Raw genomic sequence first — 288,358 nt, 5'->3', positions numbered from 1 at the left:
AGAGCCAGGTATTGATCCTTTCTCCTCTCAGAGAACACAGAATTCATAGGTTGAGGATGGGCTGAGAGGAGCCCATCTCATACCTGGAGAAACCCAAACCCAGAGAGTTACAGAAGCTGACAGTGGCGGGGAAAGAAGGGCCCCATGGTAAGCAGAGCTCAAGGTAGACTTTGAGGGTTGCAGTGTAAAGGTCAGGGAACACAGTACCTGAGGAGATATGAGAATAGGACAGGTCTGTAATATCTGAGGTAGAGGCTATTGGTTGGGCTGGATGATAGTGTTTGTACATCTTCCTTGTGTACTTTCCCATTTCCCAGGTGGCACTAGTGGTAAAGAACCCACCTGCCAATGCAGGAGACATAACAAACTTGGCTTTGATCTTTGGGTTGGGAAGATCCCCTGGAGAAGGGCAAGGCAACCCACTCCAGTATTCTTGCCTGGAGAATTCCATAGACAGGGGAGCCTGGAAGGCTGTGGTCCACAGGGTTGCAAATAGTCAGACACAGTTCAAGGTGACTTAGCACACATGCATGCCTGTGCACTTTCATCATGGGCTGGCCATGTTGAAAGAGCCAGGGATGGATTCACAGAGAAATAGTTCAGGGCAGGGCTTTTCTTCCAGTAGGGAAATAGGAACGCCTTCAGATAAGGACTCAGATGGTAAAGAATCCTCCTGCAGTGAGGGATATCTGGGTTTGATCCCTGGGTTGGGAAGATCCCCTGGAGAAGGGAATGGCTACCCACTCCAGTATTCTGGCCTGGAGAATTCCATGGACAGAGGACCCTGGTGGGCTATAGTCTATGGGCTTGCAAAGACTGAGCAACTTTCTCTTTCACTTCACTTTCAGATAAGGACTATGGATGGTTCTGGCTCCAAGGGTATCAAGTAGCTGGGCCTTTTTAGGAGCTCTGTGTGTAGGCTAAGGGCAGCAAGACCAGTCCTGGTAAGGCCTATGCTGATGGCACTGGGGTTCCTAATCCACTGCCAGGCCTGAAGCAGGAACTGGTTTTTTATGACCTGAGGCTGGTGAGATCTTTGCTTACCATCTTAAATTTCTCAGAAGGTATATCTAAATTTGTAAGGGTTCATGTCTCACAATTCTAGAGGCCTTTTCCATCTGGCTTCTTTGCTTGCCAGAGTTCCAGAATAAACCCTCCTACAATATGGACCATGCTCTACCAAGGTCAAAGCAACCAGCTGGGAGACGGAGCACATGGACTGAAAATTTGGTGGGAAGATGCTGAGTTCTGTTCTTTCCGAAATAATTAAAGTTGATGGTCAAACTGCACTGAGTGTGGAATATTTGGAAATAACTTTTCCAAGGGGATTAAAAACAACTCTTACATTTAAAGATTATCAAGGAAGATGATGCTATTGGGGAAGGATTGTCAAAAAGGGGACATTGAGACTGTTTTTCTCATGTAGGCTAGAAATTGATCCTGGGGGTATCCTCCAGAAAATGGTTTTCTAAATGTTTTAAAAATAGCAATGTGACAGCATCACTTGGATCAACCATAATCCCATAGCTTCATAATTCTGAAGGGTTCAAACACTCTAGTTTATGACATAATTTATATTAATATGTAGAACCTAATTTGTTGTTTAAATTTTAGAAAACTCAATAAATATTTTGGGTGCATGCTTAATATAAATTTATTTTTATTTATCTGTGTTTGATAAACAAATGCCTTCCCCTCGACCCCATTCTCTTCACTCTGCATTTATTTTCTGGATTGTCTGCCCTGAGTTTGTAGGCAGAAGGTAACTGAAAGTTGTGACCGGCTGCCACCTACTGGGGAAATAAAACAATAGATGAAAAACAGGCTTGGTGGGGACCTCAGTGCAAAAGAATGAATACTTAGAAAAAGAGAACTTAGTGACTATATAAAAGGAAACATGGAAAGAGATGGGATGTTTACATATTCCTTGATATGGGAATCTAATATGCTTCTTTGACATAATATTTTCTTTAAGGGAAAGTGTTAGTCACTCAGTCATGTCCAACTCTTTGCAACCCCATGGACTGTGGCCCACCAGGCTCCTCTGTCCATGGGATTTTCCAGGCAAGAATACTAAAGTGGATTGCCATTTCCTTCTCCGGGGCATCTTCCCAAGCCAGGGATCAAACCCAGGTTTCCTGCATTGCAAGCAGAGTTTTTACTGTCTGATTAGGTCCAACATTAGCTATCAGGAAAAATCCTTAGTCTATTGAACCCTCAGTCTACTTAAAATCCCAAACTTTCATAGTAATAAGAGCTTTGGGATCACCCATTTCAGCACCTTCATGTTACACTTGAGAAACAGAGGCTCCGAGGAAAGGGATGATGGCAGAGAACCTGCATCTTCTCAGCTCATCACCAAGATGGTTCTCATTTAGAGGAAGTGGCCATTTGGGTAAAGATCATGATTTAAAGGATGCCAAGAAGTTATTCAGGGCAGCAAACATTCTCTCCTTTGCTGGCTAAATAGGCTGTCAGAAAGTCTCAGAATTAGAGTTGCTTCTTTGAGTGAAAACGGGTACTTACTCATTTGTACTGTAAGTTTCCCCAAACACCTTCACACAAATCGGGTTTTTCTGATTACCTATTTCCCAGCTTATTTAGAAGGTAAGTAAGCAGTAAAATCACTGCTTGAGATCTAATTCTAGCCAAGAGAGGGTAGTGGTGAGTGAGAAGAGTCTTGTGACTTGCTGAGGCAGTGAGAGCCAGGGAGGAAAGCTGGACCTGGTGAGGCTGAGACCCTGGGTCCTGGAATTCAGAGAAAAGCAGGTACCTGGAGGGATGAGGAGCTTTCAAAGACATGGTACTTCATCTGCACAAATGCAGACACCCAGTGAGAGGTAAAAATGGGTGCTTAGAAAAACCAGGGTGGCTACACTGGAGCTCTCTGATGAGTTGTCATTTCAGACGTATACTTGTAGAGGGAAGTGAGCACTTGGAACTGGGGGAAAGAGGCAAACCCTGTGGGAACAATGTTGTGGAGACTTCAATTCCCATGAACTAGTAAGAAATGTTCAGGACAACAAACCCAACAAAATTAGGTTCAGAGTCACTCCACAAGGCAGAGGTGGGAAATGGGCCTGTTACCTGGAGTTTTTCTTGTGTGCAGACCAATAATTCAAAAAAACAAAAAAATCAGAGCTTTTCCTTCTTCTTTCACCATTGTTTTGGCAACAAAGAATGATCTTTGGATTGAAAATCATAGAACATACATCAGTGAAAGGGAAATAGAAGTCCAGACCGGAGGAAACCCATGTCAGAGAGTAACAGTGACATATCTGAATGCTTCCTGCATCATCTCATTGAATTTGTACAATAACTCTGTGGTTTTAGGCACTATCTTATTTAGATATTAGAAACCATAAACTTAAGAAGGTGAACCTATTTATGTTTCATGTAATTAGGGGAAGGAACATAATTTATACCCTGGCCATCTGAGTCTGAGAGCTAAACCGCTCCATTATTTGGCCTCCAGAGCACCTAAGAGAGGCCGGGTCTCCTGGTGCACACACCTCACTCCAGCTGTTGAGAGAACTTCCAAATATGTAACGTGGACCGTGGTGAGAAGCTGAATGGAAAAATGCGTGTGCTTTCTCAGTCATGTCTGATTCTTTGCGACCCCATGGCTCCTCAGTCCATGGGATTGTCCAGGCAAGAATATTGGAGTGGGTTGCCATTTCCTCCTCTAGGGGATCTTCCTAACCCAGGGAAGATCCGCTGTGTCTCCTGAATTGGCAAGGTGGGTTCTTTACCAGTAATCTACCTGGGAAGCCTCGATGGGAAAACAGGTTTCTGTTAAAAAATATTTTTTTCCTTAAAAAAAAGGAGACTATAGTAGATTCCACAAATTGAAAGTAGTGAGCTTAATGTAGACTCTGTGAAAAATCCTGATAGTCTACTAAGGTGGGGAGGGGGGTTGGAGAAGGAAATGGCAACCCACTCCAGTACTCTTGCCTGGAGAATCCCACAGACGGAGGAGCCTGGTAGGCAACAGTCCATGGGGTCGCAGAGAGTCGGACACGACTGAGTGACTTCACTTTCACTAAGGGGTTATTATATTAAACTATTAAGAAGATACTACACTTGATCTTAGCCAGAAGGTCAAGAAGCCATAAGGAGTTACTATGAACACCTGGGAAAGGAAGCTTTGGGTCCAAGACCGAACAAATGTTGTTAACACAGGTTATGTCATTTAGAAAATACTGTGGCTGCTTTGGGCTTGCTGCTGTGTGGGTTCCCTTATAAAAAGAGTCATCCTCTCAAAATAGCCACAACCAGTGTAGAGGAGACCAGGTCGGATGATGACAATGCTGAAGAACCACACACAGAGGTGATCAGTGGGGGTGAGGGGGTTCCAGGGAGAGCCACACAAACCAGAGAAAGAGGGCCAGAGAAAGTTCTCCAAGGATCACATTCCTTTGCCTTCCATTAGGAACGTTTCTAAAATTGAATTTCTCTTAAAATTTTAGGTTGAACTATGCAAACATATGTTCGTGTACATGGGATGGCCATTTTAAGGTCATACATAGTCAAACACTGGCAATTTCGTTGATTCTACCTAACCCAAAATCTTAAAGTTCAACAGCATTGCAGACAAGTCCACGTTGAAAGAGTAGGAGTTCTCTCCTCTGCATCTCCCCACCCAGCCCTTTCTCCAAGGCTGCCACATTCTACTCTTAGAGCTGTTTTCAGCTATTTCTTTGGCTACTTACTGCCTCTTAACATGTTCTGTCATTTCTTGGCTTTTCATTTTCATATCAACTATTGCAGTTCTCTTCTGAGAATGGGGATTTAGCTCTCTAACGGCACCTCTGTCATAAATGTCCGCACTCCCTTACCCTTCTTACATTGCCCTGTTATAGTTTCTGGTGAAATCACTCTTCACATTGGCATCGTTAATGTCAGGAGGGAAGCCTGTTCCCCACTCCTGAAGTTTTCTTCCTTGAGGTGGGATTTCTCTGTTCTCTCTGCCCAAATCAGTTATTCATTTCCTTCTCTCTGAGGGAGAAGGAGTAGCTTGATTTGGTTGGTAAATTTGGATCAGTTATTTTTCCTTCTGTCCCACTGGAAACTGTTCATTACCAAGGAACAAGCACTCCGTGGAGCACTGCCCTTGCTGGGTGAGAAAATATGCCTAATCTGGGGTTCGGTCCATTTGGCTCTCCCAACTAAACTACTTTAGCCAAATCAACCTTTATTATAAAGAATAAAAGTGGTATTTTATCTTTCCCCTGAATTCCTTAGTTTTATTTATCAAATTATTCAAAACTTTAGGTGGGGAGGAGAAAAAATGATTTATCAGGTATCTTGGAAGGACCCCCAAATTATGATTATCTGCAAGGATATCAGAACAGTCAATCCTAAAGGAAAACAGTCCTGAATATTCCTTGGAAGGACTGATGCTGAACCTCCAATACTTTGTCCACCTGATGCAAAGAACTGACTCATTGCAAAGACCCTGATGCTGGGAAAGATTGAGGGCAGGAGAAGAAGAGGGTGACAGAGGATGAGATGGTTGGATGGCATCATCGACTCAATGGATGTGAGTTTGAGCAGACACCACCAGATAGTGAAGGACAGGGAAGGTTGGTGTGCTGCAATCCATGGGGTCGCTAAGAGTCAGACACAAATTAGTGACTGAACAACAACAACCTCTAAATTTACTCTTCTTTATTATAGTACCTTTTATTTGCTCTAGAGCTATTAAGTTGCTCTGTTTTTCTCATCTATTTCAGTTCAGTTCAGTTCAGTTCAGTCGCTCAGTCATGTCCGACTCTCTGCAACCCCATGAATCACAGCATGCCAGGCCTCCCTGTCCATCACCAACTCCCAGAGTTCACTCAAACTCATGTCCATAGAGTCGGTGATGCCATCCAGCCATCTCATTCTCTGTCATCCCCTTCTGCTCCCCCCGCCCCCAACCTTTCCCAGCATCAGACTCTTTTCCAGTGAGTCAACTCGTCGCATGAGGTGGCCAAAGTATTGGAGTTTCAGCTTTAGCATCAGTCCTTCCAATGAACACCCAGGATTGATCTCCTTTAGAATGGACTGGTTGGATCTCCTTGCAGTCCAAGGGACTCTCAAGAGTCTTCTCCAACACCACAGTTCAAAAACATCAATTCTTCGACGATCAGCTTTCTTCACAGTCCAATTCTCACATCCATACATGACCATGGGAAAAACCATAGCCTTGACTAGACGGACCTTGGTTGGCAAAGTAATGTCTCTGCTTTTTAATATACTATCTAGGTTGGTCATAACTTTTAGCTCACCCCTAAACTCCTGAAGGCTGAGCCCTTCCTTCTATAAGGTCATCACTTCAAGTAATGTCTTGCTCTCCCTAACCCTGCCCACTCACCTTGGAGATAAGCCTTTCAAAATTCTCCTACCCTCTGTTTCCATTTGCTCCAACTGTTCTCTAGGCCTGCAGCCCAGCTGTCACCCAGAGGCTCCCCTTCACCATCATTCTGGGAATTTTGTTTGTTTCTCTCCTGTGTTGAATCCTGATCTCGTGGTTTACATGATTCTTCTTCCTTGGTCTACATTCTACCCTCACACTTGACCAGTCATTCTGTTAAGTATAGAAATCTGTCTTGGACAGTATTTCCCTTAGAAATTTGAAGAAAGTACTCTTCCAGAATTCTAGTATTATGAAATTTTGCAATGATGGGCATTCTGCAAGATACCTGACACATCCTTTCCATTTAGAAGCACATTCAAGTTGTAGAAAAATTTCTTGCATTATTATTATTTTTTTACAATCCTTCTATTTTTTTTTTCTGATCTCATTTTTCACCCACCCATGCTTAGAACTCTTATAATTTTAAATGTTGACCATCTGAATTCATCCTCCAATGTTCTTTTCTCTTATTTACCATCTTTTTATCACTTTGTTTTAATTTATGTGAGATTCCTATACTTTATTTTTCCATGCTTTTGATTACATTTCCCTGTTTTTAGTTGATCATCTCAATCCTCCTTCATCCATGTCTTAGGTTTCTGAGTCCAGAGCCTAAGTCCTAAACCTAGAGTCTGAAACCCACTTCCTATGCAGAAGGAAAACCACCTGTCTTTCACCAATTGCAGCAGCAGAGTCAGGGTGGGTATAGAGGTGGTAATGGGGTGTGTTGCCTAATTCCATGGGTGTAAGAAGGGAACTTAATGCCTCCTTACATAAACCGAATGGAATTGAAGTTGAGCTGTTTCAAATCCTGAAAGATGATGCTGTGAAAGTGTTGCACTCAATATGACAGCAAATATGGAAAACTCAGCAGTGGCCACAGGACTGGAAAAGGTCAGTTTTCATTCCAATCCCAAAGAAAGGCAATGCCAAAGAATGCCCCAACTACTGCACAATTGCACTCATCTCACATGCTAGTGAGAGTTATGCTCAAGTTCTCCAAGCCAAGCTTAAGCAATATGTGAACCATGAACTTCCAGATGTTCAAACTGGTTTTAGAAAAGGCAGAAGAAGCAGAAATCAAATTGTCAACCTGTGCTGGATCACTGAAAAAGCCAGAGAGTTCCAGAAGAAACATCTATTTCTGCTTTATTGACGATGCCAAAGACCTTGACTGTGTGGATCACAGTGAACTATGGAAAATTCTTCAAGAGATGGGAATACCAGACCATCTGACCTGCCTCTTGAGAAACCTGTATGCAGGTCAGGAAGCAACAGTTAGAACTAGACATGGAACAACAGACTGGTTCCAAATAGGAAAAGGAGTACGTCAAGGCTTTGTATTGTCACCCTGCCTATTGAACTTACATGCAGAGTACATCATGAGGAATGCTGGGCTGGAAGAAGAACAAGCTGGAATCAAGATTGCCGGGAGAAATATCAATAACCTCAGATATGCAGATGACACCACCCTTATGGCAGAAAGTGAAGAGGAACTAATAAGCCTTTTGCTGAAAGTGAAAGAGGAGAGTGAAAAACTTGGCTTAAAGCTCACTTCAGTTCAATTCAGTTCAGTCGCTCAGTCGTGTCTGACTCTTTGCGACCCCATGAATCACAGCACGCCAGGCCTCCCTGTCCATCACCAACTCCCAGAGTTCACTCAAACCCACCTCCATCGAGTCGGTGATGCCATCCAGCCCCTTCTCCTTCTGCACCCAATCCCTCCCAGCATCAGACTCTTTTCCAGTGAGTCAACACTTTGCATGAGGTGGCCAAAGTATTGCAGTTTCAGCTTTAGCATCAGTCCTTCCAATGAACACCCAGGACTGATCTCCTTTAGAATGGATTGGTTGGATCTTCTTGCAGTACAAGGGACTCTCAAGAGTCTTCTCCAGCACCACAGTTCAAAAGCATCAATTCTTCGGCGATCAGCTTTCTTCACAGTCCAAATCTCACATCCATACATGACCACGGGAAAAACCAGAGCCTTGACTACACGGACCTTTGTTGGCAAAGTAATGTCTCTGCTTTTTAATATGCTATCTAGTTTGGTCATAACTTTCCTTCCAAGGAGTAAGCATCTTTTCATTTCATGGCTGCAATCACCATCTGCAGTGATTTTCCGTTCCGTTCTGTTCCATTCTGTCGCTCAGTCGTGTCCAACTCTTTGCGACCCCGTGGACTGTAGCCTACCAGGCTTCTCCGTCCATGGGATTCTTCAGGCAAGAATACTGGAGTGGGTTACCGTTTCCTTCTCCAGTGATTTTGGAGCCCCCCAAAATAAAGTCTGACACTGTTTCCACTGTTTCCCCATCTATTTCCCATGAAGTGATGGAACCAGATGCCATGATCTTAGTTTTCTGAATGTTGAGCTTCAAGCGAACTTTTTCACTCTCCTCTTTCACTTACATCAAGAGGCTTTTGAGTTCCTCTTCACTTTCTGCCATAAGGGTAGTGTCATCTGCATATCTGAGGTAATTGATATTTCTCCCGGCAATCTTGATTCCAGCTTGTGCTTCTTCCAGCCCAGCGTTCCTCATGATGTACTCTGCATATAAGTTAAATAAACAAGGTGACAATATACAGCCTTGACGTACTCCTTTTCCCATTTGGAACCAGTCTGTTGTTCCATGTCCAGTTCTAACTGTTGCTTCCTGACTTGCATACAGGTTTCTCAAGAGGCAGGTCAGATGGTCTGGTATTCCCATCTCTTTCAGAATTTTCTACAGTTTATTGTGATCCACACAGTTAAAGGCTTTGGTATAGTCAATAAAGCAGAAATAGATGTTTTTCTTGAACTCTCTTGCTTTCTCCATGATCCAGTGGATGTTGGCAATTTGATCTCTGGTGCCTCTGCCTTTTCTAAAACCTGCTTGAACATCTGGAAGTTCACAGTTCACGTATTGCTGAAGCATGGCTTGGAGAATTTTGAGCATGAGTTTACTAGTGTGTGAGATGAGTGCAATTGTGCGGTAGTTGGAGCATTCTTTGGCATTGCCTTTCTTTGGGATTGGAATGAAGACTGACCTCTTCCAGTCCTGTGGCCACTGCTGAGTTTTCCAAATTTGCTGGCATATTGAGTGCAGCACTTTCACAGCATCATCTTTCAGGATTTGAAATAGCTCAATTGGAATTCCATCACCTTCACTAGCTTTGTTCATAGTGATGCTTTCTAAGGCCCACTTGACTTCACATTCCAAGATGTCTGGCTCTAGGTCAGTGATCACACCATCGTGATTATCTTGGTCGTGAAGATCTTTTTTGTACAGTTCTTCTGTGTTTTCTTGCCACTTCTTCTTAATATCTTCTGCTTCTGTTAGGTCCATACCGTTTCTGTCCTTTCTCGAGCCCATCTTTGCATGAAATGTTCCCTTGGTATCTCTAACTTTCTTTAAGAGATCTCTTGTCTTTCCCATTCTGTTGTTTTCCTCTATTTCTTTGCATTGATCACTGAGGAAGGCTTTTTAATCTCTCCTTGCTATTCTTTGGAACTCTGCATTCAGCTGCTTATATCTTTCCTTTTCTCCTTTGCTTTTTGCTTCTCTTCTTTTCACAGCTATTTGTAAGACAATAGCTTTTTTGCATTTCTTTTCCATGGGGATGGTCTTGTTCCCTGTCTCCTGTACAATGTCACGAACCTCCGTCCATAGTTCATCAGGCACTCTATCTATCAGATCTAGTCCCTTAAATCTATTTCTCACTTCCATTTTATAATCATAAGGGATTTGATTTAGGTCATATCTGAATGGTCCAAGGCTTAAAGCTCAACATTCAGAAAACTAAGATCATGGCATCTGGTCCCATCACTTCATGGCAAATAGATGGGGAAACAGTGGAAACAGTGTCAGACTTTATTTTTGGGGGTTCCAAAATCACCTCAGATGCTGATTGCAGTCATGAAATTAAAAGATGCTTACTCCTTGGAAGGAAAGTTATGACCAACATAGACAGCATATTAAAAAGCAGAGATATTCCTTTGCCAACAAAGAGTGTATAGTCTGGTTTTTCCAGTGGTCATGTGTGGATGTGAGAGTTGGACTGTGAAGAAATCTGAGCGCCGAATTGATACTTTTGCACTGTGGTGTTGGAGAAGACTCTTGAGAGTCCCTTGGACTGCGAGGAGATCCAACCAGTCCATTCTAAAGGAGACCAGTCCTGGGTGTTCATTGGACTGATGCTGAGACTGAAACTCCAATACTTTTGCCACCTCATGCAAAGAGTTGACTCACTGGAAAAGACTCTGATGCTTGGAGGGATTGGGGGCAGGAGGAGAAGTGGATGACAGAGGATGAGATGGCTGGATGGCCTCCCCGACTTGATGCATGTGAGTCTGAGTGAACTCCGGGAGTTGGTGATGGACAGGGAGGCCTGGCGTGCTGCCATTTATGAGGTCGCAAAGAGTCAGACATGACTGAGTGACTGAACTGAACTGACATAGACTTTCAACCAACACTCCTATTTTCAGCCTCATCCCATAGCACAGTCTTCTGAAGTAACCAATGCATTCAATTTCTGAGACTTTCTGCTGCTTTCTGCATGCAAATATTCCATCTTATCTTCCCATATAAGCTTGAATTTCAGCTTTTTTGAGTCTTCTATGTCGGGATGACACTCATGCATCTACTTTTCCAGGATTCAAAATTGTGTTGACATCTCCCCTTGACTGTAGTCTTTTCTCCTATATTATTTGTCAGCTGTTTTAAAGAAGAGATTATGCCCTTTAAAACAATTTTTCCCAGTATTTTGTTGGCATTTGGGGAGAGATAAATGAGTGCTACTTAATGTTCCATATTTAAAGGGAACTTTGCCCCCCATTCTTTTCTCCCTCCATTCTACTCTTTCTACATCAATTTTTAATAACAACTCTGTTAAATTATAATTCATAGACCTTACAATTCACCCATTTAAAGTATACAATTCAGTTTTTTTTTTTTTTTAGTATATTCAGGGTTGTGCAGTCATCACCACCATCAATTTTAGTATATTTTTGTCCAAATATGTAGAATATTTTAGAATATTTCAAACCCAAAGGAAGCCTGTACCTGTTGGCAATCACTGCCTATTTTCCCTCAATCCCACCAGCCTTAGGAAATCACAAGTCTACTTTCTGTCGCTATGAAAGTTTTATTCGCTCAGTCATGTCTGACTCTGTGACTTCATGGACTGTAGCCCACCAGGTTCCGCTGTCCATGGGATTCTCCAGACAAGAATACTGGAGTAGGTAGCCATTCCCTTCTCCAGGGGATCACTCTGAGCCAGGGATCGATCCCGGGTCTTCTGCATTGCAGGCAGATTCTTTACCATCTGAGCTACAATCTGGGCATTTCATGTAGTGAAATCATACCGTATATGGCCCTTTGTGGCTGGCTTCATTAACTTAGGGCTTCCCTGGTAGCTCACCTTGTTCAATTCCTGGGTCGGGAAGATCCCCTGGAGAAGGGATAGGCTACCTGCTCCAGTATTCTTGGGCTTCCCTCGTGGCTCAGATAGTAAAGAATCTGCCTGCAATGCGGGAGACCTGGGTTTGATCCCTTCAGCATAATGTTTAAAATGTTCATCCGTGTTGTAGCATGTATCAATACTTCATTTCTTTGTAATAACAAATAACATTCCAATACTGGGATATACCATATTGTATCTATACATCTATCACGTGGTGGACTTTTGGGTTGTTTCTACTTTCTGGCCATTATGGATAATACTATGTTTGTGTGTAGATGTATGCTTTCATTTTTCTTGCCTGTATAATTAGGACTGGAATTGTTGAGTTAACTCTATATTTAATCTTTGAGAAACTGCAAGACTGTTTTCCAAATTGGCTGCACTATTTTATATTCCTGCAGTGTATAAGGGTCCCAAATACCCCACATCCTCATCAGCAGTTGTTATTGTCTTTTTTATTATAGCCATCCTAGTGGGTGTGAGGTGATATCTCTTTGTGGTTTTGATTTGCATTTCTCTATGAATAATGATGTTGACCACCTTTTCATATGCCTGTTGCCTATTCAGGCATGTCTTCTTTGGAGAAATGTCTTTTTAAATCCTTTGACCATTTTAAAATTGGGTTGTCTTCTTATTATTGAGTTGTAAGGGATTTTTTATATTATGCTCACTAGTTCCCTTATCAGTTATTTAATTTCCAAATATTTTTCCCATTCTGTGGTTATGTTTTTACTTTTTTGATGTTGCCCTTTGCAACCATTTTATTTTTCACTTTTATAGTTTGTGCTTTTGGTGTCAAAGAATGAGTTGGAAGTGTCCTCTCTTCTTCTTTGGAAATTTTATGACACGTTAGTTTTCTTCTACAAAGTTTTTGTAGAATTTATCAGTAAAGACAATTGGGCTTAGAATTTTTTTTGTAGACAATTTAAAAATTACTATCTCCTTATTTATTATGTGTATTCAGATTTTCTATTTCTTTTTGTTGGTTTCAGTGTTTTATGTCTTCCTAGGAATTTGTCCATTTCCCTTCATCTTTATGTTTATTTTTGTCTTGGACAGTAGAAAAGTATAGTTCAAGGAAATACGGTGGTGTGCTTCATGCTGCTGTATGGGATTGTACAGGCTGTAGTTCATTTGAACTTGCTCCTCTGAGTTGAGTGTGCACAAACTGCATGGCCAAACATGGTGTCTTAAATAGCAAGAGAGTTAAATGTGCCAGCTTTGAAGCGTCTGGGTTTGAATCCTGCCTCTACCACTTTCTAGAGGAGTGCCTTTGGGCATATTACTTAATCTCTTTAAATGTCACTTTCCTTCTGGATAAATAATAGATAATATCACCTTCCTTAGGGATTTTTGCTTTTTTTAAAAGACCAAATGACACAACACAGTTAAAGTGCTTAAAATAGTGGCTGATTCAATAAGAATGTTACTTATGTATATAAATGTTATTTACATTTATAAATGTGACTTTTGTTATTGTTCAGTAGCTAAGTCATGTCCACCTCTTCCCGACCCTAAGGACTGTAGCATGCTAGCCTTCCCTGTCTATCACCATCTCCTGGAGTTTGCCCAAGTTCTTGTCCAGTGAATCAGTGATGCCATCCAAATATCTCATCCTCTGTCATCCTCTTCTCTTTCTGCCTTTGATCTTTCCCAGCATCATGGTTTTATTCCAGTGAGTCAGCTGTTCACATCAGGTGGCCAAAGTATTGGGGCTTCAATTTCAGTATCAGTACTTACAAAGAGTATTCAGGGTTGATTTCCTTTAGGATTGACTGGTTTGATCTCCTTGCTTTCCAAGAACTCTCAAGAGTCTTTTCCAACTGAACATACAGTGGAAGCGACAAATAGATTCAAGGGATTATATCTAGTAAACAGAGTGCCTGAAGAACTATGTACAGAGGTCCATAATATTGTACAGGAGGCAGCGAACAAAATCATCCCAAAGGAAAAAACTAATGGCCCACCTATAAGTTTCCATTATAACTGAGGTCAGAAATATTCTCTTTTTAAATTGCTGAAACTATAGTCCCCAGAAAGATGTCTGCTACAAGGTAGGAGCTCCATATTACTTGTCTAATGTTTTCATGTCAAAGGACTGGATGTGAGGGCAAAGAGCTTGTTGAGGCACCGATTAGGATACTGATTCACAGTGAACGTCACTGGAAGAGACTGGAGGCGTGCTGAAGTTATTGTGGCTCTTGTCGGGTTCAACAGAGTCATAAATGGCTTGAATAAAGCCATGGAGTCTACACCTATGAAATTCACACTCGACATAAAGAAACTATGAGGGAGAACAAAATTTGGGTATGCATATATTTGTGTATACATCCCTATACTTGAATCCTGCAATTACAACTGCATATTAACAGAAAGCTGTCGATTTGCAGCAACATAAAAGAAATGCTTTGGATTCTTGCCAAAAACAAGGTCATTGTGAGTAAACAATCAGAAGCTATAGCAATAGAAAGCTATACCCTTTATGTGTGAAACAAGGGAGGGGACAAGTACACGCACAACAGAAATGTGTTGTAACCTCACTCCTCTTTAACTTTTGGGGGGATAATTTGCTATCTCTTCTAAAAAACTGAATGTAGACAATAGGCAATAGACCCTGCAGCATTCTCTTTTATGCAGATGATAAAGCTTTATGATGATGAGTTAAAAGTGTTTAGTAGACAGGTTGCCATATCCTTGGTATAGCACCTCATCAAGGTTGACATAAGGATGCACTTTCTTATCACCAAATTATCACTGAATGTGAGTTGGCCTTCTTTGTTCTTTGGTGTGAGACTCAGTCAGGATCCTCAGATTTCACACAAAGTTGTCAACTCTATTCCCTAGCTCAGTTTAACTGAAACAGAGTAAAGGTACCTGTCAGTACTCATTAGTACTTGATTACTTTCCAAACTGAGGCTGAGAGAAAAAATATTAATGGAAAACAACCTGAAGGTTATGTGAGTCATCCATCTATACTCTGAAATTTGTCCCTAAATGAAACCTATCAGAGAATCAGTAATGCATCATAGCCTTCCTGCAGAGAGTTTCTTTTGTTGAATTGTATACTTTGGCATGAGAGTATAAAACTATATTAAAGATTGTTTCAGGAAGCATCCTTATGAAATATGCCTTTGATTTTAGGTTATTCAAACTATTTTAATTATTACACAGCATCCTCGGATAATTGCTTGAATTAAGCCTGGAAGGGAAAGATTTTTCTAAGCAAAAATGATAGAGAAGGCAGTGGAGGAGAGGGATGAGGAAAGTGGAAAAGGGTATATGTGGGAAATGATGGTTATCTCAGTTCATCTGGAGTGACACATCCAACTAGGACTGGAAAATGGAATAGAACCAGAGTGCACCAGGCCAAAGAGAGAATAGTATTTGAGAATGAACAGAAGTTCATCCATTCATAAAAAAATATGATTTGACAGCTGCTGGATGTGGAATGATAAGTAAAATGGACATAATCATTGGCCTTATGGAGCTATTATGATCAGTGAGATGGACATTAATACAATAAACAAACAAATAAATGCTTAATTTCTCTCCATGGATGAAAAGGAGAGGGTCCTAGAAGAGTAGGAGAGATCAGAGTGAGAGAAAGCTTCATCAGGAAGAGTGAACTCATTTCTGAGGAGTTGACATTGATGTAGACACCTGAAGGATGAGAGCTGTTGTCCAGATGAAAGTGGATGGGGAAAAGGGTTCCACTCAAGGGGAACAGTAGGTGCAAAGGCCCCAGAGCAGGAAGAACTTGATGCTGGAAGACAACAAGAACAGCCTGTGGAGCTGGAGTATGGAGTGGGGAGGCAAGTTGGAGAGGTAAGCCACACGCACTTGTGTAGAACATAGCATTGGGAATTCTCTAAGGGTAATGAGAAGCTTTTTTATAAGTTTTAAACAGACTGTGTGTGTGAGAGAGAGATCAGTTCAGTTCAGTCACTCAGTCGTGTCTGACTCTCTGCGACCCCATGAATCACAGCACGCCAGGCCTCCCTGTCCATCACCAGTTCCCGGAGTTCACTCAAACTCATGTCCTCAGGGTCGGTGATGCCATCCAGCCATCTCATTCTCTGTCGTCCCCTTCTCCTCCCGCCCCCAACCTTTCCCAGCATCAGAGTCTTTTCCAGTGAGTCAACTCGTCGCATGAGGTGGCCAAAGTATTGCAGTTTCAGCTTTAGCATCAGTCCTTCCAATGAACACCCAGGATCGATCTCCCTTAGAATGGACTGCTTGGATCTCCTTGAGGTACAAGGGACTCTCAAGAGTCTTCTCCAACACCACAGTTCAAAAGCATCGATTCTTCGGCGATCAGCTTTCTTCACAGTCCAACTCTCACATCCATACATGACCATGGGAAAAAACATAGCCTTGACTAGACGGACCTTGGTTGGCAAAGTAATGTCTCTGCTTTTTAGTATATTATCAAGGTTGGTCATAACTTTCCTTCCAAGAGGTAAGCGTCTTTTAATTTCATGGCTGCAATCAGCATCTGCAGTGATTTTGGAGCCCAAAAAAATAAAGTCTGCCACTGTTTCCACTGTTTTCCCATCTATTTCCCATGAAGTGAGGGGACCAGATGCCATGATCTTTGTTTTCTGAATGTTGAGCTTCAAGCCAACCTTTTCACTCTCCTCTTTCACTTTCATCAAGAGGCTTTTGAGTTCCTCTTCACTTTCTGCCATAAGGGTAGTGTCATCAGCATATCTGAGATTATTGATATTTCTCCCAGCAATCTTGATTCCAGCTTGTGCTTCTTCCAGCCCAGCGTTCCTCATGATGTACTCTGCATATAAGTTAAATAAGCAAGGTGACAATATACAACCTTGACGCACTCCTTTTCCTATTTGGAACCAGTCTGTTGTTCCCTATCCAGTTCTGACTGTTGCTTCCTGACCTGCATACAGGTTTCTCAAGAGGCAGGTCAGGTGGTCTGGTATTCCCATCTCTTTCAGAAGTTTCTACAGTTTATTGTGATCCACAGTCAAAGGCTTTGGCATAGTCAATGAAGCAGAAATAGATGTTTTTCTGGAACTCTCTTGCTTTCTCCATGATCCAGTGGATGTTGGCAATTTGATCTATGGTGCCTCTGCCTTTTCTAAAACCTGCTTGAACATCTGGGAGTTCACAGTTCACATATTGCTGAAGCCTGGCTTGGAGAATTTTGAGCATGACTTTACTAGCATGTGAGATGAGTGCAACTGTGCGGTAGTTTAAGCATTCTTTGGCATTCCCTTTCTTTGGGATTGGAGTTAAGACTGACCTTTTCCAGTTCTGTGGCCACTGCTGAGTTTTCCAAATCTGCTGGCATATTGAGTGCAGCACTTTCACAGCATCATCTTTCAGGATTTGAAATAGCTCAACTGGAATTCCATCACCACCGCTAGCTTTGTTTGTAGTGATGCTTTCTAAGGCCCACTTGACTTCACATTCCAAGATGTCTGGCTCTAGGTCAGTGATCACGTTATCGTGACTCTCTTGGTCGTGAAGATCTTTTTTGTACAGGTCTTCTGTGTATTCTTGCCACCTCTTCTTAATATCTTCTGCTTCCATACCATTTCTGTCCTTTATCGAGCCCATCTTTGCATGAAATGTTCCCTTGGAATCTCTAATTTTCTTGAAGAGATCTCTTGTTTTTCCTATTCTGTTGTTTTCCTCTATTTCTTTGCATTGATCGCTGAGGAAGGCTTTCTTATCTCTCCTTGCTATTCTTTGGAACTCTGCATTCAGATGCTTATATCTTTCCTTTTCTCCTTTGCTTTTTGCTTCTCTTCTTTTCACAGCTATTTGTAAGGCCTCCACAGACAGCCATTTTGCTTTTTTGCATTTCTTTTCCATGGGGATGGTCTTGGTCCCTGTCTCCTGTACAAAGTCACGAACCTCCGTCCAGAGTTCATCAGGCACTCTATCTATCAGATCTAGTCCCTTAAGTCTATTCCTCACTTTGCCTGTATAATCATAAGGGATTTGATTTAGGTCATATCTGAATGGTCTAGTGGTTTTCCCTACTTTCTTCAATTTAAGTCTGACTTTGGCAATAAGGAGTTTATGATCTGAGCCACAGTCTGCTCCTGGTCTTGTTTTTGCTAACTGTATACAGCTTCTCCATCTTTGGCTGCAAAGAATATAATCAATCTGATTTCGGTGTTGACCATCTGGTGATATCCATGTGTAGAGTCTTCTCTTGTGTTGTTGGAAGAGGGTGTTTGCTATGACCAGTGCGTTCTCTTGACAAAACTCTATTAGCCTTTGCCCTGCTTCATTCCGTGCTCCAAGGCCAAATTTGCCTGTTACTCCAGGTGTTTATAAAATCCATTAATAATTGAGTACAGGGTATTGGTTAGGGGACACTTGAAAAAATAGAAAGAACAAGAAAGGAATTAGAGTGGGGGCAGACCTGTTGCAATAATATAGAGGAGTAGGCAGTTGGCAAATATTTCCTGTTAAGGGCCTCATAGTAAATATTTCAGGCTTTGAGAGGCAACAGTCTATGTCTGAATCCTTCAGCTTTGCTATTATAGTGTGAAAGCAGCCAGATAATATGGAAATGTGAGGATGACTCTGTTCCAGTAAAGTTTTATTTCCCCAAAACTGGTGGTGGGCCAGATTTGGCTCTCAACCCAAATGGTACTAGAGCTGTGCCGGAGGCAGAAGCACAAAGGATGGGCTAGGAAAAACCAAGGATGAAGAACTGCTAGACTTTGTGACTACATGCAGGGACTGAGAAAGAAGGTATCAGGAGGTGGGGTCCAAAGCCTGGGATATAGAGAGAATAGTATTTTCATTGACAACTACATGGAAGTCAGGAAGAGAAGCTGATTTTGGAGACAGATGATACATTTGCTTTTTGTTTTTACACAGCTTATACCACATTTTAAAATTGGATTTGGCCAGTCTGGGCTTCCCAGGTGGCACTAGTGGCTAAAAATTCCGCCTGCCAGAGTGGGAGACATGAGATCTGAGTTCGATTCCTGGGTTGGGAAGATCCCCTGGAGGGGGGCATGGCAACTCACTCCAGTGTTCTTGCCTGAAGAGTCCCATGGACAGAGAAGACTGGTGGCTATGGTCCATAGGGTTGCAAAGAGTCAGACCGAAGTGATTTAGCATGCACGCAGTCTGGAAACATCCATAAGACTGGCAGTGGGTGATGATATTCAAGGCTCATACAGGCTGTGAGCAGTCTGTGTATGGGATTGCTTTGTTTGAAGGCTGGGGTGATTGATCTGGCCCACAAGAGGACTGCCCCTTCTCCTTAAATGGGCAGCTTCTGGAAGGTGCAGATGATCCAGCTGAACAGGCTCTTTTTTCCAAAGGACTTTGAAAGTTTTATTCTCTCTGCAGGCACACATTTGCATTTGAGTGAATGTGGCAAACCATTGTAGGGGCCAGAAAGGTCAGGAATGCCTTGGGCTCTATTCAGTCAATACTGTGAATTGGAGTGTGATTTCTCCAGCCAAGAGGACTGTTCCCTAGAGTAGATTTCCCATTTTGGGATCATCCTTAGTTTTAGCATATTTGTGTCTTAAAATATATTGTCATCCATCATTGATACATTTTACATTTATTATTATTCAAATCCTAGACAATCAATGTATTTGTTTAATGAAAGAAGCATAGTGTGCCTGAGAAATACCTTAAAGACAGAGGAGAGAATGGGAATCAGGCTTCACTCTGCTTCGGATGGCAGCATGCTTCTTACAGAAAAGTTCCACACTGAGGGATTTTACGGGAGAGTTGGGCAAACTGGAGGCAGTTGCCCCATGCCCTTCAGTGTAGCCTTAGGATTACAAGACTGGAGTTGAGTAGGAGAAGGCCATGGCTTGGCTAACATCAGGCCTCCTGTACATGTTATGATGGTCGTCAGGCACAGTGGGACTTGCTATGGTGATCCTTTTGCAAACTGTCGCCCCTCTTTTCTTCAAAGGCCTGTTCTTGGTACTCCCTGTGCCCGATACTCATAGTGAGGTAGCTCACGACAAAAATTTTTCCAGTGGTCATGTCTTGCCCCCTTCTTTTGAGGAAAGCTCCTCCTCTCCCCTCAGCCCCTGGTCATGTAGTCTAAAAGAGGACTGTCATCATTTTACATGTCCCAAGCAGAGACATTACTTTGCCAACCAAGGTCCATCTAGTTAAGGCAATGGTTTTTCCCGTGGTCATGTATGGATGTGAGTTGGACTGTGAAGAAGGCTGATCGCCGAAGAATCGATGCTTTTGAACTGTGGTGTTGGAGAAGACTCTTGAGAGTCCCTTATACTGCAAGGAGATCCAACCAGTCCATTCTAAAGGAAATCAGTCCTGGATGTTCATTGGAGGGACTGATGCTAAAGCTGAAACTGCAATACTTTGGCCACCTCATGCGACGAGTTGACTCACTGGAAAAGACTCTGATGCTGGGAAAGGTTGGGGGCAGGAGGAGAAGGGGATGACGGAGAATGAGATGGCTGGATGGCATCACCGACTCTGTGAACATGAGTTTGAGTGAACTCCGAGAGTTGGTGATGGACAGGGAGGCCTGGCGTGCTGTGATTCATGGGGTCGCGGAGAGTCGGACACGACTGAGCGACTGATCTGATCTGATCTGATCTGAGTTCCCAGACCATGGTGATGGATCCAGACATGCCCTCTGAGTTCTTCCTTGTGAGTTCTTAAATGGTAGCTGCTCTTTCTGATGACATAACCACAAGGATGCAAGTTTGCAACTGTTGCAGGAGGGGGGACCCCTTCCAGGGCCCGAAAGTGGGATCTTGTCTAACACTCAGAAATGAATTGTCCGAGGAGACGCATGTGCTGACAAAGCAAGAGATTTTATTGGGAAAGGGAACCTATGTGGAGAGCAGTAGGGTAAGGGAACCCAGGCGAACAGCTCTGCCAGATGGCTTGCAGTCTCGGGTATTATGGTGATGGGATTAGTTTCCACGTTGTCTTTAGCCAATCATTCTGACTCAGAGTCCTTCCTGGTGGTGTATGCCTTGTTCAGCCAAGATGGATGCCAGAGAGAAGGATTCTGGGAAGTGGTTGGACATGTGGTGTCTCCTTTTGACCTTTCCTGAACTCTTCTGGTTGGTGGAGGCTGATTAGTTCCATGTTCCTTAGCAGGACCTCCTGTTGTAAAACAATTCATGCAAATGGTTACTATGATGCCTGGCCAGGTGGGTGGTTTCAGTCAGTGTGCGGTGCCATGTTCACAGCTGGTGACAGAGACTGTCTGCAGACAGAGGATGAGAAGCACCTGGGGTTGGGAAAGCCCAGGTGACAAGCAATCTGTTCTCTTCTAAGATATTCAGTACTGCCCTTGCTGTCCTGCTAAGAGCCTGGGAGGCAAGCTCTCTGATTCTCTGAGCTACCCTAGAGTCCTGCCAACACATTTCCTATTTGCTTAAGCTAGTTTCATTGGCTAATTTACAAAGTATTAGGGTAGGGAATGGGACAGAGCATTATAACAATGTCCTGAAATCACACCATAGAAACAGTAGTCCATTTTATTTGAGTGAAGTCACCATTGTGCTCTAGTGTCTAAGAATTAACCTCAGTTCAGTTTAGTTCAGTCGCTCAGTTGTGTCCGACTCTTTGCGACCCCATGAATCACAGCACGCCAGGCCTCCCTGTCCATCACCAACTCCCAGAGTTCACTCAAACTCATGTCCACAGAGTCGGTGATGCCATCCAGCCATCTCATTCTCTGTCGTCCCCTTCTCCTCCCGCCCCCAATCCCTCCCAGCATCAGAGTCTTTTCCAGTGAGTCAACTCATCTCATGAGGTGGCCAATGTATTGGAGTTTCAGCTTTAGCATCAGTCCTTCCAGGACTGATCTCCTTTAGAATGGACGGGTTGGATCTCCTTGCAGTCCAAGGGACTCTCAAGAGTCTTCTCCAGCACCACAGTTCAAAAGCATCAATTCTTCGGCGATCAGCTTTCTTCACAGTCCAACTCTCACATCCATACATGACCACTGGAAAAACCATAGCCTTGACTAGACAGACCTTTGTTGGCAAAGTAATGAATCTGCTTTTTAATATACTATCTAAGTTGGTCATAACTTTCCTTCCAAGGAGTAAGCATCTTTTAATTTCATGGCTGCAATCACCATCTGCAGTGATTTTGGAGCTCAAAAAAATAAAGTCTGACACTGTTTCCACTGTTTCCCCATCTATTTCCCATGAAGTGATGAGACCAGATGCCATGATCTTTGTTTTCTGAATGTTGAGCTTCAAGCCAACCTTTTCACTCTCCTGTTTTACTTTCATCAAGAGACTTTTGAGTTCCTCTTCACTTTCTACCATAAGGGTGGTGTCATCTGCATATCTGAGGTTATGTATTTCTCCTGGCAATCTTGATTCCAGCTTGTGCTTCTTCCAGCCCAGCGTTCCTCATGATGTACTCTGCATATAAGTTAAATAAGCAGGGTGACAATATACAGCCTTGACGTACTCCTTTTCCTATTTGGAACCAGTCTGTTGTTCCATGTCCAGTTCTGACTGTTGCTTCCTGACCTGCATACAGGTTTCTCAAGAGGCAGGTCAGGTGGTCTGGTATTCCCATCTCTTTCAGAATGTTCCACAGTTTATTGTGATCCACACAGTCAAAGGCTTTGGCATAGTCAATGAAGCAGAAATAGATGTTTTTCTGGAACTCTCTTGCTTTCTCCATGATCCAGCAGATGTTGGCAATTTGATCAGGGTCAAAAGGCAAAATGATAGGATACTGAATGAGGAATTCCCCAGGTCGGTAGGTGCCCAGTATGCTACTGGAGATCAGTGGAGAAATAACTCCAGAAAGAATGAAGGGATGGAGCCAAAGCAAATCCAATACCCAGTAGTGAATGTGACTGGTGATAGAAGCAAGGTCTGATGCTGTAAAGAGCAATATTGCATAGGAACTTAGAATGTTAGGTCCATGAATCAAGACAAATTGGAAGTGGTCAAACAGGAGATGGCAAGAGTGAATGTAGACATTCTAGGAATCAGTGAACTAAAATGGACTGGAATGGGTAACTTTAACTCAGATGACCATTATATCTACTACTGTGGGCAGGAATCCCTTAGAAGAAATAGAGTAGCCATCATGGTCAACTAAAGAGTCCAAAATGCAGTACTTGGATGCAATCTTAAAAATGACAGAATGATTTCTGTTCGTTTCCAAGGCAAACCATTCAATATTACAGTAATCCAAGCCTATGCCCCAACCAGTAACGCTGAAGAAGCCGAAGTTGAATGGTTCTATGAAGACCTACAAGACCTTTTAGAACTAACACCCAAAAAAGATGTCCTTTTCATTATAGGGGACTGGAATGCAAAAGTAGGAAGTCAAGAAACACCTGGAGTAACAAGAAAATTTGGCCTTGGAGCACGGAATGAAGCAGGGCAAAGGCTAATAGAGTTTTGCCAAGAGAATGCACTGGTCATAGCAAACACCCTCTTCCAACAACACAAGAGAATTAACCTCAGGTCCTGCCAAATTTTAGACAGGGGCTAACCCTGAGGGTAAAGATCATTTGAACACTTGGAGTGATCTTGTGATGAGAAATCACTTTTCATTGCCCTAACAATAGCAAGCTAAAGAGGGATAAATGGGTGGAAAGGGTCTGAGGTCTGTCTCCACAGAAATAGCCTGTGAGTCTGGCTTTTTGCTAGGAGGGAAACTGCATTCTCTTGGTTCTCCTTCAAGTGGCCCCAGCTCATTGGTCCATCTTTATTGTCCACCATAGAGACAATTTGACAAATAAAACTTCACTGAACTTGGCTTCTGCTTTTTTGCCTCTGTCTTCAGACTGAGTGCCCCTCCTTTCCTAAGTTTTCCACCTACTGAAATCTTGCATATTTTTAAGACTTATTGAAGATGCCATCTCCCCTTGAAGCCTACCTTTATTGACCCCAGCTAAAATTAACCCTTGTTTCTTTAAGTATTAGTACAATAGAGATTTTACAGCTCCCTTAGCATTTACGTATTACTTCTTCCAAAACTTATTGGTAAACTCATCTTATTTTCATGCATTAGGTCAAGAGGTTAGCCTATACAATTTCTAAATTTTCTTGCAGCAATTCTATATTTTGTAACATCTGTAATTTTGTAACTAATATCAACTGTTCACAAACTTAGGGTGCACATCTTTTTATTTTTAGAATGTCTATTTCACTACTTCTTATCCTGGGTTTTTCCCCCTAGATTTATTAAGATATAATTGATATATAATATTGTTAAGTTTAAGGTGCAGAATATGTTGATTTGATACACTTATATATTAATAAAACCACAGTAGTGTTAACTGACACCTCCATCACCTCACAGTAATTATGTGTTTTTTTTGGGGGGGGGTGAGAAAATTTACTCTTTTACCAACTTCAAGTATATAGCAGAGTGTTATTAGCTATAAGCGCCATGTTATGTATTAGATCCCTATTGTCAAGAGTTTAATATGTCTTTTTTCCTTGAGATTTCCCCACTTCTTGAACTGCTCAATAATTATAGGGAGGCACTGTCCAATAGACCTTTCTGCCATGATGCTTCTCACATGTGATTATTGAACACTTGAAATGTAGCTTGTGCTAATGAAGACCTGAACTTTTCATTCCATTTAATTTTAATTAATTTAGATTAAAATTTAAATAGCCACATGCAGCTAGTAACTACCATATTATTTAATATAGCTCTGAAAGCTTCCACAGTCCCAAAACATTTACTCCAACCTCTGCACCAAGTTGAGTATCACTGGGTTCAGTAACCATAATAGCTGATGTTCCTCCCACCAGATATTGTTGCTTATAGAAGTTCAGTGTTGCACTGCTTGCTCACAGTCGCTGGTCCATTTCTTTGAAGAGGAGGTGACAGAACCCTGTTCTTCCTGCTGCAACTCTTTGGGAACATGATCTCACTCCCTTGGGCTAACCTTGGCCAAACTGCCCATGCCTGGACTCCAAGACTGGGAGTTTTCTTACTCATGTCTCCATGCACAACTACAAACCAGAACTACTGCAGTAATGGAGTCAGGATCAGAGCCAGTTCTGTTCACCCTCAAGGATCCAGAGTCACCCTTTCTCTGTCTAGTTATCCATCACAGGAGTCAGAAGATTTTTTTTTCTCTTGAACCCTCAAAAGCACAAGGAATTTGGCTTTGGATTAATCTAAGAATAGACCTTTAGGTAAAGACTCAACTGAAAGTAGTTTATTTAGGAGGTGATCCTAGGAAATATCAGTAAGGGAATTTAGAAGTAAAATAGGGAGGTGGTGAAGGAGGCTGGTGAAAGGTAATGCAGCAAACAGTCATCATCTTGGGGAACTCTAAGAGGCAGTGTAGAATGTGCTTCAGAATGAGCCCAGCTGAAAGACAAGTGGTACCCATACACCAAATTCCTGTCAGTCATTGGCTGAAGTCTTCTCCTGAAGATTTTAACTCTTCAGCACTCTTGCCTCCTCTAAGGTAGCAAGTATGCTCTCGATGACAGAGGAAATCTCTCAGGCAGTTACAAGAAGTCTCTGGAATACAGAGGTGGGGGTAGGGGTGATGATGCCTGCTCTGGTATCGTGGCCAATGGGTCAGTCATACTTCCTTTTACGATTTTGGCAGCTTTAACTGGTTCTGGGGTGCTCCACACTTCCAGAAGCCTCAGAAGTTTCTCACAAGAGATCTATGACAATTGTAAAATCTAGGGCAGTGTATGTGTCTCTGGTAAGCAACTCCATTTTATCTTGGTTTGTGTGTTTAGTAATATACTGATCAACATGCTAAGAACACCAAATAAAACTTTAATGTGGTCTGAAAAGCATAACAAAAGTTAAATTGATACTACCTTCATAGGTTCTAACAGTATCGCCAGCTTTGTATAAAAGAAAGGGGTTTAGAATTTGAAAATATCTTAGAATTTCAGATTTTAAATGAACATATTTTCATGAACTCTTGCTTTCTTCAGGTTTAGCAGGAACATGGGGATTATTACATTGGCAAAAGGTGAATAAGGTACAATATTTGAGGTCCCATATGTACAAAGTGAAAAAGGCAAAATAATTGAAGAAGGAAATCTGTTCTTAAGTATAGTCAAGTGGAATTTAGTGATGTGGGAGTAAGTGGATTCTAGTCGCTCAGATGGGTCCGACTCTTTGTAACCCCATGGACTGTAGCCTGCCAGGCTCCTCTGTCCATAGAATTCTACAGGCCAGAATCCTGGAGCGGGTAGCTGTTCCCTTCTCCAGGGGATCTTTCCAACCTAGGGATTGAACCCAGGTATCCTGCATTGCAGGCAGATTTGTTACAGTCTGAGCTAATAGGGAGTCATTCTACAAGTGAACTCAGTGTTCCTTCATGGTAAAAGCATTTGACTTGGCTTAGACTGGATCATTTTAGAAAGTTCATTGATAGCAACATTTCCTCTCACTGTATCCGGCAGCCTGAAGTAGACGGATTTTTTTTTTTTTTTTTACTTTTCATTTAATCACAAACTTAATTTGGTCTATTTGCAAAGATTTACAGTTTCTCCAGATATGAGGAGTATCAATAATAGAGGAGATACTGGGCAGTGTGCTGCTTCTTATCAAATATTCAGTGTGTGATACGAAGATTTATCTTGTAAATATCACTGGGTATAACCTTGTAAATTCAGAGATACATCATCTACAGTTCAACTTTGAATATAGGGCAATGAAGGAAGAATGGATTTTTTTAATGAAAAGATCAAAAAGGATAATTAATATTTCATAATTTTAATTAACTTTTCCATTGCACATTGGTTTTTAAAGTTATTTGGGGTGTAAGGTGTGATTATTGCTTTCAGAGCCAAATCAGATAATCTGGTCACAAACTTGAATGTCAAAAGGTAATGTGAACATCTTGTTTGGCTTGAGAAATTAGTCATTAAGTTCTTCAATTAGCTCTGTGCTTATTCTGGGGAAATTGCATTATGAAAGTGAATAAGATTGTAAGCTTTTATAATTGGAAGCAGGTTATTAAGCATGTTAGGTTGGAGCCCACTGGTAAGAGATGTATGAATTGCTGCATTAGGAGAGAAAGAGGGACCCTGCTCCAAGGTGCACGGAATAAACCATGCTTCCCAGTGTATTAGCATGGATAATAGAATTTAACAGACCACCTAGCACAGCTGATTGGTAGGTGCTTCTGTGCTGGTAGGCACCTGATCCTTGAAGCCAGCCAGCATTGGACTGGATTCTTGACCCCAGCAAACTCACCTGCCTATCCAGTAGAGGTACACCAACCAGAGCTAGAGGGAAGTGTCCAGGACCATCCAAACTTTGACCATAACTCACTTTTCCCTTGGCCTCATCTTCCCATCCTGAAATATTTGGATCCAAGACTCTAACTTCTGAGTGCCCCCATCTAATCTCTCAATTTCAGTTCTTTTACCTCCCTCGCCCTAGTGACTCTGCTTCACCTGGAAACTCCCTGTTCCATTCTCTATTCTGGTGACTTAATCTCCAACTGGGTCAGCTCCTGACCAACTTGGGTTGAGGTAGGATTTAGGGTAAAAAGGGGAAGAAGGAATTCAGATAATTTACTCCTGGGAGGTGAGTATAACTTCAGGTTCTACACTTGCTGCAAAGCATCAGATCAGATCAGATCAGTCGCTCAGTCGTGTCCGACTCTCCGCGACCCCATGAATCACAGCACGCCAGGCCTCCCTGTCCATCACCAACTCCCGGAGCTCACTCAAACTCATGTCCACAGAGTCGGTGATGCCATCCAGTCATCTCATTCTCCGTCGTCCCCTTCTCCTCCCGCCCCCAACCTTTCCCAGCATCAGAGTCTTTTCCAGTGAGTCAACTCATCGCATGAGGTGGCCAAAGTATTGCAGTTTCAGCTTTAGCATCAGTCCCTCCAATGAACATCCAGGATTGATCTCCTCTAAAATGGACTGCTTGGATCTCCCTGCAGTATAAGGGACTCTCAAGAGTCTTCTCCAACACCACAGTTCAAAAGCATCGATTCTTCGGCGATCAGCCTTCTTCACAGTCCAACTCTCACATCCATACATGACCACGGGAAAAACCATTGCCTTGACTAGACGGACCTTGGTTGGCAAGTAATGTCTCTGCTTTTTAATATACTATCAAGGTTGGTCATAACTTTCCTTCCAAGGAGCAAGCGTCTTTTAATTTCATGGCTGCAATCAGCATCTGCAGTGATTTTGGAGCCCCCAAAAATAAAGTCTGACACTGTTTCCACTGTTTTTCCATCTATTTCCCATGAAGTGATGGGACCAGATCACAATAAACTGTGGAACATTCTGAAAGAGATGGGAATCCCAGACCACCTGACCTGCCTCTTGAGAAACCTGTATGCAGGTCAGGAAGCAACAGTTAGAACTGGACATGGAACAACAGACTGGTTCCAAATAGGAAAAGGTGTACGTCAAGGTTTTATATTGTCACCTTTCTTATTTAACTTACATGCAGAGTACATCATGAGGAACGCTGGGCTGGAAGAAGCACAAGCTGGAATCAAGATTGCTGGGAGAAATATCAATAATCTCAGATATGCAGATGACACTACCCTTATGGCAGAAAGTGAAGAGGAACTCAAAAGCCTCTTGATGAAAGTGAAAGAGGAGAGTGAAAAGGTTGGCTTGAAGCTCAACATTCAGAAAACAAAGATCATGGCTGCAAAGCATACTAGGATCAAAAAGGCAAGATGAGAACCAACATGGGAATCATGGAGAGGTGGCCAAGAATAAGAGATTCACGTCTAACTTACAGGCAGGAATTGCATTTTGTATAAATTAGAGTATGATACATTGGGCTATAATTATACACACCCCCAAATCATTGTTTTAACAAAATGAAAGTTGATATCTTATACAAGGTATCCAGTGTGGTATAGTGTGATGATCTGTCCCACTCAGTTACTCAGGGACCCAAGCTAACCAAGTTTCTGCTGTTTTATTCTCTGCATCATTTGTGTCATGTAGACTTTATGCCCCACAGCAGGAGAAATAAGACTGGAGAATCTGACATGCACTTTTCATTTCTGCGGTGCAACAGTGATATACGTCACTTTCGGACACGTTTTATTGGTTAGAACTAGTCAGGTGGCCCTGTAGCTTTACGGGGGTCAGGAAATGTATGAGAGAAAGTAAAATTTGGTGAGAATTCTGTTTCTATCACAATATACATGAGTACCTCATCAGAAGCAGTGGGGCAGGGGTGCTGTGGCCAAAGTTTGAGGAAGGAAGTGCGAGCGAACCCACCCAAAAGAGAGGTAGAGGAGGGTGACAAAAGAGCCTGGTCTGTCCGAAAGGAGCTCCATGGAGCCCTTGACTAGCTGGGTTCTCACTCTGACTACTAGGATGACCTGGGGCAGGCACTGATGTACACAAACAATCTCATGGTCACTTTCAAAGGTCTTTGTTTCACATTATTATGAAAGGATTTTACCAAGTAACTCCTGAATGTACAGAATGCGCGTGCCTTTAAAAGACATACAGATACTTGTATAACGTTTAGAACTAGTCAGGCATCATCTCAGGAGGAAATGTGCTGTCTTTTGGGTGTCACTTGGAAGGAAAATTACCTAAACCTCGGAGTCATATATTTCACGTGTAGAGCAGAGCTCATTTTTGATAAGTTGTTGCTATCATTTATTACAATAAGTAGTATACATGCTTGACCTCACCTAATCATCTCCATAAGCCTGCTGCTGCTGCTGCTAAGTCACTTCAGTCGTGTCCGACTCTGTGTGACCCCATAGACGGAAGCCCACCAGGCTCCCCCTTCCCTGGGGTTCTCTGGGCAAGAACACTGGAGTGGGTTGCCATTTCCTTCTCCAATGTGTGAAAGTGAAAAGTGAAAGTAAAGTCGCTCAGTGGTGACTTACCCCTAGCGACCCCACGGACTGCAGCCTACCAGGCTCCTCCATCCATGGGATTTTCTAGGCAAGAGAGTATTATTAGCAACCCCACTTTACAGACAAGACTACTGACTTTCAGATAGGTTTTGTTATATAGCTAGTAAGTGACAGTGTTGGGATTCAAATCTAGGTCTCATCTGAATCTAGTGTCTCATATCTGATTGCTAGAATTAAGTAGATTAAACATGCCTATCATTAAATAGGAGCTCATCAATGTTGATGTTCTTCCTCTTCTTTTCCTTCTTCCTTCTTATCCTGGGATTCCAGCCAAATAACTCATCACTTGGGGATTCCTTTGGGGATCTCTCTCTTGAGAAGAGCTGGGAAACCACTTACACAATGATTTCTGCAACTGAGCAGGTGACGAGAGGGAGAGCAGGTGGAGAGGCACGCTCTTGCCAGCCCCACTTCTCCCCCTCTTTCACAGTTGGTCTGGGAGAGGTAAGACCAGAAAGAGTTCTGTGCCCATTTACCTTCTCACAAACAAGAATAAGGGTGGCAGCCTTCACCCCTCCTTGTCCCCTTTCTCAATATTTCTGTCTTTTGTGCTATTTCAGTTATTTGTTTACAGCTGGAGAAAATGATTCACTTGGTGATGCAAAATTTTCTCTGTTAAGCATGGAGAGCTCTACCAATTGCCAGCTCTTAAACATGAGGTAATTTTAACCCTTAATCTTAAAAATATGTAGCTTTATCAACCAGAGTCCATGTTCCTCTTGTCCTGAGATCCAGATGTCCTAGGGAAGTGGGGTTAAAGGTGAAGGGTTGTAGGTGGGAGGATGTGGTTCTACATTTTGAGAACAAGATTCTCCTGGTTTTTTGTTTTGTTTTTGTTTTTTTAATTTAGAGGAGAACAGGGGATGCCTGTTTATGGCACCCAGCATGGAGCCTGGGGCTATTTCTTTAATCTCATTCTATAAATAAACTGGATGGCTGCCAGGGAAAATGTAATCTGGGACATGATTCTTAGTTTCTACTAGAGTGAACTGCTCTAAAAATTCTGGCTGCCACTTGGTACAAGTTTCAGGGTCTTTAAAGAGTATTTTGAGTGCTCATGCATGGAAAATGATGTGTTCCCTTCTTCATCTAGTTTCCACTTAAAAAGAAAATCATCAGACTCAGAATGATTTAGAGTTTCTCTGTAATCAAATGCTAATAGTTTTAATACACGCTTGCTTATTGCTCACCACACGTTGGGTGAGAGGCTATTCTCTTGCTAATTTTGAGGATAATGGTGTTTCACTACCACTAGTCCAGGAAGGCCAAATTTGTTTTTAGTTGAAAATTTAAATGCTGCTCTCCTCACTTAACTGGGTCTTCCCTTGTGGCTCAGCTGGTAAAGAATCCGCCTGCAATGCTGGATACCTGGAAGATTCCCTGGAGAAGGGAACAGCTAGCTACCCACTCCAGTATTTTGGCCTGGAGACTTCCATGGACTGTTTAGTCCATGGGGTCGCAGAGAGTCGGACATGACTGAGCCACTTTCACTTTTACTTTACTTAACTCAGTAAGTTACATGTAGCCCTAAGAAATAAATGCCTTAGAATAAGAAAGCAACCAATTTGTTAGAATTTTGGCCCCAAAGGTGGGTTTGAAGCCTCACATCTTATTTGTTGCTGTGATTTGCGATTGAAAGTTCGAACATCATAAATCAGGATGACAAGACTTTTGAGCATGGGATACTGAGTCATCAAAGGGAGGACACAGAGCATCTCCCAGGCTGCTCAAGAAAGAAGAAAGCCATTCCTCTCCATCTGCTTTGCATATGATAGGGTGGAGCACTGCAGAGAGTATGCACCTGTTTGGGGAACCCGAAACCATCTTTCCCTCCCTCTGAACACTGGTGCTTCTACTGTCAAAACCATTCACTTGGCAGTTGCCTTTGTCACATTCCGTTCATATTGTCAGTTAGATGTTTATGTGTGAGTCTAAGATCTCAACTTGATGGGAAGTTCTTCAAGGCACAAAGCTGAGCTTTCTACTCCTTCATGTCCTTGTGTCTTCCAGCTTTGAACTTTGCATATAATGATGCATAATGCACCATTCATTAGTATAAATTATGTATTATTGTTATGAATTATTCTTATGATCCTCATTATGACTTATTATTCATACTTGATGAAAATTCAGTCAAAGTTAAAAGTACACATGATGCTCTCTTTCTCATGCATTCATGTAGAACTTGACTCAAGACCCAGAGGTCTTGTATAGGGATCTTTCGTTATAGAAGGTTTATACTCAGGATACAATTTATTTAATTCAATAAGTATTTACTGAGCTTCTATCACATGAAGCGTTATAAATTATAAGAAAGAAATAAGATAATATCAAGGTACTCAATATGTTTATGTCTACCCCATGAACGATGGATAGATTTCACCTTAAATGTCTAGTTCATTAACTGATGAAGGCTGCTTGGATTGCTGATAAGGATTATAAAGTCTGCTTTAGATTCAGGAGGAAATAGTACCATGGTTAATTAGCAATATCTACCATTTTATTTAGGAGTAGAGAATGGGCTTCCCTGGTGGCTCAGACAATAAAGAAACTGCCTGAAACACAAGAGACCTGAATTCAGTCCCTGGTTGGGATGATCCCCTGGAGAAGGGAATGACTAGCCACTCCAATATTCTGGCCTGGAGAATTCCTTGGGCAGAGGAGCCTGGCAGGCTATGGTCCAAGGGGTCACAAAGAGTCAGACAGGACTGAACGACTTTCTCTTTCAGAAAATGGTGGTAAAGATGCCACACATTCATAATCCCCAATTTGCAGAATGAATTGAAGTCTAGATAGTAAAAGAAGCTTGTATTTAGTAGAATCCAGTCAGTCAATAACTTATATTTAAGTACCAAACAAATACATAAATTACCTGAAATAATTATGTATTAATCTGGTTGGCCTTTCCATCACATAGACTGGGTGGCTCACACAGCAGAAATTTATTTCTCACAGTCCTGGAGGCTAGAAGATATTTTTTAAAAAAAGAGGTCATGGGTGTATAAAAGGCAGTCATTCATAAGAAAGAGCTCTCACAGGAACTGAACTGGCCAAAACTTCATCTTGGACTTCTAAGCCTCCAAGACTGTGAGAAAATAAATTTCTGTTGTTTGAGTCACCTAGTCCATGGTATTAGGTGGTGCCAGTGGTAAAGAACCTGCCTGCCAATGCAGGAGACATAGGAGATGCAGGTTCGATCCTTGGGTCAGGAAGATCCCCTGGAGGAGGGCATGGCAACCCACTCCAGTATTCTTGCGTGGAGAATTCCATGGACAGAGGATCCTGGTGGGTTACAGTCGATAGGGTCACAAGGAGTTGGACATGACTGAAGCGACTTAGCACACATGCACGTGCATATAATTGATTAAAAATGTTGTGCTAGTTTCAGGTATACAGCAAAGTGATTCAGTTTACAGATACATGTATCTATTCTTTTTCAAATTATTTTCCCAATGAGGTTATTACGTAACACTGAGCAGAGTTCCCTGGGCTATACAGTAGGTCCTTGTTGGTTATCCATTTTAAATATAGCAGTATGTACATTTTAGTTCTAAACTCCTGAAATAAATTTGTTTTCTAAGTCTGTGAGTCTCTTTCTACATGATCTCTTTTCTGTGTTCTCTAGGAAAGAGTGATAAGGCCCTGTGGGATCAGGGCCCTGGCTTTATAACCTCATTTAGCCTTAATTACTTCCTTAGAGGCCTCATTTCCAAATACAGCCACATGGAATGGGGTGCCTAGGGCTTCACCATATGAATTTTGGGAGAATACATTCAGTCCTTAGCAGTATAGGGTAGATTTATATCTCCTGTTTGGAGGATGGTGTATCATAGGAGTTAGCTATCTAGCCAAGGTTATCCTTATTTAAAAAGCAAGGCATCAAAATTGATTTCTTAATTAATGCTTTTCATGTTAACCACATTTATGAGTTTTAAACTCATCTGATCTTATGGGTTGTTTATAATAACTTAGGTCATTTACATAATGCAATTTAAAAATTATATCAAAAAAGCCAGTAGTTCAAAGTAACAGGTGGTAGACAGGTTTAGAAATGTACACTTAACAAAAACTCATACACTTTTCTAAACCTTAGTACCATCCTAAAATAGTAACTAACCATTAAAAAAAAATACTATCCATCAGATGATGCTAACTCTAAACATTTTCCTTGGAATATGGCACCCTTCCTGTAATTACCAAGACTCAATTTTTGAATTGGTGTGTGCTGCTGTTGTTGTTCTTCAGTGACTCTCTGTGACCCCATGGACTGCAGCACAGCAGGCCTCCCTGTTCCTCACCATCTCCTGAAGTTTGCCCAAGTTCATGTTCATTGCTTCGGTGATGCCATCCAGATATCTCATCCTCTGATGCCCTCTTCTCCATCCGCCTTCAATCTTTCCCAGCATCAGGGACTTTTCCAGTGAGTCGTCTGTTTGCATCAGATGACCAAAATACTGGAGCTTCAGCTTCAGCATCAGTCCTTCCAGTAAATATTCAGGGTTGATTTCCCTTAAGATTGACTGGTTTGATCTCCTTGCTGTCCAAGGGACTTTCAGGAGTCTTCTCCAGCACCACAATTCGAAGTCATCAATACTCTGGCGTTTTGCCTTCTTTATGGTCCAGCTCTCATATCCATACATGACCACTGGGAATACCATAGCCTTGACTATACGGAACTTTGTCTTCAGAGTAATGTCTCTGCTTTTCAACACGCTGTCTAGATTTGTCATCACTTTCCTGCCAAGAAGCAATTGTCTTCTGGTTTCATGGCTGCATTGACCGCCTGCAGTGATTTTGGAGCCCAAGAAGAGGAAATCTGTCACTACTTCCACCTTCTCCCCTGCTATTTGCCATGCAGTGATGGGGCTGGATGCCATGATCTTAGATTTTTTAATGTTTAATCTTAAGCCGGCTTTTTCACTCTCCTCCTTCACCCTCATCAAGAGGCTCTTTAGTTCCTCCTCGCCTTCTGCCATTAGAGTGGTATCATCTGCATATCTGAGGTTGTTGATGTTCTCCTGCCTATCTTGATTCCAGCTTGTAACTCATCCAGCCCGGCATTTCTCATGATGTGCTCAGCAGATAGATTAAACAAACAGGGTGACAGCAGACAACCCTGTCGTACTCCTTTCTCAATCTTGAGTCAATCATTTGTTCTATACAGCGTTCTAACTGTTACTTCTTGACCCGCATACAGGTTTCTCAGGAGACAAGTAAGATGGTCTGGTATTCCCATCTCTCTAAGAGCTTTCCACAGTTTGCCATGATCCCCACAGTCAAAGGCTTTAACGTAGCTAATGAAACAGAGGTAGATGTTTTTCTGATTCTCTTGCTTTCTCTATAATCCAGTGAATGTTGGCAATTTTTATCTATAGTTCCTCTTCCTTTTCTAAACCCAGCTTGGACATCTGGAAGTTCTTGGTTCGCATAATGCTGAAGGCTAGCATGCAACATTTAAGCATGACCTTACTAGCATGGGAGAAGAGTGCAATTGTCCGATTGCACATTCTTTGGTACTACCCTTCTTGGGAACTGGGATGAGTTGACCTTTTCCTGTCCTGTGGCCACTGCTGGGTCATCCAGATTTGCTGACATAATGAATGTAAAACCTTGATGGCATCCTCCTTTAAGGATATGAATAGTTCTGCTGGAATTTCATTGCATCCACTAGCTTTATTAACAGCAGTGCTTCTTAAGCCCCACTTGACTTCACAATCCATAATGTCTGGCTCTGGGGGACTAACTACACCATTGTAGTAATTTGGTTCATTAATATCTTTTTAAACAGTTCTTCCGTGTATTCTTTCCATCTCTTCTTGATCTCTTCGGTGTATACTAGGTCTCTGCCATTTTTATCTTTTATTGTGCCCATCTTTGGGCAGAATGTCCCTTGATGTTTCCAGTTTTCCTGAAGGGATCTCTAGTTTTTCCCCTTTTGTTGTTTTCTTCTATTATTAAGCATTGTCATTGAAGAAGGCCTTCTTGTCTCTACTAGCTATTTTTTGGAACCCTTCATTTAACTGGTTGTAACTTTCCCTCTCTCCCTTGCTTTTCACTTCTTTTTGTTCTTCCACTATTTGTGAAGCCTCCTCAGATAACCACTTTGTCTTCTTGCTTTTCATTTTATTTGGGATGATTTTGTTTGCCACCTCGTGTGCAATATTACAGACCTCTGTCCATAGTTCTTCAGGCATGCTGTTTCCTAGATCTAGTCCCTTGAATCTATTTGTTACCCTTACTGTGAATTCATTCAGGATTTAAGTCATACCTGGCTGGCCTATTTTTTCCCCAGTATTCTTTAGTTTTTGTGCTTAGTAGACTAAAAATACCATGTTTTGTTTTTACAGGTATACTCATTACAGTGGAATTAAAAAATGTGATTTAACATTTGGTCTCTGTGAAATTTAAATCTTGATCCAGGTTAGGTTTGTTTTCATGTGTGTGTTTTTTAATTACCCCCCTCCAGAATATTTATTTATTAAAGTGATAAGATACTACAGCTAGCGATTACACATAGAAGAAAATATATCAATGTTTGAATTTAGACTCCATCCAGCCCTTGCTTATCTCTCCACCCTTTCATGATTTTATATTTCAGAGTAAAAATATTAAATAACATTTATTCTTTATTATTAAAGAAAAGCTGACCTGGGTTTTAGTAGAACTCAAATGGGTCATAATGCTTTGTCATTTATCTTTTGTCTTGATGTGATTTAACTGTAAGAACATTCATGTTGATGATAAAATGGATCCCCTTGCTTTTAATCACAAACAAAAGCTTCATAAAATGTTTCAATGAATTCTTGGTTAAGGTCTAGAAAATTCCAGGGAATATTTTTTTTATCCATATTCTTATCTCAAAATGACTCTCTTTAATTATTAACATGGGAGTGATGTAGTGGCTCAAGGTGACACATCTAAGTATGACTGAATAATGTTTTAAATGTGACAAAGATTTGAAAATTCTGTACACAGGGAAGTGTTTCATTTTAAGAATTTAGCATGTAAATGATCACCTTTTTTTCATGCATTTCAGACAGTATAACAGGAGAAATTATAATCTGATATATACACTGATGTTTTTTATTACAGTATTTTTCCAACTAAAACAATATCTTCTATAGATCAGAACAAAGAATATAAAAATCTTACATAATTCTACCACTCAGTACTCATTGAATTAATATATCATTAATGCAGAGATACCTAACATTATTTTAATGTACAGGCTTTCTGTTTTTAAAACTGTAATTATGTGACATATTTTAGACTGCTACATTTACTTATTAATACATTACAAACATATTCTTATATCACTGAATATTAAATATAATTCTATCATGTAGCTATATCAAAATTTATTTAAACAGTCCTCTATTTCTGAATCAAAAGAGCAAGAGAGTTCTGGAAAAACATCTATTTCTGCTTTATTGACTATGCCAAAGACTTTGACTGTGTGGATCACAATAAACTGTGGAAAATTCTGCAAGAGATGGGAATACCAGGCCACCTGAGCTGCCTCCTGAGAAATCTGTATGTAGTTCAGGAAGCAACAGTTAAAACTGGACATGGAACAACAGACTGGTTCCAAATAGGAAAAGGAGTACGTCAAGGTTGTATATTGTCACCCTGCTTATTTAACTTATATGCAGAGTACATAATGAGAAACACTTGGCTGGAGGAAGCACAAACTGGAATCAAGATTGCCGGGAGAAATATCAATAAGCTCAGATATGCAGATGATACCACCCTTATGGCAGAAAGCGAAGAACTAAAGAGCCTCTTGTTGAAAGTGAAAGAGGAGAGTGAAAAAGTTGGCTTAAAGCTCAGCATTCAGAAAACTAAGATCATGGCATCTGGTCCCATCACTTCATGGCAAATAGAAGAAACAGTGGAAACAGTGGCTGACTTTATTTTTCTGGGCTCCAAGATCACTGCAGATGGTGACTGCAGCCATGAAATTAAAAGACGCTTACTCCTTGGAAGGAAAGTTATGACCAACCTGGACAGGATATTAAAAAGCAGAGACATTACTTTGTCAACAAAGGTCCATCCAGTCAAAGCTATGGTTTTTCTAGTAGTCATGTATGGATGTGAGAGTTGGACTATGAAGAAAGCTGAGCGCCGAAGAATTGATGCTTTTGAACTGTGGTGATGTAGACGACTCTTGAGAGTCCCTTAGACTGCAAAGAGATCCAACCAGTCCATCCTAAAGGAGATCAGTCCTGAGTGTTCATTGGAAAGTGAGGTGAAGTGAAGTTGCTCAGTCATGTCCGACTCTTTGTGACCCCATGGGCTGTAGCCTACCACACTCCTCCATCCATGGGATTTTCCAGGCAAGAGTACTGGAGTGGGTTGCCATTTCCTTCGCCAGAGGATCTTCCTGATCCAGGGATTGAACCTGGGTCTCCCGCATTGTAGGCAGACGCTTTGCCATTTGAGCCACCAGGGAAATACTGACGTTAAAGCTGAAACTCTGATACTTTGGCCACCTGATGTGAAGAACTGACTCATTTGAAAAGACCCCGATGCTGGGAAAGATTGAAGGCAGGAGAAGGGGACAACAGAGGATGAGATGGTTGGTTTGTATCACCGACTCAATGGACATGAGTTTGAGTAAACTCTGGGAGTTGGTGATGGACAGGGAGGCCTGGCGTGCTGTGGTCAACAGGGTCGCAAAGAGTCGGACACAACTGAGCGACTGAACTGAACTGAACTGGTTTCTGAATATTTACATTATTTGCAATTTTGTTGTTTCAAGTAATATTTCCTCAAAGTAATTTTATATAAATATGATTGTACCTAAGTTATTTTTATTATGATAGAGTCCTAAAAGTGGAAGTTTTGGGTTAAAGACTGTAAGTATTTGTTTGGATTTTAGTAAATGTTGTTTCTCAGAAAGATGTACTGTTTTACATTTACTTTTTGGCTATCCTGGGTCTTCACTGCTGCGTGGGCTTTCCTCTAGTTGCAGTGAGCAAGGGGTACTCTCTGTTGTGGTGTGTGGGTTTCTCACTGTGATGGCTTCTCTTGTTGCAGAGCAGTAGTTGCAGCTCCTGGGCGCTAGAGCACAGGCTCAATAGTTGTGGAGCATGGGCTTAGTTGCTCCACAGCATGTGTGATCTTTCCAGATCAGGGATCAAATCCATGTTTCCTGCATTGGCAAGTGGATTCTTTACTGCTGAGCCACCAGGGAAGCCCCCACTTTACATTCTTAACAGTAATTTAAAGTGCTGTTTTCTCTACACGCTGGCTAACAAAGTGCTACAACTTTTTATGCTTGTCAATTCAATAGAAAAAAGTATGATAGTATGATATATTATTTTTATCTACTTACAGGCCTAACTCTGAGCTTAGATCAGAATATAGAAGTACAGATGCAAGCATTGTCAGTTTGTCTCATTGCTCTAAATACTAATTTTAGATTGATACCTTTTCATTAATCAATTCAACAAATATTCTCAGAGTGCTTCTTCAGAAAAGAAACAGAATTTGGAATGTGAATTTTTATATTTGGCAAGTTAATCATATTCCTCAGCTGATGGCATGTTATTACCATCCTCCCTGCCTGGAAGCCCTCTTGTTTATTTCCTCTTCTGTCATCCTGATCCCCACTTCATTTCTCTTCTCTTCCATAAGCAGCCATTCTAGTGTGTTTAACACACACATATATTTGATATACACATTTCCTTGAAGAATATATAGTGTTTTGTGGTTTTGAGTATATGCATTTTTAATTTACATAAATTGTATTCATAAATATTGTATATCTTACATTTTCCACTATTAGCACATTAAAAAAATGCTACCCTTGTGAGCACGTTTGGATTTCTGTTTCTAGTTTGCTGCCCAAGATGCTAGACCTGATTCGTATGATCATTTATAATGTTTTCTCGACTTCTTAGCCCTCTGCATATAAATCAAATGCTTTTCTACCATAGGCCTGATCCTATGCTAGTTTTAGAAATTAATCCAATTGTCGGGTTTGTAGACATGTAAAAGCTCATTCTGCTTATACAAAAATTCTGTTAGACTTGTGCCATCCTAATGTCCTTAAACCATGGCAACAGTCTGCTTCTAAATTGGAAAATTAAAATCAATAGCTGGAAATCAGAGTCAGGGCTATGGGAAATCCAAGATGGCTGCTTGGCTTTTCCCAGCTCCCTGACAAACCTCATTTTTTATTTGATGGGTTAAAGCCTCCCTGGCTACAGGGCCTCCATAATGAAAAATCACGGAATATTAAGTTTTGTAAATTGTTAAATTAAGTTTCTAGTTTTTTTAATGTCTAGTGTTTAATAAGACTCACTGCTGAGACAGTTCCTTGTTACGTGATACTGCTAAAAGATTTAATTAAGTTATTAAAAAGGACACTTTAGGTTAGTTTCTAAGGCTTATCTCAGTAACCAATCTTCAGATAAAGGTCAGATGCTCCATAATGTACAACCAGGAGATTAACACCAGACTATAATCATTTAACAAATGAAGTCAGGTGACTTGGGGTATACCAGGCTTTATCTAATGAAAGTTCTTGACTTATAATTCTTATTTTACTAATAACTGCTAGCTATGGCTATATTATTTTCTATGTCACTTGTTTCACTGAGCCTGTGATATAATGCTGAACTGACAGTTCCATATGAGATCAATAATTTTAATAAGGTGACTCTGGGTATGGGAAAAAGCAACAAGAGGAAATATTTTCCTGGACCAGGAGGCTAGTAAGACAGTGGTCCAGAGACTTTTGCTACTTGCAAGGCCTGCTCCAATTTTAGCACACTGAGTGGCCCATCACTTCCCTAGACCTGGGAATGAGCCTTCCCAGCACTGCGGGACACAATGGCCATGAAATGGTGTCACATGGTCAGATATGTGGCTATGAAGGGACCCTGCTGACTGGAAGTTGGTCCTTGCCAGCTGCCTCTACAAAGATTACATCATGACCATTGCAAGCTGCTGACCTTCAACACCCCCTGAAAGAAGTTCAGGGTGAAAATCAGGAATGAGGCACTCTGTGCTCTGAAAACAACAACAACAACAAAAAACTGGCAGAATAGGCCTTCAGATAGTTAGATCTTTTCAGGAAAAGGTTTTATGAGTTCTAATTCTTGCATCTTCTCATACCTAGAAAAACACTGACGTCATTAATAGTGAAATCTGCTTTGGCTATTAAAAAAAATTTTTTTTTTTTTTTTTACAATTAAAAGTCAGAATAGAGTAGCTATGGTTCAGACATCCTGGGAAATAACTATTTCCCAGATATCCTGAAAAATGATATTATGGGTGTGATTTCAGATTAGACGCTGTAACCTAATGTAGAACTTAATGCTCCTGTAATGCATTTTTGCTTCTGTACTTTGCTTGCTGCTCGTAAAACCAAAGTTAGTCCATTTTAAGATAAGGTTGTTTTTAAGTAAAGATTCCTAAAATTGTTTTCGGAAAAAAAAAAAAAAAGGCTGAAGCCTAAGAAAGTGAAGTCAAAAAAAAAAAATTCTATGGTGAAGACATGAAGTCCAAAGAAGAATAAATGTTTGTGATTAATTCATCATTCTGGGAAGATCATATGAACATTTACATGTTATTTCTTGAATAAAGGAGATCATGGTTAGTTATGTAGCTACATATGTCTAAGGTAGATTTATTAGTTTCTGAGAAGACTACAAGAACTTTCAGGAAAGCTTTCATTGATAGCACTCCTTTTGAACATCAACACTCCTGGTTAAGACTGTTGTATCCGTCCTGCACATCTGTCCAGGGAGCATGTGCATCACGTCATTGACTTTGGGTGTGGGCAGTTGGTGTCATGTATTGTGCTGTGCCTATCACACTCTCCCATGGGTACCACAGCCAGGAATACAACACTACCCCTTGTCTTGTATCTTCAGCATCACTCGCAATGTCTGGCACATAGGAGACACTCAAACACTATTTGTTGAATGGATGAGTGAAAAGGAATCAATCTATGCTGAATCTTTGAGCAATAAGATAGAGAGGCAAGGATCCCTACTTTCAGGCTATGAGGGATTTCCGGGGAAACGGCTTGTAGTTCATGGTGTAGAATCCATATGTGTCTTTCCCTCCTTCCCTTCCTGAGCATTTAGAGTACTACTACACTTCCTAGCCCTTTGGCAACTGAGTGAAACTGTTTTACTAATTGAGGCCAATGAAATATACATGAAAGTGACATGTGCCATTTCTATGTCCAGGCACATAATGGCCAGTGTGCCACCTATGAGCTCTCTCTTCCCTTCTCTGGCAACCTAGGAGGTCGCATATTCCAGACTGTGCAGCTTACAGGACAACAATATTAAACAGCCTTGGCCCCTGGTGCTATATAGAGACAGACCACCCTCCTCCTCCTCTGCCAACCCTCATTGGGAGGAGTTTGGAAGTGGTGAAGGAGGGGGTTACATTTTAAATAATGAGGCCAGGGAAGCTCTGATGGAGATGTTTCAGTTGAGACCCAAAAGCTTCAAGGCAGTGAGGGGAGGAGAGGGAGTGTTATGAGCAGAAGGACAAGCACAAGCAAAGGTCCTAACGTGAGGTTGGCTTTGGTGTGTTAAAGGAAACAGACAAAGTCAATGTGGCTGAAGCAGAGTGAACAGGGGGGAAAGTCACAGACGTTCCAACTGGAGGGAGAAAAGAACAGATGTTCAAGGCCTTCGAGGTCCTTTTAAGGGGTTCAGCTCTCATGATAGGGGACACTGTAAAGTTTTGCATATTGGAGTGACATGATCTGACTTACATTAACCTCAGTTGAGAACAGAACCAGGGTGACAAAGGAAGAGGCAACTAACTCGGAGTCTACAGCAATAATCCAGGCAAAGGATGGTAGTGGCTTGGGTTAGGGTGACAACGACAGAAGAGGTGTGAAGCAGTCAAATTCTGAATATAGTTTGAAGGTAGAGCAACAGAATTACAGGTGATTAGATTGAGGGTGGAGAAGGCAATGGCAAGCCACTCCAGTACTCTTGCCTAGAAAATCCCATGGATGGAGGAGCCTGGTAGGCTGCAGTCCGTGGGGTCGCTAAGGGTCGGACACGACTGAGCGACTTCACTTTCACTTTTCACTTTCACACATTGGAGAAGGAAATGGCAACCCACTCCAGTGTTCTTGCCTGGAGAATCCCAGGGATGGGGGACCCTGGTGGGCTTCTGTCTATGGGGTCACACAGAGTCGGACACGACTGAAGTGACACAGCAGCAGCAGCAGCAGATTGAGGGTATGAGAGAGAAAGTCAAGGATGACTCCATGGTTTTGGTCTGTGTAACTGGGAGGATGCAGTGGTCATTTGCTGAGATGGGGAAGGCTGCAGGGAGATCAATTTTGGAAGACTCTCAGGAAGTCAGGTTTGGATGAATTAGGCTGATAACCAGTGAACATGCAACTGTTGCTGGAAGGAGAGTACACCAGGCTACGCTGGCATGGAGCTGGACAGACTGACATAGATCATGACGCTTCTTCCCTTAGGAGGTTGAGGTCCAGGTTCTCTGAGTGCAGATTCAATTGTGAAGGGCATTGGGAAGCCTAGTCCTTGGTTTCTAGAGGGCAGGCTGGCCTGGAACTGGGGTTCACTCATGATGACTAATCTGAGTTTTTACAAGGCTAGGCTATAAATGCATCTCCACATGGCAGGCAGAAGGCCAGAATTTCACACTCTGTGGGAGAAAAATCACCTAAAAACCCCACTCTCAAAGCTTCTGCCTCCTTGGGTTTGAGACCCCTTTCCAGGTTTTCAGATCTCAGGGATGAACCGTGAAAGTATATTTTAAAGCAAACTCATTTATGCTTATTCTTCGAGCATAAAAAATTGCATTTTCACATCAGAGTCATGTTTGGTTTCTAAACCTATCACCACAGCAAGACCTATATTCCCCAGTTTTCCCTAGTTGCATTGTTTATATTTCTTAGCTAACAACATCTAAACTTTTTTTTTTTTTTAACTCACTTGGAACTGCCATTTATTGCAACCTTTGCTTATGAAACATTTATATTCTGAATGTGTGAAAAAATTCCCTTATGTGGGGGAATTTTACACACCACCCTCCTATCTGTTAGGGTCGTGATAAAGGTAGGTTTTGTGTGTTTTCCGATGCCAGCCCTACACTACTACTCTTCAGGCACCACACTTCCCATTCCTAATTGTCTCACAGTGTTGAACTTGACAGCACCTTGTCTGTGACTGGTAAATAGTGAGTCATTCCATATGCTACCATTCTGCACAAATGCCATTGAACACTTCGGCAGCTGTTTTTCTGTTTATTTGCCTGTTCAATTACATGAGTCCTTACTTTGTAGACTCATTTTGGTTTTTGTCCTCTTCCTGTTGTTTTCTGTTTGTATTTTCTCTGTTCTTTGATTTCTGAGGGGAGATTGAATGTGTCACATAGACCTGCCAATCCAGGGAAAAGCTGTGCTTCTCCCACTGAAAGGAGGGGTTCAGCACCTTACCTTGACCTACATAAGTCACGTAACTCAGATGCTTGTCTGGGTAGCCCTAGTAAAAATTAAAAGCAGGCTTTGGGACTTCCCTGTTGGTCCGGTGGCTAAGACTCTGTGCTCCCAGTGCAGGGGGCCTGGGTTTGATCCCTGGTTAGGGAACTAGATCCCACATGTTGCAACTAAGAGTTCACATGCCACAACTAAAGACTGAAGATCCTGTGTGCCACAACCAAGATCAGGTGCTGCCAAATAAATAAGTAAAAATTTAAACAATACAAATAAACAGAAAAGGAGGCTTCATCAGAACGACTCCTAAAATGAGGTACCTTCTTAGGGTACTGAATCTAAACCATGATCAGTCCAGAAACATGGTAGGATTGAGGAAGCCACTATAAAGTCCCTGAACTTGGAGAAGAGGAGGCCATTTCTTAGAGCAGTAGTTAAAATGGTGGGCAGGTCCCTGCCTGTGCTTGTGTAAACTGTGTTCTATACTGTTGTGCCCAGCCGGGGGGCAGATGGGGGCTGGAATGTGGCCTGTAGTCCACCATGAATCTTACTTAATTTTATGTGTGAACCTGACTTGGCCACAGTGTGCCCAGATATTTCGTCACACATGATTCTACCTGTGTCTGTGAGAGTGCTTCTGGATGAAATTAACATCTGAATAGGTAGATTCAGTCAAGCAGATGGCCCTTGCCAACACTAGTGGCTCTCATCCAATTCAGGTGGAATAAGGGAAAATTTCCTCTCTGCCTGCTTTTGAGCTGGGACATCTGTCTTCTCCTGCCTTTGGACTTGACTCAGACTGAAACCTATACCATTGGCTTTCCAGGTTCTCACACCCTGAATTTAGATTGGAATGAGAACATCAGCTCTCCTGAGTCTCCAGCTTGCCAGCTGCAGATCTTGGGACGTCTCAGTGTCTATAACTTCCTTATTTCACACCCCCTATATATATATATTTATATATGCACTACCTCACAGAAAGTTTCCATATGGACTAACAAAGGTTCTGACACTGGGTGTGGAGAAGTGGGAAGGGGGCTGATAAGTATAATTTGAAAAAACATGTCTCCCTCCACCGCTGTGTAGCCTAGAGTTTGACTGTGGTTTAAAGCTCCTAGTCACAGCATGAGTTTATATTCTAGATGATTCTTATAGCTCCAGAGGGATGGAAGCAATTAAAGGTTTTAGTTACTCTGCTGCATTAGCAGTAAACCCTGAGAACACCTTTGCTGATTGGAAAGAGATACGGCAAACTGGGGTAAGTGCTATCCACACAAAATCGTCGAGCTGCGTTTTGGTGTGGCAGTGTGCACTTCTCAAGACATGTTCCTTTCTCTGCTTTAATACAGGGAAGGACGATGAATGCTTGTTTTATTCTCATTTTAAATGTGTGGTAACAGAGCTGCAAAGGGATGTCCCTGTGGCAAGGTGGCTTTTAGGGGTCAGGCTTTTTCTCTAGTTGAATTGCTGTCTGGACTCCTGGATTCTTTCCAGGCTTCCTCACAGGCCTGACAGAATGCTTAGAATCTTAGCATGCTCTTTTGAAGCATTTCACTTCTTTTCTCTCCTTGGTTTCAAAGATTTCTGTATAATTTTTGAGGGTTCAGAGAGATTATGAATTCTAATATACACCACAATATAAGATTATTAAACTTGTATCTCAGGAAAGAAATTGCACTTTGAAAATTTTATTGTATAATTGGAACTTTGTCTCATAGCAAAGGTGATGAGATTTGGATGCTAAAATATTCAAAGTTAATGTTCAGATAATCAGTGGAGATTTAAACATTCACAGTACGTGCAATTGTCATTCTTGGATACTATAGTAATTAAACTAACAGCTAGTGTTTATTGAACACCTTATATCTATGCTAAGAGTCGCACTAAATTTCAAAAAATGTATGCCTGTAGAAACATTTATTTCTTAGGAAAAGTAGAATATGATAAGTAGGAGCATGGTTTCTTCAAAGAACAAATAGGAGATCCTGGCTGGTGCAGATTTTAAGTTTTTGAGAAAATAACCATGCTTATTTGGATTATAATTACATATTTTAATCGAGTTTTCTACTTTCACTGTCCACAGTCTCTTCTAGTTGCTGTAAAGGCAAGAACCCACACATACACAAATACATGCTCACATGTGTGCACAATTGTGCACACACACACACACATACATCTCAGGTCTGTTTGCTTAACAATTGCTTTAAAAAAAGCCCTCAAGACATAGGCACTCAGGGCACTGGGGTGTCACACAGGTCACCACAAAAGAAATAAGTGGATGTGAGGTCATGTTTGCAGAATCTGACATATTGGCCTCAGAGTAAGAATTATTGTTGGTGCCCATCCCGAGCAGGCAGAGAAAGAGTGGCAATGATATTACCATGCTGTTAAGAGTTTCTTGTGCCCCAGGGAGAAGATGGAAGTCAGTGAACCAGAGAGCCCATGTTTTGCTTTTGCTTTGTTTTCAGATGCTGTCTAAATTGTTTTCATGATTTCTTGTACTTTCATGTAACCTTCCCTCTGGGTCATTTAATGCAGATTAAAGCAACACAGCCACACCTTCGACTCCGGAAAGACTGCTATGAAGAATGACACAGTTTATTGAGGAGCATTGATAACAGATTCCTACACTATCTTCTGAAGTTTTGTGATCTTCAGAGTCACACATCATTCTAGGAGGCTCAAGTTATAGGTCAAGAATCCAGCCCTTCTCAAACTCTGAAGTTCTTATAAATTGCCTGGAGAGCTTGTCTAAAGGCAGATTCCCATTCAGTACTTCCAGAGTTGGGGCAGGAACTCTGAATTTCTAGCAAGGTCTTTGGTTAAAACCATTGCACTGGTCCTCGGACTACACCATGAAGAGTAAAGGCCCAGAATGATGTTAATTTCACAGGTACTCAATTCCTTTTTTATTTTTTTCCCTTTTGATGTTACTACTGTGTGGCTGTGGACTCTGCTCCCTGTCACTGCCATTTCCAGCCTCATTCCCCATCTATTGCTAAAAGAGTATTTAGTATTGATCTCCAATCACTCAAATCTGCATAGAGTTCACGTGGCCATCCTTAGGTGGTCTACCTCTTGGTTCTTTTGCAAACCCCCAAAAGATGTATGTGACTTTGAGGTTCTAAGGAACTTGGGATACATTTTCCAGAAAGTGGAATTCTTAAGCTACCCTGAATATATCCCCCAATTCCCACCATGTTGGTGGTCTCTCCTTCTTACTGGGGAGCATTAACTCATGGTATAAAGGAAGTAACATTAGCTCTGAATTTTATTTATGCCTTCTTGTGGCTAGACAAGGGTACACATGCAAATAGGAGTCATAAGATACACTCAGACATCCCCAAGATCCAAAAATGGGTGTGTGAATTAGGTTGTTGCCACGTTTCTCACTGCAAAGAGAACAAATACAAATTGTGTGAGGAGGCAGGCACGGGGTCCAGAGTGCTGTGCTATTGACTAATCACATCAGGGTTAGCAAGAAGCAGCCTTAGAATACACATTTCCAGGACCTCACCCCAGACCAACTATATCAGCCTTCTAGTGTTGGGGGATTTGTACTGTTATAAAGCATAGAGTGATTAGGGGCTTGCTGTGCTGATAAGCAAATATTAAACATCTGCAATTTATCTAGTTATTAAAAAAGAGTTTCTGAAAAGATACCATAAGTCAGGCACAACACAAACGCACTTCCTCCCTAGGTGCATTTCCCAGCTGAAAATGGAAAGTAAACAAACAAAATAGAAACAATTTCAAATGAAAAGTGTTATAAACGAAACTAACAAGGTGATGAACCCACGATGAAGGGGTAGGTCCTTCCGATGACCTGATTAGTGATGGTATCTCTGGGGCAGTGACATTAAGGCTGCAACATGAAGGGGCAGGAATTAGCAGCAGCACGGTGGTGCTGAGGCAGACAACATCCTTTGCAAATATCCCTGTGGGAAACAGCCTGCTTTAGCAACTTCTGTAGATGCTACCAGACAAAACAAAAAAAATGTTACAACTCCCTTCCTTGCAAAATATTCTGCAATTAGGTTTTCTTTCCCAGCGGCAAAGGCATAAGAACCCCTTTTATGTCATCTTCAGAGGCTGTTCTCATTCTATGTTTGCTCTACTGCTATTTCCAAAAACCCGGGACTGAGTGCACCACTGAAGACCCCATGCCATTCTTTGACGGCTGTATGAAAGGTTGGGGCCCAGAGAGTCACCTGCAGAATCTTCAAACGCCTCCTGTTTTCTTTGGATGAAGACTATCATCCGGATGATACTCTGTGTTAACTGTAAGAGTCTGGCCTGAGCCTTGGACTACTCATATATAAAAGGGAATCAAACGCCTGGTCCCATAGTTGATTCAGTAAGATCGTGTACCTCACCCACGAGAGTTCTCCAGTTTAATGTGCCCACAGCATTTTGGAAGCTTCTGTTCTGAAGGACAGTGTGTACTTCAATTTCTGCTCTGTCATTTATCATTTTAAATTATATAGGGCATGATAAGCAACATCCCAGGTAGTACCTATGCTGCCAGGAGACTGTCCTTCTGCCTAAGAGCAGACTTCCTAATCAAACTTACACACCCTTAGAGCAGCTGATCTCTATGTTGGGAGGAAAGCTATCTTATTGAGCAGACATGTGAAAAGGTATTTTCACCTGTGAGACTCTTAACTATGTCTATTTCAGGCAGTTGAGCAAAGAGACAAAAAATTCCTTGTCTCGTGGGGGTGGGTCTGCCCTGGGACAGGCAGGGGTCGGCTAGTTCTGCTGGAGTTTGCGTCGCAGGTCAGAACTGTCGTCGCAGGTCAGACCTGGTAGGCAGTTCCTGCTTCTAGCACTTCCTTCCTTTTCTCTACTCCTGGGGTTACTGTTTCTCAAAGACACTTCAAGAGACTAGGGCAGGCAGGTGTTCAGTCAGTTCAGTTCAGTCGCTCAGTCGTGTCCGACTCTCCGCGACCCCATGAATCACAGCACGCCAGGCCTCCCTGTCCATCACCAACTCCCGGAGTTCACTCAAACTCATGTCCACAGAGTTGGTGTTACAGTGGACCAAATGAATGTCTAGATGTTTGTGATCTGTTGTTGCTCTGTCAGATAGAGATCTCCCTTGGAGGCAGCCTTCCTTTCATGCTTTTCCGGAGCACACACAGTCTGGGCACCCTGGAGACAGCACTTCAGGTGCATCTGAACATCCTTTGCTGATGCCTACAGAAACCACCTTACTGGCCAGGTGTGGTGAGGGTTCATCAATGAATATGCATATCCCCTGCCTGAAAAAGAAAATATCAATAGGTATTCAACTAGCTATAAAAGAAGACAGGTTGTGATGACGACGATACTACAGATAAAACAGAAGTGCTCTGTTATAAGCGAGAAGGCAATGGCAAGCCACTCCAATACTATTGCCTAGAAAATCCCATGGATGGAGGAGCCTGGTAGGCTGCAGTCCGTGGGGTCGCTAAGGGTCGGACACGACTGAGCGACTTCACTTTCACTTTTCACTTTCACACATTGGAGAAGGAAATGGCAACCCACTCCAGTGTTCTTGCCTGGAGAATCCCAGGGACGGGGGAGCCTGGTGGGCTTCCGTCTATGGGGTCGCACAGAGTCGGACACGACTGAAGTGACTTAGCAGCAGTAGCAGCTCTGTTATAAATGGTGTCATGTCGTATTAGTTCCTACTGTGGCCACAGATTTAACATCTTTAAATAATAGAAATTTATTTTCTCACAGAAGGCCAGGAGTCTGAAATGAGTCTTAAGCGGCTTAAATCAAAGTGTCGGAAGGGCTGTATTTCCTCCAGAGGCTCTCGGGAGGCTCTGTCCCGTGACTCCTCCAGTTTCTAGTGGCCACCAGCATTCCTTTATTTGCAGCCTCATCATTCCAGTCCCAGTGACTGTGGTTACATAGCTCTCTCCACTCCTGTTGGGGAGTTCTGCCTCTGTGTCCCATCTATAAGGATACACGTGGTTGCATGCAGGACCCACTGGGATAAGCGACTGCCCTCTCTCAAGATTCTTAATGCAGTTATATCTGCAAAGTCTGTTACTACCATGTAAGGTAACATTCATAGGTTCCAGGGATTAGCACAGGATATCATTGAGGGCGTTATTATTCAGTCCACCACAGGTGCCATTCTCTTTCTTCCACTCCTCCCCCCACCACCAAATGCAATACATCTGTGCTGTCCAATTTGGAAGCCACTAGTCACATGTGGTGGAGAAGGAAATGGCAACCCACTCCAGTGTTCTTGCCTGGAGAATCCCAGGGACGGAGGAGCCTGGTGGGCTGCCGTCTATGGGGTCACACAGAGTTGGACACGACTGAAGTGACTTAGCAGCAGCAGCAGCAGTCACATGTGGATATTGAGCACTTGAAATGTGGCTTGTCTGAATTGAGATGTGCTGTAAGCATAAAGCTCATGTTAGATCTTGAAAGCTTATGGTAAATGAAATCTATTATTAAAATTAGTATCACCCATTTATTTTTACTTTAAAAAGAAACTACTGGAAACTTTGCAGGTTTCCCAGGTGGTTTAGTGGTAAAGAACCTGCCTGCCAATGCAGGAGACACAGGTTCGATCCCTGGGTCAGGAAGATTCCCTGGAGAAGGAAATGGCAACCTACTCCAGTATTCTTGCCTCGAGAATCCCATGGACAAAGGAGCCGGGTGGGCTACAGTTTATGGGGTCACAAAGAGGCAGACATGACTTAGGGACTAAACAACTAAGAACTTTAAAATTTCATTTGTGACTTGTATTTGTGGTTTATACTGTATTTCTATTCCATCTACACCATCTAACAGTAATTTTCAGATTGCTACACAACAGAATCATGTGAAGAGTTAAAAAAAAACCCAATGTGTATGCTGTACCCCAGACTTATCAAATCAAAAATCTCTAAGGAGAAGCCCTGGTCATTCCAATATGCAATCAAGGCTGAGAATCTGGAGTAAAGACCAGAGGAGGGTTAACAATGGCAACAGCATTAAAGGGCTGATCATGTTTCCTTTATAAACAACAGAAAATAGGGGCTCCTGAAGTACCCTCTGCTTTTACTTTCTTCCCTGAGATGCATGCCTCATCCCACCCATGGTGCAGCTGTGAGACTGTGTGTGTGAGGGGGGCAGAGCTGCTGTTCCCATGAGCCCATAGACACTGGGGATCCCAACACTGACAATCAGCCCGACTGAACCTCTCTCCCTTGGGCGCTTCTGGCAGTGACATTAACACTTGCCTGGAAGTTTCTGCCTTAGTACTTGGCAGAACAAAGTCTAATAAAATTCAGCAAGTTCCTAAATGTCCTGTTTGTGGGACTGCATCAAGGCAAAGTACTTCCGCATTGGCTTGAGGCAGAAACATGTTTTGGAGTCAACCATCAATAATATCCACCACCCCTAGAGGTTTCTCACCAGAGCTGGGAATCTCAGCTGTTTCCCAGCTCCACACAAGGGCCATGTTCTCTGGATCTGGATGCAGAATTAGATACCAAAGCTAAAATCTGATGTACTTCCATCATGCTTTGAAATGTTGCCTGGGAAACAGGCCCTTGGGGAAGCAAGATAGGATGTTTCAATGGCTGCTTGTGTTACTTGACACAACACACATACAATGAGATAAGCCTCAGCCTTGTTGATGCAGTACCATTACTTACTCTGGCATCATCAGCGAATAAACCTGTCACCTGAGAGCATTTTGCAGCCTTTGAGTACCATAATATCCTACCATTAAACAATTTTGAAAAATCTGAAAAGTTTTTTAAACTGCAAAGCACTCCTTTGACTTCTATAATAGCAAATGCCAAACAGTAATTAATATTTTCAAAAGGAAGAGACATTCCAAACCAGGGGGATAAAACATTCTGAACAAAAGCTTCTAGGAAGCTTGTTCTCTCCTTGCTTCCCTCCTTCATTAAGTGTTGACTTTAAGTAGGAAGCAGGCCTTGTTGCGGAGAAGGCAATGGCACCCTACTCCAGTACTCCTGCCTGGAAAAATCCCATGGTTGGCGGAGCCTGGTAGACTGCAGTCCGCTAAGAGTCGGACATGACTGAGCGACTTCTCTTTCACTTTTCACTTTCATGCATTGGAGAAGGAAATGGCAACCCACTCCAGTGTTCTTGCCTGGAGAATCCTAGGGATGGGGGAGCCTGGTGGGCTGCCGTCTCTGGGGTTGCACAGAGTCGGACACGACTGAAGCGACTTAGCAGCAGCAGCAGGCCTTGTTGACAGAGTTTAGGGCTGATAGAGGGAAAAGACATCAAAGTAAACGGGAGACAAAACAGTATAGGGTCTATGACTGAAAAAAAGTCCTCCCTTTCCCTTTTGTTCCTTTTTTTTAAATTGTATGTTTACAGATGTATTAATCTGACAATGTACAAATATACATCTAGAACAAGGTAAAAAATAAATTTGGAAATTTGGAGAAGGAAATTTGAAAGTAAAAAAGAAAAAAATGACAGAAGTCAGAGTTAGTCAACAGACTATATTCCATAAGTCTTGTTGAAGTAGCTGAATGTGGGCCACAAATTTGGATCTGACTTCCCCGCAGCCAGTGCAAAGAAGAATACTTAACAGTTGCATAATTCAGTCTCCATAAGATTAAAACTAATGAGTTGCCAAGAAATCTCATGGATGAGGATGCAGTGTCATGACAATGCATTCTGGAATGTACTCAGCAATGTCCTTAATAGCAAGCATCTCCCATGGTCCTGAGGGACTTTGTAGGGGATGATGGGAGTCTGTAGGATTTGGAGACAATACGAAAGATGGAATATTAAACTCTGGCTGGAGCTAAACTTTCTTCTAGGATTGAGCTGGGTTAGTCTGAGTCTCTACCTATACTATTCTGTAGCTGATACTCTGTTTCAAGTGCTGAGCTATGGTATGCACTGGAGGTGAGATGAGATACTCACTCCTGCTTCCACTGAAGAGTGTGGGCTGATGCCAGGGACCTGGAGAAGCTGGTGCCCACGGGAAAAATCAGTGTGAGTTGTTCAGGGGAAAAGGCAGGAGAGGCATTGACAGAAGAGCATCAGTGGGGCACAAAGGTATGGAGAGTGCCCATAGGGAGCGATGTGCAGTTTGGCCCTGGATAAGTATGAAAGACAAGGCAAGGCAGGCAAAGGCCAGACTGTGCCAGCCCTCTGTGCTCTGCTAAGGAATGTGACTTTGCCCTATGGAGAGATACTGAGATGCCACTGAAGGGATTTCAGCAAGGGAGTTGTATCTCCTATCTATTGCATTCATGCTGCATAATAAAGATACCGCAAACTCAGTGGCTTACTAACAATCACACATTCTTGCACACAGATCTGAGTCTACAAGGGGAGGGTGGCCTGACTTCAGGGTGACTCTGTGTGGCGTCCACACTGAAGCAACAGCAGCCCACCCAAGGTTAGCTCTTTCCATATAAACTGTGAAAGTACAGGCAGGTGAATTCTCACCAGAGAAGTGATACACTCTCAGGTGCCCCCACTTTCCATTAGCAAAGCAAGTCCTGTGGCCAAGCACAAAATCATCAAGAGAGGATAAACTCTGCTGCCTTGGTGGGAGTTACTGCAAAGTCGCCGGGCAGAGATGGTATGAATTATACCTGGAGGTTGAGATGAGCAGTAATTCACCCTACTGACTGCAAGGAGATCCAACCAGTCCATTCTAAAGGAGATCAGTCCTGGGTGTTCATTGGAAGGACTGATGCTAAAGCTGAAACTCCAACCTTTTGGCCACCTCATGGGAAGAGTTGACTCACTGGAAAGGACTCTGATGCTGGGAGGGACTGAGGGCAGGAGGAGAAGGGATGACAGAAAATGAGATGGCTGGATGGCATCACTGACTCGATGGAGGTGAGTTTGAGTGAACTCCGGGAGTTGGTAATGGACAGGGAGGCCTGGCGTGCTGTGATTCATGGGGTTGCAAAGAGTCAGACACGACTGAGCGATTGAACTGAACTGAGGGGTGAAACAGCTTGACTTGACTGTTTATTAGTTTATTTGAGCAATTGTGTGAACTCAAGAGAAGTGATGCTGGAGTCAGAAGAACCAGTGCGGACACTCAGGTGAGACCTAATGAGACTCTGGGTTGGGCAATAGTGAGCTATTATGGAATAGTTAATTCAAAAGGACAAATGAGGTTAAAACCATCAGGACCTAATGATGTAGAGTCATTTAATGGCTGGTTTTAGATACCTCCATTTACTGTATACAGAGTCTCCTGCTAAGGTGAACTAACTAACATGAAGCTGTTAGTTGCCTTTATAATATTAGTTTCCTTATTTCTTATTAAAACAACTTTGATTTTACTTGTGACATTATTGTGCTTATCTTAAAAAAACTACCTAGCTTCCCGTGAAGCTGGGAGGTGGTCAGATGGTAAGCCCTGACTATTAGGATATAAATGCGATTCACTGGATCATGTTACCAAGAGAACTTTTGCCATCTGCTTCTACCTCCTTACTGCCTCAAATGTAGATGGATGGCCAGAGCTCCTGGTATAAACAGAACCCCACAGTTCAGACTCTTGTTGTTCAAGGGTCAACAGTACTAGAGGAGTCTGGGTGTCAGGGGATGTTAGCTGATGTGATGAGCCATCTGTGTTTGCTAACTGGCACTCATTCAAGTTAGGCTTCTACCTCCCAGAGAGCTAGGGCACTATCTTCCTTGATGATCACATTTCAAAGGGGCTCTTAGGTCCTTGAGAAAGAATTTCTGGGTGGTAATACTGGTGACAAGCTGGGAGGTGATCTACAGTTCAAGAGAGCAGAGAAAGAATTTATGGTGGAAAGTCTTCTAAAGTAAGTGTTCTATGGAAAGGGAAGTCATGGACCTTCAGGATGGTCAGGAAGAAACCTGTCCGAAGTGTAGTTAAGTGGAGGGGAACTTTAAGGGCATCAAGGTCAAAGGGAGACACCACCATTCAGGCTCTCCAGGAAGTCAGGTCTCAGAAGTCCCTGAGTGATCATCTCTTAACACGTGGCAGCTTTATCAGGGGACATACACTGAGCAGCTGGTTGGGGGGTGGTCCTCTGATTTAGATCCTCATCCTACTGGATAGATTGTCTCTGCATCCTGGCTTTCTGAAGTCCCTTGGGGCAAATCTCTGTAGTTTTCTGACCCTGTCTCCATCCTGTGCTCATGACATGCCCCACCCTTGGTCGTGGGCATGTCACTTCAGCGAGTATACACTGAAGTGACATGCCCCGGACCAAATGCATCCACTTCTTCAGGCAAAAGCAAGCGTTTTCCTCTCAGATGATTCCATGAGAATCATATGTGAGAGCAGAACTGAGGACAGGAGAGGAGACTCTTGTAGCCCAAAGACAGTAAGTACACAGGGACACAGGGGTACCCCTTCCAGAAATTATCATAAAGGCCGAGCAGTAATACAGGGCAGCCTTGACTGGCATTATAGCTTGCCTAAGGGGCCCTGCTCAGAGAGGACGTGACTGCTGACCTTAAAATCCAGGCCTCCCTGAGCAGTTCAGTTCAGTCACTCAGTCGTGCCCAACTCTTTGTGACCCCATGGACTACAGCACGCCAGGCCTCCCTGTCTATCACCAACTCCCAGAGTTTACCCAAACTCATGTCCATTAAGTTGGTGATGCTATCCAGCCATCTCATCCTCTGTCATCCCCTTCTCCTCCCGCCTTCAATCTTTCCCAGCATCAGGGTCTTTTCCAATGAGTCAGTTCTTCCCATCAGGTGGCCAAAATATTGGCGTTTCAGATTCAACATCAGTTCTTCCAATGAACACTCAGGACTGATTTCCTTTAGGATGGACTGGTTAGATCTCCACAATCCAAGGGACTCTCAAGAGTCTCTCCAGCACCACAGTTCAAAAGCATCAATTCTTTGGCGCTCAGCTTTCTTTATAGTCCAACTCTCACATCTATACATGACTACTGGAAAAACTATAGCCTTGACTAGACGGACCTTTGTTGGCAAAGTAGTGTCTCTGCTTTTTAATATGCTGTCTAGGTTGGTCATAAATTTTCTTCTAAGGAGTAAGCATCTTTTAATTTCATGGCTGCAGTCACCATCTGCAGTAATTTCGGAGCCCCCCAAAATAAAGTCAGCCATTGTTTCCCCATCTATTTGCCATGAACTGATGGGACCGGATGCCATGATCTTTGTTTTCTGAATGTTGAGCTTTAAGCCAACATTTTCACTCTCCTCTTTCACTTTCATCAAGAGGTTCTTTAGTTCTTCTTCGCTTTCTGCCATAAGGGTGGTGTCATCTGCATGCATATCTGAGGTTATTGATATTTCTCCTGGCAATCTTGATTCCAGCTTGTGCTTCATCCAGCCCAGGGTTCCTCATGATGTACTCTGCATTTAGTTAAATATACAGGGTGACAATATACAGCCTTGACGTACTCCTTTTCCTATTTGGAACCAGTCTGTTGTTCCATGTCCAATTCTAACTGTTGCTTCCTGACCTGCATCCAGATTTCTCAAGAGGCAGGTCAAGTGGCCTGGTGTTACCATCTGTTTCAGAATTTTCCACAGTTTATTGTGATCCACACAGTCAAAGGCTTTGGCATAATCAATAAACAGAAATAGATGTTTTTCTGGAACTCTCTTGCTTTTTCAGTGATCCAGCAGATGTTGGCAATTTGATCTCTGGTCCCTCTGCCTTTTCTAAAACCAGCTTGATCATCTGGGAGTTCACGGTTCACATATTGCTGAAGCCTGACTTGGAGAATTTTGAGCATTACTTAACTAGTGTGTGAGATGAGTGCAATTGTGCGAGAGTTTAAGCACTCTTTGGCATTGCCTTTCTTTGGGATTAGAATGAAAACTGACCTTTTCCAGGCTTGTGGCCAATGCTGAGTTTTCCAAATTTGCTGACATATTGAGTGCAACACTTTCACAGACTCATCTTTTAGGATTTGAAATAGCTCCACTGGAATTCTACCACTTCCACTGGCTTTGTTCATAGTGATGCTTCCTGAGGCCCACTTGACTTCACATTCCAGGATGTCTGGCTCCAGGTGAGTGATCACACCATCTGGGTGATTATCCAGGTCATGAAGATCTTTTTTGTACAGTTCTTCTGTGTATTCTTGCCACCTCTTCTCAATATCTTTTGCTTCTGTTAGTTCAGTTGCTCAGTCATGTCCGACTCCTTGCGACCCCATGAATCACAGCATGCCAGGCCTCCCTGTCTATCACCAACTCCCAGAGTTCACCCAAACTCATGTCCATCGAGTCGGTGATGCCATCCAGTCATCTCATTCTCTGTTGTCCCCTTCTCTTCCTGCCCCCAATCCCTCCCAGCATCAGAGTCTTTTCCAGTGAGTCAACTCATCGCATGAGATGGCCAAAGTACTGGAGTTTCAGCTTTAGCATCAGTCCTTCCAATGAACACCCAGGACTGATCTCCTTTAGAATGGACTGGTTGGATCTCCTTGCAGTCCAAGGGACTCTCAAGAGTCTTCTCCAGCACCACAGTTCAAAAGCATCAATTCTTCGGTGATCAGCTTTCTTCACAGTCCAACTCTCTCATCCATACATGACCACTGGAAAAACCATAGCCTTAACTAGACGGACATTTGTTGGCAAAGTAATGTCTCTGTTTTTTAATATGCTGTCTAGGTTGGTCATAACTTTCCTTCCACAGAGTAAGCATCTTTTAATTTCATGGCTGCAATCAGCATCTGCAGTGATTTTGGAGCCCCCAAAATAAAGTCTGTTAGGCCCATACCATTTCTGTCCTTTATTGAGCCCATCTTTGCATGGAATGTTCCCTTGGTATCTTTAATTTTCTTGAAGAGAGCTCTAGTCTTTCCAATTCTATTGTTTTCCTCTATTTCTTTGCACTGATCATTGAGGAAGACTTTCTTATCTCTTCTTGCTATTCTTTGGAACTCAGCATTCAAATGGGTATATCTTTCCTTTTCTCCTTTGCTTTTGGCTTCTCTTGTTTTCTCAGCTATTTTAAAGGTTTCCTCAGAGAGCCATTTTGCTTTTTTGCATTCCTTTTTCTTGGGGATGGTCTTGATCCCTGTCTCCTGTACAGTGTCACAAACCTCTATCCATAGTTCATCAGGCACTCTGTCTATCATATCTAGTTCCTTTAATCTATTTCCCACTTCCACTGTATAATCGTAAGGGATTTGATTTCGAGAAGACTCTACACATGGACATCACCAGATGGTCAACACTGAAATCAGATTGATTATATTCTTTGCAGTCAAAGATGGAAAAGCTCTATACAGTCAGCAAAAACAAGACCGGGAGCTGACTGTGGCTCAGATCATGAACTCCTTATTGCCAAATTCAGACTTAAAGTAGGGAAAACCACTAAACCATTCAGGTATGACCTAAATCAAATCCCTCCCTGAGCAGGAGTTTTTATTTTTCCTTTAAAAGGCTTTGATGTTTTTCAAAGAAAAATATAAAAGATCCAGAATCTCCCTTAAAGCTTCTTCACTAAGTAGTGGGTTTTTAGACAAGACAGAGGCCTGCTGTGGTGAGTGTGAGGGTGTCTGGTCCCTAAAGAGTATTTATTGCCCATTTTCCCCTTCTTAGACGGTTTTCTTACACGTTCCTTCCCCACAGCCCTCTGATGTCTTTGCCACCGACCTTTCCTTCCGTCCTCCAAAGTATACTCAGACGGTTACCCTCATGTCGTCCTACCCATCTTTCCTGAACCCCAGTTTCTTAAAGTAGCTCTCATTTAGCTCACAGCTGTTTCCCCTGCCGGGTAACGAGCCTGGCCGGCAAGGGGCGGGGGGAGCAGTAACTTCGGTCACACGGTGGCGCCCGCGAGCCTCCCAAAGCCCGAGCGTCACGTCTTCTAACACTTCTCCCGCCCCACCCGCGCCGGGGTGCAGAACGAGCCGCACCCCCGGCCTTCCCCCGCGGGACAGCGGAGAGCGTGCCTCGGCATCCCTGCAGGCAAGCGAACGGCTGCAGCTGCGTCCGGCCCGCGCGGGAGGTGCGGCCGGCTGCGGGCGGCCCTGGCTCCAGGCTCCTCCTCCTGCCGATCCAGCCTTTTCCCACCCAGCCTCCACCCCTCCTCGGCTCGGCGCTGCAAATCCTAGGCTTCCCTGGGAGCGGCGGCGGGAGCAGCCAAGGCGGTCGGAGGAGCGCAGCCGGCCGGCCGCACGGATCACCCGGGCAGCAGCGGCGGCGGCTCTGGCTTAGCCCCGGAGGTGCCGCGGGGCCCAGCGCGCCCCAGCGAGGCTGGGAGAGAGGTGGGGGCTGCAGCTGCCCAAGGGGGAAGAAAGTGAGCGTGTTTGCGTTGTGTGCGTGCGAGAGTGTAGGGGGCGACAGGCTCGAATCAGGGCGGCAGAGAGGGCAGGGGAACCGGGGTGCGGCTCCCCAGTGTCTCCCCCAGCGGCGCCCGCTTCCCGGCGCCCCTCACCATGGACCTGCGCGGAGTCGGGATGTGCCTTGGCCGCAGCGCGCGGGAGGCTGCCCGGCCCTGGGGGTGCGCGGGCGCGCGCGCGGAGATGGCGAGGTAGGATGGCCGTGCAGCGCGACCCCTGCCGCCCCAACCCAGCGGCCCCTGGGCGGTGCAGCTGACTCGCTGGAGCGCACAGGGGTGTGGGCGGCGGCGGCCCCGCAGCGCCCGCGTCTTCGGGAGTCGCTTTGCCTTTTCCACCCACTCGCACCTGCCGCCGCGCGGATACCATGTCGAAAGCGGCTGGAGGCGCCTCGGCGGCGGAAAGTTGTCCTCCAGCCGCTGCCGGCCCGTCTGCGGCCGCCGCCGTGGAGGACCTGTCCAAAGTGTCGGACGAGGAGCTGCTGCAGTGGAGCAAGGAGGAGCTGATCCGCTGCCTGCGGCGCGCGGAGGCCGAGAAGGTGAGCGCGATGCTGGACCACAGCAACCTCATCCGGGAGGTCAACCGCCGCCTGCAGCTGCACCTCGGAGAGATACGCGGCCTCAAGGTGAGCGCTGCGCTCGGCAGGCGGGGAGCTGGGCGCCCCGGGGAGGTGGGGCCAGGCGACTTTCCCTCCTTCGGTCAACAGGTAGTGCTCCCCTTTCTCCCTGTCTGCACCCCCCGCTCCCCTTCCCCAGCCCTTTGGAAACTTTTCCAAACTTCGGAGATACTCGGTTCCCTCCTCTTCCCCATATGGGGCGCGCTAGCGTCGAGCTCGGTGGTCCTTCGTGGCCCCAGGAGCGTCCTCCAAGGATGTCGAAAGGCTGGGAGGTCATCGATGGGCACGCGGAATCTTCAATTTCCCAGGAAGCCTAGAAAATCGGTGCTTTGGGGAGCCGGGTTACAGCCAGGCAGGAAAAAAAACGAAAACGAGCGAAGGGTTGAGTCCAGAGCGTCTTCGCCCTTGGGGATCAGGGATAAGACACCGTTGCTCTGGCGCCACGACTTCTCCATGGGGCACAAGGTGAAGAAAGGGACAGTGCTAGGGAGGGGGGCTGACGGGGCGCCCAGGGTGAAGCCCGGCGCCATCCCTGGAGCTGGGCTCTGTCTCATCTTGCAGAGAAGCTTACCTCTGCCTTCCCGTTCGGTTTTTCTACCTGTTCCAATGCTTTCCTTCTCCTCGAGTTAGACTGGCATCATCTGGGGTTGCCCGACCATACCATTTGCCCCCGATTTGATTATAAGTTCATCTAGCTTGGGGTGAAGGGCAGAGGGACTCAGTGCGGGAAGCACAGGGTTTTGAAAAGTATCAGCCAATGATGCTTTTCCTTTCTTTGCTATTAGGGGAAAGAAAAGAACAAAAGAAAAGCAAAACAGTAAAGCCCCAAACCCCCACTAAGTTTCTTTCTCCTGGAAGTCTCTGAGTGTGCCTGCAGTGTGCCCGCCCCAGTGGCTGCTGCAGATGAGTGGTGGGGAACCGCCCTGCCCCTGTGTACCACAAACTTCCTTTCCTCACTGCTTGCGCTGGTGCCTCCTGGTATTCCTTCCTCTCATTGTTCTTCTTTTGTTTATAGGAAGCCAGACACAAACGAAATCACTGAAGGAACCTGGGGAGCAAACACCCGCAGGCACATGCTGTTCCTGTCCCCTTTCCACTCCCACCCCACTTCTCAGGCCCTAGAGGCTTGCTGAATTTCCTCAGCGGTCGGTCCAGCTGTAGGATTCTGGGGCAAAGGGGAGTGGGAGGGGCAGAAGGCAAGATGCTCACCTGGGTGCTGGGCCCACTCCAGGTGGAGATGGCCCTGCCCTGAGGCTCCAGCTGACTGTCATACGGTCCCTAGAGTGGGTGCAGTTGGGAGAATATCAGTTAGAAAAGCCCCAAGGCTTAATCTCTCTTTTGGTTTAATTCATTACTAATAGACTATTTATTAAGTACTAGACTCTTGGGGGATTAGAGGCAGTCCAAAGTAGTGGGGAGATCATCTCAGAGGTGGGTTTGCATCTACAGTAGAATCCTCATTTGGCCAGGAGGGTGAGCTTGGGTAATTAATTTCTCAGAGCTTCATTTTACTCATTAATAAAATGCAAATCATAGTAATCATCGCCGTGGAGGTGTGACAATAAATCATGATAATGTAGGCAAAGGTTTTTTAATTCTGGACTTGTCTACAAAAATGGTGGTTATTGCCATCAGGTGACGATGCATAAGTGTATGTATAGCCACGCATCTTCCGGATCAGTCCCAGTTTCCTAGGCAAAGCTTGACCCAAGTATAGTTCATGATCCTCCAGTTTCATCATCTTCTATGGCTTGAACTATAATATGACTTGGAAGAGTTTGTAATTAATTTCCTAGAGATTTTGATATTATGGAGCATTGACTTAAGTGCTTAGAAATACTTGAAAGTTCTTTTCGTTTGTGTGGACTGTGTGTGTAAGTCTGTGTGTAAGTGGTGTGGGGAATGGGGGACCTGATCATGATTCCAGTAACCTCCTTTAGAGGAATACCTGTACAGCCAGTTAAGAGCAGCTATTACACCTCAAGTAGTCTTCCTTGTGGCTGGAATTCGTGACCAGTCCACCAAGTTCAGAAATGACGGGGGCAGGTTACTACTATCTGACACAGCCTCTGTTCATCCCTATCATCCCGCACCCCCCTCCAGGCCTTCCCCCTCCCCGCAGGGCTGTGGTAAAGCCCTGTCAAGGGGCTGGCCATCTTCCTTCCCTTCCTCATCTCGGCTCAGAGCTTCCGTAGACACCATCATGATCCATAAATGTCATTGACTGAATAAGTAATAGTACATTTATTTTCATTTAATTGGAAGGAAGGGAATTTATTTTTTACCCTCTTGGTTTGGGACTCTCAGTTGAAGACTATAAGTTTGGAGTAATTAAGGCCATAACACTTTGCTTTCTCTCTCTTTTTTTTAATGTCTCTGTGAGCTGCCTTTGAAATTGCATGTCAATATTTTGAAGGCTACTAGGTGGTACTGTGGCTGTGGATACGGGGAGATGGAAGCATCGTTCTCGTCCTTTGAGGGGCCTATGACTAAGTCCAAGCACTGTCTTGGTAGTGCAGGTCGGAGCAGTGGGAAGTGAAAGGTTTGGGGCCCTGATGATTTGGGTAGCATGGGCAAATAACTCACCTTTTGGAGCTTTCCTTTTCTTCATCTGCTAAATGGGTATATTATTTCTGCATGAAGTTTGATGACGATTAAATGATACACAGATGAAGCAACCCAATGAGGTTCAATAGCTTTCTTAAGGTCACACAGATATGAAATGATCCAAGTAAGCTGATGCTTTTTCTTTTGGCTGGTTGACATTCTCTGGTTGGGATGTGTATTCCTAAAAGGGGTTCGAGAAAGGAGATTCTGGTTAGGGTGCTGATGTTGAAAGGGATGAATTCCTGAGAACCACCTTCCTGCTCTCTGAACATGCACCAGCACTCACGTGGCTCTGGCCTAGAATTTTTTCAGGGGAGGTTGGGGGCAACTGAATCTCTATGGATTTATCTGCAGCACATTAATTTTCCTCCTTGCTCTTACCACACTAATTCCCCATCCTGCAATGATGGAAAAATAACAAAATAATTCTTTAACCTCAGTTGTAGTACTTGAGGGGTTTCCCTGATGGTGCAGTGGTAAAGAATCTACCTGCCAATGTAGAAAATGTTCAGTTGCTGAGTTGGGAAGATACCTTGGCAACCCACTCCAGTGTTCTTGCCTGGAAAATACCATGGACAGAGGAGCCTGGTGGGCTACAGTCCATGGGGTCGCAAAGAGTCGGACATGACTGAAGCGACTTAGCACGCGTGCAATGAAAAACAGGAATAGTGAATAAATGAAATAAATGAAAAAAAAGGGGATACTGATAAAACTGAACGAGGCAATACCTATCCCTTCAACCTCAACTAGAATTCTGACACTTGAGCAACACAGGTTTGAATGGCTCAGGTCCACTTTTACAGGGATATTTTTACTAGTAAATACTGCAGGGCTATGATCTGCCATTGGTTGAATCCGTGATTGCGGATCTGGTGTGTATAGGGCCGACTATAAGTTGCATGGCTTTTCAGCTTGGCCAGATGTCAGCACCCCTAGCCTCCAGCTTGTTCAGTGGTCACATGTATATATTTCACTCCATTTGGAAAGCAACCCATGGTGGCACAAGTCCTATTTACTTCCCAGTTCTGGAGAAAACAGGAATAGTTGTAGGATAGTTAAAAAGTAATATCTTCACATGGAGATTCAGATGAAGAACAACGTGACTTGAACTTTCTGTGAAATACCAGAATTAAGCTAAATGTGGAAGAATTTTTGAAGCTGAGAAAGATTGATTTTGTTTAGCTTTATTTTCTCAGAATATCCACAGCTTTTGATTTTCCATAAAGCACCCGTGTCAAGGGATAATTTATTCTCTTATTACTATAGGCTCCAACACAGCAGGAGCCAGCAGAAAACAATAAGAAGCCTTTTGTCAGTAGCTGGAGCTGTGTCTTGTTTGGATCACTTGCCTAGGGCTTTAAAGGGTTGGTTGCTCCATCAACACCTATTAAGCATTCACTGTGTGCAGTGCACCAAGTCAGATGAATCAAATATGCAAAGAAAGACATTGAAATGGATTCTTGCCCTCCAGGAGCTATCTACATTAGAAAAGAAAAAAAAAAGATGCCCAATAAGTGCTCCAGGGAGTGTTTCTTACAGGGATGAGCAGTGAGTAGAAATTCATTCATTCATTCTTTTTTTTTTCATTTTTATAAATTATTTATTGATTATAATTTTTAGAGTTTCTCAAGCTTGGTACTATTGGTATTTCATGTTGGATTTTTTTTTTTTTTTTGGTGTTGTCATTATTTTTTACTTATTTTTATTGGAGGCTAATTACTTTACAATATTGTATTGGTTTTGCCATACAGTGACATGAATCCGCCCCGGGTGTACATGTGTTCCCCATCTTGAACCCCCTCCCACCTTCCTCCCCATATCATCCCCCTGGGTCATCCCAGTGCACCAGCCCTGAGCATCCTGTCTCATGCATCGAACCTGGACTGGCAATTCATTTCACATATGATAATATATATGTTTCAATGCCATTCTCCCAAATCATCCCACCCTCGCCCTCTCCCACAGAGTCCAAAAGACTGTTCTATACATCTGTGTCTCTTTTGCTGTCTCGTATACAGGGTTATCGTTATCATCTTTCTAAATTCCATATATATGTGTTAGTATACTGTATTGATTTTCTTTCTGGCTTACTTCACTCTCTATAATAGGCTCCAGTTTCATCCACCTCATTAGAACTTTCTCCAAAGAAGACATACAGATAGCTAACAAACACATGAAAAGATGCTCAACATCACTCATAATCAGAGAAATGCAAATCAAAACCACAATGAGGTACCATTTCATGCTAGTCAGAATGGCTGCTATCCTAAAGTCTACATGCAATAAATGCTGAAGAGGGTGTGGAGAAAAGGGAACCCTCTTACACTGTTGGTGGGAATGCAAACTAGTACAGCCACTATGGAGAACAGTGTGGAGATTTCCTCAAAAAACTGGAAATAGAACTGCCATATGATCCAGCAACCCCACTCCTGGGCATACACACCGAGGAAACCAGAATTGAAAGAGACACATGTACTCCAATGTTTATCACAGCACTGTTTATAATAGCCAGGACGTGGAAGCAACCTCGATGTCCGTCAGCAGACAGATGGATAAGAAAGCTTTGGTACATATACACAATGGAGTATTACTCATTCATTCTTTCAGACCTGGTGTTCCTGCATACCTGGTGCTCTTCTAGGGCTGGTGGAGTGCAAGCTCTCCTCTTAGGTGAATTCACAGACAGGACAGGGTAGTTTTTTCTAGTTGGAAAGTTAGACCTAATCAGGGTTCCTAGTTAGCTGGTTCATAATTAGAGGGGGCTAAAGGTAGAAAGATAGGAGAAAGCCTTTCAGGCCTGGTCCAAGGGTTTCTTCATTTTCCCTGGCCAAGGGGAGGTGGTGGAGGCAGGAGAGATGTCACCTGCAGGGAGAGTGTTTGAAGATCAGTCTGGCCAGGGAGAGCTTGAATTGGAATAACTGAGGGAAGTTAGAGGCTGGGGCAGATCAGGGCTGGGAGGCCTGGAGTTGCTTTTGGAGACAGCAGGCCCGAGGTCAGAGGGGCACTGAGAAGCAGAAGAACTGGATGGGCATTAGACACAAGGAAACAGAGCTGTTGCTAATGCTGGGAGTTAGAATCAAGTTGAAAACTAAGTTGCACTGATCCTGTTTCTCCTCAGGCCTTGAGAATCACTCCTGCCTTAGGTCTCATGACTGCCAGGAGGTGCCAGGAATGGTTGGCAGATGTTTTATGGTTTACTTTCTAGTCAGTATCAAGGAAAGTGTTGGAATCAGTCTGAGTTTGAGAGAATCAGGTCCCCTCTCCGAGTGCCTCTAGTTCTGGGTCGTCTGACAGTCACAAGACCAGAGGTTTTTGGGCTTTGTAAAGCAAAGGAAATCTTAGGTAGCTTAGAATCTCCAAAGGATGGTTCTGCAAGAAACAGCTACCCCTTTTACTCTGTGTGAAGGGAGACTAAATGGGGATTTCACAATTCTGAATTCCTTGATTTCAGGTATCCGCAGTGGGGGTGCTGTGTGTGGCATACACAGAGGTGAAAGGAATAGATGGGTCTCCATTCTCATGACTCTGGTCCTGTGAAGAAGGGGACTTGACCAATAGTCACACTCAGCCATGTGTGATTAGAAACTGTAAAAAGCCCAACAGAGGGGACGTTGAACGGGTCCAGCTTAGAAGAGGACTTCCTTTAGATTAGCGGTCCGGGACAGCTTCTATGGGGACGTGTCATGAAGGCTGTGTAGAGGCTGGGGGAAGCATCTGAGTGAAAGGGGGAAGGGCTCGTCCCTCGGGCCTGAGACCACAGCATGGGTGGCGCTCAGTGCCTGATGGGGAGGAATGGTCTCACTTTGTCCACTGCCGCCATGGGTAGCAGCTGCCATCATCTCCCTCTACCTGGACTTACCTTGTAGCCTCCTAGCTGGTCTTCCAGCTTTCACCTTATCCTGTCTCCCTCACTTCAAGTCACTCCCTCCTTCCATCCCCCAGCAAACTTTTTTCTGCACAGAACACTGGTGATTCTTTATAGAGTGAATCACATCATGTCAGTCCTCTAGCCTCAGCTCATCAACAGCCCAGAATTTTCCCGTGGCTGCTGTGGCCCACATTACCTAGCCCTGGCACCCACCCACTTGGACCTCGCCTCCCAGACCTCCTTCCTCACCCTGCCCCTCTTGCTCGTTCTGCTTTAGGGCCACTGGCCTTGCTGCAGCTTGAGCCACACTTGTCTCAGGGCTTTTACACTGGCCTTTCTCTCTTTCAACAAATGTTTGCTCCTTGATTTCACCCAGGTCTTTGCTCCAGTGTTTTCCTTCTCTGCAGAGGTGCCTTCTCTTTATAGATAGTAATTTTTCACCCGCTTTAGTCTTTTTCCCAGCACTTTTTACTATATGACATTACGTTCTATACTTTTTGCTAGTCTTTCCCACCAAAATGAAAGCCATAGGAAGGTCAAGGTCCTTCAAGGTCAAGGTTCACAGTCAATGTCCTTGCTGTGTCCACTGATCTCTCCCTAGCACCTGGACTAATACCTTGCACATGATAGAATTTCTAAATATTCATGAAGGAATCACCATTCATGCTGGAGAAGTAGGCCAGTTAAGAGGACTGGGAGCCTTTTGAGACTTGCAGGATTTTGCACTTTATCCTAAGGGCAGTGAGACCCTTTTAAGGGTTTGAAGCATGGGAGTGACAAGGTAAATTTCAGAGGTAGAGTTCAGGAGATGTGTTTGGCTTGCAAATGGGAGGTGAGGGAGAAGGAGGTGCCAGGCACAACTGCGGATTGTTATGAAGAGAAACAGGATGGGTGGAGGTGGCATGTGCTGAGAGGTGTGATTTGGGGAAGGGAGTCTGAATATAACACAAGAGTTTCCGTGAGATGCCTGGGAGACCTGTGGGGGTCGGGGGTGGCATTAAGGGGCTGGATGTGCAGGTCTGAAGCCCAGAGAGCAATTATGCTGCTCCCTAGAGAGGGGTCGGGGCTGTGCATCCCATGTCATGGGCTGAACACCAAGGCTGTGTTTCGTGTTTGCAGTGATGAAAAGTCTGTTGCTTCAGAGCTTTCAAGTCTTTCCCAGGTCACAAGTAGCTATCTCTCTTCCTTGAAGGTGAGACAGGGACCCTTGTCTTTTTTTTTTTTTTTCTTTTTTAATGATTGCCTGTTAATGAACTGGCTGCTCCCTCAAGACTGACTGGATGACCTTGGACAGGTGAAGCTTTTCGAGGTCCAGTTTCCCATTATGTAAAAGACCCATGATAACCATTATCCCCTGAGGGTTTGGTGAGAAGTAGATGAGATAATGCAAGTAAAACATGGGGCTGGGAGCATAATCAATACCCATTATTTTTATTTTTATGGATAGCTAGGCATCTTTAGCTGGCTCTCACCTTCCCACTTCCTCCCCTAACATCACAGAGAATTCACCCATTCCAGACTCCCAGCTCCCAGGAAGTCTGAGCCTGGTGCCCCGGCCCATACATGATCATTCCTCCCTTGAATGGCTGTGTGTCTCTTTTCAGGATATTAACCAGAAACTCCAGGAGGACAACCAGGAACTGAGGGACCTCTGCTGCTTCCTGGATGATGACCGGCAGAAGGGCAAGAGGGTGTCCCGGGAGTGGCAGAGACTGGGCCGGTATACGGCGGGGGTGATGCACAAGGAAGTGGCCTTATACCTGCAGAAGCTGAAGGAGCTGGAGGTGAAGCAGGAGGAGGTGGTGAAGGAGAACATGGAGCTCAAGGAGCTGTGTGTGCTGCTGGACGAGGAGAAGGGCACGGGCTGCGCAGGAAGCCGCTGCTCCATCGACAGCCAGGCCAGCCTGTGCCAGCTCACCGCCACCACGGCACCCTACGTGCGGGACGTGGGCGACGGCAGCAGCACTTCGAGCACGGGTAGCACCGACAGCCCCGACCACAAGCACCACGCGAGCGGCGGCAGCCCAGAGCACCTGCAGAAAGCCAAGGCGGAGGGCAGCCCGGAGCACTCCAAGCACGGGAGTGCCAGCCCCGAGCATCTGCAGAAAGCTAGGGCCTCTGGGACTCCAGATCACCCCAAACCTCTCAAAGGCCCCAGCCCCGAGCACCACAAACCCTTGTGCAAGGGCAGTCCAGAACAGCAGAGGCACCCACATGCAGGGAACAGCCCGGAAACGCTGCCCAAACACGTGCTGAGCGGGAGCCCCGAGCACTTCCAGAAGCACAGGCCCGGGGGCAGCCCCGAGCACACCAGGCACAGCGGAGGGAGCCCCGAGCATCTGCAGAAACACGCCCTCGGTGGGAGCCTGGAGCACCTCCCCAGGGTCAGGGGCACCAGCCCCGAGCACCTCAAACAGCATTTCGGGGGGAGCCCTGATCACAAACACGTGGGTGGAGGCGGCGGCGGCAGCGGCAGCAGCAGCAGGGAGGGTACCCTCCGAAGGCAGGCGCAAGAGGATGTGTCCGCCCATCACCGGAATGTCTACAGTGGCATGAACGGTGGGTCAGTACGTGCTGCGGAACTGGGGCAACTCTGTAGACAGTTAAGATGATGAAGGGCTGGCCAGCCACCTAAGAAAGTGCAGGTGCCAGCAGGCGCTGGCCTGGAGGTGGGTGGGGAAGGGCAGCATACATTTGCCCCCAAATTCTGATGTGTGTTACTCCTCCTCCATTTGTCCTAGTTTTATGCATTTATCAGGTAGCCTGGAGAATATTGGGGAGGAGGGGGCAGGGGAAGGAGAGGAACAATAATTTTGTGGGACCCTGAGTAGTTAGGGTGAGATTTTGGTCATTGAAGGTAAAGATAGAACCAATCTAAAATTTCTGTATCTTGAACATTTTCCTAGTTGTGTATAGTTTCCTACAGGGGTCTGTGGAAACAGGTGACCAAAGCTTTTTGAATCCAGTTAACGTTTATGTGCAGGAAGAAAGAAGTGTTTATTAGGAAAAACAATAACATTAAAAAAGAACTAGGGTGTCCTTAAATGGCTTGAAACTGGGTTGCCACGGGCCTGTAAACATACCTTACTTTACCTTGAGGATGTTCTGCATTGTGTTGGGGACTTTAACCGGAATCTGTGACTTTTCTTTCCATCTGGAGTGCATCAAATGATTTCCTTCCCAGTTCAGTCAAAACCCACCCAATCCTCTCACCAAAGTACCTCAGATGTATTCTGAGAAGCATGCTCTTTTTTTACATTGTGAGTTGTCTTTCTGGTTGTTTAAGTGTGATGTGTTTGGACATTCGTTTGCTTTCCAAAGCATAACAGCCACTACATTTGCTGAAGCAGCCCTAAACCTGACTCCAGACCTTTTGGAAGAGGTTCTGCATCTTGGTTCTGAAACCACTTTGAACTCAAGAGAAAATAGTTTTCTGTTTAAAAAAAAAATCCTCACAGTTCTTTTATGTTACATGTGGCCAAGTTAGAAGTAAAACGACTGGTTTATGAAGTGGAGTTTTTGCATCCAAAAAATTTCAGTACCTGAGGTTTTTCACTTTATTTGAAAGCTGCCCCAGAGTCTGTGTGCAGTCAGCTCTGAGCAGTGGTCGAGGCCACCAATTTTAACAGTGACACAAAGGGGTAAATTTTCAATATCATACTTGGGGATTTACCTGTTGGATTTCATTTCATCCTAATCTCATAGTGCTGAAAATTGACTCCTGAAGCTTGGCTTCTAATACATCCAATATTTTAAGCACAGATTTGGAACTGGAAAGAGCAGGAAAGGGCGGATGCTGTTGCCTTCTCAGTTGTGTGTGCTGGGAGGTGGAAGCCAGGAGAAGCCAATTCACTGTTGTATTGAGGCCACTGCCTGGCTGGAGGGGGCTTTTACTTTGCTGATGGCGCCCTCCCTTGCTCTTGCTCTTTCTCGAGGAGGTGGAGGAGCGGCCTGATTGCAGGGTAGCCTCAGCTGTGTAGTTCTCACAAGAGATGAAAATCTTTTAAAAAGATATTTTGGTTGTGTTGCTATCACAGGATGTATGTATCATCAGTCATGAAACTTGACTTCGGGGGTAATGGGTTAATGGGAAGGTAAAGTTGATGACTTTTTCCATTTCTTGATTATTTTTTAACTAGCATGGAAAGTAAATGTGCACACTATTTTGAGGAAATTTTGTAAGTTGAACCAAAATACAGATTACTTAAGGGCAGGTGGTTCACTTACAAAACAATTCTTCTTTATTTAAATAAAGAACTTCTCTAATTAACGTACGATTTAACTTACCAGAAGGGATTTTAGGTGCAATTTTTAAGCAATTTGTGCTAAGTGAGGTCTGTCTCTAGAAATGAGAGGACATTACATCATGGAATCTTATTGCCTGAGTTCAGACAAATTTCACAGGAAAATTATTAAAAAAATTTTTTTTTAATTTAGTTAAAAATTTGATGTAACATAGATGTATTCCTTAGATGAAACCATAGCTTCTTGTTTACTTCAAGTTTTCTCTTTCAAAAGTGACAAATCTTCTGACAGTTGATATCCTCACCAAAGTGTATTTGTAGTCCATTTGCATTGCATTTTTATTTCAATAATTAATTGGAAAATGAAGAGGCACGATGAGATGTTTATGGTTCATCAGCCTAGAAACTTGGGCACTGGTAGCTTGTGTTTATCCTGCTGTTACAAATTAATTTTTTATATGGATGGTAAGACATGACTTTTCAAAATTTTAAATCCCCACATACTTTGATTGAATTACTGGCTTGTAAACAGATAGGAATCGGGAGTGAGGTAAATCCCAAATTGCAAATTTGCTGAGTCATTTACAGAGTCCTTCAGTGTGGGGTTGGAGTGATGGTTGTTTCAGATGAGCATTTAAATATTTTTGCTTGAACACAGAGCAGGTGAAAGTTGAGGGAGTCGTCTTGTGTGATTTGGGGGGTGTAGCAGCATTCCCGACTTATGGGTCTACCGGTAAGCCATCCCCAGTTGTGACAGTTATATCTCCAGATGGCTGTCGAAGGTTCCTGGGGTAGTGAGACGGAAAAATTGCCCCTGGTTCAAATCATTGCTTTTGAGCAGTGTTTTTCAGTTTGGCTGCAGGTTAAAATCACTGGGCCGACTTTGTAAAAAACACTGGTGCATGGACCCCACATTCTGATGAACATTGATTTGTTCTGGCACTGTCCTGTGGGCACACTGTAAAAAAGAACCCTTCAGATGATTCTAATAAGCAGACCAAGTGGAAGCCCCTAGCCAAGGTGCGTGGTTGTTGGATAAGATAGGTTGGTGTGAGTGAAGCTCTTAAACAGCTAGGCAGCCTGGGAAGAAGGAAGTTCTTTCCTTTGCTGAACTCCAGAACTGAGAGGACTGATCACAGCAGGTACTGGAAACCTGCACCCCTCATAACCCCAGCTCAAGACTATCTTTGGGGGTGTGGGTTGAAAATTTGAGTTTTTGGTGGGTGGGATTATAAGGTTAATTTGGGGAAACTCTGTCATATGAATCATTTAAGGCTACTTTTTAAAGCCTTCAGATCAAGATAAAGAAGAATGGGGGTTTCTAACTTATTTCCAGTGGATGCTTATGGTGCATGTAGATCACATGGCATCTGCCACCCTAATGGCTTTTTCCCACAAGAGAACCCTGCATTTCAGATTTCTCAGTTTATAGGTTTTACCTTGAGTTTTAAGATTGCTTCTAATTCTCTGCTGAGGTTACTAGTGAGTAGATGAAAGATGCTGATAACACAGAAATGGCCTTGTCTGTTAGGAATGAGATGACCTGTGTGTAGAAGAGCCTAGCAGGGTTTCTCTGAAGCAAGGTTGACTGTGAGTTCAATAGTGGTACATTACAGTATGAGTGATTGCTCTCATCCATCTTTTATTTTTGCTTAGAAACAGTCAGACCATCACTTATGAATGCATTGGACAATAGAAATTGACTGTCTATTGGGAGAAAAATATCAGCAGTTACAGTTACAGAAATACTACAGAACTGATTTTTAACTGAGGTACTCTGAGTATATTTTCTATTGTGTGATCTTACACAGAGATGGTTAAAGACCTCAATAATAGGATAATAGTTTTTGATATTCAGGGTTCAGTATGGTAATTTGGTAGCCTTGTATACACTTTGATAGGACATCAATTTAAAGATGTTTTGAAAAGTATTACCGATTATATTCTACCTGTTTATTCAAAGCATGTTGCATTTATCATAAGAATAAATTTGATTTAATGACATCAGTCAGTTCAGTCGCTCAATTGTGTCCGACTCTTTGTGACCCCATGAACCGCAGCACGCCAGGCCTTCCTGTCCATCACCAACTCCTGGAGGCCTCCCAAACCCATGTCCATCGAATCAGCGATGCCATCCAACCATCTCATTCTCTGTCGTCCCCGTGTCCTCCTGCCCTCAATCTTTCCCAGCATCAGGGTCTTTTCCAATGAGTCAGCTCTTTGCATCAGGTGGCCAAAGTATTGGAGTTTCAGCTTCAACATCAGTCCTTTCAATGAACACCCAGGACTGATCTCCTTTAGGATGGACTTGTTGGATCTCCTTGTAGTCCAAGGGACTCCAAGAGTCTTTTCCAACACCACAGTTCAAAAGCGTCAATTCTTTGGCACTCAGCTTTCTTCACAGTCCAAATCTCACATCCATACATGACTACTGGAAAAACCATAGCCTTGACTAGACAGACTTTTGCTGGCAAAGCAATGTCTCTGCTTTTTAATATGCTGTCTAGGTTGGTCATAACTTTCCTTCCCAGGAGCAAGCGTCTTTTAATTTCATGGCTTCAGTCACCATCTGCAGTGATTTTTTAGCCCAGAAAAATAAAGTCAGCCACTGTTTCCACCGTTTCCCATCTATCTGCCATGAAGTGATGGTACTGGATGCAGTGATCTTGTTTTCTGAATGTTGAGCTTTAAGCCAACTTTTTCACTCTCCTCTTTCACTTTCATCAAGAGGCTCTTTAGTTCTTCTTTGCTTTCTGCCATAAGGGTGGTGTTATCTGCATATCTGAGGTTATTGATATTTCTCCCGGCAATCTTGATTCCAGCTTGTGCTTCTTCCAGCCCAGCGTTTCTCATGATGTACTCTGCATAGAAGTTAAATAAGCAGGGTGACAATATATAGCCTTGACATACTCTTTTTCCTATTTGGAACCAGTCTGTTGTTCCATGTCCAATTCTAATTGTTGCTTCCTGACCTGCATACAGGTTTCTCAAGAGGCAGGTCAGGTGGTCTGGTATGCCCATCTCTTTCAGAATTTTCCACAGTTTATTGTGATCCACACAATCAAAGGCTTTGGCATAGTCAGTAAAGCAGAAATAGATGTTTTTCTGCAACTCTCTTGCTTTTTTAGTGATCCATTGGATGTTGGCAATTTGATCTCTGGTTCCTCTGCCTTTTCTAAAACCAGCTTGAACATTTGGAAGTTCACAGTTCACGTATTGCTGAAGCCTGACTTGGAGAATTTTGAGCATGACTTTACTAGCGTGTGAGATGAGTGCAATTGTATGGTAGTTTGAGCATTCTTTGGCATTGCCTTTCTTTGGGATTGGAATGAAAACTGATCTTTCCAGTCCTGTGGCCACTGCTGCATTTTCCAAATTTGCTGCTATATTAAGTGAAACACTTTCACAGTGTCGTCTTTTAGGATTTGAAATAGCGCAACTGGAATTCCATCACCTCCACTAGCTTTGTAGTGATGCTTCTTAAGGCCAACTTGACTTCACATTCCAGGATATTTGGCTCTAAGTGAGTGATCACACCATCGTGATTATCTGGGTCGTGAAGATCTTTTTTGTATAGTTCTTCTGTGTATTCTTGCCACCTCTTCTTAATATCTTCTACTTCTGTTAGGTCACTACCATTTCTGTCCTTTATTGAGCCCATCTTTGCATGAAATGTTCCCTTGGTATCTCTCATTTTCTTGAAGAGACCTCTAGTCTTTCCCATTCTGTTGTTTTCCTCTATTTCTTTGCATTGATCACTGAGAAAGGCATATCTCTCCTTGCTGTTCTTTGGAACTCTGCATTCACATGGGTATATCTTTCCTTTTCTCCTTTGCTTTTCACTTCCTGTCTTTTCATAGCTATTTGTAAGGCCTCCTCAGAGAGCCATTTTGCTTTTTTGTTTTTCTTTTTCTTGGGGATGGTCTTGATTCCTGTCTCCTGTACAGTGTCATGAACCTCCATCGTTAGTTCATCAGGCACTCTATCAGATCTAGTCCCTTAAATCTATTTCTCACTTCCACTATGTAGTCATAAGGGTTTTGATTTAAGTCATACCTGAATGGTCTAGTGGTTTTCCCCACTTTCTTCAATTTCAGTCTGAATTTGGCAATAAGGAGTTCATGATCTGAGCCACAGTCAGCTCCTGGTCTTGTTTTTGCTGACTGAATAAAGCTTCTCCATCTTTGGCTGCAAAGAATGTAATCAGACTGATTTCGGTGTCAACTATCTGATGATGTCCATGTGTAGAGTCTTCTCTTGTGTTGTTGGAAGTGGGTGTTTTGCTATGACCAGTGCGTTCTCTTGACAGAACTCTATTAGCCTTTGCCCTGCTTCATTCTATACTCCAAGGCCAAATTTGCCTGTTACTCCAGGTGTTTCTTGACTCCCTACTTTTGCATTCCAGTCCCCTATAATGAAAAGGACATCTTTTTTTGGGTGTTAGTTCTATTTAATGACATAGAATGCTTAATATTGGAAATATAGTTTAAGATATTGCAAAATATCTGAGGGAAAAACTCCTATTGGAAAACCTAGATGGCTTACAGAGGTAATTTCTAGTAGAATGTAAGTTTTTTAGCTGCACTGGCAATAATAACACAAAGCTATAAACATTCTTGAAATCTTGGGGACCATTTTAATCTTCTAAGGAGCTTATCTATATCATCTATATGCTCTCTGTGTGTGTATGTGTGTGTATATATATATTTCAGTAACTTTAATATTATGTTTAACTAATGCCAACCATTCAGCTGATTGATTCTGTTTAGCAAACGTCTTCAAATGCATTGGGGTTCAGTCACATAAGTTGTGAAGCTGAAGATGAATTACTTTCAGCTGATCATGGTTGTGTTCTTTAGACCTAGTTGAAATCAATTAAACATTTGTAGTTTGGGGTCCATTGCAACTTTTCAGAAGATATACACAGTAGGAAAATACCCTTGAGTTAGTAATGTTTTTATCTTTTTCATCTGAAATGATTCAGAAAAATCCTAATTTACAACAAAATTATGGTGACTATTCCGTTTCATCTGAGAAGTCATTTTCACAAGTGTCAAATGAATAAGACAGAGTGATTGCTGTAAGGCTCTACATTTACTCATAGTAATGATAGATTATTCTGGAGACGTCAGTGTGGGGATCATACTAGTTAAGCACCACTGCTCAAAAGTAAGCATGTGAAGCCAAACCTTGCAAAAACTGGAAAAAAAAGTTTTGCTTGTATAGCACCATTGGGCTAGTGTGTGCTGAAGTCTCCTGGAGGAGGGCGTGGGAACCCACTCTAGGATTCTTGCCTGGAGAGTCTCATGGACTGAGGAGCCTGTGTGTCTCCAGAGGTGGCCACAGTCCATAGTGTCGAAGAGTCGGGCATGACTGAAGCAACTTAGCATGTACCCACGTGCTGAAGTCTATGGCCCTAGACTCTGAAATTTCTCGTTTTAGCCACTTCTGATATTTAGAAAGTCTGAAGATAGATAGAGCTGTGAGTCCCTACGTTAGATGGCTCTTCTTTATTTTTTTTCCAGTATCTACTTTTAATAGATTTTCAGTCACTCTAGTACCAGCATGGTGTCAGCAGTATTCCTTGCTGCCCTTACCTGGCCTGATTTTAACTCATTTCCTCACTGTTTCTAAATTCTGCTCTGCTCTAATGGTTGTCATACCTTGGGAAAATGGATAACCACACTGATTAGAAAGAACTGTGTTGAAAACAAGAGTAAGTGACCTTGAAGTATCCTTCAGTGAGTAAAGTTCATGGGCTTTAGTGCATGATCCATGTGTCATGCATTTATCAGTTATTTGGGCTGAAAAAGTAAGTTTTTGCTTTTTTTCTGAGTCTTGGCTGTATTTCAGATAATCGAAGTGCTTCTATAATACAGGGGTCCCCCTACCTTTCAAAAATTTGCTCTACTGAAGACCTACCTTAGTCCCTGTTTTTGCTAACCTAAAGAAATCTAAAGAGGATATTCAATTTTGTGGAAAAGTGAAAAGCAAAAATAGCTTTCAGGGTTGGTTTGGCAGTGAGCCTCTGGAGAGGCAGTGGACACCCCAAGTGGTGAGGTGGCAACACCAAGCTCCTTCCCCAGGAACCACACTCAGCATCAGGCCACCGTAGCTTTTCACTGTGTCTGTGAGCATCTATGCTTTATCTCGATTTGCTTTGTGCATCTGTTAGCAAGATGTATCTGAGGTAATTGCTGCTTCACTTTACGCCATTTCAGCTTACAAACAGTTTCATAGGAACGCTCGTTTTTTCTGATAGCAGGAGAACCTGTTAGCAACTCAGCAATTTTTGCTCCTTGGGTACTACAGAACAACCAGGTTGCTCTTAATACTACTTTAATGCATAGTGTTTATGACAAGCTTTTTGAACATTTGAAGAAAAACACTTATTTTGAACTCGATCCTGGGAAATATTAAAAGTTTCATTTTATGAAATGGGCTGATTCTTCAAGAGTTCTAGGAAATTTGTGATTCAACATCAAGAGTAGACCATGGGACACTTGAGAAATCAGATGTGTGAAATCTCAGCTCTAATTTCTGTCTCTAATGTGCAAAAGAGTGAGGTTCAAGTTACTGCTGCTCCTAACATAAATTGCCTTCTCTTTTAGAGTGCCATTTGAGAGTTTCCAATAGAAAGAGTGGCTGCTCTTTCAGAGAGGGGAGATCCTTGAGCAGCAGAGTGGCAGAAGAGGTGTTTAGAGAAGAGAAAAGAGTAGAAGAATAGCAGCTTGTTTCATTGTCCTTATACAGGCAATACTGGTTTGTCCTCCTTAAGAAAAGACAATGGCTAAGTTATTCACACCATTGAGTTGTTTACAGTTTTCATGTCCCAAAGTGTTAAATGTATTATAGCGCTTACATACTTGAGTCATTATGGAACGGTGCACAAAGTCTTGGGAGTTCATCTTGGCCCTGGTTTGAAATTAGGCACACATTCGATTATGAAAGTGTGGGGAGTGATATTTTTTAGTTTTTCCTTCTTCAGATCCTTAGTTTTTTAGGTCTCCCGTGGGCTTTTCTATGAGACAGAATATGTGAAGGAGAAAGGTTGGGTTTGAAGATTGCTCTGAGTTTGTGTTTCAGTTATTAGCTTTTCTGTCCCATGTGCGCACTGTATTGAGTGTTCTTATAAGCATTTTTCATCATACATTAAATGGTTTGAATCTGAAAATACTGAATGACTCCTTCCATTTCCAGCTGCATAAAGGAAAGTGATTACTTACATTTAAAAATCTCACAGACAAGATAATTATATCACCTTTTTTGCTTGCTGCTGTGGTTGAGGGATAGAATGTTTTGGTTACCTTTTGATGACCAAAATTTTGAAGATGGTTTCTGATTCCTGAGTTGGTTTCTGTAGTCAACATGTTCATTGCTATGTTAAACTCAGAATTTCATCTTCTAGTCTTGATTGTAAAGGAAACTGAAAGGCCCTCTCATCTTTCTTCCAATTATTGAGGGGGTCATCTTTTGACTTTTACGGGTGACCCTGATCTGGCTGATGTGCAATTGCAGCTTCCTGAGTGTCCATAATTGCCTCTTGTTTTAGAAATGTTAAGTGTAAATTGCATTTGGGAGCATAGATACATGTGTTTATACATATTTATTTTATTTGGTTAATTGAGAATGTCTATTTCACTGCTAAACAATTAGGACACTATCTGATAACACTTGGAGCTGTAAGTTCAGTTCAGTCGCTCAGTCATGTCTGACTCTTGGCGACCACATGGACTGCAGCACACTACCAGGCTTCCCTGTCCATCACCAACTCCCGGAGCTTGCTCAAACTCATGTCCATCAATTTGATGGAGCTGTAAAGTCCTCTCCATTTCATGCACTTCTGATTGAGAAAATTGACTTTCAGAGATGTTCAGTGAGTTGTTCAAGGCCAATTGCCAGTTAATAGAGAACTGGAGGAGAAGGAAATGGCAACCCACTCCAATGTTCTTGCCTGGAGAATCCCTGGGATGGGGGAGCCTGGTGGGCTGCTGTCTATGGGGTTGCACAGAGTCGGACACGACTGAAGCAACTTAGCAGTAGCAGCAACAGCAGAAAACTAGAATCCTGTTGACTGCAGGGCAAAGCATCACTTTTATAAAGATATTTAATCTTCCAGACTTTGAAGGTGCTTGATGTAGGGGGATAGTGTTAACAGATGCTAACTGGAATAGGAAACCAGTCTTTCTGTATTCCTATTGGAAATTCCAGAAAACCAGCGAATTGCAGTGATGAGTGCGACAGGGCAGATGTCAGTAGACTTGGGCCTAGAGCAGTTGCAGAGGAGACCTGGAGATGCAGGAGGGGAGCTGGGATTGGTTGCCCCGATTCAGTTAGATGGTGAACTGTTCACAGCTGGGGGAACAAGTCTTTAAATGCATCCCTAGTAGAAGGAATATTCCTGCTCTTTGCTTGAGAGAGCAATGGCCTTCTTGCTCTTCTTCCTCACACATGGACTCATCCTGCCCCAGGACCACATTCCTCCAGATCAACAGTCTTGTGAAAATGGGCTGATGTTAGTCCTGTCCTCACACATCTGATTGTCTTCACAGCCAGAGGGCTTTGTCTGGAGAAGTGTCAGCTTCTGGACCACAAGAGACAGAAGGAAAGACCAGGAGCAACGGGTTGGACCCGACGGCAACACCAACTGCTCTCAAGGAACTGTGTTTTAATAACTGCTTACTGCAAACAAAACTAATTAAGCCCGTTTTTCTGATTTATGCTACTATCGGCAGAAGTAAAGTACACTTCCATTACACTTTTGATGTCATTTAAAAGGTCAAAATATCTGAGTTGCAAATTTCTGTTCCAAGCAGCCTGGTCTGTTGACCTACTCTTGAGAATTCAAATTAACTATGCTTGTTAATTCAGCATCTCTTCAATTTTCCTAAACAGCAAGTGCCAGTTCACCTATTCACCTAAACAGTGTAATATAACCCTGAAAGACAGGTCACTTAGTCATATCTGTAGGTGATGGATTGCAAGTGACTCACAGGAAAAAAGTGATGTAAAAGTCAACTGACAGGAAAGAAGGAGAGGGAGTGAAATTACTGGACAAAGGCTGAATGAGGGGGGTGCCTTGAGGAATGTCAAAAGATCTACCTATTTGGTGGTGCCCCTTGGCTGATGGGCAGCAGTTTTACATGACTGGCAAGTCAGCTGCCTCATTATTATAGGACCCAGCCAGAATTGACCTGGTTATGGAGCTGTATGGGAGGGCAGGGGGACTGGCTGAATTTAGCTGTTTATTGTATATAAAGGGCACTTTGGAAGAGAATACATTTATGATTATGATCAATTAGAGGTCTAGAAATAAAGATTATTCAGGTGGTTTGTCATGAATAGCTTCCTCATTGTAAGTGATTTTCATGAATTGCTTGATTTTATAGTGTCCCTTTAGCTCTTAAACAGAGAGCAATACTTAGTCCTTCTTACTCTTACACTATATGACATATGGTTTTCACCTTAAACTACTTTTGACTTTTTCCTGTTGCAATCTCAAAACTGTCCACTTTGGGTTTTATTGGCCTAGCACATAAATCTGTCTGTGATGGAACCATTGTTCTTGCTAGAGTCTGACTAGACATGTATACAGTAGGTATTTATTTTAAAAAGAGAGCTAGGTCAGGGAGGTGGGAGGGGGGTTCGGGAGGGGGAACTCATGTACACCTGGGGCGGATTCATGTCAATGTATGGCAAAACCAACCAATATAATATTGTAAAATAATTAGCCTCCAATAAAAATAAAAATAAAAAGAGAGCTAGGTTACTACTATTATACCTGTTCACAAAACATAGCTAGTTATTTTTACATTTGTAGGTATAGGTGGAATTTCACATTTTAAAGGAATATGTAGATCAGTTCAGTTCAGTCGCACGGTGGTGTGAGATTCTTTGCGACTCCATGGACTGCAGCACGCCAGGACTCCATGTCTATTACCAACTCCCAGAGTTTACCCAAACTCATGTCCATTGAGTTGGTGATGCCATCTAACCATCTCATCCTCTGTCATCCCCTTCTCCTCCCACCTTCAATCTTTCTCAGCATCAGGGTCTTTTCAAATGAGTCAGTTCTTCGCATCAGGTGGCCAAAGTATTGGATTTCAGCTTCAGCATCAGTCTTTCCAATGAATATTCAGGACTGAATTTCCTTTAGGACGGACTGGTTTGATCTCCTTTCTGTCCAAAGGACTCTCAAGAGTCTTCTCCAACACCACAGTTCAAAACCATCAATTCTTCGGCGCTCAGCTTTCCTTATAGTCCAACTCTCACATCCATACATGACTACTGGAAAAATCATAGCTTTGACTAGATGGACCTTTGTTGGCAAAGTAATGTCTCTGCTTTTAAAAATGCTGTCTAGGTCAGTCTTAACTCTTCTTCCAAGGAGCAAGCGTCTTTTAATTTCATGGTTGCAGTTACCAACTGCAGTGATTTTTGGAGCCCCCTCAAAATAAAGTCTGTCAGTGGTTTCACCGTTTCCCCATTTATTTGCCAGGAAGTGATGGGACCAGATACCGTGATCTTAGTTTTCTGAATGTTGAGCTTTAAGCCAACTTTTTCACTCTCCTCTTTCACTTTCATCAAGAGGCTCTTTAGTTCTTCTTTGCTTTCTGCCATAAGGGTGGTGTCATCTGCATATCTGAGGTTATTGATATTTCTCCTGGCAATCTTGATTCCAGCTTGTGCTTCCTCCAGTCCAGCATTTCTCATGACGTACTCTGCATATAAGTTAAGTAAGCACGGTGACAAATATAGCATTAGTATACACCTTTCCCAATTTGGAACCAGTCTGTTGTTCCATGTCTAGTTCTTACTTGCTTCTTGGCCTGCATACAGGTTTCTCAAGAGGCAGGTCAGGTGGTCTGGTATTCCCATCTCTTTCAGAATTTTCCACAGTTTATTGTGATCCACACAGTCAAAGGCTTTGGCTTAATCAGTAAAACAGAAACAGATGTTTTTCTGGAACTCTCTTGCTTTTTCGATGATCCAGCGAATGTTGGCAATTTGATCTCTGGTTCCTCTGCCTTTTCTAAAACCTGCTTGAACATCTGGAAGTTCACGGTTCACATATTGCTGAAGCCTGGCTTGGAGAATTTTGAGCATGACTTTACTAGCGTGTGAGGTGAGTGCAATAGTGCAGTAGTTTGAGCATTCTTTAGCGTTGCCTTTCTTTGGGATTGGAATGAAAACTGACCTTTTCCCGTCCTGTGGCCACTTTTGTGTTTTCCAAATTTGCTGACATTGAGTGCAGCACTTTCACAGCATCATCTTTCAGGATTTGAAATAGCTCAACTGGAATTCCATCACGTCCACTAGCTTTGTTTGTAGTGATGTTTCCTAAGGCCCACTTGACTTCACATTCCAGGATTTCTGGCTCTAGGTGAGTGATCACACCTTCATGTTTATCTGGGTCATGATAATCTCTTTTGTGTAGTTCTTCTGTGTATGCTTTCCACCTCTTCTTTATATCTTCTGGTTCTGTTAGGTCCCTACCATTTCTGTCCTTTATTGAGCCCATCTTTGCATGAAAAGTTCCCTTGGCATCTCTAAGTTTCTTCAAGAGATCTCTATTACCCTTTGCCCTACTTCATTCTGTACTCCTAGGCCAAATTTGCCTGTCACTCTGGATATCTCTTGACCTCTTACTTTTGCATTCCAGTCCCCCCTATAATGAAAAGGACATCTATTTTTGGTGTTAGTTCTAGAAGGTCTTGTAGGTCTTCATAGAACCTTTCAGCTTCAGCTTCTTCAGCATTACTGGTTGGGGCATAGACTTGGATTACTGTGATATTGAATGATTTGCCTTAGTAATGGACAGAGATCATCCTGTTTTTTTAGATTGCATCCAAGTACTGCATTTTACACTCTTTTTTAAAAAAAATTATTTTAATTGGAGGCTAATTACTTACAATATTGTATTGGTTTTGCCATACATTGACATGAATTTGCCCCGGGTGTACATATGTTCCCCATCTTGAACCCTCCTCCCACCTCCCTCCCCATCCCATCCCTCTGGTTCATCCCAGTGCACCATCCCCGAGCATCCTGTATCATGCATCGAACATGGACTGACGATTCATTTCACATATGATAATGCACATGTTTCATTGCCATTCTCCCAAATCATGCCACCCTTGCCCTCTTTCACAGAGTCCAAAAGACTGTTCTATACATTTGTGTCTCTTTTGCTGTCTCGTATACAGGGTTATCATTTGCATCTTTCTAAATTCCATATATATGCATTAGTATACTGTATTGGTGTTTTTCTTTCTGGCTTACTTCACTCTGTATAATAGGCTCCAGTTTCATCCAACTCATTAGAACTGATTCAAATGTATTCCTTTTAATTGCTGAGTAATACTCCATTGTGCATTTTACACTCTTTTGTTGACTATGCTGGCTACTCCATTTCTTCTGAGGGATTTTTCCCCACAGTAGTAGATATAATGGTCATCTGAGTTAAATTCACCCATTCCAGCCCATTTTAGTTTGCTGATTCCTAAAATGTCGATGTTCACTCTTGCCATCTCCTTTTTGACCACTTCCAATTTACCTTGATTCATGAACCTAACATTCCTGGTGCCTGTGCAGTATTCGGACTTTACTTCCATTACCAGTCACATCCACAACTGGGTGGTGTTTTTGCTTTGGTTCCATGTCTTCATTCTTTCTGGAGTTATTTCTCCATTGATCTCCAGCAGCATATTGGGCACAACCGACCTGGGGAGTTCATCTTTTAGTGTCCTGTCTTTTTGCCTTTTCATACTGTTCATGGGGTTCTCAAGGCAGGAATACTGAAGTGGTTTGCCATTCCCTTCTCCAGTGGACCACGTTTTGTCAGAACTCTCCACCATGACCCATCCGTCTTGGGTGGCCCCACACAGCATGGCATGTAGTTTCATTGAGTTAGACAAGGCTGTGTCCATGTGATTAGATTCGTTAGTTTTCTGTGATTATGGTTTGCAGTCTGTCTGCCCTTTGAGAGAGAAGGATCAGACCCTTATGGAAGCTTCCTGATGGGAGAGACTGACTGAGGGGGAAACTGGGTCTTGTTCTGATGGGCGGGGCCGTGCACAGTATATCTTTAATCCAAATTTCTGTTGAAGGGCAGGGCTGTGTTCCCTCCCTTATTTGATCTGAGGCCAAACTATGGTGGGGGTAATAAAATAATGGTGACCTCCTTCAAAAGGTCCCATGTACACACTGGTACCCTCAGTGTCCCCAACCCTGCAGCAGGCCACTGCTGACCCACACTGCCACTGGAGACTCCTGGACACTCATGGGCAAGTCTGGGTCGGTCTTTAATGGGGTCACTGCTCCTTTCTCCTGGGTCCTGGTGCACACAAGGTTCTGTTTGTGCCCTCCCAGAGTCTGTTTCCCCAGTCCTGTGTAAATTCTGGAGGCTCTGTGGTGGGGTTAATGGTGACCTCCCCCAAGAAGGCTTATGCCATACCCAGATTTGCTTCACCCAGAGCCCCTGCCCTGCCCTTGCAGCAGTCCAGTGCTGACCCGTACCTCTCGGGAGGCACTCACACACAGTCCTGTCTCACTCTCTGTGGGGTCTCTGGGTCCTGCTGTACACAAGGTATGTTTGAGACCTCTGATTGTCTCTGGCGGGTGTGGGGTATGATTCTAAACGTGATTTTGCCCCTCCTACTGTCTTGCTGGGGCTTCTCCTTGCCCTTGGACGTGGGGTGTCTCCTCAAAGTCGCTCCAGCGCCAAGCAGCCACTGCTCCTGTGCCTACCGTCTTGCTGGGGCTACTCTACCCTTGGATGTGGGCTATCTCCTCACAGTTGCTCCAGCACCACGCAGCTCCAGCCATCCTTAAATTGGCATATGGCACACTAGCTTTATAACTTAAAAACAATGAAGCAGTCTTATAAACTTCGTTTATGTGGTATTTATTTAAAATGTATTTCAGAACAGTTAAAAATTATTACATTTTTTCATGGAGTTAGAGTGTGATACCCTAACTTCATAAAAGGAGATTTGGGTGTACAACTGGCTTTGCCACTTTCAACGTCGCACTTTGCTGTATGCCCTTCAGCACACCACCCACTTCAGTGGGCAAAATAATTTTTCTCTCAGATAAGGGGCTTGGAATACATATTTTCTAAGTCAGTGGTCTCAGAATTTGGATTTTATAGATGTATAAAACCTGAGAATAAACCAAGAATTGCCAATTTTCTATGTTTGTTAGGTAAGGACTACTGTAAAACAATCATCTGTTAACACTATCTGTCACAAAAGATCATTTGAACATTTAGAAACAAAGGATACTATTTACTAAAATGTAGTTTTTTTCTCTCACATTGTACTGATACATCTCTACTGAACTTTTTTGGGGAATAGTAACAGCATATAGCCTGGCTTTCAGATTCCAGGATGCACTGTGAAGTGCATGTCTAGTGCCCAGCATGTTTGTGGATTCTATTTTTATCTCAGTCATCATAGAAAATCTAGTTTGAACAGCTTGACATGTTGATAAACACAGAACCCACAATGTTGATTTCACTTAGGCAGAGTCTAGGTGAACTGATGGAAACCAGGAAGTACAGCCCATGTACCACTTCCAGCTCCTTGCTCCTCCTCTTACAAGGACGGGAAGACTGGAGACGCATCAAATTGAGAGCCTGACCAGCTTGGACTGGGGATTCCTCTCTCTGCGTGTGAGCCCACATGCCTTCCTCCAGAGTTTGTGCAGCTGGGTCTGGGCTCCTCACAGAGCAGTGAGGATGTTACCCTTGAGGGCTTCTGTGCTCAGGTGGAAGGTTCACTGTGTATGGCACCACCTGAGAACTGTGGCACTAAATCCTGCCCTGCGTCTCTGCGCCTTGTCAGGAACTTGTTGGGTTCGCAGCATTCCCCCAGCAATGTCAATACAGACCAGTCCCCTTTGGCATGGTGACAGTAATGATTGAATACATCATGGGTGAACAGGGAGCTCTAGAGGCTATAGCGGAGGTGTCTTGGGATTTGTAGCATCCTGGAGTCTGATGTAAGATTTCTTCTCTTCAGGTGGTCTCAGATGGTAGGCTGAAAATGGGTTGGCCATGGGTGAAAAATGCATTCTGGGTCAAGATTCTTATTTCCCTGTTGCTTAATGGGACAGTGCTCTGGAAAATCAGAGTGGAGGAATTTACTTTCTGCTCCTTTGTAGACCAGATTTTCTCAAATCTCTTTACCACCTTTGTACCAAATGGGAGAGGATGGTTTAATCAACTCAAGATTGGAAGAGAATAAGCCAATGGTGATGAAGTGTCGCCATACTGTTCATATGTTTTTGTTATGTCCCATCCAGCCAGATGTTGGTCACCTTTTCCTGGAAACTTGGGGTGAAAGAGGAGCCATTCTTTCCATTATTTAGCACTTTAATCCTATAACTTCACTCCTGGAGCTTGAACTACTTTGGAGGGAGACTCTTCGATGAAACTGAGTGGGTACCATGAACTGAAGGGAAAGGCAAAGTTTCACTGTAAACTTTCCTTGGCTTATCAGCCAGGCACATGTTCTAAGCAGTATCAGGAGTAACAGATTTATTACAACAAATTAAAGGCTAATCACAGCATGTCCTAAGATAAACAACATAGCCAAACAAACATAAATGACAGTTGGGAGAAGCTCGAGCTGGTAAAAGACTCAAGGGTGTGGGTGGTAGCAGAAAACCAAACTCTGCTCATGTTTCACTTGTTTTGTGTGTATCTCCACTGCCTCGTGTGTAGATGAGAGATGATTGAAAATGACACATGTGTGAAAGTGAGAGTGAAGTTGCTCAGTCATGTTGGACTCTTTGCAACGCCATGTACTGTAGCCTGCCAGGCTCCTCCATCCTTGGGATTTTCCAGGCAAGAATACTGGCATGGTTGCTGTTTCCTTCTCCATGGGATCTTCTCTACCCAGGGATCAAACCTGGGTCTCCCAGGTTTGCAGACTCTTTACCGTCTGAGGACACGGGTATAAACACATGTGTTCGACCAGTGTTTGTGTGTTCCGTGTGGGTGCAGCCTGGTGATACTTCCTTTATGAGGGGGAGCAGAAGAGTGAGCCACAGGCCCTTCATACTAGGAATTAGCCATCCACCTTGTCCATGGGAGGAGGTGTGCGATTATGAGCCAAGTGGACAGAGTGAACTCTTGGTGCTGAGGGCCTCTGTGAGCCTGAGCGCTGGTTCACATTCTGTCACATCAGCGCTGGCCGCTCAGGGAGCCCTGTTGTCAGGCTGGGGCTTGGGAGGAGCCGAATTTGGATTCACTGGCAGGCGGGTTGAGGATGTCTGGAAGAGACCATGTGAACCAGAAATGTGCAAACGGTATTAATGAACCACGAGGGTGGGAGCAGGACTGTGCTGGATGTCTTTGTTAGGTTGCGGCAGGTGATGCTGCAAAGTGGGTAGAGCCTAGATAACAAGAGGGTATAGCTTTCCAATATTGTTTCTTGGTAGACATTAACTTCTCATACTAGGAGGAAGGTAAAATGTTTTCCATTGTTTGGGACCTTTTGATTAAATGCAATGGACCAGAAAAGCTAGTTCATTAGCATTTTAAAAAATCCCTTGTTAGGATTTTTATAACTCAGTTTAATTTCTGTGTTTCTTTTTTTTAGGATTCCTGAAGGAAAAAAAATTTTACAGCGGTCAGTGCTTGAGGATTTTATGTACCCAAATTTATGCTACCATTTAATCCTCTTCCATTAGTCTTTCTAGCAAAGGCTATGCTGAGTTACAGTTCTTTTTTAGTGGGCAAGTTTTACAGTGAGGGTCATCAGCTAAGAAAACCCATCTTCTGACCCATCTTTTCAGTCAGTAATAAAGATGTGATAAAGTTTTGGGGAAAATATAGCCTCATTCTCTAGAAGGCAGACATGCACTGCTAGGTGCAAATCAATAAATTAATTCTGTTAAAACAATAAAGTGGGAAAAATATTCTTGGAACCTGTTGACCTTTGGGTTGGTGTAATGTAAAATTAACCTAAGTTAGCCTTTATGTTTCATTCATTCTGATGTCTCTCAGATATAGGCCAAATTCACTGTTTTGACCTTAGTTACGCTTGTTGCTGTATATTCAGTCTCAGATGGTTTTTAAAGTGTTCCACTGAGCACTGGCAGGGGTGGGAGGAGCCAAACTCTGCTACCCGCTGCAGATGACCACAGGTGCCCTTCACCTGGGGCAGTCCTGCATTTAACTGGCTTGTTCACACTTCTGCTTAAGCTTCTGTGGAACAAAGGTGACTTTTTACAAAGTTTGAAAACCCATGATCTAACCCAGAGGGGCCAAAAGAAGCAACATTTGGATGCATGAGCTGGGTTTCTGGACCAGAGAATAGATGGTCCCAGATAACACCAATTCTTGATTCTTCTTGTCGCTGAGGGTGTGAACTTGGTCTCAGCTGTGATGATAGGCATGTTATGAAAACACACATTCAGGTTAATTTATAGGCCTGGGGACTGTCTTTTTCAGCGGCAGACGTTTAAATTAGTGCATCTTCAAAAACCTTCACCTTCAGGGTCTCCTCCTTTAGTCTCCACCATCTGTTCTTTATTTTGTGATGCCCTCTGGGGCTGGAGAAGAAACAACATGTAAATTCTTTGAAGGAAACCAAGCTTTTGTTAACCTCTACCTGGAGCTGCTGAGGTGTGTGCTGGTCATTTTGAGTGATTTTCATAGTAGTGACAAACTTTTCTAGAGAAATTTAATCTAATGTTTATCCTTTAATCTACCAACAAATAACTTTTTTCTCTTGGAGCGTCCCCTTTTCCTCTGTTCTGTGGAACTGCTTGGGCAGAATTTATGTTTTCTTAGCTTAATTAGATAAATGTGATCTTTATTGTTACATCAGTGGGTTGCTATTTGAAAAGGTCGTGTTTGAGTTTTAGGGTCATTTAATGACCTCATTGACTCAATTCCGAGTTCTGATCAGAAGATTTATTTATTTAAAAGCCAGCTTTTATTCAGGATACTAAATTATATTAGCTCAGAAAGAAAAGATAAATTGGTAATTTTATCTATAAAATGAGGCTTTGTTCTAGATCTCTTATACACACATACTCTCTCTCACAAACATATGCCTAATCTTGTACTACCACCAAGGTGTTAAAACTAACTAAGGATACAGTTCATTGCAGCAGAGCATTTTGAAGCAGTGGTGTTTTTTATAGCAACACAGCAGCCTCTGCTTTCCTGTAGTCAGGGCTTCTGGAATCCTGGGTTCATGTAAATCAAAAAGAGCCTAGATTGATGAATGGAAGCTTAGAATTTACTGGGCCCATGGTGAACCACTTGCCATGGGGTCAAGAAGTGTCTTGAACCCAGCTTGAGTCAGAGAAACTTTCACAGTGACTTGACAGGCTTCAATATAATAATTTCCAGCTTCTACCTCATTCTCCTCTTCCAGGCGCACCCAATACACGTGATTAAAGGGAGGTAAGGGAGGAGAGGACAACAGGAGAGCTGGCAGTGAGGATGTTCCTTCTGTCTCCTTGTAAACTCTTGGCATGTTGTGGTCTCCAGAATCCTTTAATAAATACCAAAGAAACCAGAATTTCCTTCTGTACCCTGCATGGAATCTCAGAAATCCCTTGGTTATAATGCTCTGCTGCAATGAACTGTATCCTTAGTGATAGATAGGAGGCAGCAGTCATTCTTCACCATCACAAGAGCTTCCTGTGCGTGTATTCCTGGGGTCTAAATCAGGCAGAAAGGAAAAGAAGGAAGGAATCCTTTGGCCATGGTGTCAGTGTCTGGCCATTCTGAGCCACATTTCTCTGAGCAGATGGAAAAATGGTGGCAGATTTGAATTTGATGTGAGAGTTCATATTCAAGTTGTCTTTCATATTTGGTGTTGATGTGATAATTTCTATCGTAGCTTCCTTATACAGATGGCTGTGGTACAGTGATTTCAAAGAAAGTAAACAGAATGCTAATTTGTTGAATGCAACCTATTTGAAAGTAAACATTCTTGTGGATTCTCATGTGCCTTTTCTCTGCTTCTTATAAAGAAAATTAAGCAAAATCCTAGTCACAAAAAGATTAATTTAGGCCTGGATGATATTTGGTAAAACTTAGAGATACAAATGAGCTTCCCTGGTGGCTCACCTGGTAAAGAATCTGCCTGCATTGTGGGAGACCTGGGTACGAATAGAGTCTGTTTTTTTTCCCCCCTCAGAAGTCAGTGTTGACTCATATACAAAATTTCTTGTTTCATAGTAAATGAAAGTGGCCTTTTTTGATTGTCTATTTAATACTTTCATTTTTGGCAAAGGTTTTATTCTGTATTGAATTTAGACTGGGTTGTGATTTTGTCTTTACGGAGTTGCCAAAATACATTTTAAAGGAAGATGGAACACATCACCTATTGAAATGGTTATTTATTCCTCTGATTATGAGTGCTTTTGCTCACTGAGTCATGTCCAACTCTGTGACCCCGTGGACTGTAGCCTGCCAGGCTTTGCTCTCCATGGGATTTCCTAGGCAAGAAGACTGGAGAGGGTTTCCATTTCCTTTTCCAGGGGATCTTCTTTTATCTTTTACTGAGCTTACTAGGTACTGAGCTTCCCTGGTAAGTCAATTGGTAAAGAATCCTGCAATGCAGGAGACTCCGGTTCAATACCTAGGTCAGGAGGATGATCTGGAGAAGGGATAGGCTATTCTTGGGCTTCCCTGGTGGCACAGCTGGTAAAGAATCTGCCTGCAATGCGGGAGGCCTGGGTTCTATCCCTGGGTTGGGAAGGTCCCCTGGAGGAGGCTATGCCAACCCACTCCAGTATTCTTGCCTAGAGAATCCTCATGGACAGAGGACCCTGGTGGGCTGCAGTCCATGGCACTGCAAAGAGTTGGACACGACTGAGCGACTAAGCACAGCACATACCACAGCACTAGGTACTAGGCTCAGTGCTCCCTTTTATTCTCCGGCTCTGCTTTATAGACTATGGATCTCAGGCCTTCTGCTTGAACTCACATTTGTGACTTCCAGACTTAGTGGTCCTTGAATTTTAATATCAGCCCCATGGCTTTGGGTGTTAGAATGTGGACCTTAAAATCATTTGGAGATTTAAAACGAAAGCAAATCCTAGAGTGCTTTTTAGGAATATTTGGGGGGGGATTGTCTCTGTCTCAGACTTATCTAGAGCTCTTTCTTGCCTAGTGTTGTCTAAGGAAAAGCAGCCATGAAAGCTGATGTGGTGCAGAGTGGTGATGGCAAGGTGGTCTGAACCACTCACTGACTGTGTGCTTGTTGAAAGAGGCCAGCACCATGTACAAATCCTTGTGCAACTGTAGCTTCTGTATTTTACGTGAGCAGTTGCAAACTAATGATCTGAGGACCAGATCCAGCCACAGTCATGTTTCATTTGGCCCACACAGTATTTTAGCAGTTGGAAACATTGCATACAAACCTAAATTTCTGTCTTCTTTTGATAAGTGGGAGGGTCTTCTGCCACTGGTCACGCACCCCCACATGGTACTGGTCAGCGGATGTAGTAGTGGCTGCCTCTTTAATGGAGGTGTTCTAGTTTTCCATTGCTGGGTAACAGAGCATTCAGCACCTAGAGTTCTAAAACAGCAACCCTTTCATCACACTCATGGATCCTGTGGGTCAGAAATTTGGACAATTTGGAGGGGAGATGGTTTGTTTTTATTCCACAGTGCCTGGGTCCTCAGCTCGGGATTTGGAGGCTGAAATCATCTGGAGGTATTGTTATTCACGTGTCATATGCTTGGGTTGTGATATCTTGGGGCTCCTTGCGCACCCTTCAAATCTGTGTGCAGCTTGCGGTCTTTCCATGTGGTCTTTCTCTGTGTCTTCTGTGACTTGGCAACCTCAGGATAGTCAGGCTTGCCACCTGGCAGCTCAGTGAGCCAAGAGTAAGAGTTTTAGCAGAACCAGGCAAAAGCCACCTGACTTTTTCGGATCTATCCTCTGAGGTCATACTGTGTCACTTTCCTTGCCCTCTATTATTGATTGAGTCTCAGGCCCACCAAGTTGTAGAGAGAGATCATACCTCTCCTCTCACTGGGCTAAGTGTTGAGGAATTTGCAACTTTGTTTTAAAACTGCCCAAGGAGGCAAAACACATCTCTGTATTACCAGTACATGCAATAAATATCAATACTTTACTCTTTTCTACCATCTGACTGCCCCCAAGGGTTTTGGGTAAGGAATTACTGTTCTTCCTTTGTACTTCCAAATGTAGATGAACACTGAATTCTAGTTAGTTTCTTTTGTCAACATTCATAATGATAAGTCTAAGTGTGTCCTTTGCGGAAGAGGAGTGGAATGCAAAGATTACTTACACGACAAAGTCCTTTCGAGAAGCTTTGTGTGATTTTTAACTGGGAAGACAATCCACTGAGGTGTAATTTGTGCTTGTACTGGCCGTGTCCTGTATCTGCACTTGCAGAAATGTGTTATCTTGCCCATATATTCATTTCCTTATTTCTTGTTCTTGGCCATGTGCATTTCCTTCTTTTGGGGAAGATGGGCCAAGCCATTTGTTTATTGTTTTTAAAATATCCTGTGGGTGTTACCACTGTTGTTGTAAATAATGAAGTTCTTGTTTATTGGTGCTGCACTAGTAGGGATATTAGAAATAAAGCAACCACAGGTTTAAGAAATTAAAAAAAAACTGTCTAAAACTAGTGCTGTTGTCTCCCTTTTCACTTTTAGCAACTTCTCTTCTTCCAGTGAAGGTATCATCATTGTCCTGGTTGAAATACTGGGTGTTATCCAGTCCCTTCCTTGCCCATCACCCTAGACTGTCAAATGTATTTAACCTTATCTGTATGTCTTCTCTCGATCCCCTGTACCTACTGTTGCTCCCTTGGCTCAGCCTCTCATCACTGGTACTTCTGGTAATCAGCCACCTACCTGTATGTTCTTCTCATCTCTAATATCTCCCATTCCAAACGTCCTGTTTTACAGTGATCTTCCTAAACTATCAGATCATGTTTATTCTCTGCTACTGACAGTAGCATCTCTATGCCTCTGGATAAAATTCAGCCTTCTTTCAAAATGGCACAGGCTGTCTTAACAGAATGAACTGCGTGTGGCTCTTAGACCTTATATCCAAACTGCCCTTACCCGCTCCAGGACATTCACACCCTAAGTTACTCTTGTCATAACTGGCCGCTTGCTCCCAAGTACTTCCCAGGCACACCTGGCTATATTCTAAACTGGAAGCCTTTGCTGGTGTTCTGTCATTTCCATTCTGTCCCAACTCAATTTTGGGTTTCTGTAACATTCCAGAGTATTTTTCCAGTATAATAATGTGTTTACCACCTACTTTGACATTCCAGTTTAGGTTTCTTGAAGGCAGAAACTATCTTTTGTCTCTGTATATCAGTCCCTGGCATATGTAGGGCTGTTGGTAAATGCTGATGGAATGGTTGGCTGGTTGAAGCCCACCAGTGATTCCATTCCAAAATTACTTCTGTGGAAGGACAAACTTCTGATGGGGGAGAGAATCCTATTCCAAGTTATTGTTTAGCAGGGGGAAGGCATCCTTCTCTGTGCTCTTCACACTGAAAGGGAATGTATACAAATATATATTTGGGAGGGGAAGGAAGCAAGATCTTTTTCTGAAAACTATATATTCTGATAATGTGCATGTATGCAGTCATGTCTGACTGTGCGACCCTGTGGACTGTAGCCCGCCCAGCTCCTCTGACCATGGGATTCTCCAGGTAAGAAATAAGGAAATGAATACATGGCTAAGATAATACATTTCTGCAAGTGCAGATGCAGGACATGGCCAATACAGGCCCAGATTACACCTCAGTGGATTATCTTCCAGTTAAAAGATGGGAAGCGTAGAGATGCTACTGTCAGTAGCAGAGAATTAACATGATCTGATAGTTTAGGAAGATCACTGGAAAACAGAGGACAGTTTGGAATGGGAGATATTAGAGATGAGAAGAACATACAGGTAGGTGGCCGATTACCAAGAGTTGGTTGCTATGCCCTCCTCCAGGGGATCATCCTGACCTAGGGTTCAAACCCTCATCTCTCATGTCTCCTGCATTGGCACGCAGATTCTTTACCCCTTTACCCCTAGTGGCACCTCGGAAGCCTGTATTGTGATAATATGTTTGTGTGTATTACAAAAAAAAGTATTAAATCTAATCCTTCCCGATAAATGTCAAGAAGAACCTTCCTTTGTGTGTACCTGCATTTATGACTCATTTCTTAGTTCCCTCAGTGAGCAGCTCAGATTTTCACAATAATTCTCTTGGAAGCATCGTGGTACAGTGGGCAGGATGTGAACTTGGAGCCTGGCACTCTGCAAATTCTGGTTCTAGTCTTTCCTGAACTACACGTCCTAGAGGACAGCTTATCTCATAGAGCCTCACCATATTTATTAAATGTAAGTAGCAGGTCAGAGTAGAAGTTGACAAATGTTAGGTTCCTTCTTTCCTTCCTCCAGAAGGGAAACAATTGTACACCTAAATATTTTGTTTGACAATCGGAGAGCCATTTCCTTCACCTCTTAGCTCCTTATTTTGTCACTTTAATTACAGCAGCTTAGAAGCAAGCAAACCTCAGATTGCAAGTTAATTGTCACTAGTGATGTGTATAGAGGATGTAACATCACAGGATCAAGGGAACAAAAGGTGAAGAGCTCTCAACTGACCCTTCAGTCCTGGGCAGGGTTCTGTACTGTTATGTCAGCTGACAGCTTTACAAAGATTCTCTGTGGTCACTCTTGTTTTATAAAAGAAGAAAGAAGCACTTGACATGCTCTGAGTGTCTAGAATTTTAGTTTCAAGCTAGCTGCTTAGACCTGGTCCTCTGTTGACTATTTCTATGGTGTTAGGTCACTATTTCACGTGGAGCTGTATTTCATTCCCACTTATTGTAGACAGAAACTCAGAATGGCTTCGATGGCAAGGCAGCGCAGGAGCAGCTGAGATTCACAATCTTGTCTTACGAAGAGTTTAGATTTGGCTGTAATTGGCAGCTGGCTCTTTATGTTGCCAAGAGACGAGGCTAAAATTACCCAGGTTTCAACCAAAAAGAGTTCTAGGAATTGCTTTTCTTTCTAGGCGGTTGAAGGAAGAGTGGAGATTGATGACTTGTGACTGAATACTCAGACTCTAGGATCTAGGCCAAACAGGGATTGAGCTTCCTCTTAAAATTTTTATTATTATGTACTCTAGGAACCCCTTGGAAGGAGACTAATGCACTTTTAATGACTGGATATTAGGCGTATTTATTTCAAGTGTTAAAAAGTTGCTGTTGAAGTGATTTTCTTTATCCTTTGCCTCAACTCAGGCATAGAAAGAACAAAGTCTAATAACTGAAAATAGAACCACCCCAAATAGTCTCTTCTTGTAAATGTGAGTCAATCACATTTAAGTGGCCCAGTTTGGGTAGAGGAAACCTTACTAGTGAATAGGAGTTTGGGGGAGAGGATGCAGTCAGCAGCAGGATGTGGTACCAGATGTGTCCAGTAAGGTTGGACAAGCACTGGGGACTCAGCCTGACTGATAGTAGGTGGTGATTTGAACGTTCTCCAGAGACAAGTCTACACAGATAAGCACAGTTTCCTAGGGACGAAATTGATGTTACTGTATATAGACTATATTATTCATGTCTGGACTTTGAGGCCGGACAGGGTTTTATTTCTTGGCTTCTGCACTTACTACTTGTATGACCTTCGGTAAGTGATGTAACCTTTTTGAACCTAGTTTTCTCATTCATAGGAAGAAGGTGGTAAAACTACCTTACAGGGATGTTGTGAATAGTAAGAAAATCAACATATTGAAAGCATTTAGGTTGAACCTTTACATAGTAAGTGCTGCATAAATGTCTAAGATGAGTTAGGATTTTCCACTGACGGCAGTATTGCTTGGAGACTGTAAGTGAAAGTTAGTGGTAACAGAGGTGGAAACTTTACCTGGAGGCTAATTCCCCAGGGGGTGAATTTTCTTTCGTCTTGCTTGCCAAATTCCTAGTATCTAAGATGAACTAAAGATTGTACAAGTAAAGAAAAATGGGAATGAAGAGTATGTGTAAATCATGGTGAACAGTGGATTTTGCTTTCTGGCAGACCTGAATTCAAACTCAGGCAGTTGGAATCTGGAGTCTGGACTTTTAACCTCAAAGTGAAATGTGATATACCTCCTCCCCACCCTCAAGAATAATGACTTCATTGTTTTTCTAAAAATTTCATATAGTAAAGAAATTTAAGCAACCCAGAAAAATTATAAAAAAGGGAAAAAAAGCCAAAGTTGTATCATCCAGCTAAAAACTTCCTTCAAATTTGTGAACCTTCTACACAGCTCCCTATGCATATTATAGATGAAAGGTAGACAGAAATTGTTTTATAAACTGAGATAAATCTGTCCCTCCACCTTGTTTTGAAGGTTCCTGTAGAGAAATATAAGGCCAACTTGACTTTTTCCTTTTCATGAATGTGACTTTTTCCGCCTAGATTTTTCAGTAAACTTCCCCTGAGTGTGTCTTGATGTTGATGCCTCAGAACTGTTTTTCCTGGGGTGGAGGATGCCCTATTGATGCTTTTAAATTTTATTATTACTCTATTATGTGATTGAAGTATTTAACTTTTTTATTGTAACATAATGAAATGGAATGAAACTAAATTGTACAGTTGTAAGAGTTGTTTGTAAACCAAATTTTCAGGGAACCACCACCTGTGTGAAGACCCAAATCTTCACTGCCTCTGCAAAACTCCTATTATCCCTTGCCAATCATGACCCCGTCTTTCCCTTGGTGGGACCCTAACCTGACTTTGAGAGTCATTGTTTCTTTGCTTTTCTTATAGTCTTACCCTCAGCATTCATTTCCTGAAATGGTCTAGTTTAGTTTAGTTAAACTTGCACTGCATGGATTTATTAATTACAAATGATGTTAAATATCACTGAGTGTTTTTTATTTTGCCATTTGTATATTTTCTTTGGTGAATGTCTGTTCAGATCTTTTACTCATTTTAAAATGTTTGTTTTACTGAACTTTTAAGTTTTTTTGTGTGTTTTTGGATACAATTCCTTTATCAAATATGTGTTTTACAATTATTTTCTTCCAGTCTGTGGAGTCTTTTGTAGAGCAGAATGTTTTAGTTTTAATGACGTCTACCAATTTTTTTTTTAATGGATCATGTTTTGGTGGTATATCTAAAAATTCATAGTCAAATCCAAGGTCACCTAGATTTTTTTTTATGTTATTTTTTGAGTGTTTTATGTTTTACATTTAGGTCTGTGGCCCATTTTGACTTTTTGTGAAAGATGTAAGGTCTGTGTCAATTTTTGTGTGTGTATGGACTGCACCAGTTGTTAAAAGCATTGTTATTTATTTGATTACCTTTGTTTCTGTGTCAAAGATCAATTGATTGTATTTATGTGGGTCTGTTTCTGAGCTCTCTTTTCTGTTTCATTGATGTGTATCCTTTTGCTAATTCTGCACTGTTGATTTCTATAGCTTTGTGATTATAGAAATTGGGTTGTGCGTGTCCTCAAAATTTGTTCTCCAGCACTGTGGTGACTATTCGGGAACTCTAACTTTAGAATCAGTTTGTTGATATTCACAAAATATTTTCTGGGATTTTGGTTGGGATTCCATTGAATCTATAGATCAGATTGGGAAAATTGATGTCTTGCCAACAGTAAGTTTTCCAGTCTGTGAACATAGCTCTCCATTTGTTATAAATGGTATTGTTTTTTAAGTTTCAAATTTCAGTTATTCTTTTCTGATATATAGGAAGGTGGTAGACTTTTATGTATTAACCTTCTATCCTGTGACCTGACCATACTGGCTCATTAGTTAAATCCCTCCTTCACCTCCCCACCTCTTGGCATTTTCTGCATAGACAATCACGTCATCTGTGAGCAAAGATAATGTTATTTCTTTCTTTCCAATTTGTATATTATTTCCCTATTGTACTCGCTGGACTTGCAATGTGATGTTGAATAGGAATGGTGAGATAGGACATTCTTGCCTTGTCCTAGATCTTAGGGGCAAAGGATCCAGTATGAACTTGGCTGTACGCTTTTTGTAGATGTTTGAGATCAAATTAGGGACATTCTCCTCTATTCCTGGTTTAAGAGTGTTGTGTTTTTGCTAAATGCTATTTCTATATTGATATAATCATAATTTTCCTCTTTAGCATATAATCTTTTTGCACTTTTTAAATTGAAAAAAATTAATGATCTCACTTATATGTGGAATTTGCTCACTTTTTAAAAAGTTCAATCTTATGTTTGCAGATTCATGAGTCTTCTGCAGTTGGTTGTGCTTTGTATATTTTCATTGCTGTACTCTGATCTGCAGGCCATGGCAAGGCAAAGCTGCCTGTTTTTATGAGTTGCAAGCTGAGATGGTTTTAAAATTTCTAAATGATATTTTAAAAGGTCTAAAGAAAAATAATATCTTGTGTGACAGCTGTGACATACAGATTTTATTGTCCATCAATAAAGTTTGATTGAAATATGGCAGTTGATTTGTGTGTGTAGTGTCTATGGCTGCCTTTGTGTTTCCATGGCAGAGTTGAGTAATTGCAACAGAGATCACAGGTTCTCCAAGTAGAAAGTGTTTACTATCCAGCACTTTACAGAAAAACTTTGCTGATCCCTGTTGTGTAGTAGTCTACTGCATGAATATACCACAAAATGTGAATCTCTTCTCCTGCTGATGGGCTTATGGATGTTACTGGATTCTGACAATTATGAAAAAAGTCATCATGAACAGCTCTATAAATGCATACTGGTTCATGTAAACATGTGCACCACGGCTAGGATTGTACTTTGGAGTAAGTCATGGAGTGTGTCTGTCTTCAGCTTTCCTAGATGATATCACTTGTTCCAGAGTGGACGTTTCTAGTTAGAGTCTCACCGGCAGTGGACGAAATGCTCATCAATAATGTCTGTTTGTATGACTTAAGTTTTATCAGTCTGATAGGTGAAACCTAGAATACAAGTGTTCATTTGTTCCTTCCTGACTGCCAATGAGTCCCATTATACTTGTGGAGGGGTATTTTTCTGCATTTAATTCTTTTCTCTTCTTTCGAAACACCAATTATATGTGTTGTGTTTTCCCCCACCCTCCTTTTAAGATGACTTACTCCATCCTGTCCATCTTGTTTTTGATTGTAGTTTTAGTTGTATTCATTCCATCTGTTTTTCTTCATAGTGTTTTTTGTCTCAGCAGTATTTCCATTTCGTTCTTCCCTTTTAAATCTGGACGTTGCCATCTTCTTTGAAACTTGTTTCTTTTTTTAATTGAGCTTTTTACTTTATTGAAATGTTTTTATTTTTGGCTGCATATCTGTTGGATTATCAAAAAAGCAAGAGAGTTCCAGAAAAACATCTACTTTTGCTTTACTGACTTTGCCAAAGCCTTTGACTGTGTGGATCACCACAAGCTGTGGAAAATTCTTCAAGAGATGGGAATATCAGACCACCTGACCTGCCTCTTGAGAAAACTGTATGCAGGTCAGGAAGCAACAGTTAGAACTGGACGTGGAACAATGGACTGGTTCCAAATAGGGAAAGGAGTACGTCAAGGCTGTATGTTGTCACTCTGCTTATTTAACTTATATGCAGAGTACATCATGAGAAACGCTGGGGTGGAAGAAGCACAAGCTGGAATCAAGATTGCTGGGAGAAATATCAATCACCTCAGATATGCATATGACCACCGTTATGGAAGAAAGTGAAGAGGAACTAAAGAGCCTCTTGATGAAAGTGAAAGAGGAGAATGAAAAAGTTGGCTTAAAGCTCAACATTCAGAAAACCAAGATCATGGCATTGGTCCCATCACTTTGTTGCAGGAAGGGGGACCCCTTCCAGGGCCTGAAACTGGGCTCTTGCCTAGGGCCCGAAACTGGGCTCTTGCCTAATACTTGGAAATGAATTGTCTGAGGAGATGCATGAACTGACAAAGCAAGAGATTTTATTGGGAAAAGGCACCCAGGTGGAGACCAGTAGGATAAGGGAACCCAGGCGAACAGCTTTGCCAGATGTCTTGCAATCTCGGGTTTTATGGTGATGGGATTAGTTTCCGGGTTGTCTTTAGCCAATCATTCTGACTCAGAGTCCTTCCTGGTGGTGCATGCCTTGTTCAGCTAAGGTGGATACCAGAGAGGAGGATTCTGGGAGGTAGTCAGACGTGTGGTGTCTCCTTTTGACCTTTCCCGAACTCTTCTGGTTGGTGGTGTTTTATTCAGTGTTCCTTAGCAGGACCTCCTGTTATAAAACAACTCATGCAAATGGTTACTATGGTGGCTGGCCAGGGTGGGCGATTTCAGTCAGTGTGCTTCCCCTAACACCTTCATGGCAAATAGATGGGGAAACAGTGACAGACTGTTTTGGGGGACTCCAAAATCACTGCAGATGGTGACTGCAGCCATGAAATTAAAAGATGCTTGCTCCTTGGAAGAAAAGTTATGACCAACCTAGACAGCATATTAAGAAGCAGAGACATTACTTTGCCAGTAAAAGTCCATCTAGTCAAGGCTATGAGTTTTCCTGTAGTCATGTTTGGATGTGAGAGTTGGACTATAAAGAAAGCTGAGCGCCGAAGAATTGATGCATTTAAACTGTGGTGTTGGAGAAGACTCTTGAGAGTCTCTTGGACTGTAAGGAGATCCAACCAATCCATCCTAAAGGAAATCAGTCCTAAATATTAATTGGAAGGACTGATGTTGAAGCTGGAATTCCCATACTTTGGCCACCTGATGCAAAGAATTGACTCATTTGAAAAGACCCTGGTGCTGGGAAAGATTGAAAGCGGGAGGAGAAGGGGACGACAGAGGATGAGATGGTTGGATGGCATCACTGACTCGATGGACATGAGTTTGAGTAAATTTCGGGAGTTGGTGATGGACAGGGAGGCCTGGCATGCTGCAGTCCATGGGGTCGTAAAGAGTCGGACACGACTGGGTGACTGAACTGAACTGCACTGGGTCTTCACTGTGGCACACGGCTCTTTCTTGAGGAGAGTAGAGGCTTCTCTAGTGTGACACATGGGCTTATTTGCCCTAAGTCATGTGGCATCTTAGTTCCCTGACCAGGGATTGAATCCCCATCCCCTGCATTGGAAGGCAGATTCTTAACCACTGGACCACCAGAGAAGTCCCTTAAATGAAACTTTTTTATCTAAAATTTCCCTGCAGACGTTGAAAACTATTAGCTTGAAATTTTTCTCTGTTTCATTCTTTTTCATTTTATGTTCTTCATCTTTGCTCATGGGGTAAGGGGAATGTGAACTGGGAAAATCTTTGGTTGTAGTTTTGGTTTTTGCTTCAGAAGTCCTCTCATTAAATAGCCTATTTTTTTCCCTTTGGGTTCGTCTTCCCTTAGAATTTAGCTTTTAAGAGGTGATGTGACTCATGGCAATACCAGCGAAGTAAGAGACTGTGATCTCCTGGCCTGACTGCGATCTCCTGGCCTGACTGCTTTTCCTCTGAAAATCTCCCTCCTCTAAGGTTCGGTCAGAGGTAACAGATATTTAAAAACAGCAACTACAACAAAAACCAGGTTTCTGTTTTAGCTGTATCTCCTATTATACTCTGGAGAGTTCTATGTCTTTGCTGCCCTCAGATATATTAATATTTCCTACAACCATCCCAAGTTCCCAGCTCCCCCTCCCCTTTCCCCAGATTTGAACCTCTGCATCTGGTTGCCTTAGTCACTGGATAGGCCTTCTCTGCCTATAGGCCTCATCTGACTTGAACTTTTAGGAAAACCTACTTCCACTGATGTATGAGGAGGTATGGGTGGTAACATTACCTCTGTGGTTGAGATGTGCTCCATAGTTCCCATTGTGGAGTTGTCACTTCTTGTTCCAAAGAGGTTTCTTCTATATTTATTGGTTGGTTTTGGAGGAGGAGAATCCTTTTACTTAGCTTTTTTTTTTTTTTTTTACTGGCAGTCATATCTTTTTGGTGCTTTAAAATACGTGAATGTTTGGTGTTATACAAAGTAAGTGGATAATGAATTTTCACTTTTGTATCTTCATATGTTGATGCTATGTAAAGACAGCCAGCATTTGTAAGGTATTGGTGTTTTCTTCCCAAAGTCATAAACATCTAGCATGGAAGGGAAAAAGAACTATGTGGAATAAAAGCAAAATGCTCAAAATAATGTTTTTTTCCCCTAAAAGCTTAATGTAAAGTATCTTAATTATCCAAGGATTATATTTATTGAACATGAAAATCATGGCAAACATCTGAATATACATCTCTGAATGTGATTTGCCAACCTTTTTGGTTAGTTATAATTATCTTTCTTAATTGGATTTGCCTGATTATTGGTTTCTCAAAATATGTGCATATTTTAAGGATCATAGGGAAGTCAATTTATGAAAAAACATCATTAAATCTGCTTTACAGACTCTGAGTTGTTCCTGCTGGGTTTTCAGGACATATGGCATCTTGTCTGATACAACATCTTGTGTGAAAAATCTTGCTTAGGAACCAAAACAAAAGCAGCAAAAAGAATAAACCTCAATGTAGAATTTTTCTCAGTCAAAATGCTCCTTAAGTAATTTCAGGAAACACATTGTACATTGTAACTTTGGGTACAGTGCTAAATATCTTTGTGAGAAAGAAGGATTTAAAAACAAAAATGGAAACTATAGTCTTAATATAGTGATCTAAACTATTTTAAAGCAAAACTATGCTTGCTAAAGAAGCTAGGTTACTTAACTGCTTTTTTAAATTAAAAGTAACTTATATTATAAACAGCAAAGATGTATGTTGTCGAAAATAGAAAATATAAGAAAGTAAACACCATCTTCCTATCACCAGAGAGTACCATAAATGTCTGTAAATTTTTTTCATATCCATTTCCATGCACATGCTTTTTTAACCAAAATGATCATACTCTACATGCTATTTTATAATCTACTTTTATTCCAGCTAATGCTCACTAGTGTTTCATGTCACTAAATTGGCATTTTATGTATTACCTTGTCCGTATTCAAAATTGAATGATCATCCCCAAAATATCCTTTAGAACTTTAGTTAGTCTAGCCTAGATTCTATTGCAAGTCACTCTTTGCATCTCGTTGTTTTGTCCCTTTATGGTTCTTTCATCTAGCACAGTCCTCACCTTTTTCCTGTGTTGTGACTTGATAAAGAGATGGGGTCAGAAGGAACTGGGCAAGCTGTCTTGTTCTCATAGATTTTTAATATTAGAATTTTTGGAGATAGCATTTAACTTCTTGAATTATTAGAAATTTACTTCTTAGAAGGTGTAGGGAGGGCCAGAGATAGGAGTGGAAGGAACGTGTAAATATATTACTGAACTCAGAAAATACTTTTATCTGCAAGGGTGTGCTAATTACTTATTATTTACATAGTTTATGAGATGCCTCCCAAACTGTGAGGCCCTGACTTTTCCATTTTTTAGTACATTAAGTAGGATAGTACTTTGCCAACAAAGGTCTGTCTAGTCAAGGCTATGGTTTTTCCAGTAGTCATGTATGGATGTGAGAATTGGACTATAAAGAAAGCTGAGCACCGAAGAATTGATGCTTTTGAACTGTGGTGCTGGAGAAGGAAGACTCTTGAGAGTCCCTTGGACTGCAAGGAGATCTAACCAGTCCATACTAAAGGAAATCAGTCCTGAGTGTTCATTGGAAGGACTGATGTTGAAGCTGAAAGTCCAATACTTTGACCACCTGATGCGAAGAGCTGCCTCATTTGAAAAGACCCTGATGGCTGGGAAAGATTGAGGGCAGGAGGAGAAGGGGATGACAGAGGATGAAATGGTTGGATGGCATCACCGACTCAATGGACATGAGTTTGGGTAAACTCCGGGAGTTGGTGATGGACGGGGAGGCCTGGCGTGCTGCGGTTCTTGGGGTCACAAAGAGTCGGACACGACTGAGCGACTAAACTGAAGTAGAATAGTCATGAGCACCAGTATACTAAGGAGGTTGGTAGTGATGCAGGGGTACCATTGTTGAATTTTGTTTAGACTGTAATCTGCCTTCACACTGACTTTATTCATATGTGTGTGTCCACATGTGCCTGTACACACACACATACATTTTTTTCTGGGCCCTTAGGTCCCCTGCCAGAAGCAGTAGTATAGTGTACCTAAATGTGCCATGCCTTCCTTGTGTTAGATCTTAAGGAGGTGAAGATGAGGAACGTTAAGATAAACAACACAGACTCTTCCCTCAGGGATCTCTGTAGAATAACTGTGGAGAAAAAAGATCTACCAGTATATGGAGAAATAACCAAATGCAGTGTTAGAGGTGTGTCAACAACAAACCAGATGGCATTAAAAATACTCCATGACCCTGTACCCCTGAACCTAACAGGATACTCTGAATCAACTATAGTTAAAACATCCTGTGATCTTGCATTTTAAAATCCTTTTTTGAGGCATCATTTGCATACAATAAAATGTATCCATTTTAAATAGCTTCTTTTTCCTGACCACTCCCTCCTTCATCCTGCTGCAAAAACAACTCAGTCTTCTGCCTTCTCATCTTCCTCTTGCCCTTCCAGCTATTTGGTATTTTTGTGCCTTTGCTTCGTTCCTTTGTCTGGAATGCCCCCACAACCGTGACTTGCTTTGCAAGTTTTACTTCTCAACTTTAGCCTCACACCTGGCTGTTCACTCCTCTCTGTGCTCTCATAGATCCGTGTGTATAACACCATTTACTAAAGAAAGTGTAAGCTTAGTTTTCTTGCATGCCACTTGAACAATGTTGTTGTTTTGCCCCCTACAAGCAGACATTTTCCTTTTTTCTGTTTCATCCATTCTGTAAATATTTTTCTAATGTTCATTCTGTGTCAGGATTAATACTAGACTGTGGGATAGATACAAATGAGAATAAGAATTTGTCTCTTTCTTTATGAGACTGAAATGTAGTAGGAGTTAGTGTCAGAAACAATAGACTATAAAAACTGTAATAGACATGAGTGTGGTGGTTTATGTCAAGGTGTAGGGAGCCATCGACTATGTGGGAAAGAGGTAGAACTTCACTGAAGTTTCTAAAGATGTAAAGATTCTGACATTTGCTAGAGAAGGCCAGTGGAATAAAGAAAAAAGGAGGTGTAAAAGCATGGCTTTCTGAAGTCAAGACATACTTGGGGCAGCCTGAGATGTCAGTGTTCTGGGAAGATCTTTGCTTGTCATGCACAAATATTCTAATTCCTTTTTGATTTTGTTTTCTATTTAATCTAAAATTCCATTGCTCCACTATCATATTTTTTTCCCTTAAAAGGTTGCTAAATCAGATACCTTCCGCATGCTGAATAAATATTTTAGGGATTTTGTTTTTATGAAACCAACCTTGTAGAGTATAAAGACAAAATACTAAACTATTGACATATCAGAGAATAAGATGTGATGATTTATAGCAAGCCAGGAAGCTATCACTAAGCTTCTGAAAACAGCTTACTGTTTATAATAATGACTCTAAAGAAAGACAAATGTACTTTGAAAGAATAAACTAGGCACAAAGAACGACATAGAGGGGGTAGTACTTTGTTTTCCAGAAACTCACTCACTTATTGCAGACAGTTTAGTGGGTCAGGCATTTCTGAGAAGGCAGCTTGTACTTTGTCATTTCTTCTCGGTAGCTAAGTGGCATTCCAGAAGATCACTCTTCAGCAACGTCAGTGCACTTAGTGATAGGACCGACCACAAATGGACTGTCTAAAAGCTAAGTATGACTGGCTTTACCTAACAAAACATCAGTAAAGGTTGGTCTCCATCAATAACCTCTTCTCTTTTGTCTCCTGGCTGCCAAAAATAACATATAATAAATTTTCCCATGGATCTAGAAGGAAAGATATACTCAGGTGGCTAAGGATGTAGGGTCTCTTGGTTGAGTCTAGTATGGCTTCTCCATTCCCACCAAAGCCTTCGTCACCCCTGCCTTCACCACCCTCCAACTCCTGGTCCACTGGATCAGACTATGTCTCTCTTCCTTTTCAAAACAGATTCCTGTTTTATGAAAGCATGCACATTTAAGATCCTAATTCTTTTTTCTGTGGTTCTTTGCTTTTCTGACTCCACTTCCTGGTACACAAATAACAAGTGCTCACTTATGAATAAGAGATGAACCACAGATCATTTCATCAACATGTCTTGGGTAGATTTGGGCTCATAAATGGCTACTCAGAATCAGCCTGTGTGCAAGGCTTTTTAAACTATCAACCTCATGGAGTTGAATACCATCTATGCACATACAGTGTAGCAGATGTGCACTTAACTTTCAATTTTCCTACTTAACACAATGAGTATTTCCATTTTTGCAGTAAAGCATACTGACCTGTGCCATTGCAGCTAGAAGAAGACTGACTCTGGTACACTCATCAACTTCTCCCACTAGTTGAACTGTTTGCTTACCAGGAGTTAGTTGTATGTATTCCCAAACCTGTTTATTGTCCATTACAATTGTTGTAATCCTGAAATTTGGTTAAAATGCTGCATAGATTGATGAATTGTAACAGTAAAGTGAAGAGTTATTTTTCTTTGAAAAGTAAATCAAGTGCTATGGAAAGATTCAGTAAGGGTAAGTTGTTTAATGAAAATTGCTGTCAAATTTGAAATTGGCAACAAAGTGGTAAAATATTTGAAAACAGAATCATAAAAATTGAGAAGGATTTTGCTACATAACATATTTCTCACTCTACTTTTAAATGTTTAAGTGTGAATTTCCCACTGCACTTGAAAGGAGAGAGCAGAACTGGAACATCTAGGTGATGCGTTTTGCACTGGCTTTTGTGAGCAGTACAATACAGTCTGAGAAAAGGTCTTTGCATATATTTATCCTTGTTAAAATGACTCCCAACTTTTGGAATTAATGAAATAATCCCTATCAGGCCATATCTTAGGCAAAAGACTTGGGGATTATTTGAAATGCAAGCTCCCCCCAACACACACACACCTTTTTATGTGCAGTCATGCATAGAGGGCTATGCTCTGTTAGAGCCACTGGGCTGGAACACTTCTCTATTATAAGAGGAATGAATTTCTGGACCTAGGCAGGGAAGAAGATGTGCAGCCTATCAGAAAGCCCATCAAGGATAATTGAACCATGGAGAGTTAATGTCTTTGTAAATCTGTTTTCTTGGCACATAATATTCAGGGGCATATCAGACATATTTGCCCACCCGTTGATAATAAATGTATCCAAAGTCCCCAGTAGGAGATGTGACTGGGAGGTAAAGAGAGAATGTAACCAATATATTGGAATTTATACATCCAAATTAGCTTTCTTCTTCAAAATAATGACAGTGGGAGGGTCAACAATTATTTAAAAGATGCTGTCTCTACTCAAGTCATCTTTGGAACTGATTTGAAATTGCTATTGAAGACAGTTTACATGCTTCATGGGAAGGCCAGCTGAATTATTTCAAGTCATGCTGTGCTGTGCTGTCACTTGAGTCGTGTCTGACTCTTTGCATGCCTATGGACTGTAGCCCTCCAGGCTCCTCTGTCCATGGAATTATCCAGGCAAGAATACTGGAGTGGGTTATTTAAAGTCATACCTGATTTTAAACCAGTGATAATTTTACCCATCTTGATTTACCATCTTGGTTCCAAATAGCTACTTATTTTGGTTTTCCATTGCTAGGATATGCATTTCAGATCTTAAAAGACAACCCAGAAGGAAAATTTCAGAAAAGCACTAAGCAATGATGGCATCACTGAAACAAATACAAGCCATTGAACAAGGTGGATGCCTTGAAAAGGAGACTGTTAATTTGGGTGTATAAATTATTTGTTAAAAAGCAAATTAGCTGTCTTTCTCTAGAGTGGGAATCGGCAAACTTTTTCTGTAAAGAGTAACTAGTTTAGACATTGCAGGTCATGAATCTCTGTCACAGATATTCAACTCTGTACAGAAGCAGTCATGGACAACATGTAAATGAATGGGCATGGTTCTGTTCCCCTAAAACTTTGTTTACAAACACAGGTAGGAGGTTCTGGCCCCTTGAGTCATGGTTTGTCAACCATTGCTCTCACAGTGTCCCGAAAAATGGATGAACCTCAATAGTTCTATCTTGGTCTCATCCCCTGAAAATAGGAATTGAAATCATTGCTCCCATCTTTGATATAATAATTATCATTTTAAAGGACAGTTCATTACATCAAAGGTGAAAAAAATTACTATAAATTACAATCTGATATTCTTAGCAAGTAGCCTTGGCAGAAGTCTGCAGGGCTGAAGGGGAGTTTACTTCGGTACCTCATCCACTGTATTGTTCTGACTGGCAGTGTTGCTGCCCCAAAGTCTGACCATACAGACGTCTGGAATGGCTTCATCAGAGATCTGTCAGAGCTGTGATGAGATGGATCTTTCCATAGCCCTAAACAGTCCTCTAGAATCCACCTCAAAGTCTAGTGGTGTTTTTTTTCCCCTCTTCTTCCCTCCTACCCAGCTTCTTCCCTCTTCCCTCCTACTCACCTTACCTTTTCACCTCCTTTCATGTCTTTAAGATAATATGACCTATATCATAAAATTCACCCGTTTAAAGTGTACACTTCCATGACATTTAGTATATTCAGTTGTACAGCCATCACTGAGACTTAAGAACATTTTAGTTTTCCCCGAGAGAATTTGTATTTACCCCAAGGCTTCCCAGGTGATGCTAGTGGTAAAGGATCCACCCACCAATGCAGGAGACACAGGAGACGTGGGTTCGATCCCTGGGTCTGGAAGATTCCCCTGGAGGAGGGCATGGAAATCCACTCTAGTATTCTTGCCTGGAGAACCCTGTGGACAGAGGAGCATGGTGGGCACTGGTCCATGTGGTCGGAAAGAGGCAGACACAGCTGAGTCACTGAGCACGAACGCATGCACACACCATGAGCATTAGTAGTCCATCTCTCCCCTCCCCCACAACCCCAAAGAAATCACTGGTATATTTTGCTTCTGTAGATTTGCCTATAATGGATTTTATACAAAATGGATTTTATATAAAGGGAATATATAATTATTCTTTTGTGACTGTGTTCATTGGACATGTTTTCGAAGTTTGCCTTTTAGCATCTATCTGTATATTGATGCTTTTTATTGCCAGATAATATGCATCATTGTATGCATATTCCACATTTTTTTATCTCTTCATCCATTGATGGACATTTAGGTTTCCTTATCTTGGCTGTTTTAAACCTACTATGAATGTTTGTATGAAAGTTTTTTTTTTCTGTGGACATATGTCTTCCTATTCCTTGAATAAGTACCTGGGAGTGGGATTCTAGGTTACATGACAACCATATGATGTATGTTTAGCATTTTTAGGAACTTCCAGCTGAATTTCAAAGGGGTTGCACCATTCTATATTCCCACGAACAATATATGAGGGTTCCAATTCTCTCCATCCTTACCAACACTGGTTGTTGTCTTTTTAATTATTATTATTATCCTAGTTGATATGAAGTAGTATCACAGTTTTTTGAGCATCTTTCCATGTGCTTGACCATTTATATGTCATCTTTGGAGAAATATCTGTTCAACTCTTTTGCCCATTTTAAAGCTGTTTTTTTTTTTTGTTGTTGTTAAAGTGGTTAATTTTCTTTATATGTTCTAGATATAGGTCCTTTATCAAGTATACATATCAGATTTACAAATATTTCCCCCCATTCTATAGGTCATTTTGTCCTTGGTATTGTCCTTTGAAGCATGTGTGTGTGTGTGTTAGTCACTCAGTTGTGTCTGACTCTTTGCGACCCCATGGACTATAGCCCACCAGGCTCCTTTGTCCATGGAATTCTCCAGGCAGGAATACTGGAGTGGGTTGCCTTTTCCACCTTTGAAGCATAAAAGGTGTTAATTTTGTTGAAGTCCAATTTATTTTGTTGCTTGTACTTCTACGGTCATGTCTAAGAAACCACTGATTAGCCCTAGCTCATGAAAGTTTGACGCCCATCCTTTTCCTAGGGGTCTTATAGTTTTAGCTCTTACATTTAGGTCTAAGAGCCATTTTGTGTTTTTCTTTGTGCATGGGGTAAGGTAGGAAGTACGGATTCATTGCTTTGCGTGTGGATGTTCAATTACTCCAGCATCATTTTTGAAAAGACTATTCCCCATTGAATGGACTTGGGATCTCTGTCAAAAATAAACCCTTAGATTTATGAAAGTTCTCTTCATTGGACTATAAGTCTGTCCTGATGCCAGTACCATACTGTCTTGATTATCACAGCTGTGTAGTAAGTTTGGAATCAGGAAATGTGAATCATCCAACTTTTTTTTTCATGATTATTTTGGCTATTCTGGGTCCTTTGAATTTCTCTATGAATTTTGATATCAGTTTCTTAATTATTTCAAAAATAAGCAGCTCAGATTTTAAAAAAATATTTATTTGGCTGTGCCAGGTCTTAGTTCCCGCATGCAGGACCTTTAGTTGCAGCATGTGAAGTCTGATTTGCAGCATGTGGAATCTGGTTCCCTGACCAGGGATTGAACCCAGGCCCCATGTTTTGGGAGCTCGGATTGTTAACCACTGAAAAGTCCTGCAGCTGAGATTGAGATGGGATTACAGTGAATCAGGAGACCAACTTGGGGAATATGGTCAGCTTAACAGTATCAGGTCTTCTGATTCATTAACATTGGATGTCTTTCCATTTATTTAGATTTTCTTTGATGTCTTTCAATCATGTTTTGGAGTTTTCAGTGTATAGGTTTTACACTTCTGTTATTAAAACTATTTATATGTTCTTTATTCTTTTTGATGGCCTTGTCAATATAATTGGTTTTTCTTTATTTTTGTTTGATTATTGCTAGTGTATAGAAATAGAGTTGATTTCTATATCCTGCAGTCTTACTGAATTCATTTACTAGTTCTGATAGTTTATTGGATTCCTTAGAATTTTCTGTATTTAACATCATATCTGCAAATTAGACATTAAAAAAATTTTGGACTCAATTAGCATCTTTTTTCTTATTCTTCTCTGTAACTGTTTCAGACCTTTTAACACTGTAGTTAAGTCTCTTTTTCCTTTACAGCCTCTGTACCCTCCACTCTCAGCAGAAAATCTCCTAGGATGACAAAAAGGAAGAGAGCTAAATAATACTGTATATTATATGTGGGAAACCTCAAGCAGTTCTGTATTATTGGTCCTTAACTGCAAGTCAGGGAAAGCTGAAAAAAGAAAAAGCTGAAAAAAAGAAATTTCTATCTTTCATAGCTAGTTTGTTAAAAAAAAAAGTCCAAGGTCAGAAAAGTAGTGACCTTTTTTTAAAAGAAATTATTACGATTTTTATTAATAGTGAGCTGATTTTGATTTTCGTTTTTGGCCATAACCAGACAGGGTGCTTCGTTAGCTTATTGTCTTAGAGCAGTGGGCCAGTGAAATCAGGATCATTAATTTGATCACTTCTTAGCCAGTCTTATAAATACATACCATCCTCTGTCATGAGGGGCTGGTGAAAAGATAACTTGAGTTTACAAGGCCATGGGCACTAGGGGACATGGAACTCAACATGTTTCTTCTATCTGGAAGAGAGTTGGTTATGTTCTCTTGGTTTATGAGGGATGTGCAGGGTTGGGGCGTATGGCCTGGCAAATTATGCCTTGAACAACTCCATGGAGTGCAATTCACAGAGACTGTAAAATGCACAGTGATACTCAGTGGTCCTGTGATAGGACCGATATATATTCTCTGAACTGGAAACCTTACAGATTTGCTGGTAGAGGATTTAGAGTTTTGAATATTCATTTATATTTGCTAACTCTACTTTGATTCCTGGTTCTTGAGTTTCTTTCAGCCCATTCCTGCTATATTTTGGCTGTTATTGTTTTGATTTTTTTCAGCAATCCTTAAAGGGAGTTGTTAATGATAAATAGGCACCTCATTGAACCTTATTCTCCTTGATATAGTCAACATAATTTTAAAAGAAAATTAAAAATGAATTTTTTCTTCTACATGTAGGAATATATGCCTGGTTACCTGAATTTTATATGTATGTACGTATGTGTCAAAAACTAAAGTATAATAAGACTTTCCTCTAGAATGACAATATATTGAAGTGGATGGATTTTTAGAAACTATTTGATCCAACCTCGAGTTCTCATATATCATCCATATCACTGTCCATGGCTTATTGGCTGTTCTCCACTTGAAGAATTTTAGTTCCTGAGACTTAATTTTTTAAGCATATTTTAAAAAATCATTTATTTTTATTTTTGGCTGTGCTGAGTTTTTGTTGCTGTGTGCAAGCTTTCTCTTGCTGCAGCGAGCAGGGGCTACTCTCTCCTCTTGTTTGGAGCACAGGCTTTAGGCGTGAGGGCTTCAATAGTTGCGGCGGTGAGCTCAGCAGTTGCTGTCTGCAGGCTCCAGCGCACAGGCTCATTTGCCCTGTAGCATGTGGGATCTTCCCTGACCAGGGATTGAACCTGTGTCCTCTGCAGTGGCAGGTGGATTCTTAATCACTGGGCCACCAGGGAAGTGTCTTCATTTTGTTCTGAAACCACCTATAATCAATTTTGGACAAATCTTGTGTCAAAAAAGCTCTTTATGTTGAATTGAAGCCTGCCCCTTGTTATCCTCCACCCATTATTTTATCTTTGGTTCTACTCTTGTTTCAAGGCTTTATAGAATAAGCCTCATACTTTTTTATACATAAAAAATTTCTGTTATATAGATGTTTATCACATCTCCACCTCAATCTTTGCTGGTCAGACAACCTGGTGAGTATTCCTAATATATTTTCCAGATATTCCACTCTCCTGATTGACAAACTAGAATGTGTCCAGAGGAATTCAAGGCTCCCTTTAAACCGAGTCATGTAGAACTAAAAACTACTGTTTTCTAGGTGTGATATTATTGTGAGGCACAGTGGAATTTTCACCTCTCAAGTTAAGGCACAAGCATTGAACCGTGGTGGATTCTGGAGTCAAAACAGACGAGGTGCAATTCCAGCCTACCACTAACTAGCTTTTGAACTGAGGTGTTGAAGACTCTTGAGAGTCCCTTGGACTGCAAGGAGATCCAACCAGTCCATTCTAAAGGAGATTAGTCCTGGGTGTTCATTGGAAGGACTGATGCTAAAGCTGAAACTCCAATACTTTGGCCACCTCATGCGACGAGTTGACTCACTGGAAAAGACTCTGATGCTGGGGAGGATTGGGGGTGGGAGGAGAAGACGACAGAGAATGAGATGGCTGGATGGCATCACTGACTCGATGGACATGAGTTTGGGTGAACCCCTGGGAGTTGGTGATGGACAGGGAGGCCTGGCGTGCTGTGATTCATGGGGTTGCAAAGAGTCGGACATGACTGAGTGATTGAACTGAACTGAACTAACTAGCTCTGTGGGGAAGTTACTTAATTTCCTCATCTGTAAAATGAGGATGGTGAGTACAGCAAGTTCCTCTAGACTCTGGATTTTATGAGAGTAAGAACTCTATTCATTTTGCTTTGTTTACCATCAGTTACCAGCTCTGTTAACATCAGCTAGGTGAAGGCTAGCACTGAAAGATGCAAAAGCTAACAAAAAACCATTCAGTCACTGAAAGCACTAATTATAGCTCACATGGTAGCAGTGACATTGCTACGTTTGCATATGGCTGCAGCGATTTGAGTATCTGCATAGAATTCCCCTTTATTATTAGCCCTGTACTTTGAGTTTTCTGAAATTGAAGAATTCATGGCTTTCTGTTTCCAGGGTAAAAATGCAGTGGTTTGATATGAGTCCTATTTCATTTCTTACTGTTTTCATTTATTTATTTTTTAAAAAAACCTTCATTCTGTAATCAAGATATCCTTTTTCTATAACCTTCTATATGACTGAGAATATTAATCAAGGTCTCAGATTTTTATCATAGCAAACGTATGTTGCTTGGCAACAGAAAGAAAGATATAATGTTTTCAGACTTTAAAAATAGTTCAGGGTTTTATTATTCATTTTTTAATTAAAATGATTTCATTATTTGGGGAAAAATAGCCTAGAGGTAGAAGAAAACAGCATGGCAGCAATATTTTTCTTACATTTGTCTTCTAAGAAATGTTTTAAGTAGAAATTAGTTTTTGTCCATTTGAGCTCTATAGATACTCTGGCTGGAACTCAGGCTCACAATCTGAAGATTTGCCCCTGCTACCAATTATGTATGGAGGAATATTCTTTTTTTTTTTTTTCATTTCTTTTCGTTGTTTCCTTCCAAAAAATTACAGCCCACGGGCCTTTTTTCTCCAGTAAGCCTTTCTGAAACAAACCCTATCCATTGTCTGACACATTGAGACCTACTCCATCTTCTTGGTGTATTTAATTATTGTATGTTTATGATAACTATATATTAGCTTAACCTCTCTCCACTGTCAGAATTGAAGACCCCTGAAGACCTTTTTCCAGAACCCTCTGTGGGCTTGTTATGAAGTTTGTTGATGGTCTGAGTGCCCTTTCAAAGTGAGGTTACCTAAGTTTCAAAAAGTGTGACTCAGTAATTTGGACACCAGTGCTCTCCCCACAGAATTTTTCATTCTGTTGTGAATTTCCCCTGTGACTTGTAAAGTAAATCTGTACTATTTCAGAGTCATAGAAGTGACTGAGTTGCTGAGAGATTAAGAGATGCTTTTTTAAAGGACACAGCACAGAGCAGAGCTGAGGACTAAAGGTCTCCTGTTGAGCATCAAGGAATAACTATGTAACTAAGAACTCCCTTTGGGAAGCCAGCCAGACTGATATACTGCTTTCTGACTCTGCTACTTCCAAGCTCTCTGATAGGGTTTCTTATCTGTGCCCTAGTTTCCTTATCTGTAAACTGAGGAAAATTACAGTACCCACCTTTTCATAAGGTGCTTCTCAGAGTTAAGTGAGACAGCACGCTGCCTGACAACACACTTATACACTAAAAGTGGACAGTATATCTGTTTGTCTTTATTATTTGGTACGTGTCTAAAGGCAGTAACAGAAGTCTACACATTCTTTCCCCTTCCGTTTCTTTAATTCCACTCGATGTGGCCTCATTAAGATTCAGAATCAAATTGAGAGAAGATATGTTTTCATCAACCTTCTAAACTTTGTATTCATTAGATGATAATACATTTAAATAATAAGCTTTCAGAATAAGGCTCTTCCATTGCACAACTGAAATAAAAAGAGACCTGGATGCTGCTGATGGTTCTGAAGACCCTGAACTTATTCCTGGTTAGAAATCTCTCTCAGCCAGTGAAGGATTTTCCTATACTATTTATCCTTGTCCAGGATTGCTGTGACACAATTACTTTCATCAGCTGAATTAGGACCTATATGCTCTCTGTTTGGAAGTTTTGTTTTCTTTTCAGGAATTTATCTAAAGCTTCACTTATTGCATATCCAGTGGTGTTTTTTTACCATCCTAGTGTTAGCTTATGAGAGGCGTAATCTTACATGATCAAGGCATACTTCTGTCTCTGAATATCTGTTTTATTTCTCATCCATTTCATTTCCTCCTTTTGCCTGGCTGAATGTTTTGGACATGTGTGATGGTTTCTGTCATTTTTAATAGAGGACCTTGAAGGAGTATGATTTAGGTACAGTTGTGAACATTGTAGCTAGTAATTGTGGCCTAAGCTTTGAGTGAGTGATTGCCAGTCATTTTAGACCTTACTTCTGGAAAATTCTGTAAGACTTGAGTATTGGTGGCAGTAACATGGAAGACGCTTACTCCTTGGAAGGAAAGTTGTGACCAACCTTGATAGTATATTAAAAAGCAGAGACATTACTTTGCCAACAAAGGTCCGTCTAGTCAAGGCTATGGTTTTTCCCGTGGTCATGTATGGATGTGAGAGTTGGACTGTGAAGAAAGCTGATCACCAAAGAATTGATGCTTTTGAACTGTGGTGTTGGAGAAGACTCTTGAGAGTCCTTTGGACTGCAAGGAGATCCAACCAGTCCATTCTAAAGGAGATCAATCCTGGGTGTTCATTGGAAGGACTGATGCTAAAGCTGAAACTGTAATACTTTGGCCAACTCATGTGACGAGTTGATTCACTGGAAAAGACTCTGATGCTAGGAAAGGTTGGGGGCGGGAGGAGAAGGGGACGACAGAGAATGAGATGGCTGGATGGCATCACCGACTCTGTGGACATGAGTTTGAGTGAACTCTGGGAGTTGGTGATGGACAGGGAGGCCTGGTGTGCTGTGATTCATGGGGTCGCGGAGAGTCGGACACGACTGAGCGACTGAACTGAACTGAACATGGAAGTCTACACATTTTCTTACCCCCTCCTTCTATTTCTTTAATTCCACTGGAGTATAAGGGAGAGGAGAGGAGAGTTAGAGAAAAAGGAGCAGCATACTGCTGGTATCTTAGACCTCTGATTTTTGCTGTTTTTGTCTGGTTGCTCAGTCATGTCTGACTCTTTGTGACCCCATGGACTGTAGCCCACCAAGCTCCTCTGTCCATGGGATTTTCCAGGCAAGAATACTGGAGTGGGTTGCCATTTCCTTCTCCAGGGGGTCTTCCCAATCCAGGGATCAAGCCTGCATCTCTTGCATTGGCAGGTGGATTCTGAGTTTTGCTGTAGGTAATCATAAACTTGCTCATTCTCAAAGGTAGGATAACCATGTTGAAGATGATGAAGCAGTTACAAACAGTTAAATCTTTGTCTTGGTTTTTTTTCCCTAAATGAAACATGAAAGTGATCAATTTTTTGAAACAATATGGTACAAATTAGGCTTGTATAGCCTACACTGTCTGTGTTTTATCTGAGGCAAAAGTGAATCAGTCCCAGCAAATGGATTTTCACCAGGGAATCAATGACTTTCACTTTGAGCTGATTTTGCTTTAGCAACAGAATGTACCTGAATATTGATTCTGATATTACACTAGGAAAATTTTTTCTTTTTGTCAGAGAATTTTGGTGAAGTTGTTACAGATATTGATGTTGTCAGTAAAATTATGTTTGAATATTTGAAAAAATACTGGACAGTGTAATTATCAGAATCAGCAAGTGAAATTTATCAAGGTATTAGGCAACATTACATGCATGCTCAGTTGTGTCCATCTCTTAGCAACCCCATGGACCAAAGCCCACCAGGCTCCTCTGCCTGTTGAACTCTCCTGATAAGAATACTGGACTGGGTCACCATTTCCTACTCCAGGAGTTCTTCCCTACCCAGGGATTGAACCCGTGTCTCCTGCGTCTCCTGCTTTGGCAGGCAGATGTTTCACCACTGTGCCACCGGGGAAGCCCCAGCGTTGAGCCCAGCATATTCAACATTCTACTTTCTGCATCTCATGTTTCATTTTCTGTGTTTCAGTCCTTTTCTTGAGTCTGCATAAAATTTGTACAATTGCTTAGACTAATTGAACTAAACCCTTCCCTGCTCGTGATATTAGGAAGTCATGACTGATAATTTAGCAACATAGACTTACTCTAGGGATAGATACCGAGGGCAGATGATGTAATTCGTGGACACAGGCAGTAAAAGTACAAGCAGTTGTAATTTTTCTGGGCTCCCTGTTCTCTTAATTAGTCATTGAAAACCTCATAAAAGGAGTAATGACTCACTCCTTTTTATAGGCAATCCCAGGAGTTCATATTTATTTTTTCTGCTGTTAGCAATACTGCTGCTAAATGGCTTAGTCCAGGTTATTTTCCAGTGGTTCCAAGTCTGATATTGGAAGCAAGATTTTAAAAGCATAGACAGAACACTCTTCTTCAGCTTTTCCCCTGGCTGACACCTTGTTATTCAGATCTCAGCTCATGCATGACCTCTTTTGAGAGTCTTTCCCTGACCACCCTGTTCTCTTATATTTTTTAAAAAACAATAATCCCAATTTGAAAGTTTCTTTATATATGTGTGTGTGTGTTTATCTCCGTTTGAAAATTTCATATAGTTAGATACATGGCTATTTAACTTAATTGTCTTTCATCATTAAAAAGTGAGCTCCATTACAGCTCGGCTGTAACTCAATGCTTGGTTCTTGGTCCTCACCTTGGTTTTGCCTTCTGAAAGGGTATGGGCAGTGCTTGGTAGAGGGTTGCTGGAGGAGATAGAAGAACAAGCATGAACTGTTTCTGGTTCAGATTCTTTTGCTACTAAAAGTTGGTGTCTATGCTTAAGTAAGTTGTAAAGCATGATCCAGACAAGCCCTGGTTATCTGTGCATTACATCTCAGCATGGCTGTAAGAAATGTGGTAAGCCTGACATACATGGTTTGGTGTCTTTCCCCTATATGAAAGGGCAACATGCCAGCCAAAGTTGAGATTTAGGAGCAAATGAGAGGTGGAAAAAAATTAGTCCTGTGAATACTACTTTATCTTTAAAAAATTCAGAGTCTGTAAGGTCTGACAGTATGATGTCCTGGATACTCATTTGCTTAACTTGGCACTAGAATCTTTTCTGGAAAAATAAGAATATTTCAACTGCCTTCTTGGTAAAAATTCTTATGCTTGCCACAGTCTCCGAAACTTGAGGTGGCAGGAAAAGCAAGTCAGGTAACAGGATTAAGGTATCTGAGCTCTGATACCCACCCCCCGGCCCCGCCCCAGTTGAACAGGATCTCTTAAACAAGTCCATGAAAGAGCTAGAGTGAATCTGCCTCAGTTCACCATAATGAAGCCTATGGTTTCTTTCTGAATCTCAGTGATTCCATTTTATGAAAAAGAGACACATTCTAAAGGGAGCAAACTTCATGGGAAAGACAGGAGACCTCCAAATACCTGGAATTGTCCATGTTTCATGCCTGTAGGTTTTGGTTGGCAGTGTGGAGTTCGTCATGGCAGTATGTTTCCACTGTGGACCAGGGTTTTTTAATGGAGTGCCTAGAACCTTAGGCGGAGAAGGCAATGGCAAGCCACTCCAGTACTGTTGCCTAGAAAATCCCATGGATGGAGGAGGCTGGTAGGCTGCAGTCCGTGGGGTCGCTAAGGGTCGGACACGACTGAGCGACTTCACTTTCAGTTTTCACTTTCACACATTGGAGAAGGAAATGGCAACCCACTCCAGTGTTCTTGCCTGGAGAATCCCAGGGACGGGGGGAGCCTGGTGGGCTTCCATCTATGGGGTCACACAGAGTCGGACACGACTGAAGTGACTTAGCAGCAGCAGAACCTTAGGGGGTTCATAGTTCTAGAGAGTTCTGCTGTGTAATACCCCTAGTCCCCTAATACTTGATGCTTCATATGTTAGTGTGCTTTTTTTGGGGGGGCGGATCTGGGATAAAAGTTCTCTGTTTCATCAGAGATATTTACGTTTTTCACTTCCTCACTTCATATTCTTTTCTTATCCCATTCCAGTAGCTCTTCACTGCCCACCCCTTCACTGAGATGACTCTGTTCATGTTGCCTCCATCCTGGTGATCCCAGAGGGCACTGTGCTGCAGCTGCTCAGCAGCAATGGACAAGGAGGGCCATTTCTCCTTGTATTAATAATACTCTTAACTCTAGGCTTTTGTGACTTTGAGTTCCCTTTGCCTACTTCTCTAGTTGTTCTTTCTCTTAGACCTTCCTCGCTTCTCTGCTTGACCTCTCAGTGTTGAAGGGCCCCAGGGTGCTCTTCTGCGTACTCCCCTCCTTTCTATCTGCATATTTAAGTCATTTCATCTGGTCCAAGGGCTTTAAATGCCAACTTAGTACAGAGGACTCTCAAATCTGTGCCTGTATCCATCACTTTACTGAGAACATCAGACTCTTCTCTCTAAATCCCTCTTTAGCATTATCACTAGGGTGTCTGATTGGTATTTAAATCTTTCCCCAGAGCACACTCGGGATTTCTTCCTTATAGCTGCTTCTCCCCTGGAATTGCTGATCTTAGAGAATGGCGCTAGTTGGTCATACCAAAAATCTCTTACTTATATTCAGTTTTGTGCATTTCCTCATCCTCCATATCCAGTCTGTTGACTCTCTCTCCATATGTCTATACATACAAAAATTGTGTAGGTATATATATAAAACTATAATATATATGTGAATGTGTGTAAGGGTATATAGATTTGTAGTTGTCTGTTTCCCCAACAGAATATCAGTTGGCAATCACAGAACTCAATTATTTTGTTGGGTGAATGAATGCATGATTATACTCAAAGGGATTTGTGATTTTAAAAGGCATTAAAAATGACTGATGTTAGCAAAACAATTGATTTGTGGTTTGGGATTAGTCTTTTGTGCCCCTGTGTGGCCAATGCCTATATGTTGTGTACATAGAAACATCTCAGATGGGCATGTGAAAGAAGAACTTCTATGTGACCTAAAAGCTGAAGGCCAAGAACTCATAGCCCGTCCAGCTCCTGGTAAGCCTAACTGCTGGCTGGTTGGTGTGGATCGATAGTGTTCTTCTGGGGCAGGTGAGGAAACTGAGGCTCTGATGAGTTAAATAAACTGGCAGATTGCACGGCTGGTGACTGAGGGGCCAGGACTGGAACCCGTCCTTGTGACGACAGAGCCTCTTGTGTAATGACAAAACTACACCGCTTTCTGTCTCATCCTTTGATAAGTGACAGAATTCATGCTTGACATTTGTGTTGAAGAGCCCTGGCACGCTCTTAAAGCAGAAGTCAGTCGGCTTTTACTGTCACCCAGAGAGTAAATACTTAGGCTGGGTTTCTGGGCCAAAAGGTCTCTTATTACTACTCAACTGCTATTATCGTGCCAATGAAACCATAGACAATCTGTAATAAAGTGGCTATGTTCTAATATAATTTTCACATGTCACAAAATATGCTCTGAAAACTTTCTTTTTAACTATTTAAAAATATAAAACTCATTCATAACTTGTGGGCCACGTACAAATCCGGGCAATGGCCTGGATTTAGCATAGGGGCCACATATGCAGACCCCTTCTCTACTGGAGTTTTCCTGTGCTGTGTTTGTGAGTCTGAGAATGGCTTTCATGTGCTTATTGAACTCTCTCTTCTCTTGAATGACTTGTGCTCATGGTCAAGTGTGTCAGTGATGGTGAGGCATGTCCTTTACTATGGAGCTTAGTCCTTCTCCTCTTTGGGTTCTTCTCTCCTGGTCGTCATCTCCATCTGCCATCTATCATGGTTTTTAGGTATGGTGCTACCTTTGTTTTCGTCATCTCATTAGGCTTCTGGAGAGTGAGGTCTTCCATATTTTGTCTCGTAGGCTCTGCAGCTCTTGACATGACAGCTTGTCCTGAGTAGGACTTCAGTAAACAGCTGTGGAATTAAACTTCCACCTTACCACCGCCTCCCCCGCCATGGCCCCCTGCCCCAACAGCGCAGGCTTCCTTACCCTTTCCTGTCTAACTATTGCTCTTACCACTTCAGAATGTCTCGGCTACAATTATTTTTCTGATTTTTAAAAAAATTCACCCTCTGTGGATTTTGATTTTTCCCTGTATTTCATGCTTTTTCTCATCTTGATTCATTTTCTAACTCCTTAGTCTTTTTCTCATATTTGCCTGTTACGTGTTAGTCCCTCAATATTCATCGTCTACCTTTTTCTCCTCTCTGGGTTCCATTTCCCTTTCAAATACGCATGTTCTTTCAGAACCAGCTTAGACCTTTCTTAAAGAGATTCAGAATTCATCTAATCTTTTTAATCCTTCGATTATGTGTTTATTTTCCTTCACCTGAGTATTCACACATTCTTTCCTTGTCCTGCCTGTTTGCTGACTTAGGGGAGATGCTATGTTCTAATTATTTGTTGTATAATAATTAGCATATTATGAAAGTTGACAGTTCTATCATGTCTGCTGATAGAAATAGCTTAGTAGATGTTCCCAAATACCTATAAGCCTGAGTGTAAATAACTTGATCTCAGGTTGTGAAAAAACGGTTTACTAAAATCAGAAACAAAACAGATGTAAGGGTTTAAGGGTCATTAATTTACACTAAACTTCCATGGAGACCTATGAACAAGCTGAAAATACTGAAATACCATCTTCTCTAGTGTGCAGAGTGACAGAGAAAAAGTATGAAGCTAAATATTAATTTATTATTCCTAATCTGCAAGATTAACTAAATGAAAATCTGGATAATCTTGTCACTTAGACTAGTTGATAGAGTAGGCACAGAAAGTTTTCTGCATAGCTTCTTCCCTTAATTTCTTCAGGTCCACTTACTGCAGAGTCAACCAGAGCCTTGAGTAACCATTATTAGACATACTTTGAAAAATATAAGACTGTAGAAGGCTTGTTTTGATACTGTTTTTTACACACAAGTGAAAAAGGTAAATTAGAGAAAAGACAGAACTTAGCAATGAGAGAGGGCCTCCCAGGTGACACTAGCGGTAAAGAACATGGCTGCCAGTGCAGGAGGCGTAAGAGACACAGGTTTGATCCCTGGGTCGAGAAGATCCCCTGGGGGACGGCATGGCAACCCACTCCAGTATTCTTTTCTGGAGAATTCCATGGGCAGAGGAGTCTGTCAGGCTACAAAAATATCTCTAATAATGAAGACAAAACATTATTTTTGGCTAAGAGGTATAAGAAGTCCTTGTGGAGGAAGTGTGTCTGGACCTCCTTTGAAAAGAAGTGCCTGAGAAGTAGGAGGACATTTCTGTTAGAGGGAAAGCCACAGGCAAGAACCAAAGGGGAAGAGGCAAAGGCTTGAATAAGAAACAGCAAGTTCAGTTTGTTGAGGGCTCAAGAAGTGATACTGAAAGTACAGATGTGACCAGATATGGTGGTGGAAGAAAACTGGGGAAACAACAATAATAGCAGAATAACTTTCTTCCAGGGTCATTGTGAGCACCGGGAATACTGAAGGAAAGCCTCATACAGTCCTGGTACCATGTATTTGCTACGAGTAACCAGCTGGTGTTAAGCGGGCAGTTGAAAGTTGTTCCCTGTGTTTGAGCAGAGAAGTGACACAATCGTGGGCCTGATGGAATGGAGTGGGGAGGGAGGGACCTATAGCTGGGAGACCGGGAGGGGCAACACAGTGTGACCTGTGCTGTGTTTTCTGTACTCCATTTCCAGACCTGGCCTCTCCCTTGAGTTTTAGTCCGGTGCAGATGGTAAGGAGAGAGGAGGTGAGAAGGGTCTCTGGAGGGAAGAGGAAGAGCAATGGAAGGATAGAGGAGATGTGAGCCTGCATGCTTCTTGACATTATATGAGAAATTTATTTTATTTTTTTAGCTCTCCTCCCACACTTTGCACATTCCATTTCAGAATCTAAGAATATTCTGCTTAGAATCATGACATGGGGCAGATGAGATAAAAATCAACATCCTGGGCTACCTAGTTAAAGAGGGTCGAGAATTCAGGTCTCCCGAGTATGTTCTTTTCTCTCCATAGGTGGCTGCTTGAGAAATTCAGCCTCACATTTGTGCAGATTTGTCAGGCTTGTTCTGTCCAAATCACCCTTACTCATTCTTAGGCCCAAGTATGTGAGTAATGCGGAGTCTTTCACGGAAGTTACAAAGCAGTCCCCTCCCCTTAGGAATGCTGATTCCATCTGTCTTGTCCAGCTTTCCTAGAGCTTATTTACATGGCTCTTCAAAGTGTATATTTTAACTGGCTGCTATGCTGTGCAAACTGCTGCTTTGATACAAAGGGCCATTTCTACACGGTGCTTAATTCAGCCTTTCTGTTCTATCAGGCCTCTCCCTGGAGTAGATCTAGACTCTGTAGCCTCACTAGGTGGGCTGACCCAGACCTTGCCAGTCTGGAGAGTCACTTGCTCAGATGTGCTTGTGCACCCTGGCAAAGCCGGATGTCCTCGCTAGATTCCCTGCATCACTTAGCATGCATCATCTATCGTTAGCTCTTCAAGCTCATTTTCGTTACAGTTAGAATGATCATTCAGATAACAGGCAGGCCTAGCTCATTTGGCTAGGAAGCTTGGGTGCAGGAGGCAGAAAGCAGGTGTCTGCAGGTGTTTCTGGGATGTTGTTTTTGCTGCCATCATGGAGATTCAGCAGATGGGTACATAAAGTAATTCAAGAGAAAGAAAAAAAACCTCATATAAGAATCTTGATAAGTAATAGCAGTAATCCCAAATGTATATCAAGCACCTTGTTAGGCAATTTATGTGAATGTCTCATCCCTATTTTAAAGACAAAGGGACTGGAAGAACGAGGGAAAAGGACTGCGTTTGGAAGGTTAAGAAATTTTGTGTGAGTCTACTTATTTGGGTGCAGTGCAGCTAGGATTCAAATTCAAGTCTCGTTATTGGTTTGCTGGAGCTCTCAGCTGTGATGCTATACTACCTCTAACCATTGGATGATAATATTAAAACAAACTTGCTGTGACAAATGAGTAATAAAGTATTGTTTCTTTTGTAAATGAAAACAGTATAGGTTAGGTGCCTACTCCAAGCATAGAGATGGATGGTGGGTCTTGTGCCACGTGCTTTGTTACGTGAGATAGTGATTGTTGCATCCTCATGTCACCTTAAAAAGTAGATATGATTATCTCCATTTTCCGGAGTTAAAAGCAGACATTTGAAGAAGTAAAGTGACTTTCTCAAGTTCAGTTCAGTTCAGTCACTCAGTCGTGTCCGACTCTTTGCGACCCCATGAAGCACAGCATGCCAGGCCTCCCTGTCCATCACCAACTCCCAGAGTTCACTCAAACTCATGTCCACAGAGTTGGTGATGCCATCCAGCCATCTCATTCTCTGTCATCCCCTTCTCCTCCCGCCCCCAACCTTTCCCAGCATCAGAGTCTTTTCCAGTGAGTCAACTCGTCGCATGAGGTGGCCAAAGTATTGGAGTTTCAGCTTTAGCATCAGTCCTTCCAATGAACACCCAGGATTGATCTCCTTTAGAATGGACTGGTTGGATCTCCTTGAAGTCCAAGGGACTCTCAAGAGTCTTCTCCAGCACCACAGTTCAAAAGCATCAATTCTTTGGTGATCAGCTTTCTTCACACCCACAGCCAATTCATGGCCAGGCTGGGCTTTGAACACAGGGCTGCCTGCCTTTCCTGTTTATTTCTGCTCTTTCCCCTGGGCAGCTCTGCCAGGAGGCAGTAGGTTGATGTCAAATCAGCACCCAGCACTCAACTGTTTCTTCTTTAAAATACAAATGTATAATATAGCCTTTTTTAAAAGTAGGGCTTGTTACTTATGACGTTTCTGGTGCAATCTGTATAGCCCATATCTTTGAACATTGTACAAACATGTTGAGAGTATGGAAAAAACTTTTGAAAATTATTTAGAGGCTTTCCTTTTATAGGGATACTTGGTTAATTGGAGTGACCAAATTATGCAGTTCATGTACATAATCAGAGACTTGTTTTTGCTTCAAAGAACTGATCACTTACTAAGTTCTGGGCAAGAGTGATTCACTTGTACTATTTTGAATCATGGGTCAGTCTACACAAAACCAGTCGTTTTCACAGAGGATTGATTCAGCTGATAACTATCATGTGCACATGTAACCTTACATGTGCAGTGGATGTTTGCTAAAGGTTATTTCAGTTCAGTTCAGTCTCTCAGTCGTGTCTGACTCTTTGCGACCCCATGAATCACAGTATGCCAGGCCTCCCTGTCCATTACCAACTCCTGGAGTTCACTCAAACTCGTGTCCATCCAGTCGGTGATGCCAACCAGCCATCTCATTCTCTGTCGTCCCCTTCTCCTCCTGCCCCCAATCCTTCCCAGCATCAGAGTCTTTTCCGGTGAGTTAACTCGTTGCATGAGGTGGCCAAAATATTGGAGTTTCAGCTTTAGCATCAGACCTTCCAATGAACACCCAGGATTGATCTCCTTTAGAATGGACTGGTTGGATCTCCTTGCAGTCCAAGGGACTCTCAAGAGTCTTCTCCAGCACCACAGTTCAAAAGCATCAATTCTTCGGCAATCAGCTTTCTTCACAGTCCAACTCTCACATCCATACATGACCACTGGAAAAACCATAGCCTTGACTAGACGGACCTTTGTTGGCCAAGTAATGTCTCTGCTTTTTAATATACTATCTACTTTATATCTTTTTTTGTTATGTTTCCCTGTGAGATGGACATTATATCCGTATACTTGGTACTAATCTAAAGGCAAAATGGATCCTTATACTTAAGAATCCCCTTGGCAGCTGAAAAAAAATGCAAAGTAGCTGCAAGAGAGAGACAGTTTTCCTCTCTAAAGTGTGCTGAAATTTAAAATCCTGAAGAGAGAAGGGTGTGCTTTTTGAGGTTCTCTGAGTAGACATTTCACTGTCTTTTTATTGAGCCAGTTGTCAGGGTCACTGTAAGACTGTGGAATAGGCACAGAAAGTCTGTTTTGTTCAGAAAAGAGATAATTAAATGTCCTCATGTGCAAGGTACATGTCATGCTATTCTTTGTTTAAAAGTGGACAAGAGGGATAGAGAATTCTGGATGATGAAGCCCAAAAGAGAAATGACATGAAGTGATAGCATTATGAAGCCAGGCTGACTAATGGTTTGTATTTGCTGACAAATTACTCTGTGTAGGTTTTATCTGGTGTGTGACAGCTCCCTCTTCAAAGTAACTTGTAGGAAACTACTTGTTACTGGGAGAGAGCCAAACACTTTCCACCAACTAGGTTGGGATCTGGAGCATTGTAAAATTCACGTATTTGTAATTTATTTCTCAAATTACTTATTTGAGAAATCTTCATGATAAAAATGAGTACTGCCAAATTACTTATTTGAGAAATAAATTGGCAGTACTCATTTTTATCATGAAGATTTGTTAAAAAATTTTGGGGGGATAAATTTTGTTTGACTAAGGGTTTTCTTAAACAGTTACTGAGTTGGAATCTTCAGACAAAGATAAAGACACTTTCCAGGTTTTGATTGTCTGGCCTTGTTCAACAAGCACATTATCCTGACCCTTCAGTGACAGCGTAATATGATGTGATAATTTGTTGAAGAATTCCCTTGGAAATTCTCTGGAATCATACTTTTAAGGACTCCCTTAACTTTAGATATTTTTATTAGTTTGTAATTTTATATATTTATCTGTTTCATGGTAAGTTTTCTGTGGAATTGCTTGATTTGTTTTTAAAACCAAGATTTACATATTCTTAAAATCTACATGCCACTAAAGTTCAAAGTTTTAAGGTATAATTCATATACCATACAATTTGCCTCCTTAAAGTGTACTATTCATTGGTTTTAAGTATATTCATAGAATTGTGAAACTATTATTAACACTAATCCTAGATCTCATTCTTTTTCTCCAGACAGAAACATTAGCAGTCGCTCCCCATTCCTTCCTCCATCGGTCTCAAGGAACCACTTACATGCTTTCTGTCTCTATGAATTTGCCTCTTCTGGACATTTCATACAAATAGAGTCATACCATATGTGATCTTTTATGTCTGCATCTTTCATTGGGTTGGTCAAAAAATTCATTTGGATTTTTCTGTAAGAAGTTACAGAATACTAACCCAATATTCAGTAAAATGTGTTTAGGGTTCATTAATACTGTAGCATGTATCAGTACTTTAGTCCTTTTAAAGGCTGAATAATTGTTCATTGTATTGTGGAAACAGTGTCAGACTTTATTTAATTTTTCTTCTTTTTTTTTAATTGGAGGCTAATTATTTTACAATATTATATTGGTTGGTTTTGCCACACATTGACATGAATCCGCCCCGGATGTACATGAGTTTCCCTTCCTGAACCCCCCTCCCACCTCCCTCCTCCCCTTATCCTCCATCTGTGTCATCCCCGCACACCAGCCCCGAGCATCCTGTAACATGCATCGACCCTGAACTGGCGATTCATTTCACATATGACAATATACATGTTTCAATGCCATTCTCCCAAACCATCCTACCCTCACCCTCTCCCACAGAGTCCCAAAGACTGTTCTATACATCTGTGTCTCTTTTGCTGTCTCGTATACAGGGTTATCATTTGCATCTAACTAAATTCCATATATATGCGTTAGTATACTGTATTGGTGTTTTTCTTTCTGGCTTACTTCACTCTGTAAAATAGGCTCTAGTTTCATCCACCTCATTAGAACTGATTCAAATGCATTCTTTTTAATGGCTGAGTAATACTCCATTGTGTATATGTACCAAAGCTTTCTTATCCATTCGTCTGCAGATGGACATCTAGGTTGCTTCCATGTCCTGGCTATTATAAACAGTGCTGCAATGAACATTGGAGTACATGTGTCTCTTTCAATTCTGGTTTCCTCGGTGTGTATGCCCAGGAGTGTGATTGCTGGATCATATGGCAGTTCTATTTCCAGTTTTTTGAGGAATCTCCACGCTGTTCTCCATAGTGGCTGTACTAGTTTGCATTCCCACCAACAGTTTAAGAGGATTCCCTTTTCTCCACACCCTCTTCAGCATTTATTGCATGTAGACTTTTGGATAGCAGCCATTCTGACTGGTGTGAAATGGTATCTCATTGTGGTTTTGATTTGCATTTCTCTGATTATGAGGGATGTTGAGCATTTTTTCATGTGTTTGTTAGCCATCTGTATGTCTTTGGAGAAATGTCTGTTTAGTTCTTTGGCCCATTTTTTGATTGGGTCATTTATTTTTCTGGAATTGAGCTGCAGGAGCTGCTTGTCTATTTTGGAGATTAATCCTTTATCAGTTGCTTCATTTGCTATTATTTTCTCCCATTCTGAAGGCTGTCTTTTCACCTTGCTTATAGTTTCCTTTGCTGTGCAGAAGCTTTTGATTTTAATTAGGTCCCATTTGTTTATTTTTGCTTTTATTTCCAATATTCTGGGAGGTAATTTATACATTCAATGCAATCCCTATCAAGCTACCAACGATATTTTTCACAGAACTAGAAAAAATAATCTCACAATTTGTATGGAAATACAAAAAAACTCGAATAGCCAAAGCAATCTTGAGGAAGAAGAATGGAACTGGGGGAATTAACCTGCCGGACTTCAGGCTCTACTACAAAGCCAGAGTCATCAAGACAGTATGGTACTGGCATAAAGACAGAAATATAGATCAATGGAACAAAATAGAAAGCCCAGAGATAAATCCACGCACCTATGGACACCTTATCTTTGACAAAGGAGGCAAGAATATAAAATGGAGAAAAGACAGTCTCTTTAACAAGTGGTGCTGGGAAAACTGGTCAGCCACTTGTAAAAGAATGAAACTAGAACGCTTCTAACACCATACACCAAAATAAACTCAAAATGGATTAGAGAGCTAAATGTAAGACCAGACTTTATTTTTTTGGGCTCCAAAATCACTGCAGATGCTGATTGCAGCCAGGAAATTAAAAGATGCTTACTCCTTGGAAGGAAAGTTATGACCAACCTAGATAGCATATTAAAAAGCAGAGACATTACTTTGCCAACAAAGGTCCGTGTAGTCAAGGCTATGGTTTTTCCCGTGGTCATGTATGGATGAGAGAGTTGGACTGTGAAGAAAGCTGATCACTGAAGAATTGATGCTTCTGAACTGTGGTGCTGGAGAAGACTCTTGAGAGTCCCTTGGACTGCAAGGAGATCCAACCAGTCCATCCTAAAGGAGATCAATCCTGGGTGTTCATTGGAAGGACTGATGCTAAAGCTGAAACTGCAATACTTTGGCCACCTCATGCGATGAGTTGACTCACTGGAAAAGAGTCTGATGCTGGGAAGGATTGGGGGTGGGAGGAGACGGGGACGACAGAGGATGAAATGGTTGGATGGCATCACCGACTCGATGGACATGAGTTTGGGTGAACTCTGGGAGTTGGTGATGGACAGGGAGGCCTGGTGTGCTGTGATTCATGGGGTCGCAAATAGTCGGACACGACTGAGCGACTGAACTGAACTGAACCACTCTTTATTTATCCACTCATCCATTGATAGGTATTTGAATTATTTCAGTTTTTTGACTAGTGAATAATGCTGTTATGACTATTTGTACACAGGTGTTTGTGTGCATATATGTTTTGAATTCTCTTGAGTGCAGAATGGCTCCAATCATATGGTGAGTCTGTGTTAACTGCTTGAACAACTGCCAGACTATTTTCCAAAGTGGCTGTACTATTTTACATCCCACTGGCAATATGTGAGGGTGCCTATCTCTTCCACATCATAGGCACCAATTGTTATTGTCTGTCCTTTGGATCATTGCCATTCTAATAGGTATAAATGCTATATCTTGAAGTTTTTAGTTGTATTTCCCTATAGACTAGTAAGCATCTTTTCATATCTTATTGGCCTTTTTCTTATATTGCTTGGAAAACTGAGTTGTCTTTTTATTAGGATTACAAGTTTTTTTTTTTATATAATCCAGATACAAGTTGCTTATCACCATGATTTGCAGTTTTTTTTCTCATTCTAGGGTCTGTTTTTCACTTTTTTGATAGGGTCATTTGAAGCACAACAAAATTTTAATTTTGATGAAATTAAGTTTGTCTATTTTTGCTCTTGCTTTTGGTGTCATGGATAAGAAACAACTTTCTAATCCATAGTCATGAGGATTTATGCATATGCTTACTTCTGAGAAATTTGTAGTTTTCCCTTTTACTTTTAGGTCTTTGATCCGTTTTGAGTTTGTTTTTATTTGTGATATGAGCTAGAATTTTAATATCATTCTTTTGTACGTGGATATACAGTTATGTCAGGACCATTTGTTGAAAAGACTATTCTCCATTGAAGTATCCTGGCATCTTCATTAAAAATCAGTTGACTGTGAATGTGAGTTTATTTCTAGAGTATTTTATTCCATTGACTTGTATGTTCTTATGCCAGTACCACACTGTCTTAATTACTGTAGCTTGTAGTAAATCTTGCATGTCAAGTGTAAAATTTTCCAACTTTTTTTTTCAAGATCATTTTGTTTGGTCTTAGGTCCTTGAATTGCTTTGTGTTTGAATATGAAATTTGAGTTTGGCAATTTCTGTAAAGAAGCCAGCTGGGATTTTAATAGGTATTGTGTTTGGGGAATATTTTTGTTTGGGGATCATCTGAACATCTTAACAATTTTAAGTGTTCAAATCAGTGAACTGGGATAGCCTTCCATTTGTTTAGGCCTTCTTTAATTTTTTCAACAGTTTTGTAGTTTTCATTGTACATATTTTGCACTTCTTTGGAAAATTTATTCCCGAGTGTTGTACTCTTTTGATGCCTTTGTAAATTGTTTTAATTTCATATTGGGTTGTTCATTGCTGGTGTATAGAAATACAGTTGATTTTTGTATCTTGAAAGCTTTCTGAACTCATTAATTAGCTCGAGTAGTTTATTTGTGGATGCTATGTACAAGATCATGCCATCTGCAGAAAGAGTTTTACTCCCCCATCCCCCCGCCCAAACTGGGTGCTTTTTATTTTACTTTCTTGCCCAATTTCCATACCTAAAACTTACTGTTTGTAACCCTTTGGATTGTAGCCCACCAGGCTTCTCTGTCCATGGAATTTTCCAGGCAAGAATACTGGAGTGGGTTGCCATTTCCTGCTCCAACGTTCTTGAATAGAAGTAGTGAAAAGGGGACATCTTTATTTTGTTCCTGGCCTTAGAAGGAAAATTTCAGTCTTTAATTATTAAGTATGATGATAGCTGTGGGTATTTCATAGACACCTTTTATCAATTTGAGAAAATTTCCTTTTATTCCTAGTTTGTTGAGTCTTTTTATTATGAAAAGGTATTGGATTTTATCACATGTGATTTTGTTCTTTATAAATATGGTCTATTCAGTTCAGTTTAGTTCAGTCGCTCAGTCGTGTCCGACTCTCCGCGACCCCATGAATCACAGCACGCCAGGCCTCCCTGTCCATCACCAACTCCTGGAGTTCACACAAACTCATGTCCACAGAGTCGGTGATGCCATCCAGCCATCTCATTCTCCGTCGTCCCCTTCTCCTCCCGCCCCCAACCCTTCCCAGCATCAGACTCTTCCAGTGAGTCAACTCGTCGCATGAGGTGGCCAAAATATTGCAGTTTCAGCTTTAGCATCAGTCCTTCCAATGAACACCCAGTACTGATCTCCCCTAGAATGGACTGGTTGGATCTCCTTGCAGTCCAAGGTCTATTGCATTGTTTATTTTCTTCCCATGTGTTGAACCAACTGTGCATTCCTGAGATAACTCTTACTTGGTCATGGGTAGAATTTAAATTCAACTTGATTTACAGGCTCCTGTCTTGAGAGGAGAAGGTTTTATGTTGTGATGCCTTCTATATTTTTTGAGCTAAATTAATGAAATTTATATCCTGAGAGACGATAGAGGAGTGTGACCTGAATTGGCATTTAAAGGCAGATCACAGCGTCAGCATTGGGAATCCATTAGAGAATCGTCGCTTCACTTGGTTTTGGACATTCACAGCGAGTTGCTGGAAGGACAGACTTTCCGGAGGGTGAGGAGAGTGGGGAATAGTGCTGTTGCCGAGAGACCTTTCCCTAGTATGTCAGTGTGTTTTCCTCTTCGAATTTGCAGCTCCCTTTGACATCTTAAATCTTGACCTTTGAAGCAGGGACAACTTTTTAAAAAAGAAATTCCTAGAAAGAAGAGTCAGTGTAAAGTAATAAAGAACACATTAGAGGAGGAGGGGATTAGGAACATGAGAATATCGTCAACTTTGATTTCAGCCTTATAGTATTAATGCATAGATTCCTTTCCTTGAGTTTTTTTTTAAAGCTAAAAATGTAGCTTTTGTTGTATTTGTTTCTGCTCTGTTTTATATTCGAAGGTTGATGGTTTCAGGACCTTTCTCTTCTGACTCCATGGTTGAAAATATTTATTGTGAGAAAGAACAATCCATTCCAGTCATCCTTGCATCCTTGTGTGAAGGATTTGAAGGAGTTGTGATTAGAATAATCTTAACTATTGTTCTTATAAAAATTCAACGAAGCTCCATTTTATAATTTTATTATGGGAATTCAGATATGCTACAGGCTAAAGGATATCCTCTCAAAACATGATTATGCCGTGGTACAGGTTCTGCTAGGAACCATGGCTGACTAGGGTGTGTGACGCTGACTGCCTAATGTGGGGGAATTTGAAGGTGACCAGAATATAATAAATTTCTAGAACTTCTCCTGTTTTGTCATGATCTCTTGTTTGGATTGGAATTGAGACTCTCTGACACTGGGTTGCAATGAAAATATGTTTCTTGGGAGACTAACTGTAACCTACTGATATCTAGTGGCAGTGAGTGCTCAGAAGTTTAAACTATATTTTAATATTTATCTGGGAACTATAGACTTGGAATATGAGGTAGCTTTTTTTTTCTTTTGGTCCCTGGGAGTAAGAGGAAAGAAACTTGGAAGATACATTTTTCTTCTGCAATTCTGCCTTGCCTGGATCACACACCTTGCCTGTATGTTCCTCTCCAATCTTAAAGCAGGTGGAGTGTTGTCCTGGTTTCTCTCATTGAGAGTTTTTTGGCTTTTAATGCAGTAGGAGCCCACAGAAAGAATTAATACGATCCTTGAAGCCACCTTGTTTATATCCTTGAAGTGTTTTGTTTGGATATTTCCAGACTGTCTTCTTTTGATGGGGACTGATAAGTGTCTTCTTTTCTACTTTGATGAAAATGTGAAATGGAAAAGACTAGAGTGTTTAAAATATAAACAAAGTAAAGACATCATAGAGGATGTGAAGGACACAGAAGAGAGATGTTTTTTCCCTTCTTACACAGCTCTGTGGAATGTGGCTTTGTTTAATCCTCTTCGAGAAAGGACGGAATGCACTGATGGAACAAACAAGTGGGGAGTCTGAGGATATTGGAATTGGGACCCATGTTTGGCTGTGCCTGAAGCTACTTAGAGAGGGAAAGGAGAGTGCTTCAGAAACACCCCGCGTGCTTGCCGGGGAGCAGGGAGACATGTCAGGTATACTCATGCTTTACCTGCTCAGGGGAGAGTTACAACAACTTTATCTTTCTTTCTCCTGGGTTGTTTGAAAGAGTGACAGGGTATATAAGTGATATTACTCAGATGGCTGTTTCTAGATGTCTCCATTTCTGGAAGTGAGAATATATCACTGTGATAAATGCTCTTGCTGTCTAAATATTCCACAGAAGCATGGCTCATGAGGGAGAATGTCCTGCCAGCTGGCAGGAAGGATGATGGATCTGGGGTGAAGAGTCTATTCTGGGCCTGGCTGGCTCTGGAAGGGGCTTCCTTGCTAGGGTCTCTCTCCAGCCTTGGTGACTTCTGGTTTGGGGACAGCCCTAGTTTCCTGATTAGGTGCTGGAGTGTGGTGGTACACTCGGGAGCCCCCCATGCTGCTTGGCCCATGATATCCGGCTTGCCCTTGGGAAGACAGGAAAGCAGGTGACACGGGCCCTGGGTGCCCGTCTACCTCCGTTCCAGTGCTGGCTTCTCTGCCTTGTGGCTGGCCTCTCTCTTGAGGCCGCGGCTTCTGCTTGAAGGCCCTCGCTTCTCGGGGCTCTTGTGGCAGTGCACTCAGTCCTGCCTACCACACTCGTCCCTTTTGGGCGCGTAATCGCTTAAAGCAAAAGGTGGTCCAAGCTGCTGGATGTGTCATGTCTCCCTGCAGTGCTTCTATTTTTTTTTTTTTAATTTAATAGACTTTATTTTTTAGAGAAGTTTTATGGTCACTGAAAAATTGAATAGATGGTAGAAATATTTCCCTGATATTCTCAAGGTGTTTCTATTTTAACAAGTGCCTTCTGGCAATGCAGAGGCTTCGCACAAAAGTGGGAGTTTCAGGCAGGTAGCATTTCAGCAAAGGGAAAGCTAGGGAGGAATCATTGTAAATAATAATAGTGATTACTAACTTTATCAAGCACTTTTATATGGTGAGGGTAAGCTCAATGCCACATGCCTGAGTTAATTGTCATGACAACATTCTGATCTGGGTTCTGTTAGGATCCCTGAGATGAGGAAGCTTGAAGAGGGCAGGTCAGTGGTCCAGGATAGCATAGATACTGACTGTGCCATGCTCCGTTTGCTCATTCGTGTCCTACTCTTTGCAACACCATGAACTGTATCTCACCAGGCCCCTCTGTCCCTGGGATGCTCCAGGCAAGAATACTGGAGTGTGTTGCCTGCTCCAGAGGATCTTCCTGACCCAGGAATCAAACTTGCGTCTCCTGCATTGGCAGGTGGGTTCTTTACCACTGAGCCATCTGGGAAACTCCATGATATTGGCTGGCAAAAATCAAAACTGACAGCAGAGAATTGGACCTTAAAACCCACATCACAGCTGTTGTAGTTGTCCTGAAGATCATATCAGGTGGGTATCTGTGTCAGGGCTCTGAAAAAACAGGTGGAACTCCTTGACAAAGGTTAAGGCAGGGGTTGTAACCTTCAGTGGAGTGTCAGATGTCAGCCGACAGTGCCATGGGAGGGAGTTGTTGGGAGAATGAAAACTAGGACCTCGCTCTCTGCCCTCTGTCCAGTGTCCTACAGTGCTGCTCAGTGACACCCCAGGCAGAAGCCAGAGGCTGGGAGGAGCCACTGCTGTAATCCATATGGATCAGGCCCACAGGGCCAAGGGCACAAGGGGAAGACGTGGCTATCAACAAGAGAGAGGGGCCCCCAGATATGAGTGCTGCCTGAAGTAGGGGCATGTACCCACTGCCAAACCACAGCCTGGCTTGGAGAGAACCCCAGCTTTTCTCTTTTTTGACTCCCATCTCTTGCCAAGGCTTCTTATCATCTGAGACCAATGCTAAAAGGCAGGGAAGCGGGGGTGAGGCAGCTTTCTGGGGCACAGAGCAGGGCGGAAAAGGGGAGAGTGAATTCCAAGGAGGACATAGGAAATGTCTTTGTCATAGCCCATCTGTGAGCCCGTCACTGAAACCAACCTCAGAAGACACACTGTGGCAGCTTGGAGGTCACTGGGTTGTTGGTCAGCAGCTGTATTTAAGTCAGTTACCTTTGTACATATGGCATCTTTCACTCGACCTCGTAACATATTAGTTTTCTCTGAGCCCTTCGGAAGAAGCTTGCATCAATTTGCTTTGCCTTCTGAGTAAAAAAAACCAGCATATTTGTAGAGGGTTAGTCTCCCCTCTCTGGATATCTGTGTTGTTTGCAAATTCTTGACCTTGAGTGGCGGTGGCATGTAGTTATCCCTCTGTGTCTGTGCCTGGTCCCTGGGGCATTTGTGTCCTTCAGACGCCCCTTCCTCTGATAAACTTTCCGAAGGTTCAGCATTTTCCGTGTCTCATTAAAATTTAATTTGCTGTAACACTGCCAAGCCCAGCCATAGCTTTATTTAAATGGCTTCATCACCTCATTCTTTGCATCAGCTCTGCTTTTGAGGATCTTGAGTCAGTAAATGTCATCAGCCAGCAGCCATGAAGGGCAGGCGGGGCCTTATCCATGAAATCTGTGTGTTCACAGAGTTCACTTCCCTACTGTGTGTGGTCAAGGAGTTATCGGGGAGTGCAGTAGATGGCAAGGGCCTTGTGGGATAGCAGAAGCATCTTAAAATACGATTTTAAGTTAGGATGCTCTCCTAATCTTTAGCCATAGAAATGTCCCCTAGATCCTATCTGAAATTGGTATAGAGACTGCATTGGAGTTTTACAGTTATTTCCATGCACCCAGGCTTGTGCATGAGTACTCTGAAAAGTGTTCTTAGTTTGAAGTTAGAAGACATGCAGGCTTTCTATTGGGCCCATTGTTGAGAAAGATATTGCACTGTGTGTCAAGAATAAGATGATAAACATATCAAGATATCTTCCTCGGATAAATGTGAAGAAAAGCTCTCCTTGGGCTACTGGGAGGGCAGTTGAACGACGAAGAAACCAGGATGGAGGCCAGGGCCGGGACATTCAGGCTGAGGATGGAGAACTCAAGGTCTACTAAGAAGCAGTGAGTAGGGATTTCTTTCCTGGGTTTTTAGAAGTGAATATATTAGAAGAAGGATTATAATGTGATTCAAATTGTATGTTTCTTTTAAAAATATTGATGCATCCAGAAAAACTGAGGTGTTTGGTTAATTTTAGCAATCAGTTCTCTGCTCATTGACTATTTGTTGTGTCCAGAGATGGTCTGTTGAGCCAGAACAAACAGAGGAATGTTAGGAGTGCATTTGAAGGATTTTGTGCACAGTGCTCTTATTGTGAATGTCTCGCCTTTCTTTTTGCCAGATTTCCATTATGCCTACCTGACCTCCCTTCTCTTCTGTTTTGTTTTCTATTCTGCTTCCTATTTATTCTCTTTCCACTTTACCTTTTACCTCTCCCCACTCCCTTTTTATGTTGCTGTTGTCTTGTTTTGTTTTTCTTTTTGGGTGGTTTTGGTCCAATACTCTCCCTCATCTGATATTATCAGTGCTGTGTACCTTGTCAGTTCATCCCCCAGGCTCATATCCTGGATCCTTAAGTAAGCCAAGATATGTTGATAGTCCTGTAGATTTTGGGGAAAGGAGGGCATGGGTGCATTTGACTTGACCTGAAGTAGTTCTGCCTTGACGTGGCTCTGTTTCCTCCTCATGGTTATCTAATGCCTTGTGAGCCCATGTCAGCCCACTTATGCTGCATGTTGGATGCTTGGTGAATGTGTGAAAAAGTGGCTGCTTTCTCTGCAAAAGGTGGGCAGTAAGAGTGAAAGATAAAGGTTACTCTTTGGAAAAATGGTGGAAAACGAAAATTTCTCTTGGATTTGCCTCTGTGTATGGTGGTTTTGCTGTTTTGGCTGCCGTTTAGTCTCAGGCTCTGTTTCCTTCACAATTGCTCAGTTTCAGTGGGTTCTGCTGTTTCTTTTCCGTTCTCTGTTCTTAACGTTGTTTACCCTAAGCTGCACCTTCCTCTTGCCTTAGCCTCCCGTGGGCTGTGTCACTGCCGGAGGCTCCTGTGCTTCTCCCTCCACGGCCAGCTTGGCGCCAGCTCCCTGCTTCCTCTGCCTGTGCGGCCTCGTTGCGCTGTCCTGTCCTTGCCATTGAGACGCCGCTACTTCCCTCCCTTCTATAGTACCTCTATGGCTTCTTCATTCTGCCTTCCTGAATGACACAGGTCTTTCTAGGATGGGGAGCTTGGGCTTCCTCACACCAGATGAGCACGGGGTGGTGGTGGGGGGACCCTGAGAGAGTGGGATGTCCACTGCAGGAGAGAAAGAGACCGTTCTTTCTCCCATCATGTAGTCTGTGCCATTCACTGTGACCCATTTAAAAATTTTCTGAGAGATTCATTTTACCATAGTCTCACTGGCCAAATCATGTCATATTTCTTGAGCATTTACCTAGGCCGGGCAGTGCAGAGTTAGTGAAGAGTGCACCCAGCCGACTTCCACGGAGCTGATCATCTAATGGGAGAATGTTAGATGTTATTCTAATGATGTGAAATTGCAGCTGTGCAGAGGCAAGATACACAAATGAAGAAATACATTAGGATCAGGGTGCCTTGTGTACTTTTAAAAGCTTTTTATTAAAGTATGATATACATATCGGAGAGGACATTTATAAGTATATGGCTTGATGGATTCTCACGACGTCAAAATTCCTATGTTGCTAGCACCAGATCAAGAAACTGATCAGCTTACAGATCTTGAAACTGATCAAGAACTTACCAGCACCCAGAAGTGCCCCCCTCACATCCTCTTCAAGTGCTGCTCCCTGTTGGAGAATGAACTCTGATGGCAGTCTCTAAAACTGTGGATTGGTTTAGTTGTTATTCACTCACCAGGTTGTATCTGACTCTTTGCAACCTGATGAATGCAGCACACCAGGCCTCCCTGTTCCTCTCCATCTCCTGGAGTTTGCCCAAGTTCATGTCCGCTGAGTCGGTGATGCCATCCAACCATCTCATCCTCTGTCACCCCCTTCTCCTCCTGCCCTCAATGTTTCCCAGCATTGGGGTCTTTTCCAGTGAGTCAGCTCTTTGCATCAGGTGGCCAAAGTATTGGAGCTTCAGTATCAGTCCCTCCAATGATATTCAGGGTTGATTTCCTTTAGGATTGACTGGTTTGATCTCTTTGGAGCCCAAGGGACTCTCAAGAGTCTTCTCCAGCACCACAGTTCAAAAGCATCAATTCTTTAGTGCTCTGCCTTCTTTATGGTTCAACTCTCACATTCGTACATGACTACTGGAAAGACCATAGCCTTGACTATACGGACCATTGTTAGCAAAGTGATGTCTTTGGGTTGGTTTAGAGAATGGATCAAATATGAAGCCAGGGAAGACCTCCTTGAGGAAGTATGCTTGAACTGAGAGCTGAAGGCTGAGAATGACAAGAATTCAGGCGATGATTGGAAAGAGTTTCCAGGTGGGTTCTCCTGTAGCAAAAGGGAGTGGGAAGCATTTGAGGAGCTGAAAGAAGACTGGTATGGGATGCTCAGAAAGAGGCGGGTGCAGAGTGAGTCTGGAGAGGAAGGTAAGCCTGAATTTTCTGGGTCTTGTGAATTGTCACGTGAGGTTGTGTCTCATCCTAAAAGCAGTAGAGTTGGAGAGAGGAGGGTATCAGATATCTTTTTATGAAGAGATGACTCTGGATGTAAGCTGAAGATTGGATTGGAGAAGAGCCAGGGTGCATAAAGGGAGATGGTTAGAAGCTTATTTCAGTATTCTAATCCAGAGAGGAAGTGGCTTGGTTAAGGGTGGCAGTAGCAATGCAGAGAAGTGAGTGGATTTGAGAGATATTTCAGAGCAAGTATTGACACGACTTGTTGATGTTAAGCTATAGGGACTGGGAGAGGAAGGTGTCAATCATGACTTCTAGGTTTCTGGTTGGAAAAGTGGCAGAAGGGTGATGTCAGTCACTGACGCCATCTGCCACCTCAACTAAATGGCTGTGAAGAATGCAGATTTGGGAAAGGGTTGGCAAAACCAGGGACAGGAGTGATTAGTTTTGTGTTCGTCTAAGCAGTTGCTGGCTGTGGTGGCTCTAAGTCATGACTGACACATGTGGGTATTAATAGAATGTGTCACATTTCCTCTTCTAACTTATTCCTCTGTACTCCCGAGGAAGAGACACACAAACACGCATCCATGCACACCCACACACATCTATCCATGCGTACCAAGTATATGTGTATGGAATCTATGTGTATGAATATACATAGATCTATACATAGATATGTATATAATATAAATATATAAACATACATATATTGAATATATGTATATGTGAATATAGATGTGAAGAATCCGCCTGCAATGCAGGAGAACCTGGTTCCATTGCCTGGGTCAGGAAGATCCCCTGGAAAACAGATAGGCTATCCACTCCAGAATTCTTGGGCTTCCCTGATGTCTCAGGTGGTAAAGAGTCCGCTTCAATCCCTGGGTTGAGAAGATCCCCTAGAGGAGGGCACGGCAACCCACTCCAGTATTACTGCCTGGAGAATGCCCATGGACAGAGGAGCCTGGTGGGCTACAGTCCATGGGGTTGCAAAGAGTCGGACATGACTGAACGACTAAGCACAGTATAGCACATAGGTGTGTATATGTCAGTGTGTAGTTTGTGTTTTCCCTTTTAGCAGGCAGGAGTTAGCTAGAGTAGGTATATGGAGGAATGATGAGGTCTGTTGAATTTGATGAATATGAAAGGACAAATCCTACTTTCTATTTGCAGCTCATAAAGCACTCTTCAGCGAGTTCACAGAGGGTCCAGCTGTCACTTTGATGATGCTGTACAGGATTTATTGATGCTGTGTCCCCGTACCTATGGTGGTGGTGGGAGCACTGATATCAAGAATAAAAATGTGTATATGCCAATCCTGATCTCCCAATTTATCCCCCTACCTTTCTTTCTTGTTTTCTATATCTTTGACTCAATTCCTGTTTTGTAAATAAGTTCATTTGTACAGCTTTTTTAGATTATGCGTAGAAGTGATATCATCTATATTTGTCTTTCTCTGTCTGACTTCCTTCACTCAATGTATATAAGAGATAACTAATAAGAACCTACTGTAGAGTACAGGGATCTTGATTCAGTACTCTGTAACGACATATGGGAATGGAGTCTAGAAGAAAGTGGATATGTATACATATCCAGCTAATTCGCTTTGCTCTGCAGCAGAAACGAATACAACATACTCCAATAAAAAATTAAAGAAGGATAAAAATGTGAATCTTGCCCTGAAACAATTGAATAGAGGTGATTAAGTCATTTATTCAATGTCTATTGTTTATATTCAGTTCAGTTCAGTCGCTCAGTCGTGTCCGACTCGCCGCGACCCCATGAATCACAGCACGCCAGGCCTCCCTGTCCATCACCAACTCCCGGAGTTCACTCAAACTCATGTCCACAGAGTCGGTAATGCCATCCAGCCATCTCATTCTCGGTCATCCCCTTCTCCTCCCGCCCCCAACCTTTCCCAGCATCAGAGTCTTTTCCAGTGAGTCAACTCGTCGCATGAGGTGGCCAGAGTATTGCAGTTTCAGCTTCAGCATCAGTCCCTCCAATGAACACCCAGGATCGATCTCCCTTAGAATGGACTGGTTTATATTAGTACCATATAATTTAATTAGTATTAAAAACCAAATACTGTACCAAGCATTGTGCTAGACAGTGTAAATAGAAAGATGAGCAACATTGACTCAATTCCCAAGTGTGTATAAATTTCTTTATGCTGTGCTGGTTGTTGGGTTTCCATGGTGACCTAAAACAAGCATGGCATCTCTGCTCTTAATGACACTTGCAGGCTCGTGATGTATCCCATAAGGGAGAAGTGCATGGTTTATGAGAGCTTATAAATAGGTATTGGATCTAGCGAGCGACATCAGCAAAGGCTTCCCTAGGGAGGTTGATGATTAAGGTGCAAGAAGAATAGTATCATTTGGGTAGGAGAAGGAGCTGAGAAAAACATATAGGGACGTTTGAAGGGGTAAGACAGATAGCCAGCTAGGTTATGTATGAATAACACATTCACCCCCAGATTCTAGGGGCTTAACTTTAAAGAGGCTTGTTTCCTCCTTTCACTACATGAATGATACACCTTCGTGAGGAGATTCCTGTTCTTCCTAGGCCCTGGGGGACCCCAGCTGGTGGTGGTTTCCCCATTGTAGAGCATTGCTGGTTGGTTCAAAATGAGAAGAGAACGCATGGAGTCCCCATGCCTTGCTTTTCTTTATTCCCATCCAGAAGTAACCTACTTCCCCTCAGCCGATTAACCAGACTGATTGCATGACCCCACCTAACTGCTGGAAACTGGGAGACAGAGATAACATTTACTGGAGTAATGATTATGGATATGTCAGAGGAGTAAAGCATATCAGTGGCCATGAAATGGTCTGTTAGAGTGACTTGGTGGTTAATAAGAAGTGGGTGGTAAAGGAGGGGAAGGAGTCAGGGAGAGAAGATGTGACCTTTAGCACCTGGTTGGATGTGCAGTTAAGATACAATTCATAAGGTTAAGGGAATGATAGAGGCTTTTGAGAAGAAGAGGGCAAGTCTGGCTGAGATCATGTTTAGTCTGGGGTGTTAGGTTGGAGAAGATGCCCACAGACAGTTGGAAATGCAGGGCTAGACCTTGCATGAGAAGGGAGGGTTGGAGATGGCATTTTAAGTGTAAGGACAAATATGGAGCCATAGGTGAAACTACTGGAGAGAATGAAGATAGAACTGTATCTTATTTCTTTTTTTGGATTAGTATATTTAGTATTTTTACATTTTTTATTGGAGTATAATTCCTTTACATTGTGGTGTTAGTTTCTGCCTACAGTGCAGGGAATCAGCTATATGTATGCATATATCCCCTCCCTCTTAGAGCTCCCCACCCGTCCCACCCCTCTGGGTCATCACAGAGCGCTGAGCTCTGCTCTCTGTGCTATATAGCGTGTTACCGCTAGCTTTCTGTTTTGCACGTGGTTGTGTATATATGTCAATGCAAACCTCCCAACTCATCCCACCTTCTTCTTCCCACTTTGTGTCCACACGTCTGTTCTCTGTGTCTGCGTCTTTATTCCTGCCCTGCAAATAGGTTCATCACCATTTTTTCCAGATTCCACATATATGCATTAATGTACGGTATTTATTTTTCTTTCTGACACACTCCACTCTGTATGACAGACTCTAGGTCACTTTGGAGAGCACTTTCCTGCAGCCAATACCAGGAGAAGGGCACATGAAGTTATGGTAGCCAATGAGGGACCTTTCAGAAGAAGAAACAACCAGCCCTGTCAAATGCTATAGACATTTAAGAATTTGGAAAACGAGGCCGGTCATCAGGTCCAGGGAATTGAGAACATCATTGATGATCAGCTAGGAAGGAGAAAGAAATGATGGAACTCAGGGTCATTGTTAAAGTCATGGGTTCAGTGATTTTTTTTTTTTTTTGAGGGAGGAGTAAATTCTGGATATGATGTTAAGCATAGAATAGAGACGATGCGGAGAAAGAGAAAATGAAAATACATGAAGAATAGTATTTAGGGGAGGCCAGAGCAGAGTACAAAGTTAACCTTGGTAACAAGGTGGGCGGGGGGGCCTTTCTTTCTTAGAGCTGAAAGCAGTAGATGGGAGGGGCATTTGAACATACAGAGAAGCATTTGAGGTGATGAAAAGGGTTGATACAAGAGATGAGAAGATGTACATAGCCCATGTAGATTCAAGGTCCTTAGAAGCTTCCTGTTCATGATCCTGGAAAATACAGTAAATTGCTTGGTGGGATCAAATATTCAAATTAGCTCTTTACAAAGATCAGAATTCCAAAATATCTTGATTATGGGCTGAAATACTGAGGACTCTATGAAAGGGCTATTTTGTGAAATTAAAAATAAGAGTAAGTGTTGCATTTTGAGTAATTGTGCATGTTATTGTGCTGTGTCTTTATGGGAACATAGAACCAACCTGCTGGCTGTAAGGGATTACAGATCTTTTAAAGCAGAGTCAAGGTAGCTTGTAGGGCTGTGTCTGAGATTAATTAATGAGACTATCTTTCAGATGTCAGGCACCTTATTACTATTTATTAAGTGGGCACAATGTGTCCTTGGTGGCCTATTGATCAGTGTTATCACTTTAAAACCTGTCAGTCAGACTAGCTGTGAATTGCCTAAAGAAAATTCAATTATAAAGTAGTTGACTAAAATAGCTCATGCATAAGGAAGGAATGAGTTATACCCATCAGAATTCATTTGCAGCATTAAGTTGAATTTTTTTTTCTTAGAGGGTTAGGTCTTCACTGTTCACTTTAAAAATTCAAAGTAGGGCAAGCCATTTTTATCCTAACTTAAGGACTTCCCTGGTGGCTCAGACGGTAAAGCGTCTGTCTGCAATGCAGGAGACCTGGGTTTGATCCCTGGGTCGGGAAGATCCCCTGGAGAAGGAATTGGCAACCCACTCCAGTACTCTTGCCTGGAAAATCCCATGGACGGAGGAGCCTGGTAGGCTGCAGTCCATGGGGTCGCTACGAATCGGACACGACTGAGCAACTTCACTTCACTTCAAGAGCCACACAGGTGACTCAGGTACTGTCTGGATTAGAGTCTCTTGCCTAGCCAGATGAATAGATCTCCTGCCCAGTGCCTAAGTTGTGTGAATGGCTGCTGTGTACTGTAAGCTGTACGCTTACACAGGGACTGGTAAGATCCCTGTGACTTTAGAAGTTGTGAAAAGAGTGAACAGTCCTGCAGACTCATCTGAAAAAATTAAAAAGGAAACACAAATGAAAAAGAATAGGTACTGGTTGTAAAGTGTTGCTGGATAAATTCCATTTATTTTTCATTTTGTGCTTGAGAGTTTTAAAAATAACTGGTAGTAACTTCAGACAGATTCAACCTGTCAAAGTATTTGAGAAGGAAAAGGAGAGAATTCACTCACACAGGGAACCTTGACCTGAAGTCCCCATATCCACCCTTCCAATACCGTGAATGCAAAATAACTCAGATGGTCCATGACCTTAGAAGTTACCATATTATAGACTCTAGTTTGCTTTTAATCAAGTTGCTTTTAATCAAACATTTAACATGCACCCTCCCTGAACAAGGTCTTGTTACATTCTGGAAGCACAAAGCACAAACTTAAATAAGACTCAATCCTTGACTTCAGAGAACTTTATAGTATTGTATTATCATATATGTGTGTATGTGTTGGGGAGGTGGCAGAAATAATCATGCAACTGACTGTAACAGGTGACAAAAATGAGACCCAGAGTATTATAGAAGTTCAAAAAGGGAAGGTAGTGTTTTTCAGTCAGGGGATCAGGAAAGTTTTTAATGAAGGAAGTAGTGTTTAAAATGGACCCTAAGTAAAAAGTAAACCCAATTACGGTGGTTTAGTGATAGAGAAAGATGGGGAAATGGGGTAAAGTTACAAAGAAGAGCATAAGATGGTGGAAGGGAAACAGGAGGTGGGCAAAGGTGAGGGGTATGCAACCACACAGTCAGGCGGAGGCGAGTGGAAGGGGTAGAGAAGTGACATAAAAAATATCCAGGAGGAAGGTAGGTTTGGGCGTGTTTTGTAGGCTCTTAGATGCCTGAATGAGGAGTTGTTAATTTTTTGAGTTGAGTGGAAGAAACTATATTTTTGAAGGCTAATGAGGTATGTATCCAGGTATGCATAAGAATGGTTAGAGGCAGAGAGATGAGTTTGGAAGTTCTTTTGATGATCTAAACGAACAATTGCAAAGATCTAAAGGATAGTTGAGCTTTGAATTGGTATGAAGGAGAAAAAACAAAGATTCTCTTGATGTCAAATTTTTGTGTGTTAGCTACTGAGGGAGGGAAAGAAACAGGGATGGAAGATGGTGATGAGATGTTGACATCCTTTTCATCAATAAGAGTGGGTAAATCAGGACTGTTCTTTATGGGGGTCAGCTAGCATAACAGGTTTTTATTTCTACTTCTTAAATCATTGAAGTGTTAGAATTTATCAGAGATGTTCTTCCTCAAGATGTCAGCCTGGGAGCCATGGACATGGCATTGAAGGAGTAAATCAGTTTCTGAGGAGGGAATGTGAGGCTGTGGAAGAAAGTAGTCAGCTGGGTCTAGGACACCCCTGCAGTGAAGAAGTGAAGGGGGGAAGCGGAGCTGGGGGAGGTGCTGGGGAGGAACGGCCAGGGAGGGAGAAGAATGAAGCCAGTGGAAGAAAGTGTGCAGTAGGAAACTACAAGAAAAATGAAGAATGAAAAATGTCTGTGGATGGAGCCACCAGGATCTCACTAAAAGCCAGGATGCAAGAAATTCAGGGGTGAGTGGGTGGTGGGGAGATAAAGGCAGTGTGTTGAATGGGTTCCCCTTCCCCGTGTCATGCTCTGCCATCAGCCACGGCCTGGCTTGGCCTTAACCTGTGTCCTTCTTCATAGAGAATTGTGCCAAGCAAAGGTGGCTGTGTGATGGGGCTGTTTGGCATCCTGGTACAGACTCTTCCATCTAGAATTTTGGGAGAGTAAGATTGTAGTTTAAAAGAGAAAATGAGATAAAGGACAGGAGAGACCTGAATATGGTTGTGACAAAGAGGGAGTCAGTAGAAAAACGCAGTTGAATTTTGAGAGAAAGGAACTCATAAAGTTACGCAAGTCAAGAGGGAAAGAGATCAAGTCTGGGTTTGGCTTGGCAAAATGAGGAGACATTTTTTCCTGCGATATGAGGGGGAAGGTAAATACAGAGAGTGATTTTGAAACAGATGGAAAGAAATTTGGAGCACTTTAAGTTGGATTTCTGTAGTCTTTTCCTTAAAATGTGAAATAAAGTCCTCAGTGTAAATAGGTGGGTAAGATGTGAGCTGAGGCCCTTTGATAAAGTCTAGGATAATTGCTGAGTGTCGGGTGATTCCGCATCAATGTGAGATGAATAAGATGTAGGCAACCTTGAGGACCAAGTAAGGTTGGATGTCATGTATTTATTCAGTTCAGTTCAGTTCAGTCGCTCAGGCGTGTCCGACTCTCCGCCACCCCATGAATCACGGCATGCCAGGCCTCCCTGTCCATCACCAACTCCCGGAGTTCACTCAAACTCATGTCCACAGAGTTGGTGATGCCATCCAGCCATCTCATTCTTGGTCGTCCCCTTCTCCTCCCACCCCCACCCCTTCCCAGCATCAGAGTCTTTTCCAGTGAGTCAACTCGTTGCATGAGGTGGCCAGAGTATTGCAGTTTCAGCTTTAGCATCAGTCCTTCCAATGAACACCCAGGATCGATCTCCCTTAGAATGGACTGGTTGGATCTCCTGGCAGTATAAGGGATTCTCAAGAGTCTTCTCCAGCACCACAGTTCAAAAGCATCAATTCTTCGGCGATCAGCTTTCTTCACAGTCCAACTCTCACATCCATACATGACCACAGGAAAAGCCATAGCCTTGACTAGACGGACCTTTGTTGCCAAAGTAATGTCTCTGCTTTTTAATATATTATCAAGGTTGATCATAACTTTCCTTCCAGGGAGTAAGCGTCTTTTAATTTCATGGCTGCAATCAGCATCTGCAGTGATTTTGGATCCCAAAAAAATAAAGTCTGACACTGTTTCCACTGTTTTTCCGTCTATTTCCCATAAAGTGATGGGACCAGATGCCATGATCTTTGTTTTCTGAATGTTGAGCTTCAAGCCAACCTTTTCACTCTCTTTTACTTTCATCAAGAGGCTTTTGAGTTCCTCTTCACTTTCTGCCATAAGGGTAGTATCATCTGCATATCTGAGGTTATTGATATTTTTCCCAGCAATCTTAATTCCAGCTTGTGCTTCTTCCAGCCCAGCGTTCCTCATGATGTACTCTGCATATAAGTTAAATAAGCAAGGTGACAATATAGTGACCTCGATTATGGCTTTTTCCTTCAGCTGAGGGCTGTGCAGTGCTTACTAGTACTGAGGATGAACAGAGCAGGAAAGATGGTAAAGAATAAAGACCTGGGAGCCAGGGGTAGTAGGGGTACATTATTGATACTATTTTGTTCCCTTTTTTTTTTTTTTTTAGGAAACTTACATTTATTTACAAGTATAATTATTCATACATTGATAAGAAGAAGCAGAATATATATATATATATATATATACTTTTTCATTGTAGGTTATTACAAAATTTTGTCACAAAGAGTCGGACACGACTGAGCGACTTTCAGTTCACTTCACAAAATACTGAGTATAGTTTCCCGTGTTATACAGTAGGTCCTTGCTGATTATCTATTTTATACATAGCAATATGTATACATAGCAGTATGTATATGTTAATCCCCAAATCCTAATTTATCCCTCTTTCTTTACCTTTCCCCCTTGGTAACCACACGTTTGTTTTCTATGTCTGTGGGCCTATTTTGTAAGTTCATTTGCATCCTTTTTTTTTTTAAGATTCCACATGTGAGCTATATCTGATATTTGTCTTTCTTTGGCTAGTTCACTTAGTAATTTAACATTTAGGTCCATCTATGATACTTTGGCCACCTCATGCGACGAGTTGACTCACTGGAAAAGACTCTGATGCTGGGAAGGGTTGGGGGCGGGAGGAGAAGGGGATGACCGAGAATCAGATGGCTGGATGGCATCACCGACTCTGTGGACATGAGTTTGGGTGAACTCCGGGAGTTGGTGATGGACAGGGAGGCCTGGCGTTCCGTGATTCATGGGGTCGCGGAGAGTCGGACACGACTGAGCGACTGAACTGAACTGATGATGTTGCAAATAACATTATTTCATTCTTTTTCAGGACTGAATAATATTCCGTTGTGTATGTATACACACACATGTGCATACACACACCATGTCTTCTTTATCCATTCATCTGTCAATGGACATGTATGTTGCTTCCATGTCTTGGGTATTGTGAATAGTGCTGCAGTGAACTTTGGGGTACATTCATACTGTTTTGGATGTGGCTCATTTTTTGCAGATAGGATCATGTGCACTGACTGCTTTTTTCTTCCCCACTCCTAGAGGCTGACATATCAGAATTAGTGTCATAAAATGGTGAAGAACAAAGGGGAGAAGAGGGAAAGCCATGGCCACACAGCCAGTGGGCCCTGGTCTCCCTAGCACCACTTCCTTGCCCTGGTCTTCCGGGCCTCCCCCTTCTAGTTCAGGCCCATCCAGTCCCTGAGCACCTTGATCAGGACAGGGAATGTGCACACTGGGAGCTTCCAGTCTGTTGGTGGGTGGAGATGGATTTAGTTTTGCTTCTGTACTCCCATGTCTGATATGGATGTGGTGGATTCTGGCCCTTGGGTGTCCACAGAGTTGTAGCCCTTCCTTGAGCCCCTTGGTATTTGCAGTCTGGGCAACTGTTTCTATTTCTTCCTAGTGCTCTTTTTTGAGTTTGGGATCACCTGAAACTCTGCCTGTATGGCCGGCCCTCCGTTGCCTTAATGGACTGAAAATGACCAAGCTCCTTTGTCCTTTTCGCCACCTTGGGCCTCTTCAGATACACTGCTGATGGCCCAGGTCAGGTCTGATTTCTCCTTGTCTCCTCAGACTCTGAATGCTGAACTCCCATAGCTCATCTTGGGGGACAGTCTTGATAGCTGGAACATCTCCATTGGACCCCAGTGGACCTGCTTCCTTATGAGTCTGTTCTGTGGAGACCTCAGGACTCCCTTGGCCAAAACTACTCAGATGTTCATATTGAGTTGGAAATGTGAGGTAGCAAGCAAACTAGCATTTAAGACGTGAGAAGTAGAATGTGAAGTAAACCAGAGAGTCGTAAAACATTAGGATTTATGGTGAGCAGAGAAACACCAGTTTGAAAATCAGCCTGCATCTTGATGTCTGGAAGGATAGTATGGGACAACAGCAACAGCAGGGCAAAATGGACAGGGCAGCAGGCAACAGATGATTAGTAATGTATGCCCTTGCCAAAACACCATTTGGCCTCCTGCTGGAGAGTATACTTTCTGGAGCTTGGGTTTCCTAGGGATTTCAGCTTGAATGAGCCTGGGGGCACTGGTGAAAAATAAAGGTCGGTTCTAACAAAGAATCACAAGAATCTTTCCTTTGATCACTGCTCTTTCCAGAAGATAATTTGCCCCTGCCCATAACGGGAGATGTCATGCTTGAAATAAAATGTTAGTGGAACTTTTTATTCAAACATGGGCTTTCACAAACATGAAAATATTTGTCCAGTTTTTCTTGAGCTGCTCTAACGTCATGATAACTTACCTGCCAGCAGAAGTAGCCATGTGCTGTGGTTCTGAAGTTTAGCATAATGAGAAGGTTGGAGCTGTGTTAGTAATCATGTCGCATTCATGACCCGGATGACCTCTCCACTAGGTGCTGCTGCCGGGAATTTTGTGCGTGAGGGAGCCTGGAGTTAGCGTAAAGTCACTGGCTCTGGAAGTATAGTAACCGTTGCTGTTGTTTAATCGCTAAGTCATGTCTGACTCTTTTGCGACCCCATGGACCATAGCCCTGCAGGCTCCTCTGTCCATGGGATTTCCCAGGCAGAATACTAGAGTGGATTGTCTTTTCCTTCTCCAGGGGATTTTCCTGACCCAGAGATTGAATCTGGGTCTCCTGCCTTGGCAGGTGGGTTCTTTACTGCTGAGCCATCAGGGAAGCATACCTGGCAGGTAATCACTTTAGTATAAGGAAAATATCGATTGGATGTATAAAACAGTGTCATTTAAAAAATATTCCTAGTGATTCAATTTGTTGGCTAAACATCCTATTTAGCCTGAATAGTCTCTGTATTATTCCAGGGCATTTAACCTTTCATTATTAGATTCTCATAGATCTTTGCAAAAAGCAAAAAAAAATTAAATGCACCTTACCTTTGGAAAATCATTTCATACAATTTGGTTTAGTTTTTAGTTTTCATCTCTTAAAAACAAATATGCTTTAGGAATGAAGTTGACACAGCCCTGAATAGTCCTGAGTCAGTACCCTGGGTATGCATCTTAGATCAGTCCTGTCCTTGAGTGATCCAGGGAAATACGCAAAGTCTCTTGGAAATGCCATTTCCTCATCTCTCAAATGAGGATAATGAAACCTTCATCAGGGAGATTGTGAAGAAACCTGTGGTCGCACTTTGAAAACAGGGCTGTATAAACATATGGTGCTATTCTTGGGCTAGAACTGAAACACTGAGACTTGCAGAGGGAAATAGGGCAGTGAGATTGGTAATTTATAAGCCCGGGTGTTCCATCCTCTTTCCTTCCTTTATGGATGCTGTGTGCATATCCTCCTGGATCCAAAGTGACTCAGGCATAGCTCTGCTGCCATTCTGAATGTTCATACATCACTTAACCAAATTCATATGCTAAGACTTATCACATTTAATCCAATCTGAAATTCTGCATGCATTCATTACAGCACAGTAGGATCACTTTGGTTCTATTCACACAATCTGTGCCTCATTTTAGGGCTTCCCTGGTGGCTCAGTGGTAAAGAACCTGCCTGCCAATGCAGAAGACATAAGAGATGTGGGTTTGATCCTTGAGTCGGGAAGATCCCCTAGAGGAGGACATGGCAACCCACGCCAGTATTCTTGCCTGGAGAACCCATGGACAGAGGAGCCTGGTGGGCTACAGTCAACGGGGTCACAAAGAGTCGGACACAACTGAAGCAATGCCTCATTTTACTTAGTCCACTTTACCTGACATTTACTGAGTGAGCATCAAAGACCTGTAAAGTATAACCTGGCCCCAGCTCTCGAAGACTCTCCATCTGGTGGAATGAGAATGAGCTAGCTGTACATTTGCTGTTTGAAGGGTGGAAATAGTGCTAGTGATGGGGCAAGTTTGTATTGTAGGTGAAGTGAAGTTTTGGAGCACCCTCCACATATCCTTTAATGATGCCCTTGACTCATGTACAGTAGCTGTCAGTTGCTCAGAGGTTCAAACCAAACCACATGCTGACTCTTCACCCCTTAACCCCATCTTGGCATCTGCTATCCTAGCTACTCTGGCATCTACTTTCCTGGCAACTAGAAAAGAGCAAATGAAAGCAGTTAACCATACATTCATTTAGTATGTACTCAATGAACATCTGCCATATACTGTGTTAGAGAATTTTAGAGTATTTTGAAGCTAAGAAGAGACAACTTCATGAACCCAGTTTTTCTCTAGTGGTGAAATTTCCATGATCAGGAGTGGGAATGTAGAGGAAATTTGAGGGGGTCAGTGGAGGTATGGGCTAATCTATAGCTATATAAGGGCTTCCCTTATGGTTCAGCTGGTAAAGAATCCGCCTGCAGTGTGGGAGACCTGGGTTCGATCCCTGGGTTGGGAAGATCCCTTGGAGAGGGGATAGGCTACCCACTCCAGTATTCTGGCCTGGAGAACTCCATGAACTACCGTCTGTTTGGTCACAAAGAGTTGGACATGACTGAGCGACTTTCACTTCAGTTCAGTTCAGTCGCTCAGTCGTGTCCAACTCTCTGTGACCCCATGAATCACAGCACGCCAGGCCTCCCTGTCCATCACCAACTCCCGGAGTTCACTCAAACTCATGTCCACAGAGTTGGTGATGCAGAGCTGTACAATAACCCATCTTAAAATTGAATTTTTTAAGTCTTTTTTCATTGTTCTTTAACTTCACTGATTTGTTGAAAATCTACTGAGTTATGACTTATGTCTAAAGTCAGTATGATTTTAGTTTTACTATTTTTGTTTAATGTTTTTGAAAAATTTTTTTCCACTTTTAATTTTTTACCACTGAGGTGTAATTAATATACATTGTTAGTTAGTTCCAGGTGTACAGCATAGTGATTTGGTGTTTGTGTATATACTAACCGATCACAGTAAGTCTGGTATCACCATAATATTAATAGTTACAGAATTTCTTTTCTTGTGGTGAGAAATTTCAGCATATACTTTCTTAGCAACTTTCATATATGGAATATACTGTAAGGCAGTCACTATGCTGTATGTTACATCCCCATGACTTATTTTACAGTTGAAAGTTTGTATCTTTTGATCTTCTTCAGGCATTTCACTTGCTCCCCTAGCCCTAGCCCCTGGTAACCATTTATTCATTCTCTGTATCTAGGAGTTTGGGGTTTGTTATTTTATTTTTAAGATTGCACACATACATGAGATCATACAGTATTTTGTCTTTCACTATCTGACTTATTTCCCTAAGCATAATATCCTCAAGGTTTATCCATGTTGTTGCAGATGGCAAGATTTCATTCTCTTGTACTGAGGTCTTGATTGAGGTTTGGATAACTGTAGGGTGTTTTTTTTCAGGGCCAACTTAATAATGGTTTTATATTTTTTAAAAAATTGGTATGAACAGGAGTACATCAGATATTTTGGGGCTTTATCTCAAACAGAATGATAGGCTTTGCTCATAGACTTGTTTCACTTTTTTCTGTAACTAATTGCTGAAAATGTCTCAGTCTAATACAAAAATGACTTTCACCCAGATTCCCTTTGTTTCTAAGGGTTTTTCTGAATGAGAAGTCTGGGTTTGGGCAATTAGATAAAGTGGTATAACTCAGGTACCCCCAGGTAATCAAGGTTGTCTTCATCTCACTGGGAGATGCTCATTCCCAGTGGTGGCCATCAATAAGCAATCCACACATTGTTAGGGGTTCATTAAAGTCTCTGTGGTAACTGGTACGTAGTGGCGCTTGTGTTTATGAGAAACTGTGGCAGGGTCAGATCTCATGTTCAGAGGAGGGTTGAGACAGGGCATTGCTGTCTCTTGCTTCCAGTCCAGTCATTACTGGCAAGCTCCAAGGTGCAGAGGATGTCCATGTGATGCCAGCACAACAGCTTACAAATAGAAAATGTAAGGACTCAGCTACATATCTCTAAACAGGGCATTTGGTTTGCCCACTTCTCCCTTGACTGAATCATTCCACTACTTTGGCAAAATATAACTACAGCTTCAATTATAATGCTTGAGAAATAAGAGGCGCCTCAGAGAACATTTCTTTTTCAAGACCACTTAAAGCATTTGATTAACAATGAGACCAGCAGGGACCAAATGAATACTTAGTTGCAGAACAGAACTAGAAATACTGCCAGCCGACAAAGCAAGTGAAAGTACTTAATTAGAGTGTAAAACTTGACCTTTCCTGGGCACTGTCACATCTCATAGAAACGCAGCCTAATCCAGAGGCGTGGAGTTTCCGTAGAGAGCCCCGTGGACTTAGATTGCTCAGTGTTGGTGCATAAGGGGAGTTGACCATCCTGGGGCTCTTTGTCTTCACTGCTGAGCACACTCAGAGAACTCCTGGATAGTGTTAATCTCTGTAAGTTTTAGTAAGAAATAAATTCTCCTTTAATACTTGAATGAATGTTTGGAGACAAGCAGAATAATTTACTTTTGAGGTTTTGTTTCCTTTGGGAAGATATTCTATATAACTGAATCATACACTACCTTGAAGTTTGCAGAGTCTCTGTTCCCTTCCTCCCTGTCTGCCTGCCTTGTCAGGTGAGTGGAGTGATGCGTGCGGTTAATTCCTGTCTCCATGAAGCCCTGGCTGGGATAATCCCAAGAGCATTCCTGTGTGTATAGAAGGCATGTTTGTTGGCGAGAGACGGAGTGGGACAGTGTAGACACCTGAGCTGTGGGGAGCACGGCTCTTGGGGACTGTGAACTAGTTCATTTTCCTTTTACAGTGGGGCACATATGATTTAGACGGGATTCCTTCTCAGCCCCTTTTCCTGATTTTATCTCCCTCAGTTTACAAACTGAAACATTCAACTGCCCTAGCTTTCAATTCTTAAACCCCTTCACTTTTCCATTCTCCTTATTCCATAGATGATTTTATCCCATTTCGTGTCACTCATACAGCTTTTATATCATTTTCTGCTTTTAACTTTCAAATTTTATCTACAGCCTGAACCTCTCTTCCAGAATTCCAGATTCTTGTATTCTTGTATCTCGTATTTGATATTTCTTCTTGAATATCCAGTAGGTTTTCAAACTTATTGAAAGCCAAACTTCTAATATCCTCATCCCCCCAAAACCTGTTCCTTGGGTTGCCTGACCTGTTTTCATAGAGAGTAACACCATCTTCACCATCTTTTCTGTTTCCCAGACCAGGAACCCATGTGTCACCTTTGACTTTCTCACATCCTTTCTTTCTCTGAAGTTTCATGTCCAAACTACCAGCAAATCCTATTGGCTTTGCTTTCAAAGCATACCCAGAATTCATCCACTTTCCCAACCTACCCCTCTGTCATCCTGGTCTGAGCAACTGTGGTTTCTCTCTGAGAATTTTGCAGTAGCTTCATAACTGGTCTCCTTACATGTCCCTTGCTCCTACTGGTCTGTTCTTCACGCAGCAGCCAGAGTGAGATTGTCATTCTATCACACTTCTATTCTCAACCCTCCTAATAGCTTCCCTTCTTACAGTCTGAAAGCAGAAATCCTTAAAGAACTCAGAAGGCAGGCCCTCTGTGGTCTTGCCCCCACCTTTCTCTCTGATCTCACCTCCCAACACACTTCACCTCACTTTCCCCTCCAGGCCATTATTGCAACCCTGCTTTTCAGCCACACCCAGTATGCTTTTGCCTTGGGACCTCTGCGTGTACTGTTCCCTTTTACCTTTAGCTGCTTTGTGTGGTTCTATTCAGTTCAGCTCAGTTGTGTCTGCTCTTTGCGACCCCATGGACTGCAGCATGCCAGGCCTCCTTGTCCATTACCAACTCCCAGAGTTTACTCAAACTCATGTCCATTGAGTCAGTGATGCCATCCCACCATCTCATCCTCTGTTGTCCCCTTCTCCTCCTACCTTCAATCTTTCCCAGCTTCAGGGTCTTTTCAAATGACTCAGTTCTTTGCATCAGGTGGCCAAAGTATTAGAGTTTCAGCTTCAACATCAGTCCTTCCAGTGAATATTCAGGACTGATTTCCTTTAGGATGGACTAGTTGGATACCCTTGCACAGTTTAGACCCTTGATTAAATCTCTGGTAAAATATCACCTCTGTAAGGAGGCTTTCCTGGATTTGCCTGTAACACAATGGCCTCATTCTGGTGTTAACCTCCTCCCCTTCTACCTTCCTTTATTTTTCTCCTGGTACATACTACTGTGTGAACTTAGTCTACCAGAATGCCAAGGGGAGGGGGTGGGGAGGCATTGCTCATGGATCCTGCTGGCACTCCTAAGTCTTACTTGAGGCGTAGAAACAGGGAAGAGGAGAAAAGAAGAGGCATCAGAAGGAAAGGACAAGCTATAGAAAGAACAGCTGTCCTTCTGACACCAGTTTGCCAGCAGTGTCAAAGTTGCCTATAGTTAAATCAACTTTCTAGATTGAGCCCTTCTGTGAGGACAATTCTGCTAACACAGCTACCAAAGGAGGTTAACCTTAATGTATATGAGATGAGTTGAAGAAAGGCTTGAAGTGTATACTTTAGGGTTCATGACTTTGTTTTCACTGAGGGTCTTGCTTGGCCTCAGCCGCCTCCTGAGTCCTGTTGTTGTTCAGTTTTCTTTGTCCCTTTACCTCATTGTCCCTGCTGTTGTCACCTACTTATAATCCGACCCTTAGTAAGTTGTCCGAATGAGGATGCTTAAGATACATCAGCAGTTAATTAAGACTTCCCTGTTGTTATATGAAGATAGGATAAAAGACCTTTGACCTTAAACGGGTGAAATATGGTTGCTTGAAATAAAAAGTGACTATTTGAGAACAAGGTCTTTAAAGATTTTTCTATTTGTGAATCTCCTTGTGGTTGCACACATGAAGACGGCCTTAGCTTTTTAAAAAATATATATATACAATGTAGATATAGTGTAATATGTAATTATGGACAATGAAATATGTTCATGGGCTTGGTTTGTGATATTTCCAACTGAGAAGTAGAAGCTGTTCTGAAATGGAACAGTTTTTGCAGACCCTAAAAATAGAGATGAACTCCTCTTCCTCCACCCCCCAGACCCATTTTCCTGCCAGCTTGCACCATCCCTAGTGAAGGCTACAGAACAGGAGTCAAGCCAGCTCCCTGAGCAGATCTCTGTAACAACCAGTACTGCTATTTCTGATCTTTTTTCCCTAAACAAAAAGATGCAGACTTGTAAAAAGATTGATTAAACCTGTTGGAAATGATAGTGTTTCAAGTGCTCATGGCCTTTTTACATATGGCACACACCTAAATCATTTGAACAATGTTTTGAGCCACCCAGCTTTTTATTCTTTTTCAGAAAGGTAATTGGTGTGTTCATCACAGTGCACAGACCCTTGTGTTCACTCCGACTGGGACCAGATGGGAAGGATGTGGCATGCCAACATGGCTCGGCGTGCTGGCATCCAGAGGGAACCCAGGGTAGGGGTGGAGGGGAGGGCCTTTGGGGTAGGTTTATTGAGTGCTCACAGCCCTCATGGAGCATAAATCTGGCTGTGTTTTACATGGTTAACCTCAGAAGACAACCAAATAGACTCATATTTCAACTGGAAACACTGGGGAGTGGGATTCACTGTAATTCAGGACTATTTTGAACTTCACCCAGAATTACACTTAAAATAAATGTAATTAGTCAAAAATCTAACTATCAGGATGTAGAAATATCTAGACTTTCTCCGGAGAAGGCAATGGCACTCCACTCCAGTACTCTTGCCTGGAAAATCCCATGGACGGAGGAGCCTGGTAGGCTGCAGTCCGTGAGGTCGCTAAGAGTCGGACATGACTGAGCGACTTCACTTTCACTTTTCACTTTCATGCATTGAAGAAGGAAATGGCAACCCACTCCAGTATTCTTGCCTGGAGAATCCCAGGGACAGGGGAGCCTGGTAGGAGGCCGTCTATGGGGTCACACAGAGTCGGACACGACTGAAGTGACTTAGCAGCAGCAGACTTTCTCCTCAAACATAATTTAGAGAAACAGGCTAAATGGTAGTGGAATTAGAGCCATTGCTGTTTGGTGTGAAGTTTGGTAGGCTCAGAAGACTTATATCAACAATTTTTCCTAAAAGTAAATTTCAAGGATAAATCTCATAGACTGTCTATGTTGACTCTTCTGTATGATGGTTAAATGAGGCCCTTGAAGCTTTATATATGAATTAATGGAGATGTTAGATCTAATTATGCTCCAGGTTAATGTATTCATTATTTTTTGGAAGATTTACTTGAGCTCTTCAGGTTAAGATTAAGTTAAATTTTGAAGTTTCTGAGGCTTTCACATATATATCAGAAATGATTTTCCATTATCCTATGGAATATTGAAAATAAGGATCTACTATTCAGAAGCAGACCCAGGTTTTATGGGACCTGAAGCACAAAATTTTGGAGGATCTCTTAAAGGAAAAACAATAGATTAAGTATAAATGGACTATTTAGAATGAGAAAAATCCCAACAAATTACAATTTCAAAAAGCCTGACAACACCATTATTGTAAATATCCAGAAAAATTATGTAATATTTTATTTGCTTCTACCGTTTGATTTTCAAAAAACATTTTTGGCTGCATGGTCTTTGACCACTTCATACAGCAATGGTTTTTGTGATATTTTCTACAAAGAGCTTAGATAATTATCTTGCCTTTATCAGCATTAATTGGACTTTGTTTTTTTTTAATCATTAGTTTAGAAAAATTTTAGATTTTATTAGTAATGTCATATGTTTTTTAGCACTATTGTCAAATTTGGGAAGCTCTAATTTCTTTCACACAAAATACTTTCTCTAAGATTTGTAAGACTTTTCCATAGACTGATTTCTGGCTTTGAACATGTATTTCAACCTTTGTTTTCTCCTTCCACATCTCATTTCTTTTTGGTGCTAGGCAATGCAGACCACATTTATTTTGCAGTCCCTGGCCCTGCATCTTTGGGTCATGACACAGGGGGAATTGGGACTGTATGGCAAGAGCGTCCCTGAAAATAATTTTCCACCAGGACCCCTAGTAATAATTTACCTTACACGGAAGCACATAAATGTATCCTTCTAAATCCCAACTAAATGTCCTCCCAACTCAACTTCTCCTTAGCTGGATCCCAACCTGCCCGTGGATGTTACCACACTGCCTGGCAGGGTGTTTGACAGGGTGTGTGTGAAGCGGGAAGATTTGGAGTAGAAGGAAGCAATCTCAATGGAAGTGGTAACAGATCTCACTTTTACAAAATTTACAGAAATCCAAGTCTGTTATGAACACATTGCTGGAGCTCCTCCCAAGTCCTTGGAAGAGGCCCATGTAAGTGATAATCCTAAAGATTAAGCTTCATTATCATCACAGTAAATTTGTCTCTGCTAATATGTATTGAGGATTCATCAAATCCATCACCAAGAGTGCTCCCTAGAGGAAGAGTGTGGCACTTTGCCTCACCAGCGGTGCCAATCCCCAGGGTCACATTCAGTCCTCCTAATTTAAGCATGTGAATTTAAAATCTCCTTGTATTTAATTGATGGTGTCTCATTCCTCCCGTTAGCGCCACCCACCCCCTCGCTAAAAAAATACCAGGAAGGAAAGCTGTTGTTTCTTTTTAAAGTTAGGGTATGTGTATGTATGTGCGAAGTTGAGTCAGCTTTTTAAGTTAGGCTGACTCTTGGGCATAAGACGGAGTTAACACCCATTCATTCCCTTGGGTTATCTCAGATGATCCATTACCAGAAACAGCACTATTAGATTTTTTTCCTTCCACATTAGCTTTGCTGGTGATTTTTATTTTATACTCAGCTTGGAGTGTGCATATCTGTCAGCTGGACTTCCGTTAGGAGTCTTGTCTGCTAAATGATTTCTCACAGTAATGGCATTGTCAGGCTAAGTGAGTGTCAGATTCATTTTGTGCAGAAATAGCCTGTCAAGGATACCCAACCTGTTTTCATTCTGCTGCAGGAATTAAGATCTTGGCGGGTGAATATATACATGTGTTTGTGTCAGCTGGGATTGGCTAATTTGCCCTTTTCCATTACAGTAATTAGTGATAGGATCCAGAAAGTTTTGATTTCTTGGAAATTGACACGATTTCAAGAATTGTGGAGGAATTAGTATTGTTTTTGTAAGTAGTATTCATATAATTTCATAATTTGATAGCAAAGAACAGCATCTTAAAATAGATTTTTCTGTTATTAATAATTCACTAGATATATCATTTCAGTACAGTCACTCATTCTTGTCTGACTCTTTGCAAACCCATGGACTGCAGCATGCCACGCTTCCCTGTCCATCACCAACTCCTGGAGCTTGCTCAAACTCAAGTTCATCAAGTTGGTGATGCCATCCAACCATCTTGTCCTCTGTCATCCCCTTCTCCTCCTGCCGTCAATCTTTCCCAGCATCAGGGTCTTTCAAATGAGTCAGTTCTTTGCATCAGGTGACCAAAGGAATGGAGTTTCAGCTTTAGTGTCAGTCCTTCCAATGAATATTCAGGACTGATTTCCTTTAGGATGGACTGGTTAGATCTCCTTGCAGTCCAAGGGACTCTCAAGAGTCTTCTCCAGCACCACAGTTCAAAAGCGTCTATTCTTCGGCGCTCAGCTTTCTTTATAGCCCAACTATCACATCCATACATGACTACTGGAAAAACCTTAGTTTTGACTAGATGGACCTTTGTTGGCAAAGTAATGTCTCTACTTTTTAATATGCTGTCTAGTGTGGTCATAGCTTTTCTTCTAAGGAGCAAGCATCTTTTAATTTCATGGCTGCAGTCATCATCTGCAGTGATTTTGGAGCCCCCTCAAATAAAGTCTCTCACTGTTTCCATTGTTTCCCCATGTATTTGCCATGAAGTGATGGGACCGGATGCCATGATCTTAGCTTTTTGAATGTTGAGTTTTAAGCCAGCTTTTTCACTCTCCTCTTTCACTTTCATCAAAAGGCTCTTTAGTTCCTCCTCACATTCAGACATAAGGGTGGTGTCATCTGCGTATCTGAGTTTATTGATATTTCTCCCAGCAATCTTGATCCCTGCTTGTGCTTCATCCAGCCTAGCATTTCACATGATGTACTCTGCATATAAGTTAAATAAGCATGGTGACAACATACAGCCTTGACTTACTCCTTTCCCAATCTGCAACCAGTCTGTTGTTCCATGTCTGGTTCTAACTGTTGCTTCTTGACCTGCATACAGATTTCTCAGGAGGCAGGTAAGGTGGTTTGGTATATGGTGTGTGTGTGTATATATATGTATGTATATATATATATATATATATAGAGAGAGAGAGAGAGAGAGATGAAGACTGATTTTTAAGAGTCCTAGGTAATTGAGTAGAATATTGCTACCACTCTGATTTGCAAAGAGAATATAGTAATAAAATACCAAAGAGCAAGAAAAGCTTTGAATGCAATAGTATCCTACCATTTCCATTTAAAAACTTGGGATGAAAAGTGATCTATACTTTGTGGATATCTGCAATATTATGTCAATTACTATGTACCTAGGAGTATAGTTGAGTTTCCACTTAAATCAAGAACTGTTAAACCTAGGTGTTATTTTTGTAGTTATTTTTACATGTTCAAATTAATTGTAGCAACATCCCATTTTAATTTTTTTGTTCTTGCTGTTTTAATATACATTGACTATTGTAATGACTCTGAAAGATTGGCTTTGCCTTGTGTTTGGATGGAGGTTGAAGGATTTAGAAGCATCCAGAAATCAGCACTAAAGATAAAGGTGATTAATTTAGGAATGCAAGGCAGGCAGGGTCCACATGCTTCTCAAACAGTCTTAAGTTGTACACCATGGGGAAACTACTGATTTATTATTGGTTCAAGTTGGTTTTGGGATGGACTGCTGCTGCTGCTAAGTCACTTCAGTCGTGTCCAACTCTGTGTGACCCCGTAGACGGCAGCCCACCAAGCTCCCCCGTCCCTGGGATTCTCCAGGCAAGAACACTGGAGTGGGTTGCCATTTCCTTCTGCAATGTGTGAAAGTGAAAGTGAAGTCGCTCAGTCATGTCTGACTCGTAGCAAGCCCGTGGACTGCAGCCTACCAGGCTCCTCCGTCCATGTGATTTTCTAGGCAAGAGTACTGTAGTGGCTTGCCATTGCCTTCTCCGTTGGGATGGACTAACATTTATCAATTGCTTGTTCTATTTTATATACTCTGCTAATTGATAGTTGCTGTATTATTTCTTTGAATCCTCACAACTCTATGAATTAGAATTTATTATCTCTATTTTCCAGTTGAGGAACTAGGCTTAAGGAGTTATAATAATTCACTCAAGATCCCACAGCTAATAAGTGGCAGGGCTGCAATTGAATCCAGGTCTGTCTGACTCCAGTGCAGTATACTACATCACCTCTCCTGTAGGATTTACTAACCTGGAGTTTTGAGGCTAGAATCAGATGTGGGTCAGTTTTGAGGAGCTGTGGATTTTGAGCAGAAACTGGTTTTCAGTAAAGACAATAATCTGAGTAGTGGATTACCATTGGACAGAGCACAGTGGGAGGATGGGTAGATCCTGTGTGTGCTTAGGCAAGCACAAGATTGGACTAAACAGCAAAGCTCTAGTGGAGAGGAGCAGATAGGTATCACTGGTTAGGCTGGCAGGGCTCAGATGCCAAGAAGGCGGGAGTGCTAACTAGAAGTGCGAGGCATTTTACACGAGCCAGAGCTTCTCTCTGCCCTATTTGATGGAGCATCTTTGCTTTGGGTTCACAGACACTCCACAGCAGGTGTCAGAGTTACACAGGTGATATTCAGGGCAGAGATGGTCAGGTTGCCTTATAAAGAGGCAAGCAAGTGATAGTAAATCCTTCAGTCTTTTTTCCCCTCCCTGTCCAGCTGCTCCTGATGAATTATTCTGCCTCAAAGTTTCAGATCACTTTGGTCTCCACTGCTGAACAGCTCTCTGTGTCTGATGGCAGACAAGGCAGAGAGACAAGGGGAGGCATTCCCTCCATCTGGGGAAGGTGAGAAGCCCCAGATCAGGAAGCTTCAAACCGAGCATAAAGACAGTGTGCTCAGGGGCAGAAACAGATCTAGGCTATTCCTGTCAGTGGCAGGCTGTCCCCGGCCAGGTCCCTGCTGTTGTTGACAAATGATGGCACTGATGACATGGAGGGAAAGGTACAAGCAAGTTATGCACCACTTGGATTTGTGAACTTCCAGTCTTCTTCCAGCTTCTGCCTGAACCTGGTGGAAAGCTAAGAGGAGTGGGTGAGGTGGGGTTTCATGTTCTAAATATGGTAGTCAAGCTGTCTGTGTGTGTGTGTGACTAATATGGTGATCCTGAACTTTGGACACAGTTTAATATGATGAGTAGACCACTTGTTTTTTCTCTCCTCACCTTCTCCACTCAAGTGAAAGTGAAGTCGCTCAGTTGTGTCTGACTCTTCGCAACCCCATGGACTGTAGCCTACCAGGCTTCTCTGCCCATGGGATTTTCCAGGCAAGAATGTTGGAGTGGGTTGCCATTTCCTTCTCCAGGGGATCTTCCCAACCCAGGGATCGAACCCAGGTCTCCCACATTATAGGCAGATGCTTTACCATCTAAGCCACCAGGGAAGTCCTACTATCAAACACCAGTAGAGTTATTAAATGATATTAATCCCTAAGGCTAAAGAAAATGGGGTAATGGCATTAGTGGATAGTAGACTTGAATGAAGTTTAGCAAGATCAAATGCAGAAAGAGGAGTGGTAACCAACTGAGCAAAACAGAGGAAGCTACCACTTAACATCTTACAGAGGGGTATGCTGCCCAGAAGCAAGTAGATTCATCTTATAGAACCTAGTACTCTTGCCTGGAAAATCCCATGGACTGAGGAGTCTGGTAGGCTACAGTCTATGGGATTGCAAAGAGTCGGACAAGACTGAGCGACTTCACTTCAATAGTCTTAGAGGTAGCAGGTACTACAGATAGTGGCAATGTGATAGATCTGAAAACTGCCAAAATACTCTTTTTTAGAAGGTTCATAACGTAGAACTAAAAGAAACTATGCAAATTAAAAAAAAAATCAGAATGGGGCCATTAATATAAATGTCTTGATAGCTGTTAGAACAAACAGAAAAATCCAGTTGAGGTGAAAAATTTGAACAAAATAGCTAATAAACTTAGTCACATTGACAGAGAATATTAAAATGAACATCTAAAAAGTATAAGTCTTTATTATATTCCTTCATGTACCTTATTATTACATTTTCCCCAAATGAACATGGAATATTTACCAAAGTGAAAGCAGTTTTCTCATTACATTGAAGTCATTGATCTCTATGGGCTTTCCTGGTTGTTCAGTGGTAAAGAATTCTCTTGTCCACACAGGAGATGTGGGTTCAATTCCTGGTTCAGGAAGATCTCCTAGAAAGGGAAATGGCAGCCCACTCCAGTATTCTTGCGTGGGAAATGCCATGGACAGAGGAGCCTGGTGGGCTACAGTCCATAGGGTCACAGAGTCAGATACAACTTAGCAACTAAACAACAATGAAATCCACAAGCCCAAATGCTTATCAGAAACAAGACAACAGGCCCAAAGTCACTTACGCTACTCCCAGTGTTACCAAACTGAGAGTTAATTACACTTTTAGCCTCGCTCAGAAGTTGAATTTTGGACCAGCATCTGCCTGATTAGCACTAATGAAGTAGCCTGCCTGGTAGATGCTTATCATGCCCTAAAGGACAGTGACATTGCCACAACCAATCCCCTTTGTAGTAATATAACTTCCTTCCCCACTCCCTTCTGCCTATAAAATTCTTACAGTTTGTACAGTTATTCTGAATGCCTTTTATTTTGCTAGAGGGGATGCTGCCCGATGCATGAATCATTGAATGAAGCCGATAATACCCTTATAATCTACTGATTTGAATTTTGTTACTTAACAACATATTAGCCAGAAATAGAAGAATTATGTTAAAAATTCAAAGAAAGGTGTAACTAGAAAGTATCCAAAAACTTTGACATTCAGTTCAGTTCAGTTCAGTCGCTCAGTCGTGTCCAACTCTTTGCGACCCCATGAATCACAGCACGCCAGGCCTCTGTGTCCATCACCAACTCCCGGAGTTCACTCAAACTCATGTCCATTGAGTCGGTGATGCCATCCAGCCATCTCATTCTCTGTCGTCCCCGTCTCCTCCCGCCCTCAATCCTTCCCAGCATCAGAGTCTTTTCCAGTGAGTCAACTCGTCGCATGAGGTGGCCAAAGTATTGGAGTTTCAGCTTCAGCATCAGTCCTTCCAATGAACACCCAGGATTGATCTCCTTTAGGATGGACTGGTTGGATCTCCTTGCAGTCCAAGGGACTCTCAAGAGTCTTCTCCAACACGACAGTTCAAAAGCATCAATTCTTCGGCGATCAACTTTCTTCACAGTCCAACTCTGACATTAGGCAATAGTATTTCAACTTTTGGAATAACCTTACCAGATGCAATGTTCTCCAGCCAGAGTAGGCCAGAAATATACTTGTTGTTGAATATGTTGAATTTATTACTTACTGTAGCAAGAGAGAATGTACATGAGGAACTACAGGATATCTCAGTTAGATGGTATTTTAAAAGATTTATTGTAGAATTTAGGTTTGTATTACATGATTTTGTGGAAAGTTTAAGGAAGTATGTGTTTGTTCTGCATCAGACATTGTCAGAAAACAGGGCTAATTCTATTATTGGGTATCTCAATAAATCTTCCCTCAGAGGCAAGACTAGACTGAAGCCAAAGTTGTAATCGGTAAAGAAGCTACAGTTTCATCTTTGCCAGGATAGAGGACTCTTCGGTAGTTTGTGGGTTGACAATATTCGTGTCCTGTCTCTTTCCATACTTGATTACAGAGTAGTCTTGTTTTGATCCAGCCTGGGCACTGGGTGTTCTTTTCTAGTATTCATGTTCATTGGATTTGTTTAACAGGAGAACATCAAGGCCTGTAGGCAGTGACTAGATCAGCTTGTAGCAACACAACTGTTTGGCTGATGGAATTGGCAAGCACCTAGATGTTTCTCTCTTTCTTGGGGAATTGCATTGAAACTACATCAGTTTGGATGAAAGTGATATGTTTGCCATATTGAACTTTTCAATCCATGGACAAAGGTATGTTAGTCCAATTATTTAGCTCGTCTTAAATTTTCTCGGGTTTTTTTTTTTTTCTTTTTCTGTTTTTCCATGGAGAAGTTGCATTCATATTTTGTTAGATGTACTCCTGGATATTTGATTTTTTTATTCTATTGTAAGTGGTTTCATTTAAAGTTTTTATTAAATTTTTATTGGATGTGAGGGCGATCTGGTTGCGACATCTGTCACCCCATTGATCGCCAGGGTTGATATGTTTGTTGCCATGTGTAGAAATAAAATTGAGATCTTAAATATCTAGGAAAAGCCTCATAAAAAACAGTAAGTCTGGGCATCATCGGCCCCTCTATATGTGACATGGTCATGTGATACTTTCTTCACAACCTCCCCCCTCTTTATCATAGAACTGAGGTTCTTTTTTGACAAATTAGCTGGGAAGCTCGGTACTTGCGAATATCATGTATATAGCAGGGGCAAAGATAAATTACAGGGGAAAGCAAGGAGATTCAGTGAATCTGCATGTAGATACTCCAGAGGCAGGAGAGCAGAAAATTAGTGTCTTGAGAAACAGCTTGACTCCTGGACGGAAAGATTTCCAGAACCTTACATTTGAGAGTCTCTTCAAAAAAAAGAAGAAACATCTCTCTGATTGATTCCTCTTCAGTGAAGCTACCAGGCAACATGCCAAGCCTGTACATGTCAAGCTCCCACTGAGATTTTTAGTGCTTTAACTTGTAAATATGAATATGCAAGCAAAGATCACAGCATTAGAGGAAACTTTCAATGTGGAAGAAACACTAATATGAACAAATTGAAAAAAATATAAAAATGGAGACAAGAAAAAGTCAAAATAGCCACAGTTAATATTTTTAAAGAGATTTGGGATGGTAGTTTATTTATGAATTAATATGATGCTATGATAAAGGAAGAATTAGGGAACAAGCAAGCAGTCTTGTAAATAAAAACATAGCCAAAATAAATTTTTGAAGGAAAATATGGAAAATAATTCTCCTAAAAAGTAAATAAAAAGCAAACATGGAAAATAGGAGATGAAAGATAAGAAAAGTAGATCACCCTGTGAGGTTCAAATCAATATGAATTCTACAGAGATCAACAACAAAGGATAGGAAATGAACATAGAAGCAATACAAAAACAAAAACAAGACATGTTTTTGAACAAATCAAAGTTCAGAAAGGCATGTATTTTTGAAAGGTACATTGAATGCCTTAGTACATGGTGTAAAACCTAGACCACTGTAGAATTCTACAACGTGGGGTGGGGGCAGGTGGGGGGCAGAGAAAGAAACACAAAGGAATTAGAGTCAGACTTTATAATAACAACATCAGCTAGGTTCTAGAAAACAAAGGAACAACGCCTTTGAAATTGAGGTGTCGTTACCTTCAACTGTATATTTCATGCCCAAGCAAATGATCAAAAAATTGTGAAGTAAAATAATGATATTTTCAGGGATAAAAGTGTTTTTAAAATGTACCTTCCATATAACCTTTCTTGGAAAGTTGTTGGAAGATCCACTCCAACAAAATGAGTAAATAAATAAATCAAGAAAGAGGAGGACATGGGTTCCATAAAAAAGACAATGCAACACTGAAGGGAAAAGGGAGCCCCAGGATGACGGCTGTGGAGTGGATCTGGCTGTGAGGAATAGGAGGACTTGGAGGTGACTCCAGGAGAGGACCCCAGGAAAAAAAACAGTTGATAGGATATCTGATGTTTGTTCACTGTGGGGAAAAAATCTTTTGTCAGACATAGCAATCTGCTGTCAAACATCAAAGATGAATGAATTGAAAACTCTGCAAATGGGAACTTTTTTTTTTTTTAAAAATCTTCAAGGCCTTTATTATCTCTGGGGAAAACCACAAACTGGTTAAAGCAAGCATAATCATGGGGCTTCCCTGGTAGCTCAGTCAGGAAAGAATCTCCCTGCAATGCAGGAGACCAGGGTTTGATCCCTGGGTTGGGAAGATCCTCTGGAGAAGGAAATGACAACCCATTCCAGTATTCTTTCCTGGAGAATTGCTATGGGCAGAGGAGCTTGACAGGCTACTCTCCGTGGGGTCGCAGAGTTGGATACAACTGAGTGACTAACACTTTCACTTACTTAAATATAATCATAGTAGACAGTACTAAAAACTTTTACTTCTTTGCTTAGCCTTATCAACCAAATCAGATAAGTCTAAAATAGTGTACCTCTGTAAGGGATTCTCTGATGGCTCAACGGTAGAGAATCCACTTGCAATGAACTTGGGTTTATTCAATGGGTGGAAAGATTCCCCTGGAGTCAAGCATGGCAACCCACTCCTATATTCTTAACCTGGAGAACCCCCCTGGACTGAGGAACCTGGCAAGCTACAGTCTCAGTTCAGTTCAGTTCAGTCGCTCAGTCATGTCCGACTCTTTGCGACCCCATGAATCACAGCACGCCAGGCCTCCCTGTCCATCACCAACTCCCAGAGTTCACTCAAACTCATATCCATCGAGTCGGTGATGCCATCCAGCCATCTCATTCTCTGTCATCCCCGTCTCCACCCACCCCCAATCCCTCCCAGCATCAGAGTCTTTTCCAGTGAGTCAACTCGTCGCATGAGGTGGCCAGAGTATTGCAGTTTCAGCTTTAGCATCAGTCCCTCCAATGAACATCCAGGATTGATCTCCTTTAGAATGGACTGGTTGGATCTCCTTGCAGTCCAAGGGACTCTCAAGAGTCTTCTACAACACCACAGTTCAAAAGCATCGATTCTTCAGCGATCAGCCTTCTTCACAGTCCAACTCTCACATCCATACATGACCATGGGAAAAACCATTGCCTTGACTAGACAGACCTTGGTTGGCAAAGTAATGTCTCTGCTTTTTAATATACTATCAAGGTTGGTCATAACTTTCCTTCCAAGGAGCAAGTGTCTTTTAATTTCATGGCTGCAATCAGCATCTGCAGTGATTTTGGAGCCCCAAAAAATAAAATCTGACACTGTTTCCACTGTTTTTCCATCTATTTCCCATGAAGTGATGGGACCAGATGCCATGATCTTTGTTTTCTGAATGTTGAGCTTCAAGCCAAATTTTTCACTCTCCTCTTTCACTTTCATCAAGAGGCTTTTGAGTTCCTCTTCACTTTCTGCCATAAGGGTGGTGTCATCTGCATATCTGAGGTTATTGATATTTCTCCCAGCAATCTTGGTTCCAGCTTGTGCTTCTTCCAGCCCAGCATTCCTCATGATGTACTCTGCATATAAGTTAAATAAGCAGGGTGACAATATACAACCTTGACGTACTCCTTTTCCTGTTTGGAACCAGTCTGTTGTTCCATGTCCGGTTCTAACTGTTGCTTCCTGACCTGCATACAGGTTTCTCAAGAGGCAGGTCAGGTGGTCTGGTATTCCCATCTCTTTCAGAATGTTCCACAGTTTATTGTGATCCACACAGTCAAAGGCTTTGGCATAGTCAATGAAGCAGAAATAGATGTTTTTCTGGAACTCTCTTGCTTTCTATATGATCCAGCGGATGGGTTGCAAAGAGTTGACATGACTGAAGTGACTAAACACGTGCGCCCACACACTTCTCTGCAAATTGCCCCTAACTCTTAAAGATAACTTGGGAGAGATGTGCTATTTTCTTTCTTCATGTCCCCTCTCTCCTCGTCATGATTATTTGGTATATTGTTTGATAAGTCCCATGTGTGTGTTGTGCCATTTTGCTTAACCTGTGTATTAGGCAGAGTTCTAGAGAAAAACAGAACCAAAGAGCATATATATGTGATACACACACAGAGAAAGAGGAAAACATTTAAGGGACAGTTGGGGAGGGGCGGTAAATCTGAAGTTTATGGGGCTGGGTAGCATATCAGAAATCTGGCTAAAGGTTAACGAGTCCAAAATCTGTAGGGCAGGCCAGCAGGCTAGAAAGTTGGGTAGAGTTCTTTGCTGTAATCTTGAGGCAGACTTACTTCTTTTTAGGGAAACCATATTTTTGTTCTTCAGGCCTTCGACTGATTGGGTCCACATTATGGAGGGTAATCTGCTTTACCTAAGATCTATCAATTGTAAATATTAGTCCCATTCACAAATCCCTTCACAGAAACATCTAGACTAGCGTTTGACCATACATCTGGGTGCCACAGCCCAGCCACGTTGACCCACGAAGTTAACCATCAAAATCTCTTAAGTGTAACCTGTATCTTAGCCTGTTGGGGCTGCCTTAACAAAATGCCACAGACGGGCTTAAACAACGCGAATCTCTCTCTCACTTTTCTGGAGCCCATGATCAGTGGCGTATCCGCAGGGCCAGGTGTCTGGTCAGCTTTCTCCCTGGGTTGCTGATGGCGCCTCCAGGGACAGTCTGGTTCCTTTACAGTAGCTCAGTTTAAACAAGGAAGCTGGGTGCTGGTGTTAAGTTGGCAGTTCTTTGATAAATCTTCCCCTAGTCTTTCCCAGTGGGCAATTTCTACTTGTACCTTTGAGGTCTGCATCCTATAATAATTAGAAAGTGGGAAAGGAGGTAAAATTTAAAACTAATCTTATATGGCCTCTCATGTTCAGAGCATGGTTCCTCCTGTTAAAACAGATGGTTGGTGGTTTTTCTCCTGAAAACTCTGGGAGCAGAACCCCAAAATGTCCCTCATTGTCTTCCTTGTTAAGATGTTCTTTCTTATTGTCCAGCTAGAATCTCTCCTGTTTTACATTAAGCCCACTTCCTTCTTGCACCCCAGACTTTTGGATTTGAAAAGAATTTTTAGTGATTTTTTAACCAGTCTCCCCATTTGACATCAGAGACATGGAAGCATAAGAAAATTCACCGCCTTATTTAAAGTCATAGGCAGTACTCAGACTTTGACTTGCTGTAAGATGATTGCTTCAGATATTACATTTCAGTGTTTTCTGGAAGAAATCCTTGACAGAATTCATATCTTCAGTGGTTCTCTCATTTATTCTCTCAGATAAAATGTTTTAGCCCTTTCTGTGTGCAAGATACTGCTCAGCATAAGGAAGGCAAGCATGAGTAAGATAAGGCTCTAGATGTGGCCTTGGAGCCTCCAAAGGGGCTGCTTCTTAATATTTTCTTCTTGGGGATCACCGTAATGGAGAGAAAGCAGCATTATCTCTGCTGGGTTTCTAAGAGGGGGTGACACTTTCTCTAAGTTTAGGAAGGTGAGTTGGAGAAGCTCAGAGGGAAGGACATGCGTGACAGAGCCATGTTACATGTATCACTAGTTGTGTGTGTGTGTGAGTTGCTCAGTCATGTCCGACTCTCTGCAACCCCATGGACTGTAGCCCACCAGGCTCCTTTGTCCGTGGAATTCTGCAGGCAAGAATACTGGAGTGGATTGCCATTCCCTTCTCCATTATCATCAGTTAATTATTTTCTAAAAAAAAATGTCTTCAGGTGTATGAATATAGCACAACTTGTTTATCCATGACTGTGTTGATGGGCATTTGGGTTGCTTCTAGTTTGGGACTATTTTAAATAATGCCTTCTGTGTATACCCATACATTTTCATTTGTTCTGACTAATACTTAGAAGTGGAAATGTAGGTCATAGGGTAGGTACATGTTGAACTTTGCTTAAAAAAAAATGCCAGATTATTTCTGAAAGTCATTGCACTCTTATCATCGAGTGCACGAGAGTTCTAGTTGCTTCACATACTAAAACAATATTCAGGCTTTTTAATTGTAGCCATTCTGGGGGGTATATAATGGTACCTTGTGGTTTTCATTTTCATTCTTCTGATTCACAGTTACACTCATCTCACACGCTAGTAAAGTAATGCTCAAAATTCTCCAAGCCAGGCCTCAGCAATACATGAACCGTGAGCTTCCCAGATGTTCAAGCTGGTTTTAGAAAAGGCAGAGGAACTGGAGATCAAATTGCCAACATCCTATAGATCATCGAAAAAGCAAGAGAGTTCCAAAAGAAGATCTATTTCTGCTTTTGACTGTGTGGATCACAATAACTGGAAAATTCTGAAAGAGATGAGAATACCAGACCACCTGATCTGCCTCTTGAGAAACCTATGTGCAGGTCAGGAAGCAACAGTTAGAACTGGGTATGGAACCACAGACTGGTTCCAAATAGGAAAAGGAATACGTCAAGGCTGTATATTGTCACCCTGCTTATTTAACTTATATGCAGACTACATCATGAGGAATGCTGGGCTGGAAGAAGCACAAGCTGGAATCAAGATTGCCGGGAGAAATATCAATAACCTCAGATATGCAGATGACACCACCCTTATGGCAGAAAGTGAAGAAGAACTAAAGAGCCTCTTGATGAAAGTGAAAGAGGAGAGTGAAAAAGTTGGCTTAAAACTCAACATTCAGAAAACTAAGATCATGGCATCTGGTCCCATCACTTCATGGGAAATAGATGTGGAAACAGTGTCAGACTTTATTTTGGGGGGCTCCAAAATCACTGCAGATAGTGATTGTAGCCATGAAATTGGCTCAGATGGTAAAGCATCTGCCTGCAATGCAGGAGACCCGGGTTCGATCCCTGGGTTGGGAAGATCTCCTGGAGAAGGAAATGGCAACCCACTCCAGTACTCTTGCCTGGAGAATCCCATGGATGGAGGAGCCTGGTAGGCTACAGTCCATGGAGTCGCAAAGAATTGGACATGACTGACCGACTTCACTTTCACTTTACTCCTTGGAAGGAAAGTTATAACCAACCTAGACAGCATATTAAAAAGCAGAGACATCACTTTGTCAACAAAGGTCTGTCTAGTCAAGGCTGTGGTTTTTCCAGTAGTCATGTATGGATGTGAGAATTGGACTATAAAGAAAGGTGAACGCCAAAGGATTGATGCTTTTGACCTGTGGTGTTGGAGAAGATTCTTGAAAGTCCCTTGGACTGCAAGGAAATCCAACCAGTCCATCCTAAAGGAAATCAGTCCTGAGTGTTCATTGGAAGGACTGATGTTGAAGCTGAAACTCCAATACTTCGGCCACCTGATGCAAAGAACCGACTCATTGGAAAAGACCCTGATGCTGGGAAAGATTGAGGGCAGGAGGAGAAAGGGACGACAGAGGATGAGATGGTTGGATGGCATCAACGACTCGATGGACATGGGTTTGGGTCAACTCCAGGAGATGGTGATGGACAGGGAAGCCTGGCATGCTGTGGTTAATGGGGTTGCAAAGTGTCAGATACGACTGAGCGACTGAACTGATAAGTAATAAGTACTTTTTGATGTGTGTGTTGGTTGTTTGTGTTTCTTTTTAATGAAGTGGGCAATTATTCTGGGTTTCTAAATTTGGATTGTTCATCTTTTTTATTAAATTGTTGGTGTTCTCTCTATATATATTTGCAATCAAGTCATTTGTCAGATAAGCATGTTTGATATTACACATTGTGAATAGTTTTTCAGTCTTTATGTTAATATTCATTTTCTGGAAGAACAGTGAGTCTTTAATTTTGATGAAGTCCAGTGTATCCATTCAAAAAATTTGAGTTTGTACTTGCTACCCTTTCTAAGAAATTGTTGTCTACTCCATTATTATCCTCTGTGCTATCTTTAACTAGAACTTTTATCACGTTAAGTTTTACCTTTTTAGATCTATTATTCGTTTAATGTCTTTTTTTTTTTTTTTTTACTAATACAAGGAATTGAAGGTTCTTCCCATTCCATAAGAATATCCTGGTTCCAGCCCAATTTGTTGAAAAAAAGTATTCTTTCTCCATTGACTGTCTTACACTGGTCCCTTTGTTAAAGACCCTTTGATCATATACGCGTGGATCTTTTCTGTCACATTTGTCTAAAAGACTGTCTTGATAACTGTGGCTTTCTAGAAAGTCTTGATATCAGATAGCCTAAGGCCTTGTTCTTAAGATTATTTCCATCATTTGAGATCAAATATATCTTGGAATCAACTTTTTACTTTCCAAAAAAAAAAAAGAAATGCCAAGTGGAATTTCAACTTGGGTTGTATTGAATCTATATATCTTAATAATAATCAAGTCTTTTAATTTATCCTCTGTTTATTTAGGTTGTTTCATCTCTCAGATTTTTTTTTATTTTTCAGAATAGCGGCCTTGCATTTCTTCTTAAAAATTTATTCCTAAAGATTTTTTTATTGAATAGCTCCATTTTTTTTTGCTTGTGTATAGAAATCAGTTGGTATTTGTATATTAACCTTTTGTCCTGTGACAGTATTAGATTCTCCTATTGTAGTAGTTGTTTAGTAAAATATTTAGGATTATCTGTGTAAAGGAAAAGAATCATGTTATCTACAAATAAAAGCATTTTTATTTCACTTTGCAATCTATGTTGCTTATTTTTATTGCCTTAATAGACATGTGCAAGCTTGCTCACTTGTGTCCGACTCTTTGCGCCCCTAGGAACTCAAATAATATGTTGAACAGAAGTGATGAGAGAGTCCTTTCTGAGCAGAGAAAGGGAAAGCATTTGATGTTTCATAATGGTATCATCACTTTTTTCTTTAACGTGATTGAGTTTTTCTTCCAGGTGTACCATTTTTAGTTAATTTTTGTGAAGAGTCTAAGATCTAGATTCATTTTTTTTTTGAATTTGAATGTCCAGTTGTTCCTGTCATTTTTTTGTAGATGTCCTTTGTAATGTTGTGCCCTTCTGTTCTAGTTTCCCGAGTTTTCATCATGTGTGGGTGTTCTGTCAAATATGTTTTCTATGTCTCTTGTTACAATGTATTTTTTTTAAAAATTCCTTTAGAGTGAATTACATTGATTTCTTGACCGTTAAACCAAATTAGTGTTTGGAGCAAACCCTGCATAATCATGACTTATTTTTGTCTTGCTGGGTGTGGATATTTTTACAATTATTTTTTCAGTCTATGAAGAATTTTGATTTGTAATTAAAATCATTTTGGGTTAGTTTTGGTATCATAGTTATGCTGGTTTTATTGAATAAATATTGATAGTTTGTATTTTTCAAGGAATGTGTCTATTTCATCTGTTTTTAAAGTTTCTGTTACATGATTGCTATATGTATAGGATCTATAGTAATATTACTATATAATTATTTTGATATTATATATAATATTACTATATAATTATTATTAGTATAATCATCTTTCCTTTATGATTATTTGCAATTTGTGTTTTTCTTTTTTTAAATCAGCATTGTTAGGGGTTTATTAATTGTCCTAATTTTTAAATTAATTACTTTTAGCTTTGTTAAATTTTTACTGGTGTTGGTGTTGTCTACTCTATTAAGTTTTATCTTTATCATTTCTTCTAATTGTTTTGAATCTAACCTTTCACTTTTGTCTAGCTCCTTAAAAAAGAAACTTATATAACTCGTCTTAAGCCTTTTTATCTTTTTTAAGTATTTAAAACTCTGCATTTCCCTCTAAGCACTTCTTTATCTGCATCCCATATATTTTGATATATTGTGATTTTTTTACTTATCAATTTTAAATTCCCTTCTGATTTGTTCTTAAATAAAAAAGTTACTAATAAGTGATTACCTTTTAAATACTTAGGTATTTATATATAGTATTCTTGATTTCTAATATAATTCTATTGTTTTTGTATCTCATACTCTATAATATGATTTTTATTGCTCTTTCTTGAGTAACCCATTTGTAATTGAAAAGAATGTGAATTCTGACATTCCTGGATATGCTAAGACACTTCAGTCGTGTCCGACTCTGTGTGACCCCATAGATGGAAGCCCACCAGGCTCCCCCGTCCCTGAGATTCTCCAGGCAAGAACACTGGAGTGGGTTGCCATTTCCTTCTCCAATGTGTGAAAGTGAAAAGTGAAGTCGCTCAGTCATGTCCGACCCTTAGCGACCCCACGGACTGCAGCCTACCAGGCTCCTCCATCCATGGGATTTTCTAGGCAAGAGTACTGGAGTGGCTTGCCATTGCCTTCTCCGTTCCTGGATATAGCCATTTCTAAATGTTCATTTGTTGATAGTGTTGAGCAGATCTCTTAAGTCCTTACTAACTTTTTAGTGTTATGGGATGACCTTTCCTTAGCGTGTGGTGCGTTTCCAAAGTGTAGCCATTCTGTGGTCTTAACTGAAGGCTAAGGTGTGTGATGAGGTCTCTCCACTCTGACTACAGCTAAACTCCAGTGTTTCTTCACGTTAGTGTAACACCTGGGATATTCATTTATTTTGGACTTCCAGAGTCTCCCTCTTCACTTGTACAACCCAGCCCTTGATCAGGGACCTGTGGGAGATCTACAAACTTTGTTAGGTTTCCCTTCTCTCAAAGATTTTCCACTGCCTGTTGTCTAGTGTCTGAAAACGGTTGTTAATATTCCATCCAACTTTTTAGTTGTTTATGCCAGGAAGGCAAGGCCAGTTCCAATTACTGTGTCAGGACTAAAAGTAGAAGTAACGTTCTCTGTAGGATGCATATTAAAGTTAAATGACTGATTCTCTGTCTTGCATTTTTTGTCTACCAGATGCATTAATATGTCAGGCTCAGCCTTTCAGACCCAGTATTTATGTGGGTCTTCATTCTTGGCTCCAAGTCTGCTATTTCTCTTTTATTTTCTCACTTTTACCCTTTTTGAATTCTTTCCCTTTTCACTGTTTGCCTGATTTTAAGAAATGGGACCTGGTACACCCAGCACAGAAAATTTTGTGCATATAAATGTGAACTACTTTGGGGAGTGTGACATTTTCTTCCCAATGTGGAGCAGGGCTTTAGGCCTCTTAAGTTCCTTCTCTGTTATCTTCAGGTTTTTCCTCTTTCCCAAAGAACTGCCATGAATCATGGAAGAGGTTCCCTGGGGAAGCCATAGCACCTGTCTCCTTGCTTTCCAGAGTTGGTGACAGCCTCACCTCTGAATACAATGCTTGGAAGCTGAATGACAATTCCCTCCACTGCTGAAAGGGATCACTGATGCTATTGTCATTATTCGTTGCAGAGGGATGGGTGGACTGAGAAAGACAGAGGCCTTTATATTAGTGTGATGAATAGTTTTATATCTGGTCACCCTTGTAGCATTTTTATTTGAAGCAAACTCAACATGACTCACCAGGGTTTATCTTCACTAATCGCCTCTCCATACCTAAAATTTCCTTTTGATGTTTTCTTCCCCTTTTAAAATCAAAATAATCAGATGTTTATAGATTTCACAAAGCAAGAAACCAGAAATGAATTATGATGAAAATCGCTGCCAGTTTTTAAGCTCTTCTTATAAACACAAACCAGTTTAATATTTTTGACTGATACCTTTCAATAAATAATGAAATTATTAGGAAATCAGAATTGGTTATGTCTGTATGCATATTTTAGCCTCAAAGAAAGTTTTAATTAGGCAATTTTGATGTATTACACATAATTATGTTTACCTTTAATTTGGCATGAAAATGACATTTTGAGAACTAAGTTCAGTGGTGTATTTTAGAGCACACCACTAGAGAAATACGTTTCATCTCCTGGGGCCCTGTTTCTGCTTCTCCCTGCCATTGCTGAATTCAAATCAATATTAAAAAAAAAAAAAATTTGATGGAGATGAAATTGTAGATTCTGAAACCAGAGCACCACAATTAACACTATTTTCCTAATCAATGAACCTTGCAAATTTGTAGTTTGGTGTCTGTATTAATAGTTCAAATGACTTGAGAAGGGGGGCATGGCATTTGCTCTCTAGTGAAAAAGTGATGATTGTTTCTAAAGGTCAGTGTGCAGATTAACTTGTGCCCCATGAATGGTGACCCTTTAGTTTCTGAGGGATTCACATGACATGACTGTTGAGTGACTCAACAGTGTTAGCAGAGATGGGAGGGGACTGGGGAGTCTGGGAAGCAGACCAAGGTTCCCGGTTACAGTACAGGCAGAGTTGCTTAAGCTGCCATCAGCATGTCCAATGAAAGTATATAGATTCATAAGTCAGTAGGCACCAGGACCCATGATTTCTGATTATTGGCTGAATTCAGTTTCACATTATCACTCCTTGTCTCTCTTTTTGCATAGATTTTTTTCATGTATTTATTCTTTCTCTATGTACATCTTACTGTTTACTGTTCATTGTGACAGACACTGAAGATAAGCATGACAATAAATTGTCAAGTAAATAGACTAGGCAGCATGCGTTCATGTATGCTAAGTTGCTTCAGCTGTGTCCGACTCTGTATGACCCGCCGTGGACTGTAGCCCACCAGCCTCCTCTGTCCATGGGATTCTCCCAGCAACAGCATCGTATAGTTATTCTGATATAATTGTGTGAGCCCTGGGAGACGCAGTTAACTCAGACTTTTTAAGGTATTTTAAGCAGAGGGAGCAGCCTGAGAGACAATGGCCTGCTTGGGAAGCTGCTTCATTTGCTTAGAATATAGAGTCCAAAACAGTTCAGGCAGAAGTGACAGTAGGGGACAGTGAGAGATGGAGCTGGAGAGATAGACACGCACCAAATCTTAAAGGGCCCTCTCAGTTGTCCCCCCACCATCTTCTTCACACAGATCAAGTTGAAGAGCTTGTTCTGGCCCTCAGGGTCTCGGTCAGACCCTATCCCAGAGGAGCCGGGGTAGTGATGGTCCTGGTTCTGACTCAAATCACCTTTTCCTGCTGTGATCTGGTTCTCTGTACTGTACCACTGTGGGTCACGTCCTTCTCCAATTCCCTCCTCTTTTCTTACATCAGTGCTGACATTTCAATTGTAGTGAGTTCTCAGTCTGTCTGTAGTCACCGAGAGAGATCAGTCTTAAATTTAATCCATTATCTGTCATTCTAGCTGTTTTGGTTCTGAATTATTAACTACATCATTCATGTAAATGCTGAAGGTATAACTTTTTGCCAGTACTAACATGACATCTCTATGTTTTTCAGTGCGCTTTTTCCCTGGTTTTGCTAGCAGGGGGCCTTAGGAAGGTTCGTCGGTCGTGCTGCACAGGGCGAGAGAGGAGCTTTTTGCCGTTTCCCTTGTTTGTGACTCGACATGCCTGACTCTCTGCCTCTCAGTAACGGTGAATGGGGGCAATGAATCCTCTCTGTGTTTATGGTGAAATTTTGCTCTTTAACTCTTCCAGGCTTACTCAACTTTAGTTTGAACTCGATAGTTAACATCACTAACAGTGATTGGTTAACTATCCAGAAGACAAACAGGAAAAGGAAATAGTGTACGTGATTCTGAAATCATAGAATTAACCTCTGGTCTATAGATCACTGACTTTTTTAAAATTTATTTTTGATTGAAGGATAACTGCTTTATAATGTTATGTTGGTTTCTGCCATACATCATCATGAATCAGTCATAGGTATACATATGTTCCATCCCTCTTGAACCTCCCTCTCACCTCCCACCCCATCCCATACCTCTAGGTTGTCACAGCCTAGAGTACCAGGTTGAGCTTCCTATGGATCGTTGACTTTTAACTGTCTTTTTCATTGTTTCAAGTTTATATCACCAATACATGTTTACCTTGAATTTGGCAAATGTCTCCTAAGAAAATTACATTTGGCATCTTCTATATATTCATATAAAAAATTGTTTCCCTGGTGTATCCTGTGAAATACTAATTCTTACGGATGTTCATTGGTGTTGGTAGAAAAACTGGTGCTGTTATCAAATAAATGTGGAAAATCTTAAAGCTGTGGTTAAATGAGGATAACCAGGCTTCCATACTGAAATTCTTCTGGAGCTTTTAATATATTAATGTGCATTGTGAATTTCCAAGGCAAAAAAAAAAAAAAAATGTGGCATGTTGCCTGGATTCATTTGATCATGTAACTCTATTTGGAGGATGGGAGATGATTTACAAAAACTATGTTGTGTGGGTTGTATGGTAGTCCTTATTAGTACAACTGATGATAAATTGGGAAACTCTGATCTTGGGAAAACTAAATGTATTCCAGAGACAAGTATCAAAGAATACAAATAGAACAGTGAGAGAATTAAGAGAATCTTGATGTCTTAATCTTTGAGTAGAGGCTCAACAACAAAATATACATAGATGGATCCATCCATATTGTGGCTCATCTCTTCACTTACTAGTCATTTAAGTGCTGGTAGAGTCTCCACTGTGAGATAGACACTGTACTGGGCCTTAGTGACAGGGTATTACCCACATCAGAGCCCAATTAGAGAGGTTGGAAAAACACATCAATAGACAATGGGACACATCAGAAGATAATGAAAAGAGCCAGTCGTGATGGCTGTGAAGTCATGGACTGTGGCTCTAAGAGGGAATATGATGGTGGGGGCTACCCTGGCTAGGGTACTTATAGAAGGCCTCCCTGGGTAGGTGATGTTTAAACTGAAACTTAAAAGATGAAAAGATGCTATTTATGTGAAAATTTGGGAGATCAGAGGGACAGTAAGTACAAAAGCTCTAAAGTAAGAAAGGACATTTGAGGAGCCATCAGAGCCCAGTGTGTTTGGAGCTTTGCAGGATAATGGAGGCTTCCCAAGTGATGCTAATGGTAAAGAACCCGCCTACAGTGCAGGAGACTTAAGAGACACAAGTTTGATCCCTTGGTCGGGAAGCTCCCTGGAGGAGGGCATGGCAACCCACTCCAGTATTCTTGCCTGGAGAATCCCATGGACAGAGGAGCCCAGCAGGCTACAGTCCATGGGGTTGCATAGACTCGGACACAACCGAAGTAATTGAGCATGCGTACATGTGGGACATGAAATTAGTCTGGCCTGCCTTTAATGTTGTAGGTCACTTGTAACTGCCTCAAACCTAGGCAAATAATGAAAAATACTCCACATGATCTGTTCTGGGTTACCAGGGGTCTACAGGAGTGCACAGTTCCTTTGGACATGGCATTTATACCTGTATCTTCCAAAGTGGCCACCAAGGCATTGTGGATTTTGGTCCTAGGCTTAGTGCCATCCCAACCCATCCCATCATGGCTAACATTAATGAGATCGTTTATAAAAAGAAGCTAAAAATGAAGTAATGTGCATACTTATGTAGGTGTAAATTTCTGGATATTTTAAAGTGAAATGATCCTGTGAAGCCCAGATGGAGGAATGTAACATACTCAGCCTTGTCATGTCATGGCACACAATGAAAATGAGAGCCCTTGTTACAGCACCGTGGAGTGAATGGGCCAGGCTGGAGAAGCACAGATTCAGGACTCCGGCCCCTTGGGCACTGGATGGCTGCTCCAGTCGGTGAGGGGATCAGTGTCTGTGGCCTATTAATGATCTATTTGCTGCCTACTAGCTGTCCCCGTTGGAATGTTCTACGCTGGGGGACTGAATGAAGAGAAAAGCCAAAGGCGTGCGTAAATGGGACTTATAAGTCAGTTTTTCAGCTCATGGTGTTTGCTTTTCATTCTGTAGGGATGGTTGCAGTCGTGTTATCTAGTCAGTGATGTTCTTAGTTTGGAAGTGGCCTCTTGGAATTAGTTTATCTTCTTGTTCATCCTAACCAGATAACTGTTTTCAGAATTGTTGTTCTTCTTGTTGAGTTGCTAAGTTGTGTCTGACTCTTTGCGACTCCATGGACTGCAGCGTGCCAGGCTTTCCTGTCCTTCACTATCTCCTGGAGTTTGCTCAGACTCATGTCCATTGAGTTAGTGATGCCATCCAACCATCTCATCCTCTGTCGCTGCCTTCTCCTCCTGCCCTCAGTCTTTCCCAGCATCAGGATCTTTTCTTTCTAGTGAGTTGGCTCTTCACATCAGGTGGCCAAAATATTGGAGCTTCAGCATCAGTACTTCCAATGAATATTTGGGGTTCATTTCCTTTAGTATTGACTGGTTAGATCTCCTTGCAGTCCAAGGGACTCTCAAGAGTCTTCAGTACCACAATTTGAAACCATCAATTCTTCGGCACTCAGCCTTCTTTATGGTCCAACTCTGACATCTGTACATGACTACTGGAAAAATTTCAGAATTGAGGATTCACATCTTTTCAGTCACTTGGTCTGTAATCAAACAGGGACTGACTGCTGATGACAGATAAAACCCTTACCTAAGCAGCATCAGAATTTGGGGATTGATGAATGAAAAGAGGATAGTGTTTCCAGGTTGCTGAGCTGGAGGGGAAAACTTCTAGAAATTTCACACTTAAGATTCTAAGTCTTCAAAGACACAGTGAACAAACTTATTATTACCAAAGAAGAAAAGGTAGGGGAGGGATGAGGTGGTGGGAGGGATAAATTAGGAGCTTGGGATAACAGATAAAATAAATAAGGCCCTAATGTATGGTTCATTTCAGTTCAGTTCAGTCGCTCAGTCGTGTCTGACTCTCCGCGACCCCATGAATCACAGCACGCCCTACTGATGGTACAGGGAACTATATCCAGTATCCTGTGATAACCTATAATATAAAAGAATCTGAAAACCTATAATGTAACTGAATCACTTTTCTGTATGTAGAAACTAAAACAATATTGTAAATCAACTACAATCCAGTATTCTTGCCTGGAGATTTCAGTGGACAGAGGAGCCTGGTGGGCAATAGCCCATGAGGTTGCATAGAGTCAGGCACGACTAAGTGACTTTTACTTTCAAATCAACTATACCTCTATTGACAAAAGAAGACCCTAAGTCTAATGAGATTTGCTGCTTTGAAGAGAGCTTTAGCAGTGAGGAAGTACATGGTGGTTCCCAAAGCCAGTACCTCCCATTGCTAGGTACCCAAAATTCTCAGAATGGGTTGGTGTTGTTCAGTTCAGTTCAGTTCAGTCGCTCAGTCGTGTCCGACTCTCCGCGACCCCACGAATCACAGCACGCCAGGCCTCCCTATCCATCACCAACTCTGGGAGTTCACTCAAACTCATGTCCACAGAGTCGGTGATGCCATCCAGCCATCTCATTCTCGGTCGTCCCCTTCTCCTCCCGCCCCCAACCCTTCCCAGCATCAGAGTCTTTTCCAGTGAGTCAACTCGTCTCATGAGGTGGCCAAAGTATTGCAGTTTCAGCTTTAGCATCAGTCCTTCCAATCAACACCCAGGATCGATCTCCCTTAGAATGGACTGGTTGGATCTCCTTGCGGTACAAGGGACTCTCAAGAGTCTTCTCCAACACCACAGTTCAAAAGCATCAATTTTTCTGCGATCAGCTTTCTTCACAGTCCAACTCTCACATCCATACATAGTAAAAATTCCAGCAGTGATTTTGGTAGTCGTGAAGACTAAGTATGTGATAGCAGAAACTTGAGTCGTTGAACTATATGCATTACCTGATAAGAGTCTTAGATTCAAGCATTGTATTTATAGCATCCAGATTGCTGAAGGAATATGCCCAATATTACATTTTTTTCTGCCCAGATCTTTTTCATTGACCAGTTGTTTTTCTTTCTTTTTTTAAATAAGCAAAACACCTACCTAAATTTCACCCACTAAAAATAGTCTCACAGTTTCAAATAAAGAAGTTAATTTGACAAGCATGTTAGTTGTTCAGTCATGTCCGACTCTTTTGTGACTCCATGGACCACCAGGCTCCTCTGTCCATAGAATTCTCCAGGCAAGAATACTGGAGTGGGTTGGCCATTCCATTCTCTAGGGCATCTTCCAGACCCAGGGATCAAACCCAAGTCTCCTGCATTGCAGAGATTCTTTACTGTCTGAGCCACCAGGGAAGCCCGTGTGTTTATTATTTATTTTTCCCTCACAGTTGTTTTTAAGAGCATTAGATCATTATTTCTGAACTTTATCCTAAATTTTATTTTCTTTTGTGTTCAGTTCATTCCAGTCACTCAGTTATGTCTGACTCTTTGCGACCCCATGAATCATAGCACGCCAGGCCTCCCTGTCCATCACCAACTCCCGGAATTCACCCAAACTTATGTCCATTGAGTCGGTGATGCCATCCAGCCATCTCATCCTCTGTCGTCCACTTCTCCTCCCGCCCCCAATCCTTCCCAGCATCAGGGTCTTTTCCAATGAGTCAAGTCTTCACATGAGGTGGCCAAAGTATTGGAGTTTCAGCTTTAGCATCAGTCCTTCTTTTGTGTAGTAAGACCTAAATCAATGTTTCCTTTGTGTTTATTAATCTGTCATCTTCCAGGATGGGTAGGTTTGTTTACAAAGGACCAGACTTTGCTTATGGGCTGTGCTGTAAGTCTAACTGATTAATAGCATACTGTTCACTCTTCTGTCTTTGTGATCTGGAAATTCAGCCTACACATGATAAGTGGGAAGGAGGTTGACCTCTTTCTGAAAGGATGCTACTGAAGTCCATCCTGAGGGTCCTCAGAGGGTGGCAGTCAGAGTGGATAGTGGTGCCTGGCTCCACTAAAGAGAAGAGACCCCTCTTTCTGAGGAGGGGTACTCTGATGCTACTCACTCTTGTTCCAGATCGTCTCTGGCCAAATTAAGGTCTGTGTAGTGACTTCTTCCCAGAAGCTTTAGCATCATTATCTAATGTAAGGAAAATCTTTGGGGGATAGAATGAGAAGGCTGCGCCTGGGGAAATCCCTGTCCCACCCACACCTAGTAGCTTCTAGCTTCAGGCACAGGCCTGGTGAGAGGGGGAGTGCCAAGTCACTTAGGTGGCTGCCCACGTGCTGTGAGCCTGAGGATTTCTGGGTCAGGATTCTGCAAATTTAGCTGACAGGGTTTTCTACTACTTTCCAATTAAGTCAGTAAAGTGTTGACATCTTTCTTACATATACAATAAGGAGACGGGAGGCAGGCAGCCCTGAAAGTGAAAAAAGAAGTCAGTTTTTAAAATGTGAAATCTACAGGAAGCAATTTTCCTTTCTTCTATGTGAAAATAACATCAGGAACTTTAGCACACTGACAGAATCTTGTGGGTATAGCTCTCACTGCCTCTTTTTATTCTCTTCCTTAATATTTCCCACTTAATAGAAGCTTCTAAATGTGTCTCATGGCCGTGTGTGTGCCTCCCTGGCTACCATCATAGCACCTGCATAAAAGGTGTGTCCCATATTTTAGAAAATGATCTATTGCTAAATGGTGCCAGGATGTTATAAAAACTGCTTATCATACCTACTGAGGAGTCCCTGGAATGTGGTAGTTTTCTTCTTTCCCTTTTCCATAAACAGCAAATGAAAACAACGAATAGAGACTTTTTTAAAAAATTACTGAAGTATAGTTTACACTGTTGTGTTAATTTTGGTACACAATATAGTGATTTATGGGTTATTAATAAGTATTGAGTATACTTGTGCTGTACGGTAGGTCCTTGTTGGTTATCTATTTCATATGTCCTAGTGTGTATCTATTAATCCCAAACTCCTTATTTATCCCTCTGTCACCTTTCTCCCTTGATAACTACAGATATGTTTTCTGTGTCTGTCGATCTGTTTTTGCTTTGTATATAAGTTCATTTATATCATTGAATTTTTCTTTTTTTTTAGATTCCATATATAAGCGATATCATATTTTTCTTTCTCTGTCTGGCTTACTTCGCTTAGCAGGATAATCTCTAGGTCCAAAGAATGGAGACTACTGAAGCACAGCTAAGCCTGTCAGAGAAGGCAGCATCACCAGACATCTATTATTATTCTATGGAGGCATCAAGTGGTCCCCACCCTGTTTTCGCCTAAGCAAGGTGGTGGCTTCTAGAGTAGAGAAGGGAATGTTAGTGGATTTTCACATTGAATGAGCATTAAGCAGGCATTATACTCAGTGCTTTTCACTGAGTTTATGACTTGTTTTGTAAAAAATTATAGGAGAGAGCACCTTGAATGTGAGGGAGGAAACAGTTTGCCTTGGGAAGGAATTTTCCATTTTCCTTGGGAAGGATTCAACCACCTCTAATAATGGAAAGAGGAAAGAACAGTTTAAACAATTTACATAGCAAATTAATAACACAATAATTATCCATTTGCTTATTTAAAATGGACCAGAAAGTCCAACTATTTTCATGAAAGATTATTTCATTGCATGTACTAAAATAGAATAATGCTGTACCAAAAGCTGTAAAAATGATATAAGACTTTTGAAAATGTATTAATATATAAAATATTTATTATGGAGGCTCAGTAGTGTTTGCATTTAATCATTTTTATTGTATATCAGGGGTTAGTCACTTCATTCTGAATTCTGAAAAATGAACATGAGATGTTTTGCAAGCACTGCTTTTTCTGGAGTGCATTCTCAGCGGGATTTACTGAGGAAATACTTATTTGTTGAGAGGTGGGGGCATGTATCTGTAAGCACATGCTTCCCACAAGGGCACTAAAATGATCGGGGGGATGAATGAGAAGCAAGCCAAGCCACATTGCTTCATTGAATTGAATTCTTATCAGTATGTTAAGTGGAGTATGGATGAGTTCGGGAAACATATTCAGGACAACAGAAAGGCAATGCCTTTCTTCTCGCTCTCTGTTTAGAAAACCACACCCTTCTCTTAGCTTTTTTGGACAAGTACAAGTTGTACTTGTCTGTGTTTTCCATTATGTGACCTTTATGTGACATATGTTTCCAAAGCATGCGTGTGTGGTTGTTCAAGTTTTAAGGCCAAGAGTTATGGCATTTGTGATGTAGCTATGTAATAAGGGAGAGTTAACCAACTAAATGCTGATATATTTCAAATGGAATCACAGTACAGGGCTAAGGAAAGTGGTTCCTCATTGGTGGGTTTTCTGTGTTACACTGAGGTCCCCAAGGACCAAGGGTATGCCCCATTCTCAGTCAATTCCAATAGTGTAGATGGTAGGAAGTATTTTCTCACTAAGTTCAGGTGAGTGTCAGAGCTTGCCCCCTGAAATGCTTTTGGGGCCTTGGGTGTTAGTACATTGAATTGGGTCCAGAGCTGCCTTCTCCCTCGGCCATTTGGCCAAACTGGGTGGCACTTGGCAGACAGAGCTTGGCACCAACCATTGGCAGTGTTTAGGGTTGTTTATTTTGAAAAAAAAGATGTCTGTGAAATGGTGGTAACTTTCAACCTGTTCCAAGTTTAAATCTCTATGATCTGCTATCAGCTACATAGTCACTCTGGGAAAGGGTTAGCTATGATTCCCAGGCTGTGCCATTCCATATAGGGCTGCAGAGATTTACAAGGTCATGCTCCAAACCCTGGAGCCATCTTACACAGCCATGGAACCTTCCTGGGGTTGATGGTATGTTGAAACATGATGATTCCTTGTTCGTGGATGCATTTGCTAAATCCAGCCTGTGCTGTTTGGGGATAATTGGAAGCTGACTTAATAGTCCTGGTTGAGAAATGGCAGCAGGAGAGAGAATATGCAAGACTGAAGTAATATCCAATGCTCTGTGTTCTATACAGAGGTAATTGCAGAAGTGAGGGTTCTGGTGTGTGAAGTTCCAGTCATGCCTGCATAGATAGGAAACATCATGGAATTTCAGATCTTGGAGTCTCCTAATGCAGGAGAGCCTTCATTTCAACCACATGATAGTCTGCGTTGTGGAGAAAAAGTGATACTGTTCCACAGTTGGTTAAAGGCACATGTTAATGCTTTCAGTAAGATCCTTACTTCTGTTTCTGCCCAGCTGAATATCTTAATTCAGAAATGTTTGAGGAATATCTTTTTAATATTTAAGTGTGTGTGCTTAGTCACTCAGTTGTGTCTGACTCTTTGTGACCCCATGACTGTTGCCTGTCGGGCTCCTTTGTCCATGGGAATTCTGCAGGCAAGAATACTGGAGTGGGTTGCCATGCCCTCCTCCAGATCTTTTAATATTATGTGATATCAAATCCTAAGGATTTGATGAGTTAAGGTATCTTTGGAGCCTACTACACCTTTTCCATTTTTAGATTTTCTTCCACTCTTTCTAGGACAACTTATGTCCAAGCAGTCACTTGAATGGTTCATGGTGACATCACCGATCTGAAGAGTAGAGAACAATTGGAAATTAGGAGCAGCAGCTAATTTAATTGCAAATAAAGCTCTGCAAGGTTAGAATTTTGTGGGCTTACTAATAAAGAGTATTTAACCGCACATATTAGTTCTGTTTACTTTTGTGGCCTTGGAAATGCTGTGAATTTATTAGCTAGGCAAATTGCAAAGGTCTAGATTGGAGAGGCCTGGGAGAGGATTGCAGGGCAGAATGGACAGAGCAGCTGGAGAGAGGGTAAGGACCAGATCAAAGGTACTAATCCTTCCTCAACTCTGTCATTCTGATTACCATTGTGGACACACAAGGTAGCAAATCCAGTCACATTGTAGCAAATGCCGGGGGTGGGTTGGGGAGCCGCACTTAGGCATGCATTAGCCTGGCAGGTCTGAATAAAGCTTTCTGCACCTGTAGTTTTCATGCATTATTTATCGTGACACCTCTGCTCTCACTCCTCTTATAACTGCACTCCATCTGAAAGAGAGAAGGGTGCACAGGAAATCCTCAGCTCTTGGCCTAGTGCACTTAGAGAAGATGGCCTGCCAATTTGGTAACTGTGATAACTGTGACAGTATTCTTGGGTAGCTTGTTTTCAGGGCATCTTTAATGGGCGGGAAGGATGTAAGGAGGCTATTAGCCTTGGCTGTGCTGAGCTTAGAGTGCTGTCAGCCATCCACTGCATGGATGCCCCCTGCTGATTTCTTCCTTGATTAGTCTTTCCTAATGTCCTTGCCTGGGTGCATCAGTGCTGCAGTCTAGAATTAAGATTCGTAATGTCTGCCTGGGATCTCAAGGCTGTTTTCTATTTTGGAGCCCAGACACCTTTTGTTTCCTTGCTTTGCCACTGGAAACACATTTCCTGGCAAGTGGGCTGGTTGTTGGATAAGCAGCATGAACAGGGGAAAGAAAATGCTGGGAGTGGAGGGTGGTCAGTTACAGTCTGTCTGACTCGGAAGAGGAGATTTTAGCTGCTGTGGAGATGGGAAAGGATGGTGGCTGGTGAACACTTGTCCTGATTCAAGAAATTGAGCAGGGTGAGGAACAGCTCTTTGTAAGCAAAAAGACAGAATGAATTAGCTCCCTGAAGTAATATTAGCTGCAAATCCCTGCCGCTCTCCTCATGAAATCAGCTTTTATTCCCACCCCATTGCTTTTTACAGCTGGATTAAGGTGTTTGATGCAGGGCTGGGAAGTGGGTTTTTGCTAACTAAAGGCCTACAGTTGTTCACTTCAAGTCCGAGTACAAGGGGGACCCATTTCTTAGATGTCCCAGGTGCAATGACTGTAAGGGCAAAATGGGGACTTGAAGAGTGAACTTTACCAGTTTGGGAAAAGCTGAACGATGTGAGCAGCCGGCCAGGAGACTTGACCTTTGGCACATTCAGTAGGCCCTATTCTGGGGAATAAGGAGTATAGTATCTGGAGAGAATGGTGGCAGATAAGAGGCACCTGGGTGACATAAAGGGGTATCCTAGTGGTGGCCCTGGGAGCTGCCAGCATTCAGAGACAGATAGTTCATGTAGATCCAGGCAGACCAGGCCCCTCCAAGGTGACTGAGATTCATAGAAAGGATTCCATGGGCCTTGGACCTGAAGGAGCTGGCTGCTGGACAAGTTATCAAGACACAGAATGAGATGTTAGGGGGAGGAAGGACAGGGCATGGTTCTTTGGGGAAGAGATGGGTGGAGTTTGGAGTTTGACTTTAGTGTCTAGACCATAAGACTTGAAGTTAAATACCATATGTTATACAAAGTAGGTTCTAAATAAATATTTGTTGAACAGGTAAACATAGAAAGCACTTTTTCTTGATGCTGAAAATAGATTCAGATGGTGTATCTATCAGACTCATTTGAAAAGACCCTGATGCTGGGAAAGATTGAAGGCAGGAGGATAAGGGGGACAGAGGATGAGATGGTTGGATGGCATTACTGACTCACTGAACATGAGTTTGGGTAAACTCCGGGAGTTGGTGATGGACAGGGAGGCCTGGCGTGCTGCAGTCCGTGGGGTCGCAAAGAGTTGGACCTTACTGAGCGACTGAACTGACTGATCAGCAAGTATAATATAATGATGGATCTGTTAGTGAGTTGACTTAGAGTTCCCCAGCAATCCCTTCTTCCCCTCCTCCTACTGTAACGGCAGATTTAGTCACCTCGGGTTGAGGCTGAGCCTGGTTGGGGGAAGAGAGCCCCCTAGAACATGATCAGTGTGTCGTAGTTGGGTGAAAGAGACTGTAGATGCAGAAAACATGGGTCACTCTAGCACACCACTGCCTGAATTTTCAAGGATGGAGTACCTTTCTGTTTGTAAACTCAGTTATAGTCTTCCCCGCCATCCCCCCCACCCCCAGATGATTTAAGGAAGCATTCCAAAGTAGTTACAGATAACCTGATGTAAAAATAGGTGGCAGCATGGGGCACTCTGGTCAGTGTGCATGGGCTGGCCTACTCTTTTCATCTCGAATCTGGAATGATGTTTTCTCCTAGTACAATTGCATTTGTGTTGGTTGCCTTGGAAAGACAGTGAATCTTACATTAAGAGTTTATGTTTTGAGTCACATTTAATCACATTAATTTTTTCTACAAACTGTGAATTTTAGTCTGGATTATCATCTAAGTAATACAGGTTTTGAAACCCTGGCTTTATTTTATAAGCAGCAATGAATGGAAACAGTAATATTCAACTCCCCCTCCCATTATTTTTTAATCTGTTTAAGTTGCATAAAATAAGTTTTTGTACCAGAAAATGTAAAAGAAGTCAACCTCTACACTTTGGATACTGCTTTTACTGAAATAATATAATGTCATGAAAGTATTTATGAGGCAAATCAAATTACTCAGCAGTCGCTAAATGTGTGTATTTGTGTGTGAGTGTGTGTGCAGAGTTCTGTCATGGGATGAATTAGTGGCGGGACTTCCTCTGAGTGTGGTCTTCCTACCACCCAAGAAAGAATCCCCTAAGGTGCCATTAAATATAGCTTCTTTGGCCCTACCTTCCAAGCTGAATTTCTTGAGGCATTATTCTGAAACACAGGATATCAGGCTGAATGAGTTTTTGGACAAAATGTGATTAACACCAAGTGAATAGCAAGTAACAAAGGGAAAGGCCACTGGAGATGGTGTTTGGGGTGTTGGGAAAAACTTTATAGGCAATGTGGAATTTGAATTTTTTTTAGGTTCTGAGACAAGAGATAGACATTTTCTGCACAAAGAATGGCTTAAACAAAAGATAGAGTTTCAGTTCAGTTCAGTTCAGTCGCTCAGTCGTGTCCGACTCTCCGCGACCCCATGAATCACAGCACGCCAGGCCTCCCTGTCCATCACCAACTCCCGGAGTTCACTCAAACTCATGTTCACAGAGTCGGTGATGCCATCCAGCCATCTCATTCTCCGTCGTCCCCTTCTCCTCCCACCCCCAACCTTTCCCAGCATCAGAGTCTTTTCCAGTGAGTCAACTCGTCGCATGAGGTGGCTTAAAAGACCATAAATAGACCTGCACCATCGGTTGAAGACTTTGTTTTCCCTAGGGCAGTAGATACCTAGATGGGCATGATGAAGTGAAATATAATGAAGGACTTCTGAGAACACTGAGAGACGGAAATGAGACTGATTGTAAAGCCACAGAGAATAACGTGTGATCTTTGGCCCACATAAGATCCCACCTCCAGACGGGCATGGCGTTCAGAAATTTGGACCAGAAAAACTAACCACGTGAATACAGGGGGAAAACTATTTGGAAGAAATGTATTTGCTTTTGTACTATTTGCTAAGGAATGTATTTGCTTTTGTACTATTTGCTAAGGACAATAAGATCTAGATAGAGGTGAATGTGTTCAGATAATGTTTTCTGAATACAAAGATATTTTTGTTTCCTCTGTTTTCTGCCATAAACCTAATATTAAACTAAAGGCATAATTGCAACATAAAGCTCATTTTTACAAATATCTCTGTTAGAGTCACTGTGAGCATGTGTGCTATATTTATTAGTGTGCATTATGTCAGCTCTTCTAAGCTTTTTATACCCTTCTCTACAGCCAGCCTGGTATAATAAGAATTGAGAATGAGGGTTTTTAGTAAATTGCATTTCCCTCTTTTTCTTTTATTTGATGCTCATGTGAACCCTATGAGGCAGATGAAATTGACAAGACTTTGTTGGTGCATTTAAGCTGATAACCTGAGTAGGGGAGAAGCTAAGATTTGTGCTCTGTGTCTTGCAGAGCTAGAGAGAGGAGCAAGCCCAGTGCCTTTCCGGTACACTTGTCATTCCCCCTCTGAATGGACTTGCTGGTTTTTTTTCTATTCTCTCCTTGACCCAGGTGTAAAGCTTATAGACTGCTGGAAATAATTACTTGTTTTACAGTCACAGATTTCTTATAAAATCCAGAGGCTTAATATGTTTCAACTTTTATCATAGGATTAGGTTTATCATCTAAAAGAAAATGTAATAGGAAATACTGGGCATTTATATTCTTTTTCTAAATATTTGATACTTATTGACTTATTTCATCCTTATATTAACAACTGTGAAGTAAGAAGATAAAGAAACAGAGACCCAGACTTGGTAAATACTTGATTAAAACTGAACAGGGAGGATGAAAAGAAAAGAAAAACAAAGTTTTTTTGGGGCTCTCCAAACTGGAGTAATATGTTGCTAATGTGATCACTCAGTGTCCACCACTCTTCTTGTATGACTGTAGTGTACTGTCTTCTGAGATGTTGATTATAGTACTTAACTCATAGCACATGCTGACAGTTGCAAACTGGACACTCTTTAGTGGATTTAGAAAGTTCTGATTGAATATATTTCTGATAATTGAAGTTTCAAAGAAATCCTTCCCTTTTTAGTTTAGTCATTTCCACATGCAAGGCATTTGGGGCTTACATAGGATTGTAAATCCTAGGTTCCCCAAAGCTTACTGGAGCATTTTTGAATGTATGTTGTAGAGCTGAAGATAAAGAATGAGGTTGAAACTTCCAAGGAAATCATTTCTTTCCCATTTAAAATAAAATTTCAACCATTTGAAAGTGATGTTACTATTCAGTATCTTATTAGAAAACATGACTTTCTTCATTATTTTTATCTTACCATATCTTAGTTCTTTTAATCTGGACCTAGACCCATTAAGATAAATGTTTTCCTGGTTTGTTTTCTTTTTAAAAAATTTTTATTGGAGAGTATAGTTGATTTACAATGTTGTGTTAGTTTCGGGTATACAGCAAAGTGAATCAGTTACACATATACTTTTTTAGATTCTTTTCCCATGTAGGACATTACAGAGTATTGAGTAGAGTTCTCTGTGCTTTATAGTAGATCCTTACTAGTTATCTGTTTTATATATAGTAGTGTGTAGGGAATATCCATACTGTTCTCCAGAGTAGCTGTACCAATGTACACTCCCACCAACAGTATAGAAAGGTTCCCTTTTATCCACACCCTGATTTTTTTCCGAAATGATCAAATGGCTAAATTTTATTGAAACCCTGCCCTATGTGCTATATACTGCAGTGGGTAAGCACTATGGTACAAAAGAAATTTGAAACATAGCACCCGTCATCAAGGAACATAGATTTCTCTTGCATCCATCACCTTCTTCCTTCACTCTTCATAGTATGAACTCTGTCCTAATTTCCATGATTTTTCTGAATATTTTTTAAAATGTTCTCTTTCTCTCCATTACACAATTATACTGTCCTCTTAAATTTACTTTCTCTCTACTTACAAAATTATACTGTCCTCTTAAATTGTACTAGTTTCTTAGCTTGTTATATACCTGTCTCTTATCACACAAATCTGGTCTATTCTTCCATTTATCAATTTTCAATGGCTATCCAATGCCCTGGTCAATGGACATTGCGAAGATAGGAAGAGGTTCTTCATCCCCTGACCTCTACCCGCCTTCGTGGCCTCTCTCCCACTTCCTTGGCACTACTTTTGTCCCCTTATGTCTGTCTGCATTGTTTCTGCATTAGGATACACTGTCCTTGCTCTTTGTTTATGTGCTACCCCTGTGAAGGCATCTCCAGCTTCCTCCTCAACCTAAAAAGAATCCTTCTCTGTGTTTTCATATCCCCGTACACCAGTCTTTTACAAACCAATCTCCCTGAATTGCAGTTCCTTACTTGTCTGTCTGTCCCCTGTGCTGGACTCAGAAAAAGCTACCTAAGGTCTATAATTTTTTCCTCTCTATATTTTATGGCCCCCATGCCCGTGCACCTGTGTAATGTTTAAATGAAAGAATATGTATACTGTCATGGTTCAAATTCAAATAGTTCTAAAGATATGATGCTGGACTAAGAACCCAGAGGACATCAAATGTTATTTTCTGCTCTGATACACCCTCAGTTCTTGGCTGGAGACCTGGACTAGAGTATATGCCTAATCAGTATTTGTTGCATGAAGAAATAGATAAAGATCAGCAAGGACTGTCATGAGTAGGACATGATTTGAACACTGAATCTGAAAGAATAAGTAGGCTTTTCTTGAAAGGTACCAGCCAGTAAAGGCATTCTAAAGTTGGTAATTACTAGGAGCAAAAGATTAGGGAGAAAGAGGAGTTTGCGTTTCTGAGAGCCTGATCATTTTCTCTCTCTGAATGGTTGCTCTGTTTACAGTGTAGATGAGAAACTACCAGGTCCTTTCTTTTTTTTTTTTATTGATTGCAGGAAGAAAATTCCTATACCCATAAAAGTTTTGAACTGTCTTTGGTGAATGCAAAGAGCAATTATTCGATTAGTATTGAGTATAGTTTAGACTCATGTTCTGGCGTTGTTAATGGACAAGTAACAGGTTGGTTGATGTATGTCCTAGTGCAGGCTGGTTGGAAGCCAAGAGTCTGTAAGGGCATTTTTGGGAACTGACACTGAGGGTTGAGGAAGTTCATCATATCAGGGAAAGCCAGGAGAAGCTGTAAAGAGATAAAGATGAGAACAAAAAGAGGAAAGAGTAGATGTTAGCTCTCTTTGTCCTACTGATGAAAGCAGCAGTTACATGAGTTATTTCAATTAGGTAGCAATTGTGATGGTTCCCTGCATTGCTGTGAATTGGGCTGTTGTGAGTGCATTCTCATTAGGAAATATGACATGTTATCTGCAGTCACATCCCATTTCATGACCAGTGCCACTGACAGGAAGGTTCACCTTACATTTGTGGTTTTTTATTGAAGATAGCACCTATTATTTGGGCTTTCTGGACTTAAGGGGAGATTCACAGAAGTGACATTTCAAATAATGTTTTGAAACACTGTCATGCTCACAGCAAACAATTGCACTGAAGATGGATTCTGAATAGAATTTTAATTCTAAGGAACATGATATGCATGCAGGTTTGACTTTTATGCAGTGATATTGATAATTTCCTCTAAGACTAGTGCATTTATATGAGGATTCACTGAGCCAAGTAGACATAATTATGAGGTGAAATAACAGTCTGTGATTTTATTTGCATCTGTGCTGGTGGAAGCATAGGAAATTCAAGTTATGGGAGAACTTTTAGGGCACTTGAAATAATACTGTGAGGAATGTGAAACTCAGAAATGTTGAAATAGCAAATGTATGAAAAAATGATTCACCTGATACTCAGTTTTATTCATGGGGGAATCTGGGAGACAGAAATGTGTCTCAAATATTAAAAAAAAAATTTTTCTTTAAAAAAAATTTTTGGTTGCAGTATTCAAGCTCTTTGTTGTGACGTGTGGTCTTCTATCTAGCTGTGGTGTGGGGCTCAGTCGTTGGGGCGTGAGGACTTAGTTGCTCCATGGCATTTGGGATCTTAGTTCCCTAACCCCAGGGATCAGACCCATGTCTCCTGCATTGAAAGGTGGATTCTTAACCACTGGACCACCAGGGAAGTCCTTATCTCAAATATTTTAAAGAAAATGTCTGACTTTAGTAAACTCTCTTTAAAATGTTTGATTTTAAATGTTTAGAAATTTAAAAAAAAGTTTTAATAATCCATGGAAGATTATCCTTAGGATTATTAGAAAACATTTTAATGACTGTATGAATATATTTAGAATATAATGCTATTGACACATTGTGACTTTAAGGAATGGAGGGCGAATACATAAATTTGTTAGTAATAGCTAACATTTACTGAACAGCTGACTGTGTAGCAGATACAGGTGTTAATTTGATCTTCCAATAAGTATGTCAAGTAGGTATTGGGTTGGCCAAAAAGTTTGTTCAGGTCTTACTGAACTTTTTTGCCAACCCAATATTATTATTATCCCCATTTTATTGAAGCACAGAGAGGCCAAGTAACCTACCCTAGTAAGTTACCTACTCACAGCTAGTAAGTAGTGAAATTGGGACTTGAACTTGGTAGTCTCTAGTTCCTGAAAAGCTAAAACATACTGCCCTGTGTTCTCAGTTAGGGGAGTTCTATTTATAGTATATGACCTGTTTCCAAATTTATTCAAAAGGCAAGAGAACAGCCAGTAGATAATGACACTGAGAATTTCTATAATTTGTGTATCTGCCCCAAAGGCAAGAAGATCAGGACTGTTAAAAGTATTATGATACGGAGGCCATTAGGTTCTGGTCACTGATGCCTTGGTCACCTAGGTGAGCTAACCAAAATCTCAATCAGAGTGAATACACTTGAATACAAGAAAATGAAACTTAAAAGAGATCGATCCTGGGTGTTCATTGGAAGGACTGATGCTAAAGCTGAAACTGCAATACTTTGGCCACCTCATGCGACGAGTTGACTCACTGGAAAAGACTCTGATGCTGGGAAGGATTGGGGGCAGGAGGAGAAGGGGACGACGGAGAATGAGATGGCTGGATGGCATCACCGACTCTGTGGACATGAGTTTGAGTGAACTCCGGGAGTTGGTGATGGACAGGGAGGCCTGGCGTGCTGTGATTCATGGGGTCGCGGAGAGTCGGACACGACTGAGCGACTGAACTGAACTGAACTGAAGGACACCCAGTCACAAACAGCCAATGAGACTTTTTCAAATAAGGCAACCACCAACCACTTACGCTATAAATAGTCAAGCACAATTGATCCTTCCTAGATAGGGGTTTTGTATCCTCAGATTCAATCATGATAGAAAATTAAAAAAAAAAAATCCAGAAAGTTCCAAGAAGCAAAGCTTGAATTTTCTGTCCCTGTTTTCATAGCATTTACATTGTTTTAGGTAATGTAATCTAGAGGTGATTTAAAGTATGCAGGAGGATGTGCGTAGGTTATATGCAATTCCATTCCGTTCCGTTCCGTTCCGTTCAGTCACTCAGTCGTGTCCGACTCTTTGCAACCCGTGGACTGTAGCCTACCAGGCTTCTCCATCCATGGGATTCTCCAGGCAAGAATACTAGAGTGGGTTACCATTTATTACTCTACATTATTTTATATAAGAGACTCAGGCTCTATGGATTTTGATATCTGCAGGGGGACCAGTCCCCTGTATATACTGAGGGAAGCTATAAATTCTTTGATTTCACATTTTCACTATGAAAACTTTGCCCCCAGTTCCTCTTGGTGGAACTTCAGCCACTTTTGGTTTAGTACTGCCCAGTGCCAATAGATGTTTATTCATAGGCTTTTCAAAATTTTAATGTGCCTTAGTTTACCTTTTAACAGGTTTCAATAATGCCCTAAGTTTCTTTACTTGCAGAATTCAGCAAATTGCATCTCAACATTCACTGATTAAAGTCATGGTCTCAGTTTTAATTGATTGGCTGGTTTATATGCTTAAAACTTGATATTGATATTTACAAGTGGGCACATTGGCTTTTGATTAACTGCTGAATTTAATTCTGTGTAGAGTGCTTTTGATTATGTAATCAGCATTGCTGATTTAATAATCAAGTACTCTTGTTTCCTGGATAATGATATTCGGTACCAAAAATGACAATTTGAAGATTGACACATTTCTTTTCAGTTGAACTATAAAGTTGTTCCAAGAAGAAATTCCTTCCTTTCTCATGCTCTTTGTTCCTTCTTTCACTTTCTTCACAAAAATTGTATTAAATCCTTAGGTGCCAGACTGTGCTCAATGATGTGGTTATGATGATAAATATAAACAGGGTGGTCTTAGCCTCTTCTTCTGTACCACAGGTTTTGTGAGACTTGAACATAGAAGAACTTCTGTCTTTCTTAGCAGCAATTTTTGAGGTGGATTGAAAATGTTTTATAGAAATATTCAAATTTTAGCTCATTGCATAACCATAGTGAAAATAATAACTTAAAATTGCTTTACCTACTGTCTTTATTGCATGTTGTTACCCACTGTCATGGCCTGTCTTAACTTGGTCTGCCGTAATGAAAATATCACAGACTAGGTACCTTAACAACGGAATTTTATTTCTCACAATTCTAGAGACTGGAAGTCTAAGATTCAGAGTCCCAGCATGATTGGGTTCTGGTGAGAGTCCTCTTCCTGGTTGTTGTATCCTTACATGGTAGAGAAGGTAGACCATCTCTCTTGTGTTTTTCTTAAAAAGGCACTAATCCCGTTCATGAGGGCTCCACCCTTATGACCTGATTACTTTTCAAAAGCTCCACCTCCAAATCACATGGGGTGATGATTAGGGCTTCACTGTAGGGATTTGAGGACATGTTTAGTCCATAGCATGGACTGTTTCTAGCTGAAGATCTGTCAAGTATCAAGTAAGCAATTTGATACTTGGTCAGGCAATAGATGGAGGAGAAAATGGCATCCCACTCCAGTATTCTTGCCGTTATAATCCCATAGACAGAGGAGCCTGGTGGTCTACAGTCCATGGGGTCAACAAAGTCCATTTTTCCAACAAAGAATTGAACAAAACTGAGCACACACCCATGCAGGCAATAGATATTTATTGAACACCTACTGTGTGCCAGGCCCAGGCTAAGTGAGTTTTAGCAGTGAGCAAAATGCAGCACCTGTCCTTCTGGACAAGATGATCTAGAAGGTTACTGCCAGATTCAGCATGATTATTGTCCAAAGTGGTTTACATTCTTCTCTTTCCCAGCCCTCATTATCTTGGAAAGGCATTTTGCCTAATTTAGGTTGATCGATTGAAAATTCAGAATGAGTGATTTTACTTGATTCAAAATTGATGTGACTTTCTTAATAATTTAGATTTTTAAACTGGAGATAAAGTTAAACATTTAAAGAATTTCTAGAACTTCAGCCCAAGCCAAAGATGTTTAGGCAGTCATCTTCATAATTTACTTCCAGGGTCTTAACTAGTTGAAATTGGAGTCTTTTAAATAGTTTATTGTAAATGTTTTAAAATTCATTTTTCTTTCTTTTCCTGCACATTATAGTATGACCACTTAAAGCAATTGCCTGCTTTTAGGTATGCAAAACAAGAAAAATAGCAAATAATGAAATTTATCATTATGAAATGTATTAATTCCATAATAAGAAATTATCATTTGTGCATTAAAAAAAACTGGGTTTAAGTCCAGTGTGAATCAGGACAGCTTTCAGTCAAGCCCCACACTGGCCTCTCTCATTTGCAGGAGTGACCCTGGTACCTTGCACAATGATAAGAGGTAGTGTAGAAACTTAATGAACTAATCCCTATTGGACAAATAGCCCTTTTTCTTCTACTGAGTGACACTGATGAGTGGAGGCTTTGTGTTTGCTCTTCTTTATTGATGTCTGCGTGTACAAGTGATAATGCTTAGCCTACTATTGATTATTTTGTGACAGTTATTTCTTATTCTTAGAGCAATTCTAGAAAATATTATCTTCATCTTACAGGTGAGGAAACTGAGAGTCAGTTAACGGTAGTGTACCTAGTCATTGGCAACACCATGATTAGAACAAATGTCTCCATGACTCCAAGGCCCATGCCTTGTCCATATCTGTGCTGTTTTACTTAGCAAGGAAAGATGGGGAATCCAGTGATGGCTTAAGTGGAAATAGCAGGATGCACACAGAGCCCAAGGGCATCCCAGCACTGACCTGCAGTGAAACTACGTTGATAGAAGAGCCTGTAATGTTACGTAGTTTTGCTCCTTCCAACATCAAGATGTTCCTGCCTGCTTCTGGCTTTGCTACAGAAGATGTAATATACCTTAGACTAAAGCAAACCTGATATAAAACGATTTGACATATAGAAACTTTGATTTATAAAAAAAAAAATCTTTTCCAAATACATCTGTTATGTACAGAGAGGTGGCTGTGACTCATATATAGGACTGACTTCTTGAGGCTTTTGAGCAGTGGCTGTTGGCAGTTGAGGTAAGCTTGGTGTGAGGAACAATGCAGGGAAGAAGGGCCTTTCCGAACACAGCCTTCATGACGTTATTGTCAGTAGCAAACACTTAAATGTCTTTAGGAAGTACATTTTATGTGAGTCGCTCCCATTCTGAAGTTCATTCAATCTGAAAGCATTCTGTTTTTCCTCTCTTAGCAAGACTAGATATGTAAAGAGGTGACCTGGTGGTTTGACAGCAGCCTAAGCCATCGTGGGCAAATCTTGACATTTCCTCAAACTAGTCATGGAGAAGCTGGTGTAGTTCACCATTTTCAGACATTTTTTCAAATGAGACCCTTTTTCAAGTCTTTATATTTTGGAGAAGTGTTAGAACAAAATTGAAAGGTACTAAGTTTTCCCACATATCCACTACCCCACACATGCATAGCCTCCCCCACTATCAACATCCCTCATCAGAGTGGTACATTGGATACAACTGATGAACCTACATTGATAGATCACTCAAAATCCATAGTTTACCTCGGGGTCCATTCTTGGTGTTGTACATTCTCTGGGTTTGGACAAAAGTATAATAGCAGATATCCTTCGTTTTAATATCATATAGGTTACCAGGGACGGGGGAGCCTGGAGGGCTGCCGTCTATGGGGTCACACAGAGTTGGACACGACTGAAGTGACTTAGCAGCAGCAGCAGGTTACTTTTACTGCCCTAAACATTCTCTGTGCTCTGCCTATTCATCCACCCACCCCTTTAATGGCAACCACTGATCTTTTTACTATCTCCGTTGTTTTGCCTTTTCCAGAATGTCACGGAGTTGGGACTATACAGTATGTAGTCTTTTCAGATTGGCTTCTTTCACTTAATAATATAGATTTAAGATTCCTCCATGTCTTTTAATGGTATGATGGTTCATTTCTTCTTAACACTGAGTAATACTTCATTGTTTGGATGTACCACAGTTTATTCATCCATTCTAGTGAAGAAGAATATCTGAGCTGCTTCCACTAGAGAGAGATTTAATTGATGTTCATTAAAATGTTTCTGTTCTGAAGTTCACTCTCAGCTATGTTGTTGTTGTTTAGTCACACGGTCATGCGACCCCATGGATTGCAGCCCACTCAGCTCCTCTGTCCATGGAATTTTCCAGGCAAGAATACTGGACCAGGTTGCCATTTTCTTCCCAACCCAGAAATCAAACCCACATATGTTGGGTTGGCAGGAGGATTCTTAACCACTGTGCTACCTGCAAGCTGTCTCTATACCTGCAAACTGTCTATATCTCTGTAGAAAGAACTCCTCCTTGCTCCTGCCTAACCTATTTTGGACTAAAATGGAGGACAGTGTTGGGGGAGCTCTCATCAATAGATCCATGTAAGGGTTCTGGGTTCAACCACTGTCACTTTTTACGGCATTTGGAACTGTGAGGATCCACTTAAAGTGGGAGTTAACAAGATTGCACTTTCTTTTGGGCTCAGAAAGATGTGGCTTCAAATCTTGACTGCTATCTGCTAGTTATTTGAACATTAGTGAATACTGGAGAGATGAATTTCCTGAACTTCACTTTCCCTCAACTGGAAAATTGAACCTAATGATAACCTACTGTGGATGTTTTTTTATGAAGCTCTGTCACTGTTGATACTACTATTCATTGAAAGCAGAGAAGGGGGGTTCAGCCAGAATGGCAATTATTTGTAGATGGAAAGAAACTTGTATTTTAGATGTCCACTGATTCCAGTCCTTTGACAGGTCTACAGTTACACTGAATCTGTGTGCCATGTACTGTATAGTCCAAGCTTCTTTGGCTTTGGAGTCCTAGCCTTGCAACTTATAGGCTGTTGCCTGGAGAGAGAGAAGACTGTTCCTTTGGGGGAAGTGAGGGGATTCTTCTCTTTGAAAACCAGAATTCCCTTTTGGATGTGGCAAAGAGAGGTGAATTCCCAGTTTCCAAAGTTCCAGACTCTAAAAGTGACCTTGAGACTGCCTCTTATAGAAATAATGGGAAAATATTATTAATAATAAGATAAGTCTGCTGTATTGAGAGTTGTTGAGATTTATTTTGATTAAATGGGAACCTGAGCATTCTTTCTGTGGGAAAAATTAGAAAAAAAAGCATAGTATATGAATTTATGTAGCAAAACTTTTTCATAAGATAACTTTACAGTGTAAACTTTTTAGATTTTATTTCTTGTCTGAAGACAGAATAAAGAAAATAAGTAACTTATGATGTGAATCCTTGTAAATGGTTAAATTTCTTGAAATCAGAACCAGCTCTTTAATCTGATTGGCAACTCTCTGCAGATATAGTTGTTTTGTAAGAATGTTTTATGAGCTTCTGCTTATAACACATTAAGTGAGACCATCAGCTTAATGATCGTAAGAGCTTCACAGACCCTGTTTGATATCACAGTCTCAGTTTCTAAAATGTTTGATAGTATAGTGATAACTTATCTAGTGGCACTGTATAAAATAGTTCTCAGAAAGTAATGGTGATGCTGACGGGTGAGGTGACAAGATTGTTTATAACATTTGATTAATAATAAAAGTGATTTTGAAAATCAATTTTGGGGCAGTTTGAACTGAGGATATGAATCTCCTTGATATTGGTTCGTCTTTTGACCGTCACATTTATTCAACAGCTTTAGGAAGGAATTTGAACAAATAAAGAAGCCATCATGTACCCCGTGGTGAAAAGTTGTCACTGACTTTGACCATTGTGCTAGCTGAGGGCAGGAAAGGATGTTAACTAGGAAACGGAATGCTTCTGAGAAGGTGCTGGGGTTTTGACAGTGGGGTTTGAAGCTGGATTCATCACAGCACAGTTGGCTAAATATAAGTCTAGCTCCATGCCTTTACTTTATGGCTGCTACTTGAGTTTTTGTTTGTTTGCTGCTTTGGTTGTTTTTTTTTGTCCACACCATGCAATATTCGGGATCTTAATCCCCTAACCAGGGGTTGAACTGACTCCCCCTGCAGTGGAAGCATGGAGTCTTAACTAATGGACCACCAGGGCAGTCCTGCTTCTTGAATTTTTATAATTTAATATGCACTTTGCCTAACAGAGAAAAAGGGTTTTCTTTCTTCTTGTATGTTTGCATAAGGCCCTGGGGCAGTCGTACTGGTCACATCATGAATCTCAGTTTAGCCCATATAACATATGAAGAACCAGGGACTTAAAGAAATGATATATTCCTGATCCCATCCAATTGTGGGAGGGCTGGAGTTATTTTGCTGTCTCTGGTTCCAACTACTGTTTAACCTACGTACTTGTAGTCTCAGGAAAGACAGAGACATGCCTTGGATGAAATGTCATGGCCATGTTCACTGATACAACTGATCGTTGAGCAGCTGCTGCTGCCGCTGCTAAGTCACTTCAGTCGTGTCCAACTCTGTGTGACCCCATAGACGGAAGCCCACCAGGCTCCCCCGTCCCTGGGATTCTCCAGGCAAGAACACTGGAGTGGGTTGCCATTTCCTTCTCCAATGTGTGAAAGTGAAAAGTGAAAGTGAAGTTGCTCAGTCGTGTCCGACCCTTAGCGACCCTGTGGACTGCAGCCTACCAGGCTCCTCCATCCATGGGATTTTCTAGGCAAGAGTACTGGAGACGAGGGTTTCCCCTAAATACATGAAGCAGTTTCTAGTGGACCATGGACCAGCCTAAGATGCTGTGCTGCTGCTAAGTCACTTCAGTCATGTCTGACTCTGTGCGACCCCATAGACAGCAGCCCACCAGGGGCCCCCGTCCCTGGGATTCTCCAGGCAAGAACACTGGAATGGGTTGCCATTTCCTTCTCCAAAGATGCTGTGGAGGTTAGCATATATTCTTGATGGAATCTTCCTTTCTATTCTGTCAACTGCAGCTACCAGAAGCAACAGGAAGTCCCAGGGTTCATGGGAGGACACAACAGGAATCTCAGAACAATTCTGTTTAGACAAAATGCACTTCCTTTATTCTAATTTATAACGAGGTCCTTGCAAAGTTGGACCACAATAATGATTTTATAGTAAGAACCAAATCAATCCAACTAGACTGATCAAGCAAATAAACAAAAAACTGATCAATTTTGCTTTAGTTTATTGAATTATCTGAGCACATTCTTAATTGATTTCATGTTCCCTGGGTTCTCTGACTGATTATTAGTAGTTTTTTTTTAAGTTTTTATTAAATATATGGCTATATCTGAGAATTATATGGCAAGGTTGTATGGAAAATTGCATGTGCTTTTCAGGAAGAAACGATTAATCCCATCAAAATTTTCACTGCAGGTTTATAGATGTGCATAGACAGGAAACAAAGTGTTGAATCCCTATTCCTCCCACAGCTCGAGCCATTTGTCTGTCTCTTGAATACATACCTTCCAGGAACTCTTGATCCTCGCAATGCCGGCAACTTTTAATTTAGGGAGTGAATGTCAAATATGGCTTTTCTACCCAGATTTCCTATAAGTTCAGTGGCAGTGTCCTTAAACATTTCTGTGGATATGTTATTCTTATGTCATTCTTATATATGTTATCCTTATATGTTGGTTGCTGCTGCTGCTGCTGCTGCTGCTGCTGCTGCTGCTGCTAAATCACTTCAGTCGTGTCCGACTCTGTGTGACCCCATAGATGGAAGCCCACGAGGCTCCCCCGTCCCTGGGATTCTCCAGGCAAGAACACTGGAGTGGGTTGCCATTTCCTTCTCCAATGTGTGAAAGTGAAAAGTGAAAGTGAAGTCGCTCAGTCATGTCTGACTCGTAACGACCCCATGGACTGCAGCCTACCGGGCTCCTCTGTCTATGGGATTTTCTAGGCAAGAGTACTGGAGTGGCTTGCCATTGCCTTCTCCGATATATGTTGGTATTTTGATTGAAATACAGAAGGGAGAGAATAATTTTGAGTTGTATTTTATTCCAGTATTTCTTCAGAATTCTTGGTCCTCTCTGGTGATAAGGCTCAGGGGAAGAGACGGAAGAGACTATAAGCTTTAACCTCATAGCCTTCTTTAACTGTTGTCCATTTTCTTCCTGCTCTCACCACATGGGAGCAGTCATACCATCCCTCAGGTCCCAGTGCCTTTTTCCATTCGACACTTTTCCATCAACATTTAAACAGAGGATTTTGGCCATTGCTGGCTTCTAGCTATTCTTATAAGAGTTGTTTACAGATTGCTTCTGGAAGCTTAAGCTAATGATCTGTTATTATCCTGGTTTGGCTCGTTTTGATGACTTTTCAATAAAGTGAAGGTAACTAACACTTAATGAGAATCTAGTGATCTGTCAGGTACCTTACTAAGAGCTTTACAATAATTCCAAAAATGGAGCAGTGGAAATTCTCTTTTGCAGATGTCAGACCAGTTCTATAGGCTGAGTGGCTTGTTCAGGGTCTCGCAGCTAGTGGAAGGCAGAGCAGGGATTCAAGCATCTGCAGCATTCTAATACCTTATTTCTCAAGGGTAGTACCGAGACTAGCAACAGGAGTGTCATCTCAGCCCAGAGTTGCTGGACCAAAATCCTACACTTTAAGGCGATCCATTAAGTCATTTGAATGCACGTTAATGGTGGAGAGGCACTGCTGTGCACGGAAGTCTGATAAACCAGAGACTGTTATAGATGGGAGGATGGGGCGCACTTGCTTCCTGGTGGCACTGTTGAGGTGTGACATTGGGCATTTGCTTTTCTGACTGCAACTAAAGCAGGAGGTAGGAGCAAAAGAAGAGGAGATGCTCTGTGTTAATGGTGACCTGCAGAGTAATTTTTGAGGTGTAGACACACCTGCATCGCTATCACGATCACTAGAAAGCAGCTATTGAAACCTTTTTCTTTAAATGGCAGCTCTCAGTTGATGGATTGATTTAGAATGCCTCTATTATGAGACATTTATTGGAAGAAAATTGAAGCCTAAATCAGAATTTCTTGTACTGTGTTTGAATACATGGAGACAGTGCTAAGCCAGCAAGAAAATCATTTTTAATTAAATGTTTATTGTAGTTACTACAGTGGTTTGGGTTTGAATTTATAATATAATGGGGTTGTATTTTGATATAGGTACAATTTATGATGCATTGGTATAATCATTGTGTACCATGCAAGATGCCTGTATTACAGGGTTTGAAGAAGAACTTTAGTGCATTCCATGATTATGAAGATTTATGATTATTCCATCTTTGCTTTTATGACACTGTAGATTATATTTGTGACAGCTGTTATACCGAATCCTTGGTCAGAAATAAACATCCAATTACTGTATAGTCTCAGAGGGAAAGCATGATCTGCTTTATGAGAGTCCACTTTATAAAGTGAGTTTAAGGATTTTAACTTGGCAAGAAGGAAATACTATCTGCACAGCACTTTGATTTTAACGTCTATTATTTGGTATTTATTGAGTGTCTTCTCTGTGCTAATTACATTCATCTCTAATTATGAAAATCTGACAATGTTCACTAGCCCTGAAGCTGATTTGATGTAGTGTTTCTGGAGTTTCACATGAAGAGAATTGACTTGGTGGTCTAGTTCTTGATCCTGAAATACAAAAGCATGATAACTGAGTTTGTAGAGTTCTTCATGCTTCCAGACTGCTTCATATACACCATCTTGCCTAACCCTCCCATGGGTCAGGATTTAACATGCTCATTTGATCAAAGGATTAATGAGTCAGATGGCCTCACTGCTTTTGTGTCCTCAGAGTCTTTTGTTATGAGCAGAGGTGAGTAATTGTCATACTGTCATCTGACCATTCATGGCTATTGTTGTTTGTACCATTCAGTTGATAGCTAGTCACGTTCTTTTTTATGGTAACTTTGCTTTCTGTTGTTATCTTAATAGCCACTTAAATCATATTTATCTTCTTATGCATTTCAGTTTTATTTTCCTAACTAGTCTGTGCAAATCTCACATGTGTTATACATTTCTTTATATTCCTTATATTACCTGGTACATCACAGGGCCTTGATAAATGTTGTTGAATCTGAAGTGGGAATAAGGAAAACTAATATCCTGATTTGCATCCTGCCTGCATTTGTTTCATTTCCTAGGCAGTGTTTTTTCTCTAGGTCTGTTAAGGTTAGGACTGCTGTCTTTTTCAGACTCTCAACTTTAAGCCTTGTTTTTGCCCAGCAGACCACAATGCAACAAAGAGGATTTGGAGCCCAATGTACTTGGTTTTGCCAAATGTTCACTGCTCTGATAAATCATCTATCAGCTAAGCTAACTTTGGGGAATTATCTGTGGAATTTAATTCTATTTGCTGGCCCTATCTGGTTACCATGGATACTTGCCCTGGCAGAAGTTTGTCCTCTTGGCCCTGGTACATGATGTTGCCTGTGGCAACAAATAGCTAGCTGGGTGGTGAAGGAACAGGGATGGGAAGTGAGTACCAGGTATTCACAGGGAGGGCAGGGACTTTACTTGGACCCCTGAGGCCATAGGGGGCCTTATAGTCAGGTCTGGGCCTGTGAAGGGAGCCAGGGTATGGTGTCAGGAGATGGGGTTCCTGCAGGCAGTAGTCAGCATTGAAAAGGGCAACAGATTTTGGCTCAGCCACCTTGAGATGAGGATTCTGGTAATCTGCAGAGATTCAGGTGAGCAGGCAGTTGAGACTGGATCTGATATTAAGTAGAGTAGAGTAGTTCAGGAGGCAAGGGTGGTCTTGATTGAGCTTGGGCTCTTAGCTATGGAAGGAGGGGAAAGGCAGAGCCTTAGTATAGTGAGGAGAGAAGTTTGGGCTGACCCACAGCTTCCTAAAAATGGATTCTGTGGTCAGAGTTGCAGTTAGAAACTGGGAGGTGCTCTGAAGAAAGAGTACAGCTCTAGAGTAGGACAGTTCTGAGTCTTATTCCTGTTCTTCCATATAGTAATCCTGCTGTCTCCAGAAATTACTTAGTTGTCTCATCTGTAAAATACAAAGGATGGGTTCATATGTGTTTTCCACCCTATGACCTGCATAGTGCTGCCTTCTGGAAAAGCATCCTGTGTTCATATAGTTTGGGAAATGTTGCATGGTTTGTCTTCCCTCAACGTTGACAAGATTTACAATATTCATTGTTATCTTCCAGTAGCCAGTGGTGACCTGCAATGATTTTTATTTAGCCCGGTGGTTCCCAGACTGATGGACCATGGCATGTCTTCTCCCAAAGAAGGTGTTGACTTGGTGAGGGAGTTTCAAGCTTGAGAAAGACTGTGCTCAGTGATCTCCCAGATGCCTGCCACTGGAGGGTACCCTAAGTACATCCATCATTCATTTAAGAGGCCATGGAGACACAAATGACCCATCCAGTTGAGGAGCCACAAGTGGTCCTTTCTACTTTAACTTGGTGTTCCTTCCCTCTTGAAAGTTATAGTGGAGACCCACTGCTCTTTGGAATTTCCTGACCCCCAGCTTGGGAGCACTGGTCCCTGATTCCCAATCTGGATTTAGAGGAAGGGGTGTGGAAGGTGCCTGCAATTGTTCCTCCTTCCTTTCCCAGAGCCTTGATGTTGGGCGTTAAGTCAGCCTCCCTGATGCCGTGTCTCTTCCTCTCAGCCCCTTTGGCTTCATCAGTTACAGGCTGCACCGCCCCCCTCCGCCAAACCTGGGGCATTATGTCAGTCACTTGGAACGTGTTTTCCTTTTTCCCAACAACTGGTTTACAAATAAACTTTTGGAATTCTGCCCACCCACCCCACCTCCCATTGGGTTGGCTGAGGTAACTTCTTAAATGCAATCTGTTTAAACATTTTGTAAACAAGAGTAGGAAAAATACTAATTGTTTTATCAGGCTGCATTTTGCATAAATAACTTTTTTTCCAGAAGTCTTTTGGGAATGGGGAAATTTCATTAAAAAACCTGATGGAAGTAAAAGTGACTATTTTTTAAGTGGCTGGATCTAGCTATGGAAATGACTTTGAGACTGAAAATATTTACCACATAGAAGGTATTTATGCAGCTTATACTGTGTGTCTGTCATTGTCCCTGACACCATGGAATATCAACCAAGCTTCTCCCTTCAAGGGACTGAAACAACTGGGGAGGTAGAACCACTGTTCTCATGGATACAAGAGAATGGAATCCAGTGTTATTCTGTGTGGCATTACATTGAGTTAAGGCAAAGTGTGGTATGAATTCAGAGCTGGGAGTGACTGTGACAGACTAACTTAGTCAAGGGAGTCTCTGCTGAGATGGAAGGACTTGAGGGCCAACTACTGAAAGACAGGTGGGAATTGTAGATCTTACAAAGAAAAGGGACAGTGTTTAGATGGGCAAAAGCATATGTAAATCACACCTTCTCAAGGAAAGGCTTCTTAAGCCCTGTTGTGTGCGAGGCAGTGTTTTGTATCGGGGGTGATCATGGGAACTTCCCCTTTGCGGTGGCAAGTGGACGTGCAGCACCTGAGAGAATGAGTGTGTCCACCTCAGACAGGAAGAATCCCATCCCAGCTGCCCTGCCTAATTGTAAGTTGGAACTTTCTCAGCTTGGGGGCTATACATAGAACACCCGTTTATGATAGGAGTCAGTTCAGTGGTGGACTTGGTGTTGGCAGATTTGGGACCAGATAGAGTGGTGATAGGGGAGCACAATGTTAATAATAAATAGTAACAATATATTCCTGAGACATACTTGTTGAAAAACTTAGATATTTGGATTAGTTGACAGCAAAGGAGATTATAAATTTCAAATAAAATGTTGCCTGTTTCCTTCTGGAATCATTCCAAGAACTGCCCCAGTGCCACATTTGGTTTCAATGGCATTTAACTATTAATCTTTGCCGGGACGCTTATATGATCGTACAGACACTTATATGGTTCTCCTATAACATGTTCTTCGTTATTAGGGACAAAAGCAGTCTGATTCCATTTGGATTTTTTCCTGTGCATAGGTAGATCACTCCAGTGATTTACCTGAGTTTTATTTTTGGTATTATTGACAGAAATTGACAGGCTGTTGATGAAGTACTGACTAGTTCTACTGAAGCTTTGAACTGGCTTGCAGTTATAGGCACAGTCTTAGTACTTACAAAAAGTCACTAATCTTCACTAGATCACTGTCACCTTCTCTGTCAAATAGTTATGATATTATTGTGAAAATAAAACATAGTGTCCAGAATGCACATAGTATGGGAATGTTCTGTTAAATGTATTCTACTAGAATATTTGTTTTCTATACAGACACATGGTTGACTGCCCAGAAAATGTTTTTTGAAAAAGTATGTGGTTAAGGATTTCCACTTCTGTTTCAGGCAATTATTCACAAAGTAGCAAAATGTCACTTTTCTATGATAAACAGGCATCATTGACATTCAATAAATTGAGAGTACTAATGGTCGTTGTCAAAAGGTTTTAAAAATGTCTTTTGTGTACATCTTACCTGTGGCTGAAAAAACATTCCTAAGCCAGAGTTATAATTTTTCTTCTATTTTGTGTTCAAGTGGACTTTCTCTTCAGAGGGGCAAATTTTAGCTTCACATATTGGAGAATTAACTCAGGCTATCTCACATTCTAAGAGATGCGTGTAGTAAATGGAAGATGGTGAAGTGGAAGATTTTTGTTATCAAAAGCCTGTATTTCCCGTAGCTAAGCCAATTCAGCAAAGACTTGGAGGCAATTATTTAAGATTTTCCTTTTGAGCTGCAAGCTTTAATTAAAATATATAGTTTCTGTGGTTTCTGAGGCCTCTCTTTGATCTATTTATCTGTAAAGATATTTTTACAACACATTAATTGGAAGTTTACCTTCCCTAATAAGGGGCGTACCTGCAGCAGCAGGTTGTAGTCCACAGAAAGTCTGAGCTGGCTTTGCTGGATGTAGCATTTGCCCCAAATCTTCTTTCCAAATGGAACATTATGCCATTTTTCATAAATATTAATGTATGAACTAAGGCTTTCTGTCTTGACCTGCCAGACTGAGTGAGAAATTAAATACTTAGCCAGGCAACTCGGTTTATCTATCCTCAGACTCTCTCTTCCCTCATTAAGAGGAAATTTTACCTAAAATATTGGAGTTGTCTTCATAATTGGAAAAGAATTTTTCAGAAGGGACTTGAAGAGGGTGTTTGTTTCAGAGGTCCTGCAGAGCATTGTGACTGATGTTCGTGAATAGCCTTTGAAATTTAAAACTTTTTAAATGATTTTTTAAACTCCAGGTTGTTCATGGATCTGCTTGGCTGTTGTCTCATCTCAAGGTCCCACTTTCTCTCTCTGCATCTCCTTCGTCTAGTCCCATGGTCTTTAAATTGTGAAGATGGGGGATTGTCTTTGACCACTTTACTCTTTCTTTGACCAACCAGATAATAACAAAACTTGTAAAATCCAATCCATCTTCTATACTCTTGTTATGAAAGCGGATGACTGCTTATGCACGTCATCTACTAAAATGCTTTCCTCTGGCGTTTTTGTGTAGTTAGTCCAGAGTGCTAGAGCCAGTTTAATCTGCCTTATCTGTACCTATCAATACATCACCTTCTAGAGAGATGTATGGAGTTTTAGAGCCAGAAGGGATCACATGAACCTAACCACCAGATACAGACGTGGTGCCTAATACTCTTCTTTTTATTTGGACTCAGTTATTTTATTTTTAATATTTCTTTATTTTATTTGGTAGTATCAGGTTTTAGTTGCAGCACATGGGGTCTTTGTTGCATCATGTGGGATCTTTCGTTGTGGTGAACAGACTCATTCTGCGCCCAGGATTCAGTAGTTGTGGCCTTATTTGCTCCACAGCACGTGGGATCTTAGTTCCCCGACCAGGGATCAAACCCATGTCTCCTGCATTGCAAGGCAGATTCTTAACCACTTGATCAGGGGAGACCCTATATTTTCTAATTAAAAAAAATAAATACTTTGCTCATCTCTACCACAGGGCCTCTGCATGCACTGCCCCTTTTGTCTAGAATGCTCATCTTCTAAACCATGGCTCTCAGTCATTATTTCTTCATTTAAATGCCCATTCTTTAGAGGGGCCTTCTCTAACTCTCCAGCCACTCCTTCATCACCCTTAGCACATTTGAAATGATTTTATTTTCCTGCTTATCTGTTGTTTGTTCTCCATTATAGCTCCCAGTTCGAAACATTCAACTATTTGCTGTATAAAAAAATATGCTTTTTTGGCCTAAATTCAGTGTTCATTAACAGCCAGAGGGTCACTAGTCACTTTATAAAGACTATAAGCAAATGATGTGTGTGCACATTTAGTTAGTTCTGCTCCCAAACATAGGCATTCCCTTTCCTTTGAATCTTCTTTCCCATTTGTATTCAGCTGGTTTTCACTCCCATTTCACAGATTCTCTTTGCTGATGTTCAGTGTTTGATGCAGTGGTCAGGCTGTGCTCAGTGAAAGGTGTGACTTACCAGGGTTCATGTGTATGGCTGAGACAGAGTAGCCAGAGAGCAAGGCTGAAGAGCCTGTGAAATGCATGTGCGTAGGAGACAGCATGCATGTGGAGCACAGTCCTGTCTGCCATTGAGTATCTGGAAGGAGGAGGGCCAAGCAAGCAGCCTGCCCCACTGCAGAGGCCCAGTGTTGCTGGTGGTGGTCTCAGAACCACATTGAGCACTAGGAGGGAGGCAAGTGTTAAGAACAGCTGGGGCTTACCCTGTGCCAGGCACTGTCCTAGGTGCTTCTACCTAGTAACTCACTCCGTCCCTACATCATGAGTGGATGATTGTTATTGATCCACTTTACAAATGAGGAAACTGAGTTTAATAACTCACACAAGGCTGCAGAGGAGGTGGTTGAGTGAGGATTCAAACTCAGGCAGTCTGGCTCCACGCTCTTCACCACTAGTCTATACCAGATCCCAGATGAATGTCTTTGGGGGCTGCACGGAGAGCAATGGGAAAATAAATTTCAAGTGAGTTGTTATTTAGACTAAGACAGTTTATCTCTTTATAAATCAGTTCATTAAAATGGACATTATGGAAAGATATATACATTTGTAAATTTAAGAGGCGTTCATCATTTTCCATGGATTTGAATTTACTTGGGCCATGGACCTACTGTTTTATTCTATCTTAATATTCCTGAGTACTTCTTATGGACAGACAGCAAATTAAAAACACTTTATCTTGTCCCTTTCCTGGGTCAAATGTGATGATTTAAGAAGCCTTTTCTAAATAAATCTAAGCCAGTAGCCACAAACAGGAGCCCCGGTTGGTTTGTTGGTGCTAATGGCAGAAAGCTGAGCGGTCCATAGAGGGGAGAAGGATATATTTATAAACAGTTCCATTAGTGGGTCCCACCCTGCTTCTTGCATTGTTGTAAATTCTTGCATAGCTTTATTCTCAAGGAGAAATATTAGATTCATAATTCTCTTTTCACGATGATGATACCCACCCCCAGAGCAGTGTACTCCCAGAGGAGTAGGAGTAGAATAATGTTAATTATTAATTGAAGGAGTACACAGGCAAGGGGTACGTCTTTGACCAGTCTCCTACCACCTAGCACGCCCTAAGATATCTCTTTAGAATGGAATTTTCCCAAGGCTGTAAAAACATCGTTTAATTATTATTGTTTTAATTAGAATCCTTCACTCAACCCATCTGAGACCAGGTAGACCTTTTTTCTTAATGTGTTTTAAAGGGAAATGTTTTTGTGATCTGATTTGTGCATCTGCTTCTTTTATTCACTGTTACACTTCTTTAAAGTCACCTGCTTGGACTTTTTTTCAGCTCACATACACTTGAACTTTATGGAGACATTTTTAATTCTTAAAATACTCAAAGGTCATTTTCATGTTGAAGAGGCATGCACCTTAGTTTCGCATCTATTTGAAGTTAGATACTGGTGCCAGACTTGTGTTATAAAGAAAAAAAAAAAGCACAGTCCCTTCCCTAAGGAATGTGGACTTCATAGTTTATTTTAGGATTTCATACTCTATATTATTTTTTCTTTTACTTTTTGACTTATGCATTTCTTTTATTATAATTTAAGGTTTTCCCTAAATAGAGACTGCACTGAGAAGAGTTAACACAAGTGAAAACTTAAAGACTTTCAATTCCATCTGCTTTGAAAGTTAAAGAAGCCCTCTTATATTTTGTGAGGGTGAATAAAAATCATTGATTCAATGATGTCATTTTATAATACAGCACATAACATTTCTAGGATAATACGTTATCAATCTGGAAATTAGTATAAACAGAATTTAGTCAATTCATTGCAGGGCCGAAATGAAGTGAAAATATGCTTTCCATTGTTGTGTGTATAATTTCAGACTCTACAGAGCTTGAGACATCATTGTTTGGTGATTACAGTTACTTTAGGTGTACAAGTTCATTGTACCTGCTCTTGTTTCTCATGACTCATTAGGTATTGATACATACTTTGAATGTCTATAGGATTTTGTGGTCAAGGATGATTACTTTAGAAATACTGTGTTGAGAAATTCGCCTTGGGGGAGTAACCAACTTCTGTCCAGATGCCTACAAGGTTGATGTATATCAGGTTCCCTTTTGCTATCACCAGGAAGAATGGTAAACAGCGTTGGTGGCTGTGACATTAAATTAAGCAGAATGGGTAACATTTCATTGGGTTTCCCAACGGTTCAGAAGCAAATCCCAGAAAGCAGCTGCTGTGAAAACAACTCAGATTAGACATCAGCAAACCAGAAGAAACTACTCTTTGCCTTTGTCCAGAATTTTCTTCTAAGCCTGTTGTCATTGTTGTTCAGTTGTTCAGTCATGTCCAACTCTTTCGAACCCCATGGACTGCAGCATGCCAGGCTTCCCTAGTCCTTCACCATCTCCTGGAGCTTGCTCAGACTGATGTCCATTGAGTCAGTGATGCCATCCAACCATCTCATCCTCTGTCGTCCCCTTCTCCTCCTGTCTTCAGCGTCTTTCCCAGCATCAGGGTCTTTTCTAATGAGTCAGTTGTTCACATCAGGTGGTCAAAGTATTGGAGCTTCAGCATCAGTCCTTCCAACAAATATTTGGGGCTGATTTCCTTTAGGACTGACTGGTTTGTAGGTTTCTGAATTGTAAGAAGTTTGTAAAATTGTTCAAAGAGCATGTTGTAAAAGGTATCGGTGTTCATTAAGCCCACTAATGACTTGGCAGTCTTCTCTGGTGGCTCCAATGGTAGAGAATCTACCTGCAATGCTGGAGACCGGGGTTTGATCCCTGGGTTGGGAAGATCCTCTGGAGGAGGAAATGTCAACCCAATTCAGTATTTTTGCCTGGGAAATCCCATGGACAGAGGAGAGGAGCCTAGCGGGCTACAGTCCATGGGGTCACAGAGTTGCACATGACTGAGCAACTTACACCTCAGCAGCACCTAATGATTTGGCAAATCCAAGCACTTAGTCGGGGTGGTTTGGTGGTTTTTGAACTAGAAACTTGCTGGCTTTACTTTGGCTGATTCTGGCTTACTTGAAGGTCAGTTCAGTTCAGTCACTCAGTTGTGTCTGACTCTTTGCAACCCCATGGACTGCAGCCTGCCAGGCTTCCCTGGCCATCACCAACTCCTGGAGCTTGCTCAAACTCATATCTATCGAGTCAGTTCTTTGCATCAGGTGGCCAAAGGACTGGAGTTGCAGCTTCAACATCAGTCCTTTCAATGAATATTCAGGACTGATTTACTTTAGGATTGACTGGTTTGATCTCCTTGCAGTCCAAGGGACTCTCAAGAGTCTTCTCCAACACTACAGTTGAAAAACATCAATTCTTTGGCGCTCAACTTTCTTTATGGTCCAACTCTCACATCCATTCATAACTAATGGAAAAACCATAGCTTTGACTAGACGGACCTTTGTTGGCAAAGTAATGTCTCTGCTTTTTAATATGCTTTCTAGGTTTGTCATAGCTTTTCTTCTATGGGAGCAAGCATGTTTTAATTTCATGGCTGCAATTACCATCTGCAGTGATTTTGGAGCACCCCAAAATAAAGTCTGCCACTGCTATCTATTAGCCATGAAGTGATGGGAATGGATGTCATGATCTTAGTTTTCTGAATGTTGAGTTTTAAGCCAACTTTTTCACTCTCCTCTTTCAATTTCATCAAGAGGCTCTTTAGTTCTTCTTTGCTTTCTGCTATAAGTGTGCTATCATCTGCGTGTCTGAGATTACTGATATTTCTCCCGGCAGTGTTGATTCCAGCTTGTGCTTCATCCAGTCCAGCATTTCTCATGATCTTGCAGTCAGGATTAAATTCATTATTACATGTGAAAAATGTCTTTGCCCCTTTAGTGAAGTACTTGATAAATGCTAGATCAAATGAAAATTATTGGCTCTTATGGGTATCATCTGTTATACTTGCTTGACCAAACTGATTAGTCTGTTGTTTGTTGCCTAGTAACTGTTTAGTGAGACAAGATGATTGGATCTTTGGGAATGGAAAATAATGCAAAGCTTTCTTAAACTTGCCCTCCCTCCTGCACTAGGTGTCTCTGAAAACAAAGGGCATGAAAACCATCATGAACAGGGTGCCCTGTGTTGGGTGTATTTAATAGGACTTCTGAGATTTGTTGTTGTTTAGTCACTCAGTTGTGTCTGACTCTTTGCAACTCCATAGACTGCAACACGCCAGGCTTTCCTGTCCTTCACCATCTCCTGGAGGTTGCTCAAACTTATGTCCATTGAGTCACTGATGCCATCCAACCGTCTCATCCTCTGTCATTCCCTTCAACAGCTTACAGTGAACAATGTGAGATTTGTGATCTCTGAAGAAGATTTGGCTTTGGGACCAGGGACCAGGCGTGATCACTCAAGAGCTTTTGTGTAGCAGAGTTCTATTACAGTGAAAAGGGACAAAGAAAGCTTCTGACATCGACATCAGAAGGGGGAAGGAGAGTGCCCCCCTCGCTAGTCTTAGAAAAAGGAGTTATAGACTGTTTCAATTGGTTATTACAATAAATCAAAAGAATGTCTCAAGGTTGTAAAGATCTTACTAGACCTATTCCCACAATTTATATTTTAAGATAACAGGATTAGAACTTAAGAATAGAAAGAACAGGATTAGTCAGAAGGTTTTCAGGAAGAAGAAACTGCCCTCAAGCAGGATGTAGTGTTGTTGTAAAATCCTTACTAAGAAATGCAGGGGAGAATAAAAGTTTGTCCTTTCCTCCTCCTTGATCATGCCAGACTCCTATTTCCTCCTTGCAAGCCTCAGACGCCTTTTTCCTTCTTGGAGACCCTGGACTTCTTATCAGCCTGCCTAGGAATGGACACTCTCACCTTCTCCTCCTGCCTTCAATCTTTCCCAGCAAAAGGGTCTTTTCTAATGAGTCGGCTCTTCACACCAGGTGATCAACACATTGAACTGATGCTACTGTAATGTACCAGCCTCCCTTCCCCAATGGTTTCCTGCTCCAAATAGTACAAAATCACATCTCCTTTTGTTGATTCGCTGACCCCATGGGTCTTGTCTCTGCTCCTCCAACTTTACCTCCCCTCACTTCTCTCGGACCACTACAGTCTTTCTTTTTGTTGAGCGTCTCTGGCTCATCCCCTTATTGGGAACTTTACAGATTTTATTCTTGCTGTTTGGAAAGTTTGTTCCCAGAATCTTTACATTCAAGCTTCAATTTGAATGCCTCAGGTCTTCTCTGATGATCTAGATCTCAGCTAAAGTTGTGGCGAGTGTACAGAGGAGCAATGTGCTTACTTATATGTTGGTATTTGCATGTCTGTCTGTCTTCCATACTAGAGTGCTCCTTGAGCAGAGGAGCCCTTTTTGTTTGTTTTCAGTAGAGTGAGTATAGCACATGAGAGTGTAGCACATAGAAATTACTTAATAAATGTATGTTAACTGAGTCCAAAGTGTTTGTTAACTAAAATAGCTAACCAAAAAAAAAAAACAAGTTTCACAGTATGCGGTCTTTCCAATTTATCTAAACTATTTAGCCATTATCTAATAGATTCATCCATTATCTATCTATATCACTTTGTGTGTGGATAGATAATGCTAAAATATTGTGAAAACTTTGCATTTCTTATGTAAGGCAATTATTCCTTAATTTTCACACTCTGAGTTTGTTTTGCCCACTACTTTTCATAGCCAATGCAGAGATTATATATTGGCTAAATTGAACAAAATTTTTATGAATTCCCAATTGATGAAATTCAAACTAATGATGCTTTGCTGTACAATGCCATAAAAATATTTTATTTTGCAGAAAAGTATGACAATAAAAAACTATTGTATATAGGCTTTTAAAAGCATCTAAATATACATAAAAATAAAAATAATTATCCTAAGAAAAAAATTTTATAGGCTTACTGTCTTTTGAAATCTGTTTTCTTATAGATTTGCTTCCTTGTTCATTCACTGACAATGCTGACAAGATGCACTTACAAGGGGGCCACATACATTGAAGGAAATTGTTACATTTCTTAAAATGACATGAATTTTTATCCTCCAGCATTGGGAAAAGGCAGTCATTTTTCCCTGGGAAATAACAGCAGCAGCAGCAGCAGCAACGTAACAGTGGAAAGTAAGGCACATTTTAACCCAGAGTAACTGTTAAAATGATACACTAAACAGCTATTTAGAATTTGAAATATTTTCCATAGAGTCACCAGTCCTTTAGGCCAGTTCAGTGCTACTTATCTAGTTTCTCCTTCATAGGGTTAATGTTTTCAGAGAGCAAAGTCAAAGGGAAAGCAATCTGAGGGCACACAAACTTCCTCTAAGCCAGACATCAGTTTAGATTGCTTGTTATTGGTGATCTTCTGGTGGAAATTTGACTGGATTTTGAGTTAAATGCTTCAAAGTGTTCTGGGAACACCAAACTTAGACAGCAACCAGAGCAGCTGGGAACCGAATGATGAGGACATTCCTTCATTTCTTCAACCAAAAGTTATGGGACACCTTCACACATAGCGCTGTGTGAGTCATAGGACAGCTCGGAATGTAACTACAAGGCCAAGGGCTTGCCATATGGAGCCTCTAGTTTCTGAAGAGAAATGGAAGCTGAAACAACCAGACACTAATTCCCAAGGAGTAGGTACAGGTGGATGTTGGCAAATAGGCAACAAAATGCCATTCTCTCTCAGTTTAAAAACACTCTCATTTGGAAAGAGGAGAAACTTGAAAAATGTTCGGTGATTATTTTCTGGAACAAAGCTAAGACATAGGCCCTGAATTTCTTTTCTGTTTTCTGAATTGGTTTATGTGCACATCATTGGATTTCCATACTCATTTAACTGTTTACTCTTTTATAGAAAATAATTAGTGAAACAAACTCTGGATTGTTTCCAAAAACATACCCCTTGCATGGCACTCTCAGGAGATAGCACTTGTGATTTTTCCTGTCAAAGCATTCATTTCCAGCCTTCATTCTAATTAAAATAAACAGGACAGCACATTGCTCTGTTCTCTTTTCCTTTGAAATGACAGGTTTTTCTCTTCATGAAGAAACATAACCTGTTTCGACACGGACCACTGCTCTCTGCCCTCCTCAGGCTGCTCTCTGACAGCTCAGAGCCCCTCACTCAGGGCCCAGCTGGCCCCTGCCCCATGCCCCACAGCTGTGATTGCTCCCCTGACTTCCCCCTCACACTCCCCTCCGTCGCAGGGATGGGCTGGGAGGAGAATGTCCAGGTGAAGTTTAAATTCCTTCCAGTGGCATTTCTAACCAAAATGGGGAACCTTATCAATTTGAGCAGATTTCCAGCTGGAAATACTGTGTTCCAAGACACTAGTGGCAGAAATGCTTCATATTGGCGTATTTCCCATGACTCTTTTTATATTTGTCTCTCTGTCTATCCCTCCTACTCTCCCTCACCTTGACTTTCCTTCTTGCCCTTTTTCCTTTTCCATGCGGCCCCTCCCCAATACAGAAAAAAAATTTTTTGAGCCTGATGAAAGCACATTTTAGATTTTCTTACCGAAATGGCCCACCAATGATTAGATCTGACATAATCTGAGAACTTCCCCAGTGTTTCCATCCAAAGTTTAATGTTCTGTAGAATGTTCTTCATATTCAGTGGCACAACCGAATTGATATTGGCTCCATTCAAATACAAACCTCCTTACCTGGTGTGATTGAAACGTGCAGACTTGTCCTGTGAAATAGTGTCCTTTCAGGGCACTGTCTGTGTAATTGGTTTGTTGATTTGTTCAATAAATTTTTATGGTGCCAGACACCATTTTAGGCACATGGAGTGCATCACTCAACACAGTGAAGATCCCTGCCTCCTGGAATTGACATTCTGATGAGGAGAGATGGGGCTTATACAGTAAACGTAGCATGTGAATAAGACAGTTTATATGATAGAAGGTGATAACGTATTTTGAAGAAAAATAAGGAAATAGAACAAGCTACCAGAGGTCAGGAAGATGTGGGGTGGAGGTGGGGACAGTTTGCAGGATTAAATGAGGTAGGCTTGGTGAGTTGAGAGGGAGGGATCTGCACAGAGGCCTGTAGGAGCGAGGAAATTAGCCAAGCATCTCCTTGGGATGAGCAGCCCAGAGTCTGGACAACAAAAGCAGGTGTGTCCCTGGGATGTTCTGAACAGAAAGGAAGCCTGGGGGCTGGAGCTGAGGTGCGAGGTCGTCGTGAAGTCAGAGACTTGCCGGGTATCCAGGTCATATGGGGCCCCGCTGGGCTTTTTAAGGACTTTGGCTTTAAGAGTATGTATTTCTTTGTTTTTGGCGGCACTGGGTCTTAGCTGCTGTGCATGGGTATGGAGAGCAGGGGCGCTAGTCTCCAGGTGTGGTGTGTGGGCTTTGCATTGCGGTGGCTTCTCATTTTGAAAGAGGAGCTGTCTGGCAAGGGGGCTCAGTAGTTGTGGCTACTGGGCTCCAGAGGACAGGCTTAGTTAGTTGTGGTGCACGGGCTTAGTTGCCCCGTGGCACGTCCAGGATCTTTCTGGACCAGGTATTGAAACCGTGTACCCTGCACTGGCAGGCGGATTCTCAACCACTGGACCCCCAAAGGAGCCCCAGGACTTTGACTTCTCTGTGGAGCAAAATGGTGAGCTGTTGTAGTTTAAGGAATGATGTGATCAGACATCATTTTAGGAAGAAAACCCTGGCTGCTGTGGGTTTGGAATAGATCTTGCATGATAGTAGATCCAGGAAAGGAGGTAGGGATAGGAGAGAGGACACCTGTTACGAGACTAGTAGGAGGTTGGATTTTCAGGATATTTTGGCAGCAGGGTCAACAGAATTTCCTGATGGGAGGGAAGCAGGGTGTGTGAGAGGGTGCAGCGAAGTGGAATGCTAAGGCTTTTGTCACAAAGAAAACCTGATAGTCAAAGGATTAAAGTCTAGGTCTAAGTGTAAATAGCCAAAGAGAACACAAGGTTTTTTAAAAATGTAAGTAGTAGAGAAAGGTGATGAGATAAACAGGTCCCAGTTTCAAGCTGCTGTCCCTTTCCCATTCACAGCTAGACCCCAGAAGGGACTCTCTGCAGCAGAGCCTGTGCACACCCTTCCCTGATGTGGAGAATTCTCTTCCCCAAGCCATTTGCATAGTTGACTTATTTGCAGCTTATCTTCCCTAGAGAACTCTTCCCAGGCCAGGCTCCCTAATGCAGCCCTACTTGTGCTCATTTCTCTTCCCAAGATCTCTGTTTTGCTGCCTTTATTTCTCATGTTGCCTTCACAAAAGAGTGTATTTGCTTTCCATTGTCTGTTTTCCCCTCTGGAATATGCTATCATGAACTCACAACCTTATTGCTCTTGCTTGCTGCTTTATCTGCAGTATCTAGAACAGTGTTTGGTACACAGCAGATAATCATTATTGGTGACACCAAGAAATGATATTACAGGAAATCAACAAGTATGTATTAAATCCCTTCAGGGAACACCAGTAGTTACTATGTAGGGTTTAAGGGAATGTTTTAATGTAGCATATTTGGGCAAGAAATGAAAATGTGAAAATTAATAACATATAAATCACTGCAAATGGTGACAGCAGCCATGAAATTAAAAGACACTTGCTGCTTGGAAGAAAAGCTATGACAAACATAGTGTATTACAAAGCACAGATATCACTTTGCTGATCATGGTCTGTATAGTCAAAGCTATAGTTTTTCCAGTAGTCATGAATAGATGTGAAAGTTGGACCATAAAGAAGGCTGAGTGGCAAAGAATTGATGCTTTCTTTTGAACTGTGGTGCTGGAAAAGACTCTTGAGAGTCCCTTGAACAGCAAGGAGATCAAACTAGTCAATCCTGAAGGAAATGAACCCTGAATATTCATTGGAAGGACTGAGCTGAAGCTCCAATACTTTTGTCACCTGATGCAAAAAGCCAACTCATTGGAAAAGACCCTAATGCTGGGAAAAATTGAGGCAGGAGGTGATTGGGGCGACAGCGGATGAGATGGTTAGGTAGCATCACTGAATCAATGGACATGAATTTGAGCAAATTCTGGGAGATGGTGGAGGACAGAGGAGCCTGGCATGCTGTGGTCTATGGGACCTCAAAAAGTCGGGCACGACTTAGCGACTGAACGACAGCAACAACATAAACAACTATGTAAAGAAAATTCCCAGGACACTCAATATATGATTTCTTGGCAAATGATAAGGAAAATTGAAAGGCACTTATGGAGGGAGAAGAATTTAAAATTGTACAATTATTGATTTTCAGAGGTAGAGATTAGCCCAGCAGCATATGCAGGTGGAAATCTTTGCTGATCTCATTATAAAGCTGTTTTTCATAACATACATAGAGGAATAAGGAGTATAGACTAGCTGAGAGAGATTATTTGGCAGGGACGGTGTGGGCAGAGACCCAGAGCTAAGAGAAGTTGGGGCCAGTGAAAAACAGTGAACAGGTTTCCACATGGGAGGATTGGAATAGAAAATAACCATCTCATATTTCTTTCAGATTGCCACCTAGAGAAGGGTCGGACAAGAGTAGAATTAGCTTCATAGATGATGAACCAGAGCAAGACCTGACATCATTTTTTTAACCTACTGAGGACAATTAAAGATCCCATTAAAAATAAAAAAATTCTGTCTCTCCCAATAAAGCAGACTGAATTAAATATCCAGCAAATCCTAAAATGCTGATGCCAACAAAATTTTTTTTAATAAGAAAAGCATCAAATTATAGTGAGAAATGGTAATCACTTATACTTCTGGAGCTAACATTAATTCTTAAGTAGGAGGCTGAAATTTGCTTGCCTGAGGAAGAAAGAGTAACACTTTTAGAACTGTAATAATTTTAAAAATATATAGTTCTGAAGACTTTCCCTCAGGAATAAGTAAAAGCCTGTGGATGGTGGGATTAATTTGGAACTAATTCAAAGAGTGTCTTTAGAGTTTGGGGTTTATTAAAGAGATTGCCTACAGATTTGAAATCATCTGGCTGTTGGACTTTCTCTTCCTGAGGGAGACTAACTTAGCCTCAGAAAAGCTAATGCCTGTAAACCCACAGTAGCGAAAGTCTTCCAGATGACTTTCCTCCTGCACATCCTTCCAAATACTGTAATGTGTTTTAGAATGGACCATTACCAAACTTTATTTTTTGCCCTGAAATCTTAAAGACCAGATGGCACTTTGTCTAATCAAAACCACTTAGAAGTTTGACAAACCTTAGACAGTTGCGAATATCAGCAGTAAACCTTTTAGGTACGATGATCAGAGTAACTCATAGCTGATTTCATGGATGGAAGTCCTCCAGGGAGAAAAACACCACTTTAGAAACCAAGGGGGAAATTAAAGGGTTTAATATGTCGACCAGGGTATTTTCAAACTAGCAGAGAAAAAAAAAAGTCAAGCTACTTTATATGACTGAATGCATTTCAGGTAAATTGAAGTGAAATCAAGTCCAGCATGTTATCCAAGGAGAATATCAAGTTATTTTAAAGGTAAAAGTCCATCCAGAATATCTAAAATCAGGAAAAAAATAAAAGAAGTTAGAATTTAATGATCTATGTGAGAAGCTTGACATCTCAGTGATTACAAGATCTGCAGTGGAAATCCCTGTGATGCCCCAGGAATGCAACAAAGTCTTTTGAATGTATGTAGCTAATCCCCAGTGTCGGAGGCCAAATTCACTAGCTTCTGGACTTTATTCTCTCATCTGCCAAATGAGTCGGGGTTAGGGATAGTTTAGATTAGGGAATCGCTTAGGTATATTTCAGTTCTAAAAGTGGAATCAATTAGAAGATGTATATTAGTGGAATTCTTTGACTGTTTCTTAGACTTGTTTTATTGCAAGAGATACTGTGAACTCATGTTCCATATAGGTTCAAAAAAAAAGTGAGATACATGGAGAGAATGGTTTCTGCCTTGAAAATGTGATCAAGATTTTCCCCAAAAATCTTGAGAATGTCATTGGATTTTCACAGTGGTATTGTTTGCTTCACCTAGCTTTTCTAATGTGTAGATGTCTGTAGATTTCCCAAGGTGGAAATGGAAAATGCCCTTGGCGGAAGTCAAAAGCAAATCTCACCATCTGCATATCTGTGATTTGACATTGGTTCTTCAGATCCGTGAGAGTGGGATGTACCTGGCTTCTCCTCTGTCTGCTCCCAGTATATCCCCTTCTCTTCTTTCGTGTAAATTCCTTCTCTCTTCCTCGTTTATAGCAGGATCATTCTTGTCCATCCTGTGACTTCACTGGCTTCTGTCTGATCTCTGAAGCTTTTGTTGATCCATTAGTGAGGTTTCTTCAGAAGAACTACAGACAGTATTGGTCTGTGTACCCCTGTTTTCACATGCTTCAGCTCGGAATATCATGTTACTTTATTGCTTTATTTTTTTCCCCTCCTTATCTCCCCTCAACTCTTTATACACTCCTTGAAGATAACATCCTTCTTTAATATGTTGGACATCTATGTATAGCCTCATATTTGGCTATTTTCTGCAGGGAATCTTGCTGCTCCTTTGGAACCTCATCCTCACAGTTCTGAAAGCCAAAAATGACATCCTGAAATCTGTTTTAACAGGTGTCAGCCACTGGTATAAATGTAGCTATCAGTTCAATGATAGCATGTTCTAATGCGGTTGTGTGTGTGTGCGTACGCATGCATGTATGTATCATTTTGTAATAAAAACACTTATTTCTGTCATATACTTCTCTTGGGAGCACAGCTGTACTCCACACTCCCTGGATGTAATGAAAGACCAGCTTATCTCAGAGTTGACACCACTCTGGAAGGTCCTTGAGAAAGGAAAGGAAAGGAAGCAGCAGCCTGGGGAAGGGACTGTTGCAGACATGGTCAAATGTATTCCGGCACACAAAGGGCTCTTTTTCTTTCTTACAAGATTTTATCTTTCTTTTCTAATGGTCAGCTAGGACTAGGATGTGGATTGTGCTGTATTTTTTGAAGTGGAATTTCTTGCACTTGATCCTATTACGTTTTATTAAAATGTTTACATATTTTCTGGACCATTATTGGTTGTGTACTAGTAGTCAGGCTTGGCTAGCCTATGGTGCAGTAACAAATCTTGAAGTCATAAGGGTGTAACAAAACAAATATTTGCTTTTCTGTCATGTCACAATTGAAAGATTGAATGATTCCTCAATAGCTCTTCATATAGGGACTCAGGGATTCAGTGATGATCTTCCAGTATATTCCAGAAAAAAAGTGTGCCTGTTCTACTGCCATGTAAAACCAGTGTATAATCAGTTTCTTGATGAACTAAACAGTGAACAGTGTGAATTCTTGTATCTATTTTTCAGATCAGCTATTCTTCCTGTCCCCTCTCCCTCCATACACACATACACACACAAACGTGCACGCACGCGCGCGCGCACACACACATGAAGAGTCTATTCATTGTATCCATTCATTGTTAAGTAATAATTGCAACAGAAACTGAACCTGGAAGAACAGGACCTTCTGGAACACAGCACATGGGTATGTAATCTTAAAACGGAGTCTGCATTCTGAGAAACTGAAGACTTCCGATAACTGGCCTTCTCTACATCCCAAACCCAATAGTGCCTTAACAGACATCAGTGACACAATAAATACTTGTGTGGAACAAATGAACTCAAAACTTTCCTTAACTCTGCCTTTACTGTGGAGATAACTTGTCTCATTACATTGCCTGTCTGAAAATATTCCCTATCATTTCCTGTCCCTGCCCATATTTGCAGTGAATGCTTTGAAACAAATATTTGGACTTCATCTGTTGTAACTTGACAGTAAAAATTGCAGTTGAGGAATGTTTTCCAAATTCAAGAATTTCCCATTTTTTTGGAATTGACATGATATGACTTTTGTAATATAAGTAGAAACTTAATGAAGTCATCAGATATGTAAACTGCAAAGATTTAAAGAAGAGAAATAGATTAAAGTGAATGAAGATAGTTATTGAGTCAAAATTCATTCAGTAGCATTTTTCAACTGTCACCTAAATCACTCTGTATAGTGTCATTCAGCTCCTTTCAGTATCCTAGCCTTAAAGATAGTGCAGTAAGTACAATAAAGATAGGGTATAAATTGTGAACGAAGTATAAAAGGATTGTATCTGTTCATAGTTTACATAGACTATTTCTGAGCACCTTTTCACTTCAATGGCATTTATCAAGTTTTTTGGTTTTTTTTTAAGAGAGGGGAGCTTGTAGAACTGTGTAAATCAGGGAATCTGTTATACATTCACATTTTGATGATCAGCAAATCACTTATTTCTTTGCTAGAGTAAAACAGATTCATGAAATCAATACGTTTGTTGATCATTTATGCCAGACACTTTTTCCTTTCTTGAAGTCCGTAAGGCAAACGCATAACATTTCATTGAGCTAAAAAAGAATGAGAACATATTTCTAGCAAATGTCACCAGTTTCCTTTACCTTGTGTTTCTTCTGTCTTGTTGAGAAATGCTCAAGGCAAGTCATCACCATTGGCGTGAGATCAGTGGATGGTTCTACTAATGTTAGTGATGGGGACTTCTGCAAACATTTATGAAAACAGGCAGGCTGTAAACCAGTTAGGGGTGTGTTGCGAGCGAAATGACACAAAGACAAGACACACAAAAGACAGACAAAGACACATCTGCTTCCTTAACCATTCTCTCTCGTGGTCACTGTTGGGCTCCTACAGGGGTGAGTTTAATTTTTATTTTGTGAATTAAGTACTGAAGTTTCTTAGGTGTTTTAAGAAAATAAAATGTTATTTTGTTGCTTTCAGTTCAGTTCAGTCGCTCAGTCGTGTCCGACTCTTTGCGACCCCATGAACCACAGCACGCCAGGCCTCCCTGTCCATCACCAACTCGCAGAGTTCACTCAAACTCATGTCCACAGAGTCGGTGATGCCATCCAGCCATCTCATTCTCTGTCGTCCCCGTCTCCTCCCACCCCCAATCCCTCCCAGCATCAGAGTCTTTTCCAGTGAGTCAGCTTGTCGCATGAGGTGGCCGAAGTATTGGAGTTTCAGCTTTAGCATCAGTCCTTCCAATGAACACCCAGGATTGATCTCCTTTAGAATGGACTGGTTGGATCTCCTTGCAGTCCAAGGGACTCTCAAGAGTCTTCTCCAGCACCACAGTTCAAAAGCATCGATTCTTCGGCAATCAGTTTTCTTCACAGTCCAACTCTCACGTCCATACATGACCATGGGAAAAACCATAGCCTTGACTAGATGACCTTTGTTGGCAAAATAATGTCTCTGCTTTTTAATATGCTATCCAGGTTGGTCATAACTTTCCTTCCAAGGAGTAAGCGTCTTTCAATTTCCTGGCTGCAGTCAGCATCTGCAGTGATTTTGAAGCCCAAAAAAATAAAGTCTGACACTGTTTCCACTGTTTCCCCATCTATTTCCCACGAAATGATGGGACCAGATGCCACAATCTTTGTCTTCTGAATGTTGAGCCTCAAGCCAACCTTTTCACTCTCCTCTTTCACTTTCATCAAGAGGCTTTTGAGTTTCTCTTCACTTTCTGCCATAAGGATGGTGTCATCTGCATATCTTAGGTTATTAATATTTCTCCCAGCAATCTTGATTCCAACTTGTGCTTCTTCCACCCCAGCGTTCCTCATGATATACTCTGCATATAAGTTAAATAAGCAGGGTGACAATATACAGCCTTGACGTACTCCTTTTCCTATTTGGAACCATTCTGTTGTTCCATGTCCAGTTCTAACTGTTGCTTCCTGACCTGCATACAGGTTTCTCAAGAGGCAGGTTAGGTGGTCTTGTATTCCCTTAGAGGTCACAAATGGAACTGGGTTCATATAACCAATTTTCATATAAAAATTATAGAGTTTCCATGATGAATTTCAGGTCAAGGTATTCATTTGCACACATAGTCATCCTAAGTGCAGACTATCAGGGGCTTCAAACGCTGTCTCTTAAATCCACAACCAACTTGGCCTTGCCTCTTTTTTGCATTTTTGAGGCTGAAGAACATGCACTGAGGATCTGTTGCTTTAATATTAACTGTGAAAGTGTGCTCTGGAGGAATTCTTTGGTCATGTACATTTCACTATACCTGAAGTATATTTGCTCTTGGCTAAGGAATGAATTCCAGCTATGTTGCAGGATGATGCTATGCTCTGGATTATTTTCGGTTTAATGAAGAAGCATTGCTGTCAAATCGTTGCTCAGAATGAAACTCCACATTTTTCCACATGTGGACCACATTTTCATAATGTAAAGCTATAAAATCTAGTGTTTCACTATGGAACAGACACTAACATGATGCTGATTCTGAGCTGTCAGCACACACCTGAGCTTGTTGAAGAAATGAAAACAACAAATTTTAAGTCTGCCCTGATTTACCTAAATAGGTAAAAACTTGAGCCAAAATCAAGTCAAAATTCAGACTAGCTCTATTATTTAGCCCTTTTGTAGCTGTTCTCTAGATACAGTCATAGGTATCTATAGATTTGTGAGAAGAACAAACCATTCCTCTTAAGATTTGAAAAAGTTTTTTGAGAAAATGAAGGGAGATGGGTATTCAAAATATTTTATTTTCAATTTTTTAAAAGACCTTATAATTTAGCTTGGTATAATGAATATTACAAGAAGGCTTATGTGTGGGAAAGCTCAAAATGCACAAAATAAGTAGAAAAGGGGGAATAACTATCTTCAAAATGTCTAATGTTCTGAAGGCTGCATGGTGTGCAGACGCCTACAATCTTACCACCTATATATTTCTATGATTCTCCTTAACATTGTGCAATTGTTCAAACTGCTTAGAGTTTTAATGGCTTCTGTTATAGTTTTTCTGGGGAGAGATCTTTTTCCTAAATATCAGACTAAGTAGTCACTACCTGATTTAAATAAATGGTGCCAGAAGTAGCCTGACAGCATACCAAACAAGACCTGTGTGTATAATGTGAGTTCTTTCTTTTCAATTTTAGAATCAACCTTGTCCTATGTTAGGCAGCTGGAGGCAAGAGTAAGACAGCTGGAGGAAGAAAATCGCATGCTGCCCCAGGTGGGTGACTTCTAGAAGCTCACAGCTAGTCAGTGTCATTTGAGTTATTTTATTTGGAATTTAAAGTCTGAATTACATTTTCTCCTTTAAATGATAGACATCATTTTGTCAGTAGTCATTCATCAGTGTACAGCATGATTGCTTTTCATAATGATTCATCATATTGTCCAGATTCTTAAGCGTGATACTAAAGGGAACATATGTCTAAAATGAGAATGTCGTATCATTTTGTAAGGAAGAAGAAAGAGAAAACAAGAGTAGAAAGTGCTTTGATGGTACTGCTCACATCTGTCGTGCATGTTGTTGGTGAACACAGGGAAGGGACTTTATTTTGGTGGAAATGTGTTAATTTACAAACTAGGGAGAGCTACAGGTAGTTTGAAGATTTCATATTTTAATTAAATGAGTACTTTCTAAAATTTTTTGTGATATAATTGAACACTTAGAGTGCAACAAAGAAATGACAGTAATTGACAGTTTTTACCTTCGGGCTTAATTTTTTTTCTCGAGTGAATATAAAATGATATTTTTTATGGGATTTAAGGCCTTGCCATATATTTTACTTAAAAATGTATTTTACTTTTTTCCATGGGCTGTTTATCTTGAAATGTTGTTGATTGAGGTCATGGTTCTTGGGAAATGTTTTGTTGAAGAGTTTAACAAATCTACTGATTTGGCTTGGTTTCCTTGACAGACAGGTAAACTGTAATGTATTTTAGTATTTCATAAAAAAGAATTTTCTCAACATTTAGTCACTAGTATTCTTTCTACATTCTGGTGACTCTTTCTATTTCATTAGTGACTAAGAGAAAATTAAACCTCTAATAGTAAACAATTTAAATGTCAAGACAAAGAGTGTTTATAGTTCAGGAAAAGATATATAAACATTAACAAAGAATTAACCAAAGACTTTGAAAAGCTGTTTTAGGTCTTTTAAACCTTGTTTTTAAACTAGTTTTGCTCTCTGATGGTGGTTTAGGCTGTCAGGTACTGCATGTAGGAATGTCTCTTTCTTTCTTTTATTGGTCAGTCATTGGAGATTAAATGAAATGCGGCTATTTCTCACCCTTCTCAAACTGTACATATGTCAATGCTCAGGATGACAGAAAGGTTTATTTGCATTATGAAATAAAATACTACTGGTCGAGTTTTTTCTTGTGTTCTTTTATACATTTTATTTTTAAAATTCCTTTGCCATTTTCCCTTTTATATTGGATTCAGGGTATGACTGTGCTAATATCCTTAACTGACAACATCTAACTTCTTTGTTCCAAGAAACCTAAAAAAATGTGATTAGTTTATTTTATGTATATTATACCATCTCTGAGGCAGCTGGGATTGTAAGCGACAAAGAAAGAGGGAAAAAAGAGATAATGTTTCTTGCTTTTCCTCTGAGTGGGAACTGAAATTTACACCCAAGTATTGAGTATATGTATGTGTTCTGTCTCATTGAAAAAGAGGTACAACAAATGGGAAAATAATTATAAAATTGATTTTTAAAAATCTGTGAAAGTGAGTTTTAGAGGTCTTGAAGGGAGATCAGAAGAGTCCTCAACTATACCTGATATGTGCATGTATATTTAAATATTTGCATAGTTAAGAATAGACGATATTACTTATTTTTTACAAATTCATATGATTTTAAGTGCATTGCTGCTTTTCATCAAAGAAGATTGCTGTTGTTTTTGGTTTTGGTTTTCTCTACAAGAAAGGGCTAAGAAAACCATATTTTATTGAACCTAGGATGTTATTAATGTGGGAGGCACCATTATCATATGTACTTTTCAGAAAGAAAAAAGATGTTGTCAATTATTGTCAGATTCTTGCTGATTTCAGTGATGGATGTTAAAAAGGAAAAATAATTTTTTTAGAATTCAACTTTTTATGTGTCTAAAGTACTTTAATGCAGAGAAAATCTATTGTTTGCAATACTCCTTTGGACTTATGCAATGAATATAATCTGACTCAGTTCAAAAATATTATTCATTTTAAATTTCTGTACTTGAGAGTGTTGCCTTCATTTATAGCTAAGATAGGTATGATAGAACCACCATTTGTGACTACTTGTATAAATACTGAAATGAAGTGAAATTGGTGAACAAAAACTGAACAAAATGAACAATAACAAAAAAAACCTGAAATGAACACGGACAGTAGATCAGATCTGAGGATGGAAAATAGTAAATGGACCTCAGAGCAGTGGGAATCATGTCAACTGAATCCTTGTAGAAGTCTGAGACTTGGACTAAATAACACAAAGACATATGTAACTTATTCTTAGATGTTTAATCATGAAATTTCCCTTCAGAAACAATTTCTGACTGCACGATATGAGCTGATTTTCAAGGTCAGTTCAATGTGACAAGCTGACATCCCTGTATAAATTAGTATCAGTATCTTGAACACTTGATTTTCAATTATAAGAACTTGCTCACTGTGCCTTGATTAGAAGGTATTATTTTTTTTATTCCCAAGTTTGTTTTAAAAAAAGTTGTCCACTTGTCTTGGATAAGCAGACTAAGAATACAGTAGACAATTGGAATTCCAAATGTATCAGATACGTTTTGTGGTTATAGCAAGGTTCCTTGCTGTTGACTGAGTATTTAGACTAAATTACATAAAACCTTTCCTGGATGAAGAAATCTCCTTAATGCCTACTTTTGTTCTTTATATAAAATTGTATATAATGAACAGAAAGTCACAACTTTGCCCTAGAAATACATATTTAAAACTAACCAGGATGAGTGTCATAAATGCTTATGGATTTTTCTCTGGGTAGTTGCAAAGGCTTCCATTTCCTAATATGTAAATGACAAGGTTTCTCCTAGCTCTTACATTTCATAGGCCTAAGTGTAATTAAAGCTTGGGTCCATTGTTACACCTATGCAAAGTTACCAGGTCCCAGAATGAAGGATTTTTTATAAAATAGAAAATTGTAGTGAAGACTCAGTTTGGTTCTGTCTGGTGGTGAAGAGGAGCTCACAGGCTGCATGGGTGAGATGTCAGTATGGCTGCTGTGCCAGGTCATCACTAGTAAGCATGGAATTCTTTGCTCAGCCACAGCCTTTGCAGTATCCTCTGAGGGCAACTAAGCTGCACTGGAAGTCCAGTTCTTAAACGCAGTATTTCAAAGGTGTCCTAAAGTAAGAACAGGCTCGTTAATTTCAGAAAATGCATTATTATTATTTGCTAGGTATTATTTGAAAATAAAATCCTTTTTCATTCTGTTTTTAAAATTTGTGAGGAAGACAACATGAGGTCTACCCTCTTAATAGATTTTTTCAGTGTATAATACAGTCTTGTTACCTATTGGCACAATATTGTACTTTAGATCTTCAGAATTTCCCTTGCATATTAAAAATTTTACACATGTAGATTAGTGACTTCTCATCTCTCCCTCCCCCTCTCCCAACTCCTGGCGACTACCATTCTATTTTTTGCTCCCATGAGTCTGATTGTGTTAGACACCTCATCATGTAAGTGAAATCACGTGATGTTGGTCCTTTTGTGACTGACTTTTTTCTCCTGCCATAATAGTACCATTTGATCGAGCAATCCCACTTCCAGACAATTTACCCAAAATAATTGAAATCAGGATCTCAAAGAGATATTAGCACTCTTATGTCTATTGCAGCACTGTTAACAATAGCCAAGCTATGGAAGCAACTTTAAATATCCATCAGCAGGTGAAAAGATAATGAAAATGTGATATAAACATACAATAGATCATTATTCAGCTTTTTAATAAAAAAGGAAATCCTGCCATACAAGACAACATGGGTAAACCTTGAAAATGCATTTCTGAAAGTTGGCATAAATGGTCATTAAAAATAGCGTGGACCTGGGATATTCTTCCTTGAACACATAAACTAACAACATTTTTTACAAATTATGTTTAAAAATGTTTCAAACGATTGCATCTACCCTCTGATAATACATATAATGATAAAACTGCTCAGACTGGTCTATCAACTCATCTATGTATATACTTAATATGGTGAAAGTTGCTTAGCTGTGTCTGACTCTTTGCAACCCCATGGACTATACATGGAATTCTCTAGGCCAGAATACTGAAGTGGGTAGCCTATCCCTTCTCCAGGGATTTTTCCTGACCCAGGAATCAAACCGGGGACTCCTGCATTGCAGACAGAGTCTTTACCAACTGAGCTATCAGGGAAGCCCACTTAATATGGTATGAACCCTAAATGAAGATTGTGTGTTACTTAAATAAATGTAGCCGCTATCTATGAAATTACGTTAACTTTCAAATCCAATAAGGTAGATTTACCCACAAGATCATACATAGCCATTTGTAACTAAAAGACCCGAGATGGTATAAAGTTGTAGTTAGATAAAATTTGTTATTACTATTATTATTTTAGCCGCCCTGGGTGTTCATTGCCCCATAGCATGTAGGATCTTAGTTCCCGAACAGGGATCAAACTTGCATTCCCTGCATTGGAAGGCAGATTCTTAACCACTGGGCCACCAGAGAAGTCTAAGGAATTTTATATGAAATTTAAAAGGAACATACCCATTTCATGTATATTTACGCATAAACACAAGCTTGCTCTGGATAAAGTTATAAATTTTTAAGTCTGACTGGAACCTTAGTTTTGTATCAGATTAGACAACCCCCTCCTTAGGGAGTTATATAAGGTTCAGAGTCTGGGAGTATAGTCCTGGTCAGACAGCTAATTACAGACTGACTCAGGCCAAGACGTAGGCCTGTTCAGCATTCTTTCTAGTGTACACACAGTGCCGCCTTTAATCATTTCATACCATTAACTTAATTCACTGGAATTAAACTGCTATATCTATTTTTGTTCTACTGTCAAATTCTTTTTTTAAACATTTATCTTTTTTAAAAAAAGGGGGGGGGGCTTTCCTCATAGCTCAGTCGGTAAAGAATCTGCATGCAAGGCAGGAGACCCGGATTTGATTCCTGGGTCGGGGAAAACCCCTGGAGAAGGAAATGGCAACCCACTCCAGTATTCTTGCTGGAGAATCCCACGGACAGAGGAGCCTGGCGGGCTACCATCCATGGGGTCACAAGAGTTGGACATGACTTAGCCACTAAACCACCACCATCTTAATAATTAACATTAGATCTGAGTAGCCATCTAAGATTTGTTAGGCCTTTATTCCTACTTTAAGGGAAATACTGTTCTTCAGGCTGCAGTATCCATCATAAATGAAAGAAAAACATATTTTAGTCTTCTCCTCCCTGACACATTTCCAAAATACTTCACAATTTTAAAATTGTATTATACAAACATACTGACTCATATCTGCATACTTAGAAATTGATTTCACAGCATGTGGTCCAAGACAGTCATTCGTTCAGATGATTGGGAGGCAGGTGGGCAGGGAAATTAGTAGATGCAACAGTGGTTTTTGAGGCGTATCCCAGTGACATTTGATATTTTAGCCTAAATTCAAAACCCTTACTTGGCTGTCTTTACTCATTCCATTGTCCTCTTCCTGATGGTCACAAAGATTTTTTTAATCCAGACCTAACTGATAACGTTTATGTGCTATGTCTGAGATGCAGTCTGTTCACCAGGAGAAAATATCTTAAAGTGGATGATGATTACCTATCTGATGATTTTATTATAAATAATGTCCTTTGAAGACGTCAGTTACTTTTCAGATACAACCATAAGGTAAAAACTAATATTTTAAAAGCTATTTTTACCCATCTTGTGTTGAGTTTGAATCTTGCATCACGGAGAGGGCTAGAGACAAGAAACAAGCAGTTTGCTGAAAATTCAAAGTCAATTAAGTACATTTATTACAAGTCTTACTGGGAAATCTGTTTTGTCTTCTAATGCTCTGGCACCAGCATCTGCTAGGAAAGCATTGTATGTCCTCTGTGCTCCAGAAACCCTCTCCAGGACAAACCACCCTCCTCTTGAGACCAACATTTTAGAGCCAGTTTCCAGAATCAGTGTTGGTGCCTAGTGTCCTGTGCCTGCCCTGTGCTGTGGGTTCAGCAGTGTGTTTGAAAGGCACTGGCAACTTGGATCACCACCGAGTGGGCCCTTTCAGCAAGTGTTGCTATTTCTGTTGTGCTAGCACACATGCAAGAGGCTAATTTTAGGAATGGAAATGAAAAATCTCCCTCTCATGTAATTTGGTTGCAATGTGGCCTCAAAACAGTGCGGGCTTTCAGTGTTCTGGGAAAGAGGCAGGGTCGTTTCTAGAACTGTTGCTGAACAAAAGAAAGAAGCTGTCACTGTTTCCAGAAGTGCTGAGGAGGGTGCACAGGAGCTGAGGAAATCGAGCCCCCCACTTCCATGGCAACACACCCCAGGTCCAGGGTCACATCTCAGAAAGGCCCGCTCACCTGTGTGCTTATGCAGACTGCCAGGCGCTGGGCAGAGATGAGGCTGGGGGTGCTTCTCTCTGACATGTAGATTTGCCTCCTGTGCTCTTCCTGTTTTGCTGTGGAGCTATTTATTGATTGTGTCACTCTTTCTCCTTTCCATATTTTTCTGACTTTATGTTTTGCAACACTTTTGCCTTATCAGGTCATAAATATATTTGACTTTTCTTGAGCTGTAATTGCTCTGGAAGGAAAATTCAGTAACAATTGCACAAAAGGAGACACACAGTGATGCTTTCTAGGAGGCTTCAAGTGAGTGGTGGTATCCTCCTGTTATTTGCATGTGACACTCCTGAGGAGTAACTTGTGCGAAAAGATTGTTTTTATGGATAGCCGCTCTAATTATTTTGCATAATCTGAGTAGAATCGGGATGCTACTGATAGGAGAGTTTAGTTGAATCTGTTAAGGGTTGGTTGCTGCTAGTCGTATTTGAGGAGAAAATAGACCTCCACCAGAGAAACAGTACTTGTGGAATATGATTTTCTCTAAATCATCATGATTTATATAATTAAACACAAGGAAAAAAAGCTTTTATGTATAGTTCAATCGAGTTTTCAAAGGACAGATGGGTGCTACACAAGTGGTGTGGGTGTATTGGAATAAAAGAGACAGATATGGAAAGTAAATTAATGGAGGAAAGTCATGCTGGAGAATCTAAATAAATGGAGATTAGGTTAAGGGAAGAGTGAAAATCTATCAGAAAATATAAAAAAAAGTAAAGCTCATAAGAAAAATGTCTATGGCAACATGGACTCTCTCAAAGCGGGTATTTATAGCTTTCCTCAGTGACCCTCTTTATGCTTAAGAATTCTTGTTTGAGAATCTGCTTCATGATGAGAAATCTTATTTCTAATGAGAGAAAATTGATGAAGTAGAAATGCAATAGGAAACGCAGCTATACTACTTATTAAACTTATTAATGTAACTATTGATTTTAAAAGGTACTCAATTATTAAGGTTGTGGTGTCAATAATTCATATTTAACAATGTTGTCTTTTTATACCTATACTGGTATGTTAGTAATTCACAAAGGCCTGTTTTTAAAAAGGTTTTTGATTTGTCATCACCATAAAAATAACAGCAGTTTTGTTACCTGTCTGTGGCAGAATTTGTCACCAAAAATGATGGGACTCGCTGAGCACAAAGTTTTGCTGTATAGTAATATCAGCTAGAGTCAAAGAATGAGAAGCAATATGGAGGAATATTGGGGGGAAATTTGAGATGGAACTATAAGAGAAATTAACGATGCCTTGTGTTGTAGTAATGGCTCTTTACTCATTTTTTTAAATCCAGAGTCGAGTCAAAAATTTTTTATAAGGTAGAGATGGAACAGTCTTCCCTTTTATTGCTCCTTTCTAAGGGTAAGAAAACAGTCTTATCAAAAGTGGTGGAGGGCCTGCCCTGGTGGTACAGTGGCTAAAACTCAGTGCTCCCAATGCAGGGGGTCCAGGTTCAATCCCTGGTCTGGGAACTAGGTCCCACATGCCACAACTTGTGATACTGTTTGCCACAAAGAAGACCTGGCTCAGCCAAATAAATAAATGTTAAAAAAAAAAAAGATGTGGTGGAAAACGTATCATATTTGACTTGGCGATTAAATTAAGGAAATTAAATACTACCGAAATATGGATATAAAAATGTAAGTTCTGACACCATGGTTAGTTGACACTTGTGAAGGTGCTGAGACCCCAGTGGAGCACAGCCTCATTCTTATCTCTGTTTCCTGCTGGAGGTCATGACCTCTCTGACTGATGGAGGAGAGGCATCTGAACCATGTTCTATCCTCCTCTTATCTCTAGTTCCAGTCTTTCCTACAGTGGAGTTTAGGCATTTTTTCACTTACGAATCTAAATGTTCAGTTTGTTTCTTTGCTGTAGCTTGAGGAAGTGTGTGGGCTTCCCAGGTGGTACAGTGGTAAAGAATCCACCTGCCAGTTCAGGAGATCCAAGAAACACGGGTTCGATCCCCAGGTCTGGAATAACCCCTGGAGGAGGAAATGGCAAGCTCCTCCAGTATCCTGCCAGGATAATCCCTTGGACAGAGGAGGGCTATAGTCCATGGGGTCACAGAGTCGAACACTACTGAGCACACATGCATGCTGCTAAGGAAAATGTGTAGCTTAGAATAAAAATTAAAATTGGTGTGTCTTAATAATTGGTAGTTACCTATATCTTCAGAGTGTAAAGTAGACAAACATAAATGTAATATAGGCAATATCTGTATTTCCAAAGTATAAATACAATTTACACAATAAATGTAATATAGGCAAATAATTATATTCTTTGACAAAGGAAGACAGTGTGTCAATATATTTCCAAGTGAGTTTAGATTTTCCTAAATTATATTTTAAAAGCTATCATTGTGTGCTAAATAAGCAAAACATAACTACATTGTTTTTAAAAAGCTGAGATATAGTCAGCCATGTCTTTGGACCTTTATTCGTAAACAATTAATGGAGTCGCTGTGGATATGATAGACCAAGCACCAACTAAGAATTACAAGAATTAGGACTTGACCTAATGAGCTGTTGGATCAGTTCGGAACCCTAACCTCTGTGAACCTTAAATGCCTTGATTTAAAAGGAAGATTGAATCAGCTATATATATACATATATCCCCTCCCTCTTGGACCTCCCTCCCACTGCCTTCCCCTCCCACCAGTCTCACCCCTCTAGGTCACCACAGAGCACTGAGCTGAATTCCCTGTGCTACACAGCAGGTTCTCACTAGCGATCTACTTTGCACATGGTATTGTATCTAAGTCAGTCCCTATCACCCAATTTATCCCCCATGTCCAACATCATCTCTACTCCTACCTTGCAAATAGGTTCATCTGTACCATTTTTCTAGATTCCACGTATATGTGTTAATATACAATATTTGTTTTTCTGACATCAGTCTGTATAAGAATTACAGATGGACAGTGTCTAGGTCCATCCACGTCTCTACAAAGGACCCGATTTCATTCCTTTTTATGGCTGAGTTAATATTGCATTGTATGTAGGTACCACATCTTTGTCCATTCCTCTGTTGATGGACACTTAGACTGCTTCCATGACCTGGCTATTGTATATAGTGCTTCAGTGAACACTGGGGTGCATGTGTCTTTTTTAATTATGATTTTTTTCAGTATAAGGACTCTCCAAACTGTTCTCCATAGTTGGTATATCAATCTACATTCCCATCAGTGGTGCAAGAGGGTTCTCTTTTCTCCACTTCCTTTCCAGCATTTATTGTTTGTAATTATTTTGTTGCTGTTACTGCACTGAGTTGTTTTGCGTGGGCTTTCTCTAGTTGCGGTGGGCAAGGGCTACCCTTTGTTGTGGTGTGCAGGCTTCCAATTGCAGTGGCTTCTCTTGTTGAAGCCCAGGCTCCGGGGCACACAGGCTTCAGAAGTTGCAGCTCCTGGCCTCTAGAGAGCTGACTCAGAAATTGTGGTGCACTGGGCTTAGTTGCTCCAGGGCATGTGGGATCCTCCTGGGCCAGGGATTGAACCAGTGTCCCCTGCATTGCAAGGCAGATTCCTAACCAGTGGACCACCAGGGAAGCCCTATTTTTTGCAGATGTTTTAAAAAATATATTGAGCTTCATGAACTATCTGCATGTTTTGGAGATTAATCCCTTGTCAGTTGCTTTGGTTGCAAATATTTTCTCCCATTCTGAAGGTTGTCTTTTCATTGTATTTATCGTTTCCTTTGCTGTGCAAAAGCTTTTAAGTTTCATTAAGTCCCATTTGTTTATTTTTGTTCTTATTTTCATTACTCTAGGAGGTAGGTCAAAATAGATCTTGCTGTGATTCATGTCAAAGAATGGTTTTCCTGTGTTTTCCTCTAAGAGTTTCATAGTGTCCTGATGGGGCACTGGAAATTCATGACTTTTTATCCAGAGAAAGTTTGTGTGTATGTGTAATGTATGCACAAAAGAGGTACGCCCTTTTTAATTCTGCTAGAAAGTTCGCTAAAACTGCAACTTGACACTGTGTTGGATCTTTTATTTACAGGTGTGTATCGTACATTATTCTACCTCATTGTGTTCTAACGTTAATGAAATTTCATCAGATAGCTATTAAGTTAACATACAGTCTTGTGTATAAAACTTTGAGGTTCATATCACATCAAGTATGCATATAATATGGGGCTCATATTCGAGTCTGGGTCATGCTAGCTTATGTATATTTTGAGAGGTAATGTGCAGTCCCCTTAATGTTTATTTTTATTCTTTATATAAAATTATATGTAATGAATATAAAAGGCACTCGTTTTCCCTAATAGTATGCATATTTAAAAATAACCAAGATGAGTATAATGATTGCTTATGGATTTCTCTCTGGTCAGATAAAAAGGCCTCTGTTCACTGAAAAGTGTAGTTCCTTTCAACCCTGAGCATTCTGAACCCAAGGACAAATAAAAGTGTATGTGTGTCTTAAAACTATGCAAAATCACCAAGCCCCAGAATGTAGGGGTCTGCAGTCCAGAACAGATAGAGAAATGCAATGACGACTGAGTTGGTTCTATCCAGTGATAACGACGAGCCAACGTGAAAAGTGGATGGGTATCACTCATCACCCAGGGAGCACAGGCTCTTTGTTCTTCCATGCTTTCTGTGGTACCCCACAAGCATCACTGAGCTGTGCTCTACATCCAATTTGTGAATACAGCATTTCAAAGAGAGCCCCAAAGTATGAACAGCCTTATTACATTTTGAAAATGCAGTATTATCTATTAGGTATTATCATTTGAGAAGAAATGCCTTTTCCAGGTTGATACCAGTGATAGTTAAAGATCACCAGAACTTAGGATATTCCCTCTTCAGCACAAAAACTCATGTAAACATTTTTTAAAAAATCATATTTAAAGTATTTCAAAGGATTTTATATAATAAATGGAGTATGATATTTCACACAATTTTTAAAATTATGATGAAAGAGAACACCAATATAGGAAATGTTAGAAAATCGACTTTTATTATTTACCTCTAATTTATGCCAAAATAATGTATATCCTTTATTCTAAAATATAACGTACTTTTCAGGACTTCGATTCTAAGAGAAGCCAAAATAAAGTACTGTGAAAAAGAGATGACAAAGATATGATGTACCAGACAGTCTTTTGCAGTGGGACTAAACTGAGGGAAATAATGCAAGAGGCCCTGCACGTGAATCAAAGGCGGATATACTGGGATCCACAGAAGGAAGAAAATGTTCCTTCAAAGGAAACTGATTTCTCATAGATGACTGTAGACTGCAGACTAAAGCATCTGAAACAGCAGCCAGCAAGAAGTGAACCAGGCCTTTCTTTGTATATAGTGGATGATACAGAGATTGAAAGAGAACTGGTAGGAGATACACTGTGAGACAGTGATCAGTGTTGCTTTTACAGTTCCCATGGAACATTTATATACCGTCTTGGATTGTGTGCCATGGAATCTGTATAAACTGGTAATGTGTTGACATATGAAGCTAATTAAAGCATGTGTAGAGAAGCAATATGAAGAAAAAGTGTATGAAATACACTACAGGCTTCCCCTTAATTGTTTTATGACCTAAGGGCCTTTAGGGGCTGGATTTAGGGTTTATTTTAAAATTTAATCTAGAAATTCTACAATGCAGTTTCTGTATTGCTAAACAGTGGAGTACTTTGAAAAGCAACCCCCACACACGTGTAAATGTGGTGTTCCTTTGAAAGTCATGGTAGACTGCTTGCTGAGGCCCAGCCAGCACAAGTTGGGTGGGTGGATGGGGTTCATGCTCAGCCCTTGGGGGCCTGCCTTTGGGAGCTGCTTCCCCCTCAAGGGTACAGGTTTCCCTGTCCTAAGTCTGGTCCTGACTTGGGCTGTTGACTGGCTGCTACAGTGATATCCTGGCCCTTTCCCAGGGATCCTGTGATCAGGGCTCCCAGCATTCTCTGGGCTGAGAAAATTCCCCAATTCCTATTTGTCATACGCCTTGTTCCAGGCCCAAAGCCCATAGGAAAAGTATTTCTTACCACAAGATTTTAGTGTTAGACCCAGCACTGGAGGTGGGAAGGAAGAGGTATGATTAGTGAAAGGACAGTCTATTTAAAGATTGTTCCTCCCTTTTGAAAGTATTTCGTTATCTTTGATTTAAGTGTCTCTTCCCTGGTGTAGTTCTTTCCTTTGGGAGAACGTCTTGTCTCTAAACTTTTTAGTAACTCATACAAATCCACTCATCTCAGATACTTGTGATTTCAGGAGTGCTTTAGCCATGGCACACAGATCATCAAGTCCTCTTTATGAGTTTTTAATCCTCTTTCAGATTTTTGTAACTTCCATAATGTAGTTTAGTGGAGTAGAAGCAAGTTTCGAATTATTATTTTTTAAAACAGAGAAAAATAAAACACAAAGAGACACCTAACCTTGCTTAAAACCTCTTGGACTAATTAGTATTACGGTAGTTTTATCTTCCAGCTATTGCTCTTAGAAATTTATTAGAAAAAAGATTGGATATAGAAATGTAAGGATCACAGAAGAAATGTAAATCTGACTTAAATGTAGTAGAAAAATAAAGAAATTTGATACTGTCTTTTTCTTGACCTAAAATGCCTCCCATTTGCAACACAACAACATGTGAAGCAGAAGTTCTAATGTTTGACAGATAGCAAATTAATAAACCCACAACCAGATGGGAGCCATCCTGGGCTTACATAAAAGCTGGCTCTAAAAAAGGCTTTTTAATCATCAAAATATTTCAGCTGTTTTTGACATTCAAGGCAGGTATGTCTTAATGTTAAAAAAAAGGGGGGATTTTTTAAAAAAATTAAACACTTTCATGTCCTAAGAAATTTATTAAAAATAATCCTTACTACAGAAATATCATAAAAGAAAAACATAAATTACACACTCAGAAATAAATTACAACTCCAGTAAATTTGATCACAAATAAATTGTGTGGGAATGATGGGTCTTTATCGTTTTGGGTGCCGAGCATGTATGGAGTGCCAGAAGGTAACAGAAGCTGCAGATAGAATCTGGATGCTTTCTTTCTGACAGAGGGGGATTTAGCAACTTTGCATTCTGAAATTAGTTATCTTGTTTGGGACAAATTCCATTGACTTTCTGCCTTTGTTCTCATCCCAATCCTGTTAGAATGCACAGATCCTTAACTAGCAAAACTCACATGTCTTTGTTGATAATTTCTGCAAATGGTAGGTAGAGATGGCAGCTCATGTTCATTGCCAGTTAAAAAGGATGTTTGAGAGGTCCGTTGAAGACTGGACCCTCTACTAAATGGCCACTTGTCAAGAAGGTGGCTCATGCGGCCTCACAGCTTTCATTTTATTAGAGAGGATTCTCTTGGTGAGGGAACCAGCTATATTGAGCCTTTGACACTTGAGAACAAGATCAAAATGGGCCTGAGAGCAGGTAAGGACAGTTGCCCTTCCAATGTTTGTCACTTAAAATAAGTGCCCTGCTCAGGATCTGGGTATTGACAAGGTCCTTCAGAGTTAGTCACCAGAATGTGATAAGACATCTCTAAATTGTAGGTGGTTTCTCAGGCCTTCAAGGTTATAAGTGATACCAGAGTAATTTGTGAATCATACTTCAGCTGGTCTTTAAACCAGGAAAATATGTTTAATTTTGTCATCTCATTGCTTTTTAAAAAATATTTTATTGTCTTATTCAGTAAGTTCAGTCACTCAGTCATGTCCTACTCTTTATGACCCCATGAATTGCAGCAGGCCAGGCCTCCCTGTCCATCACCAACTCCCAGAGTTCTCCCAAACCCATGTCCATTGAGTCAGTGATGCCATCCAACCATCTCATCCTCTCTCATCCCCTTCTCTTCCTGCCCTCAGTCTTTCCCAGGATCAGGGTCTTTTCAAATGAGTCAGTTGTTCGCATCAGGTGGCCAAAGTTTTGGAGTTTCAGCTTCAGCATCAGTCCTTCCAATGAATATTCAGGACTGACTTTCTTTAGGATTGACTTGTTGGATCTCCTTGCAGTCCAAGGGACTAGTCTTCTCCAACACCACAGTTCAAAAGCATCAATTCATCGGCGCTCAGCTTTCTTTATAGACCAACTCTCACATTCATACATTACTACTGGAAAAACCATAGCTTTGACTACATGGACCTTTGTCAGTACAATAATGTCTCTGCTTTTTAATATGCTGTCTAGGTTGGTCATAACTTTCCTTCCAAGGAGTAAGCGTCTTTTAATTTCATGGCTGCAGTCACCATCTGCAGTGATTTTGGAGCCGAAAAACATAAAGTCAGCCACTGTTTCCCCATCTGTTTGCCATGAAGTGACGGGACCGGATGCCATGATCTTAGTTTTCTTAATGTTGAGCTTTAAGCCAGCATTTTCACTCTCCTCTTTCACTTTCATCAAGAGACTCTTTAGTTCTTCTTCACTTTCTGCCATAAGGGTGGTGTCATCTGCATATCTGAGGTTATTGATATTTCTCCCAGCAATCTTGATTCCAGCTTGTGCTTCCTCCAGCCCAGTATTTCTCATGATGCACTCTGCATATAAGTTAAATAAGCAGGGTGACAATATACAACCTTGATGTACCCCTTTTCCTATTTGGAACCCATCTGTTGTTCCATGTCCAGTTCTAACTGTTGCTTCCTGACCTGCATACAGGTTTCTCAAGAGGCAGGTCAGGTGGTCTGGTATTCCCATCTCTTTCAGAATTTTCCACAGTTTATTGTGATCCACACAGTCAAAGGCTTTTGCATGCATAGTCAATAAAGCAGAAATAGATGTTTTTCTGGAACTCTCTTGCTTTTTCAATGATCCATTGGATGTTGGCAATTTGATCTCTCGTTCCTCTGCCTTTTCTAAAACCAGCTTGAACACCTGGAAGTTCACGGTTCATGTATTGCTGAAGCCTGGCTTGGAGAATTTTGAGCATGACTTTACTAGCATGTGAGATGAGTGCAATTGTGCGGTAGTTTGAGCATTCTTTGGCATTGCCTTTCTTTGGGATTGGAACAAAAACTGACCTTTTCTAGTCCTGTGGCCACTGCTGAGTTTTCCAAATTTGCTGGCATATTGAGTGCAGCACTTCCACAGCATCATCTTTTAGGATTTGAAACAGCTGAACTGGAATTCCATCACCTCCACTAGCTTTGTTCGTAGTGATGCTTCCTAAGGCCCACTTGACCTCACATTTCAGGATGTCTGGCTCTAGGTGAGTGATCACGCCATCGTGATTATCTGGGTTGTGAAGATCTTTTTTGTACAGTTCTTCTGTGTATTCCTGCCACCTCTTCTTAGTATCTTCTGCTTCTGTCAGATCCATATCATTTCTGTCCTTTATTGTGCCCACCTTTGCTTGATATGTTCCCTTGGTATCTCTAAGTTTTTTGAAGGGATCTCTAGTCTTTCCCATTCTATTGTTTTCCTCTATTTCTTTGCACTGATCACTGAGGAAGGCTTTCTTATCTGTCCTTGCTATTCTTTGTTAAATTATGCTTTTTATTTTATATGTCTTTTGTATGGTAATTCTGTCTGAAGGCATCAATCCTACTGGTTTTAAGTTTCTGTTTGTTCAGAATCGTAAGTTTTCAGAACCCATGGAAATACCCCATTGTAGGTTATGAAAAGGATAGTGTCTAATTCTTTTATTTGAATATGTTCTTCTTTTAAATGATATGGTAATCTGAAATGAACCTTTCTTTTTTTGAGAAACAGCTTGGCCCACAGTACGATGAGTGACTTAGAAGAATCTGTGACCCTTGCAGCCGGGTCCTCCTCAGGATGCAGACAGTGCACAGGATGTAGTGGTTGTCTCCCATTCCACCCAGGAGGCTCGTTTAGGTCACAGGCACTAAACCACAACCCTAGTAACAGCTGAGGTCCTGGGGACTGGACCAGCATTGAGTCCATCTTGGTACTGTTTCCCATTCTGACCGTGGTCCCTGTGATGATAGTCCCTATTGCAGGTGATTATATGTTCACGAATGGGCAGAGCCAAGCTTTGTGTGCAGATTTTCAGGTACCACTAGCATAGTATTCTTCCCGTTTTGATGAAACTTGTCCTGTGGCAAGTATGTTTCTCTTGAAACAAGACAGCTATGAAAACACCATGACCAGCAACGTCTCCGCCACCATCCAAGACAAACCTCTGGTGTGGGACCACTGAGGTGTGAATTGGGAATTAACTAAGAAACCCAGTTAATTTTCTAGTCCATCAGCTTTGCTGTTCACTGAGAGTTTTCAGTGTAATAATGTTTACAGTTTTCACTGTAATAATGATTTTCTCAGCATGGGAAGATCTCATCCTTTAATCAGTCTTAAGGACATTTCTAGCCCCTAGATAAGTGAGTACTCAGGAAAAAACATACTTGTTCACTTATATTACTTATCTTCTGGTTCAGTTATAGTGTCTCCTTAACTGCTTGCCTCCTTCTCCAGAAGCTTCCCAGACTATTCCAGTTGGCAGTGACCATGTTATCTTCTATACCAGGGGTTGGTGCTTTGTAAGTAAAGGGGCAGATAGTAAACATTTTCAAATTTGTAAGCCATACAGTGTGTTTCAGCATTACATGTCTGTCATTGTAGAACCAAAACGGCTGACAACAAATGCAGAATATCTCAATGAATAGGTTTGGCTGTTTTCTAAAAAGACTTTGTTTATGACATAGGTAAAAGGGGCTGAAATTAACTCAGTTAGGAGTAGTTTGCTGACTCCTGGCCTACACTAAAAATGTTTGTGTGTCAGTTGGGTTATCTGTTAATACCTTTTTTTATATTGGTCTCTCATAGAAGATCTTCTAGAGAAGGGAATAGCTACCTACTCCAGTATTCTTGCCTAGAGAACTCCATGGACAAAGGGGCCTGGCAGGCTACAGTCCATGGGGTCACAAAGAGTCAGACATGACTGAGTGACTAACACTTTCAGTGTTACATGAATTTTCATCTGTGCATAAAGAATTTATTGTATGCAAATAGTTTTCTCAATAAGTATTACTTTTTCATTGGTTTAAATTCCTTTGTCTCATCATTTCCAAACATGTTATCTCTATCTGGGATTTGAAAAGTAATTGAACTAAAGGAGTAGTTGAGCAAAAGTAGAGGTATTGTTTCCTAACAAACAACTTGACATTGGAAGGATTTTGTTGATGAAGGTGCTTGCATTTGACTTGAAAAGGCAAGTCCTCCCTTACAAGGACAGTTGCGATGCTAACAGGAATATGTATGTTTCTGAAACACATACATATGGTGACTGAATCTTCACTTAGTGAATGAGTGATTATATTGGTTTTGTGTCCTGGCTATTTTTGCCTGCCTTCAAGAGATGGCTTGGAAGATAACATGGGGCAGGCTTGTCTTTAATAGATACCATCTGCCTGGTGGCTTGGAAAGAATGTGAATTTCTATAAAGTCCTTCACAGACAAGCAAAATTTTAAATCCATGTTTATCAATAAATGAGGAAAACCACTTCTTGCTTGGGAGGAGGTCAGAAATCAGTTAATCTCCCTTTCCCTTTAGTGAGAGCATTTCATGAAAGAACGAAAATATAGGGAGATCGCTGACAGGAATTAAGTGAACTGTGTATTTTCAGGTCCTTTATATTAATCTTCTCTCTCATCATCTTTGTCAAATATGTGGCTTTCACTATGATCAGTGTGTGCGTAGAAAGGAAAGGAAAGAAAGGCCTTCACACACACACACACACACACACACCCTCTCTACACACACACACACACCCTCTCTACACACACACACACCCTCTCTACACACACACACACACACACACACACCCCCTCTCTACACACACACACACCCTCTCTACACACACACACACACACCCTCTCTACACACACACACACACAGACGCACATACACAGACACACACACACACACTGCTGTCTCTCTCTCCCTTCATAGGGGATCTGCAAGGTGCTTTGGAAACAAGAGAGGAATACAAAGGCTAGTTCATGTCTCCAGTAGATCAGGAAATGAGAAATGAGTGAGAGAAACAGGGGAATCCTCACTTGTCTTTGTCACCAGGAGTGATTGACATCAGGAGAGTCAAGAGGAAGAAGAGAGCTTAAAAAAAGCTAAGTGCACGCGCAGTGCTTAGATGGTGACTGATGGCAACCTAGCCATAAGCAAGCCTTTCTCTGTATTGCTTGTTGTTTTCAGAGTACCTTGCAATCAGCTTTTTGGTCACCTGCCTCAGTCACCATGTGAAGCTAGTTGACAGGCCTCTCTCTGCTTTAGCGTTGAGGACAGGTGACTTGCTGAGGGTCAGGCAGTGAGTCGCTTATGGAACTCATTAATCCCTGGGTCATCTCTCTTGGGTTAGCAAAATACTATCTCTCTTTTATTTTTAAAGACAACTCTACCTACTCATTGACCTGATTGTTTTCCAGGGTAATACTACTACTACAGAAATTCTGACTTTAATCTTTTTTTAAATTTGCCTTTCTTAAAGCTTTATAATGTCACTTTTTAGAACTTTTCAGAAAAAAATTAGCTCTGCATTTTAAAGTTTAGCCAGCTCCTTTGTTTAGGTAATGATCTCATAATTCTGGCCCTTTTATTTCTCTTGAGTTCTTCACCTAGAGACTTCAGGAGAGATTTCAGGAGAAATAAAAATTTTTAACCAGCAGACTTGGTTTGTGGCATTAACTGTTGTCAAAATCTGTATGGAAGGGTAAGGTAAAACTGCCATTTCAGTTATTCTGTCTTTTCTTCCCAGAAGCTACTATAGCCTAGACAAAAACAGTAACCTCAGTTTTTGGAAGGAGAGATGCTGACATTTGTTGTTAAATTGGTTCAGCGATAGTCATTCAATAATGAGTGATCACTGGGCTTTCTCTTCTTTTCTTAGTATAACCAAAACAACCCCTAACAAATAGGGAATGGAATTTCTGTAGGTCATGGGAGGCTGATGACTTGTATTGGCAACTCAGTCAGTGTTTTACCCCTCAAGTATTTTTTTAAGCATCTCTCACATATAGATTGGAGAAGGAAATGGCAACCCAATCCAGTGTTCTTGCCTGGAGAATCGCAGGGATGGGGGAGCCTGGTGGGCTGCTGTCTATGGGGTCACACAGAGTCGGACATGACTGAAGTGACTTCAGTTCAGTTCAGTTCAGTCGCTCAGTTGTGTCCGACTCTCCGCGACCCCATGAATCACAGCACACCAGGCCTCCCTGTCCATTACCAACTCCTGGAGTTCACTCAAACTCATGTCCACAGAGTCGGTGATGCCATCCAGCCATCTCATTCTCTGTCGTCCCCTTCTCCTCCCGCCCCCAACCTTTCCTAGCATCAGAGTCTTTTCCAGTGAATCAGCTTGTCGCATGAGGTGGCCAAAGTATTGGAGCTTCAGCTTTAGCATCAGTCCTTCCAATGAACACCCAGGATTTATCTCCTTTTAGAAGTGATTTAGCAGCAGCATATATAGATACTGTTTCGGACAATGGGGATACAACCCTGAATAAAATATTCATGCAGCTTACATTTTAATAGGTGGATTATTGTTTTAAAGCCATAAACACATAGTAATGGGAAGTGATGATAACGGTAAAGAAAACAAAAGCAGGGTAAGAGTTGGATGGTGACTGCAGCAAGGGGTATTTTACGTGGAGTTAGAAAAAAAACCTCTCTAGGATATGACATCCGAAGAGGCCTGAAAGAAGGAAAGCCTTATGGCTGGAAAAGAGGATTGCAGTAAGTGAGAACAGCAAGGACAAGAGCCTTAGGTAGGATTGAGATAGGTGTGTTTGAGGAAACAGGAGTTACAAGGCTAGAGGGGCTGGAACAGAATGCTTGGAACAGAGAGTAACAAGATGTGAAGTGAAGTCTGAGACAGGAGACAGACCCTGTGGGCTCTATTGACCAAGGTCAAGTGGGTGGATTCCAGGTCTTCAGTTCAGTTCAGTTCAGTCGCTCAGTCGTGTCCGACTCTCCGTGACCCCATGAATCACAGCACACCAGACCTCCCTGTCCATCACCAACTCCCGGAGTTCACTCAAACTCATGTCCACAGAGTCGGTGATACCATCCAGCCATCTCATTCTCGGTCGTCCCCTTCTCCTCCCGCCGCCAACCTTTCCCAGCATCAGAGTCTTTTCCAGTGAGTCAACTCGTCTCATGAGGTGGCCAAAGTATTGCAGTTTCAGCTTTAGCATCAGTCCTTCCAATGAACACCCAGGATCGATCTCCCTTAGAATGGACTGGTTGGATCTCCTTGCGGTACAAGGGACTCTCAAGAGTCTTCTCCAACACCACAGTTCAAAAGCATCAATTCTTCGGTGATCAGCTTTCTTCACAGTCCAACTCTCACATCTGTACATGACCACGGGAAAAACCATAGCCTTGACTAGACAGACCTTGGTTGGCAAAGTAATGTCTCTGCTTTTTAATATATTATCAAGGTTGGTCATAACTTTCCTTCCAAGGAGTAAGCGTCTTTTAATTTCATGGCTTCAGTCAGCATCTGCAGTGATTTTGGAGCCCCAAAAAATAAAGTCTGACACTGTTTCCACTGTTTTTCCATCTATTTCCCATGAAGTGATGGGACCAGATGCCATGATCTTTGTTTCTGAATGTTGAGCTTCAAGCCAACCTTTTCACTCTCCTCTTTCACTTTCATCAAGAGGCTTTTGAGTTCCTCTTCACTTTCTGCCATAAGGGTAGTGTCGTCAGCATATCTGAGATTATTGATATTTCTCCCAGCAATCTTGATTCCAGCTTGTGCTTCTTCCAGGTCTTAGTTAATGAAAAACCACTGGAGGAATTGGGTGAGGGTGTGTTTCCCAAAGGTCTCTGTGAATGCTGGATGGAGACTGGATTGAAAATGGTGGAGGCAGGGGAGGAGACTTAGGGACACTCATTAGGGAGCTATTTTGGAGGATTGAGGGCTGATGCTAGCTTGAAGTATGGGTGGAAATGGTGAGGAGGCGTGGGATTCACAACACTGTATCTTTAAGTAGAACTGATGGAACTTCATGACAGATTGGATGTGAACTACAGAGAAAAGAACCTGCATGGGTTGGGCATCAACCACCCCAGGAGGAGCTGTTTACAGAGACTGTGCAGCGAATGGTGGCTGAGGGGAAAATCAAGGATGAGCCTAGGATTTTGATCTAAGCAGCTATATGTATGATTGGTGGTGCTTCTTACTGAGATGGGGAAGCATGGAAGGAACAGGTGAGGGGTTGCAGGGGAATCGAGTTCTTTGGGCTGTGGGAAAGGTGAGCTGTTGGACACAGACGAGATGTCAGATGTAGAGTCAGATATGTGGAACTCGGGAAAGGTCAGTGCTGAATATAAAAATTTGAAAGAATACACGGCTAGGGGACTGAATAAGCAATTTTTGTGAATGCATGTTTGAGGGGGGAAGTGGTTTGTGGACTGTGCCCTGGGACATGGCACAAGTTAGAGGTAGGGAAGGAGAGGGGAGTACAGTGCACCCTAAGTTGTTTATGTTAGAAAGTAGTGCAGAAATAAACATATTTGTAAAATCACTTATTTTCTTCCTTCCCTAGTAAAAGCCATTTGTGAAAATTGAGCTTGTGTCCCCGTGATGCTTCCTTTTGAGCTCTAATGGTTGTCACTGATGGGAGATCTCAGTTCTCCCCACTGGTGATACCATGTGCAGAGACTATGGGGCCTCGGTTCATTTGGGCCACTCTGGTTTTTATAAACCTTTCGCACTCAGATCATTGTAAATTACTCCAAGGTAGCGTTTTCCACAAACGGCACAGCTTAGCTGCAGCCTGACAGGCAGCATCCTTATTTGTGTTATGAATGCCTGTCCTAGGGTGGTAACCGCCCTTGGAAGCTGACTCTTTGCACTTCTCTGTTGATCTCTCTCCTATCTTGACCTTCCCATTTTGTGTGGGACCCTTGTGGACTGGAAGCCTCTGAAGAAACTGGAGATCCTTCCGATTGCTGAAGCCCAACCAGCGGACACCACCTTGCAAGGATTTGTCTTAAGTTTTTGTTTAGTCCCACTGGGCTCTGAAGTGCTGAGGTATTTAACACAATCATTACTCAGCTCTGCTCTGTAAGCCAAATGCAGTGTTAATTAGCCTTACTCTTTTGATTTTGCATCTGTACTGTCATTTGTGTTCCAGGCCTTGAACTCTCACTCTTCCTCATGCTCTCCTTATTCCCCACTCCCGCCGCCTTTTTCATAAGCTCAAGACCTAAAAATATTCAGATATGTTTCTCTCAACAAGAGTGTTGTACACTTACTACTTACTGTCAACCTGATTGGAAACCCATTTAGATATCATCTTTTTTTTTCCCCCGTAGAAATTTCAGTCTTTCTCAACAGGGAGGTGTATGGTTAATACAGAACAAGAATTAAGCGCGTAAACTCTTTACTTAGAAGCAGAATGATGTAAATCTAATTGTCCACATTTCCTACCTATTGTTTAATAGCTTTAATTTTTTTTTTTTTTTGCTATGCCCTTGTTGTTATTCTTTGTTGTTGCTCTGGCCGCAGAGATAGAGGGTGTTCACTGTTCTGGCCCTTTCAAGATATTCATTCTTTTCTTCCTGGGGTTTGCCCTCTCTCATTCTTGTAAAAAGGCATCCTGCTAACCTCTGTAATTACTTTCATTTATTATTATTATTTTTGGAAACTGCATTTAAATATCTGCAGGTTTCACCTAGCGTCATAGATATTTCAGAATTACTTTCTTTTCCAAGAACATATTTTCATTATGGCATGAAGTTCAAGTCATTTACAATTTAAATATTTTGCAAGCTCCTATTTTACATGTCAGAAGGAAACCATTTTGGGGAATATTTGTGAGAAAGATGCTTTTGTGCTTTATACTGTTAATTCCCTCTTTGATCCTGATTTTAAAATCTGATGAAAGAGTTAGATATATTACTTCTCCTGGCATTTCCTATCCTGGTTAATGGCATGACCAGTTAGCTGGTCCCATCCTGGAGTCCTCTTTCAGCCTCTCTCAGCCTCCCTACTTACACTCAAATAAATATTAAAGCTCATAAGTTCCTTCCCTTTAATCCATCAATATCATCCTTTTTATTCTTTCGGCTGTTGTCCAGTGTAGGTGATGAGTAATCATGGTTCATTTGAACTTCTTTGTTAATCTCATAATTGGACTTCATCCCAGACTAGCTTGTCTTCATACCAGCTAGTCTGGTAGCTCAGCTGGTAAAGAGTACATCTACAATGCAGGAGACCCTGGTTGAATTCCTAGGTCAGGAAGATCCCCTGGAGAAAGGGATATGCTACCCGCTCCAGTATTCATGGGCTTCCCTGGGTGGCTCAGACGGTAAAGAGTCAGCCTGCAACACGGGAGACCTGGCTTCGATCCCTGGATTGGGAAGATCCTCTGGAGGAGGGCATGGCAACCCACTCCGGTATTCTCGCCTGGAGAACCCCAGGGACAGAGGAGCCTGGCGGGCTATAGTCCATGGGGTCGCAAAGAGTCGGACATTACTGAGCGACTAAGTACAAGTCTTGTCCCACCCAGATCAAGCTCCACGTTATTCCCAGAACAATCAACCAAACCACATCAGGTCTTGTCATGCAGCTCACGCCTCATCATAGAATAAATTTCAAATCCTGTATATGTTATAGAAGGTTCTTCATCACTTCCCCTCTTGCCGTTCATGTCAGCCTCATTTCTTGCTACCCTGTCCCTAATGTTCTAGGCTCACATACTTCTGAACAACTTCCTGTTTTCCTGAAAGTGACAAGTGCTTAAAATTTCAGGTTATCTGAATGGGAGCTCCCCACCACCTCAACCGTGACTTTACAGACCTCAATCTTAGACACTGTTTGGCATGATAAATGAGGAGTCATGCATGTATGCATGCTAAGTCATTTCAGTCATGTCGACCTATGGTCCATAGGATTCTTCAGGCAAGAATACTGGATTGGGTTGCTGTGCCCTCCTCCAGGGGATCTCCCTGACCCAGGGATGGAACCCATGTCTCTTATGTCTAACCTGCATTGGCAGGTGAGTTGTTTACCACTGGTGCTGCCTGATCAGTGAATGAATAGTACTTTCTTGAATCCTGAGCTGGGAACATGTGAATACTTATAGATTGACTGGCCTATACTTAATGAAGCCGAGAATAATACCTCTTTTGATAATAAATTTTTTTATATTCATCATTTGGTGTTTGGCATTATACAATGATTTTGATGGAAATCACCATATACTTTGCATGCCTCCATTCAGTTCAGTTCAGTTCAGTCGCTCAGTCATGTCCGACTCTTTGCGACCCCATGAATCACAGCACACCAGGCCTCCCTGTCCATCACCAACTCCCGGAGCTCACTCAAACTCATGTCCATCGAGTCGGTGATGCCATTCAGCCATCTCATTCTCTGTCGTCTCCGTCTCCTCCTGCCCCCAATCCCTCCCAGCATCAGAGTCTTTTCCAGTGACTCAACTCGTCTCATGAGGTGGCCAAAGTACTGGAGTTTCAGCTTTAGCATCAGTCCTTCCAATGAACACCCAGGATTGATCTCCTTTAGAATGGACTGGTTGGAACTCCTTGCAGTCCAAGGGACTCTCAAGAGTCTTCTCCAACACCACAGTTCAAAAGCATCAGTTCTTCGGCGATCAGTTTCTTCACAGTCCAACTCTCACATCCATACATGACCACTGGAAAAACCATAGCCTTGACTAGACAGATCTTTGTTGGCAAGGTAATGTCTCTGCTTTTTAATATACTATCTAGGTTGGTCATAACTTTCCTTCCAAGGAGTGAGTGTCTTTTAATGCCTACATAATAAGGTCTTATTTCTACCTTTGGTTTGCTAACTATTCCTAATAATCTTTTCAGTTACTTTTTTTTTCTTTAACATATTTGAGCTCACTGCAGCTTAGAAATAGAAGGAATTGATTCAGGATGTTCAGAATAAATTAATTTTGCTCTGGCTAATAAAAAATAACAGAAATTTAGTCTATATTTAAATTCTGATGAATCAGAAAAATAGAATGGAAATTTAGTCTGTTTTTAAATTCTGTAGACATCACAGAAATTTCAGTTTTGTTTCAGACCATTTTAGCACTCTAGAAGTATGCTTTAATGAATCAATAATAGTTGAGTACCTACTAACTGCAGAGTACACAGACACACAATTAAAGCATTTACACAACTACTTCTGAGATGCTCGAGGAAAAACCACTGTCCTGCACATAGATTTTTATTATCTATTAATATATTAAGTTTATTGAACAACTTCTATTTGGAGATAGGGTGCTGGTCATTGTCATTTTAGAGATAATAAAAGTCAAGAAGCTCCCTGACCTTAAGGAGCTCCAAGATACATGAAATATTACTATCAAATGGGACAGAGCTGTGAACAAGAGTCTTATCAGTTCACCTTGAAGTGAGTGGTCAGGGTAATTACGCCTTCTGTCAAACCATAAAAGTAGAGTCCCCATGATCATGACTTGTTCATCAGAGCCTGGATTGAAGCAAGCTTTTTTAGCACCTGTTCTAGAATAAGAGAAAGAATATGAATAAATATGAAGGAACCAGAATCAAGAGAGTGACATCCTGGATCACACCAGTATGGAAAAAGCAAAGCATGGGATCCAGAAAACTGTCACTGGAACTGCAAACCCAGAGAGCAGAAAGCTAGAATAGGAAATAGATTACTCTCTTGATAACTGTGTTGAGCTGGAACCCTGTTGTATTTCATTTATACCATGACTCACATAGTACTCCAAAGTGAGTTGCTAACAATTCTCAACAAATTCATTAGGTGACTTCATCAAATCTCAAGTCTCAAAATCTTTGGATCATTACAGCAGCAAGCTTTATGTAACTGTTGAGGCCACAATTCTGGGTCTGGAGTGGACAAAATCCTTGGGCTCACAGCTGATGTTCACCTGCTATGTACCAGTTCTTCTGCATCAGTTACTAACATGCTTCTATTCTGACCTCCCCAAGCCCCTAGGTCAGTCCTGATGCTCCCTAGGATCTATAGGATCTCCTTGTAGCCCAGAAGCTACAGGATGAGTCCCTGGAACAGAAGACCTTCAGGGCCCCAAACCAGAAAGAAAAAAAAAGTCACTACGAAGTATAAATTACTGAGAACAAGCGCCAGGCCAACAGTTCATGTCTTAATGGATATTATCATATAGCAGAAGCTCATATGAGCTACTCTTAATAATCTTTTAATTGACCGCACTTAGGAGAGTCCTAACATGTAGCAGGGGCTTAGTAATTGAGAGCCGTTATGATTCAGATGCACCCTCAAGGAGTCTTCTTCCTATTGAGGAGACAAACATGTAAACAGATTTAGCTACATCTGGAGAGAGTGGTCCGTGTTCTAGTCCAGTGTTCTCTGATTCCTCTCTGCCTATCACAGCATGTACTCATCTGCCTTGGGATGTTGTTTCATGTGTCAGAGCCCTCATTTCTATTTGTGGGCAATTTTATTCTTTCTTGGTATGACTACTTAATGTTAATGGCAGAATCTTTACCTTTTGTTTTGCTAAGGAAGATTCATTTTCTCCCATAATGTCCACAAAGCACCTCTGCCAATTTTACTTTCTGTGGGATTGGAGTCTCTGTTTTCAAGGTGCTGCAGTGTGCTCTCTCGCCACTCTTACAGTTCTTTGTCCTCTGGACTGCTGCCCTTTGCCTGCCCGTTCTGTGTGCTGTTTCTGCTAGTGTTATTACAGTAGGATGTATCAGGTATTTTTAATAATTTGCTTTTGGGGGGGTGGTGGAAATAAAGATGTCTTTATACTTAGATCACTTGAGGTCTTAGGCTCAGAGAATTTCCTTTAAAATCATCACAGGCTCCATTACAGTCTTATGGGCAACTTGTCTTCACATGCAAAATGCAGAGATTCACTAGACTGACTACATAAGGATTTCTCAACCTGAGCACTATTGACTTGTGGGGCTGGATAATTCTGTTGTAGTGGGCTGTCCCTGTCCTGTGCATTGTCAGATACTCAGCAGCATCCTTGTCCTCTACTGACTAGATTTCCATAGAAACTGCCCAGTTTTGACAACTAAAAATATCTCTAGGCCTCTTTGCCAAATATCTCCTGCTGGGGGCCAAATCACCTCAGGTTGAGAACTGCTCTAAATAATAAACATGTGAAAGTAGATTGACAAACAAGTTATAAAATGTGTTGACAAGCAAAGCCAAAACATTTGTGATAATGACAGCAATTACTTAGCACTTACTGTGGGCCTGGCATTGTTGTAAAGCTCTTTTCATGTAAGTAACCAAACCTGTAGACTGACTTTCCATTGTAGCATTACTATCCACATTTATAGACTAGGAAACTGAGGCACAGAGAGGTCATGACACTGCTAAGTGTCAGATTAAGACTCTGAACTTAAGCATTGTGATCCTATAGTCAACAATACAAACTTACTGTGCTTTTCTTGCAACAAAAATTTATTTTAATGCAAGTGTACTTGGCATCACTTGGAATATTATCTTTGATAGGTGCTTAGTAAATATACGTGAAGTGAATAAATGAATATCTGTAAATCTAGGAAATTATCTAATATTTTAAAGTAGTATTGATGAGATTCTTTAAATAAGAAGAGCTTTTCTCTGAATACAGCCAACTATTGTCTATTAGACCAAAGCAGAGGGTCTCTTAACATTCTTAAGTCTATTCTCAGGAATCTCTTGGAAAAGACTTGCCAAAGAGACCTTTAAAATCTCTTCTTATCTGAGCGTTTGTTTGCATGCTGTTGCAGTATTGCAATATGTCAGAATGAAGACTGATCAAACTGAGCAAAATATTATTTTCCAAAGCATCTGCTCTTGCCATATAATAAGGAAAAAGAGAATTCATCCTCACTCTTAAACTAGGTATGCATTCTCATGAGTTATGAGGCACACAGTTTGATAGTTTGACCTAGCTTCAGGATTTATAAAAAATTAAACATCTTTAACTAACAGGAAACCACTTTAGCCGATCAATCTTCAGGCTTTCATAGTTGGCTGTCTATAATAGGTAGGGGGCTGGGCTCTACTGTTTGTTACAAATGCATTACATCTGATTTATATCAAAGTGGGAAGCATGTATTTATGATAAAATATAAAAACGTAATAGTCTTCTATTCTTGTTAAAGACTTTTAAAAAATGTACTTCTATGAGGCAAAAGACTGGAAGCTTCTAGAGTGTCAGTTAAATATAATTTTATTAAAACTAGTAAAATATAACCATAAAATAGCAAGAAGATAATCAAAAAAGCTTTATCTTGCTAGTTCTCTTAAATCTCACATCGTGAATTGCAATAATTTTCTTCCAGGACCGTAAGTAATAAATATTCTGGGACCATAAGTATTTTCTTTTTGTTTAGTTGATCTTTTAAAAATTTGAATGGTTTCATATTTTTTCCTTAATTTCAAAGGGCAGTTATTTTAAGGACAATAAAAAATGGGTAGTAGGGACTTCCCTCGTTACCCAGTAGTTGGGACTCCGTGCTTCCATTGTAGGGGGTGTGGGTTCAATCCCTGGTTGGGGAACTAGGATCATGCATGCATAGTTACATATCTTTTGTATACATTCATCTATCAGTCAGCACTAAGGTTGTTTCTGTATCCTGGTTATTGTAAATAATGCTGCTATGAACATTGGGGGGTATCATTTTGAATTAATGTTTTTGTTTTCTTAAGATATATATTCAGGAATGGAATTGCTGGATCCTATGGTGGCTCTCTCTTTAGTTTTTTAAAGAATCTCTATACCATTTTCCGTAGTGGATTCATCAATTTACATTCCTAGCAACAGTGCACAAAGGTTCCCTTTTCTCCACATTCTCACCAGTGTTTGTTAGTTGTGCTGATTTTGATGATAACCTTTCTAACAGATGTGAGCAGGATGACCTCTTTGTGGTTTTGATTTGCATTTCGCTGATAGCTAGTAATGTTGAGCATTTTTTCATATGCCTGTTTGCCAACTGTGTGTCTTCTTTGGAGAATTATATATGAACTTTTAAAACTCATATATATATATATATATATGAGTTTTATATATATATATATGAATTTTATATATATATATATATGTGAGTTTTACATATACATATATATATGAGTTTTAAATATTTTGAATATTAACTTCTATTGGGCATATAATTTGCAAATATATTTTTCCCATTATATGTCTTTTCATTTTGTCAGTGGTTCCTTTGTTGTACAAAAGTTTTCAAGTTTAATTAGGTCCCATTTGTTTACATTTGTTTTTGTTTCCTTTGTCTTAGGAGACAGATCCAAAAAAACATTGCTGATTCATGTCAAAGAGTGTTCTGCCCATGTTTTCATCTAGTGTTATGGTGTCTAATCTTACATTTAAGTTTTAATCCATTTTGAGTTTATTTGTGTATATGGTATAAGTAAATGTTCTAATTTCATTGTTTCACATGTAGCTGTTTCAGTTTTTTTAAGCACCATTTATTGAAGAGACTATCTTTTCCCTGTTGTATATTATTAACTCCTTTGTCATAGATTGATTGACCATAAGTGTGTGGGTTTACTTCTGGGCCCTCTATTCTGTTCCATTGATCTAAGTGTCTATTTTTGTGCCAGTATTATACTGTTTTGATTACTGTGGCTTTGTAGTATAGTCTGAAATCAAGGCACATGATAGCTCCAGTGTTGTTCTGTTTTGTCAAGATTTCTTTGGCTATTAAGTCTTTTGTGGTTCCATATAAATTTTAGGGTTATTTGTTCTAGTACTGTGAAAAATGTCACAGATATTTTGATAGGGATTACATTAGGACTGCAGATTCCTTTGAATAGTATGGACATTTTAACAATATTTTTTTCCCAATTCATGAACACAGGATATATTTCCATTCGTTTGTATCATCTTCAATTTCCTTCATAAGAGTATTGTAATTTTCAGAGTACAGGTCTTTTACCTCCTTGGTTAAGTTTACCCCTGGGTAGTTTATTCTTTTTGATGCAGTGTTGATCAAATGTTAAATGTGATTGTTTTTTTGCTTTCTCTTTCTGATAGTTCATTATTAGTGCATAGACAAGCAACAGATTTCTGTGTATAAATCCTGTATGCTGTAGCTTCACTTAATTTACTGGTGAGCTTTAGTAGTTTTTTGGTGATGTGTAGGATTTTCTCTGTATAGTATAATGCCATCTGCAAACAGTGACACTTTTATGTTTTTTTTCAATTAGTATTTTTATTTCTTTTTCTTGTCTTATTGCTATGACTAGGACTTCCAACACCATGTTGAATAAAACTGGCAAGAGGAGAGGGGACATCCTTGTCTTGTTGCTCAGCTTATGGAAAATGCTTTTAGCTTTTCACCCATTGATTATGATGTGAGCTATGTCATCATAGCTGACATATTTAGCCTGATTTGTTTGTTTGCTTGTTTTGGATGGTATTTTTAGCCTATGTTATGTTGAGGTGTGCTTTTGTTTCCTGATCTAGGGTATTTGTTTATAGTAGTAGAATTTGTGACTTCTATAATGAGTACTTACCGCATATTAAGTGATCTGTAATTTACTTCTTGTACAGTCTGGGTGTGCAGCATTCCTTTGCTATTAACAAAAGAGCAAAGTTAAATAACATGCAAAATATTAAATAAATACTAAATAGAATACTAAATACTAAATAATTCTATAAATTATATAAACTAGCTCAACAGTAGCTGATGAGTACACATATTTCCATAGCAGGGTCATTCATGCATGCTTTTTAGGAAAAAAAATGAATTTGAAATTTGGAAAACTGCAGAAAACAAAGCAAAATAGGATTCCTTAGAAAACAGGAAATGACTTTGTTAAGGTGGTTGGGAATTGTTCTCCCAATTCCTGGATAGAATTTGGATGTCCCCACTTCAAGTTCTGAATTTGCTAGAAATCACTCCAACCAGAATTACCTCATGCGACGAGCTGACTCACTGGAAAAGAGTCTGATGCTCGGAGGGATTGCGGGAGGAGACGGGGACGACAGAGAATGAGATGGCTGGATGGCATCACCGACTCGATGGACATGAGTTTGAGTGAACTCCGGGAGTTGGTGATGGACAGGGAGGCCTGGTGTGCTGTGATTCATGGGGTCGCAAAGAGTCGGACAAGACTGAGCGACTGAACTGAACTGAATATTCTATGAATCTATCTTCAAAAACTAGCATGATTGACAACTGTAGAGCTAGCAGAAAACCTTCACTGTATTTTACTTAAAGGTCAAAAGTGATGGCCAGTTCAGAATACATTTTTCCAAGACCTGATTTAAAATAAGAAAGTTGCTGAAATGTGTAGAAAGTCAATAATCCTGATTCTAAAAGAGTACATTTTCCTTTAAAATGATATCTTCAAGTAGTTTATTCATCTGTGAAAATCTGGCTCATATCAGTTCAGTTGCTCAGTCATGTCCAACTCTTTGCGACCCCATGGACTGCAGCATGCCAGACCTCCCTGTCCATAACCAACTAATGTCCATTGAGTTTGTAGTGACATCCAACCATCTCATCCTCTGTTGTCCCCTTCTCCTCCAGCCTTCAATCTTTCCCAGCATCAGGGTTTTTTCAAATGAGTCAGTTCTTTGCATCAGGCGGTCAAAGTATTAGAGATTCAGTTTCAACATCAGTCCTTCCAGTGAATATTCAGGACTGATTTCCTTTAGGATGGACTAGCTGGATCTCCTTGCAGTCCAAGGGACTCTCAAGAGTCTTCTCCAATACCACAGGTCAAAAGCATCAATTCTTCAGCGGTCAGCTTTCTTTATAGTCCAACTCTCACATCCATACATGAATACTGGAGAAACCATAGCCTTGACTAGATGGACATTTGTTGGCCAAGTAATGTCTTTGCTTTTTATTATGCTGTCTGCTGCTGCTGCTGCTAATTCACTTCAGTTGTGTCTGACTCTGTGCGATCCCATAGACGGCAGCCCACCAGGCTCCCCCGTCCCTGGGATTCTCCAGGCAAGAACACTGGAGTGGGTTGCCATTTCCTTCTCCAGTGCATGAAAGCGAAAAGTGAAAGTGAAGTCACTCAGTGGTGTCTGACTCTTAGCGACCCCATGGACTGCAACCTACCAGGCTCCTCCATCTATGGGATTTTCCAGGCAAGAGTACTGTAATGGGTTGCCATTGCCTTTTCCGAATATGCTGTCTAGGTTAGTCATAATTTTTCTTCCAAGGAGCAAGCGTCTTTTAATTTAATGACTGCAATCACCGTCTGCAGTGATTTTGGAGCCCCCCCCAAAATAAAGTCTGTCACTGTTTCCACTGTTTCCCCATCTATTTACCATGAAGTGATGGGACCAGATGCCATGATCTTAGTTTTCTGAATGGTGAGCTTCAAGCCAACTTTTTCACTCTCTTTCACTTTCATCAAGAGGCTCTTCAGTTCTTTTTCACTTTCTGTCATAAGGGTGGTGTTATCTGCATATCTGAGGTTATTGATATTTCTCCCAGCAATCTTGATTTCAGCTTGTGCTTCTTCCAGCCCAGGAACCGATCTGTTGTTCTAGTCCAGTTCTAACTGTTGCTTCTTGAACTGCATACAAATTTCTCAAGAGGTAGGTTAAGTGGTCTGGTATTCCAGTCTCTTTCAGAATTTTCTACAGTTTGTGGTGATCCACACAGTCAAAGGCTTTGGAATAGTCAATAAAGCAGAAATAGATGTTTTTCTGGAACTCTGTTGCTTTTTCGATAATCCAGCTGATGTTGGCAATTTGATCTCTGGTTCCTCTGCCTTTTCTAAAACCAGGTTGAATATCTGGAAGTTCACAGTTCATGTACTGTTGAACCCTGGCTTGGAGAAATTTGAGCATTACTTTGCTAGCATGTGAGATGCGTGCAATTGTGTGGTAGTTTGAGCACTCTTTGGGATTGGAATAAAAACAGACTTTTTCCAGTCCTGTGGCCACTGCTGAGTTTTCCAGATTTGCTGGCATATTGAGTACAGCACTTTCACAGAATTATCTTTCAGGATTTGAAAGGGCTCAACTGGAATTCCATCACCTCCACTAGCTTTATTTTGAAGTGATGCACCCACTTGACTTTGCATTCCAGGATGTCTGGCTCTAGGTGAGTGATCACACCATCATGATCATCTGGGTCGTGAAGATCTTTTTTGTATAGTTCTTATGTATATTCTTGTCACCTCTTCTTAATATTTTCTGCTTCTGTTAGGTCTGTACCATTTCTGTCCTTTATTGTGCCCATCTTTGCATGAAATATTCCCTTGGGTATCTCTAATTTTCTTGAAGAGATCTCTAGTCTTTCCTGTTCTATTGTTTTCCTCTATTTCTTTGCACTGATAACTGAGGAAGGCTTTCTTATGTCTCCTTGCTGTTCTTTGGAACTCTGCATTCAAATGGGTATATCTTTCCTTTTCTCCTTTGCTTTTCCCTTTTCTTCTTTTCACAGCTATTTGTAAAGCCGCCTCAGAAAGCCAATTTTCTTTTTTGCATTCTTTTGTCTTGCGGATGGTCTTGATCCCTGTCTCCTGTACAATGTCATGAACCTCCATCCACAGTTCTTCAGGCAATCTATCAGATGTAATCCCTTGAATCTCTTTCTCACTTCCACTGTATAATCGTAAGGGATTTGATTTCGGTCGTAACTGAATGGTCTAGTGGTTTTCCCTACTTTCTTCAATTTAAGTCTGAATTTGGCAATAAGGAGTTCATGATCTGAACTACAGTAAGCTCCTGGTTTTGTTTTTGCTGACTATATAGAGCTTCTCCATCTTTGGCTGCAAAGAATGTAATCAATCTGATTTCGGTGTTGACCATCTGGTGATGTCCACGTGTAGAGTCTTCTCTTGTGTTGGAAGAGGTGTCTGCTATGACCAGTGTGTTCTCTTGGCAAAACTCTTTTGGCCTTTGCCCTGCTTCATTCTGTACTCCAAGGCCAAATTTGCCTGTTACTCCAAGTATTTCTTGATTTCCTACTTTTCCATTCCAGTCCCCTGTAATGAGAAGGACATCTTTTTTGGGTGTTAGTTCTAGAAGGTCTTGTAGGGCTTCATAGAATCGTTCAGCTTCAGCTTCTTTAGCATTACTGGTCGGGGCATAGACTTAGATTATCGTGATATTGAATGGTTTGCCTTGAAAACGAATGAAGATCATTCTGTAGTTTTTGAGATTGCATCCAGGTACTGCATTTCGGACTCTTTTGTTGACCATGATGGCTACTCCATTTCTTCTAAGGGATTCCTGCCCACAGTAGTAGATATAATGGTCATCTGAGTTAAATTTACCCATTCTAGTCCATTTTAGTTTGCTGATTCCTGAAATGTCGACGTTCACTCTTGCCATCTCCTGTTTGACTGCTTCCAATTTGCCTTTTGTGGACCTAACATTCCAGGTTCCTATGCAGTATTTCTCTTTATAGCATCAGACTTTGTTTCTATCACCAATTTCATCCACAACTGGGTGTTGTTTTTGCTCTGGCTCCATCTGTTCATTCTTTCTGGAGTTATTTCTCCGCTGATCTCCAGTAGCATATTGGGCACAACTGACCTGGGGAGTTCATCTTTTAGTGTCCTATCTTTTTGCCTTTTCATACTGTTCATGGGGTTCTCAAGGCAAGAATACATATATTGCCCCCTTTTATGAGATTAATCCTCTACAATCTGTATTGAGTATGTTTAAAAAGAATCTTTTATAGGATACTGAAAAATGTTGCTATTGCATGTTGTATCAACTTTCTGAAAATGAAAATAAATGACTGCTCCTTCCAGCAGGCCTCTAACTGGTCATAGATATTACCTTAGATTTTATGGTTATTGTAATAAGTTTTGTTACAGTGGAGAGGCATTGGGATTTAATCTCACTACACATTAAATACAAATGAAAGAAATTTTTATGTTTTATTTGGTTGTTGGATACAAAAAACATGAAATCTGTGAGATGTGTAAGTCTTGGAGAGAACCAAATTTAGAATATAGAGATCATTTGTAAGAAAATCTGCATTCATTGCTAATGATCATCCCAGGAACAAAACTATGCAGGTTGGGATGGGGGGTGACTTTTCAGCCATCCACCATATAATAAATTGTTGGATAATTCTTTATGATGGAAATAGACACTGATGTATGAGATGATTACTGAGAGAGAGAGCAAAGTTTCAATTAGTGTTGCTTTGAGGAAATGATCATTGTGGTCCAACTGCAAATATATAATTTTCTCTGCTATATGTGAAGAATATGTGTGAATTTCTTACTTAATAGGTTACTTGTACTTATTTTGTAGACTCAGAATAAAATTTTGTGAGTACCAAATCCTGGTCAACATTGCTCCCTTTCTGATATCACTTCAGACCATGGTATATTTTCTTTATTGTTCAGCCTCCAAAAGTCTTAGAAAAGTAAAAATTAGGTCAGTGCTGTTCACCATCAAGCAAATAACAAATTAATGAGAACTAAAATTTACTTTCTCATTTTAAGTCTCCTAAAATTAACTTAAATGTTTGGACACTGAATTTTTAGACTATATTTGCAAGTTTTCTATATTTCAAAAATTGTTTCTTATTCTTTAGGACATAGTATTCTTGGAAGGGCTTAGTGAAAGTTGGCAGGGAAAGGAAATTATGGACAAATGAGTTCATTTTGTTTCTGATCATTTTAATAAAATTACAGTTTGGTCATGGAAAAAACTGAAATTTAGGGATGAAAACTCTTTATTTTCTTTTTATATCAGTTATATGATAGCTCTAGTTACAACCAGTACAGAAATTTGGGAAATGACTGATTAATAGAAATTTTGATAATTATGTATATGCCCCATGTAAAATAGTTTATTGCAACAGTGATCTCTGAGTTCATTATATACTCCAGTATATAGAAATTTTGCTGAGAATTTGATGCAGTGTCAGTTTTTATGAGTGTTGAATATATCTACCCAACGTGTTTCTTAACATAAGGTCTGAGTGCTCCCAACTGCATTTAAATAATTTCTGAAGTTTCCACTTTAAATACTTAGAAGACCTATGTTAATTCTCTATTTCTCACAAATAAAAGCAACAAAATTAAGTTGTATAAATAGCTTCCTTTTTTTTTTTTTTGGTAGAATTTTGGCATTATCATCTATCTCTTTTTGATAGCTTGAGAATTAGTTATACCTCTGCCCAAAACTTAAAAAAAGTATATCAATATTAGCTCTTACTTACAGGACTTCACTGAGTTTTTTAATGTTCTCCCTTGTTAGAGGTGCATGTTACAGCTTGCCATTGTGGTCATTGTGGTTCATTTCATTAAGCTTCTTGTTCTATCTGCTTTCTTGAGACTTGGGAAACAGCATTTTTCTGAGTGATTGTACTATATTGTTCCAAATATAAGGCCACCCAGAATAGAAGGCAACCTCCAACTAGAAACAGCTCAAATATGGAGAAAGGCTGGGGGCCCAGAGCCCGGCGGGTCTTGCAGTGGTGGCAAGGGTGCCGAGGAATAGGACGATGCCTGCCCACTCTCCCGGTGAGTGAAGATGAGTCAGCTGCTGATTTGCTTGTGCATAACCAGATGGATTCTGTTGCTAGAGGAAAAGTTATACTGGGGGGAGAGAACACGTCTGCACGCATGAAAGAAAGTCACTGTGTGTCCGGATCAGGGGAGGGAAGGTGGGAATAGAGGCTTTTATCTTCTAAACAGTCACCTTCAGTGCTTTTCCCCCTGAACCTGGGGTGAAAGTTGAATAACCCCAAACATTGAAGAAGGAAAAAGGTACCTGCACCTTTTTTTTGAAAAGGGGTTTAAAGTCAGTGACCATGAAAATGAACTGTTAGACACCAACAGAAGTGTCAAGACCAGCTCAGAAAATTATTCCTTGCCCTTTCAAACTGACCGCTGACCCAAGTGGTGGTGTGTACACTGTGTGTGGTCATGTGTAGCTTGAAAACAAGCAACCCCAAAACTGGGACTCGCATTTCCAATTTCAGTAAGATTTTTTTCTTTTTAAATTCCCTGTGTCCTGAGTCAGCCAAGATACAATTTAAATAAGCAGGCTAAATCTTATTGAAATAAACTCCAAGGGACTCTTTTAAAATATTTTTTGTGTTAGTATTTTACCCAGTAGCATATTTTAAAAAGTACTTCAGTGAAAATATATTAATCAACTGAGAATACGTATTGATGGCCCCAGAGCCTAGAGAAAGCCCAGATAAAACTCTGCCAATAAGCACTGGAAATCTAAAATTTTACTTTATAGTAACTAAATTAGATGTGACAGAAAGAATGAGGTGCTTGTTTCTTTTATAATCAGGAAAACTATTTAGCATCTGTTAGTGCACAACTTAACCTGCATTCAGTAACCTTTGCAGCTACACAAAAACTACATGAAATATGAACCTTTACCTTTCTGGTGATGACTAAGCAAAGCACATTTGAAGTATAGCTCGAATCCCTGAATAAGTTGCCTGCCACCACCTCTTCCCCCTTCCCCCACCCATGTAGCTTCCACTGTAGCTTTTATGATGATGATGGTGGTGAAACTTCTTTAATAGAAGGGTATGTCTTTCTGAATAGGCAGGACTGTCCTTAAGTCTAAACAATGCTAAATTGCCCAAAGGATGTGGTTTAGGGAAGCTACTTATCATTGATTTCAGAAATTCTCTTAAACCAAATTACCCTGAAAGATAGAGGTCTTGTGCCCAAGGGCAAAGAAACTAGACTTGCACATGCCTACCACATTTTGCCAGGTCTAGGATTTGAAACAGGCTGGGCAGAAAAGGAAGAATTTGAAGGGAGTTTGTTCCAGAGGGGGAAGGATCTTTCCTGACAAGTTAGATTACCATTCAGAGGAAACAACACTGTAGTGGTGGAGCCCAAATGAGACGTGGATGTGAACTCTGTATAACCTCAGAAACCTTTTCCGAAGAGTTCCTAAGGGTGGTACCGGTAAGGAAAGAGAATAGTAGAGAACCAGAGCTTTTCAGGGAAGAAGAACTTCCTTTATAACTTATTTGTTTTGGAAATATTTGATTTCTACAAAGGAGAGAATGTCCAAATTTGGTGGTTGGATGGGGGGCATGTGCCTGTTATTAATCATCTTTAAACTTCTTATAGTTTACTTTCTATTATTTGTTTTAGGTACTCTATGTCTGATTTGATTTAAATTACAACAAAACAAACCTTCAATTTTTTTCCCAGAGGGGGTTGGGGCTGTGATAATTGTATGTCCTGTGTCATCACCTGCTATTAATTTCATCATTAATTGCAGTGGCAGACAGAAGCTAGAAGGTCACCTAAATGTCATAATCCATGGCTTCCTCTTCCTGTTGGTTAGTTAGGGTGGGAGCAGGACCTGACCTGATTGCATAGGAAAGAACATGGCTTCAGTTGGCTTGTGAGATGGCAAGGACAGCCTTCAGGGACATACAGATGGAAAGGACAGTGTCGAGGGAAGGGAGAAGATATTCTCAATTCATTATAAATAATAATCTCTGTAAAAATCAATAGCAAGAGTTAATTTCTCTGCAGTTAGCATGGTTTATGTAAAACCCATACCTGTAACTATTGCTGTGCTCAGCTTCTCCCACCCATCCCTAAAATGTACAACATAGAAGTGCTCCTGTAGATGCTAGAAAATTAACGTCCCAGATCACTGTTGTTTCTTCCTGCCAAGAACCCACATATGATGCGCCTTCCATGGCTCCTTCTCAGGGGATTAGATTCATAGGATCAAGTTAAAGGGAACAGTTATTAATCTAGTAGGTATGAAAAAAATCTGCAGATTTGTTGATGGATAGAAATTAAAATCTCTCAGACCCTAAAAACAGGAATATTCCCATTAGACTGTTTTTGCTAGGAGGGTAGATCACTACTGTTCTTTTTCTTTCCTTGTCCATTAGTATTTTACCCAAGGAACCCTGGAAAAAGAGACATTTTTACTTTTTCCCATTTCCTGTATTGGCGACTGTGACTCTTGCAGGTCAAATTAATAATGCCCAGGTTCTGACTTCTCAGCAATTCAGTTGAAAAGTCACTAAACTACAAATATGTAATTTGCAATCTGTTTTTTTTTTCATTTTTTAAAAGTTCATAAAATAAGAGAATTCTTGAAGAAAATGTTGCATATGGTTAAATTTCCTTGGGAAATGTTCTGCCATAGGTAAGGGACACCATTTCTCCAATGTGATGTATCTGCATTTTCTGAGACATATGGAATATGGCATTTGTCATGCTGAGTGAGCATGTTTAACTCAAATGTGGAGTAACTCACAAATTCCCTACTCTTGAGTATCTTTAAGTTTCAAAAATCATTCTTAAAATGTTCTTAATGGGCATTCCTTAGGGGGCATTGCTCTTTTCAGTAAATCAGAACTGACATCTGGAAATGCATAGAGATGGCTCTTGGTTACTTTTTTTTTTTTGCTGGTCAAGCAGCAAGTGTATTCCAATTAACAGGTTGATAGCATCTTATGACAGGCTAGGAAAAAAAAAGGCTAATTCTCATTTGGCAGTGAAATTGAATATTGAATGACATCTCTTCAGTTATAAACGACTTTTGTTTTAATAACAAAGTTGTCGATTTTCTACTAAGGGTTCTTTTAGGTTGTCATCTGGGGCTGATGGGAGTAACAGTTCACCCAACTCTCCAGCTAGCTTCAGTGGACATACCACACCTTCTCAGCAGCCTGAACCCGTGGTACACTCTCTTAAGGTAACCAACTGTGTACAACCATTTCTTCAGTACTTCAGTTGTGTTGTGGCTTGTTCACTATAGTCTGGTAATCCTCACGGTCTCGTTTTAACCATAGATACTTTATTTTTTGACCCCTATGGTATAACTTTTTTTAATCTTAAGTTTTGAAGAATGATTTTAATTTTATAAACTAATAGTGGGTTTGAGTACTTATGGTTGAATTGAATCTCTAATTTTATCATTTTGTTTTGAGTAATGTGATTCATATCTATCTGCATTGAAGTTGAAGTCTGATGTGCATGTATGTGTAAAATATTGTTACAGGTATTTTCTGTGCAATGTTTGTAGCATGGATGTCTTCAAATACAGGAACTTAATAATTAACCAAAATAAGGAAGGATACCATATTTTTTTTTTGCAACTGAAGTACATTGTGCAATTTACTAAAAAAAAAAGTTTTCAAATAAAGCCTACTCTGTTCACCACAAAATAGAAATTAAGTCTTCTAACTCTAGTTAATGCCTCTTTATAGACTATTCATAAAGATATTTATTTATTTTTATTTATTTATTTATTTTATTTTTGGCTTATAATTAAGATTCTGCAATAACTTAAAGAAAGATGTGGCTTAAATTTATCCTTTATTTTTCTTTACCAGTAATGAGCTTTCCAATAAATAAAATTAATAATATTCAATATAAATATTTACCTCTCTAAGAAGAAACTGCAGGCAATAAAAATCATATTAAAAACTGAGACAAGTCCTTGAAATTTCATCAGCTCCAAAGTATAAAACACTGTCCTCCAAATTATCTCTAATTCCTAACATGTCGCACAGAGTCGGACACGACTGAAGTGATTTAGCATGCATGCATGCGTTGGAGAAGGAAATGGCAACCCACTCCAGTATTCTTGCCTGGAGAATCCCAGGGACAGAGGAGCCTGGAGGGCTGCTGTTTATGGGGTCGCACAGAGTCGGACACGACTGAAGCGACTTAGCAGCAGCAGCCTTGAGTAAACCTTTCTGAGCCATAAAGTAAGTAGAGTGCTTCAGTCCTGCTTTTGCCACATGGATTTCACAACTTTTCTAAAGTTGTTTTGGTTTCAGAATGATTTATCCACAGGCTGATGAGGCACTCTTATGCAGGGGACCACACTTTCCTTGGCATGCAGAAAAGCAAAGAAGTGGATGAGAACTTCAAAATATTTACTTGACTTGAGGATGATTGTTTTAGCAGTTGATTTAGCTCCCTCATTACATTTTGCTGTAACTTAGATGAAATGAGTGTGCTTCTCCCAAGCACTTACAGATTGCTGACAAGGGGAGGTGGTAGAACTATGCTGGGGGCCAGTGGCAATGAACTTGGTGTTTCCTGTCTCGACTGGAAAACCTCACAAAATGAACAACTGAGGGGAATTTGTGGGAAGGCACACCAGAATGAGGGGCCCTTCCTGCCCTTTGTCTGACAGCTGCTGGTTTATCAACTGGCTTGCTCTTAGCAACAGCATTTGGATACTATTTAGTATGAACAGCATGCTAAACAAGCTGTTACTTGAGCATAAATCAGGCACTAGCAATCTGAAAGCACTTTAGCAATGGAAAAATGAAGGAGTGGCTTCAAGCCTGTAGTATTGGTATCTATACATACTCCAGAAATGACACACTGCCCTGCTTTCCAAACTGAAACCTGTTTCAGCACATTACCTTATTCAATGACAAGTGCAATTGGAATCAGACCAGTGTAGTGGGTCACACTGCCATCTTTCCTTTGTTTCTCAATGCAGCTGTGGTAGTATGGCCTAAAAGCAAGGAAGAACGCTTCAGTTTTCTCCAAATTCATTTTTGAATTTTCATATAAAATTTTATCTTGAGAGGAAGATATTATGTTATAATCAGAACACATTAAGTGTCCTCACTTGGCTGATGGGTAATGCTGAGCGACTAAAGCACCTTGCTTGGGTAACTGGAGGCTCTTGAATATAGAATGCATTTGCGTCCATGAGTTGAGACAGAAATATGTGCAAACATAGCCTCTGGGAAATGTATCTTTGGAATATCTCAACAGAAAAAAAATGTAGCCTCTTGACATGTTTTGTTTTTAAAAGGCTACCAATCTAGAGCTGATTTATATCATAAGATTTTTCTGTTCTGAAAGTAGTAGTTGAAACAGTGGCTCAGTTTCTCATCTTCTCGTAAAGTTTTAAAAATTTCTAAACTTTAATAAACTCCATGGTCATAGTTCGGGGGAAAGAGTTGTAAATCAATGTGAGGAATTAGTCCACTTGAAATACGCCACATTTTTCTTGCTTTAAAATTCATAACTATTAATTGGAGCTTCACTTCATTTAGGAGAAATTAACTGATTTGAAGTACACTTCTCTCAGGTGCATAATAAATCGAGTTTGTGGGCAAATGAGCTTGTTCCAAGGAGTGCTTTAAGTTTTCTATGAATATTCATTGCGCATCATCAATAATTTTCTCTAAGTATAACAAGAATGTGAACTGACTCTCTAGTGTTCTGCTTCAGGCTTTTAAGTGTGAATTCTCAGGTGACACCTTTAGGTGTGGCCATCAGCACTGACCGTGGCAATAGAACCAAGGGGTTTAGCAGTGTTACAGTTCAGTGTGGATTGTACAGGAGCTTTTAGGATAAACATTTTTTTAATACTACATCAGTAATTTGATTTAGAAGCTGATGTAGAGAAAAATAACAAATAGCACTCAAGGCCAAAGTTTTGTCTTCTTTTGTACTATATATAGAGTATTGACATGAAACTTTTAAAGACATTTTGAACAGGATCTTATTCTCAATTCATTTAGGAATAATTTAGACAGGTAGAATCTAAAATTGTTTAAAAGCATCACATTCTCAGATGAAAAATGAAAAATACTTAGTATTACATATTTTCACAACTGGGGAGCCATTGCTTCTCTTTGCTTTTGTCAAAGAGCTGTCTCCATAGTCCTGTCCTTGGCACCAGGAACACATCCAGGCAAGAACTCTGAGGTCAGTAATGTTCATGTTAAAAGTTCTTATGGATTCTGACAAGTTTCACCTGTCATTATTATCCTTTTTAGTCATTTTTTTCTATAGGCCGTGTCTACATATCATTTGGACTGTTGAGTAATATAATTAATTACATGCCAGTCTTTACAATGGAGCAGGATTTATTGACTATCTCCAAATGGTTGACAGTCAGCTTTATCTTAATGACCAAATTAACTAAATGCATCTAATTATTTTGGACATGAATGAATTCAATTGACTATTAATGATGCAGTAGATTGCTCTTAATGGCCATTTGAAAATCAAGTAGAATTGACTCCAGATAGCTTTCAGAACAATCACCTCTTTTAAAAGATTTTGCCAAATACCAACCTACTCTGATATGCAGACATGGAAAAAAAACTAAGATTTTTTTTTTTTTTTTTTAAGTGGAGCTCCTTGATGATTTTTATTCATAACTAACAAACTTTTTTTTTCCATGTGAAATTTGCTTTTCTTTTTCAACAAATCCAGGTCTTGGATGTTCAGGAAACTATAGATCGTCAGCAGGGTAAAGAGTATGAACATGACCTTAGTGAGACAGAAAAAGCTATAGTCAGAGAAATGTGCAATGTAAGTTTAATGTGCTTTATTGTGTATTCTGTGTTGAAAGCCTCATCATAGCTTAGATTTTGCTTCATGAATACCTACTTTTTAAAATGCTGGCCAAATGCCTTTATATTTTTATGTGAAAGTAAAACCAAACCTTGATTTTCTTTAGTAAATGTTATTGCAGTATTTTTTAACACAATAATCATGTAAAATATGCAGGTGAGCAAGAATCGGCCAATTCTGTGTTCCAGAATGAACTGTGAAAGTTTCTGAACAATAAATTTCCTAAAATGTTACTAGTTTTGATAAAATAAATCAGTTTCCATTTCATAGTTTTCCTTAAAGAGCAGTGTTTAAAAACCTATGATAAAGAAAACGCAGCCTTCTGCAGATTATTTGTAACGATACTTGGGGGAAAAAAATCACCATCTTAATATTGGGTTGGCCATAAAGTTTGTTCTGTTTTTTCCATAGAAACTGGAACGAACTTCTTAGCCAACCCAATAGGTAATATTTGCTAAGTTCTTTATTCATATGTTGTGCTTCATGACATGCCCAGCAGTATCTCAAAATAGTAAGAGATAGATATGAACTTATGAGATAGCCACACAGAAATCTGCCTATGAAATCACAGAAATAGAGTGGGGAAAAAAAAAAAAGACATGCCAGTTTCACAATGCTTAGCCTAGGTGATCATTATTGGGGTTTGGATTTGATTAATCTTAATTTTAATTTTTGAGTAATATGCTTTGGATATATCATTTAATCAAGAATATAATTTGTGGAACTTATTTAAAAACTAGAATATGTTGGGGAAGACATTTGTTAAAAGCAAAAATTCATGGTCAGCTATTTTAAGCTTTTATTTGAATTGGTGTTCCATTGTACTTTTATCCTTTGTTCATTAGGATATAAAAATTGCTTAGAAATACCCTTAAGCTTTAGGCTATTAGGACCAGGTATCTCATTTACCTACCTCCCCGAGGCATTCCTAGAATCCAGGAAATGTTAAATAAGTCCCATGGGCATTTAGCTTTGCCCCAGCACATATAGTCTCTTGCTTGCTTGTGTTGTTTTTCTTACATATCTGTTGTCTGTTTTCAAATGGTCATTGGTTCTAAATGTCATGATTTCCTAAATGCATCACTGTTTGTCTTCTGTAGCTTTTTGTCTGTTCTTAAACTTCAGTTTGATCACCTCCCTCAGATAAATTTTAAAGTTCAAACATTAGGAATTGTAAAACTGGAAGGGACCACAGGAGGTCATACCTTCAGTGGTTCTGTCATATTGAGGCTCCTTCATAATTCTGAAGTCTCGGTTTCGCACCAGATCTTGGGCAATTGGGGTAGGAACTCGCATTTTATACTTGAAGAAACTGAGATTCTGAAATTAAGTTACTTGCCCCAATTGTCCTCTAATGAATAGGGAAGTCAGGCATATACCCAGATTTTCTCTGAGGACCAGCTCTTTCCACTTTCCCAATTGTAGTGAATCTAGGCACTTCCATTTTCTTTCTCAAGAATGAAAATCAGTGTATCTTTCAGAGGAAACCATCTCTATTGCGCTCAATGCCAAAATTTGTCTGAAGAAACACAGGACTGTTTCCTGTCTCTTTTTTGATGAAATATTTTCAGATATTAGAAAATTTATTTCTTAGAGAAGGGACCCACTAATGAATTGGATCCTGATTAGTTTTGCATTGATCTTGATTTGCCTGTATTTCCAAAAATCCTTCAAAAGGACACACAAAGTGGTAATTATTGTTGCCTTCAGAAAGCCAAGAACTTTTTACCTTTGAAAGTTCTCTAGGGCATCTTTTCTGTTTTCGCCTTTGGTCACAGAAATTTGAGAAACAAAAAAAGTAGGCTAGTTCAAATCTGATTGTTAGCACTGTTATGTTTGGAAACTATTTAAAAGCCACAAGAAAAAAAAAAGTGTTGATTTAAAATATTTGTGTCACCATTGTAAGTTATATTCACATCAAGAACACATAGCAAATATTGGAGAATAAACAAAAATAGTTTGTGGGACAGTTTCAAAATTTCTAAGCAATAATGTACATAAGATTATGAAACCTATTAGAGGAATTATGGGCTTTTACAATAACATTACAGAAATGTAAAGCTTTCTCATAATGTGAGATCAGTTAAAAGACTCAGGTTTATATCCGTCTCTGGTATTCTTTCTGAAAATAGGTTGTTAACGTCTATACAGTCTTTCCATTTTATAGATGTTAACAACCTTTCTTCGCAGCACCATCATTTTGATTAGTAAGCATGTAGTGCTTCTAGTCTATTCCCAGCTCTACTACAAAAATACACTGTCCTCAAAGAAACAGTATATTACCTATCTTTTTGTAGTAATGGTTTTATCTTAGGTTTTTCTCTTTGGCCCTTGTCAGTTCCCTGGGAATAGCTGAGATACTTGACTGACCCGCTATCTCAGTAACCATCTCAGACACCCAACTGTTCAGCTCTCTTACTTATTTAACAAGTCACTACTCTGTGTCTGTCTTAGTGTCTTTGGCTTATTTCAAAGTTCTGTCTTCTCTGAGTTTCCTTTCATCGCGTAATTTCAGGGGTAAGGCCCACTACATTCTACATTTGAATACTTGAATAGGGGGTTGTGTACAACACTTTGGAGTTGTAATCATCTAATGCCTTTTGTTCCTGATCATTTGAATCTATCCTTTGCTTCTAAACAAGACGTCAAAGCATTCTGGGTATATGTAATACCATTTAAGGGCTAGAAAGGGAAAGTCCGTAGTGTCCCTTGGCTTCCTGATTCAGAATGTGTACCTCTTCAGTTAGTGTATTGAGAGAGGACACTTTCCTAACTCCCTTGGGTACAGTCTGAACCATTCACTGCTATATATGCTCATTAGTGTCCGACTCTTTGCAACCCCATGGACTGTAGCTAGCCAGGCTTCTCTGTCCATGGGATTTCCCAGGAACAAATGTTGGAATGGGTAGCCATTTCCTTCTTCAGGGGATCTTCCTGACCCAGGGATCAAATCCAGGTCTCCTGAATTACAGGTGGATTTTTTACCATCTAAGCTACTAGAAAATTCCTTCCCAAATATTTAAGGACCGTAACTACAACTCCCTTCAAACATGACAGGACATCTCTACCACATAATACTGTCTGCTAACACACAGAGATGAATAGTTCCACGGGTTTCAAAATGAAGGTAGACAGACTCCTACATGCTTATGTGTTACTATGACTAGAAATCTGCTTCCCTGGAATATCTGCTCTTTTAAAAGAGAAAACAAGTATTGATGAACCAGCTGGTTTATATTCGTGTTAGAGCAATGTAAATTTCTGTAGAAGTAATCAATCTGATCATAATCCTAACAGTGAAACACTAAGAGAGTTATGACTGTTACTATGTGGTTTCTTAATGTAGTATATTGGTATGTCATTGTTGGATTCAGTGGTTTTACTTGTTATTAATCTCACCCTTTGCTATTGTCTCTTCAAAATAGCCTGATTTTTAACATATTGTTTTTTAGTGACTCTTGAATTTATTCTTATCTTTTCCCTGCATCTGAATGGTTTCTATTGTGGTAATCTGAGATATACTATTGAGTAGCTAAGATTTTTGATAACTAAGGCCCCCATTCCACAGGGAAAACAAGGGAAGTCTACTAAGTGACCCTAAGGCTACTAGCTCAGAACTTTAAACCACTACAGACAGTGAAGGAGCTTTTGTTCTTAGTTATTTAACATTTTGGTATTCCTCATTTTAGATGTATAATATAGGAACCAGGATGATTTTGCTCCTGTATTCTTAACTACACATTAGAATCATGTTGACAGCTTTAAAAATAATAGACAACCCTACCTGTTTAAGAATAATTCCTAGTGGACAGCCAGAGTTGAGGACCACTCCCATAACCAGTTTAAGTTGGCATATTATTTTGTAATTTTGACCCTGATTGCTAAAGAAGCATGGCACTCCTGTCCCTTGAGCAGTTCTCATGATTTAGAAACTTGCATCACATTTCATTTTATTTTTGAGCTCATTTGTGTAAATATTTTGTCTCTTGTCTTATATTCCTCTTTGTCCTTCTCATAGATTTCCCCTCTTTAAAAAAAATACACACCCCTTTGTGGAACAGGACAATTAAGATGCTTACTCTTTTTCTTCTTTTTCTTAAGGTTGTATGGAGGAAACTTGGAGATGCTGCAGGTTCGTGTCCTGGAATTAGGCAACATTTGTCTGGAAACCAGTACAAGGGACCCATGTGAGATGCACTCTCTTTCAAACATGACATCACCACTGCCAGAGAGATAAGAGAGGAAAGAGTGGATTTCCACAAACCTGGAGTAATTGTACATTGCACATATTTTCCCTCGATAAACTTTAGTATGGCTGAAGTTGTATTTTTTGTCTCTCATTTTGATGTTCACTACAGTCCATCTCAAAAACAAGGTAGCTTTGAAAATCACCATTTTGGTACAATATTTTCATTAGAACTAAAATGTTTTTGACTCTTCAGATCTAAGATTGTAATGGGGAAACCTGCATGATTGGAAGAGTCCAGTAGAGCTTCAGTGGTTTTGATAGAATCGAATCATTGCATATCATGGTGGGAGTGTTCTACCATGTTGTTGAAGATAGCAAGTGGTTTCCAGCTTCCCAAGTTGGAGAGTTGGTCACCTATTATATTTTAGTCAATAAAATACTAGTTCCTGATGCATAATTAATTTGGATGGTTAGATTTCTTGGATTTTGTTTTGACTTTTGAGGTACTAAAAATACTACATCAGTTTTCCTTACCAGCTAGAAGGGTAGCAGAAATTGTCGAGTGCATTGTCAGAGTGCCATTTACTTAAACTGATCAAAGTAAATACATCTTTTCTTTTCATCTTAATGTATTATTCATGAAGACACATCTTGGGGACATATCAACCTCCATCTTCAGTGTATTCATTAATGTTAATATTAACAATTTCAATTAAAGAACAAGCAAACAATTTTTCTAAGTGTTTCCAGCTGTGAGATGTCAATTTCTACAATTTAGTTTCTAGACATGCTGTTATATTTAATAAACTTTCTGTAAACTTTAAAATATTGCACTGCATTTATGAAAAAAGCTTTCTTAGCCTACAGCAGCTATCTTAATGTTTTATGAAACTGACGCATGTCCTTCATTATTGAAGCTAAAAGCTCTTGTTCAGATTGCTTGAGATTTGAAAAGGAGGTGTACTAGCTTTAGTTTTTCCTTATTTTTGGTATATATATATATATATAAAATAATAGACTGTGTGTATTGGAAATGCTATGATAGGTATTTTGTGTTTATTCAAATGCAATGATAGTTTCTTGTATGAATGTGCAAGAGGCCTGTGACCGAATGCTAACTTTATATTGTAATATAAAATTATAAAAGTAGGAATGCAACGATTCCCAGTTTTCTTCTAAATTACTCAGATTTGATTCATAGCAGATATTCTGTTGCTCTTGTTTTTAAATGGGCTCATTACACATGTATTAATTGTCATTGGTGAAGGAATTGTTATATTTTTTTGAATGTTATTGTTATGAAAAGGCAATCCTGTTCTTAGAAAATATTTATGAATTAATTTGCTATAGAATTATCTTTCTAATTATTGTAATTGGGTTACCATTTAAGCTTTTCTTTTAAAACATTATATATTTTAAGAATATTATTACTTTATAAAGGAAAATTGCTTGCTATATTTACACCTTTTCTTGAAAAGCTTTTATCCTTAAATTGTTGTATTCCTACACTCTGAAGACATTTAAAAAAAAGTTTTGTGCCTGCAGTAGAGCCTGCAGAAGCTAATACAAGGAACACTGGTCTTTTGACAAAATACTTGTGTAAATTTTGATACTGTATTAAAACTATTTTTTTAAAGTTCTAAAGTTAAAATTGAGTATCAAGTATATGTGTTCATCTTAGCAATGGTAATAAATTATTTAACCCCAGTGTTTTTTCCTTCAAAATGTTTTCCCTAAATTGAAATTTCTCATAGTTGCTAAGTATCATATTGCTCATGTATGATGACAATAATGATAATAATAGAAAACAAAGGCATGTTTAAATATGCTCTTAATGAGGAATTTAATATTTAGAGATTACTTAATTCACTATTTTTTTAGTATAATGTAGTTAAAAAGTTTAGAATGATATTTAAGAATATTTAAAAATTAGGTATCTTTTAATTCATATAGATTAGTATTAAACATCAATTATTTATTTTTAAAATATTAGTAGTCAGAAGGACATAAACTAGAAGGGAAGTATTAAAGAAATGGAAAACTTGGTGTCTCTAAGAGACTTCTGCATTTTTTAGGAAAGAATGACTTAAGATGCAAGTCAGAGGATAGACATAACTTCTTGGAAATCACTGTGGAACAAGGCTTCTTACACTTAGCATTAGTCCCTGCTTTAAATGGCATAGTAGATGGACAGCTCAGGATCTGAATCTGGCTACTGCTGACATTTTTATCAGTAAAACTGAGTGATACCCTTCTTTTATGTGACCAGATTATTTATCTCATTTTCTCTGGAAAAAAAGGTTAATTTACATATCTTGGTAGGTTACCTTTACCAGCCTTGAAGCTGTCAGTCTATCAGAATCTAAGCTTTTTAAATTCATGCTGTATAAGTTTCTGCTGCTAAGTCACTTCAGTCGTGTCCAACTCTGTGTGACCCCATAGACGGCAGCCCACTAGGCTCCTCTGTCCCTGGGAATTCTCCAGACAAGAATACTGGAGTGGGTTGCCATTTCCTTCTCCAATGCATGAGAGTGAAAAGTGAAAGTGAAATCGCTCAGTCGTGCCCAACCCTTAGCGACCCCATGGACTGCAGCCTACCAGGCTCCTCTGTCCATGGGATTTTCCAGGCAAGAGTACTGGAGTGGGTTGCCGTTGCCTTCTCCAGTATAAGTTTCTAGCACATGCTAAATGCACTAAAGAATATTTAAATAGTATGTGGCATCCAGTAAAATACTGACAATCTTTCTTTAATTCAATGAACTTTTAAAGATTGTCTACCATTATCACATGAGCAAACATATTTTGGTTCCTTACTCAGGATGTGACTGTTCAGGAAATATGTGGAACCATAGTATCTTGGGTACCAGTAAGAGCTTTATTTATCCTTGAGACCTAGATATCTAAGTTTCCCTCAAATACCCATTTTTGTGATCTTGAGGAAGTGCTACATTTCCTAGTGACTTCTCATTTCCAGAGTTTTCACTGTATGGCAAGCTTTCTGTTGCCTCATCCTCCTTCACCTCAAAGACAAACTGATTCTGTTAGAAATCCTGTCACCCATTCTTGGAAAGGATCTGCCTACTTCAAGCCGGCTTATCAAGGTAAATTCCCAACAAGCTCAAGATACTTCTATGAGGAATTCATATATTTGCTTCTGAAAGAAAAAATTTTCCATCTCATTATACAATTAAAGGGCAATATATCAAACTGAACCATGAGATTACCAATATTTGACCATCTTTGGATTATAAAAACAGCGATTTCATATGGTACAACTTTGTATGATTAGTAGGTCTTTGGTGGGATTAAATGCAGTACAAGTTAGTGTCAGCATGTTGAGCTGGAGCAGTATGCTTTACTATGCAGCATTGAATAAAAGGCCTTTGTCTTAGTGAGGCTGACTTTGGGGCAGCAAGTTCGGCATGTGACTATTATTAGCTTTGTGCATTTGAACAACTTAACCTCATGGAGCCTCTCTGTCCTGACATGCCGAATGGAGATAACATCTGAGTTACTCTAAGCTTCTTAGTAGTCTTCGTAGTTCCAAAGTTCAGTGATCTTGACAGTTCACAAGAAACAATGGTGAGTCCTTTAAGATACTAGAGCCTAGACCTGTGAGCAGTTTATACCATTAGGCCGGGGGAAGGTCCCACATCAACACTGAGGCAACAGTCTACCCCACAGAGATTCTAGCTGCACATACGGACTTTCAGGTTCTCCTGTACATCTCATTCAGCTTACCACACCTGTCATGACCAATCACAGACTGTGATTTTGGAAATGCAGAAAAGGGCATTTGTCTGATTCTCACACAGGAAGAGTATGTTTGAAAAGCAATTTACACAACCATTTAATTCTTTACTTTTCATGCCACCACAGAAATGTTTGAGAATACTTTCCCTTCAAAAGGGCGGAATGAGTACATACTATAGCTTCTCCCTCTTGCCTTGATCCCGAAAAATGATGGAAAAGATACTTAATAAGCTCATAATTCCAGGAGAACATGAAAAAACAGTGTACTCTATAGACCCTCAATTATGATGAATTCTTGAAAGAAGGGAAACAAAACATTATCTCATTGAAGAATGGATCCACAATTCAAAATACATGATGGAAGGTATGGTTTAAGAAGGAGTCCTGGCTCCAAGGATGTTAAACAAGGAACAATTTTGTATGCCCATGGCAGGGGATCCTGGGATAATTGGCAGTAGTCAGGCTTTTTGACTCATGCATATAACCTCTCCCTCCCTAGCTCAGGCAGAGAACAAAAGAGATAGTTACTCCTGGGCCAGAATAGAAGAGAAACATGATTGAATCAGACACAGTGCAAAGGTTTTGGATTGGTAACACCCAGTAGAAAAGGGACCCTCTGTGTTCAGATCCTTAGCTAATGATACATCTTGCCTAAAAGATTGTCCCACCAGTCCTTTGCACTTAAAGAGGCTAAAGTATCTCCCACACCCAACATCCTTACCTCTTCTTCCAGCAAGTGGTGGAATAAACATAGCAGGCTAATATGGAAATTTCAATACTAAGATGCATATTACCACCAACCACCACCCAACATTTCTCTCACTTTCTTCCTTTTCCTTCTTCCTTCTCTTTCCTAATTGTTTAGTTGCCCTATTTTATGAGTTTAAAAGTTAAAGGTACCACAAAACCATTTGGAAGCAAGGAGCAGTCATAAGTGAAGCATAGTGTCTCATTTCACTGAAATTTCAGAATGTCTCTGTAAAACACAAGAGCCTCTCATTTTGTGGAAATGTTTCTCAGTTTTGATGCCCAAGTTATAATTCCATTTGGTCCTATTACCAAGAAGGCTTTCATTTTCTATTCTAGGACTGTTAGTTTTCTAGATCCTATTCTAAAGTGACAGCACACAATATACACCACTGTAATTGCCATGGCAACAGGATTCATATGCTAATCAGGAATGCAGTTTTAAAGAAGCACAAAGGATCTGAAATTGGCCTTTGATTCTATGGGCCATTTTTGTGTGTGGGCCAACCTGCATGGGCTTAATATAGCATTATACAAAATCTGTTTTCCCTTTTCAAAAATCTGGGTTAGGTAAGAATGAGTTTCTGACAGTCCAGATAACAGTCTCTAGGAAGAGCTTTGTTCTGTCTTTTTTAACCATCATCATTCACCAGGTTCAGTGTAGCCCTACCGCTCAACAGTGACCATAATAACTGGCTATCCAAGATTAATTTTTCTCTTTTTCCTAAGACAGTTCTCCTTTCCTTTAGAAAGACACTGCCCAAGAGAATGAGGAGAAGCTGTTTCCAATTCTATCGCTGTTCCTTGATTATTCTAAAGCCTAGACTCAGAGTTCATCTTGGTACCCTCATCCTAGTTGCCAGTAATTGGTTTAGGAAGTCCAGCATCAGCCCATCAGTACACAGTATTCCTACGGCCCAACTTTGGCAACACGATCCAACAGGGTTCATCTAAGTTTTACTGGGGAAGTTTTTTTTTTTTTTTGGATGTATAAGGAAGAGTTGTCTGTTGCATGAAACCATGCTGATTGTCATTGAGAAGTCATCCTGAGGAGAAATCATGCATACAGGAGAGGGTAGGGCCAAGAGAACTGTGAAGAAGGGAGCTGAAATAGGGATTATACCTTGTCTCAAGTCTACCCTAATTCTGGACTCTTAGAGATTAAAATTTTCCATACTGTTTTTGATTTGGGATTCTGTTACTAATATGGTACACTTTAAATGTTATGAATTGAATACCTGTTCTCCTGATGTGGAAAACTGCAGGATAAATATTCTATGATGACGGCTTAGTTGTATTGGGAAGAACAAGGAGTGTGTTCAAACAACTGATTCCTCTAACTGCTGTCACAAAAAAAGAGATTCTATGTTATCTTTATGTAGTAGAATAAAAATTAGCAGAAGGGAGGTCAACATGGTGGAGTAAGATGATGTGGAACTTATCACTTCCCGCAAACACATCAAAAATACATCTACACATGGAGTAATTTCTTATGAAAAACGAACTGGAAATGGGCAGAAGGTCTCCTATAAAAGCAATGCTGTAAGAAAGATACAGACATAATTGGGTAGGATGTGAAGAAAAGCACTGAGCCGGGATCTGTCCACCTGGGAGGGGACCAAGAGGAAAAGGGAGACTGCACATGTGAACACTCACCCTGGGGAGTGAATGGCTCAAGGCCCAGACAGGGTATCCCAGTCCTGGGGTCCTATGTATGGCAGACAAGCCCATTTGACTGATTAGAAAAACATTAAGACAGAAAGATTAGCGAAGTCTAGACTCTACTCCTGAGGAGTGTACAGGTGCTGGTTTGCCCCCAAGCATGGCACAGAGAGGTCCCCAGTCCAAGCCAAATGAATGCTCTGGTCCTGCCCACTGCATGCCATAGTCTAGCACTAGATCTAAGGTGGTTGCAACAGGGGAAAAGATGCACCATGTGCTACATCTGAGCAGAGCCCCAGATGCCTACACAGGCAGAGCACTGGACCTCTGTGAGCATACCAACTCTACTTCAGCAGTGCCCTCTTTTGGTACAAAGGTCCCAGTGTGGGGAGAAGGAAAAACACAATTAAGGGAATGGAGCTAGCTTGAGCCAAACCTTCAGGTATTCTATTTCAGCAACTTTAGAGGAGACCCTCCGACCTGACAGGGCAGTGATGACCACTGAGCAGAGAGCAAGTCCTGCCTCCCACCCCTATCAGACTCTAGCTCCTCTATCAGCAGCTGCCCCTCCTACCAAAGTGATAGCTGCCAGCACTCCCTGAGGAAAGACATGACTGGCATCCACATCAAATTGATCCCTATCATCAAAGGGGTTGAACACATGCTATTTACACAGGTACATTCCCACATAAGATCACCTCTTCAAGACCAAAATAGGTAACTGTTTCACCTAAATTCACAGAGACAGAGAAAGTTAAATAGAATGAAAAGACGAACTACTCTCAAATGAAAGACCAAGAGAAAAGTTCTGAAACAGAGTGTAATCTACCAGACAGATAATTAAAAATATTGGTAATAATAAGGCTGACTGAATTAGGGGAGAAAATTGATGCAAACAAAGTTAATTTTTCATGAAGACTCAGAAATTATAAAGAAGTAGCACACAAAAGATAGATAATTAAATATGTGAGATAAAAGCACACTAAGAGCAACAAATAGCTGACTAAATGTCACAGAAGAATGCATAAATGATCTGGAAGATAGACTAATGGAAAACGTCCAGTCAGAACAGCAGACAAATAAAAATATGTGAGTACAACATATGAAATCTCCAGGACACTATCAAAGGTGCCAACATAGGGGTTACAGGAAGAAAGAAAAAAAAAAAGGATTTCAAGAAACTATTTGAAGAAATTATGGCTGAAAACTTTCCAAACCTAAAGAAGGAAAGAAATACTCAGACAGGAAGCACAGAGGGTCCCAATCAAGATGAGCCAAACAGATCGACACTGAGGCATGTCATAATTAAAATGGCAAAAGTTAAAGATAAAAACACACAACAATGCAAAAAAGATCTTCATGACCCAGGTAATTACAATGGTGTGATCACTCACCCAGAGCCAGACATCCTGGAATGCCAAGACAAGTGGGCCTTAGGAAGCATCACTACAAACAAAGCTAAAAGCTAGTAGACGTGATGGAATTCCAGTTCAGCTATTTCAAATCCTAAAAGATGATGCTGTGAAAGTGCTACATTCGATATGCCAGCAAATATGGAAAACTCAACAGTGGCCACAGGACGAGGAAAAGTCAGTTTTCATTCCAATCCCAAAGAAAGGCAATAACAAAGAATGCTCAAACTACCACACAATTGCATGCATCTCACATGTTAGTAAAGTAATGCTCAAAATTCTCCAAGCCAGGCTTTAGCAGTATGTGAACTGTGAACTTCCAGATGTTCAAGCTGGATTTAGAACAGGCAGAAGGACCAGAGATCAAATTGCCAACATCCGCTGGATCATTGAAAAAGCAAGAGTTCCAGAAAAACATCTATTTCTGCTTTATTAACTATGCCAAAGCTTTTTACCATGTGGATCACCACAAACTGAAAAGTTCTTCAAGAGATGGGAATACCAGACCACCTGATCTACCTCCAGAGACATCTGTATGCAGATCAGGAAGCAACGGTTAGAACTGGACATGACCAACAGACTGGTTCCAAATAGGGAAAGGAGTACATCAAGGCTGTATATTATCATCCTGCTTATTTAACTTATATGCAGAGTACATCATGTGAAACACTGGGCTTAATGAAGCACAAGCTGGAATCAAGATTGCTGGGAAAAATATCAATAACCTCAGATATGAAGATGACACCATCCTTATGGCAGAAAGTGAAAAAGAACTAAAGAGCCTCTTGAAAGTAAAACAGGAGAGTGAAAAATCTGGCTTAAAACTCAACATTCAGAAAACTAAGATCATGGCATCTGGTCCCATCACTTCATGACAAATAGATGGGGAAACAGTGGAGACAATGACAGACTTTATTTTGGGGGGCTCCAAAATCACTGCAGATGGTGACTGCAGCCATAAAATTAAAAGACGCTTGCTTCTTGGAAGAAAAGCTATAACCAACCTAGACAGCATATTAAAAAGCAGAGATACTCAGTTCAGTTCAGTTCAGTCACTCAGTCATGTCCGACTCTCTGCAACCCCATGAATCACAGCACGCCAGGCCTCCCTGTCCATCACCAACTCTCGGAGTTCACTCAAACTCATGTCCACAGAGTCGGTGATGCCATCCAGCCATCTCATTCTCTGTCGTCCCCTTCTTTAGCCCCAGATTGTCCGTCTAGTCAAAGCTATGGTTTTTCCAGTCGTCATGTATGGATGTGAGAGTTGGACTATAAAGAAAGCTGAGTGCCGAAGAATTTATGCTTTTGAGCTGTGGTGTTGGAGAAGACTCTTGAGAGTCTCTTGGGCTGCAAGGAGATCCAACCAGTCAATCGTAAGAAAATCAGCCGTGAATATTCATTGGAAGGAGTGATGTTGAAGCTGAAACTCCAATCCATTGGCCACCTGATGAGAAAAACCAACACATTGGAAAAGACTGTGATGCTGAGAAAGATTGAAGGTGGGAGGAAAAGGGAAGACAGAGGTTGAGATGGTTAGATGGCATCACCAACGCAATGCACATGAGTTTGAGTAAGTTCCAGAGGTTGGTTATGGACAGGGAAGCCTGGCGTGCTGCAGTCCATGGGGTCGCAAAGAGTCAGACATGACTGAGTGACTGAACTGAACTGAAAAACAGAGAATAAAAGCAGCAAGAGAAAAAGTTATACAAGGGAATTCCCATAAGGCTATCAGCTGATTATTCTAAGGAAACTTTACAGGCTAGAAGGGAGTGGCATGATATATTAAAAGTCCTGAAAGAGAATAAGCTGCAACCCAGGGTACTCTACCCAGGAAGATTATTAAATATTTAGAATATAAGGAGAGAGAAAGAACTTCTCAGTCAGTTCAATCACTCAGTCATGTCCAGCTCTTTGCGACCCCATGGACTATAACAGGAGACAAGCAAAATCTAAAGGAATTTGCCCATACTAAACCTACCCTAAAAGGAATACTGAAGTATCTTCTCTAAATAGAGAAGAATCAAGAGTCTACAGAACAGGGAAAATCTCAATACGAAAGACAAATATATAGTAAGGATTGAAGATCATTTAAATAAGTCAGTATATTGATTAAAAGACAAAGATTTGTAAAAGCAACTATAACAATGATACAGTTAAGGGATAAGCTTAAGGTAGAAAATGTAATATTAGAAAGAAATGGGGAAGGAAAGTAAAAAATATAGATCTTTTGGAATGTATTTGAACTTAAATGAATATCAGTTTCAATCAAGTAGATATAATTATAGGTCAACAATAAGAACCTCATAGTAACCACAAATCAAAAACCTACCACAGACAAAAAAAGGAAACCAATCATGCTACAAAATATAATCAAACCACAAAAGAAACAAAAAGAAATGAACAGAGGACTACAAAAATAACCAGAAAACAATGATTAAAATGGCAATAAGTACATACCTATCCATAATTATGATAAGTATCAACAAACTGATCCAATCAAAAGACATAGTAGCAGATTAGATTTTAAAAAACAAAATAAGAACCTGCTATAAGCACACTTCAGTGCAAAAGACATATACACACAAAGTGAGAGGATGGAAAAAAGAAAGTTTCTATGGAAACTCCCAAGAAAGCAGAGACAGCAATAGTCATATCAGACAAAACAGACTTTAAAATAAGGATGATAATGAAGGACAAATAAGGCTGTTATATATTGATAGAATAATGCAGTAAGAGGATATTATAATATCCATTAACATCAGTCAGTTCAGTTCAGTTCAGTTGCTCAGTCGTGTCCAACTCTTTGCGACCCCATGAATTGCAGCTTGTCAGGCCTCCCTGTCCATCACCAACTCCTGGAGTTTATCCAAACTCATGTCCGTTGAGTCAGCGATGCCATCCAGCCATCTCATCCTCTGTCGTCCACTTCTCCTCCTGCCCCCAATCCCTCCCAGCATCAGGGTCTTTTCCAATGAGTCAACTCTTCGCATGAGGTAGCCAAAGTATTGGAGTTTCAGCTTCAGCATCAGTCCATAGGTGCCCCTTTATTTGGTGCATGTAAGTATATAAAGTAAATACTAACAGACTTCAAGGGAGAAACTGACAGTAGTGCAATAATTTTAACTGTAGCACTGACATCAACAGACAGCTCATCCAGATGGAAAAATCAAGACAGGAGTGGTATTAAATGACACAACAGATGAGTTGAATTTAATTGATATATTACAACCAAACAAAGCATAATACACATTCAAGTGCACATGGAACATTCTCCAGGAAAGGCACATACTTGGGCATAAAACAGTGCTCAACAAATTGAATAGGATAGAAGTTATATTAAGCACTATTTCTTAATAGTACAAAATTAGAACTCAACTACAGAAGCAAAAATGAGAAATGGACAAACACGTGGACACACCTATTGTCAACTAATCTATGAGGAAGGAGGCAAGAATATACAATGAAGAAAAAAATGGCTCTTCAATAAGTGATGGTGGCAAAACTGGACAACTACATGTAAAAGAATAAAATTAGGATACATCCTAACACCATACACAAAAATAAAATTGAATAAAGACTTAAATATAAGGCCAAATATTATAAAATTCTTAGAGGAAAACATAAGTGTAACACTCTCTGATATAAATAGTAACATCTTTTTTGATCCACCTCAAAGAGCAATAAAAATAAAAACAAACAAATGGACCTAATTAAACTTAAAAGTCTTTGCTCAGCAAAGGAAACCATAAACACAATGACAGGTCTCAGAATGGGAGAAAATATTTGCAAACAAAGCAATTGACAAGGGATTAATCTCCAAAATATACAAACAGCTCATGTAGTTCAATATCAAAAAACAAACAACATAATCAGAAAATGGACAGAAGATCTAAATAGATACTTTTCCAAAGAAGACATACAGATGGCCAAAATATATATAAAAAGATGTTCAACATCACTAATTATTAGAGAAATGCAAATCAAATGAGGCACACCTCACAAAAATGATCACATTTTTTACAGGCAACAACAAATAATCTTAAAATTCATATGGAACCACAGAAGACCTCAAATTGTCACAGTGTCTTCAGAAAAAAGAAAAAAGCTGGAGTTATAACCCTCCCAGACAACAGACAACAAAACTACAGTAATCAAAATAGCGTGGTACTGGCACAAAAACAGACAAATAGGTCAATGGACCACAATAGACTTCAGAAATAAGCCCCCAAACATAAAGTCAATTAATCTATGACAAACTGGCCAGAATATACAATGGAGAAAAGACAGGTTCTTCAAAAAGTTGCTTGGAAAACTGGACAGTCATATGTAAAACAGTTAGATTAGAACATTTCCTCATGCCATATACAAAAATAAATTCAAAATGGTTTAAAGACCTAACTGTAGGTCACTGTAGAACTCTCATCCTATGGAGTAAGCAGTCAAGCTACAATCTGAGTATCCTAGTCCTAGGGGGTCTGTGCAGAGGAGACAAATCCTGTTGCCTGCTGGGAGAACCACTGGCATAGACAGAAGGGCTGGAGAAGCCTAATCTGCTCATGAGGAGTGCATGTGTGCTGGCTTGCCAACCATCACGTTGGAGAAAGTCTTGCACTATGGGCTGCCACCTCGCTGCTGTACTCCCCAATCCAAACAGGGCAAACACCGTGGCTCCACTCTCTCTATACCAAAGTTGTCATGGCCCTCTTAGACTAGGTACATAGACACAGATGAGTGTCTGGTGTGTAATCTGAGTGGAGCAGTGGCAGCTGTTGTCAGCACATGCAAGAGGCAATATCATAGGAGTGCACTGCAGCTTAGATCTGGAAGACTGGTTGACAAGCTCTGGGAAAGGACTCAGAACCTAGCTATGCAGAGACACCTGGGGGACTTAGGTGTGGTCTAGGCAGGCAGTGGCAGCCA

General features: G+C 41.0%; 1 protein-coding gene across 9 annotated transcripts; it reads left to right on the top strand.

The window, feature by feature from the left end:
- The first annotated feature begins 59,626 nt into the window (after positions 1-59,626).
- On the top strand, positions 59,627-277,568 carry CCDC85A (coiled-coil domain containing 85A). 9 transcript variants are annotated; one of them, XM_055400833.2, is made up of 7 exons: positions 59,627-60,024; positions 68,095-69,049; positions 228,018-228,094; positions 264,710-264,844; positions 267,909-268,028; positions 271,532-271,630; positions 275,774-277,568. In XM_055400833.2, the coding sequence occupies exons 1-7, from the start codon at positions 59,767-59,769 to the stop codon at positions 275,861-275,863; spliced, it is 1,734 nt and encodes a 577-aa protein (XP_055256808.1). In that variant the 5' UTR covers positions 59,627-59,766; the 3' UTR covers positions 275,864-277,568. The 9 variants fall into 9 exon arrangements, 8 of the variants coding, with proteins under 8 accessions (XP_055256808.1, XP_088697564.1, XP_088697563.1 ...); XM_088841438.1 differs by lacking the exon at positions 264,710-264,844; XM_088841437.1 differs by lacking the exon at positions 271,532-271,630.
- The last annotated feature ends 10,790 nt before the right edge of the window (positions 277,569-288,358 follow it).

This window comes from Moschus berezovskii, chromosome 11 (assembly GCF_049115385.1).
Source record: "Moschus berezovskii isolate FMDL1 chromosome 11, NW_MosBer_1.0, whole genome shotgun sequence".
Taxonomy (NCBI): Eukaryota; Metazoa; Chordata; class Mammalia; order Artiodactyla; family Moschidae; genus Moschus; species Moschus berezovskii.
This window is presented reverse-complemented; position numbering and strand designations above follow the sequence as displayed.

Bases quoted from the DNA above. Each gene is read 5' to 3' on its own strand.
- CCDC85A (XM_055400833.2), top strand. From the start codon at position 59,767: ATGTCGAAAGCGGCTGGAGGCGCCTCGGCGGCGGAAAGTTGTCCTCCA. The intron at 264,845-267,908 runs GTGAGTGAAGAT...TTTTCTACTAAG, and splicing joins GATGCCTGCCCACTCTCCCG to GGTTCTTTTAGGTTGTCATC. The intron at 271,631-275,773 runs GTAAGTTTAATG...CTTTTTCTTAAG, and splicing joins TAGTCAGAGAAATGTGCAAT to GTTGTATGGAGGAAACTTGG.